General features: G+C 34.5%; 38 protein-coding genes and 2 non-coding genes across 80 annotated transcripts; 20 read left to right on the forward strand and 20 right to left on the reverse strand.

Moving 5' to 3' along the window:
- The first annotated feature begins 3,286 nt into the window (after positions 1 to 3,286).
- On the forward strand, positions 3,287 to 6,189 carry LOC127260545 (elongation factor 1-alpha-like). 3 transcript variants are annotated; one of them, XR_007840746.1, is made up of 4 exons: positions 3,287 to 3,342; positions 4,133 to 4,614; positions 4,698 to 5,854; positions 6,031 to 6,189. XR_007840746.1 is itself a non-coding variant. In XM_051288305.1 (4 exons), the coding sequence occupies exons 2-3, from the start codon at positions 4,153 to 4,155 to the stop codon at positions 5,583 to 5,585; spliced, it is 1,350 nt and encodes a 449-aa protein (XP_051144262.1). In that variant the 5' UTR covers positions 3,287 to 3,342; positions 4,133 to 4,152; the 3' UTR covers positions 5,586 to 5,606; positions 5,735 to 5,958. The 3 variants fall into 3 exon arrangements, 2 of the variants coding, with proteins under 2 accessions (XP_051144262.1, XP_051144261.1); XM_051288305.1 differs by lacking the exon at positions 6,031 to 6,189 and having other exon boundaries at positions 4,698 to 5,606; positions 5,735 to 5,958; XM_051288304.1 differs by lacking the exon at positions 6,031 to 6,189 and having other exon boundaries at positions 4,698 to 5,958.
- A 1,456-nt stretch (positions 6,190 to 7,645) lies between these two features.
- LOC127261238 (probable galacturonosyltransferase 10) lies at positions 7,646 to 11,779 on the reverse strand. The gene is made up of 2 exons (XM_051289489.1): positions 11,261 to 11,779; positions 7,646 to 9,355 (listed from the first exon to the last, which is right to left on the reverse strand). Exons 1-2 carry the CDS (start codon positions 11,411 to 11,413, stop codon positions 7,901 to 7,903), a joined length of 1,608 nt encoding a protein of 535 aa, XP_051145446.1. The 5' UTR covers positions 11,414 to 11,779; the 3' UTR covers positions 7,646 to 7,900.
- A 1,011-nt stretch (positions 11,780 to 12,790) lies between these two features.
- LOC127261321 (phosphoacetylglucosamine mutase) lies at positions 12,791 to 18,348 on the forward strand. The gene is made up of 10 exons (XM_051289628.1): positions 12,791 to 12,936; positions 13,016 to 13,278; positions 13,389 to 13,508; positions 13,773 to 13,915; positions 14,010 to 14,252; positions 14,805 to 15,220; positions 15,311 to 15,486; positions 15,833 to 15,929; positions 17,332 to 17,531; positions 18,023 to 18,348. Exons 1-9 carry the CDS (start codon positions 12,852 to 12,854, stop codon positions 17,484 to 17,486), a joined length of 1,698 nt encoding a protein of 565 aa, XP_051145585.1. The 5' UTR covers positions 12,791 to 12,851; the 3' UTR covers positions 17,487 to 17,531; positions 18,023 to 18,348.
- A 1,119-nt stretch (positions 18,349 to 19,467) lies between these two features.
- On the forward strand, positions 19,468 to 23,376 carry LOC127260618 (probable methyltransferase PMT14). Its single transcript, XM_051288446.1, has 7 exons — positions 19,468 to 19,788; positions 20,172 to 20,848; positions 21,262 to 21,472; positions 21,617 to 21,899; positions 22,092 to 22,478; positions 22,583 to 22,660; positions 22,940 to 23,376. The coding sequence occupies exons 2-7, from the start codon at positions 20,201 to 20,203 to the stop codon at positions 23,172 to 23,174; spliced, it is 1,842 nt and encodes a 613-aa protein (XP_051144403.1). The 5' UTR covers positions 19,468 to 19,788; positions 20,172 to 20,200; the 3' UTR covers positions 23,175 to 23,376.
- An 867-nt stretch (positions 23,377 to 24,243) lies between these two features.
- LOC127260619 (tobamovirus multiplication protein 2A) lies at positions 24,244 to 28,802 on the reverse strand. Of its 2 annotated transcripts, none has more exons than XM_051288447.1 (7): positions 28,655 to 28,802; positions 28,074 to 28,356; positions 27,240 to 27,339; positions 26,381 to 26,461; positions 26,198 to 26,302; positions 25,615 to 25,827; positions 24,244 to 24,511 (listed from the first exon to the last, which is right to left on the reverse strand). In XM_051288447.1, the coding sequence occupies exons 2-7, from the start codon at positions 28,313 to 28,315 to the stop codon at positions 24,404 to 24,406; spliced, it is 849 nt and encodes a 282-aa protein (XP_051144404.1). In that variant the 5' UTR covers positions 28,316 to 28,356; positions 28,655 to 28,802; the 3' UTR covers positions 24,244 to 24,403. The 2 variants fall into 2 exon arrangements, with proteins under 2 accessions (XP_051144404.1, XP_051144405.1); XM_051288448.1 differs by having other exon boundaries at positions 28,651 to 28,766.
- Positions 28,803 to 34,007: 5,205 nt separating this feature from the next.
- LOC127260812 (protein phosphatase 2C 29) lies at positions 34,008 to 41,469 on the forward strand. Its single transcript, XM_051288753.1, has 4 exons — positions 34,008 to 36,218; positions 37,997 to 38,110; positions 38,690 to 38,954; positions 40,793 to 41,469. The coding sequence occupies exons 1-4, from the start codon at positions 34,305 to 34,307 to the stop codon at positions 40,915 to 40,917; spliced, it is 2,418 nt and encodes an 805-aa protein (XP_051144710.1). The 5' UTR covers positions 34,008 to 34,304; the 3' UTR covers positions 40,918 to 41,469.
- Positions 41,470 to 41,663: 194 nt separating this feature from the next.
- LOC127260809 (regulator of nonsense transcripts 1 homolog) lies at positions 41,664 to 57,300 on the forward strand. Its single transcript, XM_051288751.1, has 29 exons — positions 41,664 to 42,394; positions 43,482 to 43,733; positions 43,808 to 43,978; positions 44,050 to 44,100; positions 45,272 to 45,364; positions 45,443 to 45,538; positions 45,679 to 45,729; positions 45,851 to 45,969; positions 46,859 to 46,967; positions 48,185 to 48,307; positions 48,403 to 48,474; positions 49,487 to 49,558; positions 49,720 to 49,786; positions 50,351 to 50,493; positions 50,625 to 50,696; positions 51,433 to 51,561; positions 52,720 to 52,875; positions 53,149 to 53,262; positions 53,352 to 53,450; positions 53,541 to 53,618; positions 53,945 to 54,079; positions 54,270 to 54,344; positions 54,463 to 54,577; positions 54,840 to 55,207; positions 55,299 to 55,361; positions 55,442 to 55,513; positions 55,658 to 55,789; positions 56,178 to 56,297; positions 56,536 to 57,300. The coding sequence occupies exons 1-29, from the start codon at positions 41,861 to 41,863 to the stop codon at positions 56,671 to 56,673; spliced, it is 3,819 nt and encodes a 1,272-aa protein (XP_051144708.1). The 5' UTR covers positions 41,664 to 41,860; the 3' UTR covers positions 56,674 to 57,300.
- Positions 57,301 to 57,979: 679 nt separating this feature from the next.
- LOC127260810 (lon protease homolog 2, peroxisomal) lies at positions 57,980 to 68,116 on the reverse strand. The gene is made up of 18 exons (XM_051288752.1): positions 67,950 to 68,116; positions 67,771 to 67,879; positions 67,528 to 67,649; positions 67,246 to 67,354; positions 66,730 to 66,899; positions 66,052 to 66,143; positions 65,732 to 65,911; positions 65,563 to 65,646; positions 65,355 to 65,482; positions 64,559 to 64,760; positions 64,262 to 64,468; positions 63,297 to 63,427; positions 62,378 to 62,591; positions 61,604 to 61,909; positions 60,914 to 61,108; positions 59,593 to 59,838; positions 58,634 to 58,735; positions 57,980 to 58,403 (listed from the first exon to the last, which is right to left on the reverse strand). The coding sequence occupies exons 2-18, from the start codon at positions 67,875 to 67,877 to the stop codon at positions 58,320 to 58,322; spliced, it is 2,679 nt and encodes an 892-aa protein (XP_051144709.1). The 5' UTR covers positions 67,878 to 67,879; positions 67,950 to 68,116; the 3' UTR covers positions 57,980 to 58,319.
- Positions 68,117 to 74,449: 6,333 nt separating this feature from the next.
- Positions 74,450 to 79,385, forward strand: LOC127261230 (uncharacterized). Its single transcript, XM_051289480.1, has 5 exons — positions 74,450 to 74,663; positions 76,309 to 76,370; positions 77,954 to 78,044; positions 78,320 to 78,410; positions 78,507 to 79,385. Exons 1-5 carry the CDS (start codon positions 74,524 to 74,526, stop codon positions 79,188 to 79,190), a joined length of 1,068 nt encoding a protein of 355 aa, XP_051145437.1. The 5' UTR covers positions 74,450 to 74,523; the 3' UTR covers positions 79,191 to 79,385.
- A 681-nt stretch (positions 79,386 to 80,066) lies between these two features.
- On the forward strand, positions 80,067 to 121,270 carry LOC127260739 (uncharacterized). Of its 3 annotated transcripts, XM_051288642.1 has the most exons (64): positions 80,067 to 80,381; positions 80,753 to 80,856; positions 84,844 to 84,978; positions 85,054 to 85,104; positions 85,670 to 85,764; positions 85,854 to 85,971; positions 86,916 to 87,017; positions 87,093 to 87,281; positions 87,412 to 87,572; positions 88,401 to 88,571; positions 89,013 to 89,105; positions 89,200 to 89,518; positions 89,627 to 89,731; positions 89,815 to 89,910; positions 91,258 to 91,325; positions 92,010 to 92,130; positions 92,206 to 92,409; positions 92,494 to 92,697; positions 92,807 to 92,916; positions 94,356 to 94,452; positions 94,564 to 94,662; positions 95,906 to 96,061; positions 96,148 to 96,222; positions 96,304 to 96,786; positions 97,806 to 98,153; positions 98,258 to 98,389; positions 99,372 to 99,485; positions 99,569 to 99,753; positions 99,869 to 99,977; positions 100,153 to 100,296; positions 100,537 to 100,827; positions 101,934 to 102,590; positions 102,689 to 102,880; positions 103,326 to 103,426; positions 103,735 to 104,024; positions 104,123 to 104,207; positions 104,306 to 104,623; positions 105,332 to 105,694; positions 105,769 to 106,258; positions 107,041 to 107,204; positions 108,608 to 108,764; positions 108,942 to 109,211; positions 109,713 to 109,907; positions 110,299 to 110,341; positions 110,694 to 110,815; positions 110,973 to 111,422; positions 111,639 to 112,412; positions 112,498 to 112,571; positions 112,675 to 113,020; positions 113,093 to 113,191; positions 113,339 to 113,494; positions 114,356 to 114,537; positions 114,735 to 115,244; positions 115,744 to 115,921; positions 115,999 to 116,135; positions 116,772 to 116,898; positions 117,742 to 117,963; positions 118,033 to 118,392; positions 119,013 to 119,171; positions 119,306 to 119,578; positions 119,655 to 119,870; positions 119,969 to 120,021; positions 120,249 to 120,357; positions 120,459 to 121,270. In XM_051288642.1, exons 1-64 carry the CDS (start codon positions 80,285 to 80,287, stop codon positions 120,804 to 120,806), a joined length of 12,996 nt encoding a protein of 4,331 aa, XP_051144599.1. In that variant the 5' UTR covers positions 80,067 to 80,284; the 3' UTR covers positions 120,807 to 121,270. The 3 variants fall into 3 exon arrangements, with proteins under 3 accessions (XP_051144599.1, XP_051144600.1, XP_051144601.1); XM_051288643.1 differs by lacking the exon at positions 80,753 to 80,856; XM_051288644.1 differs by lacking the exons at positions 80,067 to 80,381; positions 80,753 to 80,856; positions 84,844 to 84,978; ... (2 more) ...; positions 85,854 to 85,971; positions 86,916 to 87,017 and having other exon boundaries at positions 87,140 to 87,281; positions 87,392 to 87,572.
- A 172-nt stretch (positions 121,271 to 121,442) lies between these two features.
- LOC127260741 (uncharacterized) lies at positions 121,443 to 125,369 on the forward strand. 3 transcript variants are annotated; one of them, XM_051288646.1, is made up of 7 exons: positions 121,443 to 121,758; positions 121,858 to 121,935; positions 122,364 to 122,417; positions 123,006 to 123,071; positions 123,596 to 124,201; positions 124,374 to 124,445; positions 124,894 to 125,369. In XM_051288646.1, the coding sequence occupies exons 1-7, from the start codon at positions 121,597 to 121,599 to the stop codon at positions 125,119 to 125,121; spliced, it is 1,266 nt and encodes a 421-aa protein (XP_051144603.1). In that variant the 5' UTR covers positions 121,443 to 121,596; the 3' UTR covers positions 125,122 to 125,369. The 3 variants fall into 3 exon arrangements, with proteins under 3 accessions (XP_051144603.1, XP_051144604.1, XP_051144605.1); XM_051288647.1 differs by having other exon boundaries at positions 121,861 to 121,935; XM_051288648.1 differs by having other exon boundaries at positions 121,873 to 121,935.
- A 1,352-nt stretch (positions 125,370 to 126,721) lies between these two features.
- Positions 126,722 to 133,694, reverse strand: LOC127260742 (uncharacterized). Of its 5 annotated transcripts, none has more exons than XR_007840791.1 (4): positions 133,551 to 133,694; positions 133,357 to 133,456; positions 132,509 to 132,562; positions 126,722 to 127,221 (listed from the first exon to the last, which is right to left on the reverse strand). XR_007840791.1 is itself a non-coding variant. In XM_051288650.1 (3 exons), exons 1-2 carry the CDS (start codon positions 133,616 to 133,618, stop codon positions 133,360 to 133,362), a joined length of 165 nt encoding a protein of 54 aa, XP_051144607.1. In that variant the 5' UTR covers positions 133,619 to 133,694; the 3' UTR covers positions 130,876 to 132,562; positions 133,357 to 133,359. The 5 variants fall into 5 exon arrangements, 1 of the variants encoding a protein (XP_051144607.1); XR_007840789.1 differs by having other exon boundaries at positions 126,792 to 127,221; positions 133,237 to 133,456; XR_007840790.1 differs by lacking the exon at positions 126,722 to 127,221 and adding an exon at positions 130,413 to 130,631.
- LOC127260740 (beta-amylase 3, chloroplastic) lies at positions 128,801 to 131,980 on the forward strand. Its single transcript, XM_051288645.1, has 4 exons — positions 128,801 to 129,336; positions 129,846 to 130,056; positions 130,553 to 130,663; positions 130,749 to 131,980. The coding sequence occupies exons 1-4, from the start codon at positions 128,801 to 128,803 to the stop codon at positions 131,538 to 131,540; spliced, it is 1,650 nt and encodes a 549-aa protein (XP_051144602.1). The 3' UTR covers positions 131,541 to 131,980.
- Positions 133,695 to 136,529: 2,835 nt separating the features above from the next.
- Positions 136,530 to 139,350, forward strand: LOC127261408 (probable serine/threonine-protein kinase PBL19). The gene is made up of 5 exons (XM_051289755.1): positions 136,530 to 137,417; positions 137,498 to 137,758; positions 137,870 to 137,992; positions 138,464 to 138,949; positions 139,070 to 139,350. The coding sequence occupies exons 1-5, from the start codon at positions 137,055 to 137,057 to the stop codon at positions 139,073 to 139,075; spliced, it is 1,239 nt and encodes a 412-aa protein (XP_051145712.1). The 5' UTR covers positions 136,530 to 137,054; the 3' UTR covers positions 139,076 to 139,350.
- Positions 139,071 to 145,649, reverse strand: LOC127261409 (novel plant SNARE 11-like). 3 transcript variants are annotated; one of them, XR_007840910.1, is made up of 11 exons: positions 143,870 to 144,173; positions 143,578 to 143,670; positions 142,614 to 142,707; positions 142,480 to 142,517; positions 141,754 to 141,842; positions 140,957 to 141,036; positions 140,758 to 140,814; positions 140,567 to 140,659; positions 140,415 to 140,489; positions 139,974 to 140,176; positions 139,071 to 139,112 (listed from the first exon to the last, which is right to left on the reverse strand). XR_007840910.1 is itself a non-coding variant. In XM_051289756.1 (11 exons), exons 2-11 carry the CDS (start codon positions 143,929 to 143,931, stop codon positions 140,087 to 140,089), a joined length of 771 nt encoding a protein of 256 aa, XP_051145713.1. In that variant the 5' UTR covers positions 143,932 to 144,173; positions 145,532 to 145,649; the 3' UTR covers positions 139,686 to 140,086. The 3 variants fall into 3 exon arrangements, 2 of the variants coding, with proteins under 2 accessions (XP_051145713.1, XP_051145714.1); XM_051289756.1 differs by lacking the exon at positions 139,071 to 139,112 and adding an exon at positions 145,532 to 145,649 and having other exon boundaries at positions 139,686 to 140,176; XM_051289757.1 differs by lacking the exons at positions 139,071 to 139,112; positions 143,870 to 144,173 and having other exon boundaries at positions 139,686 to 140,176; positions 143,585 to 143,676.
- On the reverse strand, positions 145,541 to 152,408 carry LOC127261411 (calcineurin B-like protein 1). Of its 9 annotated transcripts, none has more exons than XM_051289763.1 (10): positions 152,130 to 152,408; positions 151,381 to 151,544; positions 150,782 to 150,864; positions 149,757 to 149,816; positions 149,419 to 149,527; positions 149,270 to 149,322; positions 148,212 to 148,292; positions 147,690 to 147,802; positions 147,545 to 147,618; positions 145,541 to 145,686 (listed from the first exon to the last, which is right to left on the reverse strand). In XM_051289763.1, the coding sequence occupies exons 2-9, from the start codon at positions 151,457 to 151,459 to the stop codon at positions 147,555 to 147,557; spliced, it is 642 nt and encodes a 213-aa protein (XP_051145720.1). In that variant the 5' UTR covers positions 151,460 to 151,544; positions 152,130 to 152,408; the 3' UTR covers positions 145,541 to 145,686; positions 147,545 to 147,554. The 9 variants fall into 9 exon arrangements, with proteins under 9 accessions (XP_051145720.1, XP_051145722.1, XP_051145721.1 ...); XM_051289765.1 differs by having other exon boundaries at positions 145,543 to 145,681; XM_051289764.1 differs by lacking the exon at positions 145,541 to 145,686 and adding an exon at positions 145,772 to 145,918.
- Positions 152,409 to 156,085: 3,677 nt separating this feature from the next.
- On the forward strand, positions 156,086 to 157,231 carry LOC127261145 (uncharacterized). Its single transcript, XM_051289365.1, has 3 exons — positions 156,086 to 156,581; positions 156,687 to 156,859; positions 156,970 to 157,231. The coding sequence occupies exons 1-3, from the start codon at positions 156,144 to 156,146 to the stop codon at positions 157,058 to 157,060; spliced, it is 702 nt and encodes a 233-aa protein (XP_051145322.1). The 5' UTR covers positions 156,086 to 156,143; the 3' UTR covers positions 157,061 to 157,231.
- Positions 157,232 to 158,498: 1,267 nt separating this feature from the next.
- Positions 158,499 to 160,219, reverse strand: LOC127260465 (transcription factor MYB92-like). Its single transcript, XM_051288198.1, has 2 exons — positions 159,939 to 160,219; positions 158,499 to 159,078 (listed from the first exon to the last, which is right to left on the reverse strand). The coding sequence occupies exons 1-2, from the start codon at positions 160,217 to 160,219 to the stop codon at positions 158,499 to 158,501; spliced, it is 861 nt and encodes a 286-aa protein (XP_051144155.1).
- Positions 160,220 to 167,464: 7,245 nt separating this feature from the next.
- Positions 167,465 to 169,874, forward strand: LOC127260709 (uncharacterized membrane protein At4g09580). The gene is made up of 4 exons (XM_051288590.1): positions 167,465 to 168,011; positions 168,711 to 168,981; positions 169,064 to 169,234; positions 169,388 to 169,874. The coding sequence occupies exons 1-4, from the start codon at positions 167,809 to 167,811 to the stop codon at positions 169,514 to 169,516; spliced, it is 774 nt and encodes a 257-aa protein (XP_051144547.1). The 5' UTR covers positions 167,465 to 167,808; the 3' UTR covers positions 169,517 to 169,874.
- A 187-nt stretch (positions 169,875 to 170,061) lies between these two features.
- Positions 170,062 to 173,671, reverse strand: LOC127260708 (uncharacterized). 2 transcript variants are annotated; one of them, XM_051288588.1, is made up of 6 exons: positions 172,692 to 173,671; positions 172,518 to 172,576; positions 172,055 to 172,124; positions 171,845 to 171,970; positions 171,615 to 171,743; positions 170,062 to 170,846 (listed from the first exon to the last, which is right to left on the reverse strand). In XM_051288588.1, the coding sequence occupies exons 1-6, from the start codon at positions 173,481 to 173,483 to the stop codon at positions 170,298 to 170,300; spliced, it is 1,725 nt and encodes a 574-aa protein (XP_051144545.1). In that variant the 5' UTR covers positions 173,484 to 173,671; the 3' UTR covers positions 170,062 to 170,297. The 2 variants fall into 2 exon arrangements, with proteins under 2 accessions (XP_051144545.1, XP_051144546.1); XM_051288589.1 differs by having other exon boundaries at positions 170,062 to 170,786; positions 172,692 to 173,670.
- A 466-nt stretch (positions 173,672 to 174,137) lies between these two features.
- Positions 174,138 to 177,708, reverse strand: LOC127261024 (alpha,alpha-trehalose-phosphate synthase [UDP-forming] 5). The gene is made up of 5 exons (XM_051289157.1): positions 177,350 to 177,708; positions 176,951 to 177,181; positions 175,095 to 176,858; positions 174,730 to 175,003; positions 174,138 to 174,663 (listed from the first exon to the last, which is right to left on the reverse strand). Exons 2-5 carry the CDS (start codon positions 177,169 to 177,171, stop codon positions 174,331 to 174,333), a joined length of 2,592 nt encoding a protein of 863 aa, XP_051145114.1. The 5' UTR covers positions 177,172 to 177,181; positions 177,350 to 177,708; the 3' UTR covers positions 174,138 to 174,330.
- A 3,880-nt stretch (positions 177,709 to 181,588) lies between these two features.
- LOC127260641 (heat shock factor protein HSF8-like) lies at positions 181,589 to 185,369 on the reverse strand. Its single transcript, XM_051288477.1, has 2 exons — positions 184,928 to 185,369; positions 181,589 to 183,080 (listed from the first exon to the last, which is right to left on the reverse strand). Exons 1-2 carry the CDS (start codon positions 185,204 to 185,206, stop codon positions 181,794 to 181,796), a joined length of 1,566 nt encoding a protein of 521 aa, XP_051144434.1. The 5' UTR covers positions 185,207 to 185,369; the 3' UTR covers positions 181,589 to 181,793.
- A 609-nt stretch (positions 185,370 to 185,978) lies between these two features.
- Positions 185,979 to 188,981, reverse strand: LOC127260642 (syntaxin-22-like). Its single transcript, XM_051288479.1, has 7 exons — positions 188,484 to 188,981; positions 187,921 to 188,014; positions 187,599 to 187,735; positions 187,231 to 187,305; positions 186,615 to 186,772; positions 186,372 to 186,472; positions 185,979 to 186,280 (listed from the first exon to the last, which is right to left on the reverse strand). Exons 1-7 carry the CDS (start codon positions 188,669 to 188,671, stop codon positions 186,215 to 186,217), a joined length of 819 nt encoding a protein of 272 aa, XP_051144436.1. The 5' UTR covers positions 188,672 to 188,981; the 3' UTR covers positions 185,979 to 186,214.
- A 2,645-nt stretch (positions 188,982 to 191,626) lies between these two features.
- On the forward strand, positions 191,627 to 194,776 carry LOC127261353 (binding partner of ACD11 1-like). Of its 2 annotated transcripts, none has more exons than XM_051289672.1 (5): positions 191,627 to 191,777; positions 193,029 to 193,132; positions 193,279 to 193,354; positions 193,788 to 193,871; positions 193,990 to 194,776. In XM_051289672.1, the coding sequence occupies exons 1-5, from the start codon at positions 191,772 to 191,774 to the stop codon at positions 194,557 to 194,559; spliced, it is 840 nt and encodes a 279-aa protein (XP_051145629.1). In that variant the 5' UTR covers positions 191,627 to 191,771; the 3' UTR covers positions 194,560 to 194,776. The 2 variants fall into 2 exon arrangements, with proteins under 2 accessions (XP_051145629.1, XP_051145628.1); XM_051289671.1 differs by lacking the exon at positions 191,627 to 191,777 and adding an exon at positions 191,784 to 191,911.
- A 541-nt stretch (positions 194,777 to 195,317) lies between these two features.
- On the reverse strand, positions 195,318 to 196,888 carry LOC127260540 (uncharacterized). 4 transcript variants are annotated; one of them, XM_051288298.1, is made up of 4 exons: positions 196,542 to 196,888; positions 196,404 to 196,454; positions 196,165 to 196,319; positions 195,318 to 195,561 (listed from the first exon to the last, which is right to left on the reverse strand). In XM_051288298.1, exons 1-3 carry the CDS (start codon positions 196,822 to 196,824, stop codon positions 196,195 to 196,197), a joined length of 459 nt encoding a protein of 152 aa, XP_051144255.1. In that variant the 5' UTR covers positions 196,825 to 196,888; the 3' UTR covers positions 195,318 to 195,561; positions 196,165 to 196,194. The 4 variants fall into 4 exon arrangements, with proteins under 4 accessions (XP_051144255.1, XP_051144254.1, XP_051144256.1 ...); XM_051288297.1 differs by having other exon boundaries at positions 195,318 to 195,565; XM_051288299.1 differs by lacking the exon at positions 195,318 to 195,561 and having other exon boundaries at positions 195,583 to 196,319; positions 196,410 to 196,454.
- Positions 196,889 to 198,804: 1,916 nt separating this feature from the next.
- LOC127260466 (probable methyltransferase PMT18) lies at positions 198,805 to 201,263 on the forward strand. Its single transcript, XM_051288199.1, has 5 exons — positions 198,805 to 199,506; positions 199,692 to 199,902; positions 199,997 to 200,294; positions 200,398 to 200,865; positions 201,011 to 201,263. Exons 1-5 carry the CDS (start codon positions 198,805 to 198,807, stop codon positions 201,261 to 201,263), a joined length of 1,932 nt encoding a protein of 643 aa, XP_051144156.1.
- Positions 201,264 to 201,951: 688 nt separating this feature from the next.
- Positions 201,952 to 204,700, reverse strand: LOC127260467 (AP2-like ethylene-responsive transcription factor At1g79700). Its single transcript, XM_051288200.1, has 8 exons — positions 204,462 to 204,700; positions 204,257 to 204,339; positions 203,507 to 203,515; positions 203,318 to 203,406; positions 203,091 to 203,164; positions 202,943 to 202,993; positions 202,682 to 202,758; positions 201,952 to 202,523 (listed from the first exon to the last, which is right to left on the reverse strand). The coding sequence occupies exons 1-8, from the start codon at positions 204,674 to 204,676 to the stop codon at positions 201,952 to 201,954; spliced, it is 1,170 nt and encodes a 389-aa protein (XP_051144157.1). The 5' UTR covers positions 204,677 to 204,700.
- A 2,222-nt stretch (positions 204,701 to 206,922) lies between these two features.
- Positions 206,923 to 210,312, forward strand: LOC127261376 (uncharacterized). Its single transcript, XM_051289707.1, has 5 exons — positions 206,923 to 207,040; positions 207,114 to 207,232; positions 207,872 to 208,527; positions 209,012 to 209,096; positions 209,802 to 210,312. The coding sequence occupies exons 1-5, from the start codon at positions 206,966 to 206,968 to the stop codon at positions 209,842 to 209,844; spliced, it is 978 nt and encodes a 325-aa protein (XP_051145664.1). The 5' UTR covers positions 206,923 to 206,965; the 3' UTR covers positions 209,845 to 210,312.
- An 859-nt stretch (positions 210,313 to 211,171) lies between these two features.
- On the forward strand, positions 211,172 to 216,283 carry LOC127261371 (cellulose synthase-like protein D3). Of its 2 annotated transcripts, none has more exons than XM_051289700.1 (4): positions 211,172 to 211,421; positions 212,508 to 213,424; positions 213,502 to 214,309; positions 214,395 to 216,283. In XM_051289700.1, exons 2-4 carry the CDS (start codon positions 212,550 to 212,552, stop codon positions 216,144 to 216,146), a joined length of 3,435 nt encoding a protein of 1,144 aa, XP_051145657.1. In that variant the 5' UTR covers positions 211,172 to 211,421; positions 212,508 to 212,549; the 3' UTR covers positions 216,147 to 216,283. The 2 variants fall into 2 exon arrangements, with proteins under 2 accessions (XP_051145657.1, XP_051145658.1); XM_051289701.1 differs by lacking the exon at positions 211,172 to 211,421 and adding an exon at positions 211,930 to 212,164.
- A 119-nt stretch (positions 216,284 to 216,402) lies between these two features.
- On the forward strand, positions 216,403 to 222,332 carry LOC127261373 (uncharacterized). 2 transcript variants are annotated; one of them, XM_051289703.1, is made up of 11 exons: positions 216,403 to 216,759; positions 217,148 to 217,382; positions 217,501 to 217,572; positions 217,825 to 217,899; positions 217,980 to 218,074; positions 219,016 to 219,256; positions 220,197 to 220,313; positions 220,887 to 221,139; positions 221,548 to 221,756; positions 221,824 to 221,891; positions 222,194 to 222,332. In XM_051289703.1, the coding sequence occupies exons 1-11, from the start codon at positions 216,655 to 216,657 to the stop codon at positions 222,251 to 222,253; spliced, it is 1,530 nt and encodes a 509-aa protein (XP_051145660.1). In that variant the 5' UTR covers positions 216,403 to 216,654; the 3' UTR covers positions 222,254 to 222,332. The 2 variants fall into 2 exon arrangements, with proteins under 2 accessions (XP_051145660.1, XP_051145661.1); XM_051289704.1 differs by lacking the exon at positions 217,501 to 217,572.
- A 1,112-nt stretch (positions 222,333 to 223,444) lies between these two features.
- LOC127261372 (MDIS1-interacting receptor like kinase 2-like) lies at positions 223,445 to 226,193 on the forward strand. The gene is made up of 2 exons (XM_051289702.1): positions 223,445 to 225,062; positions 225,161 to 226,193. Exons 1-2 carry the CDS (start codon positions 223,445 to 223,447, stop codon positions 225,541 to 225,543), a joined length of 2,001 nt encoding a protein of 666 aa, XP_051145659.1. The 3' UTR covers positions 225,544 to 226,193.
- Positions 226,194 to 232,522: 6,329 nt separating this feature from the next.
- LOC127260685 (protein NLP7-like) lies at positions 232,523 to 236,901 on the forward strand. Of its 3 annotated transcripts, none has more exons than XM_051288546.1 (6): positions 232,524 to 232,850; positions 233,396 to 233,958; positions 234,145 to 234,192; positions 234,280 to 235,162; positions 235,250 to 235,323; positions 235,510 to 236,901. In XM_051288546.1, exons 1-6 carry the CDS (start codon positions 232,592 to 232,594, stop codon positions 236,353 to 236,355), a joined length of 2,673 nt encoding a protein of 890 aa, XP_051144503.1. In that variant the 5' UTR covers positions 232,524 to 232,591; the 3' UTR covers positions 236,356 to 236,901. The 3 variants fall into 3 exon arrangements, with proteins under 3 accessions (XP_051144501.1, XP_051144503.1, XP_051144502.1); XM_051288545.1 differs by having other exon boundaries at positions 232,525 to 232,850; positions 235,250 to 235,428; XM_051288544.1 differs by having other exon boundaries at positions 232,523 to 232,850; positions 235,250 to 236,901.
- On the reverse strand, positions 236,621 to 238,765 carry LOC127260686 (bidirectional sugar transporter SWEET4-like). Its single transcript, XM_051288547.1, has 5 exons — positions 238,602 to 238,765; positions 238,477 to 238,513; positions 238,007 to 238,388; positions 236,994 to 237,113; positions 236,621 to 236,901 (listed from the first exon to the last, which is right to left on the reverse strand). Exons 1-5 carry the CDS (start codon positions 238,642 to 238,644, stop codon positions 236,752 to 236,754), a joined length of 732 nt encoding a protein of 243 aa, XP_051144504.1. The 5' UTR covers positions 238,645 to 238,765; the 3' UTR covers positions 236,621 to 236,751.
- A 3,410-nt stretch (positions 238,766 to 242,175) lies between these two features.
- On the reverse strand, positions 242,176 to 244,948 carry LOC127260521 (protein KINESIN LIGHT CHAIN-RELATED 1). Its single transcript, XM_051288270.1, has 3 exons — positions 244,028 to 244,948; positions 242,951 to 243,859; positions 242,176 to 242,831 (listed from the first exon to the last, which is right to left on the reverse strand). The coding sequence occupies exons 1-3, from the start codon at positions 244,699 to 244,701 to the stop codon at positions 242,588 to 242,590; spliced, it is 1,827 nt and encodes a 608-aa protein (XP_051144227.1). The 5' UTR covers positions 244,702 to 244,948; the 3' UTR covers positions 242,176 to 242,587.
- Positions 244,949 to 245,220: 272 nt separating this feature from the next.
- LOC127260522 (beta-amylase 1, chloroplastic-like) lies at positions 245,221 to 247,858 on the reverse strand. Its single transcript, XM_051288271.1, has 4 exons — positions 246,895 to 247,858; positions 246,399 to 246,609; positions 246,209 to 246,325; positions 245,221 to 246,138 (listed from the first exon to the last, which is right to left on the reverse strand). The coding sequence occupies exons 1-4, from the start codon at positions 247,398 to 247,400 to the stop codon at positions 245,338 to 245,340; spliced, it is 1,635 nt and encodes a 544-aa protein (XP_051144228.1). The 5' UTR covers positions 247,401 to 247,858; the 3' UTR covers positions 245,221 to 245,337.
- A 349-nt stretch (positions 247,859 to 248,207) lies between these two features.
- Positions 248,208 to 253,027, reverse strand: LOC127260519 (glutamine-dependent NAD(+) synthetase-like). 11 transcript variants are annotated; one of them, XM_051288265.1, is made up of 15 exons: positions 252,823 to 253,027; positions 252,616 to 252,673; positions 252,220 to 252,436; positions 251,823 to 252,131; positions 251,135 to 251,358; positions 250,876 to 250,979; positions 250,538 to 250,672; positions 250,220 to 250,388; positions 249,801 to 249,936; positions 249,496 to 249,622; positions 249,244 to 249,423; positions 248,986 to 249,135; positions 248,816 to 248,914; positions 248,613 to 248,741; positions 248,208 to 248,512 (listed from the first exon to the last, which is right to left on the reverse strand). In XM_051288265.1, exons 3-15 carry the CDS (start codon positions 252,411 to 252,413, stop codon positions 248,390 to 248,392), a joined length of 2,079 nt encoding a protein of 692 aa, XP_051144222.1. In that variant the 5' UTR covers positions 252,414 to 252,436; positions 252,616 to 252,673; positions 252,823 to 253,027; the 3' UTR covers positions 248,208 to 248,389. The 11 variants fall into 11 exon arrangements, with proteins under 11 accessions (XP_051144222.1, XP_051144219.1, XP_051144221.1 ...); XM_051288262.1 differs by having other exon boundaries at positions 252,220 to 252,530; XM_051288264.1 differs by having other exon boundaries at positions 252,793 to 253,027.
- Positions 253,028 to 253,067: 40 nt separating this feature from the next.
- Positions 253,068 to 253,138, reverse strand: TRNAG-CCC (transfer RNA glycine (anticodon CCC)). The gene has a single exon. It is a non-coding gene; the product is annotated as a tRNA-Gly (tRNA).
- Positions 253,139 to 254,665: 1,527 nt separating this feature from the next.
- On the reverse strand, positions 254,666 to 254,736 carry TRNAG-CCC (transfer RNA glycine (anticodon CCC)). The gene has a single exon. It is a non-coding gene; the product is annotated as a tRNA-Gly (tRNA).
- A 97-nt stretch (positions 254,737 to 254,833) lies between these two features.
- Positions 254,834 to 259,549, forward strand: LOC127261363 (rsm22-cox11 tandem protein 2, mitochondrial). Its single transcript, XM_051289685.1, has 12 exons — positions 254,834 to 255,019; positions 255,225 to 255,490; positions 255,796 to 255,869; positions 255,948 to 256,042; positions 256,719 to 256,816; positions 256,972 to 257,055; positions 257,370 to 257,450; positions 257,527 to 257,610; positions 257,738 to 257,833; positions 258,502 to 258,578; positions 258,699 to 258,793; positions 258,914 to 259,549. The coding sequence occupies exons 1-12, from the start codon at positions 254,881 to 254,883 to the stop codon at positions 259,282 to 259,284; spliced, it is 1,560 nt and encodes a 519-aa protein (XP_051145642.1). The 5' UTR covers positions 254,834 to 254,880; the 3' UTR covers positions 259,285 to 259,549.
- Positions 259,550 to 261,100: 1,551 nt separating this feature from the next.
- Positions 261,101 to 262,311, reverse strand: LOC127260722 (transcription factor MYB8-like). Its single transcript, XM_051288617.1, has 2 exons — positions 262,062 to 262,311; positions 261,101 to 261,979 (listed from the first exon to the last, which is right to left on the reverse strand). Exons 1-2 carry the CDS (start codon positions 262,192 to 262,194, stop codon positions 261,321 to 261,323), a joined length of 792 nt encoding a protein of 263 aa, XP_051144574.1. The 5' UTR covers positions 262,195 to 262,311; the 3' UTR covers positions 261,101 to 261,320.
- Between the last annotated feature and the right edge of the window lie 7,771 nt (positions 262,312 to 270,082).

Genomic DNA, 270,082 nt, shown 5'->3' on the forward strand with positions numbered 1-270,082 from the left:
TTACGAAAAATATGAAACAAATAATAATAAAAGTAAATAAAAATTCTATTTGTAACGAATAAAGTAATAAATTAAATGAATAGACATTCCATTAATATTATGCCCTCAATTTCACTAAACGTGTTCATTAGATACATGGATAAGTAATTAAAATTTATATCAATAAAAATAATTATTGTAAATAAAAATAATTATAAATTATAAAATTTAAAATATAATTAAAGTATATAATTATTTTTTAAAAAATTATGTAAGACATACATAAATAAAAAAAATAAAAAATAACACTCCATATTAAAAGAAAAAAAGTAATTAAAAAAAAAAAAAAAGGGTCTCGGGCGGTGGCTGGTCAACGGCTAACTGCCGCAGCACACCAATGCTGACGGCGATAGCATTACAAGACAAGTCGCTAGCCACCTTTACACGTGTGAATAGGTTTTTCTACACGTGTGAATAGTTGGACCCCACCGCCCACCACCCAGCCCACACGTGTGGACTCGCTGGCACTAGTGATAATTCGGCACTCGGATATTTATTAATCTTTTTCCGGCCGCTAAAATAGTTCATTTGGGGTTCAATATAAAGATTTAGGAAAAGAAATATTTTATTAAAAATTAATAAAAAATAATGTCTCAATTTTTTTTTAATAAAATTTATTAAATCAAAATATATTTAATATATATAAAATAATTTAATTAACTATATAACATTATATATAAGGTAGGTCCATTTAAATTATTTTATTTTTATCATTTTTATAAAAAAATAGATATTTTTTATCTTCATTTAAAATTCACATCTTTTATAAAATTAAATTACAGTAATTATAAATAAATAAATTATATATAAATTTTTATTTTCTACAAATTATATCCATATTGCATTTATTTTTTATTTCGATATAATTTATAAAGACCACGAACATGTGGTTCCAATTTTGAATGTTCATGAGGAGGAATTAAAGCAAAAATAATATAACTGAGAGAACCGAGAAGATTATAATTTAACGGTTTATTACCATATAAACATTCAAAAGAGGTACTGGTACGAAGGACGAAAGATGAGAGACGATTTATAATATATAAATCGGTAAATGTAACTTCTCATCAGAATCTATCAGAACAAGAAGCATCATTTGAGAGGTGTATGAACAATAATTAAGTAGAAAGAAAATTCATAGGATAGAATCCTTATTGTTGGCCCCAAAAAAAATCAAATCCTCGCATAAAAAAAAGTGTAAATTCCACAACACAGACGGGTTGTTCGCTAGAAGATTGAATTATGGATATATACATCGGTGATGATAAGAATATAAAGTACAAAATAATTGTTAATCCAGTTTGGTCATCAACGACTTATATTTGAGGGTTTCATCCCATACAGATTCCACTATCAAAACAAGTTGAAGCATGAGGTTCCATCGATACAATTAAAATCACAATTCTCGATAAATTACCACCCTATTTCTTGAAGATACCACATCCCTAATATATTATCCAATGAACTAGTGTCATATTCAGATTTTTCTATTGTCAAATCTCTTTCTATATCTTGTCTAACACTATATTTCACTCACCAAATATATCATCACCTAACAAATTCAATTATAATGGAATTTTTTTATCCATTATCTTTTTCTGCCTTCACAAAGTTTGTTACAATCAAATTTTATTATTTCCACACATAAATTGAAGAGACCAACGAACTTTTTTGATCAATTTAGTTGAATCTTAATATTCTAAAACTCCATTCGTTCCAATACAATAGTCTTGTTTATCATTTTTGTCTGTCCCAAAACAATAATATTATTTTCATAAATAATCATATCACTATAAAACTATCTCTACTTTTTCATTTTTATTACACAATTGCAACTACTTTTTACACTAATATACTCACAAAGGCAAAAAAAATTTTTATCTATATTTTTTACCAATTACCAAATAATATCAATATTCCTTAAATTTCGTGTCCAACCCATTTAAGACTATAGTTTTGGGCCACCTTTGTTTGGTTGAGCTCAAAACAAATTAGATTTTGTCTGTCTACGCATTGTTCAGTCCACCTACAAGCAATATCAACCAAAATTTAAATATAAATACAATTCAATTTCAATACTTATACTTAAGCCCATTACTAATATAAAAAGGCCTGCATGGAATACAATAACTTAGTCATAAGATCTAGTATAAATATAGATCGTATTTTTTTTAGTATTAATAATTTTTATTTTTTATTTTTTTATTCGAACATATGTCCATTATTTTATTTTTGTCGTTTTTTTAATTATACCAGACAAAAAATAAGTAAATTAATGTATTTTTAAATTTACTTATTCTATAAAATTATATTCTTTGTAAAATAATATTCAATTTTATATAAATTTTGAAATAACGGTAAATTTATTTTATATATCATATTAAAAACGAAATATTAATAAAATTAAATTTCTTCCCATCTTAATTTTCACCCAAAATTCAAACCAACAACCTAACAAAAAACGTGCAGCAAATGGTTACGAGTATTTGCATAAATTTATTACATTTTTGTTCTCAATTCATTTGTTATTGTTTTATTTGGAAATATTTCAATTTTTATTTTTTTTATTTTTACAAATTTCTTCACTTTATGTTATTTATTTATCTTTTAGTTTTTATCAATATAGTTTTTAAAACCTTTATAAAAAATAAAAAACTATTAAAATGATATCACCTAGAAAATCGAACAGTCATCATATGATTTTATTTTATTTTTTTCTTATATCTGACTTTTCAATACAATTTTACTAAATTATAGAACATTTAAATATGTAATATTACGCCAGTGTAAACAAATAAGTTCACAACTTTTAATTAAGTACGAATTTTATTATATATTTTTTTGATTATTTTTTGTATTTTATAGCAATAAAATAAAATAAAATAATTTATTTTTTTGCTACCGAAAAAAAAAAAAAAACTCATACTTATTATTACTATTATATAAATATATAATTTTGATTTAAATGAATTTGAATCCAGACAGTTTATATAGAATTTTGAATTATTATTGTTATTCAGTTATAAGGAATTATCGAGTATGGCGCGATGATTCTAATTTCTATCTAGAAGCTTCCAAAGATCAATGATTGGGCCTAACGTACGTACGGAATTTGTGGGTTTGTTTGAACACTTCTCTCTTACATCCGTCGGATATAATTTGATCGGACGGTCCCACAAAAACCCTAATCATACACATATCTTAGACTGCCGAGCACGTATAAATACCTCCTACTATTTGTTTATCTCTATTTCCTTCACGCTGCACAGATCACGTTTCCCCTTCACTCTGACGTACGCAAAGGTCGGTTCTCTCTCTCCTCTCGCTCTCTCGTTCTGGAATGAATTTGTGTTCGTGCTTGAAATTTTTGATTTGTTAATGTAAACGTATGCGATTGTCTGTGTGGATGTGAGTGTTTAGTCTGAGGATCGGGTTTCGATTTGTTTTTATTGATCATTGGTTATATTGTCGTTTATGAATTTATGGTTGCATGTTTGGGCAGTGATGCTTCGCGACGTTAAATATCTGAACGGATTTGATGCTGTTTGAGTCGGTGAAATTATGTCGTGATTACTGGATTTATTTAGTAGATCGTTTTGCATTTAATTTAGTTTTTATCAAATAGATGATTGTACAGATCTATGTTCTTTCGTTTAGTGGATCTTTGCCTGTTATGTGAAATTAATTGGTTACTTGTATTTTAAAGAAAACATCCTACTGATGATTACGACGGTATGAACTTTATTATATTTAGGACCGGCCTTCTGATTTGCTTATATTTACGTTTGTATTGTGAATTTATTTTGATTGTCGGTATCGTTTTTTGTGCAACGTCGCCAGACAATGATTGTTTTATTGCTAGATTTTGTTGAACATATACAATATAGAGAGATATGGTGGAATGAACTGTTTGTGTTGAAAGCAACTTCATGTTCTTATCACTTTTTCCCCTCTTTATTCAATTTTTTTGGACTGCTATAAATTTCTCACTTGTGTGTTGGTGCTCTCAGTTTGAGTCTTCGTGATGCTTGTATGTATGGTATGAATTTATTATATATTCTAACAGAGTTTGTGTCATGTTCTGATTTTGCAGTTTTACGAAGTTAATTCATCATGGGTAAAGAGAAGAGTCACATAAACATTGTGGTTATCGGCCATGTCGACTCTGGAAAGTCGACCACAACTGGACACCTGATTTACAAGCTTGGAGGTATCGACAAGCGTGTGATCGAAAGGTTCGAGAAAGAGGCAGCTGAAATGAACAAGAGGTCGTTCAAGTACGCCTGGGTGCTCGACAAGCTCAAGGCCGAGCGCGAGCGTGGTATCACCATTGACATTGCCTTGTGGAAATTCGAGACCACAAAGTACTACTGCACTGTCATTGACGCTCCAGGACACAGAGATTTCATCAAGAACATGATCACCGGAACTTCACAGGCCGACTGCGCCGTCCTCATCATCGACTCCACCACCGGTGGTTTCGAAGCCGGCATATCAAAGGACGGCCAGACGCGTGAGCACGCGCTGCTTGCTTTCACTCTCGGCGTAAAGCAAATGATCTGTTGCTGCAATAAGGTAAACAAAAACAACCGATGAAATTAATTCCTCTGTAACCGAATCCAACTTATCAATGCTAACAAAAACTACTTCCCACGCAGATGGATGCCACCACGCCAAAATACTCCAAAGCAAGGTACGATGAAATCGTCAAGGAAGTCTCCTCCTACCTCAAGAAGGTCGGATACAACCCAGACAAAATCCCCTTCGTCCCCATCTCCGGTTTCGAAGGCGACAACATGATCGAAAGATCCACCAACCTCGATTGGTACAAAGGCCCGACTCTCCTCGAAGCTCTCGACCAAATCCAGGAGCCAAAAAGGCCCTCAGACAAGCCCCTCCGCCTCCCCCTCCAAGACGTGTACAAAATCGGCGGCATCGGTACCGTCCCCGTCGGCCGTGTCGAAACCGGCACGCTCAAGCCAGGCATGTTGGTCACCTTCGGCCCGACCGGATTAACCACCGAAGTCAAGTCCGTCGAAATGCACCACGAAGCCCTCCAGGAGGCCCTCCCCGGCGACAACGTCGGATTCAACGTGAAAAACGTTGCAGTGAAGGATCTCAAGCGTGGGTACGTGGCGTCGAACTCGAAAGACGACCCTGCGAAGGAGGCTGCGAACTTCACGTCGCAGGTGATCATCATGAACCACCCTGGGCAGATCGGGAACGGGTACGCCCCGGTCCTGGACTGCCACACCTCCCACATTGCTGTGAAATTTGCAGAACTGGTGACGAAGATCGACAGGCGGTCGGGTAAGGAGCTGGAGAAGGAGCCCAAGTTCTTGAAGAATGGAGATGCAGGGTACATAAAGATGGTTCCGACGAAGCCGATGGTGGTGGAGACGTTCTCGGAGTACCCGCCGCTGGGGCGGTTCGCGGTGAGGGACATGAGGCAGACGGTGGCGGTGGGGGTGATCAAGAGTGTGGAGAAGAAAGAGCCGTCGGGGGCTAAGGTGACCAAGGCTGCGGCCAAGAAGGGCGCCAAGTGAATGGTGCAGGAGCAGGAGCAGGTTAGAGTTATTATTATTAATGGGTTTGATTTGAATAATAATAATAGTAATAATAATAGTGAAGGTAATAATAAGAATGGAAGAAGTAAGGTTTATTTAGAGTTATGTTTTTTAATGGTGGGTAGCAGTAGCAGTAGCAGTAGGAGGTGGTGCCGCCTCCGTCTCCGCCTCCTTGCGGTGGTCCTCCAGTCGCAAAACTGGGTTCTGGACCGGCGGTGGCGACGCTGCTTTTCGACCTTTGTTTCGTGGTGCGTCTTCTCACTTCAGTTTTGTCAATTTTCACATTATTATTGTTATTAGACCTTGTTTTTAATTTTATTACTATTATTATTTTTGTCCAAATTATTTTTTCTTTTCCTTATTATTATGGTGCTCCTTCTTTTTATTATTATTTTTTTTATTCTTGATATGCTTCTAAATGTAGATGCATTTGGGATCAACTAAAAAGTACTCCTATTTCGCAACTATGGGGTGGAGCAAAGACTGAATCTAATAATTATTATTATTATTATTTTTTAAAAAAACGAATGTGTTAGTTTTTATTCTTCTAATCAAACTAATGAAGTATGGGTCTCATGCAATAAGCTAATTATTATATTAATTATCATTGAAGAAGACAAGTGGATATGTCTCCGGTGTTTGATCAAATAAGTACGAATTGAGATGAAGTTTAATATTTTTTCTATCTAGTAATTTTTGTATTGAAAATAGTTCAATTGTCGAACTCACTATATCAATTGTTTTTTTTTTTTTTTCTTAAAAAAGAAGAAATTAAATATAACGAATGATCAATTGAGTATATATATATTATGTGTGTATGTATATATGTATAGTAAATATGGACTGGTAAGTTTGGGAAGTATTATGAAAACAAATTACGTTGAACCTTTGTACTATAATCCGAAGCAGTATATATTGAATTATACAGGAAAATATAGAGTAAAAATCATTTTTGGTCCTATTCAATATCATAATTATCAATTTTGGTCTCATTAAAAAAAATTTATCAATTTTGGTCCCACTCAAATGAAAATTTATTAATTTTAGTCCCAAAATGGTGACTGGGATTGAACGCGGCCGAATGACTGAGAAGGTGATAAATTTTCATTTGAGTGAAACCAAAATTGATAATTTCATCTGAGTGAAACCAAAATTGATAATTATGATATTGAATGAGACAAAAATAATTTTTGCTCTAAAATATATATTGAACGTTGTGTTTATTTTAAATAGAATCTCACATAATCTAAAATTTAACTCTTAACAAAACCAAACAAATCCTAATACTTTTCATAAAATGCTTTAGCTGTATGTTTATTTTTTCATTTACATTTTTTTTATAACAAAAAAATTATATATTTAATAATTTATATCTTTCAAATTTATACTCCATTTATTTACAAATGTAAAAAAATTTATTTATCTTATTATCTCACTTATTGTTTTCAATATTAAATATTTTTTTAATATAAATTATTGTTAAATATGATTAATAATAATAATAATAATAATAATAATAACAACTACCAAAAAAATAATTAATTAATAATTAATAATAATAACCACCCAAAATAAAAATTAATCCGAATCACTCTAAACCCTATAAACAGAGAAAAACCTTACACTCGTTAATTTGGGCTCTCTTTAGAGGAGACTTAATTTCTGATAAAATTTTGAATATTCAATAAGAGGCTATTGCATTTTTAAAAATTACTATTTAATTTGATGTTAATTTTTTTTGAAATAACTAGAGATGAACAATGATACAAAAAATGTATGTAAATAGAAATTTATTTTTCCAAAATCATTTTCACTGTAAACACAATAATTACCAAAAGAAAACTCATCAGTTGACTGAATTGATTTAGCAATGTAGTAGAGTATAATATATATATATATATCTATATTATTTCATTATCAAGAGATGTTCTAAGAAAATGACCATATTTCTAAGAACCAAAATGAACTCTGCAAAACCCCCTTTGGTAAAAACATGAATAGAATAGAATAGAATTAGGTAGCAACAATCACAGCAAAAGTCCTAATAAGACAGACATATATTTGCAGAAACAATTTTAATCTCCTCAAAAGTGCACATCTAAAAACTCAAGAAACTAAAATATGCCCAACAATATGTTACAACAAGGAAAGCAAGTTATCTCATCTTCTCTTAAAAAATCTAAGGTACCCAAATAATGGTTCAAAAAAACACTTACTTGTCCCTGTATATGCCGGCTTCGTTTTCGCCCGAAAGTTCGTCCGAATAAATAGCTGCATCTGAACTCCCATGTTCGTTAATGGACATTGCACTGCTGCAATAGAGGATGACCGTAGTCGATATACTTATCCCAGAGTGGTTTGTACTTCTCCATCCCGATTTTCAGCCACGGTTTAGAGTTTCCATTGAAGTGCAGAACAGCGCCCTTTTCGATCAACTGAGAATCGACGTTAGTGTAGCCCAAACCGAGCACGTGCCACGACGGATTCAAAGGCTCCGTCAATCCGTAAAACGTTAACAATCCCGGCGGGAGGGTCCCGAGTTTCCACAACGTCCTGTCGACATTTTTTTCTTGCCAGTAATGGTAGATGCCCGTCACATTTCTCCGTCGCCATTCAACCAGGTCGAAGACGTTCATTCCGAACGCCCATCCGCAAGCATCGGGATCGAAATGCTCGCGGATGAGCGGGTGGGAGTAGTTCAAGTACTTGTGGTATCGGTGGAACGTTTCCATGCAAGTCTCGACTGCACCGTTGACATTTCCATTCAGATCTATGGAGAACAGAGCTGAGAGATCCTTCTGCACTACGACGTCATCGTCGAGGAACACGACCTTCTTCAGCGCAGGGAAGACTTCGGGAATGTAGAACCTGAGGTGGTTAAGCATGGAGAGATACTTGGGGTTCCTAAACTTTATCGGGGTGCGGCTATCGCCGCCGCTGCCGGAGAAGTAGTAGCTTTGGGTGTCCGAGTCTTGAAGCTGTTTAAGAACAGGAACGTACGAGGCGTTCAACCAGCTGAAGTCTTCGATCTTTTGGACATCGACCGTCACACCGCCGAAACTATTCATCGCAAACCAAGCCTTCATTGCGGCATAATTCACTTCGTCAGTTACCAGATGGAAAACCACCTTATCTGGGCTATCAGAATTCGTGGCAGTCGAATTCACGACAACCGAAGTTGCGAGGATGTTGTCCGAGAAGACGCAGAAATGATATAAACTGTTGTCTCTGAGCTTGGCGGCGGTCTGACTGCCGTTCTCCTTGAGTGTCTCCTGCAAACTTGGATTCTTAAACCACTCGATCGTCAACCACACGCCGAGGCAATACAAACTCTTTGGAACTTCTTCGGCAGCGATTTGTCCATACTTTGAACTCTTCTCATTGATGGAGCTCATTTGCTCTTCAATCCCCTGGATCTTGGCCTTGAGTCGCATGATCATGGTGGCACTGTCGTAATGGAGTTGCTGAGCCTGGAATAGTAGAAGGGCCATGTCTCGGATAGCCGTTTCTGATTCACTGGTCGTCAAAGGAGTTCTTCTTAAAGCAGCATTCGAGAGAAGGATCTGTGAGTTACGAATTTGTGCACTAAGTTCCCAGGCAAATTGAAGATTGCCACTCTCTTTTGCAATAACGAGAAATGCCTTCGCGAGAGAGATTTGGTCATTCAGTTGTCTCGTCGCCGAATCAGGAATCAGCATTTCTTCAGTGATGTTAAGGCTTTCGATAAGTCTGTCCTGCTTAGCAGATGTCTGCATTACATGAATCAAATGATAAACTTCCTACTGCCATAATAATTTCAGAGGCTAAGATGAAGAAATGAAAAGCAAAAACTAACAGAGCAGTAAAAGGGCAATAAGAACAATATGCAATGTGATAGATCTTTTCTTTTCAAAAAATCTTTTGACTACTGGATAATGGAGCAGAGATTCTCCTATTTTCCGGCATTCTTTAACTGATATTTAAGGCATCGTATCTAAATAGTGGTCAAAAGTGTGAACCTTATGGCTTAATCACACATAGTTTCGAATCCAAAAATCTGTAAGCCAGTGTTTAGCAGTTACACGAATTGATACACAAAAGGAAGTGTAGAACTGATTGCCAAAAACTTTGATAATAAATAGGAAAAATCAAAATTTTTTGAGATGTTGTATATTGCATAGCAATTTAGCAACAGAATAAGACAATCTCAAGACATGGAGCTTAATGCAGATGTTGGTTTCTCATGGGAAACAGACACATGATTTAATATGCCTAATTTGAACATCGAGGCAGCTGAAAATGGTCATGAGAATGCGCCTGTTCAAGATAAATTAATGAATAGTTTATAGAGCAATTTAGGTGTTTAAATGTCCTTCCATTCAGATACCACAAATAACTACATATATAGAAATTCTGTATATTATGTTTCTCCTTTAGTTAAAATACTTCTTCTCATCAGAGCTTTCTAGAACAAATATTGAATTACTTAAAGCCAAATGCTTAATCTGAATTAATCCATTACCTAAATTACATAGAATAGAAGAACTAGATGACCCAACAGTGATTATATGATCAACAAAAGATGGTTCACAATGAATCATTCCTTCTTAAAAATGATATCATAATCAGACGTTAAAAATCTGCATGTGGCAGTTCAACTTAAATCTGACCAAAAGCATGCTCTTCTGTTTTGAAGCTGCAGGTTCATCGTATAAATTTTGTTACACTACTGTTAACGAATTCTAGTTAATCGTTTGGCAAATAATAGATTAATGTCACACCCTTTCAGAAACCACAACTGCATCATTCGAAATTAATGAGGGAAAATCAAATACTAGCGGTCATTTAACTTAATCAAAATACGGCTACTTCTGAACCAAAAACCAAAGGCTACTTTAACAAAAGTTGACATTCAAATTAATTTCCTAAAACCTAAATCAAACAATTTCTCCGTCTGTGCCAGTTCTCAATCAGAGATTCTACTTTCCTCACTCCCTATTAAAGCAAATTCACTCGGTAGAAGCCAAGAAAAGGCATAGATCCAACATCAAACCCTTTAACACCTTCAAAACTAGCACGAAGATACATCAAAACATTAACTTCCTTATTCAAGATACACACTTGAAAACTAATAATCATCACTAACCTAATTTCACTAAAATTCCCCATACAGAGTCGCCTATTTTCTAACACTCCAAGAGATCTTCTTCCACATATCAGACTCAAAACATATCATCCTAAATGTCTAATCGTTTCGAATCCCCCAATGCATTATACAGTCAGTAGCAATAAGGAGAAGCTCAACAACATTGGATCCAGTCCCACAACCTCAATCAGGAAAATTACAATAGGTAAACACTGCATCAAGTTAAAGCGCAAATCAAGAATATATCTTATCTGCCCAAATCTACCCAGCTAATACGTTATCCTTCTTTTAGTTTACTCGATGCATAATGCCATAGCTCATACAAGAGAAGATTTCAATGACTTCAGACTCAATAATAAAAGCTTATCAAATCTTTATTAGCTAATGCACATTTCCCCCATAATCACCCTACTTATTGCCAAAAACTGCTCGACAAATTCCTAAGCAAAGCGCAGACAAAAAGGTAAGCAAGTGAAAAATCATTTACACAAAACAATTAATTTTCAGGGACCAGATCCAAAATTATTACCTTGACAAAGTCCGATCTTGAAGCAGGATGCTGATTCTCGCGGCTCAGGAGCACAATGAAGAGCAGAATCACTAAGCCGCAAAGCGTCAACCAGAAAACGTTCGGAATTCGCCGCCTCGCCGGCCGCCGGAAGTCCGATCCTCGACGCCTCATTTACTCCGAATTTGAAAAACCAAAAAGAAAAGTAGGAATCGCAATTCACATATACCGAATCAAAGAATCGAGTCTCCAGCTGGGGTTTTCTCAGGTTTTAGGTATATGGAAAACGCGGGACAGTGCGGTAGGGCTGCGCAAGAGATCTGCAGCGGTTCGAGCTTGGGGGAAATCGGACCGACAGGAGCTGGCAGAAACAATCTGGATTAGAGTGGAGAAAAAGAAAGAGAAGGAAGGTGAGGATCAGAATGCTCCCAGACTCCCAGTAACGGTCTGATTAACCCACATGGGATTGCGACGGAGTGGACGCCATTTTCACCATTTTCACGTGTGCTTTTGCTGCTTCATTCTCGACAATTGCAAATTCGTGAAATTTTTTACTCCATCCTTCCTTCCTACAGTTTTATTTATTTATTCTACAAAAATTTATTAAAATCGTAACAAAATGATAAATTTATACTTTTTCTTTTACCACTATTTATCATCATCATTATTATTATTATTAATACAAACCCTCAAACAAATGCAATATATATATAAAAAAATGCATATTATTAATAATATGCAAAATCATTTGATGCCCGTATTTTAAAAACTTAATGTTTAACTCTCGATTGTCTTTATTTAACCCACACCCACACCCACACCCACACGCACACAAACTAATGATTTCATAATCTCCATTTTTTCTCCTATATTTAGCTAAAGAGACTTTAAAATAGAAATCGGGTTAAACATCCTTAAACAAGAGCAACCTAAGTTAGACACGAAGTTTATAAAATAATATTTTCTCCGTCCATAAATTAATGTCCTACTTTCCTATTTTTGAGTGCAACAATTATTATTTTATTTCATTTTTTTTAAACACAAATTTTATATTTTTATATTTCATTCATTTATTATTTTTAATTTCTATCATACAATTAAAAATAATTTTGTCAATTCATAAAAAAAATCCCCTAAAATTATGAAATTATGAAAATACTGAGATTTGAAGTACACAAGTGAATTTTGTTAAATTTAATCTAAATATTATTGCATTTATATATATTTACATATACTTATTTACATCAATACTCTAAAATTAAATATATATTTTTACTAAATAAAAATTATTATATCCAAGGTATAAATAACAGTTTGTTTTTTCAATTAAATTTTTTTAGCATATTTTTAAAAAAAATAATATGTTATATATATTTATTATTTTTATATTATATACATAATTTTATATTTTATATAAAAAAAAATTCAAATCAAAATATAAAAGCAAGCCATCCTTTATTTGTATGAGTACAATATGAGATTAATTATAAATTAACCATAAATGTGCTTATTATTTTACCTTTAATAATTTCCTATAATATTATTATTTGGTTGAGATTCACTTCAACAGTCATCAGTCTCAGAGGAGGAAAGCTCAAAACATCAGCGAGCTATGGAAGAAGAATCGATCACCGCAATGAACCAGCAGCAACGATCACATCTCCTCCACGCTTCATCGCGCTTCTCCCCTCCTCTAGGTATCACATTCCTAATGTTGTCTTTTATTCCTCTCCCTCTCTCTATTCAGATCCTGATCTAATTCCAAGTTGTCCCCAGGCTTGAAATTCTCCTACGGCACCGCCGGGTTCAGAGCCGATGCCTCGCTGCTGGAGTCCACAGTCTTCCGCATGGGAATATTGGCTGCACTTAGGTCCGTTCAGACCGGTTCCACGATCGGCCTCATGATCACCGCATCCCACAATAAGGAATCCGATAATGGGGTCAAAGTCGCGGATCCTTCCGGTGGCATGCTCTCCCAGAGCTGGGAGCCCTTTGCAGACGCCCTTTCAAATGCTCCCGACGCGCAGTCCCTTGTCCAGGTACACATGGCGAGGAACTCATCTTACATAATGGAAATTGCCTTGTGCACAGATTGGTCGTTTGTGTTTGTTTTGTGCTGGATAACGATTTTGTTGCTATTTTGGAGCAGTTGATAGAATTTTTCGTGAGGAAGGAAAGCATTTCACTCGATGGAGTTTGTAAGGCGGAGGTTCTGTTGGGAAGAGACACTAGGTCTAGTGGAGTTTCTCTTTTGGAAGCGGCCAAAGAAGTATTGTATTCCTTTGCTTTCTTCTGATTCATATATTCTTGTTTTTATGGTGTGCACATCATCTGATTGCCTGTTATAATCTGAATTGTTCGAAATCTATTTTGGAGTTCTGCAATTGTATTTTATCATTTACTTGTTTGTTTGTACATTTAGAATGTGAAAATTTTGTTCCCAGGAGTTCATAAGCCGTTTTCTATTGTATTTGATCGATTAAGAGGTATTCTGTATAGAAAAACGCCATGCTTATGCTGGTTAACCTGTTAGGGAATAGCTTCGATCATGGGAGCCAAGGCCACAGATATGGGAGTAGTGACCACTCCTCAACTGCACTGGATGGTTCGTGCCAAAAATAAAGGAATTGAAGCATCGGAATACAATTATTATGAGCAACTTTTGACATCTTTTAGGTTAGGTTAGATATTTATCAAAAGTCAGTCCCTAAACTTGCACAGCATTTCGGCTACATTAAACTTATGAGGAAGTTTTTGTGAAACATTTCAGGTGCTTGTTGGATTATATTCCTGAAGGAAATAAAAGCAAGAATGCAGGGGGCAAAGTGGCGGTTGATGGAGCTGATGGTGTGGGTGGACAAAAGCTTGAAAAATTGACAAGCAAGTTGAATAATTTAACAATTAATGTTCGTAACTGTGGTGATGGTGTACTCAATGAAGGTGTGGGTGCTGATTATGTTCAGAAAGAGAAGGTGGTTCCACGAGGTTTTGGTCCTGCTGATGCAGGCATAAGGTATTCAGTATATGTCCGGTTTTTAGTTCCCCTGTGTAAGTAGGTATCTTGTTAATGCTTTGCAAGAATTGGTCACTTTTAAGATCACTCACTCAAATCTGGCCAAAGAGTGATTTGGCATATTTATGTTTTAATATAGTTGGAGATCACGTACTATTTCATCTATCACGTTGCCTTCATCTTCGTCTATCTGCCATACCAACCTAATCCAATGCTGAGTCTGTACTGTAGAGGCTTCTGGATCTCCTGATTTCTTGTATTGACTTTGATCTTATAGAAAAACCTATGGAGGGTTCCGTATATGATAATCTCTTACTCTGACTTTGATCTTGTAAATGGTGGGTTTTTATATATATGATAATCTCCCAATTATGACTCTAACTCTGACCCTAAACTTAGTGGATGGTCCTACTAGTGATAATCAAGTTGCTAATGTCATTATTTACTGTAACTTTTTTTTTGTTTGTTTTTTATTTTTTAAGGACGACTTATAAATAGTTGATGATTGATGGGGATTAGAAAATTTCAACTCTTACTGTTGTAATATTTCAGGTGTGTCAGTTTGGATGGAGATGCTGATCGGCTTGTATACTTCTGTGTTTCGTCAAATAGTAACAACATCGAGCTTGTTGATGGTGACAAGATATTGTCCTTGTTTGCTCTATATCTGAAGGAGCAATTAGGTTTACTTGTGGGACCTCAAAATGAGAAATCAAATAGCAGTTATCAACCCCATCTTGGTGTAGTACAGACAGCTTATGCTAATGGTGCATCCACTGATTACCTGAAAAAGTTGGGTCTAGAAGTTGTGTTGACTCCAACAGGTGTCAAATACCTCCATGAAAAAGCTGCTGAGTATGATATTGGCATCTATTTTGAGGCAAATGGACATGGAACAATTTTGTTTTCAGATAGTTTCCTTTCCTGGTTGGAGACTAGGAATAAAGATCTTTCATCAACATCAAAAGGTTTATTGATGTCTATGTTTTTATTGTTATTTATTTATTCGTGATTGAATTTCTTTCAGTGAAATAACCTTTACTCATGATTATTTCCAGGTTCAGATCAACACAAGGCCACTGTGAGACTATTAGCTACCAGTAAATTGATTAACCAGGCTGTTGGTGATGCATTAAGCGGGTTCCTTCTAGTGGAGGCTATCTTGCAACATATGGGATGGACATTCCAAAAATGGATTGAACTGTATCATGACTTACCTAGCAAACAACTTAAGGTCAATCTATACTTGAATAATCAATTCTTGGTTCTCAGGATTTGTTCAAATGATATATGGATTATTATTATTATATTTTTCAGTCCTGGATTGCTTTTGCTGTTATATGAGCTTTTAGAAATTTGAGTCATTTTGTTTACTTTATTGACCATTTTATAAATCGAAGCTGTAATTTTGTATATGTTTGTAATCTTCATAGAAAATTATCATCGTAAAATTTCCAAACTTCTATATGTATATTTTTGTTACTTTACATTCCTGTCACATATAGTATGCCACCTTCCTATCTGTTTGGAAGTATTTTTAATCTCAAAAGTATTACTTTACATTCTTGTTCCCTTTTCAGGTAAAGGTTGCCGACAGAACTGCCATCAGTACTGCAAATGCAGAGACTGTAGTGGTAAACCCTGTGGGTCTACAAGAAGCCATTGATTCTGAAATAGGTATGCCTCTCTTGCCATGTGTGCTGACTTCCATTACCAGCGACTTTGTGGTTACACATATTTGTATATGTTTAGTTAGACTTACACCAAGGATGATTAATGAAGTTTATTCAAAAGAAAGAACAAGCCCTTGAAATTGCAACATGATTTTGGAGCTTTTATTCTTGTACATCTTATTAAAATTAGCTATGAGTATGTGGACTTTATCGATGTTTTTGACGGGAATATGTCACCTATATTACTGAACAAATCATTTTGAAATATGTAATGTTGTGGCTGTAGATGACATACCACCTATATGCATGCCTGTATGTATGTATGTATAAATATACCTTACTAACTATGTTTGGCTGTAGGACATGGATTTTTACATTAAGAAAATAATTTCCTTGTAAGTTGTTTTCCCATAATTCTTCAAAAGATCCATGTTTACACTCTAAAAGTCAATATTACTATCTATGGGCAATTTAGCAAGCTAGGAAGAAAGTAAATCAGTATCTACTGAAGATATTTCTGACAAAGTGAGTCCTAACTTTTGTCGAGCAATTTCACTAGCTTATAACACAGAGAGAGTTCAATTGCTTTGAATATGTCTTTCAGTTCCTCACAATAATTTCTTACATCCATGTTTGACAACAAATCAATAGTGTCCCTTGCTCTTCTTAATGGCATATCACATATTCTGGTGGTTGCACCACGAGCAATATTTTGCTCTTCATTTCCATAAATTAAGTTTCGTTTTACATCATTGACTTGAAAAGAGAAGTGTAAAGTCAAGTTGGGACAAGCTATGGAGATAAAATATCGAACTAATCATTAAAATAAATTAGTGTAATCCCTTTTCAGCAGGTAAGAGAGCTTTGTATCCTTTCATAGCATCATTACCTTGATATTAAAAGATGGCTACCCATTTCTTAACATTTGCCAGGCTTTAAAATAAAGTTTCTAGTGCAAAGAGAAACAAGACAATACACATTGATTTGTCATGATGTAGGATGTCATAATGCCACCTGATGAAAGTGTAGAATAAAATGTGTTTGCATCACTAGAAATCTGAGAAATCCCTTTAGGATCAGCTATGAAAGAAAAGTAACAATACCTAGGAAAAAAAAAATTAAACTGGGTTAAATATGATGATAACGGATAAATTAATGGAGATGAAGTTAGAAATTAACGGAGGAGCCATAGTAGAGCAGTGAAGAGAAATGGTAATTAGTTTTATATGCCTGATTATATGCACAATTACTTTTTATGCATTATCTTCAATGAATGGCAACCATTTCTGTCAATAGACATTTTACTAACTGCATTCCCACATCATTGCTGGTGTTCATATGCTGTTCTATTTATATATTGTGTTCAAATGTTGATAAGGAAAAAATTCTCTTCTTACTCTTGTCAGCTAAATATTCCCATGGGAGGTGTTTTGTACGGCCTTCAGGAACAGAGGATGTCGTAAGAGTATATGCTGAAGCATCGACGCAAGAAGCTGCAGACAATCTAGCTCATTCCGTGGTCAAGCTTGTTGATCAGTATCTCGGCGCTTCCAACAGCTGATGCATCGATCCGTGCCTTAGGATACAGATTTCCTGCTGTTTTGAGGTAGGCAAGAAATTCTTTATTTCCTTAAGTCTTCAGAACTCAGAAATTTAAATTTTGACATTGTTCCATGGTGAGTTTATCTGGAAAAATGATCACATAATGCTTACTGTCTGTGTATGACATTTATGTCATTTTTCATTTGATGGATAAAACAATATCCATTTAAATTTATTTCATATGGTTAAATTTAGGTAATGTTTGAATGCTTAATATTTGGATGTTAAGCTTCTATTATACTTATTTTTGTAATTCTATCCTCATTGATTTTGGCATTCTATCTAATTAATGTCTCAAAAATATTAAATTTTTTTATAATTAAATTTATGTGATAAATATGAACATTGGCACTGCTGTTCTTGTCTGCTCATTTCACTTTCATTCTTGTTATGGTTACGTGTCTTTTTCATCTTTTGTAATGTGTGTCTATGCTATGCCTATCACAAATTAATGAACTTTTATTTTATTTCATTTCATTTCATTTCATTTTACAGGAGTGCTTGCCTTCAATGCTGCCATTGAATTCAGGCAATATATTTTTCTAACATCGAAAAATGAAGAAACCACAGGTTTGACTAGTTGTGATAAGGTGGGAATTAATAATTTGAGAGAGTGAATGTGTCGGCAGGCAGACAAATTGTAACGATCATATGTATTGATTGAATGTTTAGTGTCAAAAATTGATGTTGTAGGTGGAATGTTAATTTTTGTTACTGTTGGATCAATCATTCAAACCAAGTCAGATCTTTGTATGTATCCTTCTCAACTACTCGCTCCGTCCTATATAATTTGTTCCTATTTTATATTTTCGTTCGTCCAAGTAATTTGTCCTTTTTATTTTTGAAAATATAATTATACACTTTTAATCGTATTTTAAATTTTAAATTTTATAATTTTTTTAATTTTAATTAAATTATTTACTTATCTTAATTTTAATTTATAATACGGAGGGAGTACAATACAATGGCATTGCAATTAATTCACACGCACTCGCACTGACACTCAGTCACTGACGATGGAGCTTATTAAATAGTACTTCCTTTTTCGTGTGTGTTTGTAAGAAGAATTGGATTTTAAATTTACTATTTATGCTTTTTTTTTTTCAAAAATATCAAATTAAATATTTATTTTTTATTTTTTATATTATACTAAAAATCAATTTTATATTCAAAACATCACGTAACTTCTATTTATATCACAATTATACAACTATTCATATTCAAAATTATTACTATTCAAATCTCAATTTAAAATCCAAACCTCCAAACAAACATAAATCTATTTTTATATTATTTTTTTTCAACCAAATTCTTTTTTGTTTCATTTTTTCAGTAACAAGATACTAATTTTTCTTTTATCTTTTCTTCACAAAAATAAAAAATAAAAAAACATTATTACTTGTTTTTCTTAAAATTCAGCACACAATTGGATGACCAAGAGTATCAAGTAATACCTATCAATGATACAAATACAAATGACATATACTACCCCCTTTCACACCATTGCAATTGGCTTTTTATATAATAATTAATATTTAAATATTAACGCACAAAATACAATTATAATTTTATCTTCCTATTATTAACCATCCTTTTTAATTGTTATATCTGATAATATTCCATTAAAAATTAATTTATATACAACAAAAACTAAAATATATTTACACACAATATATATATATTTATATCAAATGTATTTTATTAAAAAATTAAAACATTTTATTATTAAATATATTAAATTTATTCAATCACCATCTATCATGATCTATATTTTCTTCTAATTTTTTTCAACAAAATTTATTAAAAGATGCTTTATATGATTATATAAAAATCACATTCAATTAGTATATTAAATATAAAATAAACAAAACACAAATATATATATATATATATATAAAAACCCAAGTGTGATCCAAACAAACACAGAAGAGTAATAAAAAAACTGAGCATGACTCTTATTATGGCTATGGCTGTGGGTGTCGTCGGTGCTATTATGCTCTCACACTCTCACTGATATTATATATATATCTGCGTGTGGAGTCCACTGCGGTCACACACCACTGCATCCTTTATTTTTCGTCTGTTCCCACGCCTTTTCTTCTCTGCAATCGCACTAACAGATTCAGATTGAGAGAGAGAGAATACTGTTCGAATCGACGCACAAAAACGGGATCTTAATTTGTGTCTATTTGGAGGCGCCTTCAATTTCGCTGTTGGAGTGAGTTCGTTTTTTCGAAGGATCGGCTGCGGGGTCTCAGCAGGTAATGACAATGCTTCTTTGTTCTGTTATGTTCTGTTCCGAGTGGAAAGGAACTTTAATTATTCTTAAGAACTTTTCCATTTTTTACTGCTGTTTGTTGTGTTGCTGAGTACTTCAGTTCCATGATTTTTGGATTTTCCCCTTCTGATTTGCACCGGATCTGTATTGAATCTACGATTTTAGGATTTCGAAATTGGTTCTTTCTACTGTTTACTGAGGTTTTGGATTTTTTTTTTTTTTTGAGTAACTGCTGCTGGAGGTGTTTTGTTTGGAGATTCTTTGAACTTCTTATGAGAGGTTGTGTTGTTTTGTGTAAACATTCTCCATTGAAATTAGCCTATCGTATATACGTAATTTGGTTGTGCAAACATTTTTGCATAATAGGGAGCTTGTGAATGCTGCACTGAGCTCAGATGGCGTCGAAGCTTCACTCTCCAAGCAGCAGAGGGCGCAGTAGACTGTCCATATTCGCTGTGATCGCCCTCTGCTGCTTTTTCTACTTGTTAGGAGTATGGCAGAAGAGCGGTTTCGGTAAGGGAGATAGTTTTGCAATACAGATGAATCGACAACAGCCTGTAAACTGCACTATTTCTCCCTCGCTGGACTTCGAAAGCCACCATAAATATGTAGAACCCGTCGAGTCTTCAGGGCCAAAAGCTGAAGTTTTCAAGCCATGTGATCTGAAGTATACGGATTACACACCTTGCCAAGAGCAGGATCGAGCTATGAGATTTCCGAGGGAGAATATGATTTATAGAGAAAGGCATTGCCCTCCGAAAGAGGAAAAACTGCGGTGCTTGATTCCAGCTCCTAAAGGCTATACGGCACCTTTTCCTTGGCCCAAGAGCCGTGATTATGTTTACTATTCTAATGTGCCATTCAAAAGCTTGACAGTCGAAAAGGCCGGGCAGAACTGGGTGCAATATCAGGGCAATGTATTCAAGTTTCCAGGAGGTGGGACGATGTTCCCTCAAGGAGCAGATGCATATATCGATGAACTTGGAAGGGTGATTCCATTTGCAGATGGTACTGTTCGAACAGCTCTCGACACTGGCTGCGGAGTATGTGCTGATTTTCGTTTTCTACTTGACTTTAAACTCTTCTGCTATTTACAGTTCTTTTGCTTTGTTTTATTAATGGACTGCCATCTGAAATATTTGTGAAAGTTAGAAAGTATTATATAGGTTATTGATTCTATTCGGTTAACTATCATTAATTTAAGGAGTTCCATGTTTAGCGAACCCATCGACTATCATACATTTTAGATGTGCTATAGTTATTCATTATCTTACACAAGCAGAATTAGAAAGTAAGAAAGTTTAATTCTCCATTGACTTTGTTTTTGGTGTATTGAGCAACATAAGTACTTTAGATCTATTTCCATTCTAGTTATGCTGGACATGGTTTAAATCTTACTTCTCAAGGAAGCTTCTTCGCTAAAAGAATATTAATTAGTTATTGTAATTGTGGTAAGGTTGCTAGCTGGGGTGCTTACATGCTGAAGAGAAATGTTCTGACCATGTCGTTTGCACCAAGGGACAATCACGAGGCACAAGTGCAGTTTGCTTTAGAACGAGGTGTCCCGGCAATTATTGGGGTTCTTGGATCAATTAAACTACCATATCCGCCCCGATCATTTGATATGGCACAATGTTCAAGGTGCTTAATACAATGGGCATCAAATGGTAAGCATACATTACATCATCTGGTTAGAGTTCTGGAATTAGAATTTGATACCATATCGTTCAGTCAGATTTTATTCAATAGGTCATAATCATTATATGGATTCTATACATGTAAAGCTCAAAAACCTTTTTACATCCCTTCAGATGGCATGTATTTAATGGAAGTTGACCGGGTTCTGAGACCTGGCGGATACTGGGTTTTGTCTGGTCCTCCAATCAATTGGAAGACATACTACAAAACATGGAAAAGGACAAAAGAAGACCTGAAGGCCGAGCAAACAAGGATCGAAGAGTTGGCAGAACAACTATGCTGGGAAAAGAAGTATGAGAAAGGAGATATTGCCATTTGGAGAAAAAGCATAAATGCTAAGTCTTGCAAAAGGAAATCCGCCAATTTTTGTCAATCTCCAGATACTGGAGATGTTTGGTAAGTAAAATGCTTCTTTTATGATTTTTACATTTGAACTCCCCAATGGTTCTTGTCATCTTTACTTCACAATAGTGCTCTAGAGTTTAATCGCGTCGATGAAGGTCTATAATGTGGTTATCACTTGTGGTTTAACTGTATCTGTCGGCCATCTAACTTTTATTTGTTCTACTATCTATTATGGTTTTCAAGGTACAAGAAAATGGATGTGTGCATTACTCCCTTCCCTGAAGTCAAGAATCCCAGTGAGGTGGCTGGAGGACAGCTGAACAAGTTTCCAGCTCGGCTTTTTGAGGTCCCACCTAGAGTACAAAACGGAGAAGTTCCCGGGATCACACCTGAGTCATATAAAGAGGATAGTGAACTTTGGAAAAAGCATGTTAAGGCTTACAAGAGGATTAATAATTTACTTGGCAGCACACGGTACAGAAATATTATGGACATGAATGCTGGCCTAGGAGGTTTTGCAGCAGCCTTGGAATCACCCAAACTTTGGGTCATGAATGCCGTGCCCACTATTGCTCAAAACACTTTAGGTGTCATCTACGAAAGAGGACTGATCGGAATTTATCATGATTGGTACACACCCTTGTTTCTCTACTAAGTTTTTAACCCCGTAATCTAGTATTGAGAAAACTCTTTACTAAAAATGCAATGATGGTTCTGTTTACTCTACCGTTTAGGTGTGAAGGGTTCTCAACTTATCCAAGGACGTATGATCTCATTCATGCTAATGGATTATTCAGCTTATATCAGGACAAGTAAGTGATAACTACTAATGTAAATTGGACTCAGAATTTGATCACACTATTAATTGTAGGATCATAATCAAAGATTGTTAACAAAGTAAATGCAACTTTCTAGAAAAATCGAAAACATTATATTTCCACTCTTTCATGATACTGAAAGAAGTATTTGTTCCTGATTTCCGATAAAATTCTTCTTTTCATGTGTTCATGAGCAATTCTCCTTTCCAAGAAATTATGAAAAACCTAAAATAAAAAAGAAAAACTAAAAAGACTACATTGGGTGGCTTGCAGGTGTGAATTTGAAGACATTCTCCTGGAAATGGATCGCATATTACGACCAGAAGGGACTGTCCTTTTCCGAGACGAAGTTGATGTACTGAACAAGGTGAAGAAAATTGCCGGAGGGATGAGATGGGACACTAAAATGGTGGATCATGAAGATGGCCCATTTGTGAATGAGAAAATACTCGTGGCTGTGAAACAATATTGGGTTGCTGGGAACAACGGCACGTCCACAGATGAATGAACCACAGGTATGTTGGCTTAACAACTGAAACTGAGGGGAAGAATACGTGCTATATACACTTTTTGTTGTTAAATTATCCGTACGAGTCTTAGATTCCTTTAAACAATTGTGCAATTGTATTTATACTTTCTGAAATCTTGCCCTTTTGGATCGACAGAACAATAAAAGTTAAAGCATGGATCCACTGTCAGATTGAATTTAATATCTCTACTCGTAATTATTTGATTGCTTTTGTACGAAAAATACACACACACACAAGGATGATAAACTTATGAGATGTCTCACTGCATTGGATTGGAATTTGATTTTGATCTTTTTATATTTTTGTTCTGAGAATTTGAATTCAGGTTGAGTTAGAATGAATTATCGAACTGTTTTCCTGGGTTCGAGATTATAAATGAATGCATGTATGTACTATGTGATGTTTTCGGGTGCTTTGGTTTAGACGCTTTAGAAATTTATTTAAGGTACTCACCCGAGGTTCTTAGCTTATGCTTTGTTAAAGGAGCTATTCGGATGCTTGGGTTGTTAAAGCTCAAACTCGAGTCGGGCTGTTAATCATACTAGCTTGAGCTTCAAAACTTATTGAGGTAAGTAGACTCAGTCAGATTGGAATGTCTTCGCAATAAGGTAAATTGTAATAGATAAAAGGGGATGGATCACATGTTAGATTTATATAATTTAGCTTTGCTGAATATTAATCCTGATCTTTAATTTACCCATCATTAAATCTATATAATGAGATACCAAGTAATTAAAGATTGAGTTTGTTATGTTATTTGGTGAGCTTCAACTCAGTTCAATAAAAGTTGCACTTAACATAAATACAAGTAGTTATTATAAATTTCATATTGAAATCAAAACATCTCCTCTACTCAATTGGAGTTTTTTTAGGAGCTCAACAATAACCTAATAACGTGTGATATAATGTGCTGTTTTACCACCAGCAAATTTCAAATTCATCTCCATCATTTTCAAATTTTGTATCTAATGCAGGCAGACAAATTAATTACGAATAGCAGAATGATTTATAAAAGCTTGTGAAGAAAAGGAAAATAATAAGAGTGACTTCAATCATAAAGACACAGAATAAATCAAGTGGAAACTTGGTCGACAAGGTTAGCCCAGACGAACACACTCTCCTTAGATACAGAGGATCTCACACCATTTGATCAATTATGATCGCACTCAAAAGTCAACTACAATCCGTGAAGTGCATCCAAAGTACATCACATGATGATGCACCGACTCCTCTCCTCGGCTGGCTGCGTCGCAGCTTGCTGGTACCTGTTGGACTCCGATGGGTTGTATGTAAATTCTGCAGTATCCAGTCCATACTGTAACAAGGGGCACCAAAATCAGTAGTTTATTATTATTATTATTTAAAATGGGTTAGTAAAGAACAATTTCAGCACAGCTGAGCTGAATAACAAAATTCAAATCCCAAATAACAAATCTAAGGCAGCATAAAAACAAATTGCAAGAGACATATTTCTAACTCTGGATAGCAAATTAGAATATTCAGTAAATAAAAACACTTAAAGCGTTAGATTAACTTTTAATGGTCTTGATTTAATCAACACGGGCTTATTAATTTAATTAATTAGCACATATCGCGACATTATAGGGATTTATGGGTAGATCTTGGTGGATAAATGGACATCAGTTAGAAACTTCAAAGACGCCGATTATTCCTTAATTCACTTATTATATATTTTTTTCCATCTCTAATTTTGTCTTTCAAACTCTCAACTTCGAGTCTCTAAATAGATTTCTACAGAAAATCAGTAGTTGACCTAAGTCGATGAGGATGAGAAACTTTATCCCAAAAAGAAGCCTCACCTACCCTTTGCCCCACACCATTGAAAACTCATCATGGGACAACTAACTCAATGGTCCCTGGCATTACTTTCTTCTTGAATCTCTTTACTAGAATTACCACAAATTTATGACTTTCATCAGCTTACTACCTAATGCCACATAACCACCCACCCCATCAATAATTTCTTTCCAATAATACACGTTCATTTAGTCAAACTGAAGAAAGTCGAAAGAAGTAACTTAAAGTTCAAAGTGCCTCATTGGGTGGAGCGGTTATCTTTACTGAAGCTCACAACCACGTAACACTATATCATTCTAGCACAATTTTAAATTATTCCCCTAGTGGTCACTCAAACAGAAAACATTATGGTTACTTATATGGTGTTTTTCGCTTTATACTTCAGCTAACCTAACATATAAACTGAACGCACTTTTCCAAAAAAATATCCAATATCGAAAGAAGTGGAAAGCAGTACTAATCACAATTACCATGACTAATCAATTAACATAAAGAAAAAGAGAAAGAAAAAGAAAACTTAAACCAACAAGAACACAATAACTTTGATTTTAGACAACCTTACTTCTAAAGGGAGGAGATATGAGTAAAGAGAATGATCACCTTTTCCCTCATGCGTGTACTCCAAGCATCATTCCTACTAGGGCGCTGATCAAGGGCACCAGCAACAGGAACACCTGTGGTGGGAGCAGCTGGTCTATTTATCAAAGGCTGGCGGATCTGTTGCCTCGGGCCACCAATATACTCTTCATCACTATCATAGTCTGCTGGAATATTTGCGGCCCTCACAACAAGTGCTAGTAAAAATATTACAGCCTGAAATTTTATAATTAGTTAATGGAAGTTTTAAAAAACAATGATCAACTTCTTAAACCTCAATTGTGATTCAACTCTCATTTATCATATCAGATTACAAATGTTACCCCACTGTCATAAGAAAAAATATGAAGATAAAAAACACAATACCCTCGGTCAACATGACAACAAACCAGAAATAAATATTTGACCAAGTCGAGTATTTTCATGGAGCAAAGTTAAACTAATTGAATTTGGTAGCTAGAATCTTTTGACATCAATTCAAGGTACCACTTGCCCTTGCAAAGAAATAACTATTGAATAAATTTCTGTGCAGATAAAGATATATATGCATGAAGCTCTGACAACTACAAAACTATGGAAACTTCACCTCTAGTACAACCACACCAAGTGCAACCCATCTGATAATATTCCAGTGGTCCTCCAGAAATTCATAGATCATATCAAAATTTCCAGTTTTGTCAGTTGGGATTTCCTGTTCAAGTTTCTGTCAGATTCACCAACCATATCTTTCAAAAAATAAAAATAAAAATAAAAATTGGTCTCATCTAACCTTTTGCCAGCTTTTGTCAAAGAATATAAAAGCAGCTGCTCCCAGTTCAACCAATATCAACAAGACGAGTAGCACTGAATACTTTATTGTCTTAAGGAATCAACAATATACATATACCTGCAACCTAATATTCTATATCTAAAGAAATAACACAACCCTATAAGAAACAGATATTAAAAAACTCATTCAATCTCAAGCAACTACCACATAGATAGTGTTAAAAGCACTGGAAACGAACCTGGCCAGGGCAAAAGCCTGTCAGACAGGCACCAAATCCTGTGAATGCAAACCTAATCTACTCTTGAAGCAAATGATCATCTCATCCAAAAGGTTGAGCTAAGTCAATGCATCATTTTTCATTTATTAATAGCTCATTTTAGCAAACATGTCCACTCACATGCAGGCAGTATTCTTTCCCTTCCAAGTCTTAGCATCTGATACTCTTTTTTACAATGGATCATGGTAAGTTTGAACATAGGAACTACTGCTCTAAGTTGATGTTAAATGACCATTTCACCCCAAAATTAAGCATTTAATAGTATTTTTCTCTACAACAAACAAGGTTCATTCATTCTCTTGATATCCACCTAATCAATCTAGAAGCTCCATGAAAAGATAATATAACAGTCGCCAAGTTATAGAAACATTAGAAACTTCACAACCAAGGCATTTTTCCAAATAGTGAAAAAGCTTCATTAAAAACAGCTTTATACATTTTCAGCATATGACAGTTCACATTAGCAGCAACATGCACGCATGCGCTCAATCTCTTTAATAGTTAGTTTATGAAAGCAAAAAATGACTATTGAATCATAGAATGTCTAAAGCAACCGAATTACTGAATTAGTAGGAAGGATACACAAGTTAGGCAGCACCCATTGCGCATAGATGTTCCAATGCAACCGCAACAAGCAATGAAAAGAACTATTACACCAACGCCAATGAAAAGATAAATAAACCTGCATTGCACATATTAAATCAGCCAGGTGATTAATTTATCATTGGGATAATTGTCAAACTAGTCATGCCCCATGCTCACATAAATGCATATTTATGTAACTTCATTGTTCTTACAGGAAATAACCTGAGACTATAGAAGGCTATGGTTAGCCAAAGTGCTTTGCTCGGAGCTCATTAAAGAATATGGATAATAATGAAGTGCGTAAAACAGAAATTCAATGAGCGTTAAAAATGAACATATAAAATAAAGACTAGCCAAAGTGAATCACTGCAAAAACTGCAGGCAGAAGTTTGTTTTCGATTACACTCATAGATAGCTTATAGGTTTCATTCAGGTTGTTTTATACAGCTCCACATTAACACAACTTATGATATGTTGGTTTTTTATTCAGGAGAAAAATAACAGTGATATAGAGTAATTATGAGTGTGTTGATAGGTTTTTATATACTTGTACATATACTATTATATAATGATACGATAGTATACATGAATAATGTGCAATTTGTGTCTCAACATCTGCACTCACACTTACTATCTACCTTTTCAGTCCTCAGAAAATGCAGCACTATTCTCTTATATAAGAGTGTAAGTGCAACAAATTCAGAAACTTGCATGCCACATATACCATCCTATCCATATCAGGACTTATGAAACAACAGAGCCGCCAGTCTAAGAGCCGCCAGTCTAAGAACAAGAAAACAAAACTGAGATATAAGCCATAGTTTTACATACCAAGCCTTTGGCAGTTTGTCAAATATGTTATCAGCCAACGTAACAGCCACTAGCATTGGCCTACCAAGCTGCACATACTCCCCCATATTTGGGGGGACAGGAGGGGTATCATCACCTGGTGAAGCACCATTCTTATACTCAACAAAAAGGTATATTCCATAGCCAATCATTGCCAAGCCCGCAAGAATTAACAAGAAGTTCAAAAGCTTCAATAGGCACTCCCAAAATCCCCTACAAGCCATTTCTTTATTTCCAGAACAATCTGCAATTCAAGCCCTTCTTCCTGTGCAACGATACAGTTACAAACACCTCAATCAATTTCACAAAAGGCATACATAAACATAAATAAATAAATAGTCCATTAGCAGAATATTCAATGTTAATTTTTCCTCTCCAATAATTCTCCCATAAACATCTAATAAAATCATCCATCAACAATCGAAAGCGCGCGGCAACACGGAATCAGTCCCGATCATTAAATACAGATTGTAAAAAGTCAAAAAAGCGAAACGATGGCCAGAAATCAACAGAAAACCTAATAAAAATGATTTAAATTGATCTGCAGCAGATAGCTCACCCACCAAATAACAGATCTGGGAGCCGAACCGAATCTGAGGGCCGCGAGAATAAAAGGCAGCAAGAAAGAAAGAGGGAGAGAAAGATAGGATCGAATGAAATGGTGAGATTGGTTATTGAAAAAAAAAATAAAAATTAAATTAAAAAAAATATACGATTTAAGGAATGAACGGTGGTGGTCGGCTTCTCTGTTGCCTAGTTGTAACTTTTTTCAATTTTTATGTTTCTTTTTTTTTTATATATATATATACACGAATATTCTACCATTTTGTTTTTAATATTTATATTATTATTAATTATTAACTTTTATGTTATATAGAGTACTTTATTTTTATTGTTTTTTTACTTTTTTTTTAAATTTTTTTTACTTTCTTTTTTTTTTTTACATCCTATAACTAACTTATACTTTTTCTTATTTAAAATTATATTTTCTTCGTCCCGTAAATATAGTCTTAGATTGGAATGAATATTTAAGGAATACTTAGTTGGTAAAAAGTATGGATAAAATATTTTTTGCCCTTTGAAAATATATTATTGAAAAAACAGTGATAATTGTGTAATAAAAATGAAAAAGTAAAAATAGTTCTATGCTTATATAATTATTTATGAAAATAAAACTATTGTTTTAGAACGAACAAAAATAGTAAATAACACTATTGTATTTGAAGTAAGTATATTATTAGATCATTGAATAAATAATTTCAGTTATTTAATTTAAAGTATTTTTTTATCAAATACTATAAGAAATAGTAGATAAAAATATAATATTTTATATTAAATTTTATTTTTTTTATTAAATAATAAAAATTTGAATAAATAAATTATAAAAATAAACTCATTCCATATCATAAAATCATTAGTTCAAACTTCAAAGTTTTTAGAATTTGTAGATTAGTAATAATTTTTTATTTACTTATATAGAAAATGTTAAATGAACATATACATTTCAAAATAATTATACGGATGTGATAAAATTTTTAAAATATTTTACGTAAAATTTTAAATATAATATTATTTTTTCCTCCGTCATGCAAATATATGCTCATTTGACCGGATATAAATTTTAATAAAAATGAATAATAATTGTTACTTTTGTCTTTTATAATAAAAAAATATATAAAAATATAATAATATTTTTAAATGACAAAAAAAAAAAGTAAATATAAATGGTAGAGGGAGTATATTTTATATAACATGTTATTAAATGTCCTAAAATATATATAAAGTTAGACTAAAGCACAATTTAATGAATGAATTTTTTGTTTGATTATGAAATTTCAATTTTTATTTAGTTACGATCTCTTAAATTGCATTTCAATTAATAGAAGTATTTTGTTTTGAAAACAAAAGTTTAAAAAAAAAATAAAATGTATCAGATTTGCATAATTATAATTTGAAATTAATTTAAAATAATAATATTTATTTAAATAATATTTTTCATATGATATTTTAATAGATGAAACGATATACTTTGTTCTGTCCGTATCTTATTTATCTTTTGCGTTATTATATTTAATATTAAAAATATATTTTATATTTGTATCATTTTTTCACAAATGTTATTATAATATTATTATAATATACTAATAAAAATAATTTTGTCATTTTTTCTATATTTTTATATAATAATTAATATTCAAATATCAACCAGTAATAAATAAATAAATCTCTAGAATCGAACGTAGATAGCAATTTTTATTGAAAACCGCACTATAAATAATATAAAAACAATAAAAACAAAATAACTTGTTAATTATATCTAATTTGAAGCAACAATCGTCTTCCTGATTTCCCTTTGAAATCACAACAATTCCACCAATCAATTTCGGGTGTGTTTGTCTGGGGATTTGATTGGATTTACGCTATTATCTAATTTCCCAAAAAAAATTAAATCAAACATCTATTTTTTATTTTTTATATTATAGTAAAAATCAATTTTACATTCAAAACATCACATCAACACCTGTTTATATCACATCATACAACTATTCAAATTCAAAATTTTTACTATTCAAATCTAAACTCAAACTCCAAACACCCAAACAAACATGTGTTTCTTTATTTTAAAAAAAAAAAAAACTTCAACGTGTTATTTCATAATTTTTAAAACATATTTGTTTAAACAAAATTAATATATTATATATCTTTATTATTTGTATATTATTTATATAAGTTCTCTTATATCTCAAAAAAAATATATGTCTTCAAATAATTTCACTAAGCAAACACATATTTATTTCAATTTTCTCATTTTCCGCTACCCAAACATTCGCACTGGGTAAACCCCCGGTCGAACTTAATACCCTGTAAATCAGGTCCGACGAAAAAATCACACTAGACGAACCATGTGTGGCAGGTGACCTGAAGCGTCGGGGGTTTGAACCAATGATATCACGGTTACAAATCCAACTCCTACTTGATTAATTTAGATGTATACATATGGTGTTCCTTTATGATATTTCATTAAAAAAAAAAAAAAAATTAAAATTATCAAATCAAATATTTATTTATTTTTTTATATTATATTAAAAAATAATTTTATATTTAAAACATCGTCTCACATATTTATATCACATTATACCATTAATTCAATTTAACATTTTTACTATTTAAATCTCAAATAAAAATACAAATCCTACTTTAAACAAACACAATAAATATTTTATATCCAAATTATAAGTACATACTTTTCGGGAGTAATATTTTTTCCGCACGATAATATCATATTCAAATCAATAAAATAGCATAATACAACAAGTTACTGTTATATGGTGCCATTATTTATTTATTTATTATTTTAAATGAAAAAAAAAATATACATTTCACAATACAAATCTTAATAAAATTATACTATCTCCGTCCAACCATAAATAACTATTTTTCTTTTTAATACGTTCCATAAAAGATGACTGATTTTTATTTTTGTAACTTTATCAATTTTAAATATACTTAACAAATATAAATCAATTTAATTGAAATTAACCCCTTTATTTCTATTTCTCTCTTCAATTAACATAATTTTTTTTTTTTTTATATTTAAAACTCCTCATTTTTTTTTATAAAACTAATTTATGATAATGATAAATATTATATAAAATTTTATTATCTAGAAAATAATATACATATTGCATATATTTTTTCGAGATATAATTTTAAAAATTTTTAAAATACCAATAATATTATTCATATAAAAGATAATAAACTAATATCATAACTTATTATTAATAACTTACTAATTTATACTACTTAAAAAACCATGTTCCGGGTTTAGGGTCCATCCCTCGCGGGACAGAGGAAATATTTCATCAGCCAATCATTTTTTTTTTCACTTTCCATTTTATAGTTAAATATATTTCGTTATTAATTTTAATAAAATCAATAAATCAATATTTAATTATTATTAAAATTTAAAATTTATTTATAACATGAACGATTACATTTATTACATTATCTTTAAATTTTCTTTAATCTCTAAACTTTTCAAAATACATTCAACTTTTTATTATTATTATTATTTGAATACAATATTCATGTTTCTTAATTTTTGTATTAGACCCAAATGGATTAATTTTACGAGGGAGCGATGAGTGGTGTTAATGGCGTCAGAAGGAAGAGGCTTGCAAGAAACGGGGCTATGACTCTGGCGGAAGTCGATGACGAATTTAGAGTCGGCGGAGATTGGGAAAAATTAAAATTTCTAGCAAAATTATGATAGATTGACGATTAAATCCGTTTCATTGAAGAAAATTGATGTTCTTCTTTTATAATAAAATAAAAATTAATTATTTTTATTCTTATTGGGATTAATTTTGATTTGTTTTTCTAATATATTATATCAAAATACTATTTAAATTAAAATATAAACTAAATTGGTGTGTGAGCTTAACAAAAGTTCGTTTATTAAACTTTCACAAATTTGTATTATTTATTAAATATTTATTTTATTTTTTATGTTTTATGTTATACTAACAATATTAATCATACAATTATATAAATTAAAAAAAATTTACTATTCAAATTTCAAATAAAAAATAATAATATTTTTTATTTTTAGTGGGATTAATTTTGATTTTTTAAATATATTATATCAAAATATCATTTAAATTAAAATTTCAAAATAAATGAATGTGTGAGCATAAAAAATATTAGGGTGTGTTCGTTTATTAAATTTTCGCAAATTTATATTAGTCATTAAAAAATTTTCTTAAAAAAAATTAAATCAAATATATATTTTTAATTATATTAAAAATTAAGTTTACGTTTAAAATATTATATTATATAATTATCTAAATTAAAAATGTTTAGTATTAAAATCCCAAACAAAAATCATAATTTTCAAACAAACACACCCTAATAAAAAGATGCAAATTAACCAATCCGAATGCTATTATCTAATTGTAACAGTGGCGGACTTAGGATTATATTGGAGGGGGCTAATTTTGAAATTTATAAAATAATATATTTTGTTATAAATATTTATTTTTTATCCGAAAAAATTATCATTCTAATTATTATATTTTAAAAAAAATAAATACAAATAACTAACTACAACAATAATAATAATTATACACTATATTATAAATTTTTTTTTTAATTTTTTTTATTCAGACAAAATATACAAATTTTTAGTATTTTTTTATTTATTTATTTTCTCTATATTATATAAATTTAAATAAAAAATACATAAATTTAAATAAATAAATAAATAAATAATGGGGTGGTGTGTGTGGGGAAGCTGCAGCCAACCCTTGGCCCACCTCGGTTCGCCCCTCAATTATAATAAAATACTGAAAAAATGGCTGTATTGCACAAAATTTCTTTAAAACAATTGCCTAACAAATGATTAAAAAATAAATAATAATAATAATAAAAAGAAAAAAGAAAAAACACTAGTCCCGGATTCTCTACGTTGACCCTACTGTTTTCGCGAAGTCCGAGGACTCAAAAGGACACTTAAAAAATTTTGAAAATTGCCAAGGATGTCCTTTTTCGTCATTTCATCCAAAACCGTCCGTCCAAAAAAATGAATGAAAATCCACCACCTGGCTCTTTTTTCAATGCGTGGGTCCCACGAGCCCCTCCCAAAATATATATATATATTTTTTGATTAGTTTTATTTAGTTTTTCATTGGTATGCTCAGGTCAGCGTTACAATCCACCCACCCCACCTATAATATTTTCAAATGTCTCTCCCTCCATTATCCCCTGCATCGCGTCTCGCAGCAACGGTTGTACATTTTCCAAATTTTCACCCTTGGATTTTGAGGTACAACCTGTTGAAGCGTCGGAGCAGTGGTCCGTGCGGAGCAGGGGATCATTGATGCCCAGCAACAGTCTCTCTCTGAACTGTATAGTCTTCGCCTCTCTGACTCTCTCTCACTCTCGAAAAACGGAAGAGGGAAGAACCAACGCATACACATACATACAGGCAGGCAAGCTGTCTCTCTCTTTCTCTGGTTCCTTGTCCGGGTTGCTCCCATTTTGCGGATTCGATTGCGTCGGGAGGAGGATTTTCAGATTGGGAGGGGGTAGGGTCGATTGGCGGTATATGGGGGCTGTTTATGGTGTTGGATTTTGATTTGGTGGGGATAATTTTGGTGTTGGTGTTGCTTGATTTTTGCGGGTTTTCGGGTTTGGGATGAATCGTGGGATGTGATGGGGGCGGGGTTTTCGCAGGCGTTCCCCTGTTTCAATCCGGCATCGTCGGGGCCGAGCAGGTCCGAATCGGACGGGATTTTCGCTCCGAATGCGCCGCTGGACGAAACCCTCGGACACTCCTTCTGCTACGTCCGCTCCTCCGCTCGATTCGTGTCTCCGACTCACTCGGATCGGTTCGTTTCTCCCTCGCAGTCGCTCAGGTTTGACGATCCAGTCCATTTGAGGTCAGCGAAGCAGCCTGGTTGTTCCGAGACCGGATTCCGGGCGATATCCGGCGCTTCCGTGAGCGCCAACACTTCGACTCCAATTACCGTGCTCCAACTCGACGATGCGGACGACGATGCCGCCGGCGACGCTGCCAATCACCAGCTTGACGGTAATGTTGCTAATAGCAGCAAGGGTTTCTTAGCCGGAGCTTCCAGGGGCGGTTGCAATAGCGTTACTTTGGATGGGTTTGAGAGCACCTCGTCCTTCAGCGCCTTGCCGCTGCAGCGCGTGCCGCGGGGGAGTGAGCCGCCGTCAGGGCCGCTGGAGAGGGCATTCTTCATGTCCGGTCCACTTGAGCGGGGCGCACTCTCAGGGCCGCTTGATGGTGGGGCAGCCTCTGGGGATAACAATGGGGGAGTGCCGTTTTCGGCGCCACTGGGTGGCATGTATGTGAAGAAGAGGAAGAAGAAGAAGAGCATTTCGGGAATTCGGAATGCATTGTATCGAAACTTCTCGGTGGTGCCTGTGCGGAACTTCATTAGCGGTGGAGGACGGAAGGATCTTCCATCGGAGGACGATGGCTGCAGAAGGGCAGCAGAGATGGGTGGTGAGAGCAATGTGCAGTGGGCCTTAGGAAAGGCAGGTGAGGATCGTGTGCATGTGGTTGTGTCGGAGGAATTAGGCTGGCTGTTTGTTGGAATATATGATGGATTTAATGGTCCTGATGCCCCTGAATTTTTGATGAGGCACTTGTACAAAGCCATGTGCAAGGAATTAGAGGGTTTATTTTGGGATACGGAGGATGCTGCTGCGGCAGCAGCTTCAGACAATACAGTTGTTGCAAAGAGTTCCTATCCTAATGATGTTAGAACCGATAGTTGTGAAGAATTTGAAGGGAGAAAAGAAGGCGACGTGGAGCCACAGCCGACTAAAAAGGTGATGTTTGGAGGGGAACAAATTGAAGTTAGGAGGAGAAGATTATGGGAATACCTTGTGGAGGATGACACAGAAGACGGGCTTGATCTGTCTGGTTCTGAAAGATTTGCATTCTCATTAGATGATGCATTGAGTGTGAACAATGCAGGTTCAGCCGTACGTAGGAGGTCTTTATTGTTGTCCAAGCTAAAACATGGATTGTTGAATAGGCATAAGGATAAGGAGACTAGTAGCTTATTTCCATGGAGATCATGGCTGGAGGGAAAACAAAAAAATACAGGGGAACGGAAGGAGGATAATCTAGCAGATGATCGAGGAGGCGTTGAGAGGGAGAGCATTAATGAAACTGGTAGGAAGCGGAAGGTTGGGCCTGTTGATCATAATTTGGTTTTGAGTGCTATGTCTCGAGCACTTGAAGTGACAGAACAAGCATATTTAGATATGACTGACAGGGTCCTTGATCGTTACCCGGAGCTTGCCTTGATGGGTTCTTGCCTGTTGGTTGCCCTGATGAGGGATGAAGATGTGTATGTGATGAATGTAGGGGATAGTCGAGCCATTGTGGCCCAGAATGAAGTTGAAGACGAAAGTTGTCGGATGGATGTGGAAGGTCCTGCAGATGATGGTTTAAATGATGAGGCCATAGTTGAAGAGTCCGTTGGAGTAAGTAACTTGGAAAGTAAAGCCGTGATTGAAGCTCACGCTCATCAACCTATGAGCTTGACCGCACTACAATTGTCCACTGATCATAGCACTAGCATAGAAGAGGTCAGTTTCACATCCTTCCGTTTACTTGTTGTATGTATACATAACTTTTCCTGGTGATATCATTCAGCTCGATACATAGGCCTAAGGATTTTTACCTTCCCTCTTCAACAAAAACGACCAGTCTAATTTTCTGTGTCTTTGATGGACAAGGTGAGGATATTTGGTGTCAACTGGGACAACTTTATCGCATCCCTTGTATATCTTCATTATGCAGTGGATTTACGCACATTAACTGGCTTATGTTTTAGGATTGATTATCCACCATATGCAAAAGGATAATTGTTTGCTTAAAGTGTTTCTTACTAGTCCTTAGGGTGTGCTCATTTTTTATTTTTGTTGCACTTTTTTACCTTACAATCTACCAATTCCCTCCAAAAACATCATCTCATCCAACACCAATCTTCCATTCAAAACATCACATCCACAAAAATTTCACCTCGAACAATTTAAAAAAAAAATACAAAATAAACTGCGACAAAACAAGCCCTTGATCAATTTTCTAATCAGGAGTGCCTGCAAGATTGAGAGAGGAAGGATTGTCTTCTAATCAATTTCTCCAAAATCAAACAAGGCCAAGCAATAGAGTTCATTTTAACTACTATCAACTATTCAATCAAAATTACTGGAGAGTTATATCTTGATTCATGGCTAACCTTTCGACAGTGTCAATGATGAGAAGTATCTTCCCTTCCCTAACTTCCTTTTTCATCGTTGTACTTAAAATTTGACTAGTTAATTAAACAATTAGATATTTTGTATCTCTCTTTGTTAATCCCTCTTATACCTTTGCTATTTCACATCCTTTGAGGGTCTTACCTTATCATTATCTCTAGTGTCAAACTTGGATGAATGGTTGTCTTAAAGAGAACAGTGAACATACTTGCACTATATATTCATGGGTACACTGTGTCTTCCAAGGCATATGCTAATCTTTATTACTAGGATTAGTATGTTGTTTGGCGTGGTTTGGATATATGATACTTTGTCATCACAACCTCTTTTGCAATGGTGAAATATCAATCATCTTTCTATGACTGATACTTCTAGATATTCTCAGTGCCCCTCCTTAGTTATGTCTTTCTCTTTGCCTTTATATGTTTGCGACAGCATGGACTAGAGAATGTTAGAAATCAGCACCTAATCGATTAAAGATCACACAAAAGGTGGCTCTTAAATTCAAATAAACTTTTCAATTTTCATCCTTGTGTTTATGGCGATAGGCTTTAGGGTGGTTGCGTTTGTTGGTATTCTATTTGTTGCATATCTTAGATTCAAATGACTATTACGATTTCTCAATCTCAATTTCAATCATAATTATACTAGAATATTAGTAATAGGGTAGTACCTTGTTCATGCTTATAGAATTCTTAGTTTTAGAAACAAATGTTATACTTCTTCTCCATTCCAATTGAGTTTGAAATGATTATATGTGGTGAATGGCATTTTGATTGAATAAACAAGTCTTAGTATCTAATGACTGGAACTATATGTTGGTTTTATATCTGTTTATTATGATTACACTGAATACTTGTTTTGAAATTTAAGGAGCATGCTGTATTCAGAATAAGAAGGGAAGGGATCATCCTAGTTCTTGTGGATTGTGTGGCAACTTATTCTTGAGAAATTGGAAAAGTAGTTTAAGGAGTTTGTAGAATTTTTTGGGTTCACAAGTCATTTAAACAATTGTTTAGTACTTTGGTTGTAATTAATTCTCTTGTTTGTTTGCATAATTGATTTAAAATGACTTACACATTTTCACTTTTTCTTATAATTCTCAGGAAGTTACTAGAATTAAGAATGAGCACCCTGATGACCGTAATTGTATAGTAAATGACAGAGTCAAGGGCCGCCTTAAAGTTACCCGTGCATTTGGGGCTGGATTCCTTAAACAGGTTTGCCCCTTTTGAGCCACTTCTACTGATTTATGAATGCCCTTTTTCTTTAATGTAATATCATTGCTTGAGTGTCTTCTAAATCTTACTCAATCTAACTAGAAAATTCATTGCCTTGTGTTATTTTTATCAAAGCCATACACTAGTTGTTGATGAATGGCTATTTCTTGCCTAATGTACCTCTTTTATTCTTATCAAACATTCAGTGGGTGGTTTGGAGATTTAAATCACTTTAATTCTAAATTAGTTCATTGTGGATCCTTAAGACACCATATTTCTGAGGAGCAGAGCATCGTTCAAATGCTATCCAAATACAATAAGACTACAAAATTTGCACGATTTTCACTAACTTTTTCCTTCTTGAGTTTCCTATTGCATTATTGGCCTCTGCAATATTTTTTGGTTACTATCTCTCTACACAATTTTGTATCGTTATTGTATCCTTTCATTGTTAAAATCTTTTAGTCCAAGAGAATGTATATGCTTGCCAATGAACTGTAGTATTTTCTGAGTTTGCGTTGCTTCTTAATATTTTCATGCTAGCAGCTTGCTGACTGTATACAATGTGTGTTGATGCAGCATAAATGGAACGATGCCTTGTTAGAAATGTTTCGGAATGATTATATTGGCACCGCCCCCTACATATCATGTTGTCCTTCTCTTTGCCATCACAAATTGTGTCCCAGAGATCAGTTTTTGGTACTTTCATCTGATGGCCTGTATCAGTATTTTAGCAATCAAGAGGTGGTATCACATGTCCAGAAATTTATGGAGAGGTTCCCTGATGGGGACCCCGCTCAGCACCTGATAGAGGAATTGCTATCCCGTGCTGCAAGAAAAGCTGGTAAAAACTATACCTTAACACAACAAAGATGATTGTCAACCTGATTTACATCATGTGCTATATAATGACTTGTTGTGCTTATAGCTTAGCTATCCCTATTTAGATATCTGCATTCTATTCTAAATTGGCCCATATGTCTTTATTAATGAGTTCATAGCTGCTGGTCCCTGAGAACCTAAGTTGAGCCAGCCGCTAGATTGGCCTACATCTACACGGAAAATGAATCTTTGGGGGGATTTTGGTTCATAACTCGTATGGTAGCTGAGGGGTTAGAAGTTAAGTGGCTTATCATACCTTTATATGAGAAATATAATTAGTGTGAATTTCCTACTACCCTGACAATGATAAGAAATTTTAGGAATGATTGTGATATTTGAGTCCATGCCACCCTTTTGTGTCACCAAGAAATACAACCCTGTTTCTTTAAATCAAGTAAGCTGATCTGTATTAGGATATTCTCCATTTGAAGCAAGCTTGTTTGTGTTTCTGTTGAAACCGAGTACAAGAGCTCGTCTTTGCCCTTTTTACTGTCTGCACCTTGGTATATGTGAAAACTAAAATCTTATTTGAAATCTCTAGTTTGTTAAAGAAGCCGTAGTCTTAACTTTGCTTGGGACAGTATCTTTAAATAATGTGAACAAACTTCATACTTTTCTCAGATCAGTTGATCTATCCATTTCTTCAATATCATGAATTACAGACTGAGTCACAGCTTAGTTTTCTACATTTGGTATCACTTTAAAGTATTAAAAAATGAAGGAAATAAAGATATGTGATTCCATAAGTTCAATATTTTTTCTTTGCTCATTCTTACATGCAGTTATTTACCAAGTTTCTATGGCTGATACTGATACATGTATTTACTAAAGTTAATTTATTTTGTCTTATATGTAGCAACCTATGTAATAAAGGTCCACTCTGTTACCCTTGCATTTTCCGAATCATGTATTATATAACTAAATTCCATAATTGGCCTTTACATAACTGTAATAACTCTTTCCATCCTCATATATAGTGGTGTGCATTTTCTTTACCAGTGTACATCCTGCATACATATTCTAGCTGATTTAATTGATGCAGGATTTCTCTATTTGCCTTTTCTTTTGGAAATAAAAATAAGTTTCCATTTGGCCATTATGAAGCACTTTAGTCTGTCAAGAAAATATGGTAAACATAGGAAGAAATATTTTGACGTCGTGCTATCAAAACTCTAAATATGTTTCACTGAAGCTAGGAAATATAATTTAAAACATAATTAATCTAAATGTCAATGCTTATCTCCAAGTTCGATATTGTGGAATTGGTATAGTGTTCATCTTGAAAACTAGATTTCAAGTCCAGTTTATCTGTGATAAGCTCCCATCATATGCTGGCTGTTGTTGCCTTACGCCCATGTTTCTATTGAAGTATGTGAGCTTGCCATACATTATGACCTCTAGTCCAGTACAAAACATGTTCATACATTATTACATTCTGTGGTGGTCAGTTTTGCAATATGCATTGCCAATTTGGTAGTGTTGTTCCACTTATAATGGCTATGGGCCTTAGAAAGGCATTACAAACTAGGTTGTTAAGATCTATTGTATTCTGGCCATTTCTTCATGTTATAATAATTAAGGGAACACCATGTAGCTTTGGCAATGGTTGTGAAGATTCAAAAGCATCTTTCCCTTTGCTCGACCTTTATACTAATCTATTTCCCTCCAACAATTCCTTTATTTGATATTCAATTTGCCCTTTCTTTTATTTTTATTTTTTGAATGGTAATAATTTGTCTTCTTGATTTACTCTGGGGAGCAAACAGTTCATGCCTACTTTCATGTTGTATTTGCTCGCAGGAATGGATTTTCATGAGCTTCTAGACATTCCACAAGGAGACAGGAGGAAATACCATGATGATGTCACTGTTATGATTGTGTCCCTTGAGGGAAGAATTTGGAAGTCCTCGGGGAAGTACCTATAAGTGCTTGTTAGATTTTAACCGTCACCGCCAGCTATGCAAGTTATTTTCACTTCGCACATAGCTGGAAGGATAATCCATTCAGATCATGTGCATAGTCGGGGATGGCAATAGCGGCAGAATGTTCATCTTATGCCGGATGCAAGACTTGGGCGGCGGCGCAGTGGTTTCTAATTGCCCCAAGATTTCAATTGTCATAAAATTCCCAGATGTTGGAAGTATTGGAAAAGTTTTGTAGTTGCTGGTGTAAACTTGCTCTAGGCCCGTTTTCTTCTTCATTTTTTTTTTCTTTTTTTTTTTTTCTTCGCGGAAGTTATGGAAAGATGGAGGAGGGCCTTCTCATTCGTTTGTTCTTAATTGGGGGGTTTAGTTATAGCAGAGCTTCGACGTTGGCCTTCTTCTTCCTTGGATATTTGAAGGTGGAAATTTGTAATTCTCCAGCTGGATTTTCAGTGCCATTTAGAGAAAAAAAGAAGTTATAATCAATCCAATGCATCATTTTAGAGTCTGCTTGGGTGTGTTTGTTCGGAAATATGAATTTTTTGAATTGGGATTTAAATAATAAAATATTTGATATTTATTGCATAGTGGGCCAGACCAGTTTTAGATATAAGGGCCGAGTCTAGGGCCAGATCGGCAGTTACCGTTGAATTGAAACCGGCGCATTTGAACCCATTTAGTAGCTCCTCTGGATAATTTGACGAAATTCGGGTCGGATTGGATCCGTACATTAAAGGGTGGGCGGTTCCTCCTCGGATAGCGGACAATCGATCTCTGTTGCTGTCTATTTCTTTTCTCATCTGCGCTTAAGCCCTTTTGCGGTTTCCATCTCCAAACCCTAACCCTAAATTATATCAGATCTTTTGCGTTCATTCAATCGTCCAATTCTTGATCTCGATTCTCCGCCTCCGTATTATTCCTGGTTCGTGGTGAGATCAGACCAGGCATGGATTCTCAGGCGAACAATCTTTACGAGACTGCTTCGCAGCCGGACACTGGGAACGATGCCTATACATTCTTGGAATTCAACACGCCGGGCGAGGACGAGTTTGATTACCCTGAATTCCAGGAGCTCTCGCAGCCAATTCGATCTTCGGCGTCCGTCTGGCCCACGCCCTCCGATTCTTTATCGGCTTCCGAGGTTCCGTCCTCATCCGATGCCGCACAATCCACTGGTAAAGCTCGAGGAGGGGGTGGAATTAATAACAGCAGTGCCGGCCATGGCAGTAGTAGTAATAATAGCAAGGAGACTGGGGTGGTGGAGGCCCTGGCAGCGGGTATGAGCGGGCTGAACTTTGAAGATACTGGGGGAGATGACGAGTTGTTTGAATATGGGAAAGGAGACTTTACGGAGCATGCCTGCAGATACTGTGGCGTCACGAACCCGGCGTGCGTGGCACGGTGCAACGTGCCATCTTGCAGGAAGTGGTTCTGTAATTCTCGAGGGAATACTTCTGGGTCGCACATCGTCAATCATCTGGTGAGTATTTTGCGGGGGTGAATGGGCAGGTAGGGGTGATAGGCTGATATAATTTTGTTGGGTAATCTTCGATAATCTGTATGAAAGGCCACAGTTTGAGATTGAATGTGATAATTGGATCTGCTTGTTCCCTTTGATCATGGATCATGGTATGTTATTAGCTAAGTGAAGCCTGATTTCTAGTCTTTGGGTAAACCTTTTGACAGACAAGCTGCTTCTTGATGGACATAATAATGAGATTTTAGTTGCAAGTTGTTTCATTGACATACCACTCACGTGGTTGACGTCAGAAGTACCGAGAGACGATCGCAAATGATAAATTTAGTTAATATTGAGTTGGAAGGGTCATCATGGAACACAATTTTGTTTAACTGCTAGCTGACTTTTTGTGTTTCTGCTTTCTACAAGAAACGATCCTGATTTGTCTGTTGAAATGCGACAGTGCGGCACCTCATGATTACGATTTAAAGTCCTTCTCTAAAAATGGACAGTTACACATAAATGACGTTAACTTTTTCGAAAAGGATTGGAAAGTCTAGAACTAGGTTCTTGCTCATTTAGACATCAATTTATATTTAGATCATAACTAATGACTTTTGAAAAGCAGCAAGGTGAGCTGCATTGTACTATCGATTTTTTAAAATATTTTTTATGTGCTTGGCTTTATTTTATTAGTGCTGATTTCATACATGTACATACTCCCCTATGAAAGTCGAGCCTCGTTTCTATTGACGTATACTTTCAGACTCTACAGAATAACAAAAATATAAGAACCTTGAACTTTATCATGGTCTTTATTATTATTATTATTATTATTATTTTAGAAGAAAAAATCAACTGACTTATTTTTGAAGAAATAATGATATGTATGATACACTAGTTATTAGCTAACACAATATAATATGCGACAATCATCTACTGATCTAATAAATTGTTGATACTGCTAATTTATAGTTTGCTCTTTAATTTATCTACTGAAGACAACTTGCACTCATATTTTAATGTACTAAGGACCCCGTGTTTTTTTACCTGCGATGTTTACAGTTTTATGGGTTTTGTTAACTTAATATGTTTTAATCATTTTCAGGTGAGAGCAAAACACAAAGAAGTTTGCCTTCACAAAGATAGTCCCCTTGGAGAGACCATTCTCGAGTGTTATAACTGTGGTTGTCGGAATGTTTTCCTTCTTGGATTCATATCTGCCAAGACGGAAAGTGTTGTTGTTCTGCTTTGTAGGGAACCATGCCTCAGTGTTAATGCCTTGAAGGACATGAATTGGGACCTGAGTCAGTGGTGCCCGCTTATTGATGACAGATGTTTCTTGCAGTGGTTGCTAAAGGTTTGTTATGTATACATTTTACACAGTTACAATTGATATTTCTATACTGGTCCTCTAATCTTTGTATAATGCAGGTCCCATCTGAACAAGAGCAGTTGAGGGCTCGTCAAATTAGTGCCCAGCAGATAAATAAAATAGAAGAACTCTGGAAGACAAATCCTGATGCTACTTTGGAAGATCTTGAGAAGCCTGGAGTGGATGATGAACCCCAGTCTGTAGCTTTGAAGTATGAAGATGCTTACCAGGTATTCTATACGTGAATTATTGGCGTCTTTGTTGACTGTGTTGCTTTTACTAATTGTATTCCTCTCTCCAGTATCAAAATGTTTTTGCGCCACTTATCAACCTTGAAGCAGATTATGATAAGGTATGACTACTCTCCATCACATTTATGTTGATTGTTTTGCCTGAGAACCACAAAATATAATTTTCGTTTCTATATGTCAATATTGCAGTTTTGGAGGAGATTTGAAAATTAGACACTCGAATAGTATCAGATACTGCTACATATGTTGCGATAATAGTACTTATTGAGAAATTTGGCATAGATGGATATTCTTGCCTGTATATGATGTCACCAAATGTCACCAAGTGTGGATAATTTGGGTAAACAAATGATTACCTTAGCAAATGAGATATTATTATTTTAATTTAATTGATGCCTGCTTTGTGAAAACCAAGGGTGTGTTTGTTTGGGTGATTTGATTTGTTTTCCACTATTCATAAGTTTTTTTTTTTTTTCAAAAATATTAAATGTAATACTTATGTTTAATTTTTTATATTACATTGAAAATCAATTTTATATTCAAAACATCGTACCTATTTATATCACATCAAACGACTATTCATATTCAAAATTTTACTATTCAAATCTAACCCATAATCAAATCCCCAAGAGCAACGCACTCTAAGTGTGTTTGGATATGTTATCCTCTGAAGTAAAAATGACACTTAAATATGATCAATTGTTGCCTATTTGGACCTTCCTATAAAGGAGTGAATTATTGGCCGAGAAATTACATTGTGGCAAAATAATGGTATACCCCATTTTGGTTTGCCAGAAAGTTCTGTTTTTGCCTAGCGTCAGTAGTTTATTACTATACCAATTCAATTTTTGTTTTGTTAGGTGACTTATGTCTTTTATTCGATGGAAAGTAAAATGAATATTTTATATTTTCTTTGTATCGAACTAATGCTTTTAACGTAATTAAGTAGAACAGAAATAAATAAAAAAAGTAGGCAACCTAAAAGATGCCGCACAATGACTTTACGAACTTTATCCTAAATTATATGCATGAGCTTTTGATTGCATGCAACTGTTTTTCTCTGTTTATATCAGTGTAAATGTAATTTATATTGGATGCACTGGTTAACTAAATATTGTATATTTACTATATGGGATGTATAATTGTATATGTTAACTCATATTGAATAGATAATTGTTGAACCTGGTGGAAAAGGAAAATCTTCTGTTCATTCGTCCAACTGGATTCTTTTGAGATGTGCTAAAAGATGTTTGATTTTATTTTTATTGGCAGATGATGAAGGAGTCTCAAAGTAAAGATAACATCACTGTTCGATGGGACATTGGACTTAATAAGAAGCGAATTGCTTATTTTGTCTTTCCCAAGGTAGACTTAATCAGTTTGTTCTGTTGCGTGTTTTGCACTGTCGTTGTGCGTTGGATTAATAATTCATGTGACATGTAGGAAGATAATGAGTTACGCCTTGTACCTGGTGACGAACTACGACTGCGCTATTCAGGTGATGCAGCTCATCCATCTTGGCAGTCAGTGGGTCATGTGGTATGGCTTCTTTCTCTGAACTATTCAGCCTTTTCATCTCATTGGTGACAGTGGATTTGGCTTTTGTGTTTGCTTGACATTTGTGGAAGTCAATCTGTATTACTGTTGGACAATGTTGAGGGATTGTTCTTGCTTCTCAGATAAAATTGACTGCACAAGAGGAGGTTGCTCTTGAACTTGGTGCCAATCAGGTTTCTTTTATTTTTGTTTACCTGTTTCAGTGTTTTGTTTGAATCACTTATAGAGTCCTGTTTTGAAGGAATATCAACCATAAACAAGAAAATAAAGGATATGTTTTCAATGTTTTTACAGGGTGTTCCCGTTGATGTGAACCATGGTTTTAGTGTGGACTTTGTTTGGAAGAGCACTAGTTTTGATCGGATGCAGGGGGCCATGAAAACTTTTGCTGTGGACGACACAAGTGTCAGCGGGTCAGTGCCAAGTTACTTTTTCAACACAATCTTTTATTATTTTCATATTATGTATATTAGGAGCAAATGGTACTTGATCTATTGATTTCTGTGCAAGCTAATGTTGTTTAGCTAAATTTATTGTTGTAAAATAATGGCAATGATGCCTGAACTTCTACCTCTTCTCCCTGTCTGGTCCATTTTTCTGGGTTTTACATCCAAAATTAGTTTGGCCTTTGCAGAGGTATTTTTTTCTTGATTCCCATTGCTTATGATTCCAAAAAATTTTACTCCAAGATGGTGCCCAAATGATCACTCATTTGTGTTCTTGGGTTTGATAATATGCTTGTTGTCTGAGGGCTGTTCTCGAATTTCAATGTGCCCAAAACAAAAAATCGGGTCCTTATTTATTTATTTTTATATAAATAATCAGAAAAATTATCATTTATATATTTTGTTTGATTTTTAATATCAATAGTTTTCAAGATTACATATATGTATTTATATTATATTTTATTGTCATTTTCATTTTTTTTTTTCTAGGCAGGGCCCCCAATTTTCAACTGGCCCTGGGCTTGGGCCCAGGCTGCCCACGCCCAGGGCCAGCCTGGTTGTCTGTCATTACTGAATATCTTTTTCTATTGTTGAGGTAGCAAAATGATTCTGATATTTGGCCGAGTGGTGTTGGATGAATAATATGTTAAGCTTCGACTTAAATTTTATATACTTTGTGTGTATATACGAAGAGGGTTGAGGATGGCATTATTGAAGAGTTGATTTGTTGGTTAATTAAGCTCACTTTTCTGTTTTTGGGGCCAAAAAAATTTGTGATAACCATGAGTATCGAACTAGAATGCCTCTTCTGTGAATTGAAGGTGGCCACTTTTACTAACATGCAGTGTGCTTATAGGTACATTTATCATCATCTGCTAGGCCACGAAGTTGAGGTGCAGACAGTTCGTAACACTTTGCCCCGCCGTTTTGGGGCACCTGGTCTTCCTGAACTTAATGCATCTCAAGTATGCCCTCGCAGCTTCTTTCATACCATTTTTAACGACATGCTGTGTTGATTTAGTTCTTTGGCTCTGTTTTTAGATGATTTTTCATCCTCTCCCATGTTGAGACCATAAAAGCAAATTAAATTTCTGATAAGCATGGTTGTCAAACTTATGAGTCAACCCATTGACTTGGACTAGTCAAAATCTGATGCCAAATGCACTAACTTGCATGGTTTGGGGTGTTAAGGGTTGGTGGGGCCAGGTGTGCTACACTGATCAGCAGAACTTCTGATTGCTGATTGAGCACCACTAGTTACCCTCTAATTTTTTAAGGAAAAAGGGAAATAGGATTGTAATCCTCTTTCCAATCCAGCCATCTCTAGTTTGTATCACTGAGCACAGTGCTGTGCTCTTAATCTCCCTACTTTTTCCCTCTAGTAGCGACACTGATTCGTCTTCTGAAATCACTTCAATAAATGCTCGATGTACTCACTTTATTGATAAACTGTTTGCTTACTTTTCCAATTAAAACCACTAACATTAGCACCTCTTCAACATTTTTGTAAGTTTTCAGTTTATTCAAATATATCATTATTGATTCTTCTATTTTTAATGTCAATTAATTAGTTATTTTCTATATAATTTTTCTTACATATTATTGCTTTGTATACATGATATATATCCCTTTTCTTTTTTTTTTTTTTTCGACTCTTAAGAGTTTCCGGGTCTACGAATCCACCCTTCCTTATTTTGTCGACCTCAAGGATCATGTTGGGCAACCATTAAGGGTGTGTTTGTTTGGGGGTTTGGATTTTGGATTGGGATTTGAATAGTAAAAATTTTGAATTTGAATAGTTGTATGATGTGATATAAATAGAGTTTGATGTGATGTTTTGAATGTAAAATTGATTTTTAGAATAATATAAAAAATGAAAAATAGGTGTTTGATTTGATGTTTTTTGGGGAAAAAAATTGGATGAATAGTGGAAATCCTCCAAAATCCTTCAAACAAACACACCCTAAAAGGCTTATTGTGGCATTGTGAATCAATGAATTATCATTTTTCCAATCCTAGTCAGTGTCAGTGTTGGGAGATTAATTATTTATCAATGAATGACATTTCTGCTGAAGTCTACCGCAAAAGTAAAGTTTCACTCTTGTTTTCTTTTATGTGAATTTAGTCAAACCGTTTGTTCCAAAGATGTTATGTTACCAAAAATTGCATTTAATGCTTATAGGTTTTTGCTGTTAAGAGTGTCTTGCAAAAGCCTATTAGTCTCATCCAAGGGCCACCTGGAACTGGAAAAACTGTCACATCTGCTGCAATTGTTTATCACATGGCAAAACAAGGCCAAGGGCAGGTTGCATTCATACTACTTCTCGCTGATACTTTTTTTTTTCTTGCTTGAGAGCTTTTATTTCTGTTTAAGTGTTTATAATTTATCTTTCAATCCAGGTTTTGGTATGTGCTCCAAGTAATGTGGCAGTAGATCAGCTAGCTGAAAAAATAAGTGCAACTGGTTTAAAGGTTTGGATATTACTATTATTACTAAGCAACTTTATATATCAAGTCAACATTTCTTTCTGTTGTTATTAATGTGTTTTTAGCTATCTACTCATCAATCCTACACATTGTAGATACGATTAGCAAATTGCCTGATGAATAAATTTTTTGAAAAATAGTGAATAAAAATACATTGCTAAATCGAAAGCATTGTAAAAGAAGAAATAATCGGTTTTTGATGGCAGATAGGATCATCAAACATATGGCAGGATAAACAGATTCATGGGTTGGCTAAATTGATTTGCTGTTTGTTTATTCATCTTCTGAGTTGAATGATCCCTATGATTTCTGATATGGTAATCACTTGTCTTAGTATATTTTTTTTGCCTTTTTAGAATATCTATTCAAAACATTGAACCTAAGTTAGAAAATCACCTTAGACACTCTGACACTTGCCTTTAAAGCTCAAGATTGTTTAGTTGAGGCGCATGTGATTCTTAGGTTTATAGAAGTAATGCAGAAACAGGTTTGGAACATTTCTTTGAGAAAGAAATGTAAAAGATTGAAGCACAGAAGTAGGTGAAAATTGAGAAGTGGAAAGTATGGCAAAAATATATATGGTAAACAAAGGCTTTCATTTTCAGGGTGCATACACCACCTTTCCTGGTTCAGTATTGCTTTTATTTTCTTCTTATTATAAGTATTATCTATTAATTTATTTATTTTCGCAAAGTAAAGCAATTTTCTAAGAGTTCTGTTTCTCAGGTTTTACTTGGATACTGTTTCACTCCTATAGTCCTATTGACAGTTTAATTCATCCTAAATCTTATTATGAGTTGGCTTTTGAAAAATTAGTTTAGTGCATGCCATTATTTTCCTTCTTCCATCCTGCTTAGGCTTTCTGACAGCAACTAAAACAAATGTGAAATTTATTGGAGGATATAGAGAGCTTGAGGGACAAATCTCTTTTCTCTAATTTTGATATTATATATATATATATATTTGTAACTGGTTTTTGTTATTTTGTTTTTGGAAGGTTGTGAGGCTCTGTGCGAAATCAAGGGAAGCTGTTAGTTCGCCTGTTGAGCATCTAACCTTACACTATCAGGTCTGTGTATTTTTTATCAAAATGATAGCATCCTTCCTTGCCAATTTCTTTAATTTTTGCTGGATTTTATGGTGGCTTTCTAGGCATTCAATGAGTCATAATATTTCACATTTTCAGCATTTTTACTTTTCCAACAAATGTTTTCCACCCCATGTTTGCAGGTTAGGCATCTTGACACATCTGAAAAAAGTGAACTACACAAGTTACAGCAGCTGAAAGATGAACAAGGTATGTTCTATTTATCCATTTCTCTTGCCTGCTTTTCCTTCTTTTGTCCATAGTTTCTGAGTGATTGGCATTTGAAGTTAGCTTTGGCATGTGTTGCCTGTTATTTTTATTTTTTGGCCTCTTCTGTGCGTAGAGGAATATTAGATTATTTGTTTCTCTATGAATGTATGATCAATATTTAAACACAACTTTCTTGTTAGATGTGTTGTGTTCCTTTGAAATCCTGATAGGTGAGGAAAGCAATATTGATTTCAAGTGTGAAATTATAATTGGCCTAGTAATGAATTGGAAAAAAGTTGTCAGAGGGAAGTAAAAGAGGATAGTGTATTGTTTATCTTGCGCATTTTCAAAATTTTCATTTTCATTTTATCATTTATTACATATTTTGGATTGAACTGTGTCATCTAGCATCAAATTTATTTAATTCTTCCTGCATTGCGACCTTGGTGACAGTGTGTGAGTTGATTTAATTATTATACTTACTATGCTATTTGTTAAGTGCAGGATTTTGTTTTGCTATTGCATAAAAATCTGAATATTAACACTTAATCTCACATGCCACAGGGGAATTATCAAGCAGTGATGAGAAAAAGTACAAAGCACTCAAGAGAGCTACGGAGAGGGAGATATCTCAGAGTGCTGATGTTATATGTTGTACATGTGTTGGTGCTGGAGATCCACGGTTGGCAAATTTTAGATTCCGTCAGGTAAAAATGGAGGCTTCTGGGCTTTTGCGATTCCTTTATTTCATTAATTATTTTCGCTGTATATGTTTGGTGAGAAGTGCCCGATTCGTTGATTTGTCTGTGGATTATCCTATTAAACTTTAAACTTACAGGTTCTTATTGATGAATCAACTCAAGCAACAGAGCCTGAATGCCTGATTCCTTTGGTCCTTGGAGCTAAGCAGGTATTTGATGGATATAGGACTTATTATGTTTATTCTCTGTAAAGATTTGTATTAGTCTGTATCAAATAAGTATGATATTAAATAGTTGATCCCTATTTTCCCTTTAATTACATCTTGTGGACGGTGACCTTAGAACCCACCTGAGATTTGTTGAATTTACACAACAAATTCCTTGTCTGTTTTACAATATCATATCTTGAGGTTTGTGAGTTGTAACTTATCATGAACTATTAAAGCTGCTCTTCATTTTTTGCAGAGCAGACTTTGTAATATTAAAGTTCTACTCTGATTTTAGAAATTATAAACTTTTTGTAATTTTCAAGTTCAGGTATTTATCTGAGGCTAATTTCAATGTAAGCACAAACATTCTTTTTTCTTATCAAATTATGTGTTGTCAACAGAATTGCCTTTTTTTCAAGGATTCTTTAGAAGCAATAATGATTAAATGTTTGTATTCCTGAAATGGAAAATAAAAACACTTACTATAGATAGTTTTCCCTTAGACTCTCTAGTCTTACTGTAAAGGTTTCAAGTTTAACTGAGGGTGAATCATCATTGTACCTAAACCCTAGGATCTTGTAACAAATGTTTTAGAATTGATGAGGTATGTGTGTATTTGGAATGCTGCAGGTTATTACCTCCATGCTGAACAAACATAATGGGAATTTTGCCTTCATTTCTAGATTGAATTTCACGTTTTCTCTGAATATAGTATCTAACAACAAGTTCATTGCAGGTTGTTCTTGTTGGAGACCACTGTCAGCTTGGTCCTGTCATTATGTGTAAGAAAGCTGCAAGAGCTGGACTAGCGCAGTCTCTGTTTGAACGGCTTGTGCTGCTTGGTGTGAAACCAATCAGATTGCAGGTAATCATTCTTTATAGGATCATGTATATATCATTTATTGGTGCATCTCATGTTTTTTAAAAAAAAAAATTGCATGCTCAATTTTCTTTAGTTTATTGTGTGTGGCCATTTATATCAACCTTCTCACTTCAGCTTCCTGTTACCCCCACCCCATGTTTGCACTAACTCAGTAGATCGTAATTGTCTTGTAACTCACATATAAGAGCCTTATTTTTGTTTATGGGTTACCCACCTCTCTTGATGCAAACATGATTTATAGGGGTGAGCATTCGGATTTTCGGTTCAGATTTGCCAAATCTGAACCTATCCGAAAATCCAAAATTTTTGAAAAAATCAATCCGAACCGAAATAACCAAAATTCGAAATCCGAAAATCTGTAATCCGAACTAAAAAATCCGAACCAAGCCGAAAAATCCGAAAAATTCTAAATATTTTTATTATTATTTTTTTAATTTTTAAATTTCTTTTATATTTTATAATTATTTTATCATATTAAATATATATAATATATTAAAATTAAATATATTAAAATATAATTAATAAATTTGAGTTTTTTATATTAAAATATAATATTTTCTAATAAAATATTAAATATGCATAATAAAAAAATATATTAAAATGTTATATTTCGGATTGGTTCGGATTTTAAGTATACCGATCCGAAAATCCGAAATTTGTTAAAAATTCAATTTGAAAATCTGAAAAATCCGAACTAAAATTAAAATTTCGGTTTGGTTCGGATTTAATTTTTGGATTTCGGATATTTTGCTCACCCCTAATGATTTATGTGTCCGTGTAATATATTTATGGATTTTCCATTTCCATCAATGGTAGGTTGTAGCATGCTGATCTTTTTAGTTCTTGCCCTGAATTTTTCACTTTTATTCTAATGGCCAGAAATAAAGAGATGGCACAGCCTTTATAAAAAGTAAATTAAATAATAATTTTCTAATGCTATACATTTGTATGTATTCTAAGCTCTATACTGAAATATGTACTCAAGGGACGCAAGTAGGTAGTGAATGCACATTTAGATTCTTGCATTAGAAGTGAAATTGCATTAAGTTACTGCCTACATCACAGGCCACATATTTCCACCTGTTAATGTTTTTTCTGTTAGTTCCTTGAGACCTTTGGTTTTATTGTTTGTTTTTCCAGGTTCAATATAGGATGCATCCTGCTCTTTCAGAGTTTCCGTCCAACAGTTTCTATGAAGGGACTCTTCAAAATGGAGTTACCATAAATGAAAGGCAGTCACCCGGCATTGATTTTCCCTGGCCAGTGCCTAACAGGCCCATGTTCTTCTATGTTCAGGTATATTGGATTTCTTTGTATAATTGAGGTTTTTTAGGTTCAGCATCTCTAAACCTTTCCTAAAGCATATCTTTGAAGGTTGGGATACACAGAAAAGGCCTATTATTTTGGGATTTTATTGACCTAATAGATGTAATTATTTGTCTGCTTTTTTGTGTTGGAGCAGCAGATTTTAGTTAGAACTTTGAATATATATTTCATTTTCTTGGTTGTTCCCCTTTTGTTGTAGCATTCAGTATATATTGCTAAACCTTATTTTTTTGGTATGCCTAGATGGGACAAGAGGAGATAAGTGCCAGTGGAACATCATACTTAAATAGGACAGAGGCTGCAAATGTAGAGAAAATTGTGACTACTTTCCTGAAGAGTGGTGTTATTCCTAGTCAGGTGCAACAGAGAACTTTTCTACCTGTTTGGTTGCTTGGTTTTGCTTTCCTATGTATAAAGAATGATTGATATATGCTTCCATTCTACAGATCGGTGTCATAACACCTTATGAAGGACAAAGAGCATACATTGTGAATTATATGTCGCGAAATGGTGCTCTGCGGCAGCAACTGTATAAAGAAATTGAAGTAAGACATAATATTTGATTAAATTGGTTATGTAAAACCTTGCATCCTTAACTGATACAAGTGAAATTGACATTTACATTTTTTCTCCAGGTTGCAAGTGTAGATTCGTTCCAGGGCAGGGAAAAGGACTATATAATTTTGTCTTGTGTCAGGAGTAATGAACATCAGGTGAGTTACTATGCTCATGTGGCATAGCGCATCCTTTGCACTGTCTTGCTGCTTCTATGCTTTTCACCCATCTTCCATTCAGTTGTTTCATTTTTCTTTCGTATTTGGATCTGCCTTCTCAGTTGTTGATCTGCTACCCTCATTTCTTTGTTGCTCGCCTTCCATCCCCCCCCCCCCCCCCCACCCCATACCCTTCCAGTTCTCTGTTACATTGTTCTTGCCTGCTGATAGATTGTTCTTATTCTACCTTATGTTGGTTCCACAGCATCCTTGCACAACCAGGACATATATTTGTGCTTGTTAAATAATCTAATTGCAATGTACAGGGTATTGGTTTTCTTAATGACCCGCGTCGGCTTAATGTTGCCCTCACACGTGCACGATACGGCATTGTTATCTTGGGAAATCCCAAAGTTCTGAGCAAGCAGCCTCTTTGGAATGGCTTATTAACTCACTACAAGGTAGTTGCCTAGCTTCTCGTGTTCTCTTTACTCTATTTCAGTAAACTGTGTTCATTATTGCTGTGACTACATTGTGTTGGTGGATTTTCTGACATTTCTTTCCTTCAACGCGCTACTTCAATTATATTTTATTGCAATCATGTAAGAAGATTTCATAACATGCTATTCTTTTGGAATTTTTGACCATTAGGAACACGAGTGCTTGGTTGAAGGACCTCTAAATAATCTTAAGCAGAGTATGGTTCAATTTCAAAAGCCTAAAAAGGTAGGGGTTGGATATACCTATGCTATATGAAGTGTGGTACCAAATTCTCCAGTTTTACAGAGACATTATACTAAGGCTTTTTGGACTTTGTGTGGATTATAATATTATTGTGGCACAGATATACAATGAGCGAAGACTTTTCTATGGTGGTGGACCTGGAATTGTTCCTGGTGACAGTTTTGGTTCGGTTCCCTCAAACCCAAATGCTGATAGAAGGGGCCCTCGTTCTAGGGGTACTCTTTCTCCAAATATATCACTAGTCGAATTGTTACATTACAAATAGAAACTATTACAAATTTTTTGATGTTCATTGTTCAACAATCCTCACTTGAAATAAAAAACCTAACAAAAAATCTTCTTCATAAACTAGGAGGACTAACTATGACCGTTATTCTGATTGATGGCTCCACTAGAGATGCTTGTAGCTTGCAATAGCAATAAGGAATTATTTGGTCTGCTCGCTGTCTCTGTTAATGTAATTTGTTCTTTGTACAGGTACTTACTTGCCTCCTGGTGCTGCCAATGGTAAACCTGGTGTTCACCCTTCTGGTTATGCGATGCCTCGAGTACCACTTCCTTCATATCCCGGTGCTCCTCCATCACAACCATATTCTATTCCAAGTCGTGGTGCTGTACATGGACCTGTTGGATCTATTCCTCAGATTCCACAACCTGGAAGCCGAGGATTTGGGGCTGGGCGTGGGAATTCCAGTGCACCCATTGGTAGTCATCTTACGCACCAGCAAGGCGCACAGCCACCTGTTGGCAGCCATCCTTCTAGTTTCAATTTCCCACCAATGGAGAGTCCTAGTGGCCAGCCAGCAGTGGGTGGACCACTCTCACAACCTGGCTATGTTTCAAATGTTAGTTCCATTTTGGGGTCATTGATTGTTTCTTGCACACTTACATCCTCTCGGGTATAATGTTTGGAAATGTGGTCTTTGCTATTTACAGGTGACCGGTCAAGGAACAAGCCAAACATATAGAGATGGGTTCTCTATGGGTGGCATGTCTCAGGTGATTTCTGTACCGTCTGGTATTTATGTCTATATGTGTGGGTGTGTGTTTGTATCTTACATTTCCTATACATGATGCAGGATTTCTTGGGTGATGACTTTAAAAGTCAGGGATCACATGTAGCTTATAATGTTGCTGAATTTTCCACTCAGGTATGTCAATATTTTTATGCTTGTTTTGTCAAACTTGTTATTCGTGAATGTACATGATAACCTCTTTCTTGTTATGATAATTGCAGTGTTTGCAATTCTTTCTTGATCAGCTGATATTCACCTTGATTTGTGTAACTTGTGTAGGCTTCTCAGAGTGGATATGGTGTTGATTACATTACACAAGGGGCTCAAGGTGGATTCCCTGGGAACTTCTTAAACCAGAACTCTCAAGCTGGATATGCTCGTTTTGCCCCTGGAAATGAATACCTGTCTCAGGTTTAATTTCTGTTCTCTCTCTCTCTCTCTTTGCAACCATTTATGGTTTGGGCTCGAGCTTTTCATTTGTCTACCTTGTCTACCTATTTTGAATTTGAGAGTATTTCAGATTTGAGCTATTATCTATGGTAATGGAAACGGGTTTTATCCAAAACCCTCCACATCAATGGGTCTTGAGGATTCCTGAATCAATGTTTGAATGTGATTCTGAATTCCTTATAATAGTGAAGTAAATCAAACATTTATGAAGTTTATTTCAAATTTTATATTTTCATATTTATTTATGAGTCGCCGCCAACCTTAAAGTTTGAACCCTAAACACCTCGGAATATTTTTTAGTTGCCTTCATTTGGCTGTCAATGGGGTCTAATACTGCTAAATTTTACAGGAGTATATGGCTCATGGTTCACAAGGATTATTCACGCAGGCTCCATTTAGTGATCAGTCTCAAGATGATACCTCTCCGAACCATTTTGGTGTAGCCAATGCCAATCCACTTCAGTCACAGGTTTTCCTTTATTAATAGATTTGGTGGATTTTGCTTATATGTTGGTAGAATTAATGAAATTGCTTGACATTTATGTTACGCTGAAGTTCTGTGATCTCGAGCAGATTCACAATTTTTTTGGTTTTATTAGTATTTCATCCATTCTTTATCTTTTTGATAAAAGGTCATCTTAGATTCCAATTGCCCAATTACTTCTGGAGTTGGTTTCTAAAATCATCCTTTTTTTTGTCATTTGTAGGGTTTGATGAATCCCCTATATTCACAGCCATTTGCACACTACAAATCACAGCCACTGAATGCCCAAAATCCTTCGCAACAGCATCCATCTCAGCAGGGACAAGCTTCCCAAAATCAAAAGCTCCACTACAGTGGTTGAGGGCAGTAGCATCGATGAGTGGTGATGACAATGGGTTATTATCCTCCCTTTCATACATCTGGTTTGTGCTGTCATTCTTGGCAATTACTATCTGCCATAAAAAAAAAATGCTTTTATAGTTCGACACTGGAGTCAGGTTGATTGATGACACTACAAGGATGAATCTCAAACAACTGGATCAGTTTAGTTCGAATTAGAGAAGGCGCACATCACATCAGACATCGCCCTGTCAGCACAACTAGATCTTGAAGAGAGAGGTAGCCCTAGTGATCTCGAGTGTTGAGGATATAATATCACAAAGGCATGCTACCCGGGCAAGAGTTCGGGACGCAAATCCAGCCAGTAGTTACATCTAACGGGTGCCCCATATTTTCTTAGAGCAGCTACTGCTATGGTTTTGTACAGCATGCCGGGAAGTTGTGCCACTGATATCAGTGGTTAGTACTTCGGCTCTATGGACAACTTAAAACTTACTTTTGTGTTTGTGTGCGACGTAGATTATATATTTCTAAGTTTATGTACCGAATTCTTATTGCTATAAGGTTGTGGTCGTTCACTTTGCCATGTATGAAGTCTCTCTACCAACTCTATATGTGGTTTGTAATCTAAGTAAGGTAATTTGTTGTTTCTGCTTTTCTTAGGATATTATGATTTGAAAGCTCGATAGTATTTTGGGTGCTAAGAACATTGATTTTTCTTGCCACGATTTGCATTTTCCTTGACTTCAAAATATCACAGTAAACTTGATAAAACTTTTGGCGGATTTTTTATGCAAATGATGGCCCGAAGTATCTGTGGGGCATCTGTGTGTTTTGAAGTATTTACAATTATTGAATTTGATGTTTTAATTTTGATTAATTTACTCCTATTTGTGCGGTAAAAAGCATAAACTATTTAACTCATACAAAACATGTACAAGATCTTAGTGGTTTGTTGGTTTTAATTTGAAACTAAAATGAAACTATTTAGTTTGTATGATATTTTATAAAATGAAGTGTTTTTATCTCAAAGTATCATATGATATGTAGCGTAGATTTTAATTTCAGTCTTTCTATTATGTTAAATATCAAATTCAAAATCAAATACAAAACTAAAACTCCAAATAAGCAAATCCTAAGTCTATACACATTCTAAACTCATCTAGATATTCCATCAATTCATATGCCATTGCTCTTTGTTTTTGTTGGAATACAAATGGCACAACTTGGACAATCTCTCAATATTGAAATCTTCCTGAAGGTTTTTCTAATTGCTCTAACAACAATTCTCTAAAAGTAATCCAAGCTGTAGTCCACGTAAGATAGAATTGTTCTCTAAAATTACTCAATATGCATTTCTTGTAAATTTTTAGTTTGTTCTAAGGATGAAAATGGCCCCCAGGTAATGTCTCTCTTCCAATGGAGAGTACAGAAACAATCATCATAGCATATATCAACACGTAAAAGAGGGTAAGAAATCTCACAAACATTCTTGAGATTATATGGCTGCAGTAGGCACCACCAACCATGTCCAATTTACCAACAAATGATGCTACTTGCAACTTTGCCTTAATACCAAAAGCATGTGGGATCACTTTTTACAAGGTTGTGGTAGGTCAGAAGCGAAACGAGGAACCGTACATGCTTCTCAGGTATCATAAGGGGCTGTCATAACTTGGAATGTTGCCGCCATGGGCAGCCCCCTTCGAAAGCCTGGTCCAAGACATCCTCCATTCGCTTTGCAAATAATATCTGTCATGTAAAGAGTATTTCAAGATAACTCAGGTCATAAGAACTCCTGTATGTATTGCAATTGAGTCCTTGCTTTCAGGTATCATCTATGTCATCTAGAATATAAACAGCTTTGATAAATACATTCCCTCCTAATTGAAATCAGTGTTAGCAGACTTTGTGGAGCTCGGATACTGATATTTTTAAGATTGGTAAAATCTGAGCTTGAATATGGTGTGATTAAGATTTACCTCCAGATTGGAGAGCACTGCTGATGGTACTTCTAACAAGTCCTTCAAGTTTCTCTCTGGTAGAATAACTCTCTTAATTCCATAGCGATGGGCCGCTAAGACCTGTTTTGGACATTAGTTAAGTTGTAGAATAAAGAAATAGCACAGCTAGCAATTGAACAATGAAACCAATAAATATCTTAAATTATTTATTTACATGATGTAACTTATTCTTATTCTTATCTGAGAGATCGGACTATATATTGATAGCATTAAAGCAAGAAAGATAATCAAGTCATAAGAGAAGTCACTTATACGCAACTCTTCCTCAAATCATTGCTAAACACCATAAATTCGCCAAACCCATTCTATAGTTTCGAATAAGTAGTTAAAAAGAAAATGATTTAAATAAAAGAAATTTGCGAAACACCATAAATTCATTGCCAAACTCTTCCTCAAATCATTGCTAAACACCATAAATTCGCCAAACCCATTCTATAGTTTCAAATAAGTAGTTAAAATGAAAATGATTTAAATAAAAGAAATTTGTGTATGCTAACAAACAATTGATAGTAACAAAAATATATGAACAAAATTTTTCAGTTTATTTAATAATAATTGAGATCAATTATAAGTTGATGTATGTAAAATAGACCTACTATTCAAAAGTAAAGTTAGATAACATCAGAAAATTGGAAAATAAACTTAAGAGATTGCCAGACATCAGTTTGTTTGAAAGAGTCCTGGTCCAAAGAATAAAAAATGAAGCCACAAGTTAAGACATATTTCTAATTCTAAAAGTAACAATCGACTCTAGGATGGCTGAAACAGCACATAACAATGTCTTGCTACACCTGGTTCTGACTAATGCAACCAAAAATGTATTAGTGATAGAATGACCACATAATTAGATCAGGTAATGACAGTCAAACAGAACTAATTCATTAACAAATAACTAAACACGTAAGAAAAAAACGCACCTTGTCCTTTATGCCACCTACTGGTAACACTAAGCCCCTTAAAGTCATCTCCCCAGTCATTGCCGTATCTGCTCTAACTCTTCTCTTACTGAAGAGCGAAACCAGTGACGTAACAAGAGTCACACCAGCTGACGGTCCATCCTTTGGCACTGCCCCAGCAGGGAAATGTACATGAATATCTCGGCCTTCAAGGAGGTTGCTCTTTTCAGCACTAACTAAATTAAGTTCTGTTGCTCTTGCTCTTACCTGAAGGTAGAGAAAGAATAACAATTACATTACCGAGGAAAAGCACTAACTTGAGAACCACACTACTTTTCTGCAGAAAGAAATGCAGAATACAAGCACTGTACGTAGGTTTCCCAAGCAATGATCAGAATCACGAGTTTTTTCATTAAAATCAAATATCATATATGCAAAGTTTACTTTTGAATATTCAAGTGGAAAATCAACTGCACAGTCAAAGATTTCAACTATATTCCAAAAGCATCGCCCTATGTTGATGTCGATCAATATGCATCTGGAATAACTATTGCCAATCTAAGATACCAGTAGTTTTGCGAGTTTGTAAGTAATGATCATCCAATGATGATACAATAATATGGCTCCCTGGATTTTGATTTTATACACAACAAGAAGTGACAACATTGAAAATTACACATAGCAATCCAAAACTATTACAAGTGTAAACCCATTGAAGTTACTGTATGGATATTTTATAGATCATTGCGCCTAATGTGCATAAATCTATCATTGTGAGAATAAAAAAAAGTATTGAGTAGAAATTTGTGTTTCTGCAGAAAAATTCAAATTACAAGCACTAGACATTCAGACTGTATTATTATATACTACTTAGTGGCTGGTAATCAGGAATAAATGAAACACTGACAAATTATACATCAGGCAATGGAACAGTGCCTGCCACTCTTATAGATTATGTAGTGATTTCTTATCTTGATTACAACCAACATAAAAAATTATTAACTAACTCAACACTGCTCATACGCACACAAAATTAGGCAAAAATCAAGAAAGAAACATGGACTCCACAAAAAGTTGTGCTAGGTTCCAAGAAATAAGAAAAAGGCACAATTATCACCACATGTTTTTCATAGAAACTTGTATCTTACTCAAACCTCAATAGTTTTACTTTCCAAAGATATCAGAATGATCAACATAGGTATGGTGTACATATAGATTCTGAACAACAAGGACAACTTACCACACGCTTGTGATAGGTTGTGACAAATTTCTCAAGACAAGTATGAAATCCTTTTTACGAACATCATTTGGCACATATAAATGGAAAGCATGGATAAATTACCCAAGTCATTGCTATTTGTGCCGATTCCTTGATAACATCCCCAAGTTGACCTGTGAGATGCAAATCACCCTTCCCTCCCATTGCAGTAGCCTCAACAAATTGAACTTCCCCTCCAAATGCTGTCCATACCAATCCGACAGCTACCCCAGGAGTTGCAACACGCTCAGCAGTTTCTTTATCATCATATCGAGGGGGCTGAATTCCAGGATAATAAAAGTAACCCACATGTTAGGCAATATAAGATTACAAAGCTATTAAATAGAGAGCAGACTGGAAATGAAATTCATTAGCATGACAATCAGTGTTTGACCAAGTAAAAAAATACCCAACCCAATTCTCACTTATACAAAACAAAAACCTTATCCAAACACACACACACACACAGACATATAGTCACATGCTCACACACATTGTTATACTTACTCTAACTAACCATTTCTGTATTATGCATATTATAATCCACTTAGCATAAATATTATAATTTTCCAACCCCCCAAAAAACATAAAAGAAAAATCACACCAAACACAGAAGGCATCATTTATATATACATACACACACACACACACAGAGCAAGAGAAAGAGAAGCAACCATAACAAAAACAATTTTACCTTCAAATAAAGGTTCCAAACAAACAAGCCTAGGAACTCAATAAGTCATTTCTACGATTTTGAAAGATAACACTACTTACACCAAGAACTTTCTCCAACATAGGTTCATCCACAGTGCAGTGAGAGCTGATCTTGAAGGCATTTGATATATCATGGTTATTAACACTGATAGGGATAACTTCCATTTCCACTTCTGCCTCTTCAGCTAGTCTATTTTCCTCTAATAACGGTGACGCTAGCCTCTGAACATCTTTGCTCAGTGGCACAGCATTATCTTGTTCAGCAACTCTTACTGCTGCAGCACGAGCCAGAGCAGCCAAGTTTCTCTCCAGGTTACGCACACCAGCTTCTCTTGTATATCTTTGAATTACATGTTTAACCATTCCCTACCAAAAAAATCAATACTCATTAAAATTATGACCCCTCCAATTTTATAATGGCATCTGCAAGACTGCAACTCAAGCGGACTTTGTTATAAGATGGATGCAAATTCCAGCACCAGAAGAAAAAACAATGAGAAGACTCTATAGCCTAAGGATATAAGAAAATGACTACATGTAGCTGGGATTGTATGCTTCAAAAAAAATAGCTGAAAATGGGAGCACCCGTAAAGAGAAGAGGTTCATAATTTTCATAAAGAGGGCACTAGTATAGAGAAACAGTTTACATATAGTATTGTACATGCAATTATACTGTATGAGAACGAACATAGAAAACAAGTTACTATCTCTGATAATACGTTTGACAGGAGTAATAAACAGTTAAGAAGTGTTCGGTATTATGCCGTCAAGCAAAAGAATGAAGCTCTTTCTGATACTCTATGATCTCAAATACAGGTATATATATGGTCATACCTCAGGAATTTGAAGGAAATCAGAGCTCAAGCCATGCTGATCAAGAACCCGTGGAATTAAATGTTGCATCGCTATTCTGAGTTTCTCCTCAGGTGTATATCCTGGCAGCTCAATGACTTCCATCCTGTCCAACAGTGGGGGTGGAATAGGCTGCACTCTATTTGCAGTAGCCACAAAAATGACCTTTGAAAGGTCAAATGGCACATTCAGATAACTAAAATTTCAATCAAGGATCACCATGACAAAATATTTCAATTGTCTATCAGAAATTCTCACACATTAAATAAACATGTTCCGCGCTCTATCCAAAATGCTGATTAAAAAAAAAAAAAAATCAACTTAAAAATCAGAAAGGCTATCCTATAGTTTTACAAGGTTTGGGTAATGTTTAGGTGACCACGTCACCTATAAAACATTATCACTTTTATCTTTTAATTTTAAGTTTTGCTTTCAGCTGCTGCAAACCATCTCCTAACACACATCTGGGAGCCAGTTTTTCATATATGACCTTGGTCATTGAACACTTTTTCAGATATAGATGGGGTTAAAGATATGAAGATGGAATTTCCTATTCCACTCTTAAGAATTAAGTAAAAGCAGCATAATTGCTATAGCGTCTAAAAGCTTATACTACTACACATATGCATGTCTTTAGATTTATTGAGGTCTTTATGCTTGCTCCAACAGTTTGATCCTCATCCAAGAAAAGGGAAAACAATTGAAAGGATGCTTTCCAATGAGTGTACATTTAGTTAAAAAAGGAAACACAAACGCAACTACAATAAAAAGATGATTCAAGATACTGCATAATGATGGGAAAAAATCAGTGAACAAGATAAATATTCAACATGTTAATTTTTTAATTGCCAGTGGCTGTTCTTAAAATACCATTTTACCAAAAACAGAAATTGTAGGATACTGATCATTAAAGGTTTTATTCTGCTCAGGATCAAGGACCTCAAGCAACGCAGATGCCGGATCACCCCGAACATCAGAACCTGTTTTATCAATCTCGTCAAGTAGCATAACTGGATTGCAAACACCTACTCTCTGAAAAATCAAAAGAGCATGTCAGCCCCACTTTTGCAAGCCAAATATACTAAACAAGAGAGTCGGATTTAGAATAGCATGCTAAACCTAAAGGGCATTGCCTGTAATGATATGCATGGGGATTAGAAATGAGAACATAGGATATAAGACTTCATACGAATTATGAGTAGTTACAGTTAAGTTTAAGATTTGAAGTACAAGGCGAAAAGCACTAAGCGTATGCAAAGATGAAAAAGCAGTGAATAAACAAGTACCATAGCATTTCGTAGTAGATTTAGCAAACCAATATACACTACTAAAATAGATAGTATAATCATGTAAATATATAATTTCTTAGTAAACTATATTATATTAGCAAACTTTCATGCCATTAAAATAATATTTTCTGTAGTATGAAGTGGATCCGCATAATTTATTTACCAAAGTTTCATATAAATTTCATGAGACTGTATATTATCTTTCCCAAGGATAACAATATTTCCCTTGAATAAATTTCCATCATGTTAAACAGAAAAAATGACTAGGTCACTTCAAGAACTCATTTCTTTATATTATCAGATATCTTCACTCATATGTGCATGATTGATACCCATCTTCAAAAGTTCACATCGGTAATTTTTTAGTTACTCAACAAAAATGACAGGAAACAGACCTTGAATTTACAATCTTATACCTATGTTCAGCCACACAACTGATTCAGAATTCAACCCCACAAAAATGAACTAATCGTTAACTCTGCCATAATTTCAATCATTCAATTGAGGCAGATTGTTCCTTCCAGTAATGTAACTGCAAATTACGAAGGTGTAAGGTCTTTGAAGCATCAGCTCTCACCTTCAGTCCATCAATAAGGCGACCAGGCATGCTCCCGATGTATGTCCGCCTATGCCCTCTAATATCCGCCTCATCTTTTACACCACCTAGGGATATCCTGACAAATTTTCTCCCCAAAGCAGCAGCAATGGACGAAGCTAAAGAAGTCTTTCCAACACCTGGTGGGCCAACAAAACATAAAACTGGACCTCTTGCATCCGGCTTGAGCTGCACCATATGTTTGAGATACATTAATGATGAATCAATAACTACCAAAAATAGGGACGATGAAGAGTGATGCAGTAACAAGCTAACAACCTTACGAACAGCCAGATATTCAATTATCCGCTGCTTCACCTTCACTAGACCATAGTGGTCAATGTCCAGGCGCTCCTTCGCAGCCTTTAAGTCCAACTCCCTTTCTTCACTGGCTTTTTCCCAGGGCAGGTCAGCAAGAAGTTCAAGGTATACACGAGAGCTGTTATATCCAGGTTGCTGAGGCTGCATTTTTTTCAGTCTCCTGATATCGTAGATTTAATTTGGAATCATTAGAAACTCAGCCATACACATAATCCAGAACCATGGAAAATTAAAAGGATATTTCATAAAGTTATCAACCTTAATATATCATAATTGATATATATATATATATACTATTATATGCATACAAACTATGCAATAATACTCAATCAGTCTCTATACATGTTTTATAAAACTATTTGCTTATGACTGAAAACTTACTAAATATATATATATATATGTATACATACTTCCAACTGTAAGAAATTTACACTTTCAGAAAATTTAGAAAATTAAGATAAAGCAAGTCAGGTAAATCAATGAAGAAATACATGAGAACACTTCGCTCTTAACTTCAACACAAGGAACACCAAATATCCAACAGAATGACTCTTAGAACTCCAGGAGCTGAGAAGGATTCATAAACACCAAAATCAAAAAACTTACTAACATTGTAATCCTAGAAGAATTACCATATGATGGTCTAAAGAGAAATGACATTAAAACCGTTTTTTGATCTCTCAATCAGTAAGCCGTCAAACACTAAAATTCATATAGAGAATAATTTCCTACCCATGCCACAGTAAATTCATACCTTAATTCTCTCTGAGCATGTTTCCAGATATCAGTTGGCATCCCTGCATCTTGCATCTTCCTTTCTAGGGCAGCAACATCATCCTCCTCATCATCATTATCACCAAGTTCCTCCTTTATAGCCCTCATCTGAAGGTACATGTCCTCAAGCATGAGCTATAAATAGATACATACATTCACATAAATAATCAAATCTGTAAGATATAAACCTGCTGACGGAGGAGAAACTCTTTCTGTGACTTGGATAACTGCCCTTCTACTTTTTGTGTAATCTTCTCAGCTACACGAATTGACTACACAATACAAATAAAAGAGGCATGATAAAACATTATACTATCTGTCAAAATGTGGAAGTCCCCTTAGCTGAATCCCAGATACCTGTAAATGCCTATCAACCAATTCGGTCGCTTTTGACAGCCTTGCTTTCACATCAACAGCATCTAACATGGAAAGCTGCTCTTCAAAGCTAATTTCAAAGCTTGCGACAAAGATATCAGCCAATTTATGTACGGGAACTGTCTCTAGGAGAACTTTCGTCCTCCCTCCTGTTTTTTGTTTCTAGATAAAGAAACAACTCAATGAGAGCAAATTGTATCTTTAAAAGGTGAATGGTTGACATGCATATCAAATTTCAACAAATTCCCAACATTCTAACTAATGCTTTAGGATCAACTCAACAACCTAAACAAAAATTGTACCTGCTCAAGCACAGAAATTAGTTCAGTGGCTGTGACCTTGAACTTTCTGGATAACGCTATGAAATCAGGATCTTGTTCCACTTGATCCATCTCTAAAAAGATTAGTGAATAATTCAGTATGTCAACAAAGCTAGTTCTATTTAGTTAGTTCTGATGACGGTCCTTTTCCAACAGATATTGCATCAAAAGTAAGTCCGTGCATCATATTTAAGTCCAAATTATGAATGAAAGAACGAGCTGTCGCTAAATTAAAAAGATAATGCATCCAGTTGATCCTCACTCAGTACATTTCAAGAGGTTCAATCAAGCAACTGTGAACTGATTAAAAGCTCTCTTTATTAGAATGTACACAGTGATGGGTATATCATAAATCATAAATCAAAGAATCAACTTTAAAACCGTTCACATGCCGATTGTTGTAGGGAAAGGTGTGCATTGGACCATCTACTAACCCGAAACGGGGATGCATATAAAAAATTGATAAAACTTTGCTTCTTTCAACCTATTTCTCGGAGAAACTATCATTCAGTGTATTATTTCTGAATGATCACATAAAATCCAGAGTTTTGAAGGTATTTGCTAGAGAATTTATGCTGTAACCACACTCATTATGTATATGATCAACAAATTTATGCCCCATGAGAAATTCGCTTCAGAAAAAGAATCACAGATATTTACCAACTTTCGTCATATCTAATGAAGTGATCCGAGCTGTGTAATATGTTCCCCTTGTGCTCAGCTCCTGCACACTAAATCTGCACAACCCTTCAAGGACAACAATATAGGTGACCCTTCCACTTGGTTTTTCAACTCCTCTCGACAGATGTAACGCACGCGCAGCAACTCCTCTGTCAAGCACATAGTTGCAGCATTTATCAAGCCCATAGTTGTAAGCAGAGCATAGTGTCATGAAACAAAGACCTTCTTGGAGCTATGGCAGAGAAGTCTATAGTAAACAAAATATATCTGCACTATTAACTATTTACAAAAATAAACCACAACATATACCATATAATAAATATCATTATATAGAATCACATTAAAGTAACAGGTGCTGAAATTGCCTCCAAAATGACATAATATAAAACAGCCCTGAATTAGCATTCTATGGCACTAAACAACTAAAACTAAATCAAAACGGAATTTGAAGCCACCAGGGTGAGAGTATCCAGCTTTCCAAGCATAATTATATACCTGTTATGCCAGTGGACAACTTCCTGTTGATTTTTAGCAAATTGTTTGGGGGGATCTGATGCTTCCTCTTGAGGTTTCGAGCCTCGTTCTCCTGTGCTAATTTCCACGCCTTACAAATTCGATTTTCAAAACTTATCAGATCGAATCACAATAGTTGCAACAGACAGCTACTAATCACTCCTTAGCAAGACATTCATTAAAATTCAAAACAGGTCAATTTTATCTTCGAAATTGAAGAATTGTTAGCTTAAACCCTTGGACCAAAATTAAGCCCCATATCACCTGGAGGCGCCGTGGCGCTGAAACCGGCGGTCGGAGTCTCCGCCGCAGCATCTCTAACCGGCAGGATACCAATTAGCCCTTTCTCCTCCCTCTGCCATAGCTCTTGCTCCACCAGCTTCACACTAACAGCACAACACAGATAAAAATTCGCTCTAAATGCCAAGAAAAACGCAGAAACGCAAAAACCACAAACTCCCAAAAATTGGGAAAAAAAAAAAAGCATGTAATTAGCTCGGTGCGCACCTGCTGGGCGAAGTGCATCGAATTCGAATAATTGCACCAGGCAACAAGACTTTGTTCCGGAAAGGAAGAATCGCGAGACGACCCGGCAGTTCAACCGATTCCGCCATACCTGCAGCGCCGCGCGTATACCCAACTCGTGAAAATAAAAAATTAAAAAAAAAAAAAAATCAATTCAATACCCAGAGGGGCAGAGGCCGAAATATGAACACCAGGTAGGGAGAGGAGAGGAGAGAGGTTCTTGCAAGATGGAAAAATCAAGAAAATATGTCGTGAGGGGAAAGGTCAATTTGTGATTGTGAGGTGAACGAACAATGATGATGATCAGTGGGAGCAGAAACTACAAAGCTACAGCCTTCTGACAGGCGACAGCTTCCAAATTGTATCCCACTTATTTATTTCTATTATTTTTATTTTTAGTATATAAATATATATATTATTAAAATAAAGTGGATGTGCTTTTTTTATATATATTTTTATTTTTATTCCAAATTTTATTATTCAATAAAAAATAAAATTAAAAAACATTGGATCAAATTTTTATTTTTTATTTTATATATTACATTAAAAATTAATTTTACATACAAAATATTACATCAATAATTGTTTTTATTAGATCATACCATCATATTATGATTATATCAATTCAAAAATTTTAATTCATCCTTTCTAAACACTTCATTGGAATTTAGTTAGACAGTATTAAATAGGATAATTTGAAAATTATGTGATGAGAAAATTGTGATGAATAAAATGTATATATATAAATAATTATTTTTAAATTAAAAAATATTGTACTGAACTATGACCAAAAAAAATAAAAAAAATATTGCAAAATATTTATAACAAACTAAGTACTGTTTAAATCATAAACACAAAATCCAAATCCAAATCCGAATATACCAACACGATCACTTGAAATTTAACAATGGAGATTAGATTTTAAATATACTATTCATTTCATTTTTTTTCCCAAAAATATTAAATCAAACACTTATTTTTTATTTTTTATATTATACTAAAAATCAATTTTTACATTCAAAATATCGTATCAACAACTATTTATATCACATTATACAGCTATTTAAATTCAAAAATTTGTACTATTTAAATCACGACTCAAAATCCAAACCCCCGACAATAACGCAAAAATGGATTGGCCGGTGGGTCTTGTAATTCTAAACCGCCCCTACTACTGTTGATAATCCCTACAAATTTTATCAATCTGTGTAGTGCTATTTAGCAATAAATTTTTATTAAAACATATCAAATAAAAAAAATGAAGAGTTATTTAAAATAAAATTATGAAAGGTGAATTATATGGTAAATAAAATTGATCAGTAGTATTTATTAGAATGTGTCCAAATTTTTATTCATAAATCATAATAGATATATAATCATCGAAATAAGACATAAATCACCTAAATGAACCATGTGTGACAGGTAACTCTCACGGTCACAAATCTAATCTCTACACCATCAGATCAATTTTTATTGGACTGCATTTATACATATCTTAGCTATACATATGGATGTAGGCTAAAATAATCGTGCCATTATAAAACCGAATCTTAAATACATACCTAACTTTTGTTAACACACGTTGAATACATAACTATGCATAATAATAATAATATTAATATTAATAATAAATCTATTGTAGAAAAATAAATTGAAAAATACAAATAGATAGTCGCCTTTAAAGATGTTAAAGCAATTGAATCAAACATTTAAAAAAATATAAACGTCTTGAGTATTTAATATATTAGGTATTTTAAAAAATATATATTTAAAATTTTATAGTAAATATTTATTTATATTATATCAAATAGATATTATAATTTAAAATGTATAATATTCTAAGATATATTAAAATACTGAAATATACAAAAAATATATATATATTAAAAAAACAATTTTATATAGCAACAATTTTTTCAAATGTATGTATGTGTATATATATATATAAATACCCCCTAATGAAAAAGTAATGTTGTTAGGTATAATTAGCATTAATTTTTTGAAAGATTCTAATTTAAAAGTTCAAAGATCATTCTTGATAATTTATTATAAGAAGTCTATAGTAATTATTTATATATGATTTCTTGTTTGTCTATAATATTATTTTCTGATTTTTAATATATAGATATATTTTTTTATAAAAATGGAAATTTAACATAAAATATATATTTTTATATTATTGACACAATTATTTATGTTTAGTATAAAAAAAATCAAAATGCAAAGCAAACAAGCCCATCGTTAAATATATAAAAAATTGTATAAGTTTAATTTTTATTTAAATGGTATTTTAATTTAGGGTGTGCTTGTTTTGTAAAATATTTTAAAGAAATATTTTTTTATGTAAAAATCTAGAGAATTGTAATAATAAATGTATGCAATATATTAATATATATATATAATTTTTAGAACGTATATTAAATTTTTACAAAAGGAACACACTTTTAATATTTATGAAAAAATAGTATATTTTAATTAGAAACTTTATGTGTTGAAAAATTAGTAGTTAAGAACAATGAAAAAAAAAGGCACATAAAAATAAGGATTTATTGACCAAATTCAATAAAGTAATATATGTTTGAGACTGTCAATCATATATATTTATTAGTTTTTCAATTCTTCATCATATAAAATACATCAGTTATATAGAAAATTGTAGATTAAAATCTTAGGGTGTGTTTGTTTGTGGGTTTGGATTTTGAGTTGGGATTTGAATAGTAAAAATTTTGAAATTGAATTGTTGTATGATGTGATATAAATAGGTGTTGATGTGATGTTTTGAATGTAAAATTAATTTTTAGTATAATATAAAAAATAAAAAATAGATGTTTGATTTGATATTTTTGGGAAAAAAAATTGAATGAATAGTAAAATTTTGTTAAAATTCTACAAACGAACACACCCTTAATATGCTCCTGATAAACTCAACAAATCAGTCTAAAAAGTTACTTCTGAACTCCGTTTCACAGCACAATAATATGCTAAACAATAATGATTTTGGTTTGAAATCCAAATCAAACACACCCTAGATGTAAACAAAGTATTGCATTTGCATTTTTCATTGCAATATTTTTAATGTATTAATAATTAATAAATACATTTGATATAAAAAGTTAAATTGAACATTGTATTTTATACTCCCTCCGATACCATGTCCACATTGCCGTTTCTGTCCGTCCCACATACCATGTTACTTTCTTTTTTGAAAAATGATTACACACTTTAATCTCATTTTAAATTTTTTAATTTTATTTTTTTTCAATTTTAATTAAACTAATTAGTTATCTTAATCTTAATTTATAATTATTTATATTATAGAATAATTATTTTCACTAATACATTCTTAATTATCTGCTAATTACACATCTCCTAAAATACTGTGTTAGGTATCTGAGATGAGACGGAGGGAATATATTTTTTAAAAAACCTCAATTTGTACTTTTCTTTGAAAATCATGTTCATTTAATTGAACATAAATTTTAATAAAATCAAAAAAAAAAAAAAAACCTTTTTAATAAAAAATATATAAATGATATTCTTTTTCTTAGTGAAAGAATTAAAATATTTAATTATAACAATGAAAAAATATATACATAAATTGATAACAAGAACATTTTGTGTGGCCTTGAGAACTGGTGGAGTTTATATTTATGGACTCAATTAAAAAACGTGCAATAATGACTCTTCTAGAGTGTCGGATATTTTGAAAGGTAGCTACCTTTTGACTCTTTGTGGCTTACTTTACTTACTACCAAAGTGGACACAAATTGGAATTTAATATATATATATATATGCAAACATATGCTATAAAATAATCCAACACCAATAATTGGCATTACTTTACTTTCAGTTTCTTAAATTGTTTTATAGTCAATTTAAATTAATTTTTATTTATATCATATTAATAGTTTAAAAAATAAATTTTCATGACAAAAAATAGTGTCTAAACAGTAAATTTATTTGTTTAGTATTTTAATTTGATTTTTTTTTTATTTAAAATATAGAGAATTTTATTGATAATAATCATACTCCCTCCGTTTTCGATACCGTGTCTGCTACACTGTAGACACGGTATTTTAGGAGGGATGTAATTAGTAGATAATTAAGAATGTATTAGTGGAAATAATTATTCTATAATATAAATAATTATAAATTATGATTAAAATAACTAATTAGTTTAATTAAAAAAAATTAAAAAATTTAAAATGAGATTAAAGTGTATAATCATTTTCCAAAAAAAGAAAGTGACATGTTATGTGGGACGGATAGAAACGGCAACGTGGACATGGTATCTGGGACGGAGGGAATAATAAAAAAAAAATGAACCCATCCAATTACATTTAAAATGAATATTTATATTATATTTGTTTGGTGATTTTTATTAATTTTTAGCATGTGATTTTACACCAATCTTTTTTATACTCCAATTCTTCTTATTTATTTTTATTTTTATTTCTACTATAATTTTTTATACACTACTTGCTCATATACTTATTTTTATTTTATTTCTTTAAAAAAAGAAACTATCAAGCTTAAAATTGCATTTAAATTGTAATTCAGAATAATTTATTATAATATTTCATCCATCATCATTCAAAATATTTTTTTAATATTTTTTATTTATATATCAAATATATCTATTTTTACACATTAATATTAAAATATTTTTATTTATACATAAATTATAAACTTATTATTACACTTATAATTAATATATAAATATATACATTTATTATATTGCGGTCCTACTCCAAGACAAATTGTCCTTAATAGGATCGATAGAAAATGCAAATTGATGATAGTGTAATTTGCAACCACAAGTTTGGTACTGTGGCAACTCGACTACACTCGATATGGTGGAACTTACTAGGTGTGTTTGTCTGGGGATTGGATTTTAAATACACTATTTATTTTATTTTTTTCTTCTAAAAACATTAAATCAAAAATCTATTTTTTTTTATTTTTTATATTATACTAAAAATCAAATTTACATTCAAAATATCATATCAAACATCTATTTATATCACCTCATACAATTATTCAAATTCAAAATTTTTACTATTCAAATTCCAACTCAAAATCCAAACCCCCAAACAAAAGCATGTTTGGAGAGTGTGTTTGTTTTGTATTTTGATATTTTTTATGTGAAATAGGGATAATTGTATAAACAATATCAAACAATAAAAATGACATGTAATAGTATATTAATTTTTTTTGGAAAAATATTTTAAATCTTTTTATTAAAAGAACAAAATAGTAGTAACTCAGTTGAATTTTGTAGTTAAACATGATGCTAAAAATATGTTATCTCGTCTCAATCCAAATAGATTATTTGAGATTTTGTAATATATTAAAAAATAAAATTTAAAAAATTATAAATTATGAAATTTAAAATGTGATTACAATGTACAGTTATATTAAAAAAAAATAATTTATATATGGAACAAACGAAATAAAAAAAATAACCATGTTACGATAGAACGGAATGAGTATAACAAACAATATATGATGTACTGGTACACACAACAGTGGGTCTCGTAAGAGATGACCAGATAGTGTGGGGGTGAACTAGTCTAACTTGTGTTGTCGAATCTAGTTTACAAAATATTAAATTATGATTACTTTATAATTGAACAATTTAAAATAAAAATATATATAATTTATGAAGAATGAAACAAGTACAAATTATTATTACTACGTCCCAATAACGTAGTACACAGAGGTGCAGCCACATAAGTGCTCGGTGGTCCCAAACCCCCTCAAGCCATGGTCTCCATTGTTATATTAATTATATAAATGTCTATATGTATAAATTCAATTAATTCTTATCAAGTTAATAATTTTATTATAAAAGTATCTGTCTTTTCAACCTCGACGAAACATTTAGCCTTCTCATTCTGATTCCACCATTGAACATACAAAACATACATATATACTATCGTTCATGTGTCATATAATATATATTCATACTGTTTCTACAGCACATTTTATAAATACGATCAGATAATATATATTTTCGTAGCATAATACTCAGTTCCTCAGTAGAAAGATGAATTGGTTTTCTACAAAAAAAAAAAAAAAAAAAAAAAAAAAAAGAGAAAAGGAGGAAGCGGGCGGCTGGTGGCGGAATTGAATGAGCACGTGGCGAGTTAGTCAAGTCAACGGCCACCGCGGACCGTACAAATGGGATAACCGTTGGATGAGACGGGCCCACATTCAAATCCACTACGATCAGATCAGATTCGTATGTACGGCACCGCAAGCTTGACTGCTCGAGGTTGGCCGACCTCTCATTCCAATTTTTTTCCCTCTCTAAACCTTATCCACCCAATCCAATTTAACCACATTTAAAAAAAAAAAAAATAGATATAATAATAAAAATAATATTTAATATGATATATATATATATTTTTTAATGTAAATAAATAATAACAAAAAGTTTCGAAAATAAATGTAAATAGATCTTCATTTTACTTCTACCGTTACTGTTTAGCACGTGCTTATATGTACACACGTGTGAACGCGTTGAATAGATGTGTGTATACCTTCACTTCACTTTATTTTATCTTTTTATTTTTGGATTTAATTAAATTATTTATTGAATCCATAGACGTATATATTGTTGTTAACAATGACTAGGCCAACCTTTATTCATTTCGGCCCAGCCCGATAACGCTTACTGGGTCGGGCTATTATTTATTCATTCCTGCGAAGAAGTCCCCGCCTGTCAAATCGATGGCGGCCTCATCCCCGGCGAAGAGCAACAGCAGCGCCGCTGCCGACGCCGCGACGCCGTCGAGCTCTTCTGCGGCCAAGAGCCAGCGCGGGCTCAACAAGCCCAAATGCATCAAGTGTGGGAATGTCGCCCGCTCCAGGTAACCCCTTTTTGTTCTTTCTACTATTGGCTCTTCGTTTCGACGTTTTGCCGTTCGTAGCGTTTTTGTGTGGCTCTTTTCTAAACCGGTGAATCGTTTACTTTTGGAATTTTAATGCATCTTTGTGTTGTCCGCTGTGCTTCTAGAAGTTGTACTTTTCGGAGAGTAACGTGCTCAGAATCTTAGTTCATATTAAGTAGGTCAAGCATGTTGTGTATGCCGTGAGCTGTTAGGGATATCGTCGCAATTCACTTATTTCGGAGATTAAAGCTTTGGAGTTTTAGTTATGGAAGAGAAGAAAGACAATTTAGATTACTTCCTGAGGCCTCCATTTTTATGTTTTCAACTCTTAGCAGAGATGTATATCTCATGTGCCGCTTAAAAGTGTAGGATCTATGTTTCATGTTGAGATTAACTTTTCATTTTACTAGTCATTGCTCATATGCAGAAAAGCGATTCTGAGATGAGCTTCACTGTTCTGTTTATATGAGTCTCAACTTGTGTCTTTAGTGGAGAGAATGATGGCATCAGTTATCATGGTGGCAGCGTGGAAGGTGTAAACTTATATAAATTTTAGGGGTGATGCAGTGAACTTCAGTGGTGGAGCTAGAATGTCACTTTGGGGGGGGGGGGGGGGGGGGGGGGGGCTAAAACTAGGTTTTCGGATAGAGATTTGGGAGCCTACACTATTAAAGATATCGAAAATTACAAAAACATTAAACAAAGGTAAAAATATATAAAAAATTTGTAGTTGGGGGTGGTGGAACCCCCCAGGGTCTCTATGTGGCTCCGCCATTGGTGAAAATGTGAACTTTGGGAAAAACCTCGTAAGATATTAAAGATGACTGCTGCAGGATCTGTTTTGTCGAGTTGGTCCGCCTTTAATGCTTGTTGAACAGAGAAGCAAATGAGATGTATCACCAGCTGTGTCTACATGATATTGTGTGATCCATGTGCAACCGAATTTTGCAGATTCTATCACGTGAATCTCACTCTCATGACTTTGACTACTGATTTTCGCTCAGAGATTAGATGAATATATATAATAGATAAAGGGGAATGTATATATTGGATTAATATTCTATAATATCTGCGGTCTAACTTTTATTTTACAATTTAATTAAGAGCATATCGTCAAAAGTCAGAACCCACTTATTGCTGTATATTGTTAGTATGATTCTCTTTTATAGTTTGGGTTCTCTGGCATTCGGTCTTATGTTATTTGTCCAAAAGACCATTTGAATTGAAGGATTGAAATATCAGCGCTTTTAGAGAATCTTTAAAAATATTAAGAGGACTATAAGAATGCTCCCTAGCTATTGATGCATATGCTATGCTATTGCTTGTAATATTGTGTAGCTTTGTGAGATGTAGACACTTTGTGAATAATAAACTTCCTTAATATTACATGCGAGTGGATCTTTTTCTTTTTCCTGGAATTTGAGTTTGCCAAGATGAAGTCCTTATTGTGCTTTTCAGAAATTATGCTGTTGGATGTAGTTTAGAACTTTTACATTTCAGTCAAGTGCTTTATTGCTCCCTTTTCCTTTTGATTAATACTGCACATAATTTCTCAAATTCGAAAGAGCTGAAGTCATTAAGTATTTATCAACTTCTCCATTTGCTGATAATATTTACTTTGCAGGTGTCCCTACCAATCGTGCAAGAACTGCTGTGCAAAAGCTCAAAATCCTTGTCATATACATGGTATGCTAAGTTACTCCTCTGTGGTAATGCTTGTTGCTTAGCACCTTTGTATTGAAATAACTTTTGAATCCCTTCGTCATGTCATTAGTACTGCTTTTAGAGTCATAAATGTGGAAGTATGCCCTGCACGTCAAATCAGGTGCTCCTTCACTTGCATATTATTGATGAGGAAACTGAAAATGCCGCCTGGTCCTTCAGTTGTGTAGTTGTAGAGGACCCTGGACTTAGTGTCATGGCATAGTGTCTGCCCCTCTACATAACATGTTATTTAATCTTTGCTCCAACGTACACCAAAGCAAAGAAGCAATTGATTAATATTACCATATAAAAAGATTTCATATGAAAAAAGCACTAGCTTGATTAAAATTTCAATCCAGCAAGCAATAGATAAACAAAGATTTAAAATGAGTTGATAGGCAATATATTGAATGTAAAGGTCTTGGCTCAGGTTGCCACTGCATCTCAATTCAAACGCCTGTCAGTCATTTGTGCCTGTCACTCTTGGCTTTAACCGTCCTCCATCCATTTAATTTCAAAAAAATGCATTAGTGTCGTTTGAGTTTTTCTTCTATTTTGACAGAGTCAGTTGAATCTTTTATTTATCAAGTCTGCTTGTTCAAGTCATGCTTTGGTTGACGGGTACAAATATGGTATATTAACAGGAAAAAATTATCATATGCTGAAACTGTGGTATATTGAAATATCAATAAATTGTTAGATTATATGCTATATGATTTACTTAGCCTTTTTTTTTCCCTGTCCCTATTATAGGAGCCAAGTAGTTTTTCAATGAGGAACCATTCTGCTGTGCTCTGTATTAGTAAGATATCCTGTAGAATAAACTTACTCTCCAAAAGAAAGAAAAATGCTGAATCTACTTATTCTTAATTTCTAATTGAGCATTAGTAGTGATGCAGGTAATGACATATGTATGTTTTGGTGGGATTAGTTTGCACTCTGAATTTTTATATGGTGCACGGCAGGCCATGTGCCACGACACGACACAAGAGAGCTTTTCTACATGCTGTGTCATTAACTAGTCACTAACTTTGCTTTCTTGCCGAGTTGCTGTGCCTTTGATGGTGCTGGGAGAGGCAACCTAATTAGTCTGGTGGGAAAGGAGATTAGCATAATATAGTGTACTGTTAACTAGTGTGTTCCTTTTGCTGAGAGAAGATGCTAATGTGTTTTCTTGGGACCAAACAAATGGAAGGTAGTTATAAGTCTGAGGTTGGTGAAACTGATGAAGAATGAATGGCCTTCCCAGGGAACCCATTTTCAAGCAATCACCATTGGTGTGCTAAAGGAGAAGTACTTTTGGGATTCAGTTACGAACATATTACCAACATTATCTCTGAATCTTATTATGAAACTAGGTTTGTGAAATAAACAGCTATCTCTAATTACAATTCAACATGCTAGTGTAGGCAGCATACATATTGGTTTCTTTCAAGAATGGGAACACTGACCAACCCCAGCTATAATTGCGACATATGATTGTAGTAACACCAGTTTTTCTCCTCGAGAATGGTGAACATGACCTTTCATTGAAATAACACTTTTTGTGATTATGATTGATGCAGTTTTGAAAGGTAGTTCATCGTTGCCAGACAAACCTCCCACTTCTGGGTCTCCTTTGTTTGATCAGCAATCAACCGATGGATCTCATTCTGGGTAAGGTGTAAAAGTGTACATCAGGTTACAAGCTATTTTATATGCATTCATTTCTCATCTTCATAACACTCTTAAATCATATATTTCGGATCTGAGTTCTGGTTTGTCAGCTATTCCTAAAACATAAATGATTCAATGGATAAAATAATCAAGCTGATAGCGACGGTAGCTTCCTTTTGATTTGTGAACTTTGATGTTTGTAAAGTCAAGAGCACAGCCATGTGTTCGATACAGCACTGTTCATCTTCTGATGTGTTATAGCTAATTTTTCACAGGACAAACAGGCTCCGCCATCTTTCTAGCAACTTCTCGCAGTTCAGCAATTTACAGTCCTCATTCCGATCTAGGAAGCCACTGACCAAAAAGGTAATGCTATATACATGCCTACATCCAACACTCTCCATTTTCTATTTCCACTATCGCTACACATTCATGCTTACCTTATATTCGATATTTCCAAAGGATGCACAAGTCATAAATGAATGGAGGTTCTTAAAGTTGAAAGAATTCAAAGAAAGAAAAGTTGAAGCCGAGGGCGAAGCCTTTGATCGATACATGCAGAATGTCGATCTACTAGAAGAAATTTTTCTGTTCAATTCAGCATCCGATAACCAGATACCAGACGAAACATCTTCCGAAGACAACACCAAAAGACTGATTCAAGAGTTGAAATTAAAGCTGAGATCAAGCCCAGCAAGATCCGATAACTTCCGGAAAAGGATCCAATACATTGTAGATCAAGGTTTGAAGAAGCTCAAGAAGGTTGAGTTGGCTGAAGGCACCAGTGACCCCACTGACGAAGGAGTCGGACACCTGGCGAAGAAGATCAAGCTTCCACAAGGTGAGAGAACAATGTCTTTAAGTGATCTTATTGAGAAAATGAACCGAGCGCAGAATGAAGAAGACCTGAAAGCATGCCGGGACACAGCAGCTCAGATCTTTAAGTGGAATTCAACGACCAATTCAGTCGAAACAGAGGAGGTACAATCATCCAAGGAACAGAACCCCACAATCGAGGCTTCTATCACACAACCATCAAGTTTGTTCCCGCCAAAGTGGGTTAACCCAATTGCTATCGACCAAAGCGCTTTGTGTCGGCTGGATGCACAATTTTCTTCCCTCGACCACATTGAGGATGATTTATAGGCTCTGTTGTTTCTGTTGCTGTTGTGCTTGCTCGCGCATATTCTTTCGTAGCTTATAGATCCGGTCTCGTAGAAATTGCCTTTGTTGTAAGCATGTAAGAAGAATCAGCTATGTCACATTTTGATAGACTTTGTTGTGGGTTAGATAATTATATTTTGACCTACTATCATTTCATAAACATTTTATTGTGCAGAAGTTCATGGTTTTTTTTTTTTTTTTTTATTATTATGTCGTGAAACCCACAACTACTATCAGAGTGTCCACTGGGTAATTTTCTGTCGAGCTAGGCCCGATATGTGTGACAGATAACCTGGAATGTCGGTAATTTGAATTTATGACAATGCTTATTTCGTCTCTTAACAATTTATCTATTTTTTTATTTTGATCTAGTATTTTTATAATTTACAATATATTACACAAATATCATTACTTTTTATTCAAAATTATTTTAGTTTATTCTATTTTATTCATGTGTAGTATTCCTAAAACAAAAAGCAAACACATACCTAACTTGCAAATTCCCAGTCTTTTTTGCTAATACGATTGGATGGTTGCTCTGGAGAACTTTTGGATGGAATGTATTGCTTGAAGAAAAAAAAGATTAATGTAAAAATATATATTTCTAAAATATTATTGCTAATAATAATATCAACATTATATTATACTCTTATTACTTTTACAAATTAGGCAATGTATGACGTCATCGGTTTCTTTATTTAACCACTGTTTGGATATGTTTACAAGCAAATTCTTAAAATACAAATATATATATTTCTTTGACTGTCCACCTGTCAGATAACTCCAAAAATAAATGAAAACAATAAATACCACGGCGAAACTGTCACAAAGAATTGCATCCAAACGGAGCCCTATTGACGTGCCACGTGGTCTCGGTAAATGCAAGAAACTGCGCGATTGTCCTTTCTTTTTCCGCACACTTCACCGCCTTCTTCATTCGTTTTCAACTCGATGAAATACGCACGCAATCCGCAATATATGCGGACCTGTTGTGGATGATTCGCGCGCTGGCGGCTGGGAATTTGATATTTTGGGATTTCTCAAGGGGAGAAGAAGTGCTTTAAGGGATTTCGAAAATGTTGGAGGATCAGGTGGCGTATCTGTTGCAGCGGTATTTGGGGAACTATGTCCGAGGGCTCAGCAAAGAAGCTCTCAAGATCAGTGTGTGGCAAGGTGATCGATTCTTCCATTTCTCGTTTTTTTAATTGCTGATTTCTTGCTATTTTACTTGATGTCGGAGGTTTTTCAGCTCCGGTTTTCTGAGGAGTTGAAGATCTTGTAAATCCTTTTTTATTCCTTTGAAGTGGCAGTCTCCAATCTGGAATGGTGATTGAGATATGGTTCTGTTTTGAATGTCAGTTTTGGTTTTCTATTTCTTCCATGGTTCTTTGAGGATAGAGTAATATGTGAAACTTGAGCAGCAGAATGCTGAAGTGTAGGAAAAAGTTATGCATATGGAGAAACGTAGAAAAATCATGTATGGTTTACTATGTCTATATGAAGTTACTAACATCAATGCATAAAATGCAATTTTGTACAATCAGGTGATGTTGAACTAACAAATATGCAAGTGAAACCTGAGGCCCTAAATGCATTGAAGTTACCTGTGAAGGTTAAGGCCGGGTTTCTTGGATCTGTGAAGCTTAAGGTTTGTGTCTTTGCAAATGGCTTTCTTGTTAGTGTTATGTAGAAGGCAATCACACTTTTGTTCTCTTGTGATGTGTTTTGTTGCCCGAGCTTGAAGTACATGCTATATATTTATTTTTAATGCCTGTTGTGATTGTGTTATTACATATTATTTTAACCCTTTTTTTTGTTCCTGATTTGGACATTTCAGGGAATGTGGCTTAACTTTGCTTTTGTTAGTTTCACTAAGATAACATGGCTAACTACTAGAGGAATGGCAGGTTTCTAGGCAAAGTGTGGCGCAAGAGGAAACACAAATATCTTAATGTGCTTATATGTCTCAGCCAGATCATGTGTTTTATTTGTTCATTTTCTTGTTAGTCTTCTAGGCAATTTCCAAGCAGTTCTATGTTAGAGATTTGATGTTTCCTTACACTATTACTCATCACCTTGCTCTGTTATACCACTTATCTTCATTCATCTGTGTTGACATGGCGAATGCATGTGGACAACCTGCTTTTGCACAATTGAGGTCTTAACATGCAAAAAACTTGCAAATCACAAAGTGTATGCATTTCCTATATGTGAATATTTGGGTTTATTGTTTTGATGGGATATGCTTTTGTCCTTTTACGTTGAGCCCATTACATATTAAGATTGTTGGAAGACTATATAATATGTAATTAATGATGTATTTTCCTATCAGTTTAAACTTTTAGGTGAGATGTCATTTAACGTGGTATTAAAGCGGAAAGTGTGTTTGAGTCCTACCACCACTTTGTATGAAAAATTGTTAATGTGAAAGGTTTGTGTGAGATGAATCCATCTTGTATGTGGAAGGGGGTGCTGGAAGATTATAAAATATGTAGTTAATTCATTTCACTATCAGCTTAAGTAATGAAATAGCCATTTAACAAAGATATTGCTTTAGCAGTCATGCATGGCAAACCTCTATCTACTTCGTATTAAAGAATACATTTTCCTATGGTGATTTGCATCAAACCATTATATGGAACCATCGAGATTTGTTGCTTAGGGGAAGACTTGTTCGTATCGGTTGAATATTGAGCAATATGACTTAAAAGCAATACTTGAAAACATGGTTTGGGCGGTTTAACAAAGTTGTCATGGAATTCGGATTACAACAAAATGGAATGATCATTCAGTCATCTATTGATGCACTAATGCTGATAAAATACTTTATAATTAATCGTCTGCATTCATTCATGATTATTGGTGATGACATAATGAAATACTACTATAAAAATCTTTCATCATACTAGGTTTCTAATTAGAGACTTAGCTTCAACTTTAATACGGTCCGCCTTGCTATTGAAAAGTTTCCCTTTCTCTTTTTAGCATATCCATCATAGTGCTAAGTGCTAACTAGTTTTCGGACTATTTTTCTAAGCGTGGTGTTAAGGGTGGAGAACAACTAATGGTGTGGCTGTAATTGGTTCCTTGCTCTCCGGGCAACTTAGCTCAGTATCTCTATCTTCTAATCTAAATATATGTTTTCTTTCCAAAAATCGTCATGGTGGAAAATAAGAACTGATGGTCAGCTTTCGATAAACCAAGATCGATGGCTATTGAAGCAGTCATCAAAGATCACCTTAGCCACTTCCTTTTCATTATGTCTAAATATATTAAATTGGTCTCAAATGTGGCAAACGATTCTAGCCATTAACCTCACGTTGTTCTTAGTTCTACTAAATAAAAAAATGCCCGTTCCTGAAATTTGTTGAATGTGATTCAGAAAATGGACTAGGATGGATCTTGGGCACATCACCTCTTTGGAAGCTGATTTTCAATGTAAAAAGTTTTTGTTTCTTGATTGAAGAGTTCTCTCGTTTTCTAACATATTTGTCGTAGTGGGAATGATGGTGTGGATTAGTTTACTAAGGGCGGTGCAAAAGGAAACGTAAAACTATTAACCTTCTTGTAATACCAAATGAAAATTTTATTCTTTCTTGTATACTTTGTTTCTTTTGATAAACATTTGTTGTACTCTCACAATATATATGTATTTATATATTTGATTTATTTGTTTGGATTGGTGTAGCACTAAACCCTGGACCCCCGAACATGACTCAATGAATTTAGTGTTTGTTTGTTCATATTTTTGTTAGATATATGTAGGTCAATTTTGTATTAAGAATAGTGTATGGACCTTTTTGTTATTTTAGATAATTGGTTTATATCTTTAGGGTTTAGTATTGCAATTATGTTTTTTCTCAATTGGAATGAAATAGAATCGCGTTCTCTACATGGTATCAGAGCCGGGAAGTCCCGTGTTCGAGCCCCACCGGCTTTATTTGTTGTTGTCCACGTGCAAGATTCATATGGTGGCGTATATCCTCCTTTCATGTCATGGGGTGTGATGGTTGACTCCCGTAAGAAGTGATGCGTATGTCTTTAAAATTAAACTTTTAGATAAGATAAGTCATTTACATCATCTGACAACATCAAACCATTATGCAAAAACAAACACAAACCAAGCACACCCATAGAAATATAAGATTATGAGTGGGCCCCACCTTAAAATATTTTGGAAAATGTTTGAGATGAAAAATATTTGGAGCATAGTGTGAACCAAAATTAGAAAGACAACCTAACTGACCTTTGTAGTGTGTTTGTTTGTGGGGTTTCAGTTTTGGGTTTGAGTTATGAATAATAAAATTTTGAATTGAAATAGTTGTTTGATGTGATGTTTTGAATGTAAAATTAAATGTTAGTATAATATAATAAATGAAAAATAGGTATCGGATTTAATATTTTTGGGGGAAAAAATTGGAAAGAGTAAAACACACCCAAATCCCTACAAACAAACACACCCTTAGCGTTATTACTTGATTCAAATTTGACTCTATCCTTAATAATTATACCCGACCTCACCTAGATAGGTTTTGATTTAGGCATTCGGTCAACCTAACCATTGCTATCCAGACTTGTGATGTCTTGTAATTTAATGGTTACGGGGTTTAACTGCAAACTTTTGACTTTTGTACTCGTCACATGACTTCTGTTTATTTGAATAAAGTGCCATCATATTTGTTTATAATCTATGCCAGTCAATGTTGTAAACTTAGCATATGACAAGTGCCAATAAGCTTTGAGGTAAAGGTGGAGAAGGAACAAATGATATCACAAATTAAAGTGAGAAATAAAATAGATAAAACAAGAAAGATGAGAAAATAATAGAGGGAAGATATTCTATGAATGTTGTATTGTTTTACTACCCATCAAACCATTTCATGGAGTGTGTTTAGTTCGTGATTTTCCTTTTTTTTTTTTTTTTTTTTTTGTTTTCAGTTTTTGGTTTGAGTAGCGCTTTGGATGTGATATTCAGTCGAAGAAAATAGGGTATTTTTATAGGGAATCATGAGGGTACTAAGTGAACACACCATGGTGTCTTTATATTTGTGCTGTAAAGTGAAAATGGGAAGTTCCTTCCCTGAGTTGCTCAAGATTTGAGTTATGTAATTGGTTATGACCTTGGGTTTGTTGTAACATATTGCAAATTTTAAACAAAATTATGAAAATCTTCTTAACACCCTAGAGCTTTGAAAATAGCATAAATCATAGCATGTCACTACATGGAAGGTATGTAGAAATGAATTTAGGTGAGGATAGAATGAGTATATTCCTTGCTGGTATGAAAATTGAATAACATTGTAAATTGAATTATTGAGAAAATATTGAAAATTTATAGGATATTTAAATATATGGAAAAGAGGAAATTGGTATAGTAGTGTTAATTATGTTTAATAGCAAAAATAATTAAATAATTATGTTAAGAAAGAAATGATCCTACTGAGTAAGTAAACCTACAGGTACGAGATGAATGCAAATTTCTATGATGTGGAAGACTACATTGTTTATTAATCTGATCTGTAGGATGTTCTTTTTATTATTTTTTTTAAAGGAGCTACTAATTTCTTTAGGAGACTACATTATTTTAGGAGGGTTCTTTTGCATGTTCAATCTAATTAATGCTCTTCAATATCAGGTTCCATGGAGCAGGCTCGGCCAAGATCCAGTTTTGGTTTTTCTGGATCGAATTTTTTTGTTAGCTGAGCCAGCAACTCATGTTGAGGGATCTAGTGAGGATGCAATTCAAGAGCTTAAGAAGAACCGTGTACAGGTAGAAATGTCTTTTTGATTTATATTCACCATTTAATTTTGTTTATGTACCATAACTTAAATTAATTTTTAACAGGAAATGGAGCTGAAGTTGCTGGAGACTCAACAGCAGCTGAATTCAGAACTGGTAAGATTTGTCTTGAGTGTTGCTGATGAGTTGTTCTCGTGAGTGAAGAGCTTCGGTGTTGATGCTGCTTTCTGCTGAAAATCCTGAAACTTAGATTAAAACACTGAAATGTCCTGCGATTTTGTAGTCCCAGCGTAAATCTTACGATCACCAATCTCCATGTCAAACTTAACAGAACCTCACTGAAATGTAAAAAAAAAAAAATAGGACAACTAAAAATATAGACAAGAATCACGTCACTCGCAATGTTGTGATTATGGATCTAAATTCCATTGTAAGGTATTTCTCTTTGAAGTAGATAGAATGCAACTAAATGAAGTACCACTTCCCATATCCGAAATAAATTTAATTTTGCATTATATTTGTTTGATGTACATGTCATGGTACTTGGCATTGGTTACTGCGACACATATGTGTACTCTGAGCTTGTATATGACGCTTTCTATAGGATCTCTTTCATCATTTATATCTGACATTATATAAATATATATTTATATGAGTGCTAATGAAGTATTTGATCATTGTTCTGACATCTATGTTTTCACCTTTTTACACTCCCTCTTAGAACAAGTCTTGGTTGGGATCTTTGATCAATACAGTGATTGGGAATTTAAAGCTTTCTATTTCAAACATTCACATCAGATACGAGGATACTGAGAGGTGCCCTACTTTTGAATGCTTCCCCCCCTTTTTGTGGCTGTACATGGCTCTTTCTTCTATTTGCTCATGCAACAGCCTTTTTTTCCCAGTAATCCAGGCCATCCATTTGCTGCTGGCGTGACCTTAGATAGACTCTCAGCATTCACTGTTGACGATAAGGGGGAGGAGACTTTTATTGCGGGAGGCGCATTGGAGAAAATCCAGAAGGTTCAAATTCTTTCAAAATTTAATGAAGCAAAAACCTTCGTTATGTTTTTCTTGTAATGCTTTTTGTCTAAATTTTTTGTGGCTAGTTTTAGTCTATTTTATATTATTATTATTATTTTGTATGTTCTCTTTAGTTTAATGTGCCGAGTTCATATGTGATATATGCTATCATATAAATGAAAAGTCACCACAACTAATGGTGTGTTCTTTTGTGAAAACTTTCCCCCTACTTTTCAATCTTGTATTTTTCCTATAAATATCATCTCCAACAACTATTTTCACCTAAAAAATATCATGACCAAAAACACAAAACAAAAACAAAACCACAAAAGAATACACAGTTTTTGTTCATATCTTCGATTTTTAAGTTTATTTACCTAATATGCCAAATACTTAGATATCTGAGATAGTGACCCAAGATATACAAGTTGATAAGTAATGTTAATAATTTATAATTATTTTCTTCAATTATATTTGCAAAACATATGCTATATGCTGCTTGTATAATAAGGCTTATGTTGTTCAACATTAAAAGATATATTGTATAATAAGGCTTAAGGAAGTCAGCCAGATATTTCCACTTATCAGAATGTGATGGATCACATTGATTGAAATTATTGACAATTGTTATGATTTTGCCGCTGCATGCTTTTTTTTAAAATATATATATATATATATAAATATAGTTGGCTTATTGATTTACAAAAAATAAGTTTAGAGTAGCAATATAAATACCGTGCCGTATGAAACTGTCATTACCATGAATTTTATTATGTGGAAAGACTACCCTGTGGGTGTCTAACCTTTGTTAGACTAGTTGTTTGGTCTGCCCATCTTGCAATGGTCCCTTCTTCGTACGTGATGATCTTTTATGTTCAATTTTACAAGGCTGAAGTAACTTTTTTCCCTTGTTTGATTTCTCACTATGTTGATAATGCTTTCAGTCAGTGGAACTTGATCGAATGGCCATTTATTTGGACTCTGATATCCGTCCATGGCATGTTGAAAAACCTTGGAAAGATTTATCACCATCTGAATGGGAACAAGTATGTGAAGAAGTTTTGCTGACAGTGTTATTCCTTTACTATTTTTTATACTTGTACTAATTCTATATGTTTTAGATTTTCAAATTTGGTACAGAAAATGGGAAGCCTGCTGTGCGTGAAAAAAAGAAGCACTCATATATTTTGCAACCTGTGAGTGGGAATGCCAACTATTCGAAAGATCGTTCAGATGCATCATCAAGGAAAGGGCAACCACTACAGAGGGCTTCTGTAAATCTTGACGATGTTACTCTATGCTTGTCAAAGGTGGCAGTTCTGCCCTTTTGAGCATCTCTGCTCTTTAGTATACCATTTTAAAACTTTGACCCCTCTTTAATGTTTTCATTAACTTTATTCTCTTTTGTTTTCTTACCAAGGGATTTGAACATCTGTGCAGAACGGTTATCGGGATTTACTTAAATTAGCTGATAATTTTACAGCCTTCAACATGAGACTCCGATATGCTCATTATCGTCCACATGTTTCTGTAAAGACTGATCCAAGAGCATGGTGGAAGTATGCATGCAGGGCAGTTTCAGACCAAATGAAGAAGGCCAGGTTCCTGTGTGATTATTTTAATTCAAAGATGTCACATTATTATCTAACTTGCACATATATTAATTATGTATGAGTTCCATATGCTTCAGTTAGTGAAGGTCAGATTTCATTATGATTCTAGAGTTGAATAGTTGAGCAATCACGCCTGACCTATGATTATATTGAATATTTTTAACAATGGTAGCTGAATTCTTCTTCACATACATTTTTGTAGCAAAATATGTAAATTAAGATTTGAAAAGCACTTTGCTAGTGTAGTGAAGAGTTATCTGTTTAGCTGTAGTTAATTTCTATTATTCCCTACGTCCTAAGGCTATTTGTATCTCTTCTTAAATAAACTTAACTCAAAAAAAAGAAAATCAGCTACAGGAAAAAATATGGTCACACACTTACGAAGTATAGCATGATGATGTAAATTACTGTATGCTGGAAGTGTACATGCATTAGCTGGGGTATGGGTAAAATTACCTAAGGCTATAATGTGTTTCTTCTGGGTGTTTTTCCGAGCTCTCTTTGGAAGGAACTACTTCTAAACTGTATAGCCCCTGTGAGGCTAATATGCTGCTGGTGTTCTATTTAGCAAATGAAATGGAAACCAATAATCCACTTTTTCTCTCTTTTAGAGTCCTTGTTCCTTTATTCTCTTTATTTTGTTTTATGTATGAAGCTTTGAATATTAACACTGAAGGAACTTTGTGATTTAATCTATGTAACTTTTCCTGATCACCCTCCTTTCTAAAGATTCTATTTTCTCCTTATTACCACCATATTGATATGTTGCATTGTCTGAATAGCTGTGTTTTCACTTACCACTGCCTTCATCATCAGTGGAAAGTTGTCATGGGAGCAAGTGCTGCGATATGCAAGGTTACGCAAGAATTACATCTCATTGTATGCTACACTGCTCAAATCAGATCTGGACCAGGCTGTAGTGAGTGATAATGAAGATATAGAGAAGCTTGATCGAGAACTCGACATTGAAGTTATTCTGCAGTGGAGGTATATAATTTGGAACTTGAGATATGGTGCATGTCTAGTTATGTGATGTAGTAGTGTTCCTTTTTTCTTTTTCTTTTTTTTTTAAAAAAAAAAATTGATAAATTTACAGAATGGTGAATCTTTAGTTTTCATCACTTGGACCTCCTCCGGCCCCCGCCACCCCCCCCCCCCCCCCAAAAAAAAACCACTTTTTCCGTGCAATCACATTGCATATGAATATTTGCATCCAATAATAGTACAAACTTTTAATGGAAGTCCATCAAATCTTCTAATGTAATTTTTATGTTTTTATTTTTTTAGCGAAAGGAATATTTCCTGGTTATGCTTGATTCTGTGTGTGTTTATGTTATTGTAGTTGAATTTATTGCTAGCAACTATGATTTGATGACTCATTAATTTCTGACTTGATGTTTATATGTCACTCATTAATATTTGGAACAGGATGTTAGCACATAAGTTTGTGGAGCAATCAATGGGGTCAGAACTGTACTTAAGAAAGCAAAAAACTAAGAAATCATGGTGGTCATTTGGATGGTGAATCTGCATACCTTGATACTTTAGTTTTTATCTCCCAACTGCTTGGTCTGTGTTCACATTTTCTTTAATACTTATTTCAATGCAATTGCAGGGGTAGTGAGCCTGCCAAAGATGAAAATGAACCAGGGACATTGACTGTTGAAGATTGGGAAAGGTTAAATGAAATTATTGGATACAAAGAAGGAGATAACGAACAACTATCGGTTCATGAGAAGGGTGACATGCCATATATGTTATTGAAACTTCACATGAGACATAATGCATCAAAGCTAGTTGATTCTCAGGGATTTCTTGCTGACTTATCCTGTGATAATCTTGAGTGTTCCGTGAAACTTTATTCAGAGTCCAAAGTTATTAAGTTGAAGCTGGGCTCATACAGATTACTGTCTCCGAATGGTCTTCTTGCTGAGGTAAGGAGACCCAACCCTTCAATTCCTCTTTTGTCTATACATTCTATGCCAAATTGTTTGGTCATCACTTCAGTAACACTATGCAATCTTATTTGAACTTCTATGCAGAGTGAGAGTGCTTCCGATTCACTTGTTGGTATCTTCTGCTATAAACCTCTTGATGTGGATGTAGATTGGAGCGTGGTTGCTAAAGCTTCGCCCTGTTATGTGACTGTAAGATTGCTTTGTTATTGTTAGCACCGAGGAATTACATCTTACTTCATTGCATTTAGAACATTTTATGTTTTTTGGTTCAGTATTTGAAGGATTCTATCAACCAAATAATCAATTTCTTTCAAAGTAGTGCCACTGTAAGTCAGACTCTTGTTCAGGAAACTGCTTCTGCTGTTCAGGTATGTCATTTGTTCTCTTTGACCTATAAACTTAAGGTTACTATTGCTGTTTGAGACTTGGACAGCTCGGATTTCACTTCACCACTGTTATTCATTGAGTTCTGGTTATAACATAATTGAAACTTCTTATTTATCAAAGTATTTGGTTCTGGGGAGGGAGCAGATTGGAAATAGGTATGCAACATCATCAGCGTGTGTAGCACATGGGGCTGTGAGGGGATTATTATTATATGAATACCATTAATAAGATTCTGGGGACATTGATAATTTTTTCAATACCTCAATGCATCCTTTTTGTGGGGAAAAGTTTTTTCTAGTATGATGAGAATTGTGGGGGTTGAGATTTTTCCTTCTATTTGGTATATCCTTGGTGAATTTTGGGAATTTCTACATAGCCTTTCTGATTTTGTGCATACTAACATAAAGGCTGGCTCTTAACTTGGTGTAAACGATGCTTCTGTTATTATTATTATTTTGTTAAGTTGTTGTATCAGTCATATTTTATGTTCTGTTACATTAATAAATTATGGATTTCTTTGTTAAAGTTATATTGCCTGCTTACCCCAGTTAAAGTGACAATCTGTTCATGCAATAATGTGTTCATGCCTGGAGTCTAAACTTTGATATAAATAAGCTCCAACTTTTCTTCCAAGAACTCTCCCAAATTATCTTCCAGCGTATCCCTAGAAGTGTAAATGTGTTGGTAGATTATTTTTCTAAGTGCGATGCTAGAGGAGACTTACTTATCATAATTGATCCTACATCTGGCTGTTTCCTGGATGCTTCCCAAAAAAACCTGTTCATGCATAATGCGACTGGATGTCTTGTTTTGAGCCTTGAATATCAGCTGTAGTGAGATCTGCCTTCTATTTTGGGTTTATTTCCTTGCTTTGTTTTTGATCACTTAGGTTTTTCGAAAGTTCAATGTGATTGATTGGTCATTTATTCTTTGTAAAAAAGGAAGCACATAATGTAAATTTAAAAGGCAAATCATTTACTATACTCTCCCTTTTATCTGTGACTACTATGTTTCCTAATGCAAACAGGTTCAAAATATTGGATGCTTCAGCTCATACCTTCACTTTTTGTAAATTTCATATACATTTGGAGAAAATTAATATAATCATTATCTTATTATAATGTTTTCCCTTGGGACATGCACCCCGCACAACCACTTTTGAACTAACTAAAGTTTTGGAAGGTCTTGTTTTCTTTATTTTTAAATCTCTTACATCTGGTTCTCGTTTGTGCAAGTTTTAATACTTTAGTTCCTTGAAATGTACAGCTGTTTTGATGGATAATTATTGTTTCTTTTACTGATCTTGCATCTTATTGTACTGTTCATAGATGAGAATTGATGAAGTCAAGCGTTCAGCAGCCAAGCAAGTGAACAAGGCATTGAGAGATCGTACAAGGTTATTTTCATTTTTCACCAATTAATAAAATATTAACTCGGAAGTGACTGCTTCTGGAGACCATTTGTGTGCTTAGCTTAAAGCCATTTTGTGCCAAATCATCTCGTATACTATACTATTCTGCGTTCTTACTCAAATGCTCTTGGAACTTTGGGCTTGAAGTAGTGCAGCATTTGGTCTGAAGATGATAAGTGTCGATTTATTTTCCAAAGAGCATTGGATAAGGGACGAAATTGTGTTAATCCCAAAAATGTGATATGTTGAGACTAAACTATAACTTCAATATTCGTCTTAAATTTTGTTGACAAACCAATATTCATGAGTTTCCCTGCTATAACTTAATATCTAGAGATTTCTATTCAGTCTAATATTGATACTTATGCCAGTACCATTTGTACGAAGCTATAGCATTTATATATCTCTGTGCATTTGTTGAGAAATAGTCCTTTGGTTTGGATCAAGATTCAAGCAGTTGGGCTGTTGCGTTTGTACTTTTAGATTGGATGAATCAATGTGTATATAATAGTATTGTTCTTTGGTTGATTTTGATGCTTACATTTTGTGTCTATTATTATTCTCCCTCACGTTTTCTCTATACATTTGTAGTATCGCTATTTGTCTAGGATTTTTCTCTACTTGTTCTAGTTTTTCCATTATTTAATTGTTTCTTTATGTTTGCCTCAGATTTGTTTTGGATTTGGATATTGCTGCACCAAAAATTACCATTCCTTCTGACTTTTGCCCTGATACAGTCCACCCTACTAAGCTTCTAATTGATTTGGGAAAACTAGTGATTCAGTCTCAGGTTAATCTCTTAATTTAGAACTGATGATCGGGGTTTTTTTAGTATTATTATTTACACTTTGAACAATATGTTCAGGATGATGCTGAATATAATTCACCTGAAGAAATGAACATGTACTCCCAATTTGATCTTGTGTTGAGAGATGTATCAGCTTTCCTGGTTGATGGTGACTATAGCTGGAACCAAGCGTCTTTGAAGAGATCAGATTTATCCAAGCAAAGCTTTATTACGTTTTTACCTGTTGTTGACAAGTGTGGAGTATTTCTAAAGCTTCAACAGGTGTGCAACTATTATATATGTGCTGCTGTGGTTTAAGATTTTTGAATTTGGTCAGTTGATAATCTGCTCATTTAAAATTTTCAGGTTAGATCACCAGTTGCTTCCCTGCCCTCAACAAGACTTTCTATGCGGTTTCCCTCTATAGGTTTTCATTTTTCTCCATCACGTTATCACCGTCTTATGCAAATCGCTAAGAGTTTCCAAGGGGAGGATGCACAGCATTCTGATTTTGTATGCCCCTGGGATGAAGCTGACTTTTCAGACTGGCTGTATCAACTTACTCGCAAGGCTTGACTCTGTCTTTCTTTTGTTTCTTTGTTTCTCGGTATAGAGTTTATAATTTTAATGGTTTCATGGCCAATCTTATGATGATTTTCCACCTGTTTCAATTGTTTAGGGTGTCGGCGGTAGAGAAGCTGTGTGGCAACGAAGATATTTTTGTATTGTTGGCTCTTTTCTTTATGTGCTAGAAGGCCCTGAGTCAAGAAGTTATAAGCAATACATCAGGTTTCAGCATGACTACTTGAATCTTCTAATGTAGTTTTATGTCCTTACCATGAAGTATATGTTTCAGTTTTCCTGATGTTTGTATCACTGAGTGGTTGCGTTTGAGGGTTTTCCTTAAAGCATGCCACTGAAAAGGGGCTAAACAATAATATGCTTAGGGAAGGAATACATAATGGATGTAAATGGAATAATCAATATTCTATTAACTTAAATAACAGAATTATAGTATACACTTATATACAAATCCCCAATCTAATTTGGGATTAGGTCCACCCTATATAATCAGTCATTAACTAATATATACATATATATTCAATCATGCCCAGCTTGTCACAAAGATATTTGAGTTGCGTACTAGGTAAAGCCTTGGTTAGGGATTTCCAACTTGGTTTCTTGTTTTTACACATCCTGTAGCCACCACTCCTTACTCCTTGTTGGATCTTCTCCCGAATGAAATGACAGTCAACTTCAATATATTTAGTCGCTCATTGAATACAAGATTAGTTGAATATGTTTCTGATATCTTATGCAATAGAATATGGCATTTTTTGTGTCCTTGAGCATGGGGATGCTACCAATTGTTAGTTTTGATTTGTCTATCCTCCCAACATTTTGGCATCAATATGACAATGGTGTGGAGACACTCGAAAAGCTAAAAAGAGAAGGCAGCTTAGGCGAAGTTTGAGGCACTGAAAAAAAAAAAGTTGTTTTTTAAAGCTTGAGTGACATCTCTCTTTATTTCTATTTAATTATCAATAAAAAAATCATAAAGGGAATGTGCTGATGTGTGTTGAGGTTTTCCTAAAACTTGTTGTATATATATGAATATAGTTCTACGTATTTCAGTTTAGCTCATATGTATCTATCCAGATGCAATCTACCGCTTCTCCTTTTACATATATATATATTTTCCAGAAAAAAAAAAAGTGACAAATTATGAAGCAAGGAAAAATGTTTAGATTGTTCCCACAAAAAAAAAAAAAAATCTGAGGATCCTACTCTAATACCATGTAAATATGTGAAATTGTGAATATAGTTCTTTGTATTCTACAAGGTGAGGTTATGCATGTATAGGAATAGTAATTCTGACCTAGCCTAAGTCTTAACCTCTATCCTAATCTAATTCTATCTACACCGATGTTTATCTATGTGGTCAACCCTTGTAATAAATATAAATTTGTTACAGAACAAATTTCAGTAGAAAATCAGGTGCAACATTTAGATTTAATATTGAACTGGATAATAGCCTATAAGCCTAACCAATTCATGTGCTCTAAAAACTGGAAAAACCTACCATTTAGTATCAGAAATAGTCAGTTTTTCCATGCACTGTTTCACCATAGTATACAGTATACACCATTTACCATACTGGCATCCATGGATATCAATGTGCTTGATTTTCACGGTGATGATATGGTCTTTTTTTTTTCTGATTCTAGTCTACGAGGTAAACAGCTATATCAAATTCCTGCCAATTTGCTTGGGAATGTGGAACATACATTGGCTGTTTGTGATGCTGATCGCTCCTATGTCAAGGTACTTCATGGAATAAATAGCAGACATTGGTTTAGATTTCAGCAGTAGTATTCTGGAGCTTCTGGTATCTATGGCTTCTATTGGATTTCATGTGGCTTTCTACTTTTCTAGGTTCTTGAAGATGCAAATGCTCTCATTTTGCGATGTGACTCAGAAAATTCTAGGAAAACTTGGCAAAGTTACCTTCAGGGAGCGATTTATCGAGCATCGGTATTCTCTCATGTTTAATATTGCAAAACATGCTGTGGTTGCTTATGTTTTGGTTATATTTGATGGTGGGTTGTTTTGGGTTTTGAAAATTTGAGGTGAAAATACGTATTAGATGTAATGTTTTGGATGAAAAATAGGTATTGAATATGTATATATAATTTTATTTTATTTTCGCAGAAAAAATAGAAAAGAATACACAGCCCTTGAGCTAATTTAATATGATTTGGCAAGTGCTTGAGTTTGACATAGCTTTTACAAACTTTAACTTGCTCATAGGATTTCCAATTTATTGTCCAATTTCTTTCTAGGTTCAGGATATTTGAATTGCGAATATGATTTAAAGCACAAAAATCTAGCGTATATTGTGTAACTAGTATTCTATCAAATCCAATAAATTATAGTAATCAAATCAATTATGGAAGTATTATCTGTACAAATCCTGCCCAAAGGGATAACCTGATATTTTTCACTAAAAATACCACAAACATCTTTCCCACGGTTACTTTTTATACCATTGCGTTAGTGTCTTGCACTGTGTCAGTGAGCTATGACTAAAGCTGAATGTTTAATAGGAATATTATACGATCCTGTGGTTGAAAGCATTGGATATAGATCAATAAAGAGTGACATTAAGCAACTTACTATTTACAAGGTTTGGATATGTTGTTGATGATTGTAATGTTATGACTTCAGAATCTCATGAGGTATAGATCAATAAAGAGTGACATTAACTTGCTATTTACAATGTTTGGATATGTTGATGATTATAATATTATGACTTCATAATACAATGTGGTTGAAAGCACTATAATTTGATCATTAAAGGTTGTCATCACTATTTTACATGGGTTGGATTTGTATACCTCAGCGGTTCAAAACAAGAGACACACCATTAAAACTTGAGAAGATTGAAAAACAATATCTTATCGACATCATCATTTATACATTATCCCTCTAGGGGCAGGTCAATGGTGTATCAGCAACTCAACATTTTAGTTTGATCAAGTTACATGCCTTTTTTGGTATGGTTTTATGATTGCTATTATGAGTTTTTCCATTTTCTTATCAAATAGAGTTCTTCTGAAGGGTAAATTTTGTATAGTTCATTCTTTTTTTTTATTTTTTTATTTTTTTTTATTTTTATTTATCCTTAACTTTCTTGTCAGATGCTTTATTTTTGAATAGTTCATTACGTCACCCAAACTGTTTCTCATGTTGAAGAAACCTTTCATGCTATGAGCAGGCAACTTCCTCTGTGGCTAGTCTAATCCCAGCCTCATCTGATTCAGAAGATTCACAAACTGAGAATCTTGATTCACTTGATCCATCACAGAAAGAGACATTATTTTTGACAGGCATACTAGATGAGTTGAAGATAAGTTTCAGTTACAGCAGCTCAGTAAGCATGGCAGTTTACTCGATCTACTTTTTTATATGTATGTATGGAAAAATTGTAAACACATGTCTCTCTTTGTACTTCTTTAGCCTGATCAAAGCTTCGTAGAGCTGCTTCTTGCTGAGGAAAAGTGTTTGCTTGAATTTCGTGCTATTGGTGGACAGGCAAGATTTGCCTATCACCCTTCTTTTCTTTTGGATTTTATGCTTTATTGTTATCTTTTTCAGCTGGTTTGATCAATGCAGGTTGAATTGTCTATAAGAGAGAACGATATTTTCATTGGAACAGTCCTTAAAGCTTTGGAGATAGAAGATTTAGTTTGCCTCAAGGGGTCATCTCAGATTACTTTTCTGGCAAGATCATTTATCAAGAATGCCGATGGTTCCCTATTAGAGAATAATGACAATAGAACAAATGTCAACAATGATTTAAGCCCACGTGAAGGGGAAGATGAATTTTATGAGGCATCAGAGAATCTTAATGATGTCGTTGGTAGCCCCTTGTCACATGAATTGGAGTATATGGGTTCTTCTCGAATCATCACACAAGAAGATAGCAGAGACTTAAAGGCCCTGAAATTTGTACGCATCCCTGGTTTGCTACCGATTGATGTCACTCATCTGGAAGCTGGTCAGATGGGATTCACTAATGCGTTAGACAGTTTTGTCAAAGCTCAGATCGTTATTCTTGACCAGAGTTCAACACTTTATTCTGGGGTTGACAAACAGGCATGACAATATTCCCACTTTTCAATATCTTCATCCATGCTTTACACTGGCTTTCATGCAATGTCTCCTAATAAGTGATACGTGCCAAATCCCAATGTTTTTGAAGAAGTTACAATATTCATTGACAAAATTGCCTGAATACATTTAAACATGTAAAATGATGTTTAATTTAGTACCATCAGAGGATTTATTACTTTGGATCTTAATATTTTTGATCATTAACTTTTGTTTGGTTAGGATATGAGATTTTCACCTCAATCTAGCATAGCTTAGTCGTAAAACTGTACCTTTTCAGAGTTGAAATATGTGTGTGCGAGTAGGGTCCTATACGCCCAAAAGCTTTTTTTCCCCCTCTAGTCTGAGACTATATCTTTAAATTCATTTTTATAGGGCTACCTGTATAGGTATTTCTAGATTCTGCGCAGTACTAAGGGGCTCTTATCATTGTATTCTTTATTTCATCATGATATCATTAAACTCGCCCTAAAAAAAAAAAAAAAAAAAAAACTATACCGTTTAAGAGGTACCTTGAGTAGGTTATCTGTATTAATGCTTCAGTGATTAATTGCATTTCTTAGGTTCAGTTTTTTCTTATTTTGGAAAGAAAATTGGTAATTTTATTGTTATTAAAGCATGCATAGAGGATCATTCTGACCCTTCTTCAGTAGAGGATAGAGTCTATTGCAATACTATATGCTCAAGCGAAGCCATATCTGATTGTTTCAACCCTTGCTCCACATGTAGCAAAAAAGTCTGCCATATTGTCTGCCCTCTGCAACCTTATGGTACATATGTCATTTGGAATTTATGGAATGATACTCTGCCTATAACCTAGTTCTTAATGCGATGCTGTTAGACTTCCTATGTGCTTCCATTTATTTGATTTTAAGCCAAGCATCTGTAAGAATTAGTTTCATCATTTAGTGAAACGGCTTCTTATGAATGACTTAAGTTGTATCTTCATATTGTTTGCCGTAACTTGGAATCTTATATCTTATCATTTCTTTTAATTATTTCAGGTGTCAGTTACGCTCTCTACTTTGACCTTCTACTGTCGTAGGCCTACTATTCTGGCCATTATGGATTTTGCGAATGCCATAAACACTCAGGAGGATAGCTGTGAAACTTATAGTGATTCCTCTTCAACAGCAGTTGGAGGACATGGTGTCTCCAAAGAAACTGTAAATGATGGCCAGTTTTCTGTTCAAATGGAAGAGCCTGTAGTAAAATCTTTGCTTGGAAAGGGAAAATCCAGAACAATTTTCTACTTACTACTGAATATGACTCGTGCTGAGATATTTTTGATGAAGGAAAATGACTCTAAGCTTGCTACTTTGGCTCAGGACAGTTTTCGTACTGATATTAAGGTGCACAAACTATCTGTTTCTTTTTCTTCCATTCTTTTTTCATTCACTCGCTGATCTTATCTTTATTTCCTTGGATAACTCTGACATATTTGCCTGTGTTATAGGTGTTTCCTTCGTCTTTCAGCATAACAGCGTCACTTGGAAATCTCCGAATAAGCGATGACAGTCTTCATAGCAATCACATGTATTTCTGGGCATGTGACATGAGGAATCCTGGTGGTAGTTCATTTGTGGAGGTACTTACACTTTGATACTTTATCAATTGTTTGGAATCTATTTGGTTTTACACTCACTTTTGTGAGTTTCTGATATGAGTTCTGCTTTGTTAATTGTGTTCTGCTGTGGATCTCTTCCTCTCTGCTCTTCAAAGTTGAATAAATCTTTTAAGGTTTTCAATGGAATATATTTTATGTGTCAACTGTCCTCCTGTATTATAAAAAAATCTTTCCTTCCGCTAAATTTATTCTCACTTTTCTTTCCATTACTATATTTGGATAGATAAAAGTTACTCATATTATTCAATTATTACCCTTCATTAACACTTATTTATAATAAATATTACATTCTCTCTCTTCGTTCTCTTTAATTACTAAGGGTGTGTTTGTCTGGGGGATTGGATTTTCAATCCACTATTCATCCCATTTTTTCTCCCCAAAAACATCAAATCAAACACCTATTTTTTTTTTTTATATTATACTAAAAATCAATTTTACATTCAAAACATCACATCAAACCTATTTATATCACATCATACAACTATTCAAATTCAAAATTTTTAATATTCAAATCCCAACTCAAAATCCAAACCACCAAACGAACACACTTTAACTAAATTTTCAAAAATATCCTAACTATCTTTTTACCTTTTCCACTTTTTCAATAAAATATTAATTTTTTTTTAATTTTCATGCCAAACCCAAATGGGCTAAATATTGCGAACGGAGGGAGTATCTCAAGAGATACATGATATACATAAGCTTACGAGGAGCACCTTGAGCATGCACCCGTTGAAGAAAACTCTCTATATTTTTGGGCTATTAAATATGCTTCTGCTTTCATCTTCTATAAAATTTCTTGATTTAAAACTGGTTAAGCCTCTTGTTGACATATTTGTTTTTAGTAGAAAAGAAAACAGTGTCAACAAACATCTTGATTTCATGACACTGATGACACCCTTCGTTTTGGGCATTGGACTGATTTGACTTAATAAACATGCAGTTAGTGTTTTGTTCATTTAATGCCGATGATGAAGACTATGAGGGTTTTGATTATAGCCTCATTGGCCAGCTGTCTGAAGTGCGAGTTGTCTATTTGAATCGCTTCCTCCAAGAGGTTACAAAGTGTTTGAGTTTCTTTCTTTCATTTTCGTCTTGATTTTAAATGTTTGCATGGTGCGTAATGTAAAAGCATCTCAGGTTATCAGTTACTTCATGGGACTTGTTCCCTACAGTCCTAAGGATGTTGTCCAAATAAAAGATCAAGTGACAAACTCAGAGAAGTGGCTTACAAGAAGTGAAATTGAAGGATCACCTGCACTGAAGTTGGATCTTTCACTTAACAAGCCAATCATATTGATGCCTCAGAGAACAAATAGCATTGAGTGAGTTCAAATTTTCCTTTAGTCACAGTTTTTTCACTAGCTGTGCTCGTTTACATATGATTAAATAACTGTGATCACCAGGTTATGTAACAGTATTACTTTTCTTTGCTTGCAGTTATTTGAAGCTTGATGTAGTTCAAATCACTGTTCAGAACACTTTTAGATGGTTTGGTGGAAGTAAAAGTGAAATCAAGGCTGTACATTTGGAAACATTAAAAATTCTTGTAAGATTTGATGCTTGTTATTTGTTTGCTGATAGTAAGAGATAGCCCAATTGAATATTATTGAGTATCAATTATTTTTAGTGTTGTTACTCTTAATCACTATATCCAAGTGTTTTCTGCTTCTTGAATTTCTGATGGCTACATTTCCTTACCAGATTTGTTATTGATTTTTCAGGTTGAAAATATAAACTTAAATGTTGGCTCAGGATCAGAGTTGGGTGAAAGCATAGTTCAAGATGTTAGGGGTATATCGTTTGTCATTAAGCGGTCACTTCGTGATGTGCTGCATCAAATTCCAAGTGTTGAAGTTTCGGTTATGGTGAGACACTAATTAGATCTTTGAGATATTCTTTATGGATATGCTCTAGAGTGATGCAATTATTTATCCAATTATTTGTTTAAATTTGCCCTCTAGTGATGCAATTATTTATTTACTTGTATTAGATCTATTCTATCAATATATATACAAGTATATCTGTCTTCAGTCTCAATATTGAAATTTTGTAAGAACAAATTTTATTTTGATATTGCATTTTATATTACATTGCTATAATTTCAGATTGAAGAACTGAAAGCAGCATTATCCAACAAAGAGTATGAAGTAATTATGGAATGTGCTCAAACTAATGTTTCAGAGAAAGCAGATTTAGTACCTCCGCTGAATGATGAACCCTTACCTGGTTCAATTGGTATGATGGATCATGCTGGCACAGAAAGTCTAGATCCTGCAAGATCTGAAACTCAGACGAGAGAAACGTGGATTGCAACTAAGATTTCTGTCCGCATAGATATGGTTGAACTGGGTCTTTATTATGGTACTACAAGGGATGCAGCTCTTGCCACTCTACAGGTAGATCGTTTACTAACCTTGGCATTCCCCATTATGATGTGTATGGGGTAATGATGACATAAATGTAAGAGCATGGTATAGTTTCTTTTGGAAAGTAAAATAATCTTATCAGAAAAAAGTGAAGAGTTAGGGAAGTGAAGGAAACCACTACTGCGTAAACGAGCGAAAATGAGCCAATCTATAAAACTCAGAATAAGAACACTACAGCCATGCAGAAGTTCTCCGTCCCTCGCTTTGCTCTTTCAAAAAGGTCAAGCCAATTTTTCTGCATCCTAGAATTGTGATGGAAAGTAAACTTGGCATCTAGTAATAAAGTGTCGTTTCAATTTCCTAATTTTTTATATTTTTATTCACACATAAGGCTATGAATAGTTCTGTATACCGAAATTTTCGATATTATATCCATCCCTAGCCATGATATTATAGTCCTGGTTCTCTACTATTAGCCAGACTTTCCTCAGATTCAGTGAATGTCTTTCGTAAGGTTGGAGGTTAAGAATTTGGAGGGGTGGTTAATCGTTGGCTTTTTATTGAACTTCCTTTCCTTAATATACTTGCTATGTACTCATGATTCTTTTTACTGAATGCTGTGAAGCTGTTGTCAAGCTAGTTGAAGCAGTAGCTGTAAGCCCTAAGGGTATACAATAGGAGCATGAGTAGGAGCTAAAGGCGAACACTTCAGTCTGACAAAAAGAAATATTGACTTTTCTTATTTTTAGCTTCACGAGTGAGCTTAAGGAGGTGGTTTCTGACTTATTTTATTTTGCATATTTAGTAGATCATTAAACTATAAGGGCTAGCTATAAAGAGGAATCTCGGTGGTGTGGTTTTTGGTTCAAGGATTACGGAGGTAGAGTATGGATGAGGATCACAAGGTTCTTAATACAAAACTGAGCTAATGTGGTAATAAGTACTGCATGCTTTGGAGAGATGAAACTAAGTTTTTATTAGATGGGCGATGATGCGAATGTGTGTGATTGGTTATGATGCTTCTCTTTGCTCCGAGTTTCATTTAAATTTTACTTGGTCCATGTCTGATTATTTTGCGTATGCTTGGTCTCTCTCTTACTTTTCACTTCTACTGTGTAACAAGTTAAATGTCTCAGGTGAGTGGAGTGTGGCTCTTGTACAAGTCTAACACAATTGGGGAAGGTTTTCTATCAGCTACATTGAAGGATTTGATTGTTGTTGATGAACGTGATGGTATAGAGAAGGAGCTTAGGTTGGCCATAGGAAAGCCTGATATTGATGGGCATGGATACAGTCCTTCACTATCTGTGCTTGGAACAAGGGATCAACGTGTTGCTGAGAGCAATTCCTCAGTGGGCAGTACAAGAAAGTACACTCCAGCAATTCTAGTTTTGGACGCCAGATTTTATGAGAAGTTAACATCTGTTTCTTTGTGCATCCAGAGGCCACAATTGCTTGTTGCACTTGACTTTTTACTTGCAATTGTTGAGTTTATTGTCCCAACGATTCACAGTGAGCCTTCATATGATGAAATTACTGACTCTACACATTTGCTTGATGCCCTTGTACTTGACCAGCCAGTCTTCTGCCAACCTTCTACTGAGTTCTCATTGTCACCTCAGAAACCATTGGTTGCTGATGATGAGAGATTTGACCATTTTATATATGATGGGAGAGGTGGTACTTTATATCTGAAAGACAGGCAGGGATTGATTCTCTCGGGTCCAAGTATGGAAGCTTTGATATATGTTGGAAATGGAAAGAAACTGCAATTTAGGAATGTTATCATTCGGGTTGGTCCTCATACTTTATCAAATTCATCCTATTTTTTCATATTTGATATCAAAATTTCATTATCATTTGGATATATTGTCTTTGATCCATATTTCAGAGTGGGTTGTGGCTAGATTCATGCATTTTCTTGGGAGCCAAGAGTAGCTATTCAGCTAATGAAAATGATAATGTCATTATGGAGGATGAAAGTGAAAGACCTTCTGATCAAATTACAGATAGAAGCCCCGGTAGCCGAACATCACAAAATGCTGTTCCTGGCAGATCAGCTGAATTAATATTTGAACTGCAGGTATGGACATATGTGTAATCTTTTTGGAACTTCTCTAAGCACAGTTTTATCTTATTTGTAGTATGTCTCTCCAATCTAGAGTTTTTGGGAAGTTATTTTTCTCATTTCATAACTAAAAGATGTGGCATGTCTCAACAAATAAGGCAACTTTGTGGATGCTTTATGTATCATCATCACCATCATGACACATATTATATCCAGTTATAAAATTCGCTTTCCCTTCTAAAAAACTTTGAATTAGAATATTAGGCTGTTGTAATTGAGTCCATTCTTCAACTTGTTACTGTTTGTTTTCTTCTTTTACAGATCACACTTACATATTTCAAAAAGGGCTTGTATATTCCAGAGACAGCATGATTTCTCATCACTAGTATATGTTACATGTGCAAATAAATCTCCTTATTACTTTAGATGCTATATCCTTAAGAATGACATCATTTTGCAGGCAATTGGTCCTGAGCTCACCTTCTACAATAAATCAAGAAATTCAGGAGAACTTAATATCTCCAACAAAGTCTTGCACGCACAGATGGATGCATTCTGCAGGTTAATTTCCATTTTGATTGGTCTTTCCTGAAGTGGAATTGTAAATTTATATATGTTCCTCTTCAAAATGCTTGGAGCCCCTTAAGATATATGCCTCTTCTAAGCTTTGGATAATGACCTTATACAGATTTCACATTAATGTTCTAATACCTTTTGGAAGACTTAACAATGCTCTGCACTTTGAATGATTTGATGCCTAATTTCACTAGTATCATTATATGGAGGCTGCAATATGTTTAGCATGTAAATACAGTTTGTGTATTTTATTTATACTAATGATACAATATGGAATTGTATGTTTTGTGCAGGCTTGTGTTGAATGGAGACTCTGTTAAAATGAATGCAGAGGTTCTTGATTTAACCATGGAGAGCAATGGAATCAAAATTTTGGAACCTTTTGATGCATCTGTAGCTTTCTCAAGTGCTTCTGGAAAGACAAGCATGCAATTAGTTGTCTCAGATATATTCATGAATTTTTCATTCAGTATCTTGAGGCTATTTTTGGCTGTGGAAGAGGATATTTTGTCATTTTTAAGAACGACATCAAAGAAATCAACAGTTCTATGCTCCGAATTTGACAGAGTCGGAACCATCAAATGTATACAAACTTGCAAACATATATTTGTGTGCATATGTATATGTACAAACATGCATGTGAGTATATGTGAATTATTAATTGATCTCTGTATCCTACAGATTCCATCAGTGGTCAAACATACACATTTTGGAGAGCTCGTCCACCCACTGGTTTTGGGGTACTTGCAGACTACCTGACACCAATGTAAGTCAATATGCATTCCCATAAGTTTTTATTTCTTCCAAATTTGACTGGAAGTCTCAATAATTTATCTCATTTTTTTTTTTTTTTTTTTTGTACAGTGATAAGCCACCGACAAAAGGTGTAATTGCTGTTAATACAAACATAATACCTGTCAGAAGGCCAAAATCTTTCACTTTGGTGTGGCCTCCCTCATCTTCAGATAAACTCATTTCTGAAGATGTAGATAGTGATGTCTTGAATCCAGATACAACATGCTCAATTTGGTTCCCTGAAGCCCCTAAAGGCTATGTGGCATTGGGTTGTGTGGTTTCTTCTGGAAGGTCACCGCCTCCAATTTCTTCAGTTTTCTGTATCTTGGCATCCTTAGTTACTCCTTGTGGCTTCAGAGATTGTATCAATGTTGGTTCGGGTTCCAGGTATGCAAACTGTAGTTTAGGTATTTTGTAAACAGAGCTCTGAATTCAATTATTCGTCGTATTTCAACTATTTGTCTCAGGGAAAAATAGCTGTAACCTTTTGCAAGCATGAAATTACAGTTGTCCATCTATATATTCATATTTATTAAGTCCAGAATGTTAAACTGTAATCTAAGATTGTGTTTGTTTGTGGTTTGATGTGATGGTTTAAATGGAAAGTAAGTGCTGGATGTGATGCTTCGAATGTAAATAAGTTTTGATGCCCTTTTCAAAATAAGTATCGGCTGTAACCTTAGGTTCTCAGTTTTTTTCAGCATTTTAGTGGGCTGTCTTTTCCCTAGTTTCTCAGTGTTCTTAATTCTCAGGGCTCTCCTTTATTAGTTTGCAGATCTTCTTTCCTATTTTTCTATCTGGGATATAATCTGTCACTTTTCCTTTGTTAAATGACCATAAATGACTATTTCACCTAAGAGTTTAAACTTAAAGAGATACACACCATTTATTTATATATTACAGAGTCAACCAACATCCTTTAATATATGTAAATATTTCTTTCTTCCTGAAAAGAAAAAGAATTTTGGATATGATATCTTAAATGGTATATGTGATGTTTTTATGTGGGATACAATATTTTATTGTATGCTGTATAGAGAATACAAGATTAATTTAAAGGGACACACACACTAAGTTTTTTAGCTTGATCTCCAGATTTCCTGATTTGGCATTCTGGCGGGTGGATAATGCTGCTGGGTCATTCTTGCCTTCTGATCCTGCCTCCTTGAGTTGCAGCCACAGAGCATATGAACTGCGGCATTTGTATTTTGGATTTTCTGAAAGTTCCCCAGAGAATTTCCAGGAATCCGGAAACCGGCCCGCTGTCTCTTTAGACGATGATAGTACTATACAATCAGAGAGAACATCGGCCGTAAATTCTATGCGAAGGTTTGAAGCAGTTGCTACCTTCCGGTTAGTCTGGTGGAATCAAGGTTCTGGATCTAGAAAGAAGTTATCTATTTGGCGCCCTGTGATCCCTGAATCAATAGTGTATTTTGGTGATATTGCAGTTCAAGGGTAATATATAACTTCTTCAAAATTAAAACCTCATGTTTCACAGAATATTTTATTATTTATTTGATTCATTTCAGGTATGAACCTCCAAATTCCTGCATTGTTCTTCAAGACACAGAAGAATATGATTTGTACAAGGCACCTACAGATTTTCATCTTGTTGGTCAGATTAAAAAACAAAGGAAAATTGATGCAATATCATTTTGGATGCCTCAAGCACCACCAGGTTTTGTTGCATTAGGATGCATTGCTAGCAAAGGCACTCCTAAGCAATCTGATTTCAGCTCCTTAAGGTGCATTCGCAACGATATGGTCTCGGCTGATCAATTTTTGGATGAAAGTATATGGGATACATCCAACTCCATTTTTACAAGAGATCTATTTAGTATATGGAGAGTTGGCAATGAATTAGGAACCTTCATTGTGTGGAATGGCTTGAAAAAACCTCCTAGAAGGTTTGCTGTGAAGCTCATTGATCCAGACATTCCAAGTGGTTCAGATGATACTGTTGTTGATGCAAAAATTCAAACCTTCTCCGCAGCACTTTTTGATGACTATGGTGGCGTGGTAAGCTTTAGTTGTGTTCAATTATAAGTGTCAACAAAATTGGCCATCTTTTGTTTGGTCTTTTTTCATGGAAAACCTAATGATACGACAGAGACTTCAACTTTAAGTTGCTATAAATTATTGGAGGCAAGACACTTTTACATATTAGAAGATTTGCCCACCTTGATTGTAGGGCATTTCTGCTTTTTATTGTTTTTTATCCTGCTTAACGTTACAAAATTTTGTTAAGTTTAGCTACTAAGCCGAGGAAGTGCTTATCTTACCCGTATCTTCTGACATAAGGGTACGGAACAATAGTATCATTGGGGTAGATACACAAATTAAATGCTACTATTCTTGAACAACAAAGAGCAGGGTCTTCTTTTCGCACTATTATGGACATGAAAATAATGGTCAAAATTGGATTCAATTTGCCCCTATCGGAAATTGGATTGACATCGATTCCGAAGGAGCTGGAGTTCCACTAGTTGGCTAGAATCCGTTACTTGAACGATATCTTGTGGAATAAATTGAATGCCACAACTGAACCTATAGACCGAAAGAACCAATATGATCAAACAGATTTAGTACTATAGTAAGGTGAGCTGGTTATACAGAGCCTTATAACCATGCAAAGAAGTCCCCTCTGTTTCCTACAGTTGGCAGTGTTAAGAGCTAGAAATGTAATGGTGGCTGAGTCCTCACAAAGTTGCATGTGGCATGCTTGTTAATTTTTACTTGGTATCATAAACATATAATGTACTTTGACAAATTCTCTTATCTGACTTTCTGCTCTTTTGTAGATGGTGCCATTGTGCAATTTGTCTTTGGGCAGCATAGGGTTCAATTATCATGGAAGACCTGATTGTTTGAAGTTCAGTGTTGTCTTCTCTTTAATTGCAAGGTGTTACAATGATAAATATGATGCATGGGAACCTCTTATTGAGCCAGTTGAAGGAACATTGAGGTATAATCTTCTGTAGATGAATCATTGGACTCATTTTGAAGTGAATTAACTGGATCAATTATGAATTTGGGTTTTGATGTAGATCCATGTACCATATAGGGGGAATTCTGAGTAATTTAAAATGTGAGCATGCACTTAAATATCAATGACATGGTTTTTATGTGTAGATGGTTGTACAACAGAGTTTCCCTAGTCTACCTAGAATAGTGAGATGATGAAAAAAGACTATAAGAGAGAGATCCCTTTACATCTATAAAACTCTTGTATTTCTTCCTCATTTAGGTTACTTTGTATGTATATTTATATTTGCTAATTCTTAGTAAGTACACATTATTGAGAATATAGTATATATATTTACATGGTATCAGACCGTCTATTATTAGGGTTTAGCCTACCCTAATTTTTGGCTGATTCACTGGCTACCACCGATGCACCTCCAGTCACTACAGACCAGAGAAGTGTTAGATTGGGCCTGTTTAGATTTCTTTGTATCTTTGTTTGTGCTAATTCCTTGCAAATACAAATTATTGAGAATATAATATACATATTTACATCCCTTTTATCTTGTATATTCTTGTTTATCCTAATCTAAATACTTACAACTAGCTATCTCAGGGATTTTTTTTAATTGCCCTCTTAATGCCAAGTACAAATGATTGAGAATGTAGAATACATATTTACATCTTCCTTATCTTTTACCTCAAGTCTCCTAATCTAATAGAATTTTCCTTTCCTTAAGAAAAAAAAAAAAACAAAAAACTTACAACTAGCTGTCTAAGGAAACTTTTATATCCCTCTTGATGCCATTGTCCCTCGTAGTACAAACAAGGCAGCGAGTTATGTTGCTAAGTGTGGTGCTAGAGGAAAAATAGATATATCAGTCTGGTTGTAATTCCTTATATTCTCTGGCTTCTTGCGTATTTGTATCTTGCTTTCCATCAATAAAACTGCTTCTACTCTTCAAACGGATATAAAAGTTAGCGACCTCTTTCACTCGTCTTTTTTACATTTGAAGTTAAGTCCTTTTTTAGGGATATGCTTTGCTAGAACACATCCGCAATACTTATTGACATGTAGGATCCATCCCCTTGGCTTCGAGAAAGTTGTGTCTCCTTATAGAATATTTTGCATCTAACAAGGCATCTGAGCCGATTCTTTATTTTGATATGTTTTGGACCTAAAAAATTTTGTGATTTTATCCAATCACTAATACATACCACCCCTAATTGTTTTTCCTTCTGGTGTTCTGGTTTTTCTGGTCTGTTTTCTTCTTTTCGAGAGTAAAATCTCTGGCTGTTGCCTCACAGTAGCTAAAGAATCAAACAGCCATGTGCTCCATTTTAGTTGTCAAATGTGTATGTGTGTATTTCTGCTTCTTCTCAACTGTTGTTTCTTTCATATAGGTACCAATATAACCCTAATGACCCCGGTACGGCTTCTCAGATTCGAATTACTTCTACTAAAGACCTGAATATGAATGTGTCTGTCTCCAATGCCAATATGATTCTACAAGCCTATGCAAGCTGGAACAATCTTAGCCATGTCCAAGAATCACACAGTGTAAGCTTTGATCTTTGAGTTCAAGACTTGAAAATTTTAGGAAGTCCCTATATATTGATTTTCTACCTTTATGATCGTACTCGTAGGTTGAAGTTGAACAATCATCATTGCTCGTAAGTCATGTATTCACTGTGAAATTGTACCTCTACCAACAGGATTTATGTTTTTTGTCAACAGGAAGCAAATTCTCCAACTAGTGATGTTGGATCAATGATAGATGTTCATCAAAAAAGAAATTACTATATTGTTCCTGAGAATAAACTTGGGATGGACATTTTTGTAAGGACTTCTGAAGTCAAGGGTCTTCCTGATATAATTAAAATGCCAGCAGGTGACAGAAAAATGCTCAAAATGCCGGTTTCAAAAAATATATTAGATTCCCACTTGGAAGGAAGTGTTCATAAGAAACTTCGGAAGCTGATAACTGTTATTGTAGCTGAAGCAGAGGTATGCTAGGGTGTGTGTTTTACACTTTCTGGGAACCGAATTGTTTTGAACTACCATTATTCTTTTGGCGCAGTATAGTTCCTATGCCAATTTTTCGCGATGGGTTACTTATCATATTCCATTTCTTGCAAAAAATCAAAAACCGTTTTGAAGCACCGTCAGTCTCATTTTCACATTTAAAGAACCTATGAAGGAGGACCAACATGGGATCAATGAACATGTTTGATTAAGCCTACCTTCTTGTTTGTTGCCACATTGTATAAAATTGATATATGATGTTATTCAAATTATTCCATTTGTAATAGTGTGAACAGTACACTGGTGATTAATTTTGTTGCATAAACCCACAAGTTAGGTTTCATCAGCATTCTAATTTAATTTTCCAGATAATTATCTAAAAATGTCAATGCCGAATTTTTCATGAAACCCTGAATGAGAACTATCGTATATCCACTGGTGGATCTGTGATCATTAAATATGTTGTTCTACTTGAATATGCAGCTCATGAAGCTTGAGAGTTTAACGTCTCATCAGTATGATGTTTCTGTCTGTCTTTATCAAGAGAGTCACCCTACTCAATCATCACTAAACCAGCAATGTGCACGAACTTATGGTGCTGGGTCAGATGGCTCTGAATCTTTGGACATTGAATTTGTGAAGTGGGATGAAGTATTTTTCTTCAAAGTTGATTCTGTGGTTAGTACAACTCTGAGATTCTCAACTGATGAATTTATTCATACATCTTTCAAAGCAATTGTAAATACAGAATGCATCTGTTTTTCGCTTTATTTGAATGATGTCCCTGTCACATGTCACTTGGTCAATTTCTCCCTAATGTTCAAAATTATTATCTGGATATTATTTTACTATACAGTAGTTTTTAGAACCCTCACAGTGACGTGCAAATTGTGCTGTGGTGACTGCAGCCACTACCGCCTGCGACATTAATTATACACATGATCTATCTTCTCCTTCCTGGTTTAGAATCTTGCAGTGAATGGTCTTGGTTTTTACTGTTGTGAACTTATATTATTGTAAGCATACAAGATGTTGATTCACCTCTTATTTGTCTTCTTATATTTTACAGGATGGCTGCATACTGAAATTTACTGTTAGTGAGACTGGGAAAGGTAACCTTCTTGTGTAGTGTGCATGGCTGTACCATGGCCAGTTGAAAAGAAGTGTCCTATAAACATTCTTTTGAATTTTGATGGTCTGGGGAATGAGGAGATTTGGAACTGGACAGGCCACATCTGAAACTCATTGATATTTCTACTGCTGACCCCTATTAACAATTGAATCTTGTTAGAGCTATCAAGTATCCTTGTGTGCCTTATATCTTTTCTTTATCTGTTAAATATATAGTGATTGAACTGAAATATAATTGATAAATGAGAGAAAATGATGCAGTTCCCTGATTCATGGCTTTCTCATGATTTACTGGCATGTTTTTGCAATGTTGACTTAGATTTACATTTGCAGGTGAACCTGTTGGCTACTGTTCTCTGTCTCTGATGCAGCTGGCTCAATCTCAAGACAATTTGCATCCAGTTAACTACCAAAAAAATTTTATTTGGCTAGAGTTGTCATCTGATGAATCTGAGGTGATCTCTATCTCTATCTCTCTCGCTCACTCACACCCGTACACACGTGCATGCATGTGTTATACATGCAAACAAGATTTTGGCGCACCTGCTATAGGTTTGTTTTCGCCTTAATGGAAAACTGAACTAAACCTTAATGATTTTCTCTTTGGTGCAGCTGGGTAACAGATCAAGGATATTTGGTCGTATAAGGTGTGCAGTGATTTTGCCACCTAGATCTGAAACTGAGAATCTGAACAAATGCAAAAAATCTGGTCTGATTCAGATTAGCCCAACCCTGGATGGCCCATGGACCACATTGAGGTTAAACTATGGCGCACCTGCTGCATCTTGGCAATTAGGCAATGATATTGTTGCAAGCGAAGTGAGTGTAATTGGTGGTAATAGATATGTGAACCTCCGTTCTCTTGTATCAGTTTGCAACAGTACTGAGTTCACTCTAGATTTATGCCTCAAGCTTATATATACAAACGGGAATTCGGTACCAGAAACTGGTGTCATGAATGAAACTCCATACAAAGGAAGTGAATTTGAAACAGATGAACTCTTTGAATCGCAGAAATACGACACTACTCATGGTTGGGTATCATGTACCAACTTTGAGGAGGTACGCATATATAGGAGTTATACTATTAAAAATTCTTTTATCCTGTATGTAGTGTTATAACCAAGGTGAATATGCTCCCATTGACATGTTTTACTCTATTACGGTGAACTAGTGTATCCAGAAAAGGAGGTTTCTTATTTGGCTGATTCTAATTTGTCTGAAATTATTATTGTTAGGTAGGAAATTGATCAACTATCATATGTTTATTGTCTACAGGAAGTATCTACTGTTCACTTGCCATCCAATTGGGAATGGGTTGATGAATGGCATGTGGATAATTCCACTGTCAACACAGTTGATGGATGGGTTTATGCTCCAGATATTGAACATTTGAAGTGGCCAGAATCATATGATTCATTGAAATCTGTAAATTATGCAAGACAAAGGAAGTGGATTAGGAGCAGGAAGCATGTGGCAAAGGAGTCTGAAGCACAGATAATTGTTGGACCCCTAAGACCTGGTGAAACTTGTTCGCTTCCCCTACCATGTCTATCACAGATATCCTTGTATGCATTGCTTTTAAAACCCTCAAAGACAGAAGCTACAAGCCAGTATTCATGGAGTTCAGTGATGGATATGCCTGGTCAGTTGCAAGACATGGAGAGGTCAAAAATTAATTCAGAAATATGTGTTTCAAATCTTACAGAGGGTGACAAACTGTTACATTGTGCTGATGTGAGTGAGAGCTCTTCACACAGCTTACATGGTCTTTGGTTTTGCTTGAATATCCAAGCCACTGAAATTGCGAAAGACATTCATTTTAATCCAATTCGGGATTGGACAATCGTAGTCAAATCACCTGTATCAGTTACCAATTATCTCCCTTTTATGGCTGAAATTACAATTCTTGAGATGCAAGCCAGTGGCCATTTCCTTTCCTGCTATAGAGGGGTCTGTGGTCCCAGTGAGAGTGTCAAGGTGTACAATGCTGATATACGAAACCCTCTGTATATCTCTATGCTTCCACAAAAAGGATGGTTGCCAATACATGTCAGTCTGTTAGAACTCTCCATTTTATTATTATTTTTCTTAGAACTTTATTTTGATGGTCTTTATTTTTAATATTCTGTTATAGGAGGCTGCTCTCCTGTCTCACCCTGGCAAATCACCATCAAAGACAATATGTTTAAGAAGTTCAGTATCTGGAAGGTTCGAAATTGTACCATATATAATATTTTCTTCCAACTGTAACATTTTTTCATTTTTATTTTTTTATGTTTGCATGTTTAGGACTCCATTTTTTGGTCTGCAGGATTGTTCAGATTGTTCTTGAGCAAAACAGTACTGATGAAAGGCCTCTGCAACCGAAAGTCATTAAAGTGTATTCGCCATACTGGGTTGGAATTGCAAGATGCCCACCACTTAGTTTCAGGCTTGTTGATATGAGTTCTAGAAAATCAAAGACAAATCCACTCTCTTTTCATGCTAAAAAGATGCAAAATATTATCCTCGAGGAGATAACTATAGAGGAGATGCATGAGGGCTATACAATTGCTTCTGCATTGAATTTCAAATCATTGGGTCTCTCTGCATCTATGGACCAATCTGAAGGAGAGCATTTTGGGCCTCTTACAGATCTTTCTCCACTTGGGAATATGGTAAGAATATTGCTCACTTACTATATTCTTTTGTGTGCAGGATTTCACTCATCTTTATTTACTGATTTCTAGGATGGCTCCCTGGATTTATCGGCTTATAATGCTGATGGCAACTGTATGCAACTTTTTGTGTCTACAAAACCTTGCCCCTACCAATCTATTCCAACAAAGGTATGCACCTTTCAACGGGAACCTTTTTAAAATTATCATTTTGCCACTGAAAAACTTTGGCTCTATGAGTATTTGACACGAGGTGCATATCTAGAACAGAAATCATTATTGATTACCATATATAAACTTATGTTTTCCATCTGACAGGTAATATCTGTCAGACCGTATATGACTTTTACAAACAGAGTTGGTGAGAATTTGTTCTTGAAGTTCAGCAGTAATGATGAGCCAAAGATACTGAGGGCTTCAGATGCAAGAGTTCCCTTTGTACATCTTAAGACCGATGGACCTCAGGAAATCCAGGTTGGTGGCATAATTTATCTTTTTACTATTATTAGCAATAGTGATTTTATTCATGGATAGTGTTTTCCTACAATATTTGGGGAAACAGTAGATAAAATCATCATAAGCAAACTTGACTAAATTAAATCGATGTAGTCAGATTGATTGAGTTCTAAAGATTAACATGCATGAGACACAGGAATTATAACCTAGCAATAAAGTCCTCTCTATTCCTAGTTCTGCAGTAGCAAGGAAGACAGCTAAATAATTCCACTTCTAGGAAGATCAGTCCAGTCTGCTGCATAACAAGTTTGCTAGTGGATATTTGTTGCTCTGATATGTAGTTTTAGTTCCACTGACAACAGGCATTACTACTCTTTTTTGGGGAGAAGTAGAAATTTATTTCTGTAGTCGTAGGAATTAACTCAGAGTCTGCCCGAGAAGAGCTATCTAGCTTGGAGGTTAAGCTAAAGCCATGCAACAGTTTCCAACAAGAAAAAATAAAAAATAACAATAAAGAAAAGCCAAACAGTTTGCACTTTGAGGAGCACGACGGAAAGTGATGAGAGGGCATCTCAAAATGAAACCCAAAGTTGTTGATTTTGAAATAGATAGACATTACTATTAGCAGGAATCTTTTGCAAATAGTTGTTCTCAATCAAAGTTAAAGGAGAATCTATTTTAGTAAAAATATAAATAATAAATTTATAGATATAATTGATAATATGGATATCTGTATAATATTTAATATATATAAAAGATATAATTAAGTGTATCTTTATGTAGATTGTAGGTAGACACATGAATTCGGTAAAGTTATTTGCTGAAAACTTTTCATTTATGAAACTAATAACCCGCCTATGTTTTCATTTTATTCTATAGGTACAAATGCATGATACAAAATGGTCATTTCCTATTCAAGTAGTGAAGGAGGACAGCATTACTCTCACCTTAAAAAAACATGATGGTGCATGGAGGTTCTTACGAATGGAAGTCCGAGGTTATGAGGAAGGATCTCGTTTCATAGTTGTTTTTCGTCTTGGATCAGTGAGTGGTCCTATTAGGTAAGCTTTTTTTTCATCTTTTACATGTCTAATGAGTTCAATTTAATATTGGATCATTAATGATAAGCAGGATGTCTGCCTACTCTTGTGAATTCTGCCATTGCCAAAAACTCTGCGATATTTAGTTTTTGTCCAGGTTTAGATTATGTGTTTTTTCTTTTGTACTGTTTCTGATCCACTACAATTTTATTGAATAGGATTGAGAACAGATCAAGTTTTAGAGTGAGAATTCGGCAAACTGGATTTGATGATGATTCGTGGATTCAATTACAGCCACTTTCATCAGAGAACTTTTCTTGGGAGAATCCATATGGCCAAAAAACCATTGATACTGAGATCTATGGCAGCCATAATGATGGGATCTTCAAAATTGATCTTGATAGAGCTGGATTCTCTGATGTTGATGACAGCTCTGGGCTCTTTTCCTATGTTGACAATATAGGTGATATCAAGGTTGTTAGGCTTATGAACATAAATACTCAAACCTTAAGATCAAGGGAAAGTACTTCGCAGTTGTGTAGAAACTTGGGAAATCCTCATATCCTAGCTAAGATGCCCGAACAAGGATCTCCGTTGGAAGTTATGCTAGAGTTGGGTGTTCTTGGTGTTTCTCTTGTTGACCATAGACCAAGAGAGCTTGCATACTTCTACATGGAGAGATTCTTCTTATCCTATTCAACTGGCTATGATGGTGGAACGACAACGAGGTTACATCATCTCCTCCAATTTGGTTTTATTGTGTATTAAATTCTCTCTTCTGAAAGGTGCTATCCTCTGAAAACTTAATAGTAATCCATATTCACTTCCAATGGAGTATTTAATTCTAATTTGCATGGTTTTTTTTCAGGGAAAAAATTATAGTCTTTTCATTATATTCACTTATTCCTGGGCTTAGCCTTGGGGACACAAATGATTTTCTTAATTGGATGTTGAGTTATGTTAAAACTAGTACCTCCTTAGAGAAATTTTAAGTGTTGTGAAAGTACAAATTTGTCTCACCAGTGCTGTACCAACATCTTACGGACTTGACAGGTCAATCTTTTGATCAGTTAGATATACTCAGTAGGCACGCCTCATTTTTTATTTCTGTGAACTCCTCAGCAATTGTCTAAGTTATAGAATGTAGACTTCTATCCAGTTTCTGTTATATTGGATTTGAAGTTCCTCATTGACCCATCGTATATTGTTTTGGTTTTACCATAACAGGTTCAAAGTGATACTTGGATACATTCAACTGGATAATCAGCTTCCTCTGACAGTAATGCCCATACTTTTGGTACCAGAACAGACTCCGGATGTGCAACATCCAGTCTTCAAAATGACTATAACATCACGCAATGAAATTGTTGATGGTGTCCAGATCTACCCCTATGTTTACATAAGGGTAATGTCCCTGCCCCTGAAGAGTTTTCAATTTCAATTTTGCATTGAATGTTGCTTAATACTTTCACTATGTTACAGGTAATTGATAAAATTTGGAGACTCAACATCCATGAGCCAATCATCTGGGCTTTCATAGATTTTTTCAACAAACTCCAACTAGATCGTGTTCCACAAAATACTACTGTTACACAAGTTGATCCTGAAATGCGTATAGAGTAAGAAATTATTCAATTACTTTAAATTGTCCTCATCTAATCGTGTCATCATCCTTGCTGTACTACATTCTGGCACCTCCTGCTGCCTGTTGGTAGCTATGAAATTGTTTCTTTAGCATACATTTACAATGCTATGTGATAGAATGTAATTGGGTTTTCTAGTTTGCAAAATTTTATTGGCTCTGCAATGATTCGCACACATTATTAACTACTAGTCTGGTGATTGTAGTTGCTTAGAGTTTGCTTAGTTTAGTAACTACTATTCTGCAATGTTGTATGTCAGTCAGCTTCTTGTCCAAATGCTTCATATTTTCATTGTTAGTAATATGTTCTATTTGACACTCTTAGTACAATGTTATTTTTCACACACTTTATTTTCTTCATGACAATTCGTATACCAACATTCTGTATGTGTTGAGAAGAAATTTTCTTTTCCTTTCCATGGTACATATAATATGGTGTTGTATACTTGTATACCCATGCCTAATTAATCCCCTCATGCATGTTCAATGATCTTATTATGAATCGCACCTGAGCAGCAGAAGTAAATGTTTTAAACTTCCTTTAGGAAAATATATATATACATATATTAACTTCTAAAGGAAATTACTTGACATATTCCCTTTTTGCTTCCAGCTTGATTGATATTTCTGAGGTAAGACTTAAGGTTGCATTGGAGACTGCACCAGGTCAAAGACCACATGGACATCTAGGTGTATGGGGCCCTGTTTTGTCAGCTGTTGGGAATGCCTTTAAGATTCAGGTCTGTTGCCAGTTTTCTCTTCACAAAATGTTGGCTCATGGTTGCATTCACTTCAATGCTATTTATCTATGGAACTTCCTATTGAAAATCTCAAAAGATCTAAGATGTTGAGATTGCAAAACAATATGATTAAATATCAATCCTTAGTATAAATAATATTCACATACCTGATACCACATTTAGGAAAAATCTCCAGATAATCAACTCAATGTGTCTAATATACCCTTTGGCCACCAATATAGCTTATTATAGAAAAGGATTCATCTGCACCATGCTTCAATGCAAAATTGCACTTAGCAATCTAATTTTACTTCTGACTATCACCATCTCTCAGATTTTCTGTTTGCCCAAACACTCATCTCTCCATACAATCCCTACATTCCCTTTCTGAGAAACCTTAAACAAATGTATTGGGAATGGAAATATCATTTAGACTCGATATAATTTTTAGGGTAGATAATAACAACTTGAGGAGACATAGTTAGACAGTTGATCAAGGGATCGCATAGTCTCCAGGTCCTGTGATGTATGGATTGTGTAATTAATGGAAGGTCTGATATTACTGTTAACTCCTTTTTGTTCACCTTCTACTTCTTTTTTCTTTTTTTTTTTTTTTTTGTGTGTGTGATGTGGGGATACATTTCCTCTAGATTTGATTTATTATGTTATCTATTCCAAGTTCTGCACACTCTGCATAAGCTCATCTAAAATCAATATCTATTAATACAAAACATTTTATTTGGCCAAAGATACACATGAATTTAGGTCACATGAATATAAACTGTTTCCTTTTCTTTCTTTCTTTTCCCCTGATATATGTTAATTGCAATGTCTTTATATCAGGTTCATCTTCGGAAAGTGACACACAGAGACAGATTTTTAAGAAAGAGTTCCATAATGTCAGCAATTGGAAATCGCATATGGAGAGATCTGATCCATAATCCACTACATTTATTATTTTCTGTAGATGTACTTGGCATGACAAGTTCCACTTTGGCATCACTCAGTAAAGGCTTTGCCGAGCTCTCAACTGATGGACAATTTTTACAGCTTCGCTCCAAGCAGGTAATATTGTTTGAATATTCTGCATCAGAGAAAATAAAAATTTATATTAACACTAGACAATGGATTTAGGTGTGGTCTCGAAGGATTACTGGTGTTGGTGATGGAATTGTGCAAGGAACTGAAGCTCTTGCTCAAGGCTTTGCTTTTGGAGTGTCAGGGGTTGTGAGGAAACCGGTACAGAGTGCTAGACAAAATGGTATTCTTGGCTTTGCTCATGGATTGGGACAGGCTTTCTTGGGTTTTTTTGTACAGCCAATGAGTGGAGCATTAGATTTTTTCTCCTTGACTGTTGATGGAATTGGTGCAAGTTGTTCCCGGTGCTTGGAGATTTTGAGTAACAAGAAAAACTTCCAGCGAGTACGAAATCCACGGGCATTTCACGCAGATAATATTTTGAGAGAATATTCTGAAAGAGAAGCAATTGGGCAGGCATGTATACTGTTTTTTCCTACTATTTATGTTATTTGAAATTAATGTGCTATTGATTTACCATATGTACTGAAAAATCTCATATATGATGCTTGAATGAATCATGAATGTCCATGCCCTAAACATTCATATGCTGGAATACACTCCTGAATCATGGGAGGATGCTCCATATCTTTATCGTACAGGCTTCAACCAGAATTATGGAGTTTCTCTGTTTGATGTCTAGTTCACATATATTTATATATGTTCAAATTTTCTGATTATTGGGCCTAGATTCACCCGATGTTTCCATATCACTGTTTTTGTTTTTCAATTTTTTTAAACACTCACAGTGTCATGTTTCCTTGATTATGGCTCTTCTTTCTATGATCTATAAACTATCTTTCTTCTAAAAACAAAACTTTATGTGGAAGTTCATACCCTCCACAATACTAACATGAGCTTTGCACTGACGTTTTTGTAAGTTTAGTGCTAGGTTGACTCTTGGATCCATTTTAACATGTCTTAATAGAGTTTATTACTCTCATACGTAATAGAATCTTAACATGATGCTATTTTAATCTGTTTAATGATAATTTGGCGCTGATGGTAATAACCTGACATTATATTCTCTGTTTCAGATGATACTTTTCCTTGCAGAAGCAAGTAGGAATTTTGGATGTACTGAAATATTCAAAGAGCCATCAAAATTTGCTTGGTCTGATTGCTATGAAGAGCATTTTGTTGTTCCATATCAACGGATTGTATTGGTTACTAATAGGCGAGTAATGCTGCTGCAGGTAGCCACATTCCTCCGTTGTTTCGACTTGCTTCTCCTTTGTTTAGAACATTATTGTCTGCTTTTATGTAGTACAGAGTTTCCTCTTTCTAATCTTTCTTTTCATTAATTTTTTGTGTTGGTGTTTATTTCAAGTGTTCGGCCCCTGATAAGATGGATAGAAAGCCGTGCAAGATATTGTGGGATGTGCCATGGGATGAAGTAATGGCACTAGAATTGGCCAAAGCTGGATATCTCATCCCTTCACATTTAATAATCCATTTGAAGAGCTTTGTGAGAGGGGAAAGCTTCGTACGAGTTATTAAGTGCAAGACAGAACAATTGCCAAATGAAAGTGAACCACAAGCTGTTAGAGTTTGCTCGGTGGTGCGGAAAATGTGGAAGGCACAGCAGAACTTCGCAAAACAGGTCTTCTACTCACCATCAAACCAATATTTTATTTGATGAATAAAAATCTTGACATGTGATTTTCTACCATGTGCAGGCATCTTCGAGCCAAAGTTGTGTATACATTTCTCGTAATGAAGTTGACTTAGCAGAATCACGCAAACGGCATAGACCCATTATCACATCAGGAAAATATTCTTCTTCAAGCTCCACATCCGGTGAGCAAAAATTCATTGAACACAGCATCAATTTTACAAGAATATGGAACAGTGAACGAGAATCTAAAGGTCGTTGCACGTTGTGCCAAAAACAGGTGCGTAATGTCAATCTCCATGTCATATTCCCAGTGTAGTTTTTAGATTCCCGAACATGTCTATTCATATTTTTCTCTAACAACTTTGTTACTTCCAGAGTTCGGGCAATGATGAAACTTGTAGCATCTGGCGGCCTGTTTGTCCTGACGGGTAAGTACCAATTTCCTCCTTGAAAAACAACTGCTGAATTAAAGAACTTCGCAAGAAGATCATTTGGCATGCATTTCGCCATTTTACCCAAAATGGTTAAGCTACTTTTTTATTTTGGATATCCTTTAAATGTCTTGTTGACATAACCATTATATCACTTAGATTCAAAAAACTTATCTTAGAGCTATAACCATTATATCACTTCGCAATGTCTTTGAATGTTCCAGGTACGTCTCAATCGGAGATATAGCTCGCCCTGGCAACCATCCTCCTAATGTTGCTGCAATTTATCGTGTATCCAATAAATTGTTTGAGTTCCCTGTGGGATACGACCTGGTAAAACATCCTTCAAATATTATTGTTGATTTCAATATTGAAAACTAGAAGGTTGAGGCAGGTTTGTGTTTTATTGATGTCTTCAACATTCCACTGTATAGGTTTGGAGGAATTGTTTGGATGATTACAAAAACCCCGTGTCGATTTGGCATCCACGCGCTCCTGAAGGCTATGTATCCCTTGGATGCGTGGCTGTTTCAAGATTTGAAGAGCCGGAGCTCGATGAAGTGTACTGCGTAGCCGAATCTCTTTGCGAGGAAACAGCATTTGAAGAGCAAAAGATATGGTCAGCATCAGATGCTTATCCATGGGCTTGCCATATATACCAAATGTGTAGCGACGCCCTTCACTTTGTCGCTTTGAGACAACCTCAAGAAGAATCCGACTGGAAACCTAAAAGGGTCCTCGACTCTGCCCAGCTTTCAATGCATTCATCGGATGCTCGGTGACTTTTGCATCCTTTTAGGAGGTCGACATCATTCGAAGCCAGCAACACTTGATGGATAGCAAGGGAACAGGGAACCATCAGCAGTAGATAAGTCGTTAAGCTCTTTCCATCATCGATAAGCTTTTGGATACCTTTTTACTCCAAAAAAATCTAAACTCTGTGAAGGTGTTTTGTAAATGGAATAACAAAGAGTGCTTGGCAAAATTCCCTTCAAAGGTCTTAGTAAAATTGCACTCTTCAACTGAGCTAAGTATAAAATCAAATTGTGCCTCCATAATACGGTTTCTAGGCAGGGGTGGAAATAACATACCAAAACACCATGCATCGCATACCAAAAGATTTGGAAAATTTTGGTATAGTATGATATTGTATCGAATTTTTTTGGTACGATAACAGTATCGGTTCGTTCAGTATACATATCGAAACATGTGACGATAGGAGACTTTAACAAAAACCAAGATGCTGTAACAAAGGAAGCCTCAGATCCCTCAATGATTCAAACATCAATTGAGGAGTAAAGATGAGAGGAGAGAATAGACGAGAGCTTGCCGACAGGCAATCAAGAAACGGAAATCTCCCTTTAATTTATGGTTATTACCCATTAAATAGCACGCAATCAATGAATCGACTACGCCAAATCAAACCAAGATCATGTGGATGTGGTGGTACCAATTGCCCTCCGATCGCTTTCCCTCAACAACACATTCACACGACTCAATGAATAAATAAATAAATACACACTTTCCATCGACTCCTTCTCCTTCCCCGTCTCAATTGCAATTGCAATTGCAATGGAAGGATTGGTCAAGGGACTGATTAATGTCGCCTTGGGAGACAACGATGACGATGGGAATGGGAGACGGAACGATCAAAGCAGGGAGGAACGGTCCAGATCCACTTGGGCGCAGGTTGTGTCTGAGGAAAAGGACCACGAGGATGATCGGAACAGACGTGTAACTTTTTCTTTCTTAACTGTTTTCATGGAGTGAGTTCTGTTTCTGTACGATTTCCTTCCCTTTGTTCGTCAGCTGAATTTGCTGTTTGGTGGTTAGCAGGGCCAGGGTCAGGGTCAGGGTCAGGGTCAGGGACAACACACAGCATCATATCAGCGACCATATCAACGTAGGGAGGTAATCTGTTTCTGTGTTTTTCAGTTATCATGTTCTGTTGTTGGTTTCGTTTCAACTGCATATCCTTAATGGGGTAGAAAAAACTACACATTGAGAAGAGAAGAGTAGAGTAGAATAATTTTGTGAGCTTGAAAGGTATAAATTAATTAATTAATGCATCATCATCGTCTATCTTCAGATCTGAACTCTGATTATATGACCTCGAATGAATGCGTAAGAAATGAAAATTGTTTTTATGGATAATTTTGATTTAGTACATACCAAGAAAGGTGTCTTGTCTTGTTTGGTTTTGATCTCTTATTATATATTACAAGTTTGCTTCAAATGATAGGGTTCATATTCTGGTAATATTTCTGTATCTTAATTCCTGTGGTCTACTTTCATAGTTACATTTCTTCTTCTGCTGAGTTTGGTGTTTTGGGTATCAGGAGGAATGGGAATCAGACTGCTCACAAGGACGACTTCCAGAGGGACATCCACGGGTACTTTTTATGTACATTAATTCCTATATAGCTAATATTGTTAGTTTTTGTGGTTGAATTCAACTCAACTCTAGTCTGGATGCAGATCCTCAAAAGGTAAAATATTGAATTGTGACCATTTTTGGCCTTCCTGTTGCATTATGTTGTAATTCTTGAAACAGGTTTTTTCAACTATTTGCATAACAATGGATCATTATCTATTCTGTCTTTTCAGATCATCTAACAGCCCATGCAATCAATCACATTTCTAATGCATGAAACAAATGAACATTATTGGATGAATGATTTTGTACCGACTGCCCAAGAAAGGCATTTGGTTTCGAGTTACTCCTTTTGTTAAGTATTATATGTTCATATGAAGAGATCATGACGAACACAGTGCTCATTTTGGTAATTTTATGTTCGCATATAGACGAACAGGTGTGAATAGAATGTGTATACATTTAGCATTTAGTACCTAGATTTTTCGGCGCTACTTCATTATCAATGGATATCATGGAATAGGCATTCTTTGACTAATTAGTATGTCTCTCGCTTAAGTATTAGAAGTTCAAATTTATGAACTTGCTACTTGTCGGATCCGTGCAGGAGGACGATGGAGACAATGATGGTTGGGAAACAGTACACAAGAAGCCTTCTAAACGGCGGCAAAAGGTATTCATAGAACTTGATTAAACATTAGAGACCATTTCCTCTTGAATAGAGTGTCTAGAGGGTGTGTTCTTTTTGGGTTTATGTTTTGGATTACAGTATATTTTAGGTGAAATAGTATCTGGACATGATGTTTTGTACGGAAAAAAAATATATAATTCGATGTTTTTTAAAGAGAACTGATAGGTAGAAAAAAACAATGAAATATATATATTACATCAACAGATCCCTAGTAGCTGGATTTTTCAGCTCGACTACTTTATCACTGCATGTTTTGGAATAGACATTTTTTGACTCATTACTAGATCTCACCGTTGGGAGAGAAAGCTGTAGATTGACTTATTCATCTAACCAAAATCAGATTGATGATCCTAAAATTTTCCAGAAGCATGACTGACTAGTGACTACCCCACCCAGTATATGCAGAAATATTTTCCATCTTCTGTCTACATCATATGTTCTAATTAAACTTAACAACTTACTACTGGGGTGTTATCAAAAAAAAAATGCAATTCAATTATGTCCAGGTGCCTAAGGAGAAGTGGAATGACTACAAGAAGCCACCTACAGAGCAGAATTACGCTAATGAGGTCGACTGCCGTGGTGACTTAGATCCCTCAGAAGAAGAGCTTTACGATCTAGCAAAGGCTGCAAACAAACTGTGGGAACTTGATTTGAACCGTTTAGTACCTGGAAAAGATTATGAGATTGATTGTGGTGACGGGAAAAAAGTCTACCAGAAGGAAGACATGGCAGAAGGGAGCCTGTTCGCCTGGTTGAGTGATGATATATTGAGGAGGCCTACGTACTCTCGTTTCTGTTCTCTTCTTGATAATTATAATCCACATGAAGGGTATAAAGAAGTCGTAACACCTGAGGAGAGACAAGAGCAAGCAGCATTTATAGAAGAGATCAGCAGAACAGCCCCTATTAAGTACCTGTACAAGTATCTGTTAGCCAAGGGCAAAGCACCGGAGAATTATCAAGATTTCAAGCGAATTTTGACAAGTCTCTGGTTCGATCTTTATGGTCGAGGTGGCACATCTAGCTGTTCTTCTGCTTTCGAACATGTTTTTGTTGGAGAAATCAAATCTGGACAGCCAGAAGTATCTGGATTTCATAACTGGATTCAGGTACAAGCCTAAAGAAGTTTTATGCTTTTCATCTGGATTGGTTCTCATTTTGCCTAAATTTTGTTACATGTAAGCTTGTTATGACAAGCAGAATGTGTGATCACCCCTCTTTATGTTTCTTGTTTTACAAATTTTAGTGATATCATTTACAAACATCAAACTTCATTTGCAGTTCTATCTGGAAGAGTCAAAGGGAAATGTGGACTATCAAGGCTATATATTTCCTCGACGGCGTGGTGACACAGTAAGTAATTATTTGCATCCATCTTCAACATAATTGTATTGTTCACGTTGAATTTTTCCATCTAACCTTGGTTCATGAACTAGAGCTTTGAACTGAATCTAGTTTTCATGAACGAAATACAGAGTTGGAGATTGATCATCAATTTTGGTAGCCCCCAGAAGGGTTTGTTTTTATGCAAATATGTACAAGTAGGGATCTCAAGTAGATTGTATCTATAGAAAGTTAGACATGACTAAAATTAAGCCTATATAGTCTTTCAAACAAATGTATTGCGTCTACAAGTTACCAAATTAAGCTTGTTATTTGCATGCATCTTAACAAATATCTATTCCATTCGTAGTCAACTCTCTAATTCCATGGATCCACATGAATCAAAATAATTTCTTCTAAATATATTAAGATGTTTGTATTTTTTAATAATAGTTATGTTCTTTGCCCTATGTTGCAGCCCGACTCAGAGACACAGCTGCTTACCATTCAGTTTGAATGGAATGGCATTCTGAAAGCTGTGTCGAGCACCTTGATTGGAGTGAGCCCCGAGTTTGAGATTGCATTGTACACTCTATGCTTCTACTTGGGAGAAGAAGATAACCATGTCGAACTTGGTCCATATAATGTAAATGTCAAATGCTACCGCCATGGGAACAAGCTTGGATCTGCTTTTCCGGTGACTTGAAACACCGTGGTAAGCTTTGGCTAACCTTTAAGGATGTGTTATATTATGACCTTTTGATGAAGATACTAAATTATTTGGATAAAAAATTGAAGACATAATTGCTATGGGTTGGCTTGTGAGTGTCTTTTATGTCCAACCTTGTGTGAGGTGATTGATAATCATATTATGTGATGTTTGAGGACTGAATTATATGTAATGTTTGTATAGACAATGCTATAAGTTTAAATAAGATGTTGATTAGGTGATAATTTAAATGTGTTTTTGCATACAGGTCAATGTATGTATTTTTCAGTTATAGGTAGCTCAACATATTTGTTATGATTTTTCATTCTGCTAAACACCATAATCCACCTCATGTTATATTATTCCAGCTACAGCATTAAAATTCAAAAAATAATAATGATTAAAAAAAAAAAAAAAAAATGAATCAATGAATGCTTGGCACTTTGATGGATACAAAACCTTGAAAGGAACTCAACAATGAATCAATAAATATCTTGGTAAGATATTTGCTATGCTTGGTTCTGGTACACAAACAACAGCTGTTGAATTCATTCAAGAAATCCATTTGATTGTTTTCGTTATGCCAAAGCATATTCGTGATTCCCACCTGTCACACCTTATGCATCTATTAAGCTTTTTCATAGAGTTTGATTTCAATTATGTAATTTTTTAGTTTTCCATTTAGTATAAATTTGTGACAGATGACAAATAAATTCTATATTAATTTTATAAAAGCAAATTATATCCTTTATATATTTGTATAATGTATGTATATATACACGCATCCACACAATGAGTATTTAACTACATTCGACGAATCTAATCCTAGCGAGAAATTCCTCAGCAGTGAATGAACCAAGAACACATATTTTCTATCGCAGAAGAGGTTCAACACAACCTAAACTAGATGATGCATCTCTTACTATTCCTGTTCCCATTCCTATGCCTCTCAGATTGAAAGTTCCTACAACTCTTTTCCCTACTCATTTTCCTAAAATGAAGACATCCCGACAGCTTCTATGCATAATTACTCATAATGTTTTGTTTCAGATTTGAAGACTAAACCATAAGACAAATATGGCATGTGAAATGTGCAACTAATACTTGTGTTTTGTTTGTTTGAGACTTCCAACATAGACCCACTTCATCTTTTTAGATTTTATCAAACAATGTGCAATCTGTAGAACATGTGAGAAAGAAATTCGACAAATTTAATATGATATTTACCTGCGTATCTGTGATCAGTCAATTTGGCTATGTGATCTACTTATGGATAACTAAAGATGAGACTAGACATGCAACCAAAAAATTTCAACCTGAGCCTCAGCCTTGATACTCATCAAATATCTACACAGCAGAGAGCAGACATCACAAAAATATGTCAGATCTAAATAATTATTTATAAGTTATTCAAACAAATCAGCTGAGAATTCTATTCTTTTGTTAAATTTACTAAGTTCAACATCGATCATGAGCTTGTGTGCCCAGTGTAAGCATTAAAAGTTACTGCTTGAGTTGAACTCAACCATTTTGCTATTCCACTCCCTCAATGATATGTTATCAGTTAATCCTAAACACAACCAATTTACTATTCAACCTCGAAATAACCGGATTTCAATCCTACCTGAGGTAGAGCTAATTCGGGGGAGAGGTTTCTACATCAAATCAAGGATATCTACTTGATATGATCACACAATTATCTCCACAAACAAATATGTACAGAACATCTCTAGCAGCCACAATTATGACTACAACAAATTATCCTACCAAAACTATATATCAACATTTGAGCAGCTGGCATTTTGTTGATTTCTCCTACAACATCCCGGGTATATCAAATCTCTAAAGTCTAAACTACCACACATCATGATGCACGTTATGATCTCTGTGTCTAATTTACAAACAAAAACCAATAAACCGAAAGCACCGTAGTACCCAAGCACAACTGTCTGTTTCTATTAAACCTATAAAACTTGATTGATCCTTATGATCCCTCAAACAAATTAAACTCTGCACATGTATTATATTTCAAATCATGTTGCAGGCAGTTTGTCCTGGTCTAGTTTGGTCACCTCAAGTTTTGAGTACCACAAGAGCCTGCAAGGGAGGTATGCAATTCAATTAGAACCATTAATTGCAACATCCAAGACTCATGTAAGCAAAAATTTCTAACCACAAGGGCCAGTCCACGAAGGAATGTTTTATCTCTAACATGTGTATATGGAGAAGAATGCTTCAATAAAATGCAAGAGTCGACTTTTCTACCACCACTAATTCTAGACTTACAAGGCTCCCTTTGTTCATTCTTATCCTGATACACAAGGAAATGAAAATTCAAAAACCAAGAATTTTCTCATCCACACAAGCTGTGTGTCTTCATTCCTGAAGGCCAAAGAGAAAAAGCAAACACTGTGGGGCCAGACAGGTCACAGGAAGAGAAGGGCCACCCATTGGTTATCATGTTGGCATGGCTGATAATTAACCGACACAGCTTCCCTCACAAACTTAACATCAATCGCTTTGCTTTTTCAAACCTTTGAAGGGGACATGATGAAAGATATCCAAATGCAAAAAAAAAAAGTACAGTAAAGCACAAAATTTCTTACGATTAGCATATGTAAATTAACACTCCCCCCAGATTAAACTCACAAAAGAAAAAATTAAAATCTCTACGAATTATTCTTCTTTTTAGCTATCAGCACATAGATCTGTCATTAAAACATATTGCCTCCAGTTCACTAGCAGAGATGCAATGGTTGGAAGTATGTGAGAACAATCGAACATTAATTTACATGCTATCTAACTAATCAAACCCATTTACCATAATCTAACTAAGGCTTTTACACAGTTGCATCAATACCTTCCTACAAGAGAATAAATGACCAAATGTATTTGAATCACTGAATCAGGATGTGTACAACTCACATAGACTTGTCACTTGTGACCAAACAAACATTAGTTGTTTCAGTCAAGTTAATTACCAAAACACACAAACACACACACATTGATCATAGAACCTCAGCTATCCATCTATGTTATGCCTATGTCAGCTTAGTGTCACTATGAAGCATTTCCAGCCACACATAGGTAGTGCTCGCTCATATGAATGATTGCCTGTAGGGGATTTATTAAAGGAGATAACATTAGGTGAAATAGGAAATTACATTAAATCTACAGACCTACTTCAACATCCCTTAAGAGAACCCTGCCTTTGATATCAAATATTCCTGCATGAGATTTGGGTTTAAACTTTTAATATAAATAAGATTTCCGTGGGATGTGAGTGTATACACATATAGGCAAAGGTAAAAAACGAATAGCTTCTAAATAGCAGAATGCAGCAGAAACATTTGTTATAATCATTGATCTCACTTGATGTTTTTATTTTTACAGCATAACAGATATTTATGATTCCACATATTTAACACGTAGAAATCGGAAATACATAAAAGATTCCTTTTCCATGGATCCATAGCATTTTAAGATGGATAAAAAGCAAACACGAAGCCAAATTGAAGACTTTGAAAAGGTAAAGCAACTTGTTTGATCTTTAGCACTTTTTGCTTTCCGAACTAGAGCCCACCAAAATTGGCTTATTAAGGAACCAGGGAATACTTTATCTTCATAAATAAACACCGGTAGGCTTCATCTTTGCAACACTTCATTCTGAGGAAAAATGACTCTAACGCTTCGCTCTTCAACTTCATTTATCAATCTACCTGAAAACAAAGGCTTTAGAACTCCTAGCGACTTCTCTAGCATAGTTGGTTTTGCCCATATCAAGCCGTCATGCCAGCTGCGAGCAAGGAATTCAATACAAGAGGCACAGCTCTTGCAACCTGAGAGAACCTCCTCTCTTTTGGAAGGGGGATACTATGAGCAGAGAGAAACACTTCATCAGATTACACCCCCTCACAGCCATAATAAATTGAAGGTACCTGTTTTTGTGATGCTGCCTCTTGATACCATATCCATGGGGGGCAACATGAACAAACCAAAAGCAATGTTTGCTAGTTTGATGGCTTTAAAGAGTGCTGGAGTTGAAGGGGTTATGGTTGATGCATGGTGGGGATTGGTTGAGAAAGACGGACCACTGAAATACAATTGGGAAGGTTATGATGAACTCATAAGGATGGTTGAAAAGCTCGGGTTGAAGCTTCAGGTTGTCATGTCTTTTCATCAATGTGGAGGAAATGTTGGAGACTCTTGCAGGTCAGTACCATATTAGTGCGCAATTATTTGCCTTTTTAACTGTCAAAAAAGTTTATCTTCCAGGTACTCCATTAATGCTTATACTGGTCCATGACTTTCATAAAGTGATAACAAAACCTACCTTTGTTGTGTTTGAACTGGCTTATAAAAAATGCTTAAGGGGATGTCCTTCTCAAGAGAAACAAGCGTTCCAGATTTAAATTATGTTCTCAGCTTTTCGAATTATTTGCCAGATGCTGAAGTTTGTCCGTACGTGAACATTAAAATAACTAGTGTACAAGTAACAAAATGGGTTTCTAAGCTTGACTAGTTTCAAAAGTTCTATGCATGCTTCTAGGTTTAGTTATTTCAATAGCAGTTGTTTCTGCACATCTAATTATCATTACAAGTTAAAGAAGATTGCAGTGCACCAACTGATACTTCCTAAATTCCACTCAGATATTTCAGCCATCTTGTCGCGAATAATCTAAGTTGCAATTGATACAAATGTTCTGGCATTATATTTGCAGTATCCCCCTACCACCATGGGTGCTTGAAGAGATCAGCAAAAATCCTGACCTTGTCTATACTGATAAGTCAGGTCGGCGCAACCCTGAGTACATATCGTTGGGCTGTGACTCACTGCCTGTTCTTCGAGGAAGAACACCAATTCAGGTCTATTCTGACTACATGAGGAGTTTCAGAGAGAGGTTCATCAACTACCTGGGAAAGGTTATTGTGGTATAGCTTCTAACCCAACTTTTTCCTTGTCTAATTAGTTAACTTTATGAAACAGCAATCTACTGTCCATCCCATAGAATTTAGCAGTAGTCATGGTGCTATATGTAGAGGTGAGCAAAGAACTTGATTATAACAATTAGCAATTCTTGTTGTGTGATACACATGAGAGCCAACAACAATAACTCAGAGAATATTAAGATAACAGAGAGCAGAAATATTTGGAAGGTCCAATTTACCAAAAGCAGAAGCTACAACAAATATATATTAGATGATAGGTATTAGATACACTACATCAAGAATCAAGCATAAAAGTAAATGCACAAGACATTTATATGAAGCTGAAATACCATGATCAATGATGTCATAATTGTTGTCTTATTGTAGATTCAATCATTCAAACTCTCATATGATACAAGCAAGTAGCAACAAGGTTAATTGATTATCAAAACAAAAAATAAAGGATTCTTTTTAACATATGTTACTTTTAACAATACAGGAGATTCAAGTCGGAATGGGGCCTTGTGGAGAGTTAAGATATCCCTCATATCCTGAGAGCAATGGAACCTGGAGATTTCCTGGAATTGGAGAATTTCAGTGCTACGACAAGGTAATTCCCACAAATAGCAGTGGCACAACATTTAGCTTTTGTTTCAAAAAATTTTCTTGATAAATGTTCTTTCTACATGAAACAGTACATGAAGGCTTCATTGGCAGCAACTGCAGAGGCAATTGGGAAGGAAGACTGGGGACAAGGGGGGCCCCATGATGCCGGCCAATACAATCAATTCCCAGAAGACACTGGATTTTTTCGGAGGGAGGGTAGATGGGATAGCGAGTACGGAAAATTCTTCTTAGAGTGGTATTCTGGGAAGCTACTCGAACATGGAGAAAAGATTCTCACAACAGCAAAAGGTATATTTCAAGGAACTGGAGCCAAACTGTCTGGGAAAGTAGCTGGGATTCATTGGCATTACAAAACAAGATCACATGCAGCAGAACTAACAGCAGGGTACTACAACACAAAGTATCAAGATGGTTACCTGCCAATAGCAAGAATGCTAGGAAAACTTGGTGTGGTATTCAACTTTACATGCATGGAGATGAGAGATGGAGAACAGCCAGGCAAAGCCAATTGCTCACCAGAAGGTCTAGTTAGGCAAGTAAAGATGGCAACTAAAAGTGCTAGAACAGAACTAGCTGGAGAAAATGCACTACAGCGGTATGATGGAGGAGCATTTTCCCAAATTTTGACAACAAGCAGGTTAGATCTAGCAGAAGGTCTCAGTGCATTTACTTACTTAAGAATGAATAAGCAGCTGTTTGAAGCAGATAATTGGAGAAATTTGGTTGAGTTTATAAGAAACATGTCAGAAGATGGCCAAAACAAGAGACTTCATGAAAGTGACAGGATTGGAACAGACCTTTATGTTGGATTTATCAAACAAAATAATTTGCAGAAGACAAGGGAAGCTGCCCTTGTATGATGATATGGAAGCATATCTTTGTGACATTGTACTCCAAGAATGTAAAATATAAAGCACATTGGAAAGTCAAGGGCGTACATATACACATACATACATGGCAATGTACTGATTAACCTTGTCTTGCCCAAGTCCAAGACTCCAAAGAACAGAGTATTGCTGTTTTAAAAGTTAGGTGGACATGAAGAGATTCGGAACAATGGCAAGGAAGCTAGAAGCTGAGGCAACAAATCTGGCGTATGCACAGAGTGAAAACAGAAGCACAGCAAGTATTAATTAACTATCTTGGTCCAGTAAACAATATATATTCGTTTCCTGTACAAAACTTTAAAATCTTTTTGATTCCCTTGAAAACAAAAAGGGACATACTTCAGTTTCCTGCAATGTTTTGGTCCATAAAAGTTTACTAACTTAGTATGAACTCTGCTCTGCTTTTCAGGTTATTGTTTTCTTTCTCAATTATATATGAATTATGATATAAACGGTAAAGCAAGGGTTGGAGTTGCAACAGCTACAAAATGGTCTAAGAAAACCCATATCACATAATTGAAATATGAGTAAGAGTTAGGATTTTCTGAAGATGAGCCTGATCATCATCATATCTACTCTTCAGGTTAGAAGCAGAATCTAAGCAAAGATAAAACACTTCTTGTAACAGATGAAAACAACAGACAAATCATCCAGAAAGAATGTGAGTAATACTTCAATGTAATTCCATAAAACAGAAACTTCATATAAATTCTTCTCCTAAAATGAGGAATCACAAGCAAGTACCATCAGTATCATGACATCCATCAGCATTTAAACTTAATCTCTACCAAGTCTACAAAATTCAAAATTTTGGTATTATAGAAAGTAAACAATTCTAGCCAATAGTAAGTAGCCAATACATGAATGCATGCTTCAAATATATATTATACTGAAGATTTAGGCCAAATCTCAAGTTCCTTCAGCAGAAAACTTTAACTCACCTTCAACACAAAGCAAGAACATTTCTCTCAGTAAACTTGATGCTAGTACTGAATCTGCAAATGTATACATAAAGATTGTTAAAGTTGAATTTCTTAAGTTTCATAGAGAAAAAACTCTATGTAGTGCAAACAAACGTTTGAACACTTACGGAAAACAAGCTTACGTCATTGTAAACCTTTTATTTGCTAAGAAAAAGTTCAGTCAATTAAAAAAAAGGGATGCGAAATTGTTTCTCACTGCCCTTGCATCATCCATTCAGAATAATAATCATATAAAATAAAAGTCAGATGTTGCACTGCAAATGAACTTGATTGAGTAGAAATGACAAGAACTCCCGTAGTCTTTGTTCGATGAAACTTTGGATTGTAAATCTATATTAAGGATTAAGATTTACCTAGTAAAACAACAGATACTTCAAACAAGTAGAGCTCAAGATTCACAACACATAACTGCTTTTCATCACAACATAATGTATAGATACAAAAGCAAATCCTAGAAGTTCGTCTGAGAGTACCACGTAATGTATAGATACCGATGCAACCCCTAGGTTTTGATTTCATACCAAATATCTCTTCGCCGGTTCTATAATAAAACATATAACCCTAATTTTCTTATTAGCTACGAAACTTTAAGGTAATGATGCTCGGTATAACAGAAATTCTACGTATTAATGATAAATTACACCACAAAAGCTCTCCAATTTTTTAAAAGAGGTTGCCAATAATACCATTTAGGAGTCCAGCAATTCTAGGTTGGGAAGGCGAGGCTCACTCTCACTCTCAAGGGCTATTAACCAATTACAGCACAAAACCACTCCAATTTTCAGAAGAGTGGTTGCAATCGATACCGTCTAGGACTGATCTGGAGGAGATGAAGAACGGCGGAGTTTCTCAATTAGCTCTTCGAGCTCCTTGCGCGCTGACTCTCTGCCGAACATGAACCCGTACCTGACATTATGTACCACCAAATTACTAGATCGATAGTACTAAAAGAAATGATGAAAAAGCAAATATAAAAACGCAATGGGAGATAATTGAATACCAGAAGGATACGGCGGAGAAGATGCCGGCGGTGCCCACCGTCTGCACGAGAGTGAAGCCCTTCTGCATTTCTTTTGCTATTTATTTTTATTTTTAGATTACAAAAAATTTGGGAGCTCTTCTCTTGGTCGTGTTAGTAACGACATTTTTTTTTATACTGTACCCTCTCTCTTCCTCGAAAATTCAAATTTTATATTTATTTTATTTTTATTTTTTTGATTTTTTTTATTTATTATAACGACAAAAAATTATTTTTAATCTTATTTTAAATTTTTAAATTTTTTAGAGAATGATTATACATTTTAATTTATTTTAAATTTTTTAATTTTTTTTAGTTATTTTAATTTATAATTATTTATATTATAAGATAATTATTTTCACTGATATATTCTTAATTATCGTGTTTACAGTACAGCAGACACTGATACTGACACTGGTACGGATGAAATAATATTCTAGATGTACGTTTGGTGGTATTTTGAAATGTGTGCTATATGTCAAAATAAAATTAATAGGTAGTGTCGGATTGCATTTTCAGACCATATTTATTTTTATTAATTTTAATGAAAAAATAAATAAATCTCAGTCGAATTTTAAAGGTCGAGACTTTGAACCTAAGACCTCGTCATCATAAGGTCAACTCTATTCCATCATATCATCTCAAGAAAGTATTTTTAAATTAGTTATATACTCCCTCTGCCCAAACAAGGTGCAACATTTATTTTTGGCACGAATTTTTAGGTAGATAGTATTAAATATAATAATTTAAAAATCAATTGATGTGATAAAAAGAGAAATATATATTTTATATTTTTATTTAGACGATGCGATGAGATAAAATGTGGGGTAGATATTAGGTATAATTAATTATTTCATATTTTGGAAATGTTGCAGGGTGTTTGTGACATATCTTTGATGATTCCATCATCTATGAATGAGTTGGGAAAACTTCTGGATAGGTATCCTACATCTGCACCGAATTCTTTCTGGTTAAAGAATCTTTTTCTAGTTGCTCTGGAACAATTAGGAGATTTCAAAAGAAAATATTGCACTGACGGAGGAAGTACCATTTTTAAAATATTAAATTATTTCCTTGAATCTTGTTTTGTAGTATTAATTTTTATTTTAATTATAATTTGAATAATAATTTATATCCTAATCACATATATCAATTTGTTATTTTTGTTTGTAATTTAAAAATATATTCATTTTTTTAGTATTTTTCTTTTTAATTTTAATCAAAAAATATCTATATATCTTATACTCTTTCTGTCCCAAAATTATAGTGGCATGAGATTGAAAGAATATTAATAGTATATTGATAATGAGTAAAAAGTACGTGTAAAAGATTTTTTTGCCCATGTGAGTGTATTAGTGTAAAAAGTAATATCAATTGTGTAATAGTAATAAAAAGTAAAGGTAATCTTACACTTATACGATTATTTCTAAAAAAATGAGACTATTGTTTTAGAACAGACAAAAATAATTAACAAACTATTATATTGGGACGGATGAAGTACAATATTACTAAAAAGTAAATAAATTTAAAAGCAATGTTAATTTTTATCATTTTATGGTAGCATTATATATAAAAATACTAATATATTTAATTTCATATACAAAAATCCAACTGATACATATACATTGACAAGAGGAAGTATATTTTTATAAAAATTACTATGGTTACATAATAATAATAAAAAAAAAAATATAAAACTAAATTAAATTATTATTATTATTATTATTAATGACTTTATGAAATGGCATAAATTGGGGAATTGACCAAAGGAAGAAAAGTATAATAGGAATTCTTTGGTCTTTTTGTTGTACAAAATATTTAGGCACCTATCACTATCTTCCACCCATTTTCAATTACTATTTCATTTGCTCGATAATTCATTCATAAACATAATAATGGTGATCAATAATGCAAAATTTTCTTGAAATGGTACCTGGATCTTATATTTTTTTGAAAATATAAATATATATATATATATATGGTGTGTTTGTTTGGAGGATTGGTTCATATTTTTACTATTCATCGACATTTTTTTTTTAAAAAAATATCAAATTAAATATCAAATTTTTATTTTTTAGATTATACTAAAAATTAATTTTGCATTCAAAATATTACACCAACGCCTATTTATATCACATCATACAACTATTTCAATTCAATTTTTTTATTATTCAATTTCCAACTCAAAATCCAAACCAAAAAACAAACACACACATAGTGTGCTACAATAAATTATTAAAGCCGACGGTTATAGTGCTGAATTGTAAAATTCAGCATTATGGTGACAACACACTGCAGCACACGGTGTTACTATCCGCAGCACACTGTTTGTTTTCATATAATACAATAACAGCACATAAACTAACAACACTAATCAACAACAGATGCTATAATCTTATAGCATACAATAAATACTCGATTTCAACACGCCACGTACTGTAATACAATTGTAATTATGAATCAACAATACAATACAACACATGAACTGACAACGCGCATACTGTAGCTTTATACAACACAAATATTAATTGATTTCAGTATACCACATACATATTATTATACGACATGCTATAATTACGAAGCAATATCACATGTCATTATTATACGCAGCATGTGTTGTGTATAATAAGACTTTGTATTGCTCGTATATATTATGGGGGTTGAAAAATCGTTCTGATTTTTCCAATTCATAAGATTTATGTTTTAACCTCAAATCAAAATATTGTTTAACTAAAGCAGCCAAACATTTGATTGAATAATCTCTGGAAACCGGGAAAAGGGTTATTTTGTATATGTGCAAAGAGAGCATTAATAAGTGTGGTAATTAAGAGTGATAATTGTAATCCCCACTCCAATAAATATAATTAGCGACTAACTATTAACAATTAACTTATTATTTAATGACAGCAGTTGATTTAATTAATTAACAGTAGTAATTAATCTATTCATAATTAAGAAGAACAACCATAGCAGTGTCCTTTCACACGGTCCTCGCTCTCAGTCCTCTCTGATCTCGGTCATGGATTCCGTTCATGGTGCTCTCTCTCCTAGTCTCCTCCCTCTTTCTCTCTCTGTGGAAAAACCTGCACGCATACCCACGCACAGATATAGACGCGGTGACGCGCATTCTAGCCTCTCTTCCTTTGCGTTCACGTTAGTTCTTTGCGGTTCGGTGCTTTTCTCCTATGCTTTCTAAACTTCTCGTCTCCACATGAGTTTGGGTCAATTCAATTCAATTCTGGCCTCTATCCACTCTGCCTGCCTTTTGCACGATTTTACTGTGCTGCTGCTTCGTTTGCCCCAATTTTGGTTGCAAAACAGGGCAGGGAAGGGCGGCGTAATCTCTCCGGCGCCGATCGAGCTTTCAATTTCCACCGGCAGGGGCTTGATTTTGGTTTCTCCTCGTTTGGATTGTTTGTTGTTTGGATATTTTTTCAAAATTTTGGTCTGATTACAACGGCACAGCTGGAGCGGTTACTCGGGAAGATGATGAGATGTTTCTCGATATTTAAAGATAGGTCGAAGTCCTCCAGGCCGGGGAAATCGGCGCCGGAATTGGGGAGCGGAGGCCGGGGCGGCGACGGGGACGGATCACGCGCCGCGCAGTCGACGGGGTCTATATCGTCGTCGACGCGTCGGACGATACCGGACATGTACAGAGAGAAGGAGCAGTCGCTTAGGGTTTTCTCCCTGTCGGAGCTCCGCGAGGCCACCAACAATTTCAACAGGTTGCTCAAGATTGGGGAAGGCGGTTTCGGTAGCGTGTATAAAGGCTCCATCAAGCCTCCCGACGGAATTGGTGATCCCACCATTGTCGCCGTTAAGAAGCTCAACACGCAGGGAGTTCAGGTACCTGCCATGGATATTAGTTACTCGATCTCAATTTCGAGATCAAATCCGAAAACTGAAATTACTGTTCTTCTACATAGGGCCATAAGCAATGGATCGCGGAAGTCCAGTTCCTGGGAGTGCTGGATCACCCGAATCTGGTGAAGCTCTTAGGGTACTGTTCGGTGGACGGAGAACGAGGAATCCAACGCCTGTTGGTTTACGAGTACATGCACAACAAAAGCTTGGAGGATCATCTATTTAGCAGAGCTGTTGCGCCGATTCCATGGATAACCAGACTGAACATTATACTCGGTGCTGCTCAAGGAATGGCGTATCTGCACCACGGATTGGAAGTTCAGGTGCTGCTTCATTGTTATCTTCCTGACATTAATTCATCATCACCATTGTTGTTTTCAATTAGTTTAGGGTTCGAGGTTTTTGATTCATTGTTTGTTAATTATGCTTATCAGGTGATCTACCGCGATTTCAAAGCCTCGAATGTGCTGCTCGACAAGAACTTCAACGCCAAGCTTTCCGACTTCGGGCTTGCGCGAGAAGGCCCGACTGGGGACCAGTCTCATGTCTCCACGGCGGTGAGTAGATTTATCGTTTACGAAATGTTATTGGTTTTAAACTAGGCCTGAGAATGTTGAGTGTTGGTTGGCTCCTGTGTGTAGATAAATAAATAAGTGATGCTTATTTTTAATAACTTAAGCTTTCAGGTTAGACGGTTATTTATATAGTCTTAACATGGTATCAGATTCTTGCTCAAGTTTATAAAACAATCATTTTCATCCAAAGTTTGTAAATACATATATGCAAGTGTTATGCAAATAAACTAGATGAAATGTTTTAAATATCATTTTTTTTGAGTAAAATAAATAAATGATAAATTGATCACCTTAAGACATTTCACCCCTTTATTGCATAGCACTTGTTTGGATGGAAATAATATTTTTATGCATATTTTAATATAATATAAGGAGATTTTACACAGTAAATAAAATATTGGTGAATATGATGTAATTTTTCTTTTAATTAATGAAATTTCGATTCATGGTTAGCCTGTGGGGACACGCGGTTATGCTGCTCCGGAGTATGTCGAGACGGGGCATCTGTCGGTCAAGAGCGACATATGGAGCTTCGGGATTGTTCTCTACGAGATACTGACAGGGAGGAGGACACTCGACAGAAGCCTCCCGCGGGATGAGCAGAAGCTGATGGAATGGGTGAAACAATTCCCAGCTGACAGCCGGAGATTTAACATGATAATGGACCCGCGTCTTCAGAATCAGTATTCCCTAAGTGCCGCCAGGAAAATAGCGAAGCTAGCCGACAGATGCTTGAGCAAAAATCCAAAAGACCGGCCAGCTATGAGCGAGGTCGTTGAGATCTTGAAGCAATCAACGGAAGAATCGCAAGGAGCTGGTGGTTCGTCGTCAAGAATCACAGGCCAGGCCACGGCAGTGGCGGGTGGTCATAGAAGCCCGATGAGACAAATGGAAGCGAGAGGGGGTTCGAGACAGAGTCCCCTCGTCCACACGGCTCGGGCAAGTGTTGGTTGAATTATATTTATTATAAATACTATGATTTGATTTGTATGGTAAGAATTAAAGATTGCCTTAAACAGCAGCTAACCTTAACAAGTGATTTGTGTTTTTGTCCGACAGGCTTAGGAATGTTGATTGATACATCATGAAGTGCTCTATGGTCCTGAAAATGGAGGTAAAAGTGTAAAATTCTTGATTATTTGATGATGATGATGCATTTTGGGAGAGTAAGAAAAATATTTTTAGTTAGTGGCAGTGGTTTTGAGACAATTTTTTTGTGGTTTGGTGTATTGTTGTTGTAAGTATGATTCAGGCTACATATTATTTATATCTAGAGAGAGAGAGAGAGAGAGAGAGAGAGGCTATGGATTTAATTTTTATAGAAATTTCAGATTTTTGCATGGTCCCTATTCTATTTAATTTATACGCAAGTGTGGAACCTATTGTACATGTTATTGACTTTAATTCTATTTAAATTAAAATTAATCACTTTAAAGAAATTACTGACATGATATATATACGGATTGGATCGAATATGCTCATATTGAAATATGAGAGCTATTTTCAACCTAACCATGTTTAAACATGGTCATATTAATCCAAAAATCTACATCGAGTTTAAATTGAATGCCAATCACCTTAACAAATGAGTCAAATCGAACCGAGCTTTAGTCGTTAACTTAGAGATTCGTATATCCAACAACAGAGAAGTATAGCTATTAAGGAACATATCACCAGTCATAAACATAGTATGATTTATATAACAAACAAATGTTAGACAAAGAGAGTGAAAATAATAATAATGTTGACAAGAATTAATGTGAGATGCGAGCTCATGCATAATATACACCGCGATGAAGTAAAGATTTAATTTCGACAAGAAATGAGCAAACTCTCGAATCAATTTAATGATGTTTGTAAAAATAAGGTTAGAATGCCACTGAAAAACACATATCTCATATATGGACGGATACATACATATATAAATATATATATATATGATTATGCTGATGAAAAACCTTACTTTGATTGATGCCTTGATGGTCCTCCATTGCTGCACCGATCAAATTTCATCCGATCAACGCCATGAAAAGGTGTATAATCTCAATAGAAATTTGATCGAAAAGAAGAGTTCGCTCAGATGGAATTCCATAGCAGCTTCCTAGCAGGAACTGGAGGAGCTAATCCGGGTATATCTCGAATGTCTTTGTTGTGTGGGTTCACTATCTGAAATTTCGAACAGATCAATGTAATAAGCAAAAACAAAATTGGAAAAAGATCAGCCTAGAGGCAATTGAACTACTGCAAATGGTTTTTTCAGTGTAACATATGGTTTAATATTTAGGTGAAAAATGTCAGTTCACATATAATTTTTTACCATTAATGCTAAATTAAAATCAAGGCCGTAATCATATAAAAACAACTCATATTGCATATATAAATGAAAGGCCAAGAGACATCTAACCTTCACTATAATGATAGCTATGACACCGATCACAATAAGGAATAGGAGTGCCATGATACACCTATCGGTTGCAACCTATTAAGAAATCGAAGTCAGTTAACCTGTAGAGTGACGAGAGTTAAGCAAATGGTTTTATGTTATAAATACTTAACCTGTCTCCCAATTTCCTTGACTAGCTGTGAGGCCTTCTTGATTGAAAAATGAATAGAGTCCAGTTCATTAACAATTCGGCTCATTTGTTCAGTCTGAAATCATTGAATATAAAATGTGTTACTCCCATATCTTAGGTCTAAGAAATTTTGGCGAAACCATAAGAGATTGAGTAATTCACTGAAATACACACCTGAGCTTTAAGAGCTGCAGCAGTCTCCGTTCCAACAGCAACAGTTTCATGCACGACCTATAAGGGATAGAGGATGGATCATGCTTTGAAGCTATGAATACTTTTACACATATTTCTCTAACATCCAGTTGTTTAATGTTCCACCTTCAACACCTTTACTAATTGAATCGAGAATCTTAAGATATTTTAGGATGCAGACCTTTTGTGCTCTGCCGAGTGCTTGATCAGTCTCATCCATCATGTGATTTCCATGATCCATTAATTGCTGGTTTGTCATATCTGTAAAGGGTATTTGCATCCACATTTAGACTAAAAACGTAAAGGGCAATGAACATGTTATTTGCTAAGGATTTCAAGTCTCCATACAATTTTAAAATAAGGATCCAAACACAGTCCACGGGTGAATTTGGGTGAAGAATAATCATCTATAGGAATAAAACCGAAAAGAAAAAAAAAACAAAAAATTAGGAGCTTCTATCCGTGGGCGACCAAAATCTTATTTGACAGTTGTAGTGTTCTACAGTTTGTTAAAAAAGAGATGTGTGGAAGACGAAGTTGATCGACATACAACTTGATAAAATTTTGTTGTGAGTTCATAAAAAAACATTGCTACACCTAACTGACTCAGCAGTAGAAAGCAGGATTGGAGATTAAGCAAGGCAATTCTTTCAGATTAGTGATATTTTTTATTTCTAGTAAAGCGTTTGTAAAGATGCTATCATTCTTGCTCTACAATTTCATTCATCCTGTTTGCAGATGAACGATGATGTATTGAAAAGCTGAATAATTTTGTTTTTTCACCACCCATTTAGTTGGTCCTTGGATCCAGCTTCATCAGCCAGTACAAATGTATGGACAAGGTAAATGCTTTTCATTCTGTTCTCTTTGATAAAACCACTAATGCAAAGAATCTTAGTTGCAATAAAAATCACGACAAAAAGTAGATTGCTTATAATATGAAGTAATTTTTCTTTCAGGTGGCTGGAAGGTGCTTACTTGAAGCAAGTAGAGAATTGTCTTCCACAAATCCTTCACCTGGACCCTCAAAAAGATCAACTCGTTTGTTTTCAAGATTAGTTGCATACCTACAGCATCAAGAAATAGTTTAATGTATGAGTATGAGTATATTGACTAAATTCATAAAATATGTTAAAGGTTTATAGATTGCATTGGTTAGTTGTTTCTTGTTTCAAAAGTTAATTTGTGTAACAAGATTATTATTAATGCATGCTTAGTTCTTAGAATCATCTCAAACCTGATCTAGTAAGTGGGGTTGTTAAAGCCTGAGCGAATCATGTGTAGTATTATGAAAACATGACAGCATTTTCATGGAATAATAAAATTTGGCGAACCACTTGGACCAATAGTATTTACTCTAGTGGTGCAGAAGTATTAAATTAGATAATTCAAACTAATCACATGCAATTAATGATTTTTGTGGGTAAAATCTAGCATATTAACTCTTTTTCATCGATGGATGGAAATGAGATTTCAGACAATAATTATTTGTCTAGACTACTATGGAAGGATTATTTAACAAGCAAATAACTGAAACAAAGGAAAATCATTTGTTTGTGTAAAGAATTATTGTTTGTGCTCTTTTTTAAAACTACTAGAAGAATTAGAATCTATTTTGACCAATGGTAAAGGAAGACAAGTTATGAATTACAGGAGAAATAAAAGTGCAGTTAAGCCTGCCATGACTATAGCTAAAGAACTCACTGTTTCTTGAGAGCAACATAAGAATTCAGCTCTTTGATCTGCAGAAGAAGGCAGATAAAATTAAGGAAAACACAAGTAATGAAAGATACTTTATACCGCTAAAGGTCAAAAGAAAATTACAATTTAGTTCTCACCATTGACTGCTTTTTCTCATTAAGTATCTTGCTTGTGTCAGGATCATTTTTGTAGTCTGATTCTTTTAACTCTCGATCATACTCTTTAATAAGCCTACAACAAGAGACAAATTTGTGTTTCAAGCTTCATGAACTCAGTAAGTATTGACTCAATATATAAGGTGTAAACATGCCTCAGCCAGGGAATTGTGTCAGAGAGAGAGTCTCAGAGTGAGTGTGTGTGCGGGTGGGTGGGGAGGTGGCTGGTTGGCTTGAAGCTGCCATAATAATCACTCCAAGCTAAATATGGATGCCACAGCCCAGATATTTACACTAAATCTTAAATTGACATCCTCAATGAAATGGCTAAAACAAATTATTTGACACATCATTTTGGTTTACTTGGATGTTTATTCTCAAAGATTTTTAGAAGGTCAACACAACAAGAGGCACTTATTTCCACAACTCACATGCTCAAGATTTTAGAGATTTTCTATGTTGAATACCTCTTCATACAGTGTTTGTTAAACAGTTGAATGTAAATGTTGAGATATTCTCCTCATTCAAATGAGACTCCACATACTAGATTTAGCCCTTTTTCAAGCCTGAAGAGCCATCCCAAAGTTTATCATTTGTATTCAGAAAACATAAAATGTTCTAGAAGTTTGCTTTGGGTACTCCTGGAAAACATCTCGAACTTATACAGACACACGCCCCGGGACACAATATACATACATACATATATATATATGTGTGCTAATGATACAACCAAAAGAACAATTAGAATTCATCAGCACACCTTATCTAATCTGAGAAACCAAAAAAAGTTCTCACCATGTTATTATTCACATAGATCAGAACAGAATCTACTTCAAACAAACATCAACACACCACACACAAAAAAAAGATAAAAACAGTTTGCAAAAAGTGGATTAATTCTGAGAATCCAATAAACGCAGTCAAGAACAACCACCAAATCAAATACCTCTTACATTCGCGCATCTTGTCAGTGAGCTCCTCCAGCTGCCTGCTCTGCCTATTGGAGTCCTTAATCTTCTCCAGCTTCTGGAATCCATTCCTTCATTATTCAATCAAAAACACAAAATCACAATACAAAAACCATATAAATTTCACATCTAAAATTCCTCAGCCTCAAATCTGGCTCAAACCATCCCTCACACGGTATGCATAAACGCCATACACACACAGTCACATTTCGTCAAACTTCCAAAGACCAAAAAAGTCAATTACAAAACTGAAACAAATTAAAGACTTACGAGAGCGCTCGAAAGATATCCTGAATACGCCCCTCGATCTCCGCGAGCTCTTCGCTCCCCATTGCTTTAAACCCCCGAAATCCGAGTCAAATATCTCGTCGGAGGAAATCAATGGATCCGCCTCCTTCTACAATAAAATTGCGCCGGAAATCGCTTGATCCGACCGGTATCGCCGCCGAAACCGCGCCGGATGGATTTGAATTCGACGGCGATGATCGAATCTGGGCGAAGCAATGCGGATTGGATTGAAATCCGCGAGGGAGGGGGAGGTGTGGTGTGGTGTGTGAGCTGGCGCTCTGGTGATCTGTAGGTATTTATTTCTTGTCATAGTTTGAATTTCACTGTCGCCCCCAAAATTATTTCATTTATATATACTATAATATATAATTTGTTATTACACTAATGACGCAATTAATGCTGTCTTTTCCTTTTGATTCTTTCCTCTTTCAACTTGCCGTTGTGGCTATCATTTCTAATTATGATAAAAATAAATTATCAACTTTTTTTTTGTATCTTTAGTTTAAATATTTTTAATAGTTTTTTTTGTTTTTATTAGAAATCAAAGTATTTATTTTACGGATCAAATTAAAGATATTTTTTTTTTCTTTAAGTAAAATTAACCACGCATTAGAAACAAAATAGTATTAATTTTTATTTAAATTACAAATATATTATTAAATGTAATTAATTTTTATCTAAAATACACATTTTCACACTGACCAATAAAATATTATTATCTCTTAATCTAATACAAAACCCGGAAGTATAATATATGTAAAAAAATCTGTTATCTTTGTATATCACAATATATTATGATATCAAGTAAATATATTATCTTTGTATATCACAATATATTATGATATCAAGTAAATATATTATAAATACAATATAAAATATAATCTACACAACATATATTTCTATATCATGAATATGCAATTTTATTATCACAAATTCACCTCATACTACAAGATATTCGAAATTAAATTTATTTCATTTAATATTTTTTCTTATAAATATACAATATGTTGTCTTTTAATAAATAGTATGGTATTAATTGGAAATTTTTACTTACTATTAAGATGATCATATTTAAAATGTTGGGTTCAGATATTGTTAAATTACCTTAAATTTGTCCAGGGTTGCTTGACTTGAAAATTGGCAGCGCATGTTATTTACTTATTTTAAATACTCTATAATAGGCCAGGTAAGTAAAAAAACATATCATTATAATGAAAAATCAAGTCCCGTAAAAGATGACCTGGTGATGTAGGAGTTGGACTTGTGACATGAGATGTCATAGGTTCGAACTCGCGACATGTCCACGTTCCACGTCATCAAGAAAATAAAAAATAAAAATCAATGTTTCCTCATATTTTTTGAAATATAACTGATGATAATTTATATAGTCGTGATCAATACCAACAATATATTTTTCTTAATTCTTTCTATTTTATTTAATTACACTCATTTCAAGGTTTATCAAATGTAAATTTCAATAATAGTAGAATAATAAGTGAAAACATAGGAACAATTTCAATCATCAATTCCCACTCAATAACGTGCTGCATTTATATAAATAAAAATTAAAAATTAAAAACCCCATCAGTCATTTTAAAAAGAAATTTCAAATGTAATAAATAAGCGCAAGAAAATCAAATATACCGATATCTACGGCGCGTGGACGGCGACATCATCGTGTAAGTGGGCTCCACCGACTTGTTTTGATTGCGAGCACTGGGCTCCACAGACCGGCGCGTCCGGATTGGCCCCATCATCCAGCCACGACACGTGTAATCAGCTTAGTGGCTAGTCCTTTCCTTTCATAATTTTACCGACATTGAAAAATTAACGGTAACGCTGTTAAATTATTTTTATTTATTTGTGTTGCTCTTTAAAATACTTTAGACATAGCAGTTAAATAAACCATTTATTGTATTTATGATAAATATTATTAAGAAAAATATAAATATACACACTCATCAAAAATATCAATTCAAACATAAAATATTACTCATTCCGTCTCAAACACCCTGCAACAATCCCAAACACCTGCAATATTTTCAAAATAAAAAATAATTAATTATATTTAATCTCTACCCCACACTTTATCCCCTCACATCATCCAAATAAAAAAATAATATATATATTTCTCTCTTCATCACATCACCTAATTTCTAAATTATCCTACTTAATACTACCAATCTAAAAACCCTGTGCCAAAAACAATGTTGCACATTGTTTGGGACGGAGAGAGTATTTTTTTCTATTACTAACACAGTCTTCGTGCTATACACAAAAAATCAATTCATTTAAAAAAACAACACTAAGTGAACAGACTGAATATTTTATTACAAAAAATAATACATAACATATTTTTATAAACAATAGTAATAGTCAATTAGGGACAATATCAGCCCGTTCTAACGGAGTCACCTCCTAAAAATACTTTTGACAACAACCTACTAAATATAGTAAATGTTCAACACCCTACTAAATATAGGACCTAAAGAATTAGAGGCCATAGGTTTCTTTCAAAATCTATACTCTAAACCCCATGTGGAGGGAATCTGTAAGAACCAAACTGAGTGTAAATGTTCATCATCTCATCTGGAGTTACTTACTAGTGATGCATGTGTAACTTTTAGTTGCAAGCAGCTATTACCTAATTTGAAGGGGCTCAATCAATCCGAAAAATTCGAAATTTATAAAACTTTTTCAAAAGAATAAACGACCAAGTTAATTGCAGATTAGAACATAGCTACAACTGCCAAAAGCCACAAGCAGTTGATCAACAACTAAGTTAAGCTACGGAAACCATTTACGCCATACAAGTTAATATTGTGCACTGTAGAAATCATCAGAGGCAGGAACAATAAAATAGCTACCAGGTTGTAGACCATAAGACCAATTACATCAATCTTGGAAGCATTAAGATTTCAGATATTCAATATGTATTTCATTTCGTCGTGTTTAATTCCAATTTCCAATTTGCTATATCAAATTTAGATTTAGAATATGCTCTCAAGTTGTCCTTTGAACACAACACAACCTATCCATAGATCTATCTATACACCAACAGTGAATATTTAAACTCTCTTCAGCTTTTACAATGCTATTAAATAATGAAACTAATATGAAGATTGAACAACAAATGTATCGATGCAAATCTAGACAAGAAAAGCTCAAGTTTTACTTGCTTCTATTAACTATTTTAGTCATACTGCTGTGACTTGTGTGCACGTATGCCTGTGTGTTTGCAATTACCTCCGAATGCACCAAAGGATGCTTCACAAATTATAAAAGTAAAATCCTGAACAATTTTGCTGTATTTCAACCCAAACTAGGACCTCTAACTAACAGATTTAATCGTACCTTCGAAAGTCTATATTTTATATACTAAAACTAGCAATCACTCTTATATTCCCATCCATTATATTTACTTCCAACAAAAATATGTTTCGGTCTCACACACTTACATTTTACACAAACTCATTGCAAACTGAGGGTTCACACAGAGTACAAACAGTCGAGCACACCTCTTAGCAGACAACTAACCCAGCAATAACAAACTATATGATAGACAAACACACAGCAGGCATTAGCAAATCTCTTAAAAGTATGATATCAGCAGTGATTGATTTAGTTATAGAAACTGCAGAAAGGTTAAGGAAATACATGTTTCAAACTATGTAGCGATTTCATCAACCTCAGAGTTGAAAACGAAGCTAGGAAATGTAGTAGTAATATCCCTGCAGCAACCATAAGAATCACATCAATTGCTGTGTAAAGATTACCTTGTGTGCATGACAGGATAATTTACCTCAAATATGGAAGTGTCATTATCCTCAACAACGAAGGATTTTGGGCCACAAAGTTGTGCCATTCGGACTTGTCTATTTTCCCATCCTGATTAGTGTCAGCTTCCATGAATGTCTGCCAAAGATAATAATGAACATTCATAAAATCTAGACACTATTAACCCGCAAATTTGGGGTAGCAATTCACACCAGTTAGCCCTCATCTATTTTACAACATCTACAGAGCACAGATGGTTGCTAAACTACATACATCAGAAGACACAAGGTTTAGAAACTGATGTCAAAACATAATATGCAGCCACAAGACAACCATACAAGATACAAAAATGAGTAACCAAACTTAATTTGTGATTGCTAAACACCAAGTGAGAAATGACATAGAATTATCAACCTCATCAAGAAACTTTTTAGGCATACCCCATTCACAACTTGCACTGACCATAGAATTTAAACAGAGAAAACCACTGTAAATCTCGTAAGAAGTGACTCATCATGATGTAATGAGAGAACAGCTATTCCCTTACTTTATCCAGTATTAACTCAATGGTTTCATCAGCCAGCTTCATCTCAGACTCGCAGAGAAGTGCAATCAACATTTGCTTGACCTGACCATGAAGAAAAATAAGATGACAAAAACATAACTTCCTTACCATGAACCCATTACAGAACATTTAGGGTGTGTTTGTTTGGGGGATTAGATTGGATTTACACTATTCATCCAATTTTTTCCCCCCAAAAACATCAAATCAAACACTTATTTTTCATTTTTTATATTATACTAAAAATCAATTTTACATTCAAAACATCACATCAACACCTATTTATATCACATCATACAACTATTCAAATTCAAAATTTTTACTATTCAAATCCCAACTCAAAATCCAAACCCCCAAACAAACACACTGTTAGGGTAAAGTTTCTCGAGTAACATCAAAATAAATAAAGATATCTAAATCCTAGAGCATGCATTGACAGAATGACAATGTAAAAAAGCCAAGATATTGAATTATGAACTCTTAAATGTTATCAATATATTTTGAGAAAAATTATGGAATTATGGATTCTCAAAGATAAATAATATATTCTGAAAAAACCTAAGTCAGATGAAGGCAAAAGACAGTAGAAATGTGTATCTGTTCGAAATGATTCAGATCTAAAATAACTACAATGATTGTATTTCTAGTCTATTTGAAAAATGCAATTGTCTAAATACGCAAAATAGGAAAAGCAACACTAAACAGGTATCAACAAATTCAAACAATTATTAAATCAAGAAATACTACATAAACACTTATATTGTCTACAAGATTATTTTTGATTAATTTTCAGCTTAATTTGAAAGTCCAATAATTAAAATGAATGAACTTATTGAATATATCATGGTCTAGTATCACTAAAAACGGAAGAGCAATATCGAATCTGTATCAAAGTGTTCAAAGTACTTCGAATCTAGGAAAACTGCATAGGAATGATGAGACCTCAAGACTTCATATCACATATTTTCACAATAAATTACTTGTCTAGCAATGCAATAAGTCCTACGAAAAAGAAACCCATAAAAACATAAGAATGTAAATACCTCCTGCCGCTCAATATATCCAGTTCCATCCAAATCATATAGCTTGAAAGAAACTTCAGGGTCACAAAAATAAACTGTGAGCTGATTGATTGAGTTAACATACTGAAAACCAAAAATAGGAAAAATTTGAAAGCATCATGCTAACATACAATTAATTTTGTCTTCCTGTGGAGCATTTGGATGGAAAACATTGAGTGCTCTTACAAAATCTCCAAAATCAATAACTCCCTTTTGCTTTGCATCAAAGAGATCAAAAATCTGCAAGCAGATAACAATCAGCAGACTAGGATCGAATGAACAGAGACAACATTGTTTTTGGAACTCTACAAACTAATGCTGAAAGAAGAAAAGAAAAAGTGGAAAGCTGAGTGCCAAGTGAGAGAGCCATCCGAGTAAGTATCAAGTCCAGACAACTTGAAAATTGGGATGACTGCACACATCATCAAACAAAATTTCATTTTTGACCTTGCTAAAATTGATGGCATACCCGATTTGCGAAAAGATTCTCCTTTTTTCTGTTTTTGAATAATGCCAACTGAAGTTCTTCCTGCACAGTGAGCATGGCTAACACAAATTATAAACAATACAAATTTGTTATAAGTATCCAGAAAAATAAAGAAAACTGCAGTTCTTTTTTCGAAAAAAAAAAAAAAAAAAACCACATTGTACATGAGCTTTGAACATTTCAGGGCAGGAAAAGAAGTGGGAAGATATACTTATGTCATCCATTCCTTTGTTAATCTTTAGAAAAGCATATAAAGGGTACGCCATGCACATTATTAAAAGGCACAAACGCTCATTATCATCTAGACCTTTAAAAGGACCATTTGCATAGCAAGACTTGTAGAAGCAAAATTGTGAGTTATTGCATGTCATGGCATCACTGTCGGAAACTATGGCTTCAATATCAGATTCAAAAACAGAACAACAGTAGATAGAGAAGAAAAAATATTGCTGATTCCAATTTTTGTTGGAATTTAGAATATATTAAAGAAATAAATCAGAAGACTAGAAAAATTAACACAAGGACCAACCTTAAAAATAATTTTCATTTCAATTATCACAATTTACACGGTAAATCTAATCCCAAAAAACAATCAATACAACTTAGAAAACCCTAATTATCATAGCAGAAATTTCTCAAAAACAGGCTCCATTTACTTGTGTTTTTTACTTTATTTTCACAATATTCATCACAAAAAAAAAAAAAAAACTACTCAGAAATATCACATTCATCGCCGAAATTTCATTCAAAATATTACATAAAAAAACATGTTGTATATTCAATACATCACATCCAACACCTATTCTCCCTTCAAATTTTACTATTCCAAAACACCAAATTACTTCCAAAACACAGCTAACAGCATACTTCTTTCTTATTGTATCAAATACAGATGTCCATGATTTATTGTTTTACGGTGGATAAATAGTTGAAGGTAACTTCAATGTTATGACAAACCAGTCTTGCATTCCAACATTTGAGAATAAATAAGGTTAAGAGAAAAGCACCTTATTAATAAGCCCGTCGTCAATGACAGAACTGCTAATGCTCTTAAAGAGTTCAAAAAGCGCTTCAACTTCACTTACGCTAACTGCAAAGACAAAAAATGAACATATGACACATTACATTTAATAGATAAGCTCTATGTTCAAAAATACTGGATCACATTGAGCAGCAACTAAATCTTGTGTTAAACTTAAATAATGAAAATTTTAAAATAGTTTAGATATATATATATGTATGATTGCACACGGTACATCAGTTATTCAACTTCAAATAAGATGCAGGCGCAATTAATGAGAATTATACCCTCAAAAGATTAAATTGCTACTTCCCAAATAGGCTAAATAGCAACATAGCATCTCTGGCACCACTAATAAATGATTACTCACTAGAAAACACATATAGAAACATTAATAGGTTATAAGCAAAGCCATGGTAGCATTTGTAAAAGTTCCTTGATCGCTTGTGAGTATACTCGTTGACAACTAATCTACAAACAGCTGTAAACATTGCATCTCATTCACATTTAAAACCAATACAGCTCATCTCATTAGAAGAAAATTTACCCAAAGAAGAATGTGTATTAAGGATATATACAACTCACAAGCTGTTTGTGAAGCAAGTTGAATTGGGTCTTCATGTCCAGGAAACTGCTTTCTAGATGTAGATTGAAAACAGCCCATTTATGATGGGAAAGAACCTTGGCCAATGTATGTTGCCAATGCCTAGGCACCAATACAACACACCATCTTAACCTTGCAAATTACACTGCCAAATTTAAAATCGCAGGAATTCAAACCCATTAAAATACAAAACATATAAGCCATAATATGAAAATATTGGTCCTTTATAAGACAAGCACAATAATAATCATCTTTGTCTGTGCCGCCAACATCACATTGCAACCATAAAAAAACATAAAGATCTGAGCGATAGATGCATAGATTCAAATATTCGCATGGATAATAAAGGATTTAATACACCCTCTCATGAAAGGAAAACAAATCCTTCGTCCTCTCAACTCCAGCAAGATCCAATCAAGAAAGCAGTAAACATTCAATAGAAAAAGTAAAACATCGAAGAACGATACATAGATATAAGTCTTTATTAAAATGATGCCGCACAGTAAAAGGGGGGGGGAGGGGGAATTCTTTAAAAATAGACAAAAACTAAACCCTAGTTCAAAATAAAATTTAAAAACACGAAAAGAACTCTTCGCAACCTCAAATTCGCCGTCAACAGCCACACAATCCAGCGCAGATTAGAGACTTTCAAACTTAAAACTGACGAAACTCCTCAGATTCAACAACTACAAATCAAATAGAGCTGAACATAAGATAATCCATCGCGTACCAGTAAATCAAAAGGAATCAATAAAGCCCGGGGCTATTCGTGTGAAGAGCAACAATAAGCCAATATGGCGGTGCGCGGCCTATGCCTACCTACACATATATGTGTCCTCTGCGCATAGAGTTAGATTTCGTCGTCCCTCTGATAAAAGAGCGCTTTAATGGTAGGCATGGCCATGAGACGACATGAAATAGGTCAAGGGCGACAGAGGCAATTTGGAATTGATGCCTATTGGAGCGAAGCCAGAGGCGACAGGAGAGGGGAAAGGTTGGGGTGGGTGAGTGAGCACACGCGCGATCACAACGCGTGGCGGAAAAAGGTTAGGGATCTGTTTGTGAAGAATTAGAATTATTGTCATTGCCCATTTCGTCAACGGTATTATTTTTGGAGTCAAAGGAGTCGTACGGTAACGAAGTGTTTGTTTGTGTTTCGCCTTTAATTCAACTATATATATACTGATTTAGTTGTTTTTAGGTTTGTTTTTTTATGAGTTTAGAAAAAATTTGGTTTGAGTTTGATATGAAAATAATATATTGATAAGATGTTTTGTGAGAGAAAAAAATATTTTTTTTTTTGAAAAAATACAGAGTCCGTTTAATACAAATTTTGAAAGTTTATTATGTCTATATAGGGGTGTGTTCGTTTGATGGATTTGCACGAGATTCTACTATTCATCCAAAATTTTCCCCCCAAAAACATCAAATCAAACATTTATTTTTTATTTTTTATATTATACTAAAAATCAATTTTACATTCAAAACATCACATCATCACCTATTTATATCACATCGTATAACTATTCAAATTCAAAATTTTTACTGTTCAAATCCCAAATTAAAATCCAAACCTCCAAACAAACACACCCATAGTATATTTTAGTAATTTTTGTAAAAAGTTTATATCAAATAATTATTATTTTTTATAAAGTATTAAATTAAATATTTTATTTTTATTATTTTCAAAAAATTTCAAACCTAATAAATTTTTGAAAATTTTGAAAATATAAAAAATTAACTATTTGACATAATGTGATTTTGTTTAAATAAACTACCAAAATTTTTAATATTGTTAATTTACATTAACATTAAATATTAATTTTTTACTACACATGTGTTTTGTTACAATATATTTAAAAAATATATATTTGTATTTATGGTAAGTATCTTATTAAGAAATTTGTCATTATAAATATATATAAAAATTATTACGATTAAATATAAGATTTTATTTTTATATTCTAATATGATATCAGTTCAAATTTTATCCGAATACATTTTATTTCGTTTTTTCTATTCGGCACTGACAAAATGTTTTTTTAATTTCAACTCTAGCTATATTTTGAGCGAGCAAGTATCTTTTCTATTCTAGTTCTATTAAAAGTGAGTGAATTTTGTTTTCGATAGTTCTGTTACGAATAAGCGAGTTATGTTTTTAACTCTAAAGATTTAGTTCTGATCAAGTTAATGACTACGTTACTTTTGGTTAATTTTGGTAAATTCAAGTTCATTCGTGAACGATTTCAATTATATTTTTGCAGTCACTTCTGGAAAATTCAAATTTGTTCGATATTTTTATGATTCTTGCAATTTTTAAATGATTTGTAAATCATTATAAATATGTACGAAATTTTATAATAAAAACAAACAGACTTTCTTCTTTCTAATTTTTTTTCACATTTTTTTCAAAAAAAAAATTTAATTTCCTGCACATTTTTCTTTATTCACACACAAAAAAATTCTTTTTAAAAAATCTCACAAAACAATGATACCCACATAATTTCAGTTGTATATTTCATATACTTTGAATTTTTATAATATTTAATTTTAATTAATGAAAAGTTCAAAATAGTGCGAAATAAATATTCATAAGTTGATTTTAAACAAAATTCCTGGTTATTTTTATATAAATAATAAAAGCAACCAAAACATTATACGTACACAATTCAAAATTTGGAAAGTATTTTGACTTTAGTTTAAAGAATACGCTTTCATGAATATTTCTGATTTTCTTCTTCTAAAAAAACCCTAAAAAATGTGTAATTAAATTGACACGGAATTGAAAAAGTTGGTGCGCGTGGGTTTATTTGTGTTTATAAAAACCGTACACGACGTCACGTTTGTTTGAGATCTAAATCCCCAATCTCGATCTTATACTTTATTTCCTTCTTCTCGTTACAATGATTTGATATATTTTTTATCTTTAATTAAATTTATTAAATTGAAATATATTTTTAAAATATAAATTAATTTAATTATTTATAATATCATATACTCCTTCCGTCCCACATAATTTGTTTATATGTTTTATTTTCGTCAGTCTCACATAATTTGTTATTTCATTTTTAAAAAAATTAATTATACACTTTAATCATATTTTAAAATTTAAAATTTAAATTTTTTTAATCTTAATTAAACTATTTAGTTATCTTAATCTTAATTTATAATTATTTTTACTAAATAATAATTATTTTTACTAATATATTTTTTAATTACTTACTAATTATACTTTACCTAAATTCATAGTCTACCGTAATACACCCACATTACATGAGGGAGTATCAATTAATTTATTTAATTTTTTTTATTGTTATCTATTTTTTCAATAAATGAATATTTTTATATATATTTAAATTTCTTTTTATTTATATATTCATATAAATTAACTAGTGATTAACTCGTACTCCCTCGTTATAATATAATAGTCTTATTTATTATTTTTGTTCGTCTCAAAATAATAGTCTTATTTTTATAAATACCTATATCACTATAAAATTACTTACTTTTTCATTATTATTATACAATTACAACTATTTTTTACCTTAATAAACTCACAAGGGCAAAAATGTCTTTTACTTGTACTTTTTATCCACTATATCAAATACAATCCATACTATAGTTTTGAGACGACAGGAGTACAAAATAAGATAGGATAAAAAATAAAATCAAAATATTTTCCAAAAAATTATTAAAGAGTCAATACGAGAATACAATCAAATACTTCCTTCGTCCACAAAATAATGTTCTACTTTTTTATTTGGGACGCCAAATAACTATTGTCCTATTTCTTTTTTAATCACAAATTTTATATTTTTACTCTCCATTCATTTATTATTTTTCATCTCTACCATACAATTAAGGGCAAATTTGTCAATTCATAACAAAACAGACAATCACCTAAAAAAATCGTGCAAATATACTTTTGGACAATAAAAATTTGACGGAAAGAGTATATAATTAATAAATAATTAAAAATATATTACTAAAATTATTATAATATAATACAACTAATAAAATTGAAATTAAATTAAAAATTATAAAGTATACAATTTTAGTCCATTTCAAACTGAAATTACAAGCATGTGTCAGTTACTTTGAAAATAAAATTAATTAATTGAATTTCATTTTAATTGAATAAAAATTCAATAGAACCAAAATTATTACTACGTCCGTCTCACGAACCATGTTTGCTACACTATAGATACGGTATTTAGAAAGAATATAATTAATAAATAACTAAGAATATATTAGTGAAAATAATTATCCTATAATATAAATAATTATAAATTAAGCTTAAAATAATTAATTAATTTAATTAAAATAAAAAAATTAAAAAATGTAAAATGAAATTAATCATTTAAAAAGAAAAATGTGATATAGAATATGAGACGAAAAAACTGCAAGATATGTGGGACGGAAGAAATATAATTTACTATAAAAAATCACAGTGGTTTTTTTCTCAAAATAAAATTAATCATGATTTTTTAAAAAAATCTCACTCTTTTTGCAATGTGCTGACACGTGGCTTGTCCAATTCATGGTTTGTCCGTGACACTGGCGTTACTTTCCACTCCTACATCCTTCACCGTCCATGTGGCGCCTTGCCGCCAACTAATCAACGGCCTAGATTCAATCTCACCACCCCTATATACTTGCACTAACGCCTTCGTGTTCCCTCGATCGCGAATTTCTCCGATCTTCAGTTCATCACCACGTCTGGTAATTCTAAGGTCGAGTAACAATGGAATCTCTCATTTTCCTTTCGGGAACTGGTTCGATTCCCGCACAAAATCACCCGATAATGGCTGCTTCACCTCGGCGCCCAATTAGGCTGCCAGTCCAGGAATACCACGCCGAGAAAAACGCCACCGTTTCATCCCCCGGAAGAACCTCCACACACATAAATATGCATCGCCGGAAAATTCGCCGGTCATTTTCGGAACCCAGCCTCACGGGGATTCATCTCCGTCACGATACGTCCGGGGAGTCGGAGTCGAGGTCTTTCACAGAACAGACACTGCCGCCTGACGACGGCAGCGTCGCCGACAAAGGAGATCCTCCGTCGTCCTCGTCGCCGGGCGGTGGAAATCGCAATTTCCGGGCGTATTACAGTGAGCTGGTGAAGGCGAACCCGGAGAATTCTCTGGTTTTGAGAAACTACGGCAACTATTTGCACGAGGTAGGGTTATTCGATTAAGCCCTAATTTTCGATTGAGCCTTAATTTCGATTGCGCCCTAATTTTCAAGCATTTGCCCTAATATATATATATATATATATATGTAGGTGGAGAAGGATGCCGGGAGGGCGGAGGAGTGGTACGGGAGGGCGATATTGGCGAGCCCCGGCGACGGAGAAGTGCTTAGTCTGTACGGGAAGCTGATTTGGGAGACGCAGAGGGATGAGCTTCGAGCCAGACATTACTTCCATCAGGCAATTCAAGCTTCTCCTCACGACTGGTAATTAGATTATTAAAGCTTATAATTATATATGATTCATCTCTGACCTCTCTCTCTCTCTATTTATATATATATATATATATATAAATGGTGGTGGTGATTTTTGGCAGTATGGTTTTGGGATCGTATGCACGTTTCTTGTGGGAAGCAGGGGAGGGAGACGAACCAGAAGAAGAGATGAGAGAGAATGTACAATTGTGAGGAGAGGAAGACGATGAGGAACGTTGTATAATTAAAGTAGCCGTTGGTGCCATGCATGCATGGTGGAAACTTAATTTCTAACGGCTATATATATATATATATATAATGGCTTAATTAATTATGTTAATTACTCTCTCCGTCCCACATAATTTTTTCCTATTTTCTATTTGCGTTCGTCCCACATAATTTATTTTTTTTTTTTTAAGAAAATTAATTATACACTTTAATCATATTTTAAAATTTAAAATTTAATTGAACTATTTAGTTATCTTAATTTTAATTTTAATCTTAATTTATAATTATTTTTACTAAATAATAATTATTTTTACTAATACATTTATTAATTGTTTACTAATTATACTTTATCTAAATTATGGTGTCTGCAGACCTATATCACATGGGACACATGGGACAGAAGGAGTAAAAGTTAAAACATACACTAGCAAGTATCATTGTACATACTTGGCTACTTGCATCCATATACTTGTATATATAGGTCATATACATATGTATTGTGTCCCCAACAAATTTTATTATTTGAATTCTTTCGAAAAAAAAAATAAATAAATAATTTCACAAAATATTCCATCAAATGTTATTTTAATATAACACTTAAACAAAATTTTCCTATAGATCAACACATATATATATATAATGGAGACATTGCATATCTAATTTTTTAAAAAAAGAAATTATTGTAAATAAATAATAATAGTTATTTTAAAAAACTATCTATGTAAATAGAGTGTATATATATGTATTAAAAAATATTGATTAAGTTATGTTTACAACGAAAGCTATATAATTTTGACTAAAGGAGGAAATATTTAATAACACTCGTCGTCACTTTAGTTTAATTAGGACCACTTTGAAGTATATACATAATTAATTAGCTAGTACTAACTATCTTTGTTCTTTGTGTCGGCAGGATTATTGTATATATTCCATAATTAATTAATTATACTTCTAAATTGGCAATGTAATTAATTGTTTCCTTTTCAACTTTGAATGTTGTCCGAGTTCGTTGACCTTTTGATTTAAGAAAATTAAATAATTAAGTAATAAATAAATCCAGTGAGATTCAATATTTATATATGTTTAGGAATGTGATCCCAAGATACAAATTTAACGACATGATGGAGTATATACATATATATATAGATTGAATAATGTAATAAAAATTAATGGGCTCGAAAACACAAGTAAAAAAATAAACCCTAGTTTTGTTTGTATTTTAAAATTTTCTATATATTTTTGTATTGTATTACATTTAGCCAAAAATAAAAAAATAAGAATCAAATCAAATAAAAAAAATACTCTACCATTTTAAGCCCGAATTCTTTCCACATAATAATAATATTACACAAAATCACAACACAATAATTCATATATCCAAATCCCCAATTTACCAACCAACAAAATAAAATAAAAATAATCCTCAACAACCAGGAGATGGTTCAAGAAAAGAGTCGACAAAAATGTCTGTCCAGAAAGAATCACATGGCTGATCATTCATCAATGGCAATAATAAACCATCGATATCACTGCTCTCAATATCACCCACCAGCCATTCTCCATAACTGTCCGAGGAAATTCCGCCGCCGCCGGAATTGCCATTTTCCATGCTCCCGGAATCTCTGTTTTTGATCACTTGGCAGCCATAGCCAAAAGCTTCCAAACAACCATTATTATTATTATTATTATTATTATTATTATTATTGATGGTTTCTAAGTTAGGGAGCACATCGATAGTATTGATGGGGATGTGGAGGGGAGTCGTGGTGAACAAATTGTTATGACTAATGTTGGTGTTGAGGATTTGGAGTATGCCATGGAGAAGTCGAATATTGGTCGAATTTATCGGATTGGCGAAGAAATGATCATTGGGCATGATCAACCGGTTGTGTGTGTTCGGATCAATCCCCGATCGAATCAACTTCTTCTTCAAATGAGTATTCCAGAAGTTCTTGATCTCGTTGTCTGTCCTCCCAGGCAACTGGCTCGCAATCATCGCCCACCTATAATATGGTACTACATGTTATTAGAAAAATTTCCACGATACATTTTGTATTTGGAAAAATAATGATAACTAATATATATATATATATTTTAAAAAAATAAAAAAAAATTGTATGAAAACAAATACTCCCTCCGTCCCATGTAATATGGGTGTATTACTGGAGACACGAGAATTTAGGTAAAGTATAATTAGTAAGTAATTAAGAAGTGTATTAGTAAAAATAATTATTATTTAGTAAAAATAAATATAGATTAAGATTAATATAAGTAAATAGTTTAATTAAAGTTAAAAAAAATATAAAATTTAAAATTTAAAATGCGATTAAAATGCATAATTATATTTACAAAAATAGAAAAGACAAGTTACGTGGGATGGACGAAAATAGAAAATATGGACAAATGGGACGGAGGGAGTAATATATATATATATATATATTTTTCTCTCATAACATATTATATCAAATAAATATTATGAGTTTGTTCTCATTTTTTATCCTTACATTACATTATTCTAAATTTAAAAATATATATATATTTTTCAATAAGAAATATTTTTTCCTTGCAAATTATTTAAAAATAATAAAAAATACTTTAATTAACTAAAATAAAATTTTAAATTTTCAAAACACTTTGCAGTTCACAATAAATGACAATTAAAAATTCTAATAAATCATAAACATTAAAAGAACAAACTCAGTGGCTGTGTTTCCTTTTATTTTGTTTTTTTAAAAAAAATTAATTTGAGTTTGATATTAAAATAATATTTGATATAAAGTTCAAATAATAAATTTTGAAAAATTTTTGTAAAAAAAAAAATAAACAAGAAAAATAAAAAGAATTGGTTGTGAATTTAATTTACTTGTTGCCGTGCGTGGAATGGAGGCGGATGATGGTGTCCTCTTCCTCCGGCGAGAAGTTTCCGCGGCGGATGTCGGGGCGGAGGTAGTTGCACCACCGGAGGCGGCAGCTCTTGCCGCAGCGGTTCAGGCCAGCTCTTTCCGGCAGGGTCTTCCAGTTTCCATGGCTGCCATTTCTCTGTATGTAATCACTGAGTATATTGTCTTCTTCAGGAGTCCATGGCCCTTTCTTCAACCCTACGCCTGCTTCACCATTATTAGGGTTTCTTGGACACCTCCCCATTTTCTTTTTTTTTTTTTCTTATCTGATCTGATCAGACAATCAATTTGTTATTCTTGATTCTTACAAACATGCATTTATATAGAAGCTTCGGAGAAATCTATGATGTATATAATAACCTGACATTAGTGTTTCTTATCCACCAGCAATGGATATAGCTAGGGTTTGCAGAGTCAATGGGATTATCCATTTATTATTGTTTTTTTTTTTTTGGTAGAATTAATGCAATAATTGAGACTAATTGATTGTGACAGCTTATTAACCTACTTTATTTGAACTTTTATTATTTTAATTTATTTTTGTTAACTGAAATTTGAACGACTTTTGTAGCCATCAAGATTTATGTTTGTCAAAATTTGTAGGTCAACCTAACAGGTTTTTGCATTATTTTAAGAAAATCTATACATGATTGAGATAGTCAACACCTTACCAATTTTATTCAAAAATCAATATATAAATAAATAATAAGTGTGATAAATCGTAAATAAATAAATTACAATCTGTGACATATATATATACATTAATATATACGAATTAAATGGAAAAATTGAATAAAAGTTACTCCCTTTAATTAATTATTAATTAGTTGTCTTTGAAGGAGCTTTTTCAAATCACAGTGGTTATTTGGTTAACTTTTAGGTATCACTAATTAATCCATTCGTCAATACTTTAACCTTATTTTATTTTGTCACTACCATTGCAATTGCCCACACCTTATTGTTATTATTATAAAAATAAATAAATAAATTGTAATGCATCATCATTGAATAGTAAAATTATTAAAAGTTAAAAACTATAAATAAAAAGAACAAGTTAAATATAATTCCAAGATAAATGAAATATATATTATTATTAGTATAACTTCATTTGCAAGCATTCAAACGCATGCATATATGTGGTGACTAAAATTGTTTTACTAATTAATTAATTAATCAAATGACAATAACTAAAATTGCACCAACATATCTCATCACATCTAGGAATTGAACTTTCCTAAATATAATTTATTCAGGAACATCAATACACACCATTTTATCTGTAGCATTTCATAAATTCATCTTATAATAAAAAAAAAAAAATAAAAAAAAAATTGCATATAGTTACAAGGTACATAGAGATGATTTCAATAAATCTATCTTTTGTGGTCATAAAAATAGATAAAATAATATACTCCATCCGTCCCAAATAAGGTTCAACATTTACTTTTGACACTGGTTTTTAGGTGGGTAGTATTAAGTAAGATAATTTAGAAATTAGGTGATGTGATGGAGAGAGAAATATATATTTTATTTTTTTATTTGGATGATGTGAGGGGATAAAGTGTGGGGTAGAGATTAAATATAATTAATTATTTCCTATTTTAGAAATATTGCATGGTGTTTGGGACGTACCAAAAAGGAAATATTGCAGGGTGTTTGAGACGGAGGGAGTAATATTTAGTGTTATGTCATGTATTATTTGTTATATATAGCGTATTATCACTCTTGTGTTGGATTGTTCAATACAATAATTGCCCGCCATAGTTTTGGCTTGGCTTCATTTATATATAATGACTTTAAAAAAAAAAAAAAGGATTGATATTTAATTTAATATTTTTAAAAATATATACATACTATGATATTTATTTAAAAAGTCAGTATTTATGAATAAAACTACGTAAAAAAAAATTATAATATTTGCATGTTACTACCTCATAATTATTACACATATATGCATATATGTCTAAAGTCTCGTCAAACAGTAGTTAGAGAAACCATTGTATATTATATGATATCCAAATTTAATACTTAGATTTTATTTACCAAACCTGAGATTATTTGAGTATCAGACCAAAACTCCTTCCTAATACTTATTTATGTTTTTCCATTTTAGTTTAATTTAATTATTCTACATTTTAATTTATTTAATTACACTGCATATTAATTAATTAAAGCCTACACTTCAATTTAGATCTATCATGTAATATTAATTAATTAAACCCCAATATTTAAACTACATGTATAATATTATTATTCAATATATTTGTTTGATAATTTAACAGTTAATCAAATTGCGTTAATTTCAACGACTATTATATATATATATATATTATTTAAAAACTTTTTATACTATTATACTCCTTCCGTCCCACCACAGTTGACACTATTTCCATTTTTGTCTGTCCCGTAACAGTTGACACCTTTCTATTTTTGGTAAAAATTATTAAATCAAAACATATTTAACAAATATAAATAATCAAGTTAACTACACATAACATATAACGGACCCACTCAAAACTCCTTTATTTCTACATATCTCATAAAAAAAATAAATATTTTTATCTATATTTAAAACTACATATCTTTTACAAAATTGATTTATGTTAATTATAAATAAACAAAAATATTTTTTTATTTACTTGTATTACAGGAAATTTTATTCTCTACAAAATAATGATATTCATATTGCATATATTTTTTAATTGCTATATAAATTTTCAAAATATTGAAACATATATTTAATTTTTTTAATTATATATATTAAATTTACTTTAAAAATACAAATATTATTAATTATTAAAAAAATAATATAATAATATCATAACTAATTATTATTAACTAATTAAACATCCTCACCCGTGTCCCTAATCAAATGGTTCAATTCCGGTGGAACGGAGGAAGTACAATATAGAATATAGGGCGTGTTCAATTTGTTTTTTCTTTTAATTAACTATTTTTTAGATGAAAATAATTACATTTAGATATAATAATTTGATTGAAAATAATAGAAATATTGCATATAATGTTTTTAAATATATAGTTGGTAAACAAGAGTGATGTTGTTGCCAATTTGATATATATTATTAAATTACTCACATTGTAATTTAATAATTTCAATTGCTTCTCCAGTCATTATGTAAGTAATTTAATAAAAAGCAATAAATTGATAGTGATGATATATGCATTGATTATTCAAAACCAAAAATGAATTTATATATAAAATAAATTAATTGAACTTTCTAGAAGGAGTGATTGAGATTAAATCATATTTTTAATTATTTTTTCAATCTTGTTAAAAAAACTATGCCAAAAATAACGTGGGAATTGAGTTGGAGTACTGGCCTTTATAATTTGATTTTTATTTTCCACAATTTAAAATTTTATATTAAAAAGATTTTATTTTAGCCTCTATTTATATATGTAGTATACACTTTTATAAATTTTAATTTAATAATTAAAAAAAGCATATCAAATATTTATTTTTTATATACTTTTTTTTTATTACTTCCTCCGTCCCACATATCATGTCCACATTGTCGTTTCTGTCCGTTCCACATATCATGTTCACGTTGCCATTTCTGTCCGTCCCACGTTCTATGTCACTTTCTTTTTTTTTAAAAATGAATTACACACTTTAATCTCAATTTAAACTTTTTAATTTTTTTAAATTTCAATTAAACTAATTAGTTATCTTAATCTTAATTTATAATTATTTATATTATAAGATAATTATTTTTACTAATACATTCTTAATTATCTACTAATTACACCCATCCTATACAATATATGGGACGGAGGGAGTATTATTTTAATAAAATTTCCAAAACAACGAAATTCCAAAAATGCACATAAATACTAGTTATAATTTGAAATTAATTTAAAATAAAAATGTTATATTTGAATTTTTTTAAATAATATTTTAATGTGATAATTTATATATAAAAAAAAACAATATATTTATATTAAAATTTTATAAAGTAAATAATAATATTAATTTTAATTTAAAATTACAAAAGAACATATGCCTGTGTGTATATATAAATACTTGCACATATAAATATATTGAACATTTCGTATATATTTTATAAATTAATAAATTAAACCTGAGGTCGTCAAGTTTTGACGTATAACGGAATTATTGCATTGCATTGTCGTGCCCACCAAGAAACGTGTTAGTAGAAGACATCGGTTTTATTAAAATTGTTTGTGTTTGTGTTTTTTTTTTGCCAAAATTTATTATTTTTATTCTGTATTTATCGAGAATATATATTTTTTTATCGGCAGTTTCTATAAGAAAAAAAATTAATTAAAATTAAAATTTCATATAATTAATAAATATATTTTTAATTAGCATAGAATTAGGTATTTGCTTCCTCAACTAAACCATCCTTGTAAACAACGGCAACGGTCCGGTCCAATACAGTATGAAATAAAAATAAAAAGAATTTATTTAATTAATTGACTTTGTTGAAAGAAGGTCTAATAATTTCGTGGTATTGAAGTTGTACGATGTCATTTTCATGCATGGATTTTCTCGGCATTATATATATATATATATATATAAAATATAAATTAGAAAATAATCATCATGCACGATGCCCAGTGGAGGGTATATAAATTTAAAATTAACTAATAAGGAGTCGTCCTGTGCATGCAATTACACCTAAATTTAAATCTTATATAATTAATTAAACTGGATTGAATAAATAAGAAAATATTTAATTATTTGATTAGTGTTTATTAATAGGACAACTTGTGTATATATTTCATGCATGCATGCATGCATGTATACGTAAGGCGCTTTGACGTTGAAAATTGTTTATTCGTGTGGTTGTGTTTGTTTTTAATTCTATTTTAGATATTTTAATTTATTTTGGTTTTTTTTTTTTTTTTTTTGGTAAAATGGTTGTTGGACAAAATCTTATGTATAAAAATGAGAATGTGTTTTTGCAAGTAGTAAGATTTTATAGTAAAATAAAGGATGAAAAAATAAATAAATAAATCATTCTATGTATCAACACAATCACTCATACATTTTTCTTTTGGATTTTTTTTAATCTGTTTTAGACAAATTGCATAATATTCATATGTATTTTACTATGAATGTATAAAATACTTTATATCTTAGGTAAATTATATAATACCCCATTTGTTTTTAGTAAAAATGCACAAAATATATTGTATTTTATTTATTGCGTGAAATCTCATTTGTGTTAATGCAAAGTTTGCATCAAAACTGATGTTTTGTTCTAAATAAAGACCTAAATTAAGCAAGTTTTATACAAATATAAAATATAAAATATCTCAAATATTTTTTTGAATAAAAACTTCAATTATTTATTTATTTATTTTATTCAAAAGAATTATTTAAGATATTTTGCATTTTTTATTTATATAAATTTACGTAATTTATATTTTTATTTCGAACAAATATCAGTTTTGGACAAGAGAATATTTCGTGGAAACTTTACATTAACGTAAAGAGTACGAAACACCACCTTCATATCTATATAAGAAATATATACATTAAACTACTTTTCTGCGTGCGCACCCTTTTGGTCTACCCATCACAAGAAATACAATTTTCATTTTCATTTTTATCTTTGTCATCTTTCTTTGCAAGAACTTCAAAGATTCCTAACAAGAGGATTCTTGATTTATCCGTGTAGATGCAAAATTGAGAGCGTTAGATAATCGAAACGATTGTCTCACTTAAAAAATTTAAATTTAACTAAAGAAAACTTCATCTAATGCTTCAACTATTGAAATGGATTTATATAATCATAAAATTAATTATTATGATATCTACTTCGTTTGATTAAATATATAATAACATAAATTCTAATGTAAATATTAAGTGGATAAATTAATTCTACCCATCAAAATTTGATTAATTATCCTTAATTAAAATATTCATCAATACCAATTTTGATCTATTATAGTAAACATATAATTAAATTGTATAAAATGACATTATCGACTCTAATCACCAACACACGTTAAGTATACACAAATTATGAAACTTTTATTTATTAATGAAACTTTTTACTATACAAACTCCACTTAGATATGATTTTTTTTTTTTTTTTAAAGTCTTAAAATTGTGAATTTTTTTAAGAATAATAAAATATTGAGTGTTTAATGTGATATTCCATGAAATGAAATAAACATTTAATTTTGATATTTTTTTAAGTATTATTATAAATTAATATTTACCAAAAGTAATTTTTATATATCCGTAAATGGAGCTATACTTATCGGTGTAGTTATGTTTAAGTCAATACGCAGGCAATGATGAGTACTATTGGGCCATCAAATTTGGCAAAAAGCCCAACAAGAAAATAGGCCCAAGAAACTTTTAAGACTTTCTTATTAATATTTAACTCTCTTCACTTGTCGGTTGAAAATATTTTATAAATTAATAAAAATTATATAGATGAATCAAATAGTAAAATTTATTATAAAAAGTAAATATATTTTTATTAATATATATAAACCAACTTTAAAGTTAAAACAACACATAAATTTGAAGTAAAAAAAAAATTGCTAAATATATTTTAATTAAAAATATTCATCTCCTATTATTTAAAATAAAAAAATATTTAAATAAAATTTTAAATTAATTTAAAATAAGTAATCAAACAAACGTACACCCTGGACATAAAGACAAACTTATACGTATATCGACGTCTTAGAATCGTAAGAAGAGAAAATGACAAAAAAGTAATAAAATAAAAAATAAGCCTAAATAACAAAAACATGTGCCTAATAGAATGATTAATTGCATGTGTGGTCGGAACAGAGATCACGTGCTCCACGTGTCTCATTATACGAGCCGACGCCCCGACCCGATAATCTCTATCTACTCCATATTTATTTTATTATATTATATTATTACCCCATCGCCGTCGCCGTCGGCTATCCAATCCTCAAACGACAGCCTCCAATAAATCCAATTATTTTAATTAAATTATTATTATTATTATTTAAAAACTAATTAACTTTATCAATTTATAAACAAGTCAAAATTAAAAATTAATAACTTAGCTTATACATCAAAATAAGCATAGTTTGTAAGACAAATATAGTACGAAATAAAAGCAAGGTTCAATTGGCAACAACAAATGACCATTAATTTGGGCACCCATTAATTAAACTAAATAAATAAATAATTTTATTTAATAGTATTAAACTAGTTGCTTTCATTGAACGTTTTATTAATGTGCAAATTAAAGCCTGTTTCTTTCTGACCCTAATCTGCATAACAAATTTAAATATTTGACCTAAAGATAATATTTACATAACAAGAAAAAAAATAAAATAATATAATGATTAGATAGTCGGAAAAATAGGAAAAAGTGTTGTGATAAAATTAGAAGACATGACTGGCCGCTGACGTGGATATTATTTTATTATTTTTTTATTTACTGATAAGGAAAAGTGATTTGGTTTATTGGGGAATGAAAGGAAGAATATTCGGAACGCCACAGAGTTATACATCCAATCCAAACTTGTACCTTCGGTTGCTGTTAACTTTGCCTGTGGAATTTGTTGACAGAGAAACTCAATCCGGAGAGAGAGAGAGAGAGAGAGAGAGAGAGAAGGAGATATAGAGAGAGAGGGGGGGGAGGGAGTGTCCCTAAAGCAAGAAGAAGAGGACAGGCCCAAGCCCAGAAGGGATCCTCTCTTCCTCTCCTGCGTGGAACGGAATCAGAATTTGATTTGAAATCGAAATTGAAATTGAAATCGTCTAATTCTGGTATTGGATCGGGGGATTTGAATACCCGAATTGGAAATTGATTTTGAATTCGTTTGTGGTTGGGTTGATTGGAGATGGAGGCGAAGTCGGCGAATGGGGGTATTGTGAATGGAGGGAAGTTGGGGAAGTTTCCGTTGACGGCGTGGGAGGTGACGGTGGCGAGCGCCGTCGTGTTTGGGTTCCTGGCGGGGCTGGTCGGGGTGTATCTGACGATGCCTGCGTCGGATTACAGCTTCCTCAAGCTTCCGCGTTCGCTCCAGGATCTTCAAATCCTTAGGTACTTCTAATCTTTAGATCGCCATTGTTGGAGCTGTTCGTGTTTTAGGTTTCTGTTTTCTTAGAACTTTTTCTGGAAATTCGTTTTCTGTTTGCTTCTGTAGTGTTTAATGATGCTCTGATTTTATCGTTAATTCATTCATATTTGTGCTTTGAAGCAATTTCCGAATAGGAACTAAAAAATTTTGGTTTCTTTGATAGCTAATTAGTCCAATGATTGGCTCAATGATTCTACATTCGATTGAATCTATGTTCTTCTGATTGAATTCAATATTGTTGGCAAATACATTGATGGATATGACTTTGCAAGAATGTCCCTTTTGATCGAACTCATGAAGCTATAGGGAATATAGATATGATCATTATGCATCAAGGAAGATTACCTTATTCATTTTAAAGTCGTCGTAAAACCATTTGTTGTCACGATTTCATTCAATTTCTATAGCTATTTGGGATATTTTTAACCATATTGAGATTCTAGCAAGTTACTTTTTGGTGATTCAACCATTAGATTCTTACTGTAAATCCGACATTGTTGACAAAGTTCGAATCCAAGATTAGCAATATTTGTTCCTAAAGATTTGTGGCCAAGTAAACTAAACCTTCAAGCTTTCGCTTACACATCATTAGCTATTATTCGCCTGGCGATATTTGTTCTGCTTAAGCCTCAAGATCGTTAAATTGTTGTTTTAATTCAAAGGGACAACCTCGAGAGCTACACGAGCGACTACACAGTACAGGTTCTCTTCGGATACTGTCTGGTCTACATCTTTATGCAGACATTTATGATCCCGGGAACTGTCTTCATGTCCTTACTAGCCGGAGCCCTTTTCGGGGTCATCAAAGGCGTGGCTCTTGTCGTGTTCACAGCTACAGCTGGCGCGTCCTCTTGCTTCTTCTTGTCCAAATTAATAGGTCGACCTCTTGTCTTCTCTCTATGGCCCGACAAGTTGAGCTTCTTTCAGGACCAGGTGATCCCCGCGCCTCACAAGATCCCCTCTATTACCTTTTCTCCTCGTATGTATTATGTATGTAATGTTTTTGACATTGCAGGTTGCTAAGAGACGCTCCCGGCTGCTAAATTACATGCTTTTCTTGAGAGTGACTCCAACGCTGCCAAATACATTCATAAACGTCGCGTCGCCAATTGTCGATATTCCCTACCACATTTTCTTATTAGCTACCGTCATCGGGCTCATCCCCGCTACTTTCGTTACCGTCAAGGTATTCCCTCTACTATCACTTTGTTTTTCTATGAAATCGAGGATGTCATTATCGTCGAATGTTCGAGTTGGATAATTGTCGCTTGGATTTGAATTCGAGAAACTACGATCGATTGGCGCTTATATCATAAAACTCACGTATTGTGTTGTGTAGGCCGGAATAGCTCTCGGCGATCTACAATCCGTCAAGGATCTATACGACTTCCAGTCCATGGCCACTCTGTTTCTCATTGGCATTGCGTCAGTTACTCCGACATTGCTTGGCAACAAGAACGAGTCGTGATTGAATGATCGATTAACAATGCCTTTCTCTCAACCAGCTTTGCGCCGTCATTTCCCCGCGAACGTTGGCTGCGACTGATGCCTACTACAACCTGTAAACAACCTCGAACTTACGATGCTGTGGCTACAAACACATGGTTTGTCCTCGAGTATCGCTGGGAATGGAAATCTACATTAACTTATCACAAGCTGGATGTAAATTTTTCTTTATGCTTTTTGATTGCCATTTTGGTTCGCCATTTTAGTTCCATTGAAACAGTCTTATGTTCTTTATTGCCATTTTGGTTCGCCATTTTAGTTCCATTGAAACAGTCTTATGTTCCTTATATATATATATACATACGCAAAATTTAACTTCAGTTATCTTGGTTTTATCTGTACATGCTTAATATAACTTGTCTTTTCGAACCTAAAGTCGAAGTATTAAATTCGATCGAAAATTTACTAAAATCTCTCTTGAAAAATAGTGCTGGGTAGTGGCTACAATTCCCAAGTTCAAAAAAGTAAAATATTGCATGAATGGCATTTATTTCGAGCAATGGCTACTAATAGGTCTAACATTTCCCAACATTTTTTGATTACTATGCGAATATCCGGACATCGTTTTAAAGTTACAACATACCAAGATGAAATAATAATGTTGATTGCGTTTATGACTAAAATAAGGTGAGAAGTCTAGTCGTTAAAAGATACATAGCTGTGTGGGAAAGAAAAGTGTGTAATGGACTTCTAAATTCGCAACAATCTCGAAAGAACTTGGACTCGATAACTTGGTCGATCTTCTATTTGAATTTTCTGGCTTTCTTGTTGTGTCTACCTGCCTGAGGGCTTTGATCGCCGTGCTTTCGCTTTGTTCCAGTTAACTGAGAGGCACCTGCGCCCAGTCGTGCCTTCTCTTTCCTAGCAGCCACTGCCGGCCTTTTATTCTTTCCGAATGCATTAGTCTCTGCAACTGGTCGGGATTTTGATTTTGGTTTTGAATTTGATTGTTGTCTAGGTAGAGGGCTCTTGGTTTGGATCTTCTTCTGAACACCCGACTTGCTCGCCCGCAAACCCTGGTAAGATGACGGGTTTGCCTTCGCTTTAAATGTGTTACTGCTGTCTGGAGTTCTTGAAGCACTGGACAATTTCTTCAATGGAGGATTGTCAGTCTCTGGCTGTGAAAAGCTCTTTCTCTTCAATGGAGTTTCAGGTGATTTAGCATGACTGAGCCGCAGCTCGCGGTCACGAATTTTCAAGCCACGCTTTTTAGCAGCGAGTTTTGCAGCATCCTGATGCAACCACAAACAGATCCATTCAATCATTTGTCTCCAAACATACGTAAATTTATCCTGCCGATTCAAAATACTTACAATAGAGTAAAACAGTAGAAGGTTCGAGTATCTGATCAGAATAAATTAAAACAAAAACTGTAATGTTTATGAAAAGTTTGCTGCTACAACCAAATAAACTCATCATACTAACTCTTGCATCATCGACCCTCGTACACCTATTCATGTTGCTATTACCATTGTTTCCTTTTTACTTTTCATAGTCTCCACAATCTTAGAAAGTCCGTTAGGATTGTTAATGGAAATATCAATATGAAGTAGTTCTAGTTTTTTACGATGATAGTTCTAGTCCCATCAATAAAAATCCTTAAACTACCCCTGGGACAAATCCATTGCGTCAAACTTGTATATGCATATAAACTTGAAGTTAAAAGAAATTCGAATCAGAATATAAAATATTACCATCTAGAGAAGCATTGTCAACTATTTTTGTTTTTAAAAAAAAGGCATAAGAAAAAAAAAACATATACTCGAGAATCAGATATAGAGAACCAAAAAGGCAAAAATATTAAAACTAGGTACATAGCAAAATACGATCACGATAATCCCAGAACAGAAATGCATGATTCCTTAGATAACCAGCAAAACAAAACAAGCGCGGGCACACACACACCAAATGAAAGCAAATTAACATTAAAAATGTCAAAAGAATATATATTATGTGATTATTGTTTTAACCAATAAAATAGATAAAAACAAAAGGCAAGCAAGGAGTTAGAACAAAACTGTCGGAAGCAAGACATTTAACAGATGCAAATAAATACATACCGTGGTTTTGAATAACACATACGCAATGCCTTTCCCCAAGCTTGATCCAGGATCTCTAACAACTCTTATAGCCTCAACGCTACTTTCAAGATTTTTTATACCAGTGAAAAGCTTATAAATCTCCTCATCCTGAAGAAAAGTAAAAAATGTAGTATGGTTATGCTGATTGAAAAAGGACACAAGTCACAAAATACATAGAAGCGTCCGTTTCCAAAGAACATTGGTCTTACCTTCACATCGAATGGAAGGTTTCCCACAAAAACAGTTCTCTTATTGTCATACAATGGTGAATTATCAGCCTTCAATTTCTTGCGCGGAGGGCACGCCCTGTCCACACGGATATGATTTCCACCAACCTGAACCATGCTTATTGCAAGTTAAAACCTTTTTTTAATGATATAATACGTATGTTTTGAAAGAAAGTTAATGAAGAAACATACCAAAGCCATGTTATGGTCCAACGAAGATTTAGCAGACTCCTCCATTTTGAAGACAATATAAGCATTAACACTACAAAGGGACAACAGAATTAATATACATTAAATCAAATCATTCTTCATGTAAAAGGTCGCATATCATTGAATTGGAGAGAGAAATCAGAAGCCCATAATTTTGTCTACTACAATCTGAATAACAATGGCTGAAAAGATATTCATGCATTAATGTGGCAATCTCCACCATTCACATAAACTATCATACCACAGACCAACTAAACCTATTATTGCATTTTGAACAAGTGAAGACTATTCAGCAAAACTCTGTACCACAAGAAAACATATTATCTATCAATTACTACAAAGAAACATGTCATATGTATTAGTTCATCCTCTTAGCTCATTTTGTGAACAATCTCCTTTGAGACACAATCTCAACATAAATGACAGATACCATTCAGAAACAAACCTGTCTACATTTTCATTGAATCGTTTCTTGATCACAGCACCCTTCCTTGGTATTTTTCCCTGAAAAAAGAAAACCACCATCACTATGAATGCTTACTTATACAGTGTGAATCACATATAATTGCTCTAACCTATTTGATGCATAAAATACACATAACAGATAGAACAAACTTACATCTACAATAGGAACAGAACGAATCCTTATAGATTCGATTTCGCCAAACTTGCCAAACTCCTTTGATATTTCCTTTTTCTTCAACTTTAGGGGCAGATTTCCAACAAAAATGGTCCTCAATAACCTGCTCTCATCATCAAAACCCTCCTTGGACACCATCATATCCTCTGGATTATCCATTTTCTTCCTCTTCTCTCCTATCACATTGGCTTTTTCCACTTTGTTTTCTTCCTCATCTTGTGTAGATCCGTATACTCTTGCCTCATACTCTGCCTCAATCTCATCTCTCTTTCTTTTCTTCCTTTTTGTTTTTTCACTTTTAAGACCCAAATCGCCAGCCCCAGCAGCTTCTGTCAATTGTTCATTACCTTCCTCAAGTGCTGCTTTCGATTCAAATCCAGATTCATTGATTTTATCCTTCTCGCTCCTAAATTTCTTACCCTTCTGCTCAGCCGATTCAGCGTCAATAGTGGGGCTTCCTTTCTTCAATTTATCTCCCTTCCTTTTCTTCTCAAGATTCACATCTGAAAATTCGGAAATCCCCGAATCCCTCGATGGCTCTGCATCTTTCTCCACAAACCCTAAATTCGCCTCATTATTCGATCCCCGCGTCTCTACCGCTTTTCTGCGGAATGGATTATTGTCGGAGAAAAGAGTATAAGTAGTGGAATCCTGTTCGGAAATCTCGCCGAACAATGTCTTGAAAAGTGATGAAGAATTCGAACCCTCTTTCGTCTTGGAATCCTCTTTTATATTCCCATCTTTTGTAACATTTTTGTGTTTCCTCGCCATTCGGATAACAATAAGACGACGACAACGAAATCTAAGAAAAAAAGAGGAAGAGTAATTTGTTGGAACCGGCCGGTGTGGCGGCGCCGAAGGCTGGCCTAATCGGCGGCGGCGGCAGCGGCAGCGGCAGCGGCGATGTAGGTTAGGTTTAAAACGACGACGCTGATTGTCAATAGCAGAGAGAAATAATAGGACTCAGGCCACACAAAAATCATTTAAAAAAATAAATAAATGTTATGACTCATGTAAATTACATATTACGTGTCGTATATTTGTATCGACAAGTCATCATTTTTAATGACCAATTGTTTTGTGTAGTTGGCTACAAATAGCCATATTGATATTATCATCAATAATAAATTGTAGAAATCTTTTTGTGTAAAAATCTCTTTAAATAAGATGTAGTATATTTTATTTTTATTTTTACTTTTATAAGTATTTTTATAATTTTTTTTTTTTAATATTTTTAAAATTGTAAAAATTAAAAAAATATATATATTTAATTTTATATTTTATGATAAAAGAATATATTTGATGGTAGATGAACGGAAAGATGGAGGGTTTGAACCCAATTATGTATGGTAGAGGATGTGGAGGGATAATTCTTTACGGAACAAAAGTAGATTAATGTCTTGTAATACTAATATAAAACATTAATTGCAGCTAAAGGGAAACTCTCACGTACCTCTTATCTTATCGACAACGTAACTCTACCCGAAATCATCCATCCGCCAAACCCATATTACAATCTGGATTTAGGATCTTTACAAGCAAATTCTGGAGCACAGGCTAAACTCGGACGACTACTACTAATGGCAACGACATAAAAGTAAGTAAAGACGACGACGTTTCACGCCTCGTCGACTATGCCCTGTTGACCTGAGAACGACACATTCTTAGCCGCCGAAGCAGCAGCAGCAGCATCGGCCAGGCCCTGAAACATCCTCAGTATCTCCGCCGTGTCGTCCAAGTAGTACTTAGCCTTGCTCGGCTTCTGCCCCACAGTACACGCAAACACTTCCGCCACCGGCGACAGTGACCCCTCCTCCTTGGCGCACATTATCACCTCGAACATGTCCTCGTCCGACCGGTCATCCCCGATGCAGAGCACAAAGTCTGCCGCCACTTTCTTCTGCCGCATCATCGCCAGTATCCGCTCCGCCACCAGACCCTTGTGGACGCCCTGTCGACGAGGAACTCTAGTTACATTCAGCAACAAGAAATGGCTTAAATGCATTCGATGACTGACCTGAGGCTTTACTTCGACAATGTGTTGGCCACTTTTGACGGTAACGGGTTCGTTCGCCAGCACGCTTTCCAGGTGATCGAGAAGCTCCTTAGCTTGGCAAGACCCGAAATCCGGATCCGCGAGCTGGTAATTCCAGACGAGCGCGCTTTCTTTCGTTTCTATGAACGAACCGTCCGTTGTTTCTGTATACAGCTGCATCACCGGCTCCGCTATCTGTTTCCAGTAGAAATCTTGAAGGGCGAAACAAGTCTCCCACTCTGCGCCGTGCTGTGGCCTGCGATATCGTCAAACGATAATGCAATGCAGCAAATTTTCGACGCAAAAATGGTTAGAACAACGACATAAAGTCGAGCTAATCACATTACCGGATGAAATATCCGTGCTCGGCTCCCAAGCCGAGATTCTCGCACGAAGCAAACCATGGCGTTAACGTCTCTTTGCTCTTCCCGCTCACGACGAAGACTACATTCTTTGGGTCATTGCAGAGCTTGTTCAAGATTTCGATGCCCACAGCATTTGGGCCCGAAGAAGAAGAAGTGATGGTGCCGTCATAGTCCAACAAGATCGCCCGATTCTTCGTCCTTTTGTACGCCGAAACTATATGTTCGACTGCCAGTTTCCTAAAGCTCGGATCCAACGAAATGACGCGAAAGCCTAGACCAAACCCGATCCCCCAACACCTCCTCCTTATGTGATCCCTACACGCGCGTTCTAGATCGAGCAAGAAGCTATGAGCCCAATAGGCGACGTCGTGGCTGCTGACGTACTTGTAATGCTTGTCGTGCCTCATTTGCTTCTCCTGCTCGGGTACTATCAGCGCCGTATCCATAGCCTCGGAGACGGCGTCGATGTTCCACGGATTGACTCTGATGGCGCCGCTGAGCGACGGGGAACACCCGATGAATTCGGAGACGACCAACATGCTCTTCTTCGGGGCTGTCGGACTTATCTCCAACGTCTTATCCAATTTCTCGGTTCCTTGTCTGCAAACGATGTACTCATACGGTATCAAATTCATGCCATCTCGGACAGCGGTGACGAGACAGCATTCTGCGATCACGTAGTACGCGATCCGCTCGAACGACTGCAGCTGCGTATCGATTAATACCACCGGCTGATACCCCGGCTGCCCGAATGCACGGTTGATTCTTGCGACTGTGGCGAATGTCTCGAGCTGGATTTCCTCGACGTCTTTGCCTCGACCCCTCGCCGGATTTGCGATCTGGATTAGGACAACCTTACCCCTCTTTTCGGGATGTTGTGTCAAGAGATGCTCGAATGCAAGAAGCTTTAAGCTTATCCCTTTGAAGATATCCATGTCATCGACCCCGAGGAGAACGACCTGATCCTTGAATTTGTCGCGCAGCTGCGCCACTTTCTCCTCTGTCGCCGGAAGATCCATCACTGTGTGAAGCTGTCCCATGTGGATTCCGACCGGAAGGATCTTGATGCTCACTGTCCGACCATAATACTCCAGCTCGATGTAGCCGCGCTTCGATTGATACGAGACGCCAAGCATTCGACTGCAGCAAGACAGGAAATGGCGAGCATAGTCGAACGTATGGAATCCGATCAGGTCGGAATTCAGAAGCGCGCGAAGAAGCTCGACCCTCACCGGAAGCGTCCGGTATATCTCCGACGACGGGAACGGACTGTGGAGGAAGAAACCGAGCTTGACTCGATTGAACCTCTTCCTCAGAAAAGTGGGAAGAACCATTAGATGATAATCATGGACCCAGACGAAGTCGTCGTCGGGAGAGATGACTTCCATCACTTTATCGGCGAATATCTTGTTGACGGAGACGTAGGCCTGCCATAGAGATCGGTCGAATCGGCCGCCGAGATCCGGAGACAGAGGAAGCATGTAATGGAACAGAGGCCAGAGATGCTGCTTGCAGAAGCCATGGTAGAATTTGCTGAAGAGCTCCGGCGGGATGAAGGCGGGGACGCACTTGAAAGTCTCGAGCAGCTTCTGAGCGACGTCGTCTTGCTCGCCGGCGTCGATTTCGTCCTTGAGAGAGCCGACGTAGATGACCTCGACGTCTTCTCCGAGGCCGTCTTTTAGTTGCAGAAGAAGCGAGTCTTCGTCCCAGGCGAAGCTCCAACCCTTCCGGCCATCGGATTCCCATCTGCAGAAACAATTTACGTAAAATCGAATTGAAAATCGCTGTAATCCGAAACCCTAAAGATTGGACAGCAAAATTTCACCGGAAACGGATACCTCTGTGCGCGGAGGGGGAGCTGATTCCCGACTATGATCATACGCTCTTGCGAAATCGACGACGGAGCGTCGGATCCTCCGTTGCTCTTATTGTCGTCGTCGAGCTCGGACAATGCGCCGGAAACGGTGGCGACGCGGGGGAACTTCTTCGAACTTCGGGCGATGGTCGGGGAGCCGGCGGAGGTGAGATCTAATAAGTTGGAATAAGACCTCGACACCATTTCTTATACTCTACAGAGAAGAAGAGATGATCACAGAGATGCAGGAAAACACATATCGTCAAAAACCTAGAGACGATAAAGAGGGATTCGGGGAAAGTGGAGAAGCATCAAAAGCAAGCAAGCGATGGCATCTGCAAAATTGGTAAAATATGGAATTGAAGAGGCGAGGTGAGGTTACCGTAGAAGAAAGTGGGCTCAAAATCAGGGAAGATTCCCACTGAAAAAAGTCGGAGGAGATCAGATGCTCGTCGCCATGGCCATGGCCATGTCTGGACAGTAAATGGGAATTATGAAATTGGATTCCCCCTTTCTTGAGTTTCTCTATTTAATTTGCTTCTTCTCCATGGAACCAGATTCCGAATCAACTGTGTGTGTTTGTCTCTCTCTCTAAAAAGGGAGAAGGTGGAGCAGAGAGAGAGAGAGAGGAAGGAAGAGTGTGACACAGTAGAGTGAGAGTGATGAAAGCAAAGCAAAGGAGGAGGCAGGTGAAATTTGTCGTGTTGCTACTTTTAGGGTTTAGGAGGCAATTGGCAAAATGGCAATATGAACAAAAGTGTGTGTGTATGTAATCTCTACCAAACTGAGAGAAAGGACAAAGTGGTTTCGTGTCGTCCATCTCCAGCAGTAGCACCAATTAATTTCCTATTCACAACAAATATCAGCGGTACATTATATATATATATATATATATATATGTGTATATATTAGGTCGTGTCCGAAAATAAATTATAGGTTCTATAAACATACGATTAAAATATATTTTTAAAATAATATTACTTGTTAACGTCGTTGAATGTATTTGTTTAAACAATGTCAATTTGAAAAAAAATTATAAAAAATCGTCTGTCCCAAAGTTCAAAAAACAAAAAAGATTGAAAGAAGGTGAAAAAGATAAAAAAGAAAGTGGGGGTAAATTTGGTTGGAAAGGGTGGATGGAATGCCATAATGTAAGGTAAAGAAGTATAAACCACGATTATATTTAAAAAGATAATGTGAGACGTTCTTAGGAAATAATATATATATAATTAGAATTTAAAATTTAAAATTTAAAATTTAATTTTAAAATTAAATAAAATAATTATAAAATATATATATATATATATATTGAGAGAGAGAGAGAGAGAGTGAGGGCGATAGAAATTAGAAAGAAACAAGGTGGGAAGGGGAAGACATGGAAGGCATCGAAAGAGTATTGTTCTTGTTTCCTTCATTTATGGCTGGCTATGAATATGAGCAATCAACAGTGACAGTGAGTGAGTCTCAGATTGATTTATTATTATTATTATTATTATTATTATTATTATTTTAAAAGTTTTGAGCAAGAAGATGATGGATGAAAAGTGTCTAATCAAATTCATTAATGTAATAAACTAATAATAGTAGTAGTAATAAGTAATGTGTGGTGTGTGTCTGTGTACCACTGCTTGTTTTTTTTTGCTGTAGGACCTCTCTCTCTCTCTCTCTCATTTAATTTCATGACAATAATTATTCATGTTTTGATTGTCATTACTCTTCATAAATTACTATGCTGTTATTGTTTTTTATTAAATAATTTTATTTTAATAAATACTACTAATAATTATATATCTTTAGTTTTTATTTCTATACCAAAACAAACCTATATAAAGTATATCATTATACATTATAAATATTCTGAATGTTATTCTTATTTTATATTAATATTTTATTAACCAAATTAAAATATTAAAAAAATACATATAAAAAATACACTTTAGTTATCGATTAATTTTAATTTACGTCAAAAATAATATAATATATACATATATTTAAGTGAGCAGTGGAAGTATTATTTTACAAATATTGATCAAATTCCCAAATTTGGGTTTTAGCCACCACCATAGTTCAGTACTATAAGAAATTATACTAACCCCTCCGTCCGGGTGACTGTTTTTTGCACGTAGATATTTGAATGTTAATATTATATTAAATTGTTGTAAAAAAAATAAAAATATTTTATTAGTATGGTGTAATATAAAAGTAATGATATTTAGATAATATATTGTAAGTTTAAAGGTATTTATTATCTTAAGTACGCAGTATAATTATTAAATTAGAAAATAGTAACTTTGTTTTAAGATGTACGATGATAATAAATAAAAATAAAGGGTATAAATTGTTATTCACGATGATAATAAATAAAAATTAAAAAAAAAAATTAAATACCAAATTAAAAATATATTGTGGAACGTTACATCTAAATCATGATTGAGGAAGTATCACATCGTGAATCATGTACTCATTGATACGCTTTACCTATTCTGATTGATTACTTTTTTTTTTTTTTTTTTTTTGAAAATTAATGAAAAAAAAAATGGAACATTTTTTAAAAAAGTTATGTCCTAATTGTAGTTTGCAAATTACATCAATTAAAAAAATAAATAAATAAATCATTAACAAGTTTTTAATAACATGGAGCCGAACCTTGTAACTACTGTTTACTTTTAGTTTGATTTTAATTGTTTTTATATATAATTAGTATTTTTTTAAAATAAAAATATAATATTTTATTTTATAAAATATCATATTAAAACGAAAATTTAATTCAAAATGTAAAATTATAATACAAAGGTAAACTCCAATTAAAATTCTGAATAATAATGGGAGAGTGATGTCATAAAATTAATTAAATTAAAAGAGCCATAAATTGAATTTAATGGTGGGCCTAATAAATAAATACTTTTAACTCTGGGCATGAATTTACGGTGAGCAATCTGTATGGTGGTCGCGGTTCATTAATGATTTTGATTTGTATTAAATTGGGGGTTCGAACTTTATTTATGTTCGAATTTTGTTTCATAACTTAAAAATTAAATAAATAAATAAAATCAATAAATAATACTCCATCCGTACGTCCGTTTCACGTATTTAATCTCATTTTAAATTACAAACAATAATGATAATGGGACAAACAATAATGATAAGTTTGTATTTTGTTAACATAATTTATGTATTATTTTATTTTTTATTTTTTTTTTAAAAAAAGAAAGTTATGGTCAATCAATTAATTGATCTTATAACACCCCACCATTATGAAGACACCAATGGGTTCTTAACGACTCATAACATGTAACATTATGGTCAATCAATTAATTGATCGTATAACACCCCCAATGTCACATTAATTCATATATATATATATATATATATATGTGTGTGTGTGTGTGTGCGCCAATTTTTGTCAACCAAGACATAATTCCCAAATATTGAAAAAAACATCCTAACCAATGATGGCAACATAACCAGATGACTCCCTTCCCACCATTATAGAATCAATTTTTACAAAAAAACAATAATAATAATAAGTAATGCTAAATCAGTAAATCAAATATAGTGTGAAAATATATAAAAGTTGATTCCTTGGTGTGGATGACAATCCACTTTAAAACTAATTCAACAAACAGTTAAGACAATAATGGATTGAAATTTGTACATTACATCAATTATAGGAAAATTCTAACAACAAATGTAGAAAAATTCAGGACTAGTGATGATCTCATATACACATTACCCCAAAAAATAGAAAAAGGAAAACAAAGAGCCTACTTATGTATAGAGTAATATATGCATATATATATCTTAACATCCATATTGAAATTAACCAAAAACTCGCAACTTTACTCTAATCAACAACTCCAAATATCAAATGGAAAGTTATCTATAATTTCCCCAATCCCTATCCCAACCTAAAGTCACTAAATGGGGAACAAAAACCAATCCTTGTTCATACAAGGACTTCTTGGATCTGGCCTAGAATTTGATTAATCCTACATGTGGTAACATGAGCGCCTAGTAGTTTACCGGGTATATTATTCGGGCATATCCAGCCCGCTACGCAAAGCAACATAACCAAAAGAGAGAAGAAGTGGAAACTTGGTCCCCTAAAGTTAAATGGTAGAAAGCAAAAATAGTTTGCTTCAGCACTAAATAGATTAGTAGTATTTATATACTCCTTGACATGATCTTCAACAAATAAAATAAGGTTCCAAAAACTTTTTGATACCAAATACAGCATATGGGAAGTAAAATGCAAAAATATTGACAGATTATGCTCATTACATATCGACCCACTGAATTTTTACATGAAGGAAACATACGATGTAGTGCTTTAGCATTTTAGCTTGAACAATTGCAACTTCAAAAGAAACTAAATTAACACCGCCGGTAATGAACAGAACCACCAATCGACTTTCATAGTCATTGTCTAAATAAGCAAGCAAAACTCCAAGGTACAACAGCAAGTTGTCGGCTGGCACAACATAGTTCACTGAATTGAAAAAGCATCGCTTGATAGAACATTGCAAAACTAAGTGCACAGAATACCATTTAAAAAGAACTCGAGAAGCCTGGATATGTAGACATAGACTTAGAACCACAGGCTATTAAGGAGAGTATCTGATTAATGTAACAGGCAGGAAGAGTAAAAATATAGGTTGCAAAAACATACAATTCATATGTGCAAAGAATATGTAGAGCATATAATGTTGAGAAGAAAGTTAAAACGCAACGGTCAGCGCCACATAAGTTTACAGTAAGTACAAAGTTAATTCGATATGTGGCCAGAAAAGATCTTGGGTGGTGATGGCGTACCACAATTAGAAAATTTAGGCTTTCTTAGCATCTGATGAGAGAAGACCCATCTGCTCGGTGAGTTGTGCCATGTGCTGTGATTTGTCCCATCCATTATCCAAGGGCTTTGTCTCTTCATTGGGTAAATTATTAGTTCGGGTTGAGTCCATCTCAGTGTCAAATGGTGGTGGGCTCGGGCTCGCAAGGAACTTTTCCCAGAAGGGATCACCAACTCCAGGAAGTTCAGGGATCTCATCCAGTAGGGAGTCATCCCATTCCATCTGTGAATTGGAGGAGAATCCACTTATATCGAATGGAACTTTGTCGTCTACTGTCAATGATGAAGTATTCATGAAACTACTCCCAGTTTCTGGTCCCATGATATTGACATTGCTTTCTGACACCATTTGAGGGATCCCAGGCACTACTGTGCCTGTCGATGGAAGGGTAGTCGGAAGTGCTTGATCACCTCCAATAAGAGGTCCCATGCCAAAAACTTGATTACTCATACCTTCAGGAGATGCACCAGCTGATGATGCTCGGGCATCAGATATACCTGTAGAAGAGCCTCCATTAATTTCTGAAATTGTTGGGATGAATAATGGCTCAGATGTTGTGGGTACTTCCTGTAGAGTCACTCCTGAAACATAGCTTGAAGAACTCCCAGCATCCAATGCAGCAGAAGTCGATATATTATCACCAATCAAGAAACTGTCGGATGTGTTGTTGAAGTTTTCTAGCCTTGGTGAAGAATCTACCTTCATAAGCTGCCTGAGCATATCTTTTGCTGCCTCATTCATTAATGGTTGGTATTTAACAATTTGACCGTCCATAGGACTGGTAGAATCATCGGGAGAAACATCGTCCTGCTTAAGTCTCCGCTTTTTATTGCCTTCAGATAAGCGTCGACCGCCATCTTTTGGCTGCTGCTGCTGCATAAATTGTGCAAGAAATCCAGGGCTGTTCACAGCTTTTGCCAAGAATGACATCATCTGCTGTTGACGCTGTTCCATACCCTGAAGGCGTTGCACCATTGTTTGTAACTGGTTGTCAGTGGATTGTTGCTGCTGCCTCAACCTGACAAGCTCCTGCATAAGCACATTCTTGTCCCTTTTAAGGATCTCAACTTCCTCTTCAAGCCCAAATTTCCCAACCTCGACACATGCCCCGACTGCAGAACTCTGTCCATTTGGTTGTAGCTGTTGCTGAGGTTGCCCATGGGCAGGTTTCCTACGACTAATGTTTTTAAGCAGATGTTTTTGCCCTCTCAAGAATCCCTCGTTAGCAAACTCCCAGCGGTCTGGGTCAACCTTTCTAAAACCCTGTGCCGCACAAAAGCCCCATAAAGGAACTAAAAAAAAGATCATTGTTGAAAAAAAAAACAAAACCGCCATCATGGTTTTAGGTTCAACTGAGCACAAACACAAAAGAAATTGACATCAATCTAGGAATTTAATGTAAAACACAGTTACACAGGCTGGCAATAGTAGAAAATGCTTGTTATATAGAAAAGAAAAAATAGATTGATTCATGAACTTGAATGAATTTAAAAAAAAATAAAAAAATCTCACAGGAATATCTTGTAGAAAATACACCTTGAGAATGCTAGGAGTAGGAAGTTTTCCAAGAATGATTTACATCTGAAGCCATGACACCATGCTACAATTGCATTATACAAACGTGACTCTTTCAAAGTATGATACCAAGGTATACCAGGGAAGAGTTTGCAACTGATGAATTGAATCCTAGTAAGATGCTAAGATGTGGAATCTCGTTTTAATGTTATTTAGGTTATTTGAGGTTTTTTCCCAAAAATTATCTATTCAACCTCTCAAGATTCCCTCAAAATATCAAATCCAACTCTCGTTTTCCAAACAAAACATCAAATCCAATAACTATAAAAGTAAGCAAAACCCTTAGTTAATAGGTTTTGACAAATATATGTGTATATATACGCCTATCTCTAACAACATTTGGATATATTTTGTTCACATTGGGTAACGACTGAATTCCTAAGCCAAAAACATGTACAATACAAAATGTGCATCCACTAAACACGATATCAATGTTTTAACCTATTTAAAATGGAAAAACATGTCACCGTGGATCCCAATGTCATAAATGCGAACTCCATATTTTAATTATCATTTTCAAGGGAGTAACTAAAATCCACCCTTAACTTGTCGGTTAAATGGCTGGGGACATTTGAGAGTTATAAGTCCACTGGAATAAACAAACTGCTATAAGATATCAAATTACAGGAACTAGAAACATGAATTTAAAGCCTTTAGACTCTCTTCACTGAATTCCACCTAGTGAGAAGACATTAATGGCCTCTAATATATCCATGAATCTATAACAACCAGCAGAAATATTCATTCTAAACCTCACAATCCTCAGTATCTAATAAGTTGCCATTTTTGCTTCCCAAATTCATAGGACTCAATCAATTCAAATCTTCCCAGCGCTATTTAGAAAAGTGAACAAAAATTAAAACATACACTAGGCATCCAGTATTAAACATTATGCCACATAAAATATTTTCACCTAGTGTTCTATTGACTCACTGAAAGGAATCTAAGTGGCAAAGGGGTTGCCTTCGAAGGTAATAAAGCTCCAGAGCAGGGCGATATCGAGATGGTGTGTGCGGGCCTGCCTATATGTAGAACAACACTAAGATTTTTCTTATATATTTTGAGTTAGGTTAATAGTAGGTAGTTTATAGTTTAATCTAATTAGTCAATGAATGTCTTCAGCTAACCAGAGCACAATAGGAACACCCATTTGGAGTCCATTCCTTGACGACACCATGGGCCTTCAATGTGCAAGAAAGAAAAATTTCTTGTGTCAAAATCCTATCCCAACAAGCAAGCTTACCAGTGGCAGCAGAACAGTTCTCAATCTCAGCCTAATCTACTGAACTCTATGTCAAGTTACTCCAGCTAAAAAACAACAATCAAATGAGCATACGTTTAATCAAAATCACTAGAAAAGAGAAATCTACAAGCCAAAAGATAAGACAAAAATTAAATAACAGCAAGGGGGCCAACACACAAACAAAGCTCCTTATTTCAATGCTCCACATCCATCGATCTGCCCGTTAATATTGCCATACCAGTTTCAAAGAAAATAAAAATAATAAAAAAAATGGAGAGGAGAAGATACACACATAAGTGTTTAGCTGCCGGACAAAGCTGGAGAAATTGCTGTGCTTGAAGTGCTTCGGCAGCAACTCTCTAGCAAACTCCGCAGAGTCCCACACGATGAAACTGTTGTTGGTCGGACTCCACGACACTATCTTATCCGTGCTAGCGTCATCCACCATGTCGTACGTTTTCACCAGAAACGGAGGTGGCGCATTCGTCGTCGGCATCGGTGCCGGGGCCGGGGCCGGCGCCGGTGTGGAACCTCCGCCGTTAGCATCAGAAGAAGCGGTCGCTGGTTCCATATCAACACTCCAAATTAAATAGAGAGCATATTCAACAAGATAACAAACTGTAAAAACTTTGGGAATTGACGACGAATTGGTGCGCAGAATTAGGGATTTGGAAAAATGCACTCGGAAAACCCTTGTGCGGGGTGGAGGCCTGAAGAAGATATAATAAATAAATAGAATTAATTAATCAAATTTAATAGAAAATATATAGAGGTATTACATACAGAAAAGGAAAAGAGAAATAATGGCGAACACGGTCAGGGAAGGTGAGCAGCACGCGCTGCATGTGTAAGTGTACTCCACGTGTCTGCACTGATTCCATGGGATGTGTTTTGCTGCCGTTAATAAATTTTAAATATATTTAATAAATATTAATTTTTTTTTTTTATATTTTACATTACCTTGTTTATTTATGTCTACAATTATTCATCTTATAATAGTACGTAGTAATAATAAATGAATTTATTTTAAAAATTACTGTAATTCCATTTATTTTTAATAAAATTAGTAACCCAACAAGAAAGCCAATTTGTTGATTCAATTTTTATAAATAAAATGATGTATTTGAGCAAATGATCCTATAGGGTAATTTTTTATTTTTTTTATTAATTTCCTTTATTTATAATGCTGACCAAAAATATGTGAAGCCTTCTATGAAGATAAAAACTCAAACTGGGGCATGTCCATTTGTTGGGATTAAATAATCTCTAATGTTAGGTTTTATTTTTGGGTACATACAAAGATTATTTTAGTAACCCAAAGTAAACCAAAAAAATGGTTTGAATGTGACAACAAGCACTGCAAATTGAATAAGCAATCTGGAACTGGAAGCATAAATTTACAAGAATATAAGAAACCAGTAAGAAGCAGCAGCCATCAACAATGGCGGATCTATATCAATCAAACCGTATAAAAACTCCTTAAACAAACTTGATTTGATTATGTTTGAAACTCAAGAACGACACACACATTAAGTAAAATACTCTTCTCGGGCCCGATTACCTCGTTTCGTATAAGCGATCAGGCAGCGAGAACTATGATCACTATGAGAATCACGATGCCAAAAATCACCAACAGCAAGCAAGCCTGCGAAAGGAAGAGACAAATGAGAAAGCGCCACAATACCTCGACACTCACGAGTGATGATCAAATATATTGTATGATATATATAAGTCACCAGCGACGAATTTGATCTCTGGGTCTTGGAAGCTTTGACGAGTTGGGATTTCGCTTGACCAGTTGCTGCGTGAGCTCCCTCAATGTTAGATCCAATATCATCTGCATAAGGAGATAAGAAAAGGTTCCGGGATTAGATCTTTGTTTCAAACATGATATCTAAAAATCGATAACCAATCTGGCAAAAGAGGCAATAAGGTTAGCATTTGAGTCGAGTGAGGCCTAATGCAGTGAAGTTGTTTACCAATCATAGTTCCTTGCTCGTGAACTAGTACAGCAAGGTCTTTAAATATCTCATTCACTTCACCAATTTGTTGTTGTATTTCTTGTATTCCATGTTCTCTTTCGTCTATAATGGCTTCGTTGAAAGCAATCTCGTTGTCCAACAGCACCACCTCTTGCCTGCAGCATAAACACTACAATCAGCACAACAAATCATTCGAGCTTGGATGAAAATAGAACCGAACTTTCCGATTGATCTACTTTAGGACTGGCAAATATGAAAAAAAATGGTATCCAGATTCCAGGCAGCACCGGAGTGGTTCAAATATTCCATGTGTGACAAGGCAAAGCAACGTTCAAATCACTCAAAGAATTAGAGGGACATTACCCAACTAATTTAATTTGAAAAATTTCCTGATGCTAAAACGGAATTGAATTTACACGAGATAAGTAGACACATACTTAAGAAGATAGGTGAATTGCAATTGGTACCATAAACAAGTTGCATGCACTTATTATAGATGGATTGAAATAAAAGGAGTTACAAATTGCCCAATTATTGAAAGCTGAGTTCATTCATCTGTTGTGTATGCTCATTGTAACGACAATAATTCCATATAACATGCATAAATGTGTACCTTCTGGTCTGTGTGAGAAGAGCTTGTTGTTCTGGATTCTTGTCCGAGCTCGCATCTATATCACCGTCCATAAAGCTGCAGGAGATGATCAAATTTAAAAATATGTTGCATCAGAAACAATCAATAGCAATCGGATAAAATATATTCAAAGCTGATAAGTTACATCTAGTTATACGGTTCCCCAAATACCGTTACATAGAAAGTTCTTTAATTGGGCTATGAGACTACTTAGAAACCAAAATTGGAAATTTACAATTATCAAAATTCTAGCTCAAACTTTTAACTTATCACTCTAATTTTAACTGTAAATAAAAGGTAACATTTTCTTTTTCCTTTTTTTTTTAAAAAAAAATCAAATAGCATATTACCTGGGAGGTACAGACTGGGGAACAAAAGGTGTATAAGCTGTCTCCCTCTCGGCTGCAAGCCGCTGGGCCTTTTGATACTCCTTCAAGACTGCTTGGAAGTCTTTTGCAAGTTTCGCATCAGTAATTTTCTTGCTTGCCTGCACGAATTGGGATGGTAAGAACATAATCATTTACCATGCATCGGCTACTAGGAATTGGTAACTTTGAGCAACTACAGATTACAAGCAATCCTATCATTCTAGTACTGAACTACTAATAGCAACTATGGATATTCGCGACAGGCAACAAGATTACCAAAAGTTCAATTAGGATGCTGTCTTACACTGACTTCGGCATGATGATCAGTTTCACTAGCTTGCTTAAGTTTCGCAGAAGTATCTTTCACCAACTGTCCGATATGAAGCCGAGTTTTATGCCTGCGTATGAGTAGAACTAACATAAACTCCACAAAGAAATATAATTAAACACTAAATGTAATAATAACAGATTATGGATCATAAACAATAGATCAAGATCACAAACACCCTCTTCAGGTGTAAGCCATTTACATAAAAATCAATGGATATCGAAAGATGAATTGAAATTTATTAACCGTCCATATCATTGGGAAATTTCATTTGAGGTCATTGACACAACAAGTAACTCTAAATCATGTCTTGGAGAGTTTATACGATGATGTTGATAATCGACCAAAATATAACAGAGAAATTAAAATAGTTCCCCAAATAATGGATTCAGCTCACAATTCAACGAATCAAAATCAGTAATCAGCGCATACAAAACCAACACACAAGTTTTTCTCCGAGATATCAAACAGTTCCTTCAGATTCAAAGCAATTTGCACCAAAATACCGTACGATAAACAAATAAAATCAAAGAACTAACAGCTTCTCGCGGAGCTCAGGCGTATCCTTGGGAGTGCCGAGAGTGTTAACGAGGCGTTGGAATGTGGCCACGGCCGTGTTGATCTGGAAAATTCCGGACGCCACAGCCTGAGTGGGATCCTGCTTCCCATTTGTGTACCCCCTCCGCGACCCAATTCCTCGACCCGCTTCAAGATCCTGGAAACTCATCTATTCTTCTCCCAAACCGGACTCTCTGCGCTGCAATCACAGAACACGAATCCGAAGATCGAAATCTCAATCACAATCACAATCCGCCACTCAAAAAGAAACCCTAGATATCAATTGACTGGGTTTGGGAATTTTTCCGGGAATTTCGCGATCCGAATCGACACGAATACCGAGTAACGGACTGCAGCAATAAGAGCGGCAGAATTGGAGGAGTTTTGTGGGAGCGAAACGGAGGGAGAAGGAAAAGGGCAAGGGCTTTCGGAGTTGAGGATTTCTTTCCTTCTCTTCTGCTTCTGGTGGCCGTTCCTGCAGTCTTTACAGCGAAGAAGACTTTTGCGCTCAACGTTGGCCGTTGGATGCGATCATGGCGGACGGCTGTCGGTAATTGACACGTGGACAGCACGGCCATGGTCCCGCGGTATTTTAAGCCAAGTTTATAATAATAATAATAATAATAATTAACGCGTTGTTTATACTTTAATCACAAGTTTAGTTAGTATAATAGGGTGGTGAATGTTAGTATTAAGTGTATTTATTTTTGTTAGAAATTTACAGTACTGAATTTTGTTTTGGTTTAAATTTTAATAAAATAATGTTGAATTTATATTGATGACCTTATTATATCCTAATATAATACTAATATTTCTAAAACTATATACAAAAAGCAAATTGATACTTCTTTTTGGGACGGATGAAGTACTAAAAACTCCAAGTTTCTACTATCTGTGTATTTTGTATTTTTTTAAAAAAACATACAATTTATTTTTTCTGAAAAGTACCGTATCGTACGTTATTTTAATATCAAATTCAAACTAAAATTTTTTCAAATTCATTAAAATAAACAAACCCTTAGATTTAGCTTAGGAGAAACTCATTGTAACTTTGTAAGCATTAGACAACAAGGCCAATTGTTGTAAGTTTGTGATTGGAATGCGTATATAAGTATTTATCATTATTATTATATTTTTTTCCTTGTGTGTTTTTTTGATAACTGTATTTTATAATAATTATGTTTTTTTTATGATATTTATATAAAAAAATTGTGTTTAATAATATAAAAAATATATATAATTGTTGATTTTTGTGAATGGTAAAATATAGTGTATTATATAAAAATAATATTTTAAAAAATTTGTTCCGCCTAAAAATGTTAAATGAACAAAAATATTATTCACTATGTCGCACATCCGATGCAACATTTGGGTTTTAACATTAAAGTTTAGGTGAATAGAATTAAGTAAATAAATTAAATATGAGATAATGAAATAAAAGAAAAATATATATTTATTTTTTCAATGTAGTGAGATAAAATATATTTAATTATTTTTATTTTATAAATATTTTAAAATATGTAAAACAAATTAAAATAAAAGTATTTCAAAATATATTAGAGCATTTGACATATGTACTAAATTAATTTTCAAACAACCTTCATCCACATACAAGACTAACATTAGCTTTTAATATGGATGGAAAAAAATATTGTACTTAGTGGCATTTTAAGTTAAATAATAAATTTACCTTTATAGTAATATTTTTGTGGTCTTTTGAATAATTTTTTAAATTTGAATGCAACAAATAAAACTATCATATATATATATAAATAATAAAAATGCTAAGATTGTTTTTATTGTAGAAATAATTTAAATTATACGTAAGATTGATATATTTACATAATAAAAAAATTAAATAAATATTATTTTACAAAATATGAAATTTAACAAAATTATTACAAACTAGCTCCTCGATCTTATATTACTTTTCAATAAAAATAAATAATTAAAGCAACAAATAACAAGGGTAAATTATATAACACTTTATTGTATTTTAGTAAAAATGTACAAAATACTCTATGTTTTATTTATTGCGTAAAACCCCTTATCTTAATGTAAAATTTGCACAAAATACCCGTTCAAAACTGATGTTTGATTATAAATAAATACCTAAATTATGCAAGTTTTATAAAAATAAAAAATAAAAAATACCTTAAATAAATTTTTTGAATAAAATAAATAAATAAATAATTGATCAATAATTTATTTTTACAATTTTTGTAAAAATCATATAACAATTTGTCTTAAAAAAGTATAAAATGAAAAATTATTTATTTATTTAATTAAAAAAATTATTTAACATCTTTTACATTTTTTTATATATAAAATTTGTGTAATTTACGTTTTTATTTAGAACCGAACATTAATTTTGGAATATCCCCAGCTGTCCAGCAAGTGGATGGTTTATCTGGATATACCAAGAAAGATGTACGGTCTAAGTCGCGGATCCCTGAACTATAGAACGTGAGTGTTTCATGCAAATTTTATATTATAAGAGAGTTTCACGTAATAAATAAAATAAATAATATTTTGTATATTTTTACTAAAAGTCAACCGGGTTATATATAATTTACCCAAATAACAATGATACGTATCACAACATGAAAAAATGGAACACTCCTAAATTTTAAATATAAATAAAGAGTATACGAATATGAGCGTGTGTGGTTTATATTTTAGTTTGAGTTTTTATAGATTTTGACATATATTTAATAAGAAAAAAATAAAACATTTCTAATAAAAAATTATTTTGAATAATAAAAAATTATTTTGAAATAACATTCCAATTATATTATGCAAAAAATATATTTATTTTTATTTTTTAAGTTTTGTACAATTAATGATGATGAACGTGTAGATGTGGCAAGAGTGTTTGTGGGCACGTTCTTATGAATTCTTAACATTTATAATAATAAATAGATAGATAGATTTGACCTAGAAATTGGCTTTCTTTTGAAAAAAAAAATGAACTTTTTTAAAATAATAAAAATTAAATAATATATAAAAATAGAGTTTGTGAAAATAATATAAGTTTTTAATTTAAGATTTTTTTTATATATAAAAGTTTTAATAAATATGAATTTTTCAAAGAAAATATATAAGTTATAAAAATAAATTTAACTTTCCTTTTTTTCTTATTTTTGTCGTACTCGTCAACGCGTTTCATCAACTGCCTGCCGTCTTCAAGATCCTCTTCAAATTCAATTCCTAGTTCACACATTCATTGGATTGGGTGTTCCTGTGCATTTCTGGAGGCAGCAGCAACGATGTCGGTGAGTAGATGAGCGGCCGGCTACCTCTGGCTGTCTTCGGTTTTCGTTTAATGTATTTTGTATGTTTGCTTGGTTTTCCGATTGGTTTGGGATTCAATTGGTTGCAGGGCAATGGGGATTTGATTTTGATGCGCGTTGGTGCTTTGATTCTTCTGTTTGGTGGATTATATTGATTTATGTGATAGTTTTGAGTTTTTTATTCTACCAATTGCAGTTGTTTGGGAGCTTAGATCTTGTCGGTTCAATTAGTGATTTGAATTGTGTTAGTGTCATTGTCATCAATTTGAACTTGAATCTCTCTATATATGTGTGTGTATGTATATGTGAGGGCTTAATGTGGTTATGGCATTTTGTTCTATTGATCTAATTGGGGTGATGAATCCCTAGACGGGCATACGGTTCGAAACTTGCTTAGAGAGCAGATGAAAGGACATCCTTAGTAGGAATGATGGATTTGTTAGCTGCTCTGTAGATTTGATCCAAAAGGAGATTTAAAATGTTAAGCTTCCTTTGTGCATTGCTTGATTTGTATCCAGTGTGATGTTTAGTGTTTAGATTTTTAATTAACCATGGTCTTACTGGGGTTTAGGAGGTTTTGTGTTCTATCACTGAATAGGCATAGCGAAAGACGACGTCGTACGGTAGAAACTTGGTATATTATAGGACAAAGTATGCATAGTATGATATGCATTTATCCATGGGATGAGAGAGTAAGAAATCTAGCCGGAGATCTTTTAAATTCCTACTCAATCTTGACTCCCTGTTATCATCCATTGCACCTTCGAATGTGGACTACATCTAACCAAAGTTTCACATCCTATATTTGTTGTTTTATGAGTTGGCTTATGTTGTATTGAGGATCTAAATCATTGGAATTTTAGTTGGTTTTCACACCATTATGTATGGTTATGATTCTTAAATTGTATCATGGCTGATGTTAAAGTGGTAGGGTCGTGTTTGCGATGAACACGGTTTCATTTTAATGCTTGCAGCTTATGAATTCACCGAGGAAATTTTAAGATTGGTTATGATATTAAGCGTTTGATTAAGAATTGTGGGCATTTTGAAGATATGTAAAAAGATAACAGCCTCGTTGTATTTTAGTTGATTGTCCTATTCTGTAAATATAGAATTCCTGCAATAGGTTGTTACTATGTGAACCATTCTATTATTACACCACATCGCGTGCTATGGACGTTGCATTCTGTAATAAAACAAGACTAATGATTCCTACTTGTTTGAATTCCCTAGATAAAAACTGTGAGGGTCAGCAACCTCTCTTTGAGTGCAACGGAACGAGAAATCCAAGAATTCTTCTCCTTTTCTGGTGATATTGAATACGTCGAGACGCGAAGGTAGTTTTGGCACTTTCCAGTGTTGATTCATATAAATAGCATGCATATATATATATATGTGTATATATGTATGTATAATATGTGGGTTCATTGATTGCTTTGTATGTATGGTTTTCGTTGATCGTAAGATGCTAATGTTTATGCAGCGATACTGAACGGTGTCAAATTGCTTTTGTCACCTTCAAAGACACACAGGGTGCGGAGACTGCTGTTCTCCTTTCGGTGATTCTCGCTTCCCTCTCTTTCCTTTCTTTCTTTTGTAATTTTATTTTTGGTTATCGTTCTTGAAATAGATTGCGATCTTTTTTGAATTAGTTAAGCATTTCTTGTTCGAGATGATCACAATTTCTTATAGAAAAACTTTTCACAATGACAAAAACTATTGCAGCAAATTGCAGTTTAGATTTCTTTTTAGCTATGGTTCATGTTTATGTAACCTATCATGCTCCATGCCCTAAAGCTTCGTAGTTAGTTTGATATACCAATAATCGATCTTGAATGTTTCCTTTTTTGGGCGACTTCAAATGTTTGTGTCTGTTTATATTCTAAACAAAATGTTACTTATCCCTGAAAATCAATTTACCTTTTTGCCGGAGAAATGCATTCCGTTTACCTATCGTGTATTGCAGCTTAGAATCTTGTCTAACAATTTCAGGGTGCAACTATTGTCGACATGGTTGTGGAGATCGCTCTCGACCCCGACTACACGCTTCCTCCCGCTGCCCTCGCACCACCTCCGGTACATTCTATTCTTTAACTACTTCTAGCATGTTTATTGTTCAAGTTATATTTTTGATATAAACATGTTTTGATAGTTACATTAGCTGTCTAACCGAAACCCCGCGAAATATTGGCAGCCGTCAGAGGCGAAAACCGGGAACGATTCTGCTTTACAGAAGGCGGAGGATGTCGTAAGCGGGATGCTCGCAAAGGGTTTCATCTTGGGCAAAGATGCCGTCAACAAAGCCAAGGCATTCGACGAGAAGCACCAGCTAACCTCCACGGCGAGTGCCAAAGTCGCGTCCCTCGACAAAAGAATAGGGCTGACGGAGAAGATAAGCATGGGGACTTCATTGGTGAACGACAAAGTCCGGGAAGTGGACGAGAAGCTCCACGTCTCGGAGAAAGCGAAGTCGGCGCTCGCAGCTGCCGAACAGACGGTCAGCAATGCCGGATCAGCCATCATGAAGAACAGATACGTACTCACCGGGACGACATGGGTGACGGGAGCTTTCAGCAAGGTGACCAAGGCTGCCGGGGATGTCGGCCAGAAGACGAGGGAGAAAGTTATCGAGACTGAAGACGAGAAGAAGAGGAAGATGGTGGATGACTACGCCCGAATTCATCTATCCGAATCGCCTAAAGGGTTCGATTCCGAAGAGCAGCATTCTTCGAAACCGGCTCCGGTGCAAGGTTTGATACTTTAATTCTATCCCTTCGTTTGATGTTTTGCCGTCGTAGTCATTTTCGTCGCAATCTTTTATTTTTTAATGTTTACATTGCCGCCGCTGCTCGTTGAGTGCACTTCGGGTAAGACGGATTGAAACTATTTTGTTTCTTGAGACTTGAATTGGTTCGATGGGATGGTATTTTTTTGTTGAGTTGAGAATATAAAGAAAGTTAAAGATTATATAGTTAGTCTTATCAAGTGCAGTATATAAGTGGGTATTATTGTTGCATTGGGTGCTTTTCTTGGTAAGTTGCAGGTTCTCTACTTTTGGGTTATACTTGCTTCGAATTTGATTTACTTTTTAGAAAGAATATACTACTATAACTTTATTTTATAAAATATAATGTCAAATTAAAATATCAAATCAAATTGGTAAGTAGAAAACTCATACTCGGGAAATGTAATTGTAGAAATTTGTTTGGTTTGCGTTTTGATTTAAAATTCACTTTAATTTGAACAATAAGAAATTGATTTCGAAATAAAAATCAAATCCTCGGCGAGACTTGACTCTTTATAAAATGGTTGGCCAGTGCTTTTTATTTATTTCAAAGGAGCCATAAAATAATTACTGGACTATATTATTATTATTATTATTATTATTATTATTATTATCTATAAAAATAAATGCCTTTGTTCGGCAAAACTATAGTTGATAATAGTATAATTATTTAAAACAGCATAGTGCCTATTTTTATTTAAGGGTTATTTTAATCTAGAATTTTATTATTTCAAACACGACCAAGCAAGAAGCCATTCACAAAAGAGAAGACAATATATTTGATGGGGCAAATTGAAGTTAATTTCCTTATACAGGGAGTATTGTGTGAAAATGTTGAAGGGGTTAAGTGCAATTTCACCAAAAGAACAGACAACTGGCAAAATGCAACCGCACCACGAGGCTCGTTAAACTAACAGCCGTATTACAGCTGTTTCCCATTTTTCGTAGCCCCACATTCATAACTCCGCTCTTCCATTAATTCTGCCTTTTAAATTTTTACGTTCAATTAATATCACACAACCCCAGTGTATAATAATCACATATAGAATAGTGTACAATTAATATCACAAACTATTTATTTACAAATATAAATTTTCATGTATATCAAATAATTTATTTATATTTTAACTTATACTTTTTAATATTACATTTATTTACAGAAATGTCGATTCAACCTATAAATTTTTTTTATCACATTTTATTGACTCATTCATATATATTTCCCAAAATATAACAATTTTATATCACAGATATTTAACACGAACACTGCCAACACTCGAACACTGCCTAATGATATTATTTACAAATCAGAAACAGAGGTCCAGAGAAAAAATTTACAACAATATTTGTAACATAGATAAATAATTTTAAGTAAAAATGAAATACTATACGCGTTTTTTAAAAAATATTATTGGTTATTATTGATGTTAATTATTGTTATGAGAGTCATTTTCCACCGACAGAAAAATTTATGGAAAAAAAGAAAGAAAAAGTGATAACGAATATATGGTGGTATGATGGAGATATTAGATTTTTGCATAGAAATCAATTTATATACGAAGGAAGATGTAGTGAGAAACGTACATGTGAGGAAAAATGAAGAGCGAGCGCAGCCTAAACACGTGCCATTTTCCGGTGGCGCCGGGCCGGCGTATGCTCTAAGTTCTTCAAACTTCGTATAGCCAACATATCCTCCTTTTTGAGGTCGACAATGCGTTGCAATTTAGAAATATTCTCCTCTGAAAAGGAAAATGTTCATCCGTGTTTAATTACTCCTAATTCGAGAGATGTAAACTGAAGAAATGGAAGAACTAAGAAATTACTCAAACTTTGGAGGTCGGAGCGAGGCTTGAAGCCGTTGAACTCAGCCAAATCTGAACAAATAAACAAATCAGAAAATGAAAAGTCTCAGGAAACAGTAACCGAGTCAGAAATTATAACCAAACGATTGCGTTACATACCAATCGCAGAAGGATCGTGAGAGGAAAGGTAGAGAATGAGAAAGCAGAGGAGAGTAAGCATAGGTATGAGATGAATGTAGGTTTCCGGCTGATTAGATTTAGGCTTCGGCCTCTGAAGCTTCTTCAACGCCTCATCTGCCTCCGTCCTGCAATCCTTGTGTCCGTACAACGACGAGCCAGACGCAGAAATTGACGCCGTCGACGATGAAGGATCAGGAGTACCGAGGTGCTCATGCTTCACGAGCTTCAACGACGTCGGCGACCCCAGCGATTGCCGCTGCATATTTTCGGTGACAGAGATACAGATAGAGAGAGATAGAGAGAGAGAGAGAGAGTAGGTTTTCCTGTGCCAGTCTGTTTAGTCTATATATGTGATCTCCAGCTGTAATGTATCTTCTAGGGAAATTTTACCTAGAAGCTCCCGGGACTTCGGAACCCAATCTAGCAAGGCGCTGGAGTCCAGGAGCCCAACAAATCAGTGATGCAGTTAGTTTGTTGAGGGGACCATTCGCCTTTTACCTTTTACTATTTCCTTTTCATATTTTGATGATGATGAAAATGATTATGCTACACTACATTATGCTTTATTATTATTATTATTATTATTTTTATTATTATAAACTCGACAACATATTTGAATAATTTAATATAATCTTCAAATTTAATTAATTAATTACCCTCTAAATTATTTAAATAATAATTATAGTAGAATGTAAGTTTAATGTTTTATTAAAGATAATAAAAATAATTTTTGGATAGTATCAAATTTTATTAAATTTAATTAAAAAAACAATAGGTTAAATAATTCAATATTTAAATTATATTTAAATATTAATATAGCTTTGAAAAGTCTAAAGGAAAAGAGTAATAGAATTTGGAAAGTATTAATTAATAAATTAATACAAAGGGAGGGCATTGATTGGTGGGGTTTGGATAGCTTACAATCCAAGCAAACTAATTACGACGATCATGGAATGAAGTAATAAGTGGAGAATATTTCTTTTTATTTTCCATTCTCATCGGTGCCATTCAATTTGTTCATTTTCTTCGATAATAATTTACAACTTAAAATAAATAAATAAATAATTACTATTAACAATAAAATCATAATTTTCAATTTATAACAATTAAAATTAAAATCAAATTAAATTTTTTATCGAATCCAATTTAGTTAAAAATAGTGTAATGATCTTTTTATCTTTATTTTTTTTGGTATAAATATAATGATGTGATATATAGTAAGTGTATTCTTGAAAAAATAAATGAAGTATTTAATTAAATGTTTACTTTATAATGAAACGATATAAATATATATATTTTGTAGTTGAATGAAAAAAAATATTATTTATTAATCTATAAATTTTTATTATTTTTAAAAGTTCAATTTTTCAGTTAATCAAAATAAAAAAATTAAAAATCATAACTCAACAAAAACCGAAATTTATAAATTCAGTTTTGGATCGAACTGAACCAATTAACTGAATAGTTCAAACCAAACAATTCAAACCTAAAAAATTTTAAATTTTTTCGGTTTGAACTGACCAATGTTCACTCCCAGAGATTATGAGTTCAAATATAATATAATTTTTTTAAAAAAATAAATATACATTTTAAATTTATAATTTTATTAATTTTAGAGATTTCTTCTTTAGTCACCGTAACCAAATTTCTAGTATCTGACATTGCAGTTTTTATACATTATTTTAATTTCAAATTCAAATTAAAAATTTTCAAAATCTATCAAAAATAAACATACCCTTAATTTTAATTATTCATTGATTATATTTTTTCTAAAATTCAATATATTTGTATTGCTGACACAATTTTTTTTTTTTTTTGGGATGGAAGAGTAATATAAAAAATTTCTTACTAAAACGGCGTTGACCATCTAAATAAAATTTCCAAATAAAGATGTACGGGCGTTGACGTGTTACTACAGTCTAAATTAAGACAAACCCATCGAGTGAAACAGATAACGGTGGGGAGGGGCGACAATGGAGGACGCCCTTAAAAATAGTCGCCACCACTTCTTCCCTTTTAATGCCCTTCCGTCCGTACACTCTCAAAAAAAGAAGAAGAAAATTCAAATAAATAAATAACAAATAAATAAATAAAAAGATGATACTCCCTGCGCTGCTCCGTACCGTTATGATCCTTCAACAATACATATAACTCATCGTCTTCGTCTTCCTCCCATCACATTAATTAATTAATTAATTAATAATACATCTCTGCAACCTTAATCATCATATTAATTTCATCAATGGCGAGGGATTATGGCGCCACGCCGAAGCCCTTCCACCTCGACCTAACCAAACAGCGCCTCACCTTAATCCTCGCCGTCAGCGGCCTCTGCGTCATCTTCTACGTCATCGGAGCTTGGCACGGCCGGACCACCGCCCTCTCCGCCCAGCCCGATCTCACCAAAGTCGCCTGCACCAACGACGCCGCCGCCTCCGCCGCCGTCGATCCCGCTCCGACCAACCCCACCGACGCTTCGCCGGCGGCATCCACGTCAGACTCCGGCGAAGGGGTCGTCGTCAATGCCTCCGACAACAGCTCGGAATCGTTCCCGGCGTGCGACATGTCGTACAGCGAGTACACGCCGTGCGAGGATCGGGAGAGGGGCCGGAAATTCAACCGGACGATGTTGCAGTACCGGGAGCGGCATTGCCCCGCCAAGGAGGAGCTCCTCCGGTGTCTGATTCCGGCGCCGCCGGGGTACAAGCGGCCATTTAAGTGGCCGCAGAGCCGCGACTATGCGTGGTACGCCAATATTCCTCATAAGGAGCTCAGTATCGAAAAGGCCGTTCAGAATTGGATTCAGGTCGAAGGCGAGCGATTCCGATTCCCCGGCGGCGGCACCATGTTCCCCCGCGGCGCCGATGCTTATATCGATGATATCAATGCCCTTATTTCCATTACTAACGGAAGCATTCGCACCGCCGTCGACACCGGATGTGGGGTAAAAAATGACCGCGGATTCCACCCACCCCTCTACATATAAATTGCCAATATTTTCAAAATTTTAAAAATAGTTTTATATCTAATCCATAGTTGATTCCTCAAATAAAGGGACGCACACGTAACCAGTAACTAGCACGTGTGCGTTCATATGAAGTTTTACTTATTATATTCTGATTTTTTTAGGTAGCGAGTTGGGGAGCGTACCTATTAAAGCGCGACATCATAGCGATGTCCTTTGCACCACGCGACACGCACGAGGCGCAAGTGTGGTTTGCGCTTGAACGAGGCGTGCCGGCAATGATCGGGATTTTGGGATCACGGAGGTTGCCGTATCCTTCGAGGGCGTTTGATATGGCGCATTGTTCCCGTTGTTTAATCCCTTGGTTTGAATATGGTTAGACTTAGACATCTATGAGTATCGCAAGATATATTCTCCATCTATTTATCTATTTTTTCACTGAACTCTGTCTTCGATTGTTATTCTGTAGATGGCTTGTATCTGACCGAAGTCGATAGGATCCTCCGACCCGGAGGCTACTGGATACTCTCGGGTCCACCGATCCGTTGGAAAACATATTGGAAAGGTTGGGAGAGAACCGAAGAGGACTTGAAACAAGAGCAAGACAAAATCGAAGAAACCGCGAAAAGGCTTTGTTGGACAAAAGTGATCGAAAGGGGAGATTTGGCCATATGGCAAAAGCCCCTAAACCACAAAGAATGCCTTAGGCTTAAGGAGACGTACTCTAAGCCGCCGATGTGTTCATCGAGTAACCCTGATATGGCTTGGTATGTCATCACTCTTGATCGTATATGAAGTTACTAACTATTCATATGTACCATAGTTACTAATACGATTCGTTTTCATTTGTCCCTATGTCGATCATATAAGGTATAAAGAACTGGAGCCATGCATCACGCCGCTACCCGATGTGAGTAGCTCCGATGAGGTAGCCGGTGGGGCGATAAGGAAATGGCCCGACCGAGCATTCGCAATTCCTCCACGGATTTCCAATGGCTTAGTCGAGGGCGTCACGGAACAAAAGTACAAAGAGGACAATGAGCTTTGGAAGAAACGAGTAACGTATTACAAGAGTATCGTCAATGAGTTGTCGCGAGGCATGTATAGGAATGTGATGGACATGAACGTGAGGCTTGGAGGATTTGCGGCCGCGCTTATCAAGTTCCCGGTTTGGGTCATGAATGTTGTTCCTTCAACCGCGTATCCCGACACGTTGGGAGTGATATACGAGCGCGGCCTTATTGGCACGTACATGGATTGGTGCGAGGCGTTCTCGACTTATCCACGGACTTATGATCTCATCCACGCCGACGGGGTTTTCACTTTATACCAAGACAAGTAATACTATCTGTCACTTATTTTACTTTATATCACATCATTCAATTATTATATTGAAAAAAAAATCACGGGCAGTATTTAGCATACACATCCGTGACTAAAATGGGACAAGTGCACCCGTTATTAACGATTTATGTTTGTGAAGGTGCGAAATGACGGACATTTTACTAGAGATGGATAGAATCCTCCGGCCGGAGGGGAAAGTGATTTTCCGGGACAATGTCGAGCTCCTTGTCAAAATAAGAAGTGTCGCGGACAAGATGAGATGGGAGAGCCAGATATACGACCACGAATCAGGGCCATTGAACGTTGAGAAAATCCTCGTTTCTAGAAAATTATACTGGACTGTTGAGCAGAACAAGACAGAACAGAGCAAGCAAGGAAGGAAGAGGTTCTAGTAAGAACACGTTAGTTAGAATCATAAAACAAACTTTTTTTTTTTTTTAACATTTGATTGTCTTTATAGTAGAAGAAGAATCGAGTAGACAGATTGGAAGCTAAAAAATTATGTCTGCAATTTTAAAGTTCACAGTTTAGATTGAAATTTTGTTCGATGGCAACATACAAATTTTGTTGGTGGGCGCTATATGTGATTGATTTGCAGTGAGTTTTCGTTGAGAGTTTTATTTAATTTTTTTCATGTTATATTTGAAAATTAATTATTATAGCAAAATATAGTATAAATTAAAAAAATAATTATAAAAATACTTTCATTAGTGTCTTACATAAAAAAACTATACAAATATAAAAATATTTTTAATGTTAAATACAACGTAAAAAGTAAATATGACTCTTACAAACAGATAGAAGAGTACGTGATACAACGTAAAAATGCATAGGGATTTTCATTAATATTGTCTTCTTTAATTGCTTTCTTATTATAATAAAAGCAATAACACATTCATATATACCAAAATAACTCTAACTTCTATATAAATTACGAAAATACAATTACATATATACAAAGATAAAAATGTTAAAATTATCTTACATACTTTCACTAACCAGTAAAATATCTTTTAATATAATCAAAACCCGAAAGAGTATATTTATCTAGGACAGAAGGAGTATAATTTATCTAAATTTTCATACTGTATTATTATTGCACTCATTCCAGAAATTCTCTTCAGATTGATGATCATACAATATTGAACTGTTTATTTTGGTTTCGCCTCTGATCATGTCATCGTTTTCACGATAGAGCGTGAATGCGCCATCTTGTCGGGGCTTCTCATCATTCTCCTCATCTTTGACGCGGCAAGTTGTGGTCTTTTCAACCATTTCTTTGTACAACGAGGACCGGAGGAGAAGCCCTAACGCGGACGGGGTATTGCAAGGGCTAAGAGGGTTTTTCCTCTCGATGATTTCGTGTTTTTGAGAAATGGCGGGATTGCTTACGGCGTAGGAGTTGGATTTAGGGGAATTTATGAGACTTTTGTAGGTCGAATCGGGTAAATGCATATTCATCGTGGCGTTGTTGTTGTCGAAACTTAACCCTAATTCATATCCTTGTGGCGAGGGTTTGCGATGATGATCGTCACCGGTTGTTGGCCTTAGCCACCTAATGTAGGTGCTTAAGTCGAAGTTTGTCACAGCGTTGATCCCCCGGTATTCGATTGCTGCAATGTCGTAGGCATGGGCAGCTTCTTCTTGAGTACCTAATGTAAGAAGACACGGGTAATTTGAGCTTACAAGTGTTATTTTTTTTTTCGGTTCAATTATTTTTTATTTTTTAAATATCATATCAAATAATAAAATTAAACTTTTGTATTCAGACTAATTTTTTTTTTTTTCTTTTTTTTGCATTACTGCTCACCATAGGTTCCGAGGTAGAGATATTTGTTCCCAAATACCCGCCCGATCCTCGCCTCCCATCTTCCGTTGTGATGATGCCTTAAAAGTCCAAACAATAAAAAAATATGATCATTATTGGTTTTTTGCGTTATTTTTTTTACTACGTAATCACCGTAATATTTTATGAAAATAATATATTTTATCTCACAAAATATTATATTAAAATTCTAAAAATAAAATTAAATAAAGCTCTAAACCACGTATCAAATGAATGTAAAACTACCTTGCAACACCTCTATACTTGGAGACACCTCTTGCAAAGCCACTACTTCTACTGGAAACAAGAAATAATTGAATTAAGATAATAAACTGTTGCAAATTTTTACCGCGATAAAAGACTAAATTTTTTTTGTAGAGATGTAATTTTTTACCGTCTTAGAGAAGCCAAGTATTCTTCCTTGGTTACAGTCTGCATGATTTCGATCTCTTTATCGTAGTCAGAAATCTAGGATCAATAAACAAACATTAAATTAAGTTATTAAAATTAATTAAATTAAAAAAGCTAATTATTTAGCTCATAAAAAATTAGTTATAAGTAAATGAAAATTAAATTAAATGAAACAACGACGATGACGACGATGATGATGATAATACGTACCGGAAAGTTAGAGTAGGTTGAAGTTCCCCAGTACTTGATTGCAGCCAAATCGTATGCTCTTGCAGCAGCTTCTTCTTCATCGTATGCTCCTAATATTATTATTATCGTTATTATATAATTAATTTTTAATTACTTTGTTTGTTTGTGTTTTGTGATTGGGAATCTATTGAGTTGTTGATACGAACTCACCAAGATATACTGCTCCACGCAACCAAACAAGACACGATCCATCGCCAATTACAATTCAGTACATGAAAAATAAATTGTTAGTAGATGAACTGTGTTAATATAACATTTGTTGTGTAAATTGTTATTATGTACTCTTCCTGTTTTTTTTAAAAAAATATGCTTATATTTTTTGACGTTTTAATATGAATATTTTATTTTTTATAGTAAAAAAATAATACAAATTTTTATTTAACAAAGAAATATGAATACATTTTAAAAATACATACAAAAAAGAATAGAAGGCACATTTTTAAGAAACAAATATATTATTGTATATTCTCTATTTTATTCATATATTATTGAAATCAGCTGTAGTATTTAATATATGAATTATTATCACATATCGTAATTTTATATATTATATTTGTCTTATGTTACTATATATTTTGTATTTTCGGTTTATACATCATGTACCGTCAATTTAGATTTCGTATATTATCAACTTTGATTAATTAAAACTAATACCATAATCGTCGTCCGCGTGTGTATATATATATTCACTTTGTTCAAAATCAATCTATCTATTTTTTATTTTAATTAGTCCGAAATCAATATATTTGTTTATTTTTTCTACACAATAAAGTATCGATATAATTTAATTAGGTTACAAAACATCCATAAAAGTGAAGTTGTAGATTCAATTCTTTTATTATATATATATATAAAATACTAATATTCCAAAATATACAAAGAATGAATTAATTAGGGCACCTTGTTTCCCTTTCTTCTTCTGTGTTGGATTCCAAGTCCCTTTATCCCATAAATGAGCTTCAAATCGCCCTGTCCACCTATGCCTGTATAATTTTATATTCACCAGGTTATTCTAAAACCCGACAATATATATATATATATATACACGATACATCAATTAAGTCATAAATGTACGTATATATATATGTATGTATACTGTATGTACCTGCTAACTCCCCTAAACCTCGAACTCCTCTTGGTGGTTGTAGTAGCAGTAGGGGAAGAGGAAGGTATGGGGTCCAGCTGAAATGGCGATGGCTGTTGATCGCCATAGCCAAGAGCTAACACCGACGGGGATCGTCGCCGCCGTCTCTTCACAGATTTGGTCGCCGCCGCCGGCGAGAACGCGCGCTTGCCGGAGCACTCCACAGACAGATCCATAATCTAATTAATTAATTGATTTAGGGTTTTTTTTTTTTTTTTTTTTTTATTCTGTGCAGAGAAGACCTGAGGTTTACTTATAAGGATGAGCTAGGTTGAATTTGATGAAGTTGTCGGTTTCGGACAAGTCGATGATTACGGTGGCGAGTCTGTGATGTTGTTTTGTCCTCTTCGTTGGAGTTTCGTCCTCCAATTTACTGTTCTTCATTAATTATTGCTCATATGTATTTGGATTTTCTACAGATGTGATATCCAGCTTATGTAATTTGGATTGTTTTCTTTATGTTTTGTGAATATGTGTCTGGATCGATGTTTTCCAGGTTGCTTCCCGACTTTTAGAGTTTGTTTGGTTAAGATTTGAATTTTGAACGCTTATATATACAAACAACACACATTAATATTACACACAACACAACATATGCTGTGTATAATAAATATATGTGTTGTTTTTTAATAAGAACAAGTGTATTGTATACAAGTATAACATGTGCTAAAATCTATTGTTGTGTATTAATATGTTGTATTTGTATTATATTACCATATACAATGTGTTGTCTTTAGTAATATTGTGTACTGGTGAGACTATAACACGTGTTGTATTCGTATTATATTAACATATTCAGTGTGCTATTTGTAGTAATATTATGTGTTTGCCTAATAACACAAGACAATGTTAAATTCAGCACTGCAGCCACCGTCCAAAAATTGAGATATAATAATTGTACGATGTCATATAGTAAATAAATACTATTTGATTTTAAAAGTAAAATTAATTTTTAATATAATATAGAAATAGAACATCTGGTATTTGATTATATATTTTTTTAAATTTTTATAAATAATAAAATTGCATAACAATCAAAAGCTCGTACTACTTGAAAAACACATCATTAATTTATATATCCGTGGAACAAAAGTCCCAACAGAGTGGACTTGTGACTAACCCTGTGACTTTGAGATCATAAATTTAAAAATTTCCCTTGTTTCTTGATCTTACATACAACAGAGGACTTAGTCTAATGTAAAATATTTTTATTTATTATTATTATTATTATTTATTTTTTTGGAGTACTATAGTAGCGACCACTGTGGAACCACGCATTTTGTAATATGCTACCTCTTGATGGTTATTATTCCGCGCCCATTACAAGATTAGATTCGGGTATCTAATTGAAACAAACAAAATGTATCAACATACAGACAAAGAATTCGTTTGTAATTACAGCATTACGTGACAAATTGCAGAATCTTAATTTGTTTCTTGCATGCTGTTTCTGTTTCTGTTTCTGTTTCTTTCCTGGGTTTGTTGGTCGCCGCGGTTGTCATTATCCAGTTCATAACCGGGGCGTTGTTAATTAGGCGATTTTGTTGCTTTTTTCCTCTTGTCTCGTTGCTGTCCGAAGTATACATAGTTTTTTTTTTTTTTCACCCACATATGTATACACGCGTCCATTCAGGATTGAATTCAAAATCTAATCTTGAAAGAGGGATGTCTCATCATTTAGTTATAGGATTTTTTGACTATAATAATACTATATTAGATGATGTGAATATTTGTTTCATCTGAAAGTTTAAACTTATAAAAATACAAATCATTTATTTATTTATGTATGAGAGCCGACCAATAATATTTTTTTGTGTATTTTTACTCTTTGTCCGTTTTATCTTAGTAATCTGATGATCGGTGAACCAACAAATTACATTTTCTAGTATTCGTTTCCGATGCCGGATAATTTGGTCATTATTTGTTAATAAATACTATTATTTTGATATGGTATAGTTTTTGAGATGAAATAAAATATTTATATCGAGGAGTTTGGTCATTATGAATAATATACTCAATTTGTACAAATATAATAGTCTTGTTTATCATTTTTGTTCGTTCCAAAACAATAGTCTTATTTTCATAAATAACCATATCATGATCAAACTATCCCTATTTTTTCATTATTATTATACAATTGCCACTATTTTTTACACTAATATATTCATAAAGGCAAAAAAAGTCATTTACTCTTAATTTTTACTGACTACGAATACATTATTTACTTGGGAGTGAGGGAGTATATAATAAGCTGCATTGGATTAATCACACACATGTTTAGTGTTCGTTGGTGCTTGGGCAAATGGAATATTGGCCGAGTTCAAATTTATGGGCCAATTTATAGGCCCATATGGATATGAGACCCAGTAATAATGGGCCTCTATTAATCATGTAATATTCATTTATCGTTTCTTCTGGAAGAGTACTGAAAAGGGTTTTCCGCTTCAGCGTTTGAGAGCGCGAAAATGGGGAAAGAGGGAGATTTGTGGGACGATTCTGCTCTCATCAATGCGTTCACCAGTGCCATTTCCAAATACAAGGTAAGTTTTAGGTTATTGTTAGGCATATGCCTTCTATTTGATGTTGTTTGGACCAATTCGACTCCTTGTACAGACGATGCATGGGATTGAAGCGTCGAGCAACGGGAAAGTGGAAGATAATAAGGTAGAGGAAGAATTGCAGGCTACTGAAGTTGATACTCAAAGCAAGCAATTTGGCGGCTCCAATATTGAGTAAAATTCTCTGCTCTATGAATCTCTGAATGGTGTGGTGTGATTTAATTTCGACTATTTGCTTTTGTAGTTTGGGTTTCAGATAGTTGAAGAGGAGTTGATAATGACTAGGGTGTTGCAGCGCAGTTTTTAAGTAACTGTAGAAGAAATGGAATATTACAGTGTTCTGTAGAGAAAACCTGCCTTTGGAATTTGAAAATGAATTATTTGTTGAACATACCTTAGTAGGAATAACAAAGTCAGCCTTTACTTAGGATTTGAAAATGTGCAGAGTCGATAGTAATGTTCTGCAACCTCACCTACCATGTCAATGGAAATTGAAAGGAAAGAGCAAATAGGGATGTATATAATCCAACCAAGGGGATGATTGTTTAGGAATTCGGGAGTAATTTTATGATATTTGTTCAAGTGACTTGATGGTTTAAGTATTAGCTATATCGATCATAACAATGAATCTGTTGTTATTCTTATTTCTGTACGTTTATATCCTATGCTTTGCTTTTTATGTTTTTATTTGCCCTTGTAATTTGCAAATGCCGACATTCGAAACCAACAGAAGCATACTCATTAATTTAAAATGTAGTTTGAAAGAAACTATAGATTGCCTCATTTATACGAACTTCTCCTTAATTGATGAAGGAACATACAGAATGATGATAAAGTGTTTGACGCTCCGGAAACTACAGCTAAAATTGAAGAGACTGTCGAGCTTAACAAAATCAAGGAAAACCATCCTCGGGAATTGACTTTTTCCACAGATCATGTGGGTACTTCAAATGGTCAGACAGGACTCTCTTCCATCAGTAAATATCCTTCTGTGGGATCCTATCCTCCAGGGAACCATACCATCACTTCTGATACAAATATTCAAAATGAGGCAGCATTGAATTCCAACGATCAAGAAGAGTACAATCAGTTGTTGAACAAATATTATGAGATTGAAGATCAGAGGCAGAGGATTCTTGAGCAGCTTAACCAATATAACAATTGCTATTCTCAAAATCCTGATCAGCATCAAGAAGCTTATGTCCCTCAACCTTATAGCACTGTCGCTTGTAATTGTTCGTATGGCTGTGAAAATTGGGTTGCTCCATGCAATTCATTACCCAATACATGTCTGGGTGGCCCTTGTACTGACGAAAGTTGTCATGGTTTTTTCAAACATGATGAGAAAAGGAACTCCATCCCTGCTCCAGATCATAATTATGTACAAACTGCAATGGCTGCAGCCAAAACTGCACTATCTTCATTGAAACTGGAAACTTCAAGTATTCCTCATTCTTCTGCGAGTCAAGGTTAGATAACCATCTCGGTTTTCATTTGAAATTTTTCTGCACACATTATTGTTCTTTCCAGTCTTTATGAGGTAGGGTTTCCTGATTCTCAAAAGATTAGAGCCCCCTTGTGTCATTATTAAGTAGCATCTTTAGATAGGATAGAACGAATATTGTGTGCATAATGTTTTACAATTTAGTTAGTTCTGCATAGATTAAATAGAAAAATAAAATAAAAAATTCTAAACCCTGTTCTTGTCTTCTCAATATAGAAAAGCAGGAACCAGAGGAAGTGAAATGTTATAGAAAAAAATAGCATTGCATTTCATTGTACAAACTACAAAGAAATGGAACAATATAGTTAACAGCTGCTCGTTATTTAGATAACATGGCACATTCATGATTCATGAAGCTGATGATTAGAAAATTTAGATCATTTGCTGGTAGCAGTAATGTACATGAGTAGTTTATTGAGATTACTGTTGTAACAGTTCGATTTTTATAGGTGACTTGGCTAAATGCACTGAGCCTGCGACAGATCTTGGTGTGGTTCTGAATGCTTGGTACTCTGCAGGGTTTTACACCGGAAAGTGAGTTGCTTGGTTCTTAACATGCGCTGATTACTGTGATCATATATATCATCTTTACTAGTATCTTATCACAATATCTTATGTTTTTGTATTTTTTAGCTTACGAAAGTTAAAATACCAAGGGAATCTGTGTTCAACTATGATTAGGTTTCTTTTAACTGTTTGCTACTATTTCACAATTCATCTAGTGACCGGTATATATTTGTAACAGTACTTTGTAATCTGAATGCTGAAATAGTTTTCTTTACTAGTGTCTTTGTAGGAAACTATATGTTAATTTCTAAATTACGCTCAAATATCAATATATGAGTTGAGAATGCATTTGTCATTCAGTTTAGATACTTCATTATCTGTTTGTTTTGTATATTTTTTATGAAACTATGAATGTTTGATACTTCTATGTGAAGTGTGCAAGGTGATTTGATTAGGTTCTTGCACAATATTCCGCCACCATGCTTGTGCCATTTAATAGAGCACTTAGTTTTATTATGAGTGAAAGTAATGTTTTTGGTTAAAGACCAAGTACGAATGCCATGAGAGCTGGCCTGAATCAACTTGTTTGGCGGAGCATGTTTAAGTTTATAATCAGTCGGTTCTTCCTTATCCTAGAAAATGTATTTTCTCAGTACACTTTGTGCTTCCTCTTTTCACAAATTAGTCAGATATTATTTTCATTATTTATTGATATTCTTTTTTGCATCACAGGTATCTCTCGGAGAAATCTTTCGAAAATAAGAAACAAGGGTAAAAAGTCTTGAACATTGAACAGAAGAACCTCCACATCTCTAAGTATGGTAAGTGTTTTTCCCCGTCTTGCGGGTCAAGTTTTAAGTAACAAGAACTTGCAAGATAATTTTGGCAGTGGTTGAGTTATGGCTTATTATACTTAAGATGGAAGCAGAGCTTGGATAGAGTTAGTCTTTGAATCGTTATACAGTTTCGAAAATCAATCTGCATCAACAGATTCAGATCAGATCAATGGGGACTATAGAATGGAATGGTATGAGGGTGTAAAATCCATTTACCATGGCTCCCATATTTAAAAAAAAAAGATGTTTTATATGATTTTGTGATGCCCTTTTCAACATTATATCATGTTTTGTAATTTGTCAATTTGCAAGATGTTCTTGAAATTTTAATGGAATTGAGCATTGCAGAGGTGGCACGTGAAAAGAGAGATAGGAGCATATTGTTGATTTGCGATCCAATCTTAATCTATATATATGTGTCTGTATATTCTCCTTCCATTCCATGTTGCCATAGATCATCATTCACATGCCCTTTAATTTTTTATTTTTTTTTTAATATTTTATAATAATAATAATAATAATAATAATAATAATAGAAATAGAAATATAAATATAAATACTGCACAAAATCGAGGCTGGCAAACAACGTACGGCATATGACGTATAATTATTGAAACTATTATATTTATATTCTTCGAGGACAAAACTGTAATTTGAAAAAAGTGTTTTGGCAACGGCTACAAATGGGTCATATTCATATTTTCAAAATCAAAGATATATTACGATGCATTTAATATTAATTTTTTGTAAAATTGATTTGAATTTGATGTCTAATATTTGATGAAATATTTTTGTGAGAATAAGAATCAAATTTGAATGAAAAAAAATATATTTAGATAAACAAAATTAATTATTTAAATAAATATAATTATTTAGTACTATTTAAATTCCAACTCAAAATCTAAATCCCCAAACAATTATCATTATTTTTTACACTAATATACTCAGAAGAACAAAAAAATTATTTATCTTTATTTTTTACCAACTACTAATATAATATAAATATTTCTTAAATTTTGTACGAAACTAAAGATTATACTTTTGGACCGCAACAAATACTAACCAACAAAGAAATTTTTTTGAAAACACTAACCATAATAAAAACAAAAATAAGACCGCAATAAATACAGGTGTACTAATTACTTATATGGACCCGCAGACACTGTATCCGACCCCTCGAAAAGCTCCGCCTATATTCCCGTTAATAGCGAAATACCAAATTTGCCCCTCCCCTGCCACAATCCACGCCGTTTCTTCCTATCGCCTGTAATTATTATTACATCCCCTCCCACACGCAGAAAGGAAAGAGAATCATCGAAAGAGCAAAAAGATAAGGAAAAATTTCCATTTCTTTCTCAGAACTTGAATTCTCGGAGAATCCAGCGGCTGCAGGCCACACAGATCCCGCCATTGTTCTGTTCTGTTCTGTTCTGTACTCAAGAGTTTGAAGGGAGAACGAGGAAAGCCCCACCAGGAATTCTCCGAATCGTTGTCCAAATCAAATCCGAACCAAAAGGTCTGTCTGTAGTTAAAGTGGTCAGATCTCTACTTTCTATTGTTTATTTTACCCCATTTTTACCATTTCGTCGCGTTGATCTGCTGTGATTTGGAGTTGGTTTGCTAGTTGCTACTGCCGTCTAGAAATGCGATTTTTAGTTGATAGATCGAAGATTTCTTCTCGATTTTCAGTGAAATGGTAAATTGAAATTTTGGTTTTACAGACAGTTGATTGGTGAGGTTTTTGTTTACGTTTTTTCAACGTTACCAAGTCTTTGGTTAGGTTTATTCAGTAGTTATGACTTCTTGCAGAAATCAGACACACCATGAGAGACATTACCGAAGCATTAGGAATTATCAGTTGATTTAGATACAATTTCACGACGCGGTCAGCATAGCACAATTGTTTACAGTTGTAATAATATTTATATATATATATTTGCAAACCCAAGTATGAATACGTGTGGGTTATCTCACCATTAAAGTATTTGTATTTTGAAAGTTTCTTACACGTCTTGGGAAGGCCGTTCCATTATCTCATTGTCTTATTATTGCAGCCGTATTCTGTATATCTAAATTCCTAATTATATTTCTTCTCAAGTATTGGGAAACTGATTAAGTTTTGGTAGAATGAGACCACACACATCCATCATCTTCTGTTTCTTTTGAATGTTTTCAAAGAACAGCTGGTTTTGTCCTGAAGGAAGATCTCTCGATCTGCACATCTTCCATGTTTTCTTGGTTTCTTGATGTTCTTGCAAGGTTTCATCTCAATTTTTACATGATGAATTTAGATTTGCAGCTGTCTTTGTGGTTTTAGCTAATGATTTGAATTTGTCATAAAAAGTAGCCCTGTTTTGCTTTTCTTTGAAAATAAGATAAAGATATTATTGACTTTGTTTCATCTCAAAAGATGCACTCATTGCTTTGATTCGACTGTAGTTTGATATGAAAAGTATAAAAAAAAAAAAAAACTATGCCATTTTGTGTTTGAATTTAAATTTGTTGTCTTAGCTAATAGATCTGTTGTTTAAATTGTGTTGAGAGATTTATGGTTATAATTTGATGATCAATAATTTTAACAAATTGCATTTCTCTTCTGTAGGTTCCTGTAAGAACTGTGTTGTTTTTTTGTTAAGGAGCTCGAATGGCGGGAAGATCGTATCGATCCGATTCTCAGCCCGGAAGGGGCGGAGTCCCGCCGACGGTGACATTTACTCGGAGAACGTCGTCAGGTCGATACGTTAATCTGTCGAGGGAGAGTCTCGACAGTGAGATGAGCGGCGTCGAGTTCCAAGAATACACTGTGCATATCCCGCCGACGCCTGACAATCAGCCGATGGAGATGATGGATCCTCCGATTTCGCAGAGGGTCGAGGAGCAATACGTCTCGAGTTCGCTTTTCACCGGCGGATACAACAGCGTTACGCGCGCCCATTTGATGGATAAGGTGATCGAATCCGAGGCAAACCATCCCCAGATGGCCGGCGCAAAAGGGTCGTCGTGCGCCGTTCCCGGATGCGACGGAAAAGTCATGAGCGACGGGAGGGGCGAAGATATTCTCCCGTGCGAGTGCGATTTCAAGATTTGCCGGGATTGCTTTGTCGATTCCGTCAAGACCGGCGACGGTATTTGTCCCGGTTGTAAAGAGCCGTATAAAAACACCGACTTGCCTTCGAATTCCGCCGAGCCCGGTCAGCCGTTGCCCCTCCCGCTTAATTCCGGGATGTCGAAGATGGAGAGGAGATTGTCGCTTATGAAATCGATGAACCGGTCCGCTATAGTTCGGAGCCAGTCGGGTTTGATGAGGAGCCAAACCGGCGTCGATTTCGATCATAACCGGTGGTTGTTCGAGACTAAGGGGACATATGGATACGGTAACGCGATATGGCCAAAAGACGGCGGAGGCTTAGCAGAGGAAAATAATGAAGAGTCGAGTGAGCCGCAAGAACTCGTCAGCAAGCCATGGCGACCGCTTACTCGTAAATTGAAGATACCCGCCGCAGTACTTAGCCCGTACAGGTACGTGTGATTGTTCGATTACATAGTACATTCGCTTTTACGTGTTCGATTCTATACGTCGATATGTCGTTTTTCAGGCTCTTGATTTTGGTTCGTATGGCGGTCCTCGGGCTATTTTTGGAGTGGAGAATCAGCCATCCGAACGAGGATGCTCGATGGTTGTGGCTAATGTCGGTTATCTGTGAGATATGGTTTGCGTTCTCGTGGTTACTCGATCAGCTTCCGAAGCTGTGTCCTGTGAACCGAGCTACCGATCTTAATGTTTTGAAAGAAAAGTTCGAAACGCCGACTCCCAACAATCCGACGGGGAAATCGGATCTTCCGGGGGTGGATATTTTCGTTTCGACGGCTGATCCCGACAAAGAACCTCCGCTCGTCACTGCAAACACTATTCTGTCGATTCTTGCTTCGGATTATCCTGTCGAAAAGCTTTCCTGCTACGTGTCTGATGATGGCGGTGCGCTTCTCACGTTCGAGGCCATGGCGGAAGCTGCAAGTTTCGCGAACATGTGGGTTCCGTTCTGTCGTAAGCATGATATCGAACCGAGAAATCCCGAGTCTTATTTCAGCTTGAAGAAGGATCCGTATAAGAATAAAGTGCGACCCGACTTTGTCAAAGATCGGAGACGGGTTAAGCGGGAGTATGACGAATTCAAGGTCCGGATCAACGGCCTTCCTGATTCGATTCGTCGTCGCTCTGATGCGTATAATGCTCGCGAAGAAATCAAGGCCTTGAAGCTTCGGAGGCAAACCGCCGAGGATGAACCGTTGGAAGCGTTGAAGGTCTCGAAATCGACTTGGATGGCAGACGGTACCCACTGGCCCGGGACGTGGACGGTTTCTGCTCCCGAACACTCGAAAGGAGACCATGCTGGAATCATTCAGGTACGTTTCGCTGGTTCGATCGATAGTTATACGAAACGATTCGATTTTGTGGTGTTAAGTTTTCTTCTGTTGTTTTTTCGAACAGGTTATGTTGAAACCTCCGAGCGACGAGACTTTACATGGCTTGGCTGACAACGGCCCACTCGATTTCTCCGAAGTCGACATTCGGCTACCCTTGCTCGTCTACGTTTCCCGCGAGAAACGGCCCGGTTACGATCACAACAAAAAGGCGGGTGCGATGAATGCTTTGGTTAGAGCCTCGGCGATCATGTCGAACGGCCCGTTCATCCTCAATCTCGACTGCGATCACTATATCTACAACTCGCAGGCGATCCGGGAAGGCATGTGTTTCATGATGGACCGGGGAGGAGATCGGATCTGTTACGTGCAATTCCCCCAAAGATTCGAGGGCATCGATCCGTCCGATCGGTATGCTAACCACAACACGGTTTTCTTCGACGTGAACATGCGCGCTCTAGATGGTCTTCAAGGTCCCGTTTACGTCGGGACCGGGTGCCTCTTCCGTAGGACTGCGCTTTACGGTTTCGATCCGCCCCGATCGAAGGAGCACTCGGGTTGCTGCAGCTGCTGTTTTGCTCGTCGAAAGAAGAACCTGTCCGACAATTCGGCGCCGGAGGAACACCGAGCGCTACGAATGGGAGATTCGGAGGACGACGAAATGAACCCGTCACTCTTCTCGAAAAGATTCGGCAACTCGAGCTTCCTGATCGACTCGATTCCGGTGGCGGAGTTCCAAGGCCGACCCCTCGCCGATCACCCTGCCGTGAAGAACGGTCGCCCCCCTGGTGCTCTGACTATCCCTAGAGAACTCCTCGACGCGTCGACCGTTGCGGAAGCCATCAGCGTCATATCGTGCTGGTACGAAGACAAAACGGAGTGGGGAAATCGCGTCGGATGGATTTATGGGTCTGTGACCGAAGATGTCGTCACCGGATACCGAATGCACAACCGCGGCTGGAAATCTGTGTACTGTGTAACGAAGCGGGATGCGTTCCGTGGCACAGCTCCGATCAATTTGACGGACCGTCTCCATCAAGTTCTTCGATGGGCTACCGGTTCGGTCGAGATTTTCTTCTCCCGGAACAATGCGTTGCTGGCTAGCCCGCGAATGAAGTTCCTGCAGCGAGTGGCGTACCTCAACGTCGGGATCTACCCGTTCACGTCTGTGTTCTTGATCGTGTACTGCTTCCTCCCGGCGCTGTCGCTGTTCTCGGGACAGTTTATCGTGCAGTCGTTGAATGTCACGTTCCTCACGTACCTTTTGACAATCACGCTGACGCTCTGCATGCTGGCGATACTTGAGATAAAGTGGTCGGGGATCAACCTCGAGGAGTGGTGGCGAAACGAGCAGTTTTGGCTGATCGGCGGGACGAGCGCGCACATCGCCGCTGTTTTGCAGGGGCTGTTGAAGGTGGTCGCCGGGATCGAAATCTCGTTCACTCTAACGTCAAAATCTGGGGGTGACGAGAACGACGACGACTTCGCGGATCTCTACATTTTGAAATGGTCGTCGTTGATGATCCCGCCGATTACGATCATGATTACGAACTTGATCGCGATAGCTGTCGGGTTCAGCCGGACGATATACAGCGCGATACCGCAGTGGAGCCGGCTGATCGGCGGGGTGTTCTTCAGCTTCTGGGTGTTGGCACATCTCTACCCGTTTGCTAAGGGGCTGATGGGGCGGCGGGGGAGGACGCCGACGATAGTGTTCGTCTGGTCTGGGCTGATCGCCATCACCATTTCGCTTCTGTGGGTGGCGATATCGCCGCCGGAGGGGAACACACAGATCGGAGGGTCGTTCCAGTTTCCATGAGAGTCTTGGATGAGCTGATGATCTCTGGTTGTGATTTTTACTTGGATCTTCAAAATTGATTCGATGATCTCATCTTTTGATGAATTGTTTCTTTTGTTGTTCGTTAATGGAGAGGACGACATGGCCGTTTGTAGTTAGTTTGGTAGTATTCATTCGTTTTTTTGGTTTTGTGAAATTGTTGTTGATTATTTAAAGTAAACTTATTACTATTATTTGAAAATATATAAATAGCTTGTAATATTCATTATATATACAAGTTCAAGTTCATGTTTCAATTCTAAACTATTGCGTATCCGCCATTGTCGCTGGAGAGGAGGTCGGTGAATTCTTCTTCTGCCGCCGCCGCCGCCGCCGCCGCCGCTGCCTATCCGCAGATCGGCAAATTCTTCTGATGTCGTCTCTGGAAGAAGAGCTTTTTCTTCCCTCGAATTTTTGTTTGTCAATTTGATAAATAATTGATTCTTAGATTCGGAAACTCGGGTTTTTCAAGGCGCAAATTGACGTTGCAATGGCGGATGCTCGGTGGTGGAGCGTTACGTACACGAAGCACGTTAAGCAGAAGCGTAAAGTCTATCAAGACGGTCTTCTGGAGCTTCAAGTTTCTCGGCACAAGGTTTTCGCATTTTGCTTTCTGCTACATATACTGCTAATGTGAACTTTTCAACCTAGATGCACAGGATTTTGATTTCTTTGTATTATTGATTTATTGTTCTGATATAACTCAACAGCTAACGGAAAGAGATTTGAACTTTTATTGCTGATGTTTTGGTTGGTTGTGTTTTGCTCTGTGGCCCTTGTCTATCGCTGCAAATAAGCATACCGAGATATTTGTGCTGGAAATAATCATTTGAAAATAAATCGTTGTTTGTCTTCTCGAACTATTTTGCTTCTTACAATTATTGCAGAAATCTTTAGATGGTCGCTGACTTATTTTTATTATCAAGTGAGTTGAAGTATTGTGATTTCTGCTGATTTTATACACTTCATCCCCCTTATGACAGGTCGCTTTGTATGACGAAGGGGACAAGCTCTTGGAGAGTAAGTTTGTGAAGAAAGATGATGTAATCGAATCTGGTGAAACACTTGCATTTGAGTCTTATCTTGTTGACATTGGTGAACTGTGCGGAAGCTGTAAACCTACATCTACAGTGGCATGTCAAGGAAAAGACAGCACATTTATTGATATACCTAGGTCAGCCCATAGTTATGACTGCAGGAGCAACTCAACTTCTGTAGGTATTGCCTCATCGAATACTTTCTTGTCATTTTTACCTAGCGTTGATTTTCTATATAATTAATTGAAATAGTGAAATAGATTTCTTCTACGTATATTTCTTTTCTTCCTATTGAAAAGGAAGGAAACCTGCATTTCGGATGGTTAAAGGACGGAAGATTAACTTAAGCCCATCAGAGTATGTGATCAGAGGTTTGTGAAATTCAGCTGCTTGATTTATTTTTACAACATTGAACTTTGTTCTTTTCTGACATATATACCTGTACTGTAGGCAAAGTGAAACTGTAGTCTTTTATATTTTTTGGGTGTGGTGGGGATGTAGTGGTCTACATAGAATTTAAGGTCTCAAATGCTTTTGATAAATAGACAAGTACTCTTCTTACAGTTCATAATACTAGCAGTCCTTTTGCAATCTAATAGTTGCTTTACACACAATCTGTTCAGAAGTCAGGGACCGCGAAATGATCAAGCATGCAGCTTTATCTAGCTCTCCGGATGTGATCACGAGTAGTACAACAGGTTGGTTGTTAACTTGGAATTTGTCTTCCATTTCATTTAATGGATATTTAACTATATATATGCGCATATACATTAACAAGAATGGCAGGTCTTATACACAACACAAATATCACAAAAGGCCAAGAAGTTTCATGATGGATTTTTACAACTTGTAGTTAGAGGACTAGGGAGGCAGGTATCGGCAACTGCAACTAATCTTTATTTTTCTGCATGTGTACAATCATTAAATATCATATGTGAAAGCTAATTACAGAAAATTTGATCATGTAATATCTTGAATATGTAACTTTACTTATGATCTGTTGCCTTTGGTGATAAGACTTCGTGTTAATCTTAAAGTCGCATCAGTTATTTACAAAGCTGTTTAGCTCCTGCAGTATACTTTCTTTTGTGTTACAAAACTGTGGTTTGGATATGAATTTCTAAAAGGACTCACCTTTTAGAAAATAAATGTTTTCCTTACCAATCTTTAGTACCTGCAAGGTAAAGGGGTTTCTAGGACTGGAGGTAATGGTGGGTGATGTCAGTTGAAGGTAGAGAACGTTACAGTAGATTTAAAAACATGTGGGGATGAATATAACTGTGATAATTATTAGGTGCAGCTAATTGCAGAGGATTGTTACATTGTGTCTGGGGAAGCTTATAATATTACACAGTGAAAAGCATCATTATTCACTGATTACATGCCAAAGAGGCAGAATGTTACTGAAAGGAGGATCAGTTTCTTGCAATGCATTTTAATTTGATTTCTATTCCAAGCAAATTGTTAATATTTGTTCCCTCATTTTAATTTGCTATTAGTTCCTAAAATATAATTAGTAGACTACATGTTGAACTTTAATTTGCTATCCAAAAAAAAAAGATGTGTTTGATCAGATTGACCGCTAATATAGTTTTTTATAGTTGAATATTGCTTTCTTCCTTGATCTATTGTAACAGCAGAAAAAGTATAAACTGCTCCATTATTCTTGAACAGCTACACCAGATCATTAAGCAGTAATTAAATGCACAAAGGAACCATTTAGGTCATTAGTTAATACCATAACAAATGCATATGATTGTCTTTTGTCTCATGCCCTTTAAACTGAAACTTCTGTCTTCTTGACCTATTTGCAGGTTATGTTGTATGATATAACCAGGAGAACCTTGGAGAGCAGATTTTTGAAAAAACATGAAATTGTTTGCTCTGGTGAGTCGCTGGCATTTGAGGGCCATTTAGTTGAAATTGGAGAACAGAACGGAGTAGAGAAGGCTGCAACAGATATAGGAATTCAGGAAAAGGACTGCAAAATTGTTGGACAAAGTGATATATTTAATGACCAGGCCAAACTTCCAACCAACAAGAGATTTTTGGCTGGTATGTTCTTGGTTCCCTATTAGTGGATACTCTTATCTTTCATTGGTATCAATCAGATTCTTTATTTTCAACTGGGCCATAGTTCTTGCAAGCCTCTCATTCTGGTTTACCTCTATATAGTGATGCTCATCCATCATGGTTCTTTATGGTGCCCTTTTTTTCTTGTTATCTCAGTTGTGCAGTATTCCACTGAGTTTGGTGTTCAATCTTCAAGAAATAGCCACCAATGCTAGCTTTATATGTTAAATAAAGAACTTGTGTTTTTCCATCTGTTATAAATTTTCTATTCCAGAGGAGGAACACCCATCTTATTGCTCGAACGCTTCTCTTTTGCCCAATAATTCTGCAGTCTATTGAATTTATTCTCCTGTCTCTCTGTCAAGCAACACTCTGACCTTTGTATAGGTGAGTTTGATTTTGCATCCCCGCAAGTTGAATTCTTTTGGTTCTTACAGAAATCACTTGATATATAATTGTGCTGATGGGATGAAGTAATTTGGTAGTTGTTGGATACATAGCTTGAATCTAGAGACAAGCATGTAAAGTAAGTAAACAAAAAAAAAAAATGAAAAGAAATGCAAAATGGGAGGGATGATAGTGTGAACAAGTTCATATTCTACCAACAATTCAAAAACAGTAAAGTAGTCTTAGTAGTTATAGCTCTTGTAACTTCTGAGATCTTTACCCCACACATCACATTTAGCACTTATCAACCTACCTTCTCATGCAATTGATATAGCGTGAATGAGTTCATATTTTGTTTTCATCAATATTGTCTGCATACTTGTGTTATTTGGTTAATGATTGATTTTTCTTTGCATGAGGACCTGTAGTGTCTCCCCCTATTATTACTTGTTACATGGAAATTTACTGTCTTAGCTATTTAGTCACCTAATTATCACTTATTTCTTTTATTTCACATGTTGGCTTGGATGTCAAGGTAAAACTCCAGGACAGACCTCTCCAGGGAGACGTACTAAAATTAAAAATTCTAGCTCCGAGGTTGAAAAAGTGAAATTAAGCTGGGGAACAGTTGCAAATGAGCCAGTCCGTGCTGGTAAGAGCTCTCTTGGTTTGAGAACATTACTGTACTTATAACAAAAAATGCCATTTTTCTAACCCTGAAGAGAGGTTGATGCTGTTTATTTCTCATCTACCTTGGTTTCCTGGATGGAACTTAAAGTCTAAGCTCACTCTAGTCCTTTGCAAGCTAAGATCCAGTTCGATTATTCTTATCTGTTTTGAAATGGATTGAGTATTCATTCTTATCACTTCTTAATGTCAAAATAGTTCAGGAAAGTGCGTTCGCACAATCTTCTCTGGCTAAATTGGCTGGAAAGTTTTTAGCTCATAAAAATTAACTGTTCTGGCCCCATTATAGTCTTGTTCATAAAGCAGATGCATGCTCCATCCTTCTTATATTCCTCAGCATGTTCTCTAGATGGACTTGAAAAAACCAAAAGTTTTAAAGATTGGTACATCAAATCTACTTATGAAATATGTTCATTGCAAAGATTTCAGTATTTATTTTGCTTGGATAATTTTGGCAGCTTTCTTTATGTGTTTTTGTTTTTTTTTTTTCCTACTGTCCTATTCTCAGTAAGCAAAACAAAACATTATTCTATGACAGTTCATGACATCTTGACCGTTCTCAGAAAGCCGGATGCCACTATGAATAAGACATGTGAGGAAAAGCAACATGAGTCACTTTCAAAAGAATGCAATGGAAATGAAGATGAACTGAAAAACAATAAGTCAAATCAAGATTGCATAATGAAGGTTATAAAAACTGAGAATGTCAACGACCTCCCCAGTACTGAGAAGTGCACAGTTTATGGAAGTAGAAGAGAATACCAAGCTAGTTCCTCAATTGTCGATCATAGGTATGTATTTTAGGAAAATCAATTTGTCTTTGCGTCAATGACACAAATGATTGAAAGGTGCTCTTTTATTATAGATGCTCTACAGTATTTTTCACCTATAGGGATTTATTACAGAATATCTCGTTTTCTGGTCCATCATAGAGTTTCTGAACTTAACTGGAAACTGTCAATGGAGCCTCAGCTTCCTCAACTCAATAAGGTTGTTCTGTTTCTTGTAGCCTATGTAGGATTGCGTTACAGTAAGTTGTAAGCAAGAACTATTTTGTTCTGCTGGTACAAACTTTTTGTTTTTGTTTTTAAACTATGACTCCTGTGCGTCTAGAGTAAAAGATTATATAGAACTGACAGGCACATTTTTGGAAATGCATTCATTGATGGGGACATAACTAAACTTGTTTTCCGTTGCAGTTCAGAAACAACCAACAATATGCCTCCCATCCTTAGTGTAAAGTGCACTGACAATAAAAAGCTGGTGTCAACTTCATATCTGGAACCCAACTCACCAGTCAATGCTGTGTTGGATTCTCAGAACCACAAGCCAATTGAGCCAGCGGATCTCCTCAAATCAAATGAAGCTGTGGAACCTGAAAATCTCCCTGAAATATTTTCTTGTGAAGGTTACTTCTGCAAATACACACTGCTGTCTATTTTTTTATGATGCTGAAATATGTTGTTCCCTTTCAGAGATTCTGATGGAAACAAAGGCAAAGGCTAAAGCAGCAGTTGCTTTGAACGCCAGTAAAATTCCTAAGGTGAAATATGGAAATACTATTGCCTTTTGATTTAAGCATTCACCTTTTGTTCCCTAGATTCTCACATGCTAGTTTGCTTTTGACATCAATATGAGCATCTTTAGCTTAAACTGCATGCTCTTATATGCCTTTTGTGTATAGAGTAGAGGAAACATTTTCGATCACCGAAAAAGTCGTGTTAGAAATTAGAATGGGTAACAAAGTAGGTTGATTATGGCAATATTTGTGGAAAAGCATAAAGAACATGTGGCCTCAAACTATTATGCTACTCATTAGTCATGATCTGTCTGATGTTCAAGCAGGATCATCATGAATCTGCAAAGAATTTGGATGAGTTCCCAAGTTTTGATCTTGGATTTTGAAAAGATTCAGTACTTGCACAAATGCACCTTAGTAGGAATCATCGAGTTGGCTTAATGAAATCCTGCTGTCGAAGAGGAAACTCAACTAAAGTAGAAGACTCTTCTCATTGGTACACATTAATGCTAAGATCTTTGTTTTATCTGGATTTTACAAAATATATGCCTGTTCAGTAAAAGAAGACAGTGGCCATAGAGTCCATTTTCTCCCTGAACTTTAGTAGATTCTCCATTGTTGATTCCACAAACTAACCACAATACATATAGGCATAGCTGCATGTAAACTTTGCACAAACAATTGATGCCTTATATTTTCCAAAGATATGGATATTTGACCCATGATGAAAGTGATTGGCACTCAATAAATGACTAATAGATAGATGTGTTATAAAGTGAAACTCTCGATAATTGTTTACAAGCTAAGTCATTGAATTCCATCAAAATTTGAAAGCTAATAAGGGCTCCTTCATTACTTTCCTGTTGCACAAATTTGGTCCTTAAAAATATGTCCTTTATTATTTTGTCTTTAAGTAGATTGTCTTTGAAACTTATGTGGGTGGTACTCACATGTGCTTAAAGACAGTAACATGTGAAGTCCACAATCCATGTGTAAATATGGTCATTTGAAATGATTGCATGCTAACCTAAACTTGCTTCCCAGAGTAAGAAAACAAAACCCCAATTTATAGTAGGGAAATGGAAACAATTTGAGATTCCAAATATGATTTACATTATTGGTTGAGAAAGAATGATATTGTAGTTCAATTGTCATATCGCTCAACTCCCCACATAAAAATGATTCTAGTGACAGGAAATTGACCCAGCCAGCACCTTAGATTAGCTTGTATATTGGGCAATCTACTTTCTATGGCGAGTCTGCGTTGACTTGAAGACTTCCAAGTCACTTTACCTGTGTTGTTTAATGCACATCACACACTCACATAAAAATAGCTTGACTTGACTCCCTATGAGGGTGGCTGAGTTGGTGTGGCGGGTTCAAACATTCCGGCGTCCTTTTGATCTAGCTTGTTACATAGGGTTTGTCTAGTGTGTCTTACTCGGTTGGCATGGTTTGTAGGTTATTGTGTTCGACATGGAGTAACCACGGGTGAGAACATTATTAAAAACAATAAAAATAAAATGGCTTGACTTGGAAAATCAACGCCCCATTCCTTTAATACTAGTCATTGAGAAATGAGAATTCTTAGATCATTCCACTCTTTTGTTGTTTGTAGTCTGCAGATGGATTCCTCCTCTGTGAATCTCTCCTTAGCTATCATTGCTAGCATACTTGTAGTAATTGCATCAGAAAATACTCCTCTATCAGATTATCCAGAAGAATTGAATGCCTTGGTTTCAAGTGGTTTGTGGGATGAAGATACTCATGACTACTCAGATAATCATTGCCAGTGGAATGGAATCACTTGTAATGGTGCTGGACGTGTTGTCGAGATTCATTTACAAGATTGTCATCCTACTCCTATTTGGAGGCCTATGGTAAACCTTACTGCTTTCCCAGAAATTTCTAGAGTTCGTCTTAGCAACTGCACAATCATTACAAATCTCCAATCTTGGATAGGTAACTTATCACAATTAACTTACCTAAATTTGTCGATAAATTTTATTTATGGTCAGTTGCCTCGTTTGCTATTTCTCACAAAATTAGAGACGTTTGACGTTTCTTATAACTATATAAGTGGTTCCATTCCATCCCAAATAGAGGCTCTATCGAATCTATCTTATCTGGATTTGTCACATAATTCTTTCACAGGCCTATTGCCTCTTACAGTGGCGAATCTCTCTAACTTAGGTGTATTCGACATTTCTTTTAATAGCATAACTGGTTCTTTTCCATCTCAAATATTGGCTCTACCAAAATTATCTTACCTCAATCTTGCTTCTAATCTTTTAAGTGGTGATATGCCTTTTCTTTCCTCACCAAATCTCTCAAAGTTGGAGGTATTTGACATTTCATATAACAACTTCTCTGGTGTCGTTCCACGTAAACTCTGGAAAAAGTTTTCGGATAGTTCATTCATTGGCAATCCCAGATTTCATTTCCCAGCCCCGCGCGAACGATTTCATCTTATCAAAATTATCCTTCTAGCTGTTTCAGCACTAATCTTCATCTGCACAGTCTGTCTGGGATACTACCTGTGTATGAACTGGATTAGGAAAAAGGTGAAAATGAGTTGTGTTGTAGATGATGATGCTAAGCATGGAGATATATTCAAGATATGGAATTTTGATGGAAATATTGCTTATGAAGACATCATCGAAGCAACTGAAGACTTCGATGATAGCTACTGCATCGGCATTGGAGGCTACGGCAGTGTCTATGAGGCAAAACTGCCGAGTGGGAGAGTTGTTGCAGTTAAAAAGCTTCATAGATTCGAAGTTGAGAATGAAACTTGTAGCAAGAGCTTTCTGAATGAGGCTGAGATCTTGTCTGCAATTCGGCATCGAAGTATTGTGAAACTTTTCGGCTTTTGTCTGCACAAGCGCTCCATGTTTCTTATCTACGATTACATGGAAAGTGGCAGCCTGTTTTGTGTCTTGAACGATGCAATCGAAGCCGTTGATTTGAATTGGGCGAGGCGTGTAGATGTGGTGAAGGCCGTTGCGAATGCGTTGTGCTACATGCATTACGGTTGCGATCCACCAATCTTGCACAGAGACATTTCCAGCAACAACATACTTTTGAACTCGAAGATGGAAGCTTGCGTATCTGATTTCGGCACAGCTAGATTTTTGGATCCCAATTCATCGAATCAGACTCTCACCGTGGGGACCTATGGTTACATTGCACCAGGTTTGGTATCATCAAATAATTCTTTAAAATTTCTTTTGATTTTTCCCTAAAAACTCTGTCGCATTCCGACTAACAATTTCGTAATATATGTTATTCAGAATTGGCGTACATGATGGCAGTCACGGAAAAGTGTGATGTGTACAGCTTCGGAGTGGTGGCATTGGAAACCATGTTCGGATGCCATCCCGGGGACTTTATTACCTCCACGATGTCGATATCCGGACAATGTGGTCTTGAGAAGGTAATGGTCCAAGACTTGCTGGATAAGAGGCTCCCGGCGTTGTCTCTAGACAACGATCTACGGATGGCTAAGGAAGTTGCGCGGATGGTGAAGATAGCGTTGGCATGTGTTAGTTTCGACCCGAGTTCCCGGCCGACGATGAAGCAAGTGTGTGAAGGGCTTGGTGGTGGTGCACCACCCCTGCCTAGGCCTATACATGGCATCTCAATTCTGCACCTCATGCCTTCAAACAACAACTAATGTGATGAGGTAAATACAACGATAGATTTATTATTATTTGTTAAAATATGGATAATAATATAAATTTAAAAAATGATATAATCTTAGCAAAAGAAGTGAGAATATACCCACTTTTTATTTATACTAAAATGTCTCAATTCTTCCTCAGATTTTTTATCAAAGCATTGTGCCCATCATGATTTTTGAATAAATTCTTAGATTTTGATAAGAGTCGATGCATACATGCAAAAATCTACCTACTTACAATAATGGGTGAATTTATTTATGCCAGATTTTTGTAGAAATTATTTCATGAATTAATACACAAAAATGCACCATACTCACTTGCAAAGTAATATATACACATATATTCGAAAAGAATATCCTATTCTGTTAATTATTTATTGCATCCCTTAGTTGTTGGAGGGCCAAACCGACTTACCAATTAATTATATTCTTCCCATTATCATTTAAATATTCTTCACATTCCAAAATACAAATCCGTACTGTGCATTTTTTATTTTTTATTTTTTCCTTTTTAATTCAATAAAATAGTAACAATAATGTTCTTAGAAAATTAAAACTTACTCTCTTCTACACATATAATCCATATAAAAGAAGTTATCAATTATGATCTTACTATATATATATATTAATTAAAATTTTGATTAAAACAATTCCATCACGTCTGTGGAAATAATGACAGAAAAAGTGGAAAAGGGGAAAGTATAATATTGTGAATGGAGCAATTTGATAAAATAGGACAATGAAGAGGACGTGGATGTCACCCCTCCACTGTATACATATGTGACAAATTATTAATAAATCATAGTATTTTATTTTATTTTATTTTATTATCTAAATAGAATTTGATGGTGCATTCTTTCATCATCACATCTCTTGTCTCTTCTCTTCACTTGCTACAAAAAGGAGTCACTTTATTTCGATCCAATCAGATTTGTTGAATACAGAACTATTGTTGTATTTTTTAAAAAAATATATATATATTTTTGTAAGATTACTTTTTGCCTTGATTTTAATTAATTGATAATAAAAATGTATTGTAATATAATTAAACTCTGAAAATTGTGATAATTCAGAATAATGTATTGGAGTTGGAACCCAGAAAAGAAGTTTAGTTGGAGTAACAAATTGGAACTGATAATGCGTATAGTATTTTGATATTATTCCATGGAATAATTCCGTGTAATATAATTAAATTACCCAGGGTAAAACATTTTAAAAAGACATCAACAATGAGGAGAAATATATATATATATATATATGCATATATGAAAATATATAATATTCATTAGTCTCATTGATAAGTTGTCATTTTTTTTTTCATCTATTCCAAAATAAATTTATCAATTTACTACTTATCTAACATAATCAATACCCTTGCAATTTATACTATATTACCCAAATGTCATTATTTTTATATTACACAATACTAACAGGGATATTTTTATCTTTTTCACTACAAACTATAATAATATTAATATTAAAAAATCTACGTGCAAAAAGTAAACGGTAACCTTGCACGGGACAGAGGGAGTAATATAATATACAACACATATTATGCCGTATATGATATAATTTCATATAATACAATATATTAAAGTCAGCCCAATAAATATATTTGTACAGTATAATACATTGGGTGTGTTTGTTTGGGGATTGGATTTTCGATTTAAATTTTGGAGAATTTGGAAGTATGAATTTTTAAGTCGTATTTTTGTTTGAAGGTTTGAATTTTATAATGATTATGTTGGAAAAAATTATTATTTTATTAAAAAATGATATATTAGTGTGATAATTTGAAATGAATGATATTTAATATTGTTAAAGATATTATAAATAATAATGGAAAATGATAGTTTGATTTGATGTTTATAAATAAAATTTAAAGTTAATTTCTTTTAAAAAAAATTTTTTTGGACTACGTAAATTTTGGAAAATTCATACTATTATTCATTCATTTTTTTGTTTTTTTCATAATTATCAAATTAAACTTTTTTTTTTCTATAGTAAGATAAACATTAATTTTATATTCATATTATATTTCAACTTGAAACAAAAATTCCAACCCAAAACAAACACAACAATTTTATTTTATTTATATATTTAATTTTGAATGGAATTGAGTGTACAATAAAAACACCAAAAACGAACACATCAATATATAAATTGCACAATACATATGTTTATATGATAATATGAGCTTATTTGATAGTGAGTGTTCCAACACAATCATATATATATATATAACTAAAATCTATATTGTGTGTGTCTCGTAAAAGATGATAGCATAGTGTGGAGTTGTACTTGTAACCGTGACTTCAGGTCAGCTGCCATGTAATCTAACTAAAATCTATATTTACGAATGATTTGAAATTATTAGAATGCCTTTTGCTAATTTTTAAAAATCATATTTTAATAAAAAAAATATATAATATAATATAATATTATAAATAATAAAATTTTATATAATACAAATAAATAAAAAAAATTCTTAAGATACAAAAAAATATCTCAAGTACAAATAAACACACCCCATTGGCCGTAATAACGTGGGACTAAATTGTCATCGATTAAAAGTTACATTATGTCGTATTCTAATTCAAGAAAATTAAGTGTTAGATATTTAATTATATTTTATATATATTTACTTAAAAGTTTGTAAAATTTTCCATGGAACATGTTTATGAATTATGACACAGGTGGTCCCGATTTTAATTTACGCTGCGTAGAGGAGCCGGGCATTACACTAAAGATAATTTGCATTAAATTTATAAATTTTAGTCCAGAGTCCTAAATTCGATTTTTGTGTTTTTTTAAATAAAAAAAAATTGTTAATAAAAGATTTTTTTAAAAAAATAAAAATAAAAATGAGTATATAAGTGTGCACACCCATGTCAACATGACATGTGATCTGATTGAATACTTCTATACTAATCTAAAATCGAATAATGCTAAAAAGTCCCATTATTAGCTGTCATTATTTCGACACAACCATTTTATTTTATTTTATTATTTTTTTTTTTTCAAGAATCGAAAATGTTAGCCCAGATATTTCGAATCAAATCATTTCAGTCCACAAATAAATTTTTGAATAAATTAAATTTAAATCAAATCAAATTACAGCCACTGCTCCCAAATATATTCATAAATGTATTATTATTATTATTATTATTATTATTATTATTATTATTATTTTCTATTAATATAAAAACACATACTATCAGTCCTGAATCAATTTTACACACTGGAATGGCAAAATTTAAAATAAAATAGTTTTTTTTAGGAAAATGAAATTTAATTTTCTTGATTTATTAATTTTGATTTATTTCAATGTAGAGACGGAATCTCCAAGACAAGAGGCAAGTTGATGAGTCATTGTCACATTGGACCACAAATCCTCATTTAAATATTTTCCTTTGTTCCTATCCATAATATTTAAATGAACCAGTTGTAATTATATATATATTTATTTATTTATTTGTTTAATTATTTATTACATAGACATACGTAGATATGCATTTAGTTTTGGATAATCGTCTCCCCGCGGCACAGATAAATGTCGGATGATTGATTGATTATGTACAGTACATACAGGTGCCACATTTTTCTTCATCATTAATTATTATTAAATTGCCAATTCATATTATTATTATTATTATTATTATTATTATTATTATTATTAAATGAATATATATATATATATATGTGTGTATAGACAAGAAAGCCCACATTACGATCGTACAACGTTACAGAACATGAATGTCAGAACAATAAATTATTCTCATGCACCAATTGGTAGTTTGGTGCCCAGAATTTACCTAAGTATTTCAATATATATATTTTTAGATTTTATAAATTATATAAATAAGGTTCAAAAAAAAAAAAAAAGAAAAACTTTCTATCCATTTAAATTGTTTTAAATAAATAAATACTAAAGTTCACAAAATTTTTTTTTAGATATTTTTACATATTTTTTTTACTATTTAATATTTTATTTAAAGTTCTAATCTTTATAAAAATATTCCATCGACTAACATTAAATACAAAATATAAAAAACAAACAAAAATATAGTAAATTTTTATGAATTACTTCTACATCCACCTCTAATTTGCTAATTTTATTTTCGACGTGATATCGTAAGTGACATAATTCTTTTATTTAAAATACTTTCATAAATTTTACATAAAATGACAAGAAAAATTAATAAATATTTGATTTGTAGCACAACTTACGATTTAATAATTGTATTATTATTGTTGCAGGGTTAGGCTTTAATTAAATTATTAAATGGTGTTATAAGTCAGCAAACCCAAGCTACCACAAACATCATTATATGAATATTTTACCTCTATTATTATTTCACTTTATGCATCCACTTGCCAAATAAAAATTAAAACAGGCATATATACACACAAACTTGAATATACTTACTACTTATTTAATTATTTCTAAAATATAAATTATATAAATAAATAAAATAATAAGCAGCAGACACCCACTTTGCCTCCATATAGGAAGAAAAAATAATGGTTACTTTTTGTACTCACATATTATTTTCCAATCAATTTAATTATATATATATATATATTTTATTCAAATTTTGATTTATTATCCCAACTCTAAATCGTATTGCATTATATATGTAGATAACAAAATTGTCATCCTTACTGGTCAACTATAAACTACTACTTCTTTAGTAGATTAATGAATTGGTGAATCTAATTGAAAGTCAGATATTTTCTGGGGCTTTGAATCTAATTTGTTTAATGTAAAAATATAAATGTGTCAAACTTATGTTTTTTTTATTTTTTATTTTATTTTTTATTTTTATTTTTTATAATTCAATTATTATAAATTTTTCTTTTTTTAGAAAAAAAAAAACTTTTGTACTTCTGTGCCTGTTAGATATATTCAGGGTGTGTTTGGTACAGAGAATTAGCAGTAGATAAATGAAAATGTTTCTATTTCTCTTGTTGTTTGAGTCAGAGAAATAGAATTTGAGAAATAAATCATTTTTATTTCTCTATTTTTATTTTTTATTCAGAGAAATATAGAGAAATAATATGCAGTATATATATTTTTATTTTTTTTATTCTTTTTTTTACTATTTAATTTTTATAATCATTTATATTATATTATTTCAGTTTTACAAAAAATTATATTTAATTTATCATTCAAGTATTTAATTTTTACAATTTTTAAATAAAATTATACTTAAATATGATCATACAAAATATCTTATCTAATATATAATTTTTTGTTTTAAAAAAAGTCATCAGAGATATTTTTTCATAAATTCTTACTAGCTAAAACTCTTTTTTGTTAGATTAATCATTTATTCTCCATTCATTTTTTTACATTTCTTTCTCTGTTCTACCATTATTTTCATTCTCTACTCAATTCATTTTCTCTCAAATTCCATTATTTACTGTCATTTATCTACCATTCTATTCTTTGTACCAAAGGACCTAAAGGTTGTTCATTTATATATTTTTTAAAATCATTTTTTATCATTTAATTTATTATATTTTTTTTCTAAAAATATTACACATTCAAGAATCAATATTTTTATTTTATTTTATTTTATTTTATTAAAACAACAACACTTTAGTTTTTCATGTTGCCAATAATTCTAAATACTATTTTATTCTCTCATAAAAAAAAAAAATACTCATTTATTTGTAATATAAATTTTAATATAGTGCATATTTTTTGTCTTTTATAGAAAAAATAAAAAAATTGGTAATGACTAATATGATTTTTTGCTTAAAAAAATAAATAAAATCTTAAACTCAAATAAAAAACAAACACACCCTATATATTCTCAATTTTAGATATTTTGTTATTATATTTAATTTGAGATATCCAAAAAATTTATACAATTTTTCTTCTTTTATCCCAACATTTTCGTAATTTACATTTAAAAAAATATATATTCATTTCAAAAAATAATAAGGATAAAATTGAAATATATTTTAAAAATTTTACTTTCTAAAATACCGTGTTAAAAATAATTATCGCTAAAATAATGGGCCGTATGGAGTATAAATTAAAATTAAGAGGAAAGTGTGATTATTTATTTATTTATTTATTTTGGTTTAGAAATTTTAAATCTAACTGACAGTGAAAGGATAATAAAATTGATATATCCCACCGTTTCTAATTTAAATTATTTTTTTTTGGGGGGCAAATGGTTACTTCCCCACGTAACTATATTTGTACAGTGGACTTTACATTTTTGTAGTAGCTAAGTGTCCAAAAAAAAATCATTAATTAAACAATATTATTGTCTAAGTCTAAGATTAGTTTAATCATTGATCTAATCTATTAATCAATTGTCATATTCCAAACCATAACATTTGTTAATCAATGTGGAAATAATTGACTCTTCACCATGCTTATCCAAATATTAATAATTTCTAGTGGAAATTAATTCTTCAATTTTCTTGTATATATATTTTTATTATTACAACATATTTCCTTCACGTTGTGTTTTAGCTTTCTTCTTGTTCAAAGTATGTCCTTGGATCCATAGTTACCAGGCAAAAGAGGTCGCAAGCGGAAGTGTGACCACAAAGTTGGGAAAATAAATGCGAAGAGGAGACGACAGTGGGGCAAGAAAGGGACACTAAAAAAATACAATAAATAAATATATAAATAGTTGCTGTGGACTGTGGAGCAGAGGAACAAAATCCCCACCATACCCATATATATATATAATTTTATTTATTAATTGTCTGTCTTTTTCTTTGTGCAGTCACACAAAGAAGAAGAAGAAGGAATACAATTACAGAAACAATTAGAATATAGACTAGGGCCAAGCCAAACCATTATTAATATTAATATTAGTATTTATATATATAAGTATTAAGACTATTATTTAATTAGATTCCACCCATTTTTCTCAAATGGAATTCAACTCCAAGAATCACCACCATTTCACCATCGCCCCCCACCTCACCCCCCACCCCCTCCCCCACGCCCGCCCCCGCCCCCGCCCCCGCCCTTCCCCAATCCACACAACTGCACATCTCCTCCGACCAAATGAAACTGCCGCCGCACGACTCCGGCGCCTCGCCGCGGCCGCTCGATGTGCTCATGGACTTGGATCTTGATCTCGACGCTGCCTGGCCGTTGGATCATATATTCGCCGGAGCCGGTTCGAATCCCGACTCCCCTCTGCTCATGTCCAACTCCGAACGCCCCTGCTCGCCGCTCTGGGCTTTTTCCGATGATAATTCCAATGGGAATTTTGTGGCAGCCGCCGGTCTCCGCCTCTCCGACTCCTCCAAGATCCTTTCCTGTAAAGACTTGCTTTCTAATTGGTGCTTTTTTTTTTTTTTTTTTTTATTTTTGGATAAGTTGAATTTCGCTTTTATGTTAGGTTAAAGTTTACTGTTGGGAAATTTTTTTGTAGCTTTTCAAAGAGCATAGAGTAAAATCTTTTTCTGGTTTTCTCAGTTTGGGGATTTTGTGTTTGATTTTTTATGAGATGTTTTTTTTTTTTTTTGGTTTTTATCTGTCCTCCATTTCAGTGGCTAATTAAAACTCGATTTTGACTTGTTGTGAACAAATTTCTTCTGTGGTTTATTTGATGGATGCGGAAAATTGAATTATTCCTTCCTTCACTGCAACTTTGGCTGGAAAGAGAAGATTTGAAATTCGTGTAAATATTCCTCATGATTATCCTGTTTCAATCTGTTGGGAAAGCTCTGGTCGAAAGTCAATGAAGAAGCTAACCCTAATTTTGATCCAATTTTCTGATTATGCCTTTGGTCGAACTGTATCTGCATTTTGTATGTTGAGCTATAACTAATAGTTGATTACATTTCCATTGTTCTTGGGTAGATGGCGGCAATCCCGGCGGCGGCACGTCGGAAACTCCGAATGAAGACAAAAGGAAGGTGCCATCCCCCTTCGTCAGTTTGGTGCCTATGGAAAATTGTGTAATAAAGGAAAGGATGATGCAGGCTCTTAGGAACTTCAAAGATTTGTCCGGGCAGCATGTTTTGGCTCAGGTTTGGGCGCCGGTGAAGAAAGGCGGCCGGAATATGCTGACGACGTCGGGGCAGCCATTTGTTCTCGATCCTACGAACAATGGTCTGCATCAGTATAGGTTGATTTCTTTGGGTTATATGTTTTCCCTGGATGGAGACATGGATGGGAATTTAGGGCTCCCGGGGCGTGTTTATCAGCACAAGGTGCCGGAATGGACTCCGAATGTGCAGTACTACTCGAGCAAGGAGTTTTCGCGGTTGAACCATGCTTTGCATTACAATGTTCAGGGAACTTTAGCCTTGCCCGTGTTTGAGCCGTCTGGACAATCGTGTGTCGGCGTGCTCGAGCTTATCATGACGTCGCAGAAGATCAGCTACGCTCCGGAGGTTGATAAGGTTTGCAAGGCACTTCAGGTTAGTTAGGTTTCCAAATCTGGATAAATATGAAATTGGTACGATGGGAGAAGGAAAATGATTCGATTTCTATGTTATGTTGATCCGATTGTGTGCCTTATTTGGTTTGATTATAGGATGATCTTTATTTTTTTAACATGTTGGAATAAGTCGAGGGGGATATAAGTTAATTTAATCCTTCTGCAGGCAGTGAATTTGAAAAGTTCGGAAATATTGGACAACCCGAGCGCGCAGGTAAAATACAATTCTTGATTTGGCGATTATGTCACTGTACACGTAACTTCTTCTCCTAACTATTTATGCCGAATTCTTCTATGGTAGATATGCAACCAAGGTCGTCAAAATGCACTGGCGGAGATCTTGGAGATAATCACGGTTGTATGCGAAACGCACGAGCTACCGTTGGCTCAGACTTGGGTCCCCTGCAGGCATCGCAGCATCCTTGCGAACGGCGGCGCTTTTATGAAAACTTGCAGCAGCTTCGACGGGAGTTGCATGGGTCAGGTTTGCATGTCGACGACCGAGGTGGCGTTCTATGTTGTCGATGCTCACTTGTGGGGTTTCTGCGAGGCTTGCGCCGAGCATCACTTGCAAAGAGGTCAAGGTGTTGCTGGACGGGCATTCGAATCCCACAATTCATGTCTCTGCCCGGACATTACGAAATTCAGCAAGACCGAGTACCCGTTGGTGCATTATGCGCGCATGTTCAAGTTGAAAGGAAGTTTCGCGATTTGCTTGCGGAGTAATCACACCGGGAATGATGAATATGTTCTGGAGTTTTTTCTTCCTCCGAATGTCGAAGGGTATGACGATCAGCGGGCTTTGTTGAACTCAATTTTAGCAACAATGAAGGGGCATTTTGGAAGCTTAACGGTTGCTTCCGGAAAAGATCTCGACGATGAGTGGCGGTCTATTGAGATTATCGACGGATCTATCGACGAGAAGCTTAATTTCGTACCCGATTACGCCGCTACGTCTCAACCCATGTCCGTTTCGCACAATGCCTTCAGCGAGTTGAATTCTTCAACTGGTAATGGAAATTCCAGTCGCCCCGTCGACGCTCAAAACGTAAAACCCACCGCTGTAGTAAAAGATGCGAAGAAACCGGAGAGGAAGCGAGGTAAGGCCGAGAAAACAATTAGTTTAGATGTTCTGCAGCAGTATTTCGCCGGGAGTCTTAAGGATGCGGCAAAGAGTCTCGGTGGTATGCTTTTCTTACCGGCTACTTCGTCGATCTATATATATATGTATGTGTGTGTATATATGTCTTAATGGTTTTTTGTCTTTGAAGTTTGCCCTACTACGATGAAGCGTATATGTAGGCAGCATGGAATCTCGCGGTGGCCCTCGCGCAAGATAAATAAGGTTAATCGTTCTCTTTCGAAGCTAAAGCGTGTAATTGAATCTGTCCAAGGTGGCGAAGGAACGTTCGGTTTGAGTTCCTTGGCTATGAGTCCAATTCCTGTTACGGTTGGTTCTTTTTCTTGCGCATCATCTGCGATCGGATTGAATGAATTATCCTCACCTGGTTCTGGGCTGTCTGAATTTCAGGATAACAAGAACGAGGTTGTCGTAAATGCTGTGCAAGGATTGGACGGACCGGAAGAGGCTCCCCCAAATTGTGTATCGGGCGATAGAGACGCAGCTGGGTTTGTGCCAGCCGAGCACTCTAACCGAACTGGCTCGCAAGACGAGAGTGCAGGAACCCCGACTTCCCGAGGCTCGTCTCACGGTAGCCAGTCCGTCAGAAATGGTACACCTCCCGATGACACGGGCGTTGCCCGTGTCGATGATCGACATATGAATGCCGGCGGATCCAATGATTTAGCTCGTCAACAAATTAGAGACGTTAACTTATCCGCGGCATTCCGAGTCCCGAATAATTTTCTAATGGAGCACGAGAAGCCTTTCGGAGGAATGTTGATCGAGGACGCGGGAAGTTCGCACGATCTCAAGAACTTGTGTTCCACCGACGCTATGCTCGACGAGTACGGCGTCGAATACAGCTGGACAAAGCAGTCCCGTTTTCTCGACGAGATGCCTGAAGACGTGCAGGCTGCTCCGGCAGATCGAACCCACGCGTTCGCAGCCCGGCCGGAAGTGAAGAGCGTCACTATAAAAGCCACACACAGAGAAGACATCATCCGGTTTCGACTGCCCATCGACTCCGGCATCATCAAGCTGAAAGAAGAAGTGGCGAAACGGCTGAAATTGGAGTCGGGCACCTTCGAAATCAAGTATCTCGACGACGATCATGAGTGGGTCTTAATAGCCTGCGACTCGGACTTAACGGAATGCCTCGAATTATCGAAATCATCCGGCGGCAACATAATCAGGCTATTGGTACACGACATTATGGCCATTCTCGGAAGTTCTTGTGAGAGCTCCGGCGAATGAGAATGAGACGACGTGAGGTCTGCCGGCTCCGGCAGGTAAAATTTTACCTTTCTTCCTGGTTTAGGACAATTCAGGTACAGTGTATTGTTATCTATTGAAGTTTAGCACTTGTTCTTCGGGGTCGAAAGCTTAAGCTTATTTGGTCGTCTCCCTGTCAGTGAAGTGTATACTAATTACTACTTAAGGGTTGCTGTTTGTGGTAGCTTATTGGTATATATTAGTTCATATGTTATTTGATCAATATTTTGAGTGTTAGCTGAGTATATTTATGAACACATAAACAACCAGCCTTCTTCATTCATACTCAAATGGCACTAATAAGTTGGTCGATTTAGTACCAACATTAGGATACAATAATTCAGAAACATGAAATAGAGCTAGATTTATTTGGGCCAATTAAACCATCTCAATTTTAGAAATGTTTTGGGCCGAGCCCAATCCGGCTTGGGCCTTCCGTTCCGCCATAATTCTCTTAGTGGACTTGTAAAATGTAGCGTACAATACTAATTGGGCCAGCCCAAGAAATGTCCCCATCCCATTCGGTGCCTGCATCATAAAACTTGTATAAATAATGGAATATAATTCTGTATATGTGACATTAATTAATTTATTTAATTTTTAATAAAAAAAATACTGACAAGAATGAAGGGGTCGAAACGGATTAGGGCATAAGCCGTCCACGAAATGCCATTTAGGAAGGAGAAGAGGGACAGGAAAAATGGCATGAACTCCACGCTTCGTGTCTTGATCACCAATTTCTGCACCAACAAACAACCTCGAATCATTCCCATTGCATTGTCCTAATTATACATACATACGTATGAATGTATTCATGTGTGTATATATATATATATCTTATATTAGGGTTTGATAAGAGTTACCAAGCACCATGCAGATTAATCAAATCAGTACATAGCAAATAACACATACGGTATAGAGTATTCGAATATATATACTTTCTTCGTCCAATTTTCATTGTCTAAAGTATATTTGCACGATTTTTTAGGTGATTGTCTTTTGTTATGAATGGACAAATTTGCCCTTACGAATGATAGAGATTAAAAGTAATAAATGAATGAAAGTAAAAATGTAAAATTTGTATTTAAAAAAAAAATAGAACAATAATTGTTGAAAGTCTCGAATAGAAATTATAACATTAGTTTGTGAACAGGGAGAATATTATTTATTTTATTATATATATATATTATGTTAATATATCTTGTATGTCAGAAATCAATTATAGTCTATATATTGTGTAAATTATGTTAATTTATATATTGTATTTATGTTATATATAAATATACTATTATAATTTTTGCTTTTTGATTTATACATAATACTCCCTCAATATATATATAGTGTGATAATTATTGTAGACACGATAATATATATATATATAATATATAATTAGTAAATAATTAATAATATATTAATAAAAATAATTATAAATTAATATTAAATTAAAGTGTATAATATTTTTCTTAAAAAAAGTGGCGAAAATAGAAAGTGTGAAGGAGGGGAATATATTATTTGTATTGCAGCACAACAAATGAGATGTATAAATAGTTAGTTATGACTTATGAATGATTTGATTTTAATTTAGTTTAATTTAATTAATAATGAAATTAATTAATTAATTGTAGGTACCTACCATGACAGAGAGCGGCGCCGCATACATGCAGATGTTGCCGACCATACAGATGCTGCCGACGACGGCGGAGCGGAGGCGGGTGGTGTGCGCCAGGGTCAGCACCAGCGTGGCCAGAGAGGCGGCGAAGGCGCACTCGGCGGCGACGATTCCGGCGAGGCGGAGGCGCCGGCGGTTGGAGTCGGAGAAGGCGAGGAAGAGAGAGAGGTAGACGAGCTCGATGGCGATTCCGGTGCCGTTAATGGTGACGACGAGCATGCTGTGGGGGTGCACCATCGGAAGTCCGTACAGAACCCACAGAACACAGTTTATGAACGTCGCCAGATACGGAATCGCCGAGTACTGCTCCACCGACCTCTTCCGCCATATTCTGTAAAATGTCGGCCTGAAATATATATATATGTATATGTATGTATGTGTGTATATTTGCAGGATTAATTGGAAAACACAGAGAGGAAATGGATGGAGCTTACACTGGAGATAAGAACAGAACGAGTGCTATCACGTTTCCTGCAATTGAACAAATCCTTAAATTTTAAGGTTTTGGGTAAATTTATATATATGTATGTATGTATAGGATGAGATCAGAAGAAGTGACCTATAATGCCAACAACAGTACGAGCATCGTCTTTGGTGACCATGATTGGGATCGATGAATTTGTTGCTAGAGAAATTCAGGTGGGGGAAATTGGAATTGGATCTATATATATATATATATATATATATAGAGAGAGAGAGAGAGAGAGAGAGAGAGAGAGAGAGAGAGAGAGAGAGATGTATATGTGCAGTAGAGTGAGAGGGGTGAGAATTTATAGACAAGAAGATGTATCATGTACGTTGATGATTTTTTATTTTTGTGTCGATATTTTGCCTAAAATTGTGATTATGATTATTATTATTATTATTATTATTATTATTATTATTATTTTCGAAAAGATCGAGACAATGGATAACTAGGCGTATTAAATTTTTTACTATTTTTGTCCGTCTCACTTTAAACCATTCATTTTAATTAAATTATATGTCAATATCAAAATACATTTAATTATTACTTGAATTACAAGCGTACCGCCACATATATATATATATAAATTTAAAAGGTAAAAAATATTCAAAAACTTTTACACATTTCTACTAACTAATAAAATACTACTCCCTCCGTCCCAAAAGTATAGTCTTATTGTGTTGGGTACTATATTTAAGAATTATTGATATTATACGAGTAGTTGGTAAAAAGTAAGGATAAATGACTTTTTTTTTTTTTTTTGGCCTCTGTGAGTATATTAGTGTAAAAGTAGTGACAATTGTATAATAATAATGAAAAAAGTAGGGATAGTTTTATGGTGATATAGTTATTTATGGAAATGAGACTATTGTTTTGAGACGGACAAAAATGATAAACAAGACTATTGTATTGAGACGGAGAGAGTATTATTTTTTAATCTACTATAAAAACCCCAAATTATATACGTTAGAACTGTTTATCTGGTGACAAATTTAAAGCAACACATATAAGTGCTCTATAAAAGTTATTTTGGCTCAAAAATATGATGGTAAAATTGATACAAACTTGGTCTTATGGTAAAATAATCTTTATGGGATATATAGTGTAAAAGGTTTGGACCAAATTAAAAAACATGATGCTTAAGAGGAATTAGAAGAAATTCTAATTAAGAGGATATTGGTTTGTGTTGTCATTTGATTTTTGCGAAGAAAGCATCAAATAAGTGTCGGCATTGGACTTGATCACGGAAGGAATCGAAGCTTTCGGGTAAGGAGTTGTGTTGTAAAACCAATCACGTCGGTAGGAACGCGACATAGAACACAACAAGCGACCCGATGTGGCAGTATTGTTGAGTTTGTTCGTTATAATTTTTTTTTTGATTCAATGTCGACACAATACATAGTTAGATAATGCTTTAAATAGCGAGATATCTTTTTTTGAGACGATAATCCAAATTTAAACCCGAGGGGTATGTGTAAAAAAAAGAAAAAAAATTATTCATGCTTTTCATCAAGAAGAAATACGGTTATTTTTTTTTTATTTTTATTTTTTGTAAATATAGGCCTTAGTTGAATGATGTCAATACACAGCTTATTTTTGATGGTATAAGTAATCACAATAAATAATATAAATGTTGCTTATATTAGAACTGTCCTAAAAATTTTATGGTGTTCTTTTTTCTTTTTTTTTTTCTTTTTTTTTTTAAATTAAAAGTTTCTCAAATTTTATCATTTACATTCTGCAATTTTCAATTTTTTTATCTCAAAAAATTCTCATAAAAAACTTAATTAAATATGTTCAACGATATTATATTGAATAATAAAAAGGTAAAAATATTCAAACAAAGACAAGAAGAATTATAGTCTATTATAATTATGTTAAACCCTTATATATTAATCAATAAAAAAGTCTGTCCAACTATATTAAAAAAAAAAAAGAAAAAGAAAATTGATAGAATTATATACAATATATATATATATATATATCTATCCAACATATATACTTATTTAGCAATAAGTGAGGGGTAGGGATTGGGGCAAGGTCAATGACCTGTTGGCTACTCTCAGTCCATACACAACATGGGTCGTTATATTTGATTCTTAATTTTTAATTATTATTTTCTAAAATAAAATAAAATAAAATATTTGAATTAAATTAAATGAAATGTGGCACTAGACTCAAGGTGGGCAGAGAGCATCATAAATAAAAATACATCTGCACTGAGTTCAAGTGGCCATCATCTATATCTATCTGCATGGGCTCATTTATTTTTTATTTTTTATTTTTTATTTTTATTTTTTATTTTTATCTTATTATAGGTATAAATATTGGATAAGGAATCGACTGTAATTGGAAATAAAATTTGGTGCAGTAAATTCATATCATGATCCAGATAACACTGCACATATATATATATATACACATCTATATATCTTTATCTATACATTGTATTAAGTTACAACATATTATTATCTTTATCTATACATTGTACTGATCTTACAACATAGGAGTATTATATAAAATTTGATGAATTAATAATGTATTAATACTTTAGCCATTAAATTATTGATTTGTTTGATTTAGGTTTGTGTAACAGTCATTTGATATGAACATATATAATTATGTAGGTTTTTTTATACCACTTATTGTAATAGATTTTCACGTTGTTCAAAGCCTACCTATTATACTCCATCCGTTCCGAAATAAGTATTCATTTGTTTTTTCACGTAGTTTTAGAAATATTAGTATTATATTAAAATATAGTAGAAATAAAGTAGAAATGACTAAAATAACTTTATTAGTATGTGTGATACAAAGGTAATGGCATTTGTGTAATATACTGTAAGGGTATTTGTAATATTAGATAGAAAATACAGTTATGGGACATACTAAAATGGAAAAATGAATACTTTGTCATGGGAGAGAGTATTAACCATGGCTGATTGATGCATGCTGCCCAAATTTAAATATTATTATGCACTTATTTCTGTTCCATGTCCATTTTAAAATATTATATATATACACTATTATATATTGTGTTTGTGCTAACAAGATAAGGAAATGATCATAGTCAACTCGACCCATTCAGCAATAAATTTAATATACAGAAGTCAGAAGATGATATATATATATAGATATATGGGTTACACATGAATCCCTAAATCCAATAAATCGCCTATATAGGTTGACCTCATCCTCCACTTATCCAACAAAATTGACCAAATATTCAAATAAATGTTTTTTTTTTTTCTAAAAATAAAATAAAATTTGTGTGTATATTTTACAGATATAAAAATAATAATGTAATGTAAAGTATATTTGTGTAAAATATATATATATTTTTTTAACTGAATAGATAAAGTATTATGCATATACTATAAACAAAATAATAAACTAAAGAGTAGTTGTTTTTGTGAATTTTTTTAATTAAAACAATAACAATAAATAACATATGATATAATAATTAATAGAATCACATCATGTCGATATAATTCACGGCACATCTATTTATATTAATATAATAAACTTAAAATTATTTATACATCACATCACATGTTACTATTGAATCCAACAAATAAAATATCAGTTATCACCATAAGTGCTATGTTAAATAAACTAGCTAATATGCTGCCTGAAATAACCTCTCCCGTTAAATAATGAATCAAAATTTAATGACAGAAAAATAAATTCCATGCATCAAATTAGAACAAATAAATCAGTAACAACGTTACATACACTGACCTTTAGAAACCTTTCTTTCTCACTTCAACATCACAATTTGCAAAACAAACTAAAAAACAAAAAAAGTAAAAAAAAAAAAAAAAAAAAAAAAAACCAACACAAGGGAAAATAACAAGAAGCGTCTGGAAGAACAGCTTACAGCTTCAAAACATTACCATTCACAGATAGAAACAGACAGACAGACAGACAATCTCCAATCCTGCTATGTTGTTCGAACTTTGGCAGCTGCTGCTGTAGAAGAAAGAAACAAAGAACACCACACAGGCCATACATATATAGACACACACATATATATATATATATTATATATATAAACCGGATCCGGATCGAAGGAAGAATCAACTTCTAAACCCGAACGCCGACCACTTCTTCGACGTCTCCTTCTCCTTCTTGCTTGTCCTCCTCGAATTCGGATCGATCAGATTCTCCAGCGACTTCGCCTTCTTGTTGCGCGACCTCCCCGCCTCTTTCAAAAGCTCCGCCAGCCGTTTCTTCTCGTCGTCAAAATCGGGATTCGCCGTCCCGAGTTTCTCCTCCCGGAGTTTCAGAACATATTCCAGAATCTCTATGGCATCTCCAATCCTAGAGATTTTAAAAAACAGTTACTGAATGCAACGGCTATATTGATTTACTTTCGTATTCCTAAAGCTTAAATTTTTAGATGAAAATGGTCATTTTAACTGATCGAATATATTTACTACCTTCCCATTGCGTCGTACGTCGCAGCGAGGTTGCTGTAAACGCCGAGCGTGTCCTGATGGCAAGGGCCGCATTCCTGTTCGAGAATTTCCCGCGCCTCCTCGAACAGCTCGGCGGCCTCGTCGATTTTGAACAGCTGGACACAGGCCAAACCCATCTGGTTCAGGACAACCCCGAAGAACGCCGATTTCCGCTCGCCGCTCGACCGGAGTTTCGCGACGGCGCTCTCGAACGAGCTTCGAGATTCTTCGTACCTCCCGACCATGTACAGCATCACGCCAATACGAGCTTCGATCCCAGCGATCGTGCTCTGCTGCCCGGGTTTGTCCTCCAACAGCTTCATAGCCTTTTGGAGGAGTTTCAGAGCTTCGTCGGGCTCGTTGAAAAGCTCGTAAATTGCGGAAATCTCCGTCATCCCGCTCGCAATTTCCTCCGCCGATGTTCCTGGCACGGGTTTCGCGTATATTCTCAGCGCGTTTTCGCAGTACGATCGGGATTCGCGGAGCTTTCCGGTTTTGTAGTATAGGTCGGCGAGGCGGACGAAGACCGAAGCGACGGCGGGATGGTTGTCGCCTTTCGACGATTTGAAAACGGTGAGCGCCTTTTGGTAGGCGAAAACCCCCTCGTCGAAGCGGGTGAGCGACGAGTATATATTCCCGATGCTTACGTCGATGGATGCGACCTCGACTTCTTGTCCGTTCGCGATCATCGCCATGCTGGCTAGGACAAGATGCTCCAAGGCGGATTCGAACTCGCCTTTTGCCTCGCATATGAGCGCCATTAATCGACGGTCGGCCGCCTCCTCCAGCGACGCCGGCGGGCTGTGGACTCGGTGGATCTCAAGAGTTCTCTTGCACAGATTCTCGGCTTCGTCGAACTGCATTGCTTGAACATGAGCCTCGGCTAAGTATCTGCAGAGTTTCAGGGCAATGCAAATCATACATTCTAAAATTAGGACAAGATTCAGTATAATTTTCCCCAAATCTAGACATCGAAAAATAACGAATTTGTGTTTGATAATCTAATCCGGAATACGAGGTAGGATCCAATTTCGTTGTAGGAGAATAGGATCGATGTACCTGCAAGTTTCTGCGACTCTGGGGTCTGTATCGCCGAGAGCTTCCATCTGAATCTTGAGGCCTTCCTTGTAGCAATCGATGGAGCGATCGAGCTGTCCGAGCATGGAGCGCGTGTCGCCCAGCTGCATATAGCCGGAGAAGAGGGCGAGCGCGTGATCCGCACCGCGGGCCACGTCGGGGACTTCGATCGCCCGCTCGAGAACCGGGACGGCCTCGTCGAACCGGCCGAGGCTGCAGTAAATCGCCGCCACCACGTGGAGGCTCATGGCGAGGTCGAGGCTGGGCTCCCCCTCCGCCGCGCATTTCTCGAAGCTCTTCGACGCCCGGAGCGCGTAGTCCAGGGCCTTCGCGGGACCTTCGCCGGAGGCGATCGTGTCCCGGGCCAATTTCAGGAGGAACGGCCCGAGATCCGGGTTGTCCAGCGACGCCTCGTTCAGAAGGGATTTCTCCGGCGGCGATTTCTTCTTCGCCGACCCGCCCCGATCCGGCGACGGCTTGGCGCGTGACGTCGACGGGGAGGGCGACGGCGGGCGCCGCGGCGCTGGGGAGCTCGATTTCGGCTCGGATCTGGCCGGCTCGGGCCGGATCGGAGTCTGCGGCTGCGGCTCCTCTGTAACCGTAATCCGCAGCGGCGGCGCGTCCGGCGGCGTCTTGACCGATACCAATCCCGGCATTTCTAGATCCGAAAAATTAATCAATTGAGTGAAGAATTCGATTAATCCGACGGTGGGCTAATTAAGGAAGACGAGGAAGATGGCAATGGTAAGAATCTGAAAGTCTCAGCTGGCGTATGATTGGCTTTTCAGATGAGCTGTGCTGTGCTGTTCTGTGGGCTGTATTTGTTTCAGTAAAAAAAAAAATTGGTTTCTTGAGTGTAGAAATGTGGTCTCATCTATCTCATCTCTTCTTCCTTTCTTCTTCCTCACAATTCACACTATAATACAACACAAATTATGTCATAAACACAATTATGATTATCTACCATAAAATGTCATTATTAAATTTTAATTTTTTAAAACAATAATACACCAGAAGTTTTCAAAAAGTAATCTTTATTTCTTTTTGGTATGTATTTCCTTTGTCTATTTCTGCGTCTTCATTGTAATACAAGTTGAGTCTCGTACCATATAATATAGTGATTTCAGGTACGTCTTACCATATTTAAATTTGGGATTCGATTTTCAATACACAAATTAAATTAAAACAATGTTGAATTGATTGAGTTGAGCCATCCACATCCACATTCATATCCACGATCTATGAAATTGAAATCAATTGGAAAATTCAATAAGAACCCTCAATAGGAATCTCTAATAAGCAACAGCAGCTCCGGCGAAAGCAGCGGAAGCCGACCGGGAAGAAAAGTTCGTCTCGCCACCGCCGGAGTCGGCTCCGCCGCTGCCACCTCCGCCTTGCAACACCGACATCTCTCGAACGAACCGGGTGAAGCTAACCCAGCTCCGAGGCTCGAACATATTCTTATCCATCCGAACAAAGTTGAACGAGAAAGACGGCGTCTCCTGCCCGTCCGAGTACAGCCTCGACATCTTCAGCACCTGCTGGAACGACTCGTCGTCGAGGTTCATCGAGTAGTTCTCCCCCTCCAACGGGACGTCGCAAATCCTCGCTGCACGCATCAATTGCCTCACGAAACTCTCCGGTAGACTCGTCGGGATCGTCTGCTGCTCCTCCACATCTTGCATCTCGAAGCACGGACAGCACACGGTGAAACCGTATCGACCGAACATTCTGACGATCGATACGAACCCGTCTCTGATCGAAGTGTTGTAATATCCCGACGTTAGCTCCGAAGGGTGAGATCGCGTGCCGTAGTGCCAATGAACTCCGCTCACTTTTCCCGACATATTCACCTCGTTGCCTCGGAAAATCATCTCCGCTTCCCGGCAGATCCTCTCCCCATGCAAAAGCAACATACCGGAATACCATCCGAGGAAAAATTCGCCGTACGGCGACCTCCAAGAACCATCGGTTTGAAAGAACTCGGTATCCTCGAGATTTTGCATTAAACTTCCGGTGCCAAAGGGGCCTCCGGCTCCCCATTCGCGAATCCCCGTCTCCCGAGTGCAGGCGTTCAACGATGCCAACATGTACTGCCGAGAATTTCGTTATAAGGGAATCGACAATTTTTAAGCTACAACGATCGTATGTAAAAGTGTATACCTTATCGTAGCATTGAAATTCGCCGAGTTCCCGCACTCGCCACCCCCAACTTAGCTTCTGTGTAGGGCAGGAAGGGTATCTAAGTTCTCCGCCGGGGCCTAGACCGACTTGAATTCCCTGAAAAAGAGAAAACTTTTACGTAAACGATACACAAGCTAATTCATTTGAATACGATGATTAATGGCCATACGGTTATAGTTCCACCGAGAAACGATCTGAATGTGTCCCTGAAGTTTCTCATGAAATCGGCGTACGCCTGAATCGGTGACCGTCCGCAGAGAATCGGGAGGATGTCGCATCCCAGTGAAATGTACTCTGTGTTCCTCCTCCCGAACCGATCAGCATATGCAACGTCTGGATCTTTGTCGATTTCTTCGAGCACCCATCGAGGAAGAGGAATCCTTGTCAAAAGAACAAATTAATAACCAATTCAGAAGTCCATTTCCACAATCGGACAGCAAATAAGAATGTAAGATACATCCTCTAAATCTCCTCAAACACTAGCTTTCATACAGTAACCACACACATTGAATTCAACATCGAACTAATGCTTAGCATTGAAACAAATCAATGTTAGTGGCAAATGCAGAACAGCAACAAGAACACAGAAAAGAAAGCCACAGTTTGAATGTAAAGGTAAATGGAAGCACAAACGGGGATGGAAATGGGGAGGGTTAGTTACCAACCAGAGGGGGTCGCCGGGGCCGGTGCCGGACTGGTGGAAGGCCATGGCGGCGCGGACCTTCAATCCGAAGCGTTTCGCCATTTCGACAAGCTCCAGATAGCCTTTCCAGTTGTAGCGTGTGGGGAATTCCTGCTCCACCAGTCCCCACCACACCTCCATCACCACTCCCTCCACGCCCGCCGCCGCCAGCGCCCGGAACGACTGCGCCATCGCCTTCCTCCGCCGCATCGTCTCCGCCGCGGGGCCGACGGCGTCAGCCGGCAGCGTCACGTACACGGGGAACGACCCCCTCCTCCTGCCGCGGCTGTGGTAATTCAGCTCGTAAACCGCCTCCCCATCCGACGAGGCGCTGCTGCTGCTGCTGTTCAACCGGCACGCGATCCTAGGCCGGGTCGGGACCCGAGATCGAGGACCCGACCCGAACCGCGCAGAAACGGGTTGCGAGAAACTGCGCCGGGCCGGGTCTGTGCAGCAGAATCTGGGAGCCGACGGAGAAGCGATCGCCATTGGAGCAGGGCAACAATTCCAATCCAATACTTTTTGTGGGGGTAGAAATTAGGATGGATGGATGGATCGATTGCACATGGCCGGCTGTGAGGATTAATAAATTAGGAAGGAATTGAAAGAACCGAGCATAATACCATTGCGGCACGCACAGGAATTTGTTGAGTGTTGGGCACCTTTTCCTTTCGTTAGCTTTGGACTGCAAGAATTAACCAGAGCTGAAATGAAAGGAGAGAGAAAGAGGAAGAGAGAGAGTGGAGTGTGGAGAGTGGAGACGAGGAGTGGAGCTTCCGTGAGCGTGTCGCATAAAGGCGCAGGACAATACAGACCACGAATTGGATTGAGGACAACCAAAATACACATTACAATTTGGGAAATTTATGATAAGTGTATTCGTATCTCGTATCGGTAGAGAGAGAAAAAGAAAGAGTTTTGATTTTTGAGGTCCACTTCACTTCACTCATCTCTTACAATGTAATCATCAAATCAGACACTGCCCATGATTCTCAACCCCATCCCATTTCTCACTCAGTACGTTAGAAATTAGAATTAGGTCTTTTTTTTTTTTTTGCATTATTTCAACTAAATTTTAATTATTGGACTGAAATAATGGAACTTAACAATTATTGAATGTATTCTCGACTTTACAGATAGAAACTTCAATATAAATTTCATATTCCATTTTATGTGAATTTGACCCGATCAGTATCTCAATCACCGCCTAAATTGCACATGTTTGAAAAATAACATTTATTCCTTTCTCTAGCTCTATTATTGCACATACATTTCCTCTATTCGAGTTCCTATAGATAAGGTGCCCAGTGAATGTAGGCTTGTTTGTGTTTTCATTTTGGCGTTATTCCAGAATAAAAACACAGGGTCTGGACTCAAATCTCTTCGAGAACAATGGAGAAAATTCTGAAATTATACAGCAATCAAAGTAAGAAGTTGATGGATTAAGTTAACATGAATCTGACCTTTCGAGACAATGGTCACGTCTCCGAGGGCTCTCCGAGTTGCTGCACAAGTTGATCGATTTCCCGGAATTGATAAGCCCAGTTTGTGTTGTACAAGAACTGTCGTTGATCAGACCTGTTATCCTCCGGCGCCGAGCTCTATCAAAACCAGCAGCATAAACTTGATTAAGAAATAGTAGCATAAGCTAAACTTTCCATGCGTATTTGATGCATTCGCTGCGCAAACCATGTTCATTACCTCAACCAAATATGACGGTGTTAGGACAGTCATCTTGTGCCGGTGCATTGAGTATTGTCTGAAGAAATGCTTCACTTTCTCGGCAATCTCAACTGTGGTTAGCTTTGTGCTCCATTTGCAGCAGAGGTTCTGCAAGTTGAATGCCTGAATTATAACAATACATACATATATGTTTGTACGTATCAGAATAGGTTTGAGACAACCTTGAACATCGAGACAGGTCCACATCGGGAGTTCTTTCGCAACCTCAAATATACTGAGATTTCGTCGTCAGTCATTCCTATGCCCGATTCATCCTGCTGCTTCAAAAACATTGATGCGATTGAACTCTAGCAATCAAAAAATCTCCAAACATTGGTTGTGTAATTCTTACAGATTCAGATGCAGTGCTATGATCATGAGCAGCTACAGCTTCTGATAAAGACGAGTAGCCGAGATTCACAGCTGCCCATCTCAAGAAAGCTTGAAGATCCTTCTTGCTGATATTTCCTACAAGATTTATGTCACCGGAGCTGCATCCATACTTAATGACAATAACATGATTATTAATTGGAACTCATCTTCATTCAATCCTTAGTCGAAATTAAACGTTCAAAGATGGCTAATGTATATCGAACTACTGTTAAGCTACCTTGGTTAAGTTACCACACAACCCGTCATCTGCAGTGGTGCTGCACAACACTAGAAAAAATCCAGGCTTGTTGTGAATCCACGGAAAAAGCATAGCCAGCGTATACGCAATCACCATTCTGCTCCGTGATCGAATGTTTTCCAATCCAGAGATTTCAGCACCATTCCTCCCACCTTCCTGCTAAAAACCATAGCCATTAACTGAACTGCTGGATTCTTGTAGCTTAGATTGAAGAATTAAAATGGACTGTACTTTGTTATGCAGATGTCTTCCAGTAAGTGTTTGAAACAAAGAGAGTAGAGCAGAAACAACTCTGTCTATTGAAACGTCTAGATGCCATGATCCGATTTCCTCAGCTAGCAACCTTGACAGCTTGGAACTAAAGCAGGAAGAAGGTGTTTAATTTGCCGAGTATGTAAGAAATAAAGAATTCATCCGAATTAATCGACATTTAGTCACTAAGTTGAGAAGCAACTAACAAAGAAGTGCTACTCACAGTTTTCTATGAAATGAAACAAACGTGGCTCAGAAAATCTGCCTGATAAAACTAGTCTCACCTGTATTCAGATTCCATGGAGACAGTGTAGAGTATACGGTTAGCTAATTCCTTGCTGTCCATCGGCAACTTCCCTTCAGCATAATGGCCAATTCTTATAGCATCAGCTATGACTTGTTCATCTCCGCTTCTGATTTCTGAAGGAATATTTACTTCATCAGTCTATGGACTTGTCGAATCTATGCTTCAATAGTAATATTTAGGTTCGACCAAAATCCATAATTGGTTATGACTATGCACAGACAATGACACAAAAATATGAAGGTGTGCATTAGAGAGGAAACATATATATATATATATATATATATATATATAAAGATATATTTGTAGAACCGTTCAAGGATGCATGCAATTCCAAGTTCAGATCAAATTGCTTTCGATAAGTCTGTATGGAACAGGAAAGGTGAAAGGAGAAGTGACCTTTTACGACTAGCTGGCACATGCAACCAACAATGGAAGCAACAGCTGAACTACCAATTCCACCAGATAGTGGAAGAAGAAAGCCTGATGCACCACTTCGTCTCAGATAATTCCATAGCCAACATGCGGCTCCTAGAGCAATTTCCTCTTCGAGGCAATGATATGGAATCTAGCAGAAAAGGTAAGAGTTGTACAAACTGAGGGGCTATTGCCAAGATATCCTCAAAACCATATAATGAAAAATAACTATTTAACACTAGAAGGTAACTTAACTAGAATTTCAGAGTTCAGATATTCTTTAGAATGGAAAGGCAGTACCTCTATTGGACTCGAAATTGATTTCTGGAGTGTAAAAGACTGGCAAAGCTTAAAGGGTACCAAAACTGAGGGAATTTTCGTTTTGCAGCTGGCTTGTTCTTGAAAGCTACTGTTAGAGACTCGTAGACTGCCAACCTGCCAGCAACAGCAAATCAAAGTTTGATCTAACAAGAAGGTAGAGAAAACCAGATCTTGAATTGGTGAACAGTAGTCTGTTGGGGAACAGGGACATCACAACATAAATTCTACAGGCAATATATCTATGAATTTCAAGGTCCCATTCCCATTCTATGAACAGAAAGAAAATAATACTAGTAATAATTGAGCTGATTGCAAACCATATCTAAATCTATCTGGGCAACCACCAAGTCCACATCCTTCAAGGAATATTGTAATCCATGGGCAACCACATCTCCATTCAAAATAATACAAGAGCATCCATCTGAGAACATAAAATACTCCAATTAAGACTTGCTTAAACAATATTCAAGCCAGGTTACACTACTACAGCAAATTAGAGAAAAAATTTGAAAAAAGAAAAAAAAGAAGAAGAAAACAGTATTTTGTGAACAATAAATTCAATAGTATGCAACCAACCATAATAAGCACGACCACCATCACATCCAATGTGATTGCTGTACATGTAAACTCCTCCACGGCCATGTGTGGCGCTCATTATGGTTCGAAGACGTCGCTCCATCTTGCGCAGCTCATGAATACTTCCACTTGCATTCATAAAAACTTCTACCCCATTCAATGCAAGTTCAGGGTGAACAGGAGCACAGCTGAAGAGCTCCATGCAAATTTCTGCTGCAACAGCTCTGAGAGAAAGATGTTAGCATTGTTAAAACATCTTAATGGGAGCTAAACAGAGAGATTGATTGGGATCAAAACTATTGTTTTATGTTCCACATAGCAATTCTGACATCGAAACTAAATATAGTTGAGGTGAGAAAACAGCATAAAATAGTATGAATGCACACAAACTAGTAATCTGAAAGCAAGATTAGTAATAATGTTGAACAATGTATTTCACACTAAAAAACTGAGGCATGCATATTGCATAATCTGTATGCTCCAATTCATATGTCAGGACTCAGGAGTACTTTCTGTTTTATAAATTGCGATTAAAACATATAAAAGGTCGATTTTCAAACTTATAAATTCATCAATGTGTGCATACACATTGTGCTTGGATTGGAATCTACCATGAGATTCGAAATATGAGACTGCATAGCAATGTGAAAAACATCAATTATAGTTACCGTGATGCTAGAATACTTACGTGTCTGGAAACTGAATATAGCCATAGCCAAAAGGTACCGTAGTTTGGGACAAGGCCTCGGCCACATCACTTGGGAGCAAAAATTCTTCAAGACATGGTTCTTTCTGCTTCCATGCGGTAAACCACCGGAGCTCTCCACAGCTGCCACCATTTGCAAGCCACATCTTTGGGCGTATCATCACTATTTTTCTATTCAAACACAATACCATACAATTGTATCGTTCGGACCCTTTTACGACAGGCATCCCAAAACTACACAGCAGTCCATCAGTCCAATCAGCAACCAATAACTCTTTTAAGCACTGCCACCTGCAGTTACAATAAAGCTCATATATCCAAAACTTATATGTAGATTGATAGAATTAAGGTTGTTCTTCGCGCAAAATTTACTACTTACGCATGGGTGATGGTATCCTGCTCCAAGAAATGATCTTCACAGCCATAGCCAGTGATTTCAAGTTCAGGTCCAAGACGAATAGCAGCGCCTGCTTCTTTGGTCCTCGAGATGGATTCCTTGATATTCTTCATGTTGGTGTCGAAGTCCATAGCCCATTGGTTCAAGCTACAAGTAGCAACCTTCAAAAGCCTCATCTTCCACTAATTGAGGAGTTTCTCTGAGGATATAATTCAGCCAGTTAACAAGGCACAAGCAGAGTCAATGCTACCTGCTATATTGTCAAATCCAGATACAGCCACCTTTATATATGGCTGCATATACATACATAGATACATGAGGATGTGAAGTGCAGTCGGCACATGGTGAAATATAGATAATTTATACATCCATGATTACCATGTGAATTCAAGCATCCAACAGTAATGCTTCACGTTGGACTTTAGTAGTCAGACCTCTGCATAAAATGAATAAACAAATCAACCTTTTCTTAAGAACTCACTTTATCGATTAGTGCAGCATGCATCGAAGAAGATGAAGGGAATCTGCAGTCAAGCAAGGGATACCACTTTGTACTTCGTAATCAAAGCCTCAATCGATTGCTACCTCGTGTCTTCAAATGTTGATTAATCTTAAGCACCATAGAAGAACTAAGTAGCTCTGAAATCAGTCAGAATGGCAAATAGGGATACTCTTGTTGGTGTTAATTCTTGGATGCAAAGCTTAAGAATGGCAAATTGATAGATACTCAAAGATCTGAAATACGAAAAACGCGAAAATGGATGAATGGAAGGAGGGAGAGGGACCTCTTCTCCGCAACTGACAAAAACAATTAACCTATTATTTAACGATGCGCATCCGGGGAATCGAACCCCGGTCAGTACCGTGGGAGGGTACTATGATACCACTACACCAGATGCGCTTGTTAATTTTACGTTCAATTGTTATCAATACTAATCCTATTTCTACCATCGTCTTCAGTTGATCTTCTGCAACCTTCTGGTGTATCTGTCGCAGTAATAGGGGTTTTGTCGAGTTGGTTTTGATGGGAGATCGTTGGATTTCGGATTTAGATTGTAATGCATAATCGAGAACTTCCAGGAATTTCAACGTCGACTAGCCATTGGAGAGGCCTCTGTTTTGCAGGAAAAAGAAATTGGGGGTGCACAGACCATGGTTTGATTTAGGTTGCATTTGCAGTTTGATTTACATAGCAATTGAAAGGCTAATTTCCTGATAATGACCACCTGTTCTTTGTCTAGGGTTTGCAGATGGTCAGTGCAGAATGAAATGGCGGACTACTTCGTTAGATAATCTTCAAAACTTCCTTTCACACTGAAGAATTCCATTGTTGAGAATATCATTTAGCGTGATCACATTATGCTTGGATTAGATTATGCATGATCAATCCCACTGGAATCTATCTTGCTATTATATGCATTTTTCAAGAACTGCATTAACACACAACACTGAACTAGCGGAATTGCTTCTTGCTGTTCGTTCTATTACACTGCAATAGTTATCGACATTCTTATTTACATGCTATGCTTTCTATGATCTAATTCTAACCTTACAAAAGGGTTGGTCCTAATCGTCATGTCTCCAGCAAAGGAGCTTGTAGAGACATTTACGTATTATGTACAATCTCCCTCGTTTCTCCTTCAAGGCGTCGCGTATTTGTACATGAATTCTGCCCTTCCTTTGGCTGGCTGATGCAGACCCCTCCATTGACACATGCCCTTAGCTTGTCCTTTTGCTGGTCTTCTTCTTCTTAACAATTTAGGTACATGTACATTGATCCATTCTTGTTGACGTTGCTTTTTATATTTGTGTTGGAAGCCATTAAAGAATCCTGATGAGTATTTAATTCGTGGTGTTGAACCAGGGGCCCTGTTAACCTGATTTCAAGGGCTGTTTGTATGTATGTGTTTCTGCCAGGGCTTTCACTTTACCAGTTTTTCTGGTGAAGTTTGAAGACTCACTTTTTATTTATTAGTCTTTTACTAATTAAGACAGTGACTCTTCTGCATCTGCATTTGCATCTAGGTAGACCGAAAGGGAGTGTTCCCTACAAAGTTCAAACCTCAGTCTACGAGGAGATAAGGGTCATTCATTCTTTGCTGCTGCCGCCACCGCGCCCGCCGCCGCCTCCGCCTGCGAGCTGCTTTCAAGGTACCCCTCCACCCCACCCACCATTAATGTCCCTGATGACATATTGCATGGTTTTTAACTCTTTGCATTTTGGTGCTGTATAGTTAATGTGTCTATGCTCGTTTGAAATGCCGTGTTGCTCTTTTAAGGAAAGTTAGTCAGAGTCTCCTCTGATGACACCATTGATGTCGCTTTTCTTGCCAACGTTACTTCGAATTTACTTCTTCTTAGGTCAAAATACAAAACAATAATTGGAAAAATGCTATCTTTAGAGATGTAATAAAAATAATACGTAAAATGCGCATCCGGGGAATCGAACCCCGGTCAGTACCGTGGGAGGGTACTATGATACCACTACACCAGATGCGCCTTTTGCTAGGATTGATAATTAGAAAATTAATATTTTAAAATTCGCAATAGCGACATCAATGTAAGGACGGTTAATCAGGAACTCGGCTGTGGTTTACGCTAAAACCCTATTCTGCTTTGGTTGGAAACTGGAGCTGTCATCGGATGGTAAAAATGGCGTCTTTGATCTCCGAGACAGTCCCAAAATTCACTGCCGAAACGCTGAAGCTAGCCGCTAAACAATCCGAGCGCTGCCACATCGTCCCCGCACGTCTCCGGGACGCGATTGATAAGTATATCAAAGGTGCAAGTTAGTTTTTGATATTGATGGAGCCGGAGGTTTACCTTTTATTTATTTATTTTATCTCAATTGGTTTTTCATTACTTCCTGGAATGATCTCTGGTTTCTGAACATTTACGATATTGAGCTGCTGTTATCGATACTTAATGCGAATGTGTTGAAGCTTTTTAAATAAAATGAAATGCTGAATCTAAGCTTCGGTATTTAGAGCAAGATGTTATGCATATGAGGAGGAAGGTGCTGAGCTTGTCGCAATCTTTCAATGGAATTAAGGAAGTAAACTTGCTTCTGCCTACCTCGACCTCGAAGGAGTTGGTGGAAGATCCACTCAAGTCTATGGAGCGTACTCAGAGATGGAAACTAAAGACTGCTTATGGTGACATTGGTCTTAAATACCAAGAAGATCAGACTGTAGCATATGTTGCAGCTCGAATGCCTGCTGTGTATTCTGCTCTACACCGGGTTCTTGGCGAGGTATAAATAGAATTTCAGGCCTAGCTTGGGTGGACCAATATCTGTATGTTTATTGGTTATTATAGATTGTTTGGTTATGATTATCTTGGATAGTATGTGATATCTTTGCACTATAGTACACTTTGTGCTATTAAATGTTTTTTACTTGGACAAAATACAGTACTTATAAACATTGAAAAAACACATTCTCACTACACCAAGTGGGGAAGGTTAATGTTGAATCTGTGTAACATTATTGGTTATTACTAATTTAGTTCTAATAAAGAGATTAATTATTGTTTGAAAGAATTGTTATAATTTCGTAGGTGAGAAGAAGAGTTCCAGATTTTACTCCAGCTAAAGTACTTGATTTTGGGGCAGGAACTGGTTCGGCTTTATGGTGAATATATACAGTGCTTTCATTTTCTGCTCATCTATTTTTAATATGTGTTTAAATTTTACATGAATTCTTTATTAGGGCAATGATGGAGGTTTGGCCTGGGTCTGTAGAGAGGATTAATTTGATTGAGCCATCACAATCAATGCAAAGAGCAGGACAGAGCCTAATCAAAGGTACAATTGTACCTATGTTGACTATTGGCAATTGAATCAAGTATCTTGCACTTTTTCAATTTATGTTGTTATAGTTATTATTAGATGGTGGAGGAGTGTAAGTGGTGCTGTACAAGAGAACATAATTTAGTTGCATATAATATCTTTGTGACTTGTGAGCATGAGCATATGCATGTGTGTGGATACAAGAGATGTGCATATGGTCTGTTTTTCAGCCACCAATTGATTTTTATAAAACTGAAACTTGTATGGGTTTTAAATTTCCATCATGAATTATGCAATGGCAACTGATTTGGATGATATTGTTTCATAATCTGCACCGGTAGTTTCTTGCTGTATATGCTCTGTGCATTTGTGATTGAAGCATGCTACTCTAACAAACATTTTCCTTCAGCATTTGCAATATCGTATCTTTATGTTTCACAATTAGAAGATCTAACATTGGGAAATGTGTTGGGTAAACATATCAGTTCATGACTACATGCTCCACGGAGTGCCTTAATTAGTCTCCACTGTCTAGCAAGTGTTATTTGCTGCACTTTATGTTAATATCAACGTATGTTGATTTTAAAGCACATGATTCTTACTTTCTGAATTTTGTTATATTCTACATCTATATTTGTGTTGAAGGACATCCTTGAAATATTTCTGACCTTTGTCTTGGTTACAATTGTAGACTTAAAAAAATTGCCACTTATTCATAGCTATGATAGCATCCAATCATTGAGTAAGAAAATCAATAAGTCTGGCAGAAGACACGATCTTGTTATTGCTGTAAGTTATTTATTTTAGCTTTTCATTATAACTTTTTTGGCACTTTTTATGTATTGTAGTGAAATGATACTTTAACTGAACAGAATCTTCAGAAATTTATGAGAATTAATGAAGTATAATTATTATGTTAAAATTTTCCTTACCTTTTGGTGAAGTCATATGTTCTTGGAGAGATACCGTCATTGAAGGACAGAATAACACTGGTACGCCAGCTCTGGGATCTTACAGATGACATCTTGGTAAAATTTTGAACCTTTACCTTATATATATATATATATCATGTGCAATTTGATATCGCACCTTGAGGATGATGCTTTATATTGGCATTATGTACAGTATGACAACGTCCAGAAACATCCTGCAAAAATGGCAGGGTGCGGATAGTAATTAGAATTTCTGTATAGAATTAAGGGTGAGTAGGCAGTTGGGATAACTCTTTATAACCTGAAAGCTATCATTATGACTGTTTCAGACTTAGCATGATTTGTTTGAAAATACATGAATAATAATTTATTTTATTTATTTTAGATTGTTTTTCCTACTGTCAAATCAGGTTTTGGTTGAACCTGGAACACCACAAGGATCAAATATCATATCTCAAATGAGATCACACATCTTATGGATGGAGAAGAGGGTAACATAATTATTGGGTTTCTGAAGTTCTCATTCTGCTGATTATCAATAAACTGACATGTTCCTTTACTTTGCAGAGAACTCGAAAATTACAAAATGCAGCCAGTAAGTCCTCTAAGAATGTGATGACACTCAAAACTGGTGCATTTGTAGTTGCTCCAGTAAGTTGTTTTATCTGTCATTTCACTTCAAAATTTATCTCTTAAAGAATGCTATTTTGGTGCAAAAGAGGATCCAGTACCCATTTTGCTATGGAAGTGCTTAACATAATGTATGTTCTTGGTGCAGTGTCCCCATGATGGACCTTGTCCATTGCAAAATACTGACAAATACTGTCACTTTGTTCAACGATTGGAGAGGACGCCTTCTCAGAGAGCATACAAGGTTCCTTAGAATTCTTCTGCCTTGCATAGCTTGGAAGTATAATTCGTTCTTATTAGTTTTGATTTTGTATGTTGGTATTAGATGTTTAACAAATTTCTAGTGGTAGCTTGCATTAGCATTTAGGTTTAACAGTTTTGATTTACCTTCCGAGTCTGTTGCTTTCTCACTCTAGAAATCGAGTTTTTTGTTTATTTTATGGGAAATATGATGCCTAGTTTTCAACAATCAACAAAATAATTAAGTAGCAGGCCTTTCCATATGGATGCATGCATCCAACTTGTTCAGTAAACTGCAGTACATCCAAACATCAGGGTTTTTCCGCAATGAGATAGCTGAATTAGCGTGTGACTTGTGTAGTAATCCAGACACTATAGGCATTTTATTCCAAAGATTATGAGGATTTGTGAAGTAATATACAAGAAAGGTTTGAGTTTCATGTAAGATCTTTTTGGTTGATATGCATCTACAATATACTTTAGGGCTTGTTTACTTCAAATGATTTAATAATCATGTTATAATACTTAAATAATTTTATGAAGTAAAAAAATCCTAGATGTTCTCTACACTTCTTTATTTATTCCTGTGTCGTGCCAACAACATGTTTGTCGAAGAATTTTGCTTTGAAGTTTATGGGAAAGAATATTGTTGCGATGTGTTTTCTTTTGCAGAGATCCAAGGGCCCTTTGCGCGGCTTTGAAGACGAAAAATTTTGCTATGTTGCCTTGCGACGAGGAATGCGACCAAGGTAAGCATACCAAATATTTATTTTTTCCACACGGAGATATCTTCTCTGCACAATCAACCATATTTAACTCATTGGCCGGTCTAATACTCTAGCTGATGCATCAATTTGCTCTTGGCTCAGGGAATCTTGGCCACTCGATGGTATGACATTCGAAACGTTGAAGCAGATGCAGGCTAATAGAGTACCGGAGAATTTGGATATTGACGAGGATGAGGGTTAGTAACCTTGTTTAAATCTTATATCCAAAGGTCTATTTTTGTAATACTTCACATTTAGCGAATTCTCTTTGCTGATGCTGTTCTTAATGAAGCTAACTCAGTTCAAATTGTTTCCAGAAAGCCAATTTGGTGCTGAAGAAGTTCCCGACTATCATTATGAGGAGCAGGAGGATCTTGACTCTGCAGCTGAATATGATCTAGAAAATTCGGAACCGGATGCAACGGCTTCTGATGACGAAAAAGAAACAGAACCTCGCGCTGATCTGGGGAGTGGTTGGGGGAGAATAATTTATATGCCCTTCAGGAGGGGTAAACGAGTCGAACTAGATGTGTGTCGAGCTACCAATGCCGAGGGTACTGAGGGGTCCTTTGACCGGATTGTCCTCACGCAAAGGAACAGCCCGGCGTTGCACCATCAAGCGCGTCGATCGATGTGGGGCGACTTGTGGCCGCTTAGGAGCGGGAAACACTCCAAATTCTTCATGTAAGTTGAATCTAAAATATATTGTGCTATTATTTCCTTTCTTGACTAGATATTTGAAAATAAAAAAATTTAAAAAAATTTAAAAAAAAGGGCAAATTTAATTCATTTACAAAATAAATGTTTGTTTTGTTTGAATTTCTTAACCACCTTTTAACGGCTTACTTGCCGTATTTGTTACCTTCTCGTGTTGATGGTTATCAAGCTCAAATTGTGAAAGATCAAGTAATGATTTTATTATTATTATTATTATTATTATTATTATTATAAAATTTCGATAGCGAACACACACCAACAGTGTCCAAACAAAAAACAACTCAAACAAGACAAATATTCATGCATGCAACCTTGGCCACTTAAACTTTAGCTGTCCTCTATATATAGAATTTTAAAAGTAATAAAAAATAACTCGAGTAAAAAGACCCATCTTTATAAGTATAATTTAAATATAGTTTCAAATTTATTGCATGTTAACCTCACTCATATTCCAAACATTAATAATTCAAAGTTTAGTCAATTTGTTATTATTCTTTTAGGAGAAGGAAAAGTAAAAAATAGAATTTTGTTGAATTTGTAATTCAAATCATGTATTATTATATTAAAATATTATTTAAATTGAAAAAAAAAAAATCAAATGGAGACATAAATCAAACAACACCAAAGATAATGGTTAAAAGGTGACATCAATTTTTTATTTTTTTTTCTTTTCGATTATTTGTAGGCTGTCGTTTTCGTACTAAAAGCAATTTATTTGTTATTTATAAAATTTAAATTCAAATAGGGTGCCATTTTGGTGGGTTGGTGTATATTTTTGTACTTGGGATGTGTTTGTTTTGTGATAATATTGAAAAAAAATTATGTGAGGCAGGAGGAATTGGATAGAGAATATAAAATAGTGAATGTGTGTAATGTATTAATATTTTTTACATTCAAAATATCACATTAACGTCTATTTATATCACATCATACAAATATTCAAATTCAAAATTTTTACTATTTAAATATCAACTCAAATCCAAATCCCCAAACAAACACACCCATTCTTTAACATTTGTATGAAAATTGAGGATTGTTTGAAGAAAAATTATAAAATTTTATAATTTAAAAAAATATATAAATAAATAAAAAGAACACATCCAAAACAGTACTCTTTTAAAACATATGGAACAAAACATTTTTTCTAACCTTAAATTGTAGTGTGTCGTGGGGATGAAATTTTTTGTCCAGATACATTTGAATCCTATATATGAACAGGCTATCTTCATCACACATTTATTATTATTATTATTATTATTATTATTATTATTTTCATCTTCAAATTTATTTTTATTTTTATTTTTATTGTTAATTTTCGTTGAATTTATCTTTTTTTATTAATTTTGGTAAAATTTACAAATAAACATTTAATAGTTACTCTATCTCTTGAATACTTATCTACAACAAATGTCACTGTTTTTTATATATTTTCTATTCAGTTTTATTAAATTATCTAAATTTTCAAAATATCATCAATTATATTTTTACCTTTCTAATAATATATTCATTTTTTTAAAATTTTTGTATCCGAATCAAATGTTCTAATTTTACAAGACTGAAAGGAGTACTATTTTTAATTTTAAATTACTTATATAATTTTATATATCTCAAGTAAAAATATTTTTTTATTTACAGAACAAACACACTAAAAAATTTATCAATTGTTATGAAAAAAAAATGTAAAGTAAATTTTGATAAAGTTGATAATATTCACCTGAGGCTAATTTTCTCGATTTTGAATAAAAACTGAGTCTATTCAATTATTATAATTAAACTAATTCTAGAAGTTACTTTTATGATCTTCAAAATGTGTTTTAAATATATTGTCATATACTAGTAATATACTGAATTTAACAAGTAATTAATTATTTATTAATTGATGAATTAAATAGTATTATATATTTACGTGACTTATAAATTATTAAGTTCGAATTTTTACGTTATAGACATATATATTTTTGTATGCTTTAATTACGATGAATTTATATTATTTAATATCTATTTATTTTATTCAGGGAACTGTAGAAGCTGCAAATACTCATCGTAGACTTTGTCCAGCATTTCTGCGTTATCGGAAATTGAATCGGCGTGGCTGAGCAACTCCGGAGAAAACTCGCCGCCCAGAAAATCCGCCGCTGCTCCTCCTCCACCGCCATCTCCGATCAACATTTCATAAACCGCATCTTTGATTTCGAACAGCGGCGGCCACTCCACCGGCGAACCGCTGGACGTCCGGCTGCCGGAGCTGTCGAAGCTATTCGTCCTGGAGAACTCCGGCGAGACTCTCAACGGCTTAGGCAAATAAACTCTCGTCTTCTGAAACGGAGCTCGATTTTTCACGCCGTCGTCTTCTTTCTTCTTTGTATGGCTCTTACTTTTCTTCTGCTTCGTTAAATTATCGCTCCTGGGGAGGTCCCGGCCGCCGGCGGGGTGGACGACGCCGGCGCTGTGTAGCTTTCTGAGGAGATGAGTGTTCCAGTAATTCTTGATCTCATTGTCGGTTCGACCGGGCAATCTGCCGGCGATCAGCGACCATCGATTTCCGAGGAGCGCGTGGAGCCGTACGATCAGATCCTCTTCGTCGGCGGTGATGTTTCCCCGGACGATCCCCGGCCGGAGATAGTTCATCCATCTCAGCCGGCAGCTCTTCCCGCACCTCAAAAGCCCTAATTCAATAATTAATTCATCCATTTAATTATTAATTAATTAAATTATATGTATAGATTATAGATACAGATAGATACAGACCTGCTTTCTTTGGGAGGGATCTCCATTGCCCCTCGCCGTATTTCTGAACATAATCTGAAAGCAGACTGTCTTCCTCCGGCGACCATGGCCCTTTGCTCAGTCCCACTTTTGAGCAGCAGGGGGCTCTTCCCATCTCCCAATTTTTTTTTCTCTCTCTCTAATCTCTCTCTATCTCTTTGTCTGTATCAATTTGAGTGGAACTTTCAACGTTTTTTTTTTTTGTGTTTCCGGAGATGCTTAGCAGCCAACAATGGCGTTGAAGGAATGGTCTTTTAATACTAATCCAGAACTATCACGTTGGCTAATTATTGTAGATGTAAGGACAAAACGGCGTCGTCTGGCTATGGGTGGAAAAAGTGAATTTAAAAAATTGCGTGGGTGCTTTTCTTTTTTTGGTAATCTCGAGGCACCATAACCCATTAAGCAGTACTTACTAGTATTAATTAAATCATGAGATCTGCAGAGGACCACAATTATATACATATGGTGTATGTATGTAATGTATCACCCATCTTCTGTATTTTAATTTGGTATAAAGTGAACACATATCTATTTTATTTATAATGTCTAATTTATGAAATAGAATTTTTATTGAATTTAATCTCTAGTTGACCAATGAGCCATCACTAATTTTATAGAGCATTTAATTTCACCTTGGCACTATTGTACTGGACCAAATCTCTTGGGGTATCCCTCCTGTCTTAAATTTTGTTTTTTCTTACTATTATTTTAACTTGGGATTATTGTACTGGATCTAAATCATCTAATTATATGTGCACAAATTAAATTGTGACACAGAAAATCTGGAATCTGCAAAATAAAAAATTCAAACACTTGTATATATAATAAACAATATAGTAGTATTAAATTACTACATTCCCAAATCTGGATCTCCATAATGCCAGTCAACGGTCCACACTTTTTTCCGTTACAGATACGGATTTGTAGAATAAAATTAATAATTTTAGGTAAAATATAAAGATATAATTGAGTTTGTTTAATTATAATTTAAATTCAAATTAATATTATCCATTATATATGTATATATATATTTTCGTAAAATATCATGTTAAAATATTATTCTCATTTCAATTCAATTTTAAAGTTATAATGAAAATACTTTTGAATGTGAACACATTTATTAAATTATGAAATAGATATAGTATTATTTATGAGTAATTTAAAATAGTAAAATAGATGCATTTATTATGGATATATCATTGATATATATATATATATATATTTTCCTTTTACTATATTCATGTTAACTTTTTATTAAAAATTATGGCTAATATTCAAATTTTATAACAAACGTACATTAAAATGATTTTTCGATTCAATAATAAAATAATATAACTTCAATCATGCTTACATCCAAACACGACACTCATAAATAATTTGTACAACTAATGAATTTGTCTATTTGAGATTTTTTTTTAGCTAAATAATAAAATATGAAATTTTGAATAAAAAAATAATAATGATCAAAATAATATACTCCCTTCGTCCCAAAACTATATTCTGGATTGTGTTCGATACGAGATTTAAAGAATATTGATACTCCCTCCGTCCCATATACCGTGTCTACTACACACAGTATTTTATGAGGGATGTAATTAGTAGATAATTAAGAATGTATTAGTAAAAATAATTATTCTATAATATAAATAATTATAAACAAAGATTAAAATAACTAATTAGTTTAATTAAAATTTTAAGAAATAAATTTAAAAACTTAAAATAAGATTAAAATGTGTAATCATTTTCCAAAAAGTGAAAGTGACATGGAATGTGAGACGGACATAAACGGCAACGTGGACATGGTATGTGGGACAGATGGAGTATTATATTAGTAGCGGGTAAAAAGTACAGGTAAAAGAATTTTTTGCCCACGTGAGTGTATTAGTGTAAAAAATAGTGGCAATTGTGTAATAATAATGAAAAAGTAAAGGTAGTTTTATAGTGATATGATTATTTATGAAAATAAGACTATTATTTTGAGATGAATAAAAATGATAAACAAATATATTGTATTAAAACGAAAGAAGTACTGTACATAAAATAAATGTATGCATGTGTCCCACGTCTAAGTGTAACATCAAACATGACACGATGATTAAAGAGCGGTGACATGTTGGATCTTAAAGTTGGTATTTTTAGCTTCAAATCTAAATTTTTATTATTTGAATTTTGCATTTTTAAAAATTATACATATTTCTTTCTCTTGCAAAGAATCTGTTATACATTATTTTAATATCAAATTTAAATAAAAAATTTTCAAAACCTCATCAAAAGAAACACAGTAATTAACTGAGTGCTAATACATTTATCTCTGTTCGACTCTTAAGGTCTTATTTATTTTTTGCTAAGTACAACAAAAAAAAAAAAAAGTAAAATGAGACTTTAGAGCTGGATAAAGAGAATGTATAATTAACATATATACTTTTATGTCATTGGGACCCGTAGTGATCACAAATTTACCCCATAATCCCTTATTTATGGGAAAATCTTTGTGTGCCATATACTCCAAGAATTATAATATTAATTAATCATAAATAATGTGAGTATTTTTAATGAAATGAAATATAAATAAATAAATTTAATAGCATGTGATAAATGAATATTTGAAATATGTGGAAAAATCAAAATATAGAAATCCTAAGATTTGTTTAGCACAAAGAATAGAATTGTAAAAAAATAACAAGAGAATAAATTAGAGGGAAAAAAAATACAATAGAGACTTGAGAATTGATAAAAATAAATAAATAAATCAGTGAATCGAATAAGAAATTTTTCAACAAGTAAATATTGGCATATTTTGTTAGTAAATTTTTATTTATTTTATTTTGGATAGTAATGTTTTATTAAATGAAATTTTTCTATAGAAGATTTGTAAAAGTCAAATAATAAAAAAAAAAGTTGAAAATAAACTTTGTAAAATGAACATAAATTATTTCTATAAAAATGTAAAAGTTAAATAATAAAAAATATTATAAAATAAACTCATTCACAATCATCAATTCTCTCTCTATATATTTTTATATATGAGAAACAAAATAAGATAATATAAAATTATTTAATTCTCAATTTTTCAAACACATAAAGCTTGTTCCGTCAGTAAAAAAAAAAAAAGAAGGATAAGTTACATTAGAATTAAAATTCTTTTTCAATATTTAAATATATTATAATACTGTAAAAATAAATATATTTCTTTCATGTTAGTTAAAATAATACATGGAGGTAGAAATACGTATATTAAAATCCTAATATAAACAAACACTTGTTTATTGATCCCACAGGCCACACCCTTATATATTTCATCAAAACTATGAAATATGAATACTTGTATTAATCTATATTTAATATATATATTTTTAAAAAGATATAAATAACATTCATTTTTATTAATTCAATATACGTAACACCTATTATTACTTTTAAATAAAGAATACCAAACCAAAAACAAATAATATATATATGGCGACAATTACTTGCACTAAAAAGGTTCGTTTATTTGATTAGAAGTAAAATATTAGAAGTGATGTATTTTTTTAATATATAAAAATCTTAAATTTGGCTTCTTTTTTTTTTTTTTTGGAAATTTGAATTCGATTTTTTAGTATACAATTAACCATTGCGACATTTTTTTTAGTATATAATTAACGAACACATAAATATTTAGGGTGTGTTTTGTTTGGGGTTTGGATTTTGAGTTAGGATTTGAATAGTAAATAGGCGTATAATGTGATATAAATAGGTGTTGATGTGATGTTTTGAATGTAAAATTGATTTTTAGTGTAATATAAAGAATGAAAAATAGGTGTTTGATTTGATGTTTTTGGGGAAAAAAAATTGGATGAATAGTATAAATCTGTATAAAATTAACCGTTGCAATCTGTATAAAAATATTTAACCATTGCCAATTTTTATAATACTCCCTCCGTCCAAGCTAAAAGTATACAATTACTTTTGGCGCGGAGATTAAGGAATAATATTATTTTAATTATAGTGGTTAGGTAAAAGTAGTAAAATGACATTTTTGCCCTTACTTTTTTGGTATAAAAGTAATAATGTGATGTAAAGTAGGGGTATTTGTGGAAAAAATAGGGTATTTAATGAAATGGTTACTTTGTAATTGGACGTTCCAAAATAAAAATATGTATACTTTCTAAGTGGACGGAGAGGAAGTAATATTTAACCAATGCAATCTTAATAAATAACGAACACATAAATATTACTAGATTTAATAATAGCCTTAGTTGATGCTTCCAATAAATCACGCGGTACTCAACAATATATAAATTTTTCTATGGGGAGTAATAATTATTATTATCATTGATTACAATATTATAAAAATAAATAAATAAATAAATCAGTCACGTAAATTAATAATATTGGTACTATATTTAATGGTTTATTTTTTATTTTTTTGTGAAGCCTTTTATTATAGCAAACTGTCACAAACATAAAGCCAATCCACGTTTTGCATGCATGATTTGGTCTCCATGTTGCATTATTATATTATTATTTTTTAAATATATATATGACAAAGCTATTGAACCCTTCAACGATGCAAAACGACAAAATTAATTCGCGCCATTTTGTAACAATGAAAGGGATCGAATTATGCTTAAGCACGTGACTTAAAGTTAAGAATCTAGTTAGGAATATACTAGGGAAAAATAATTTTTTTTTTTTTAAAAAAAAAAAGTTTTAAATTTCAATTTAAATACATTTATAAATTGTCTGAGTAATTAATAAAAATGTAATATTTCAAATGTCTATATTATATAGGACTGGTAAAAATTGTTTAATCATTACATAAACACACCTTATTTAATATGAGGTAAAAATTTTCTACTGATGGTACGTAATAGATAAATTAAAAATAAAATATATCAGTATAATAATAGTACTAATATTAATTAAAAAATAAATTAGTATTGATAATATAAAAAATAAGTATTATATTATATTTTATATTTATATTTTTCAAATATAAAATAATTATTTATTTAGATTAGGTTATAATTATTTGGGTAATTGTGGCATTTTAAATTTTAAATAGTTCACTAAAAATTTTTCAACAGCAATATCCTTTTAAATTTTAAATGATGGCACTAATGGCACATTCCTCTAATACACATATATGGCCTGGGGTTTGTTTAGTGCAACTTTTCTTCCTAATTTAGTTTGCATGTACGTTGGACTATAAATTTACTTGGTACATACTCGAAAAATAATTATTGTAGATTCCGACGTTACTATAAAAAAGAACTTTGTAAATTCAAGTGTTACATTAGTAAGTACATTATTATTATTAATATTGTTGTTGTTGTTGTATTTTTTCAATTTTAAAATTTCAAAATTGAGTTTAGATTTTGAATAATAAAATTTTAAATTGAAATCAATTGTTCGATATGATATAAATATATATTTGTGTGATATTTTAAATTTACAAATAACATACAACAATCAAAATTTTATGCCAATGGAATACAATGATAGTAATGGTAAAAATTGTATTGCCTATAAAATATATATATATATATATATATTAATTCAGTACCTACTCATTGAATCATGGTTTGAATGTGTCGAACTATAGTGTAAATATATTGAATTAATGTTAATCTGTTGAAAAAAAAATAAAAAATGCTAAGCTGTATTTAAAACATTTTAAATCACAAATAAAATATATTAAAGCATATAATTTCAGCACAAGATCTTATGTATGTTACAAAAGTAAACAAATCTTTTGCATAATATATAATTATTTTATACTCCCTCCGTACCATGTCCATGTTGTCGTTTCTGTTCGTTCCACGTACCATATTATTTTTCTTTTTTGGGAAATGATTACACACTTTAATCTCATTTTAAACTTTTTAATTTTATCTTTTTTTTAAATTTTAATTAAACTAATTAGTTATCTTAATATTAATTTATAATTATTTATATTATCGGATAATTATTTTCACTAATACATTCTTAATTATCTACTAATTATACTCCTCCTAAAATACAATGCTTATATTGTAGCATACACGGTATGTGGGACGGAGAGAGTAGTATTTAACAAATATTATATATTTTTAATATATCCTGAAAGGTAGCTAGCTAGCTTGCAAGGCTGCGAGATGACAATTATTGACTCCATGTGAACTTTTTGAAAAATAAAAATAAATAATTAAAGTTGTTACATACTATTACTATTAATTTGCTCCAATTTTAAATAATTGGTTTAAGACTATATGTAGAATTGATTCCAATTCACACTTGTCGATCCATATCAATTTAATTGTTTGAATATAAAAAAAAACGTGCATATTTCCCTATTTATGAATGTTTTATTTGATTTATATATATATTAACATTGCCTCTTCACTTTTTTCATTCCTATACAATCCTCAAAAATATTAACTAAAAATACAATATATATTATATATAATATATATGCATAATAATAAATATATATATATATATATAATATTATTCTGTATTATACATTTACGATTTGTCATATTTAAAAAAAAAAAAAAACCTTAAAAAATCATAAATACTAAACAAACACTTAATATTTTGTAAATTTATGATATTATCGAATGCAATTGTTTATTTAAAATATTTTATAGGATAAGATAATATAATTTTATTTAAAAATATAAACATTTTTTTTTTGTGGCAATAATGTAATGCATAAAATAATAAACTCCAAATTAAAAGTATATAATTTTTGTTTTTCTTTTTGAAATTTCATTGTCATTTTGAAAATTGTGAATAAATTATGTTCTTTTGTTTTATATGGAGAAAATACAAATGAACTATTATGTATTAAAATGTTTATATCATGAACAATATATATATATAAAAAATAAATCACTTATTGAACCACAAATAAATACAATTACCGGTCAACAAAATCATTTTCAGTAAGACCAATTTTAACCCATTAATTCTATTTGTGAATAAACACTCCCTAAGTTTATTTTGTCATATGGTCCATTAGGCTTTCTTCAGGCTACAACCACCTTTTTTTTTTTTTTTTTTTTTTGTTTTTAAGCATTCGTAGGTTGCAGAAATGTTGTATCTGCAACTCTGCTACAGTCTGAATTTGTGGGCTTAGCATTATCCATTGTGTCCAATACAAGAGTCAAACTGAGTATTTTGAGAATGGTCAGACTCGTACAGTGAAAGTGTGTTCTTTTCAATGATACATAGAATATAAAATCAGAGAAGATTATTGAGAAAAACTCTCATCACTCATCCAGTTCAACTCTCTACATTTTGAATGTGTGTTATACACTGATATCAATTGGAGAGGTCGAAGGTGTTCGGAATTATTGGAGTTCCAACCAGAGGGATGATCAAACTCTGGACTTCTTTGTTGTGTGGTCGTTGTTAATACGAGGTTGTAGCAACGAGAACCTTAGGAGGTATTTTCCTGGTTAATCATGACAAGTGTTAGAGTTAAATGAGTTGTGGTTATTTGGGTCCTTAATTAGCAATTTTTCTTGGATTGGTATCTTCCAGATGTAGATTTGTTGATAATCGAACCGGGTCAACAAACACCTTGTTTCATTGTTGTTTTATGTTATGTATTGTCTTTCATTGTTAAAACGTTGTTATAACTGTGAACCACCCACGCTTAGGGAGTTGCCCTTTAAAGTGTTCGAATGTGTTTTTGTTCGATAAACCACTTCCCCAACACTATTTATTCAATTTTAAATACAATTTGTAACAGTATTTTTACTCAAACTCACAATTTTAATTTTTATTCCAAAAAATTTATTCTTCAAATATTCTAGTATATATATTATTTTAAACTACTTTTTTATATCTATAATTAATATATATATTTTTTTTATGGCGTTGTATCTATAATATAATTAATATTATAGATACAGCGTGAAAAATACAGTCCTTTTGGAGTTAGCCTAATCATGCTATTGGTGTAAAATAAATATGTGTGCATTTCTTCATGCATATAATAAGTTAATTTTGTATATAATAATATAGTA

This window comes from Andrographis paniculata, unplaced genomic scaffold, assembly GCF_009805555.1.
Source record: "Andrographis paniculata isolate CXL003 unplaced genomic scaffold, ASM980555v1 Contig62END, whole genome shotgun sequence".
Classification (NCBI taxonomy): domain Eukaryota; kingdom Viridiplantae; phylum Streptophyta; class Magnoliopsida; order Lamiales; family Acanthaceae; genus Andrographis; species Andrographis paniculata.

Coding starts and splice junctions, on each gene's coding strand:
- LOC127260545 (XM_051288304.1), top strand. CDS start 4,153: ATGGGTAAAGAGAAGAGTCACATAAACATTGTGGTTATCGGCCATGTC. Junction 4,615..4,697: donor TGATCTGTTGCTGCAATAAG/GTAAACAAAAAC, acceptor CTTCCCACGCAG/ATGGATGCCACCACGCCAAA.
- LOC127260618 (XM_051288446.1), top strand. CDS start 20,201: ATGGCGTCGAAGCTTCACTCTCCAAGCAGCAGAGGGCGCAGTAGACTG. Junction 21,473..21,616: donor AATACAATGGGCATCAAATG/GTAAGCATACAT, acceptor ACATCCCTTCAG/ATGGCATGTATTTAATGGAA. Junction 21,900..22,091: donor CCAGATACTGGAGATGTTTG/GTAAGTAAAATG, acceptor ATGGTTTTCAAG/GTACAAGAAAATGGATGTGT.
- LOC127261353 (XM_051289671.1), top strand. CDS start 191,786: ATGAGCGGCCGGCTACCTCTGGCTGTCTTCGGTTTTCGTTTAATGTAT. Junction 191,912..193,028: donor GGGATTTGATTTTGATGCGC/GTTGGTGCTTTG, acceptor TGAATTCCCTAG/ATAAAAACTGTGAGGGTCAG. Junction 193,872..193,989: donor CTGCCCTCGCACCACCTCCG/GTACATTCTATT, acceptor AAATATTGGCAG/CCGTCAGAGGCGAAAACCGG.
- LOC127260519 (XM_051288265.1), bottom strand. CDS start 252,413: ATGAGGCTTTTGAAGGTTGCTACTTGTAGCTTGAACCAATGGGCTATG. Junction 252,132..252,219: donor CAGGATACCATCACCCATGC/GTAAGTAGTAAA, acceptor TTGTAACTGCAG/GTGGCAGTGCTTAAAAGAGT. Junction 250,389..250,537: donor CAATTTCGAGTCCAATAGAG/GTACTGCCTTTC, acceptor CTTTTCTGCTAG/ATTCCATATCATTGCCTCGA.
- LOC127260810 (XM_051288752.1), bottom strand. CDS start 67,877: ATGGCGGAATCGGTTGAACTGCCGGGTCGTCTCGCGATTCTTCCTTTC. Junction 66,144..66,729: donor ATTAGATATGACGAAAGTTG/GTAAATATCTGT, acceptor TAATCTTTTTAG/AGATGGATCAAGTGGAACAA. Junction 58,404..58,633: donor CAGTGCTCTCCAATCTGGAG/GTAAATCTTAAT, acceptor TTTACATGACAG/ATATTATTTGCAAAGCGAAT.
- LOC127260466 (XM_051288199.1), top strand. CDS start 198,805: ATGGCGAGGGATTATGGCGCCACGCCGAAGCCCTTCCACCTCGACCTA. Junction 199,903..199,996: donor AATCCCTTGGTTTGAATATG/GTTAGACTTAGA, acceptor GTTATTCTGTAG/ATGGCTTGTATCTGACCGAA. Junction 200,866..201,010: donor TTCACTTTATACCAAGACAA/GTAATACTATCT, acceptor ATGTTTGTGAAG/GTGCGAAATGACGGACATTT.
- LOC127260522 (XM_051288271.1), bottom strand. CDS start 247,400: ATGGCGATCGCTTCTCCGTCGGCTCCCAGATTCTGCTGCACAGACCCG. Junction 246,326..246,398: donor TTCTCGGTGGAACTATAACC/GTATGGCCATTA, acceptor TCTCTTTTTCAG/GGAATTCAAGTCGGTCTAGG. Junction 246,139..246,208: donor AATTTCAATGCTACGATAAG/GTATACACTTTT, acceptor AATTCTCGGCAG/TACATGTTGGCATCGTTGAA.
- LOC127261321 (XM_051289628.1), top strand. CDS start 12,852: ATGGAAGAAGAATCGATCACCGCAATGAACCAGCAGCAACGATCACAT. Junction 13,509..13,772: donor TTTTGGAAGCGGCCAAAGAA/GTATTGTATTCC, acceptor TTAACCTGTTAG/GGAATAGCTTCGATCATGGG. Junction 13,916..14,009: donor CAACTTTTGACATCTTTTAG/GTTAGGTTAGAT, acceptor GAAACATTTCAG/GTGCTTGTTGGATTATATTC.
- LOC127260685 (XM_051288544.1), top strand. CDS start 232,592: ATGAAACTGCCGCCGCACGACTCCGGCGCCTCGCCGCGGCCGCTCGAT. Junction 234,193..234,279: donor TGGACAACCCGAGCGCGCAG/GTAAAATACAAT, acceptor CTTCTATGGTAG/ATATGCAACCAAGGTCGTCA. Junction 235,163..235,249: donor TGCGGCAAAGAGTCTCGGTG/GTATGCTTTTCT, acceptor TTGTCTTTGAAG/TTTGCCCTACTACGATGAAG.
- LOC127261372 (XM_051289702.1), top strand. CDS start 223,445: ATGAGAATTCTTAGATCATTCCACTCTTTTGTTGTTTGTAGTCTGCAG. Junction 225,063..225,160: donor CTATGGTTACATTGCACCAG/GTTTGGTATCAT, acceptor TATGTTATTCAG/AATTGGCGTACATGATGGCA.
- LOC127260619 (XM_051288447.1), bottom strand. CDS start 28,315: ATGGCTTGTAGGGGATTTTGGGAGTGCCTATTGAAGCTTTTGAACTTC. Junction 27,340..28,073: donor GACAAACTGCCAAAGGCTTG/GTATGTAAAACT, acceptor TGTGCAATGCAG/GTTTATTTATCTTTTCATTG. Junction 24,512..25,614: donor GTACACGCATGAGGGAAAAG/GTGATCATTCTC, acceptor CCCTTGTTACAG/TATGGACTGGATACTGCAGA.
- LOC127260642 (XM_051288479.1), bottom strand. CDS start 188,671: ATGAGTTTCCAGGATCTTGAAGCGGGTCGAGGAATTGGGTCGCGGAGG. Junction 188,015..188,483: donor CCTGAGCTCCGCGAGAAGCT/GTTAGTTCTTTG, acceptor ACTCATACGCAG/GCATAAAACTCGGCTTCATA. Junction 186,473..186,614: donor CGAGCAAGGAACTATGATTG/GTAAACAACTTC, acceptor CTCCTTATGCAG/ATGATATTGGATCTAACATT.
- LOC127261411 (XM_051289763.1), bottom strand. CDS start 151,459: ATGGGCTGTTTTCAATCTACATCTAGAAAGCAGTTTCCTGGACATGAA. Junction 148,293..149,269: donor GATATATTGAGCGGCAGGAG/GTATTTACATTC, acceptor CTTCATGGTCAG/GTCAAGCAAATGTTGATTGC. Junction 147,619..147,689: donor ATGACACTTCCATATTTGAG/GTAAATTATCCT, acceptor TGGTTGCTGCAG/GGATATTACTACTACATTTC.
- LOC127261145 (XM_051289365.1), top strand. CDS start 156,144: ATGGAATCTCTCATTTTCCTTTCGGGAACTGGTTCGATTCCCGCACAA. Junction 156,582..156,686: donor ACGGCAACTATTTGCACGAG/GTAGGGTTATTC, acceptor ATATATATGTAG/GTGGAGAAGGATGCCGGGAG. Junction 156,860..156,969: donor CAAGCTTCTCCTCACGACTG/GTAATTAGATTA, acceptor GATTTTTGGCAG/TATGGTTTTGGGATCGTATG.
- LOC127260739 (XM_051288642.1), top strand. CDS start 80,285: ATGTTGGAGGATCAGGTGGCGTATCTGTTGCAGCGGTATTTGGGGAAC. Junction 99,978..100,152: donor TGGAAACATTAAAAATTCTT/GTAAGATTTGAT, acceptor TTGATTTTTCAG/GTTGAAAATATAAACTTAAA. Junction 114,538..114,734: donor TCAGTGAGTGGTCCTATTAG/GTAAGCTTTTTT, acceptor TTTATTGAATAG/GATTGAGAACAGATCAAGTT.
- LOC127260722 (XM_051288617.1), bottom strand. CDS start 262,194: ATGGGAAGAGCCCCCTGCTGCTCAAAAGTGGGACTGAGCAAAGGGCCA. Junction 261,980..262,061: donor ATCCCTCCCAAAGAAAGCAG/GTCTGTATCTAT, acceptor TTATTGAATTAG/GGCTTTTGAGGTGCGGGAAG.
- LOC127261230 (XM_051289480.1), top strand. CDS start 74,524: ATGGCGGCCTCATCCCCGGCGAAGAGCAACAGCAGCGCCGCTGCCGAC. Junction 76,371..77,953: donor AAATCCTTGTCATATACATG/GTATGCTAAGTT, acceptor TGATTGATGCAG/TTTTGAAAGGTAGTTCATCG. Junction 78,045..78,319: donor ACCGATGGATCTCATTCTGG/GTAAGGTGTAAA, acceptor AATTTTTCACAG/GACAAACAGGCTCCGCCATC.
- LOC127261408 (XM_051289755.1), top strand. CDS start 137,055: ATGATGAGATGTTTCTCGATATTTAAAGATAGGTCGAAGTCCTCCAGG. Junction 137,759..137,869: donor ACCACGGATTGGAAGTTCAG/GTGCTGCTTCAT, acceptor TATGCTTATCAG/GTGATCTACCGCGATTTCAA. Junction 137,993..138,463: donor AGTCTCATGTCTCCACGGCG/GTGAGTAGATTT, acceptor ATTCATGGTTAG/CCTGTGGGGACACGCGGTTA.
- LOC127260467 (XM_051288200.1), bottom strand. CDS start 204,676: ATGGATCTGTCTGTGGAGTGCTCCGGCAAGCGCGCGTTCTCGCCGGCG. Junction 202,994..203,090: donor TACTTGGCTTCTCTAAGACG/GTAAAAAATTAC, acceptor TCTTGTTTCCAG/TAGAAGTAGTGGCTTTGCAA. Junction 202,524..202,681: donor TCTCTACCTCGGAACCTATG/GTGAGCAGTAAT, acceptor TTCTTACATTAG/GTACTCAAGAAGAAGCTGCC.
- LOC127260709 (XM_051288590.1), top strand. CDS start 167,809: ATGGAGGCGAAGTCGGCGAATGGGGGTATTGTGAATGGAGGGAAGTTG. Junction 168,012..168,710: donor CAGGATCTTCAAATCCTTAG/GTACTTCTAATC, acceptor TTTAATTCAAAG/GGACAACCTCGAGAGCTACA. Junction 168,982..169,063: donor TGAGCTTCTTTCAGGACCAG/GTGATCCCCGCG, acceptor TTGACATTGCAG/GTTGCTAAGAGACGCTCCCG.
- LOC127260708 (XM_051288588.1), bottom strand. CDS start 173,483: ATGGCGAGGAAACACAAAAATGTTACAAAAGATGGGAATATAAAAGAG. Junction 172,125..172,517: donor TTCAATGAAAATGTAGACAG/GTTTGTTTCTGA, acceptor GTCCCTTTGTAG/TGTTAATGCTTATATTGTCT. Junction 171,971..172,054: donor TGGACCATAACATGGCTTTG/GTATGTTTCTTC, acceptor AGCATGGTTCAG/GTTGGTGGAAATCATATCCG.
- LOC127261409 (XM_051289756.1), bottom strand. CDS start 143,931: ATGGGGAGCGAAGAGCTCGCGGAGATCGAGGGGCGTATTCAGGATATC. Junction 143,671..143,869: donor GATATCTTTCGAGCGCTCTC/GTAAGTCTTTAA, acceptor TGAATAATGAAG/GAATGGATTCCAGAAGCTGG. Junction 140,660..140,757: donor CTGCAGCTCTTAAAGCTCAG/GTGTGTATTTCA, acceptor CAATGATTTCAG/ACTGAACAAATGAGCCGAAT.
- LOC127260812 (XM_051288753.1), top strand. CDS start 34,305: ATGGGGGCGGGGTTTTCGCAGGCGTTCCCCTGTTTCAATCCGGCATCG. Junction 36,219..37,996: donor ATAGCACTAGCATAGAAGAG/GTCAGTTTCACA, acceptor TATAATTCTCAG/GAAGTTACTAGAATTAAGAA. Junction 38,111..38,689: donor GGGCTGGATTCCTTAAACAG/GTTTGCCCCTTT, acceptor GTGTTGATGCAG/CATAAATGGAACGATGCCTT.
- LOC127260741 (XM_051288646.1), top strand. CDS start 121,597: ATGGAAGGATTGGTCAAGGGACTGATTAATGTCGCCTTGGGAGACAAC. Junction 121,936..122,363: donor GACCATATCAACGTAGGGAG/GTAATCTGTTTC, acceptor TTTGGGTATCAG/GAGGAATGGGAATCAGACTG. Junction 122,418..123,005: donor TTCCAGAGGGACATCCACGG/GTACTTTTTATG, acceptor GGATCCGTGCAG/GAGGACGATGGAGACAATGA.
- LOC127260686 (XM_051288547.1), bottom strand. CDS start 238,644: ATGGTCACCAAAGACGATGCTCGTACTGTTGTTGGCATTATAG. Junction 238,514..238,601: donor TACTGTTGTTGGCATTATAG/GTCACTTCTTCT, acceptor GTTCAATTGCAG/GAAACGTGATAGCACTCGTT. Junction 237,114..238,006: donor CGGCGCCGCTCTCTGTCATG/GTAGGTACCTAC, acceptor TTGTTGGTGCAG/AAATTGGTGATCAAGACACG.
- LOC127261371 (XM_051289700.1), top strand. CDS start 212,550: ATGGCGGGAAGATCGTATCGATCCGATTCTCAGCCCGGAAGGGGCGGA. Junction 213,425..213,501: donor GCAGTACTTAGCCCGTACAG/GTACGTGTGATT, acceptor GTCGTTTTTCAG/GCTCTTGATTTTGGTTCGTA. Junction 214,310..214,394: donor ACCATGCTGGAATCATTCAG/GTACGTTTCGCT, acceptor TTTTTCGAACAG/GTTATGTTGAAACCTCCGAG.
- LOC127260740 (XM_051288645.1), top strand. CDS start 128,801: ATGACTCTAACGCTTCGCTCTTCAACTTCATTTATCAATCTACCTGAA. Junction 129,337..129,845: donor AATGTTGGAGACTCTTGCAG/GTCAGTACCATA, acceptor TTATATTTGCAG/TATCCCCCTACCACCATGGG. Junction 130,057..130,552: donor ACCTGGGAAAGGTTATTGTG/GTATAGCTTCTA, acceptor TTAACAATACAG/GAGATTCAAGTCGGAATGGG.
- LOC127260742 (XM_051288650.1), bottom strand. CDS start 133,618: ATGCAGAAGGGCTTCACTCTCGTGCAGACGGTGGGCACCGCCGGCATC. Junction 133,457..133,550: donor TTCTCCGCCGTATCCTTCTG/GTATTCAATTAT, acceptor ACATAATGTCAG/GTACGGGTTCATGTTCGGCA.
- LOC127261376 (XM_051289707.1), top strand. CDS start 206,966: ATGGGGAAAGAGGGAGATTTGTGGGACGATTCTGCTCTCATCAATGCG. Junction 207,233..207,871: donor TTTGGCGGCTCCAATATTGA/GTAAAATTCTCT, acceptor TAATTGATGAAG/GAACATACAGAATGATGATA. Junction 209,097..209,801: donor GCAGGGTTTTACACCGGAAA/GTGAGTTGCTTG, acceptor TTTGCATCACAG/GTATCTCTCGGAGAAATCTT.
- LOC127261024 (XM_051289157.1), bottom strand. CDS start 177,171: ATGGTGTCGAGGTCTTATTCCAACTTATTAGATCTCACCTCCGCCGGC. Junction 175,004..175,094: donor GAGCACGGATATTTCATCCG/GTAATGTGATTA, acceptor ACGATATCGCAG/GCCACAGCACGGCGCAGAGT. Junction 174,664..174,729: donor TTGTCGAAGTAAAGCCTCAG/GTCAGTCATCGA, acceptor CCTCGTCGACAG/GGCGTCCACAAGGGTCTGGT.
- LOC127260521 (XM_051288270.1), bottom strand. CDS start 244,701: ATGCCGGGATTGGTATCGGTCAAGACGCCGCCGGACGCGCCGCCGCTG. Junction 243,860..244,027: donor AGAGTCGCAGAAACTTGCAG/GTACATCGATCC, acceptor GAAACTCTGCAG/ATACTTAGCCGAGGCTCATG. Junction 242,832..242,950: donor ACGTACGACGCAATGGGAAG/GTAGTAAATATA, acceptor TAAAATCTCTAG/GATTGGAGATGCCATAGAGA.
- LOC127260809 (XM_051288751.1), top strand. CDS start 41,861: ATGGATTCTCAGGCGAACAATCTTTACGAGACTGCTTCGCAGCCGGAC. Junction 53,263..53,351: donor GTGGTGTTATTCCTAGTCAG/GTGCAACAGAGA, acceptor TCCATTCTACAG/ATCGGTGTCATAACACCTTA. Junction 56,298..56,535: donor CCAATCCACTTCAGTCACAG/GTTTTCCTTTAT, acceptor TGTCATTTGTAG/GGTTTGATGAATCCCCTATA.
- LOC127261238 (XM_051289489.1), bottom strand. CDS start 11,413: ATGAGGCGTCGAGGATCGGACTTCCGGCGGCCGGCGAGGCGGCGAATT. Junction 9,356..11,260: donor CAAGATCGGACTTTGTCAAG/GTAATAATTTTG, acceptor CATGTAATGCAG/ACATCTGCTAAGCAGGACAG.
- LOC127261363 (XM_051289685.1), top strand. CDS start 254,881: ATGGTAAAAATGGCGTCTTTGATCTCCGAGACAGTCCCAAAATTCACT. Junction 256,817..256,971: donor GACACGATCTTGTTATTGCT/GTAAGTTATTTA, acceptor CTTTTGGTGAAG/TCATATGTTCTTGGAGAGAT. Junction 258,794..258,913: donor GGATATTGACGAGGATGAGG/GTTAGTAACCTT, acceptor AATTGTTTCCAG/AAAGCCAATTTGGTGCTGAA.
- LOC127260465 (XM_051288198.1), bottom strand. CDS start 160,219: ATGGGGAGGTGTCCAAGAAACCCTAATAATGGTGAAGCAGGCGTAGGG. Junction 159,079..159,938: donor CATTCCACGCACGGCAACAA/GTAAATTAAATT, acceptor ACCATATTATAG/GTGGGCGATGATTGCGAGCC.
- LOC127261373 (XM_051289703.1), top strand. CDS start 216,655: ATGGCGGATGCTCGGTGGTGGAGCGTTACGTACACGAAGCACGTTAAG. Junction 218,075..219,015: donor TTAGAGGACTAGGGAGGCAG/GTATCGGCAACT, acceptor ACCTATTTGCAG/GTTATGTTGTATGATATAAC. Junction 221,757..221,823: donor TGAAATATTTTCTTGTGAAG/GTTACTTCTGCA, acceptor GTTCCCTTTCAG/AGATTCTGATGGAAACAAAG.
- LOC127260641 (XM_051288477.1), bottom strand. CDS start 185,206: ATGGAACCAGCGACCGCTTCTTCTGATGCTAACGGCGGAGGTTCCACA. Junction 183,081..184,927: donor TCCGGCAGCTAAACACTTAT/GTGTGTATCTTC, acceptor TGTGCGGCACAG/GGTTTTAGAAAGGTTGACCC.
- LOC127260540 (XM_051288298.1), bottom strand. CDS start 196,824: ATGCAGCGGCAATCGCTGGGGTCGCCGACGTCGTTGAAGCTCGTGAAG. Junction 196,455..196,541: donor TCACGATCCTTCTGCGATTG/GTATGTAACGCA, acceptor TTATTTGTTCAG/ATTTGGCTGAGTTCAACGGC. Junction 196,320..196,403: donor CTCCGACCTCCAAAGTTTGA/GTAATTTCTTAG, acceptor TTTCCTTTTCAG/AGGAGAATATTTCTAAATTG.